At 39.9% G+C, this 246,120-nt stretch overlaps 3 protein-coding genes across 9 annotated transcripts; 1 reads left to right on the plus strand and 2 right to left on the minus strand.

Annotated features, from left to right (window-relative positions):
- Positions 1 to 10,507: 10,507 nt before the first annotated feature.
- nomo (nodal modulator) lies at positions 10,508 to 70,159 on the minus strand. Its single transcript, XM_072268811.1, has 31 exons — positions 69,990 to 70,159; positions 65,253 to 65,342; positions 64,504 to 64,549; positions 58,989 to 59,089; positions 58,570 to 58,673; positions 58,406 to 58,478; positions 57,645 to 57,797; positions 57,218 to 57,355; positions 53,771 to 53,860; positions 51,797 to 51,902; positions 50,373 to 50,523; positions 50,078 to 50,252; positions 48,143 to 48,284; positions 43,885 to 44,016; positions 43,644 to 43,780; positions 42,607 to 42,694; positions 40,180 to 40,243; positions 39,989 to 40,084; positions 36,728 to 36,937; positions 34,596 to 34,678; positions 30,706 to 30,862; positions 27,623 to 27,749; positions 26,751 to 26,864; positions 24,786 to 24,913; positions 22,158 to 22,299; positions 20,438 to 20,521; positions 17,655 to 17,765; positions 17,117 to 17,218; positions 16,868 to 16,987; positions 12,658 to 12,750; positions 10,508 to 11,059 (listed from the first exon to the last, which is right to left on the minus strand). The coding sequence occupies exons 1-31, from the start codon at positions 70,131 to 70,133 to the stop codon at positions 10,928 to 10,930; spliced, it is 3,633 nt and encodes a 1,210-aa protein (XP_072124912.1). The 5' UTR covers positions 70,134 to 70,159; the 3' UTR covers positions 10,508 to 10,927.
- An 11,424-nt stretch (positions 70,160 to 81,583) lies between these two features.
- On the minus strand, positions 81,584 to 194,286 carry abcc1 (ATP binding cassette subfamily C member 1 (ABCC1 blood group)). Of its 3 annotated transcripts, none has more exons than XM_072268813.1 (31): positions 194,067 to 194,286; positions 182,661 to 182,837; positions 176,907 to 177,032; positions 175,602 to 175,739; positions 171,296 to 171,421; positions 165,288 to 165,349; positions 164,137 to 164,268; positions 163,785 to 164,003; positions 160,272 to 160,449; positions 159,598 to 159,759; positions 151,013 to 151,105; positions 139,392 to 139,595; positions 127,667 to 127,813; positions 126,185 to 126,272; positions 123,872 to 123,941; positions 116,343 to 116,469; positions 112,215 to 112,391; positions 111,256 to 111,423; positions 110,983 to 111,148; positions 109,448 to 109,520; positions 105,762 to 105,918; positions 102,142 to 102,349; positions 99,869 to 100,056; positions 96,857 to 97,056; positions 96,459 to 96,585; positions 93,058 to 93,159; positions 91,929 to 92,075; positions 90,005 to 90,163; positions 89,735 to 89,901; positions 85,496 to 85,690; positions 81,584 to 82,027 (listed from the first exon to the last, which is right to left on the minus strand). In XM_072268813.1, the coding sequence occupies exons 1-31, from the start codon at positions 194,106 to 194,108 to the stop codon at positions 81,919 to 81,921; spliced, it is 4,434 nt and encodes a 1,477-aa protein (XP_072124914.1). In that variant the 5' UTR covers positions 194,109 to 194,286; the 3' UTR covers positions 81,584 to 81,918. The 3 variants fall into 3 exon arrangements, with proteins under 3 accessions (XP_072124914.1, XP_072124913.1, XP_072124916.1); XM_072268812.1 differs by having other exon boundaries at positions 99,746 to 100,056; XM_072268815.1 differs by lacking the exon at positions 139,392 to 139,595 and having other exon boundaries at positions 99,746 to 100,056; positions 194,067 to 194,285.
- Positions 194,287 to 194,373: 87 nt separating this feature from the next.
- cep20 (centrosomal protein 20) lies at positions 194,374 to 234,510 on the plus strand. Of its 5 annotated transcripts, none has more exons than XM_072268816.1 (5): positions 194,374 to 194,638; positions 219,126 to 219,323; positions 225,439 to 225,523; positions 228,832 to 228,968; positions 233,763 to 234,510. In XM_072268816.1, exons 1-5 carry the CDS (start codon positions 194,515 to 194,517, stop codon positions 233,834 to 233,836), a joined length of 618 nt encoding a protein of 205 aa, XP_072124917.1. In that variant the 5' UTR covers positions 194,374 to 194,514; the 3' UTR covers positions 233,837 to 234,510. The 5 variants fall into 5 exon arrangements, with proteins under 5 accessions (XP_072124917.1, XP_072124921.1, XP_072124918.1 ...); XM_072268820.1 differs by lacking the exon at positions 194,374 to 194,638 and adding an exon at positions 203,572 to 203,755; XM_072268817.1 differs by lacking the exon at positions 194,374 to 194,638 and adding an exon at positions 212,847 to 212,933.
- The last annotated feature ends 11,610 nt before the right edge of the window (positions 234,511 to 246,120 follow it).

Below are 246,120 nucleotides of genomic sequence, written 5' to 3' on the forward strand. Positions count from 1 at the left end.
AAGCCAAGGAAATTTCCCACATTGGAGTCATTGTCTAGCTGAAGTGACTCCGTGTTCTCACAAAGCCAGGTTCTGAGTTGCAAGGAATTTCATGCAGTGAAGGATTCTTGTCAAGATATCACGCCACTTCTGCTTTTCCTTCTCAATCTGTGACTGAAATACTGCATCAATAACTCCGCTGTTTCCGGCTAAATTTATTTCCGTTTCTTTCCACTGTGTGAAGCATTCCCGATGATTCTTGGCATTTTCATGAACACTAATCCTTTCAGGTGCTTTCCACTGGTTGAATCCACTTTCCTGCTCCAATGAGGATTGATGGTCTGACCGGGAATAGAGAAGACAACAGATACAAAATGCAGACTTTTTAGAAGGGGAATAGACCAGCCATGAGTGAGTCACTTCCTCACCACGACCATTTCCCAATTTCCGCTTGAACCAAGTTTTGTTCATTGAGCGGTTATTTGTTGGTAGGAAAGGTCCCTCACTGTTCTGAAAATACTTCGAACCCAGCTTTATTATTTCTGTTCTCAACGCGTCAGGCAGAATTGCTTTTCCAGTATCCTTGTCAAATTTCAGAAGTCCAATGTCACGCTGTTCAATCACTTCTGGTATGACAGTTCGAGGCTCTTTGACACCATCCAGTTCACCAGGTTCAGTGTCGTCAGGTTCAATCTCGTCAGGTAAAATCTCATCAATAAACTCAACATCACCACCACCACCATCGCCTTCCCGTCCTGTCATGTCCACGTTCTCTGTGGCAGCCTCACTCTTAATCTCGTCATACTCGGATTTATCTGACTTGACTTCCTCCTCGGCTTGTGACGCATTTGTACTTGATCCACCTTCGGATTCTAACAGACTTGTAACAGGTGCAGGTGACTCCATGGAACATGTCGAACTACTTGTTCCAGGCTTTTCAAAGAAAAGCATGAAGAACTTGTTCGACTTCTTGGCTTCCTCCACTTCCAACTTCCGTCTCTTCCATCCTTCAGCTCCACTTTCCTTCTTCTTCGTGAAGGAACGTTTCATGGTCTTCTTACGCAATGCTCTGAAATAAGGCCATCCTGGTGCTTCTCACCCATGATAATCAAAGACAGATCAGACATCCGAAGAAAATTCTTTTTTCACTATCTGAGGATAGCTTGTCTGACTTTAATAGAAACTGTTCAGTGGCGCCCCCTCCCTTCAAGTGGCACCCAGGGCACGTGCCATACCTTAGATATGCCAATGCCAATGCAGCAGCACATGGTGGGAGCCCCAATATGGGGCTACTGACTGCATCTACGATGTTTTACACGAGTGGATTCTCTCCCTGGGTCATAGCGCCCAGTCTGTTTCTTTGTTTATCACAATAAAAATGATTGTTGAGTTTAATGAGTTTACTCCTCTGTCATGGACTGAACGTTCGCCACAATAGAGTTGAATAATGTAAATATTTAGTCTTCTCGATTTGTATTGGAAATCCTGACCTGAAAGGTAGTCTGATGGGTGTTCCACAGAACAAAGGCTTTTGCTGAAGTTGTGGACTTACAATTACTGTTGCTTATTATGTAAGGATGAAAAGAGGTCAGCCTTCTTCAGATTCTACATTGTGTAATGTTGTCATGATAAATATAGTTCCATGGTTCACACAAAATGAGCATTAATACTTGGAGTGTTATTACTCAGCACTGAGTTTGCACTGAGGCTATGCATGCATCTAAAATGGCAAATTACATTAAATCACATTTGTAATATGTATACTGTAGTTGTGTAAAGGGAAAAGAAAACCAACTTGGGATTCAAAAGGAATAATTTCAGGAGCTGAAGCATGTTATTAGAGCTGACCAGAAGCTAAGTACAGTAAGCAGAAAAGCATTTCCAATCTTATAACTTGTCCAAATGATTTTCCCTATTTCATAACATGCCCCACATACCTCACACTTTAGGTACAGAAACTTTGACTGTGAAAACTTTAATGTGTATCAAGTCACTATGCTTTAAAACTAAAATGCTGAGAAAATTGTAGTTCCAATGAATCAAAACCTGGGGATTCACTTTCTTCTTCATCTTTGCCTGTAAAGATTGGTCGTTGTTTCCTGCTCTAGACATCCTTTCTGCTGTTTCTTTAACTGTACAGCCCAAGATCAGTGGCGCCTGATATCACTGGTATTATCCTCCATTATCAGAATTGCATCAGCCAAGTGTGAGGAAGCTTCTCTCCTTGGTTTAATCTTTCTATTATTCCACAAATACGCTGGAAGTATTGGCCCCTTTTCCATTTTTCCTTACTTCAGTATTTTATGTAAAGTATTCATGATTTTTTGTGCACACTGTGCAGTTGAATTAATAACCATTCTCAATTAGCCCATTCTCCACTTCCAGCCATCCCCACTTTAAACAGATGGCATGCATATCAATGTTTTGCCCCTCTTTAACTCTATAAACACTCATCAAACAGTGTGATTCCAATACAATTTGTCTTAAAATTGATCAAATTGGAACACTTCATATCATGTCTTTGAGACTATTGTATGAAACCTATCTCTGCATTTGTCTGGCTCTGGCTTTTTTACCTACTCCCTTTCCTCCCTTCTTGGTGGTAAAGCCTTCAGACACTTCAGCTCCTAACCCTAAAACCCCATCCCAAAATACTAACATTTTACTTTCTCTCTCTCTCTCTCTCTCTACTTGGGAAAGTTGTCTTAAAACCCAATTTACAGAACAAACCCACAAAGACTGCAAATTATCCAACATGGACTTAGCATCAGTTTTAATGTCCCCTTCTATGAAACAGAAGAAACCAAGTAGGCTGCCAGTGTTTTCAGCCTACTTGATCATTCAGTGCCATCATTTCAAATCTGGAATTTAGCTCAATCAACTGACTTTAATTCAACATTCACTTTAGACAAACTTACATTTGTCTGTTTACTTTCTGACTTCATTCTTTTTGTCCTTTTGTTATTTTCACTCAACTCAACCACTTAAATTATTGTGCTACCAATTTCATTCCCATCTTTATCTCCATGGTATTTTGCTTTGTAGACTTTCATTACTAATTTCCATCTTACTAAAACAGAACAAGTGTTTTCTATGATGTTAATTTAAGCTTTATGAAATGAAATTATAACTTGAGCAATGGCCCTTGAATTACTGCAATTATAATTATACAGATTTATTCAAAGATATTTGGTAAATATGCAAATAAAAATGTTATTTTTATGTTATTTATTTTAAATAGTACAATTACTGAAAAATTGATAAGCCTTAATGAAAAACAAATGAATATGACATACTACCAAGAAGAATCATGCTGTTTGCAGCCACGGTATACTAACAAAGTGGAACTAACTAGTCTTATAACAACCTCGGTACAACCTGGCTCCAGTCAGTTCCTATGTTACATTAATTGGCTTTAATTTAATGGAACAACCGTTCTTATTTTGGTTTACAGTATCTATAATAAAAACTTGTCCTAAATTTGGTGTCGGCATTCTCTGAATACTATGCCAACATTTGACAGGATCCCCTGATCTACTACAGTAATCAATATATCAGTCCTAGTATGTATATTTGTGTTAGCTATTGCAAAAACAACTTAAATTTTATGTGGCACATTTCACAAGATCCAAAAACATATTTTAAGGTAGAAAAAGCAGCAACCAATTAGCATTCAAGTGTCCAACAATCTGAAAATATCAGGTAACTCATTATTGATATTGGCTGAGGAATAAATATTGGCCATTACGGTAGGAAAACTACTGTTCCTCAAAATATTGCCACTTGGACTTGTTTGTGTACCTCTGTAACACTATCAGAAAAATAATCAGAAGGAGCTGTAGAGCTGTTTCAAGAGCCATTCCCCCAAAACATCACTTGTGTACAATGTTTCTACTTCAGGGCCACAGGAGATTCCTCTGCCTAATTACAATTGTTCATTATTAGTTTTCAGAATTAGTGGGTCATTACTCCATCAGATATGGCCATCTTCAATTTAATTTACTTCAATTTAATTATTAATAAAGAACACTTCCTTCCTCAGTAAGAACAGCATATGTTTATGTATTTAAAATAATTGTCTTCTAAACACTTATCCTCTACATAGTGATCATTGGTTGGTAACTATATTTTCAAAAGGGAACCACAGCAGTTGCTGCACTTCCCTTCTGTATTGTGTTTCAAATGTCAAAAGCATCCACTGTTTTAATAACATTATTGATAATTACAACTGATCTACAAGCAGGATCACTGACTAACAGTATGGCAGGACAAAATTTTAATGATATATTTTGCCATTTATCAATAGTTAAGTGTTATTTAAAATTTTTAAAAATTAAGAAACATAGAATTAACCATATTTAATCTTTTCGAATCAAATAGTCAGATTACAACTTTTTTTTAAAAAAAGGATACACTGATGCATCACCGTCGAGCCTCAAAATAACAAGTAACCTCGCTAAATTGCTTACTTGCGTATTGCAGTGCTATATCTCAATCTAGTCAGCTCAGCACTGCTCTATAAACAGACTGATCAGATATCCCTCTGAAACAAACCCCCTTGTAGATGTGGTATAAGGAAATGGAATAAGAAACAGAATTGTCACAAAGGATTAATCAAAATTATCTATGATTTAATTTCTACTAAAGTGAATTTAAATCTCCTATATGTGTACCAGGATAATGTAGCCCATACAAAGTGGCTTGACCACAGGTAACTAACCTATACGCCTTGTGGGAATGGTCAGGACTACAGTGGAAACCCATTTTACAGTTTAGTACCTTAAATGAAAGATGAAATCAACTGGTTAAAGCCTGAAGTCCCACACCACTAAGTTCAAGAACAGCTACTTCCCTTCAACCATTTGGTCTTGAACAACTGGCAAAACAGTTCAGCAACACTATGACCACTTTGCACTAAAATGACTTTTTTTTGTTTTGTGTTCTTTGGTGTAAAAATGTTTAGTTTGTTTGCTTATATACTTTGTGCCTGCTGCAAGTAAGTTTTTCATTGCACCTGTGCAGACATGTACTTGCACATGACAAAAATTGACTTCGACAATAATGAGGCACAAGATGCTAGAAACATGCAGTACCTGTGGTTTTCTACCTGAAACCTACACTCTCTCATGCATACTGCCTGACCTGTTGAACGTTCCCAGCATTTTCTGTTTCAAGTTTCAGATTTCCCAGCTGCTGCTGGTTTTGATTTTCTTTTGTTTATGGATTATAAATCAAACTGAATTGACTGAAATCACTTGCAAATACAGTACATGCTTAACAGTGATAATACTTCGAATGCTAGAGATTTGCAGTCTTGTACAATTTAGCAGCTATTTATCTATTATTTAAAATATTTGGTAGCATATAAATATAAGAATGAAGCTGCAATACACAAACCAAGCATAACTTGGGCCCTCAGTCTCAGATTTCCTGCTGCAGAGGGGCTCAGGTTGACGCCATGATCTTCATCCACCCTCTAGCCTGCTGATTTATGTTCTCAAATGAGTGCACGATCTGCTGCACCTGAGCGATTAACATTTGGAAGCATGTCTTTTCTTATCAAATCTGTGGAATTATCTGTATCTGGCCCCAATTTGGATCTTTGTCCTTACCCCTACACTTTTTCAGGCTTGGCCTCTCTTGGTAATATGTAAGGCAATGCCACCTGTTCTATGGGTTGTCAGTACCTAAACTAACACTACTGCATCCACCTCTCCTCCCCACTACCCTGCACTAGCCTGGATGAGGATAGCGTGTGGATAACCAGCAGTCAGCAGACAGAGAGGCTTGTGGACTGGTGTGAACACAGCAATTTGAGTCTCAGCATGGACAAGACTAAAGAGATGATTATGACTTCAAGAGGGTCTGGGCTGACTGCTCCCTACTGCACATCAATGGCTTCTCTGTGAAGAGTTAGGGGCACCAAGTTTCTTGGAGTGCATATCATGGATGATCCTACTTGGTTCCTCAACACCATCTCTTTAGTCTAAAAAGAGCATAGCAGCACCCGCAGTTCCTGAGGAGATTTAGGCCAGCGAGACTCCCATCCCCCACTCTACCAGAGCACCATCAAGAGTGTCCTGACTAGTTGTATCACCGTCTAGCATAGGGGATGGCAAGGCATCTGACCACAAGGCCCTGCAACAGATCACAAGGACTGCTGAGAGAATCTTTGGGGTGTCTCTCTCCCCTCCCATCCAGGGCATATATCATATACCACTGTGTTTGCAGAGCCCTCAGCATTGTCAATGACCCTTCCCATCCACCTCACAATCTCTTTGACCTCCTACAATCAGGTAGAAGGTACCATAGTATAAAGAATAAGGACTTTTAGGCTGGGTAACAGCTTCTTTCCCCAGGCTGTGAGACTTCTGAACACCCTGCTACCACCCAGTACACATTATTTATGACAATGCCAGTAGCATTATACTGCCGTACACTTAATTATATATCATATGCACTTTATATCAACTTGTACTTCTACATTTGTTATCTGTTAATATTGTTATTATTATTTGTGTGATTTATATACTGCATTTTTCATCTTGGTCCCAGAGGAACATTGTTTTGTTTAGCTGTATACATGTGTATGAATGACTGACAATAAACTCAAACTAAAATAAAGACCTATAAAAATGATGCTGAGATCCCTTCAAGTCAATGTTATCTAGATACAATTCACCATGCTTGAGAATCACATTCACCCCACATCAGTCAAGGCCTGGGTCATTAAAGACCACATTCTTTATTATGCTGCAATGTAAGATTCCTCAATATTTCATTCTGTGACTCTGCTACCTTTGTCATATTAAATGTATTTGCACTATTCTTCAACACTGCATCAAGTGGATTAGATTAGATGCTAAGGTAATTAAATTCTATCCATATGGAGTTGCAAGCACACGAATAGAATACTGAACAATGATTAAAAAGATACCAAATGGATGCTCAGCAAAAATAAAACACAGACCTGTAAAAGTGCTGATGAGGTCCCTGCAAGTTAATGGCCTTCAGGAGACAATTCAGGGAGCTGCAATTTAGGGAGATGCAAAAATATCAAATCACGTCACTAGCTATGCTCCATGCAAGCCACCATTTTTAATCACATTTACACAACTTTTCTTTGAAAGCCCTTCAGCTCTGGAAAAACATCACTGAAGTTGTCAGAAACCTTTAATAATCTTTGTAATTTCCTAAAGGGAAAACAAAAACAGAATTTCCAGTCTCTGTATTGCTGTTTCCTGGCAAGATACCATCCTAAAATCTGTACTGAGGTTTCTCAATTCTCCCCTCAGTATGAAGAGCAACACTTCACCCAAAACTTGTTATTGCTTTATATATTTTCTATAACCCCCTGGCATTTAGTTTCCAACCCAAAAACAAACTGGAATACTACTACAGCTTTGACGTGAGGGGCTGTTTTGTGAACTGACGTGCCTCAAATACCACAACACCAATCCTATTTCAATTCAAACTTCCAGATTATTTAACTAAAATCCACAAACCCTGTTACAAAATATTTGCTTGTTACAACTAGATATTTCAACACTAAACATTTTTCCAGAGAACAATATGTAATCTAAATAGGCCAAGTGGTGTTCAGTTGCCAAATGATCACTATTTACTGAGTTCTAGTTCATTTCACTATCATTCAACCATGCATGAATACCCATGAGTGCAGCCAAACAAAACTGCTTTCCTCTGAGATCAAGGTGCAAAACCCAGTACCAACAGTCATACACAGCACAAAACACATGTGGTACAGTAATAGCAGTAACACAGCCTCACAAAAAAAAATAGCCCAAGTCCCTAAGTAATTTGTCCCAGAGATTGATAGTGCGTAAATTTTGTTGGCAAGAACAAGCCCTTGGCATTCAGCAGATGATCACGCACACACAATCCAGCTCGTCTTCTGAACGAACACTGGAGGGCAGCATCGCTGGGAGGAGCTTGGTCCAGTCGAGCATTGACACTACACCACACGGCCACCGGTCTCTCTCCTCATCGACGGGAGGGGCTTGGCCCAATTGAGCATTGACACTACACCACACGGCCACCGGTCTCTCTCCTCACGGGCAGGAGGGGCTTGGCCCAATCGAGCATGGACACTACACCACACAGCCACCAGTCTCTCTCCTCATGGGCGGGAGGGGCTTGCCCCAATCGAGCATAGACACTACACCACACGGCCACCAGTCTCTCTCCTCCTGGGCGGCTGAGGCTTATTACACACTACAACCAGGGCCATGCGGTTCCTCCATTGTGGGTCTCAGCCATAAACCAGTGAACTTGACTTGCAGAATTCCAAGTTATCAACTCAGTTACCAAGTATATTAAATTAAACCATTATTATAATGCAGAAAGCAAGTCAATCTTCAGTTAAACTTCCTCAGAAAACTAACATTTTAAATACATAGAAACATAGAAAATAGGTGCAGGAGTAGGCCATTCGGCCCTTCGAGCCTGCACCGCCATTTATTATGATCGTGGCTGATCGTCCAACTCAGAACCCCGCCCCAGCCTTCCCTCCATACCCCCTGATCCCCGTAGCCACAAGGGTCATATCTAACTCCCTCTTAAATATAGCCAATGAACTGGCCTCAACTGTTTCCTGTGGCAGAGAATTCCACAGATTCACCACTGTCTGTGTGAAGAAGTTTTTCCTAATCTTGGTCCTAAAAGGCTTCCCCTTTATCCTCAAACTGTGGCCCCTCGTTCTGGACTTCCCCAACATCGGGAACAATCTTCCTGCATCTAGCCTGTCCAATCCCTTTAGGATTTTATACGTTTCAATCAGATCCCCCCTCAATTTTCTAAATTCCAACGAGTACAAGCCCAGTTCATCTAGTCTTTCTTCATATGAAAGTCCTGCCATCCCAGGAATCAATCTGGTGAACCTTCTTTGTACTCCCTCTATGGCAAGCATGTCTTTCCTCAGATTAGGGGACCAAAACTGCACACAATACTCCAGGTGTGGTCCCACCAAGGCCTTGTACAACTGCAGTAGTACCTCCCTGCTCCTGTACTCGAATCCTCTCGCTATAAATGCCAGCATACCATTCGCCTTTTTCACCGCCTGCTGTACCTGCATGCCCACTTTCAATGACTGGTGTATAATGACACCCAGGTCTCGTTGCACCTCCCCTTTTCCTAATCGGCCACCATTCAGATAATAATCTGTTTTCCTATTTTTGCCACCAAAGTGGATAACTTCACATTTATCCACATTAAATTGCATCTGCCATGAATTTGCCCACTCACCCAACCTATCCAAGTCACCCTGCATCCTCTTAGCATCCTCCTCACAGCTAACACTGCCACCCAGCTTTGTGTCATCCGCAAACTTGGAGATGCTGCATTTAGTTCCCTCATCCAAGTCATTTATATTGTAAACAACTGGGGTCCCAGCACTGAGCCTTGCGTTACCCCACTAGTCACCGCCTGCCATTCTGAAAAGGTCCCGTTTATTCCCACTCTTTGCTTCCTGTCTGCTAACCAATTCTCCATCCACATCAATACCTTACCCCCAATACCGTGTGCTTTAAGTTTGCACACTAATCTCCTGTGTGGAACCTTGTCAAAAGCCTTTTGAAAATCCAAATATACCACATCCACTGGTTCTCCCCTATCCACTCTACTAGTTACATCCTCAAAAAATTCTATGAGATTCGTCAGACATGATTTTCCTTTCACAAATCCATGCTGACTTTGTCCGATGATTTCACCGCTTTCCAAATGTGCTGTTATCACATCTTTGATAACTGACTCCAGCAGTTTCCCCACCACCGACGTTAGGCTAACCGGCCTATAATTCCCCGGTTTCTCTCTCCCTCCTTTTTTAAAAAGTGGGGTTACATTAGCCACCCTCCAATCCTCAGGAACTAGTCCAGAATCTAAAGAGTTTTGAAAAGTTATCACTAATGCATCCACTATTTCTTGGGCTACTTCCTTAAGCACTCTAGGATGCAGACCATCTGGCCCTGGGGATTTATCTGCCTTTAATCCCTTCAATTTACCTAACACCACTTCCCTGCTAACACGTATTTCGCTCAGTTCCTTCATCTCACTGGACCCTCTGTCCCCTACTATTTCTGAAAGATTATTTATGTCCTCCTTAGCGAAGACAGAACCAAAGTAATTATTCAATTGGTCTGCCATGTCCTTGCTCCCCATAATCAATTCACCTGTTTCTGTCTGTAGGGGACCTACATTTGTCTTTACCAGTCTTTTCCTTTTTACATATCTATAAAAGCTTTTACAGTCAGTTTTTATGTTCCCTGCCAGTCTTCTCTCATAATCCTTTTTCCCCTTCCTAATTAAGCCCTTTGTCCTCCTCTGCTGAACTCTGAATTTCTCCCAGCCCTCAGTGAGCCACTTTCTCTGGCTAATTTGTATACATTTGTTTTATTTATACAAGGTAACTACAATAATCATAAATAATGTGCAGCTACTAACTAAGGGAATGAATGTGTAGAAGGATAAAATAAACCTGTAACACTAAATCAACAAAGCAAAATAAGACAGGAAATAAAATTGTGAAAATCTTCTTTAATGTAGGAACCTTGTTTTCCGGCATTTGTTGTCATCTATTGAACAGTCATTTTACCACATATTCAAATGGCTCAGTTCAGAAACACAGGACAAGCAAATATAAAACAAATTGTTTTGCTTCTTGGTTGAGTTCTCACAACAGCAAAAAATAAATTAACATACCAGCTGTTAAATCATAATTCTGTCCAATATTTCCCAAATCTTTTAGTCAATTCAGATCACTGATCAAAAACAAATGCAACCTCAATTCGTTATAAATACCATTCAAGAACGTTAGGAGGTTAGCAGTTAAAAAAGGCTCTTAACATAACAATGAGTGATTTCAACAAGAGAAATTATTTCATTGTATAAAGAACAAGAACTCCATAGAACTGATATGTAGGTCTCCCAATGTTAACTATGTGCGCCTTGTCTTTGGTCTTTTGGTTTGTCTTTTTGCTTCCTCTTGACTGATGCCATCTGAACCACCTTGACTGAGAGCCCGCACACCTTGTAACCGATTTACCAACTGCATCAGCAATGGGATAAGCTAGAGGAGAAAAGGTCACATACATTATTTTTATTACATTGAACTACTTAGCCAAGTGGGAGTGAAATCCTAATGATTAAATTATCTCCTAAAGTAGCTTAACTGTGAACGAAGTTATGTATTGACCACTCATTTTTAAAGAAGACAGTCTATCTTCAAATCTGGTATGAATAATTAAAAGGGAAGATCTGACAATTTTATTTGCCCAATAAAAATCTTTGTAGGAACTCACTGCACAAAGGCTAGTTCAATTCATCTTCATCATGTTCAGTTTAAAAGAACAAGCAGTTATGGAGAGCTCGCAGCAACTTAAAGGCAATAAGGACAGATAAAATACTGAAAACAATCATTTCCATTTTTCTGCATAGCTTAATCTTTAAAAAAAATTAGAGAAAAATATCTAACTCAAAAAAGGATAATGTGATATATACAGTATATTTATGATTGCATACAATATAGTATACAAGAGCTCCACAGTTTGTCTGAAAAATTAATGTCACGTGAAATTGGATACCATGAGCTACTTTCAAATCAAAGGTGGTACAAATGAAATATATTCATGTGTACTCAATAAGATTACAACAAAATCTTTCTAACTACAAATCTGCCACATGCAAGCATTTTATGGCACCATCATGATACAATACTAAGTTTAAGGGTTTATAACTGCTTTTGTAAAATGAAGCAACTGGCTTTAATTAAAGTTAAAAGAGTTCCTGTGTCTTCCTGCTAATAGCATTATTTGGGAATGGGAGAGCTGAGAGAATTAACATTGTATGTAAATTAATGGATTATGAAGGATATCCAGTAGAAATATAAACAGCCCACAGCATATTGGAAAGTTTAGTTGTTGCAGCAGCACCTATAATTTCCACTAAAAACATACAAGTTATTCTGCTGTATAAATGATCAGAATTTGAAAATCCTGAAAGTTTTTTCACTGCTGAACACATTTGATATCTCTATTGTTCATGAACAACAAATATAATTGGTTTTCTTCCAATACTACAAATTACAATAAACCTGAAATATTGCAAGGAAGCAGGCAATCATTTAAAATAAAAAGCTGGTAAAAGTGAATTCAAATGTGTATTTAGTTCACCTTGTTTGATCAGAAATACCAACACCCAACCTGTTATCAAAGTGTTGTTAAAATCAGCACCAGTACGACAAAACTTCAAATAGCCTGAATTTTCTCTTCTGTCTTAGATAAATGACAAGCCTAAACACTAATTGGATCAATCCTGAAATAAAGCCTTGAATGAAGTACTGTTGTAAAGAATTGATTGCAACACTGAAATGCTGTCTCGATAACCCAAACACTTGGCGCCAGTGATAACTCCTTAAAATGTTCTAATTTTGAACTTCCAAAGGCTCTTCTTTTCTCTGTTAGATTAAATAACTCATTGGATCTTATTATTTTTTTTACACTGAATTTTGAATTGCTATCTGTATCATTAGTTATGTGTTTTCATAATCTGGTGTACAGCTGTTCATTTTAAACAATTCATTTTAAATACAAAAACGTTAGCTTTTATCAATAAAATGTCCATATGCGGCACAAAACACATTTATAAGTGCTTGAAACAGAAGCTTACCTTATCATGATTATAACCAGCCAACAGCAGGAGCAGAGTAAGGGGCAGAGCAATGTATGACCCCTGGGCAACATCCTGCTCAGGTAGTTTTCTCTGGAAAACGACAACATTAAATGGTAACATTATGGGCAAAACAAGAATCGGTTACTTTATGAATTTATTTCATATCCATTAGAATCATAGATAAAGGTGATAGTTCATAATGGATTATAGGTTCCAACAGAAGGTAACCAAACATGTTGGTATGTGCTTAAAATATATTTTTGGTATTTGGCATCACTGAGAAGGCTGGCCAACAATTGCCTATGCCCAGTTACCTGGGAAAACCATTGATTTCAACCACAAAGTACCTTGCCAAGTGATCAAAGGCTATTAACCAAAGGTGCATAAATGGATGTGTAATGTACCGCTAATGACATGGGGAGTTACTGAATGGCTACTCCTCTTCCAAATATCCCTAAAGTTTTCAGCCTATCTCTTGAACTTTGTAATCTACTCAACCCCTGTAACCACGAGAATTCTGCACTCTTGAAAATCAAATCAACAGCAGATAATTTAATCTGAAATAAAACTAAAATGGTGGAAACTGTTTTTAATTCTATAACTTTCTTTCTCTTCAAAATCAGCTCCTGTGCTCCATGTTGACATTCTGGATTCTGGAAGCATGCCACCACTTTTTCCTCCTTTAAAAAACCTCAAATCTTTCTCTTTGACCAAGTTTGCAGTCAACCATCCTTGCATTTCATTTGGTTCTGTCACATTCTGCTTCTATAATGCCCCCTTCAAAGCTCAAAGCAAATTTATTATCAAAGTATATATATGTCACTAGACACAACCTGAGATTCATTTTCTTGCAGGTATACTCAGTAATCCAAAAAACTTGATGCAATCAATGGCAGACCACACCAAACAGGGTGCTAACCAGTGTGTAAAAGACAACAAGCTGTGCAAATATAATTGAGATTAGATAGACAGAAAGACAAACAAACTGACAAGAACGTGACACGAAGAATCCTTGAAATGAGTCCATAGGTTGCAGGAACAGTTCAGTAATGGGGTAAGCGAAGTTATCCTCGCTGGTTTAGAGCCTGATGGTTGAGAGGTAATAACTGTTCCTGAACCTGGTGGTGAGAGTCCTGAGGCTCCCCGATGGCAGCAGTGAGGAGCGAGTAGGACCTGGGTGGTGAGGGTCGCTGATTATGGACCCTGCTTTCCTACGACAGTGCTCCATGTAGATGTGCTCAACAGGAACAGCCTTATCCGTGATGAAGTGGGCCATTTTCACTACCTTTCGTAGGATTTTCCGTTCAAGGGCATTGGTGTTTCCGTACCAGGCCATGATGCAGCCACTCTCCACCACACATCTGTAGAATTTTGTCTAAGTTTTTGATGTCATGCTGAATTTTGCAAACTTCTAAGGAAGTAGAGACACTGCCGGACTTTCCTCGTAATTGCACATCTGTACTGGACCCAGGACAGGTCCTCTGAAATGATAACACTGAGGAATTTAAAGTTTCTGACCCTTTGGAACTAGCTCACGGACCCCTGGTTTCCTCCTCCTGCAGTCAATAATTAGCTCCTTGGTCTTGCTGACATTGAGCAAGACGTTTTTCATGTGGTATCTTTTCAATCTCCCGCCTACATGATGACTCATCACCACCTTTGATTTAGCCAACGACAGTAGTGTTTGCCAGCAAACTTAAAAATGGCATTGGAGCTGTGCATAGCCACATAGTCATAAGTGTAAAGCAAGTAGAGGGCAAAGCCTGCAGCTGATAGAGATTGTGGAGATGTTGCCAATCCAAAATATCTGGGGTCTGCAAGTGAGGAAATTGAGGATCTAATTGCTCAAGGAGGTATTGAGACCAAGGTCTTGAAGCTTATTGTTTAGTTTTGAGGGGATGATACATTGAATGTTGAGCTGTAGTCGATAAGCAGCATCCTGATGTATGCATCTTTGCCGTCCAAATGGCCAGGGTTAAGTGAAGATCAATGAAATGGCATCTGTAGTGGACCTGTTGTGCTAGCAGGCAAATTGGAGCACATCACATGCATGTACACTCAAGATTAAATTTAAATAGCAGAGCCAGTAGTTCTAAACATAAGTGCCTTCTTTGGAACTGCTGACTCCAGCCAGTGATGTTTACCTTAATATTTCAAGTTTAATTTGTGGGTTGCAGAACCTGGATGCAATATAGCATGCTATGAATGGATAATCGGAATTTGTTGATTCTCATTTACTTTAGCAGACTTATCTCTCGGCATCCTGGAGTTGCAAGACAAAGCTTTATCGTGCTTGACAATCTTCTTGTTACCATGTTAATTTGTGCTGCACCACCGTAAAAGCTTTATGTCAATGCGAAAGTTGCAGTATAAAACGTTCTAACTTTATTTAACTACTGTAATGAGACAATGTTTATAGTCAAATAGCAGACATGAATCAGTCAGCATGCCAATTGGTAAAAAAGCAATCTGCTTAAAAAGCAACTTTTGGTAAATTTGTTAAATGCAAAATAGTATATTTGAAGTTAATTAGATAATAGCAGTTAAGATAATATAATGTATTACTTTACTTTCCAAAAGGCTTTCGCTACAAATCTAAAAAAGGTGAAGTAGTACAGTGTTCACCAGGGTAAAAATTGCTCATCAAAATTTAATTTTTCTTTATTTTCATAGAACAACAGACTACAAAAAGGCCCTTCAGCCCACTGTGCTTGCACTAGTCACATTAATTAAAATTAAAATTAAACAATCTTGCTTCTTCCTGTACATAACCCACATCTGAGAAGGGTCTCGGCTGTTTATTCCTCTCCATAGATATTGTCTGACGTGCTGAGTTCCTTCAGCATTTTCTGTGTTACTCTGGATCTCCAGCACCTGCAAATTTGCCTCTGTTCATGATCTATAACTCTCTATCCCCAGTGTCCAAGTCTCTGAAATGCTATTATCATATTTGCTTCCATCACAATGCCTGATGGCCCATTACAGGCACACAGCACTTAATAAGCAAAAAGAACTTACACTGTACATCCCCATTAAATGTTTTCCCTCTCTTCTTTATAATAATTCAATTAATAATCCTTGGTAAAGCATAATTCAAAATTCAAAGTAAACTTATTATTAAAGTACATATATGCCACTATATACAACTCCGAGATTAATTTTCAAAAACTGTAATAGACTCAATGAAAGACCACACCAACAGGGCAGACCACCAGTGTGCAAAAGACAACAAACCATGCAAATACAAATAGGAAAAAATAATAATTAATAAATGAGCAATAAATATCTAGAACATGAAATGAAGAGTCCTCGAAAGTGAGTCCATAGCTTGTGGAAACAGTTCAGTGATGAGGCAAGTGAAGTTATGCACACTGGCTCAACAGCCTGATGGTTGAGGGATAATAACTGCTCCCGAACCTGGTGGTGTGAGTCCTGAGGCTCCTGTATCTTCTTCCTGATGACAGCATCGAGAGGAGAGCCTGACCTGTGTGGTAGGGGTCCCTGACGATGGACACTGCTTTCCTGTGACAACGATCCATGTAGATGAGCTGAATGGTGGAGAGGGCTTTACCCATGACAGACTGCGCCATATCCATCACGTTTTATAGGATTCTCCATTCATGGACATTGGTATTTACATATCAGGCCATGAAGCAACCAGTCAATATACTCTCCACCACATAGCTATGGAAGTTTGTCAAAGCTGTAGAGGCCATGCTGAATCTTCGCAAGCTTCTAAGGAAGCAGAGGCACTGCCGTGCTGTCTTTGTAATTGCACTTAAGTGCTGAACCCAGGTCAGCTCCTCTGAAATGGTAACATTGACAAATTTAAAGTTGCTGACCCCATCCATGTCTGATCCCCCAACGAGGACTGGTTCATGAGCCTGATGTGCTGCTAGGCAAATTGGAACAGATCCAAGTCACTTCTCAGGCAGGAATTGAGACGTTTCATCACTAACCTCTCAAAATACTTCATCATTGTGATGTAAGTGTTACTAGACGATAGCCGTTGAGGCAGGTAACTACGTTCTTCTTGGGCACCGGTATGATTGGAGCCTGCTTGAAGCAGGTAGGTACCTCAGACTGCTAAAGCGAACACTTCCAAAGAACAGCCAAATCAAATTATATATTCAAAATTTCTTAACAATCAGAACAAAAATTACTTTGCACATTCTAATTAATAATCTCAAAAATATTCTTCACTTACCGAAGGGGTGAATAGAAAGGTAACGTGTTTGTGGTAGCCTGTGGCACTGAAGGATATCTGGGGCAAGGTGTACTCATAAAGCGACTTAGGCAAAGTAGACTCCAACGCAACTACATAATTCTGCATGAGCAAACAATAAAGCAACTTATTCTTTTCTATATGTGAAATAAAATCTCCTTTAAGCCAATAAAATTTAATTGTGTAAACATTACTTGGCTGTCCAATTCTATAAAATGAAGCACTTTTTACCTCTCCATCTCTTAGCAGCGGTGGGAAGTGGAAAAAGAGGGACTGACCCAGTGACACAGTTTGAATGGGGTTGTCCAAGTTTTCACTTTTGTACAGCACCACCTGAACAAGTTAAGCAGATCTATTTTAACCTTCTTGATGAACAAATTTGAAGTATCAAATAGGTTACATCTATTCATATTCTACTACAAATTATCAAACCTTATTAAGTTCACAAAGCTATAACTTGTCAGCTGGCAGCAACTTTAAGATAGCATTATGCATGCCATCAGGGGTTTGACACCATGTTCCACAATCTGAGTATCTCTGCAGCAATGAGTTACAAACTGTGAAACAGATGCTTCAAAGGGAAATAGGAGAGATTAAACTGTAAAACAGTCATTAATCCTCCATCTTTTATCTTGTAGGTGATAAAAAAGCATCTTCTGACAAAATATGAGATCAGGTTATTTCCATAACCAATTTAGATCCAGGAACTGAGACAATCAGAAGGAAATAAAAAGATGGTATCGTTTGCCAATGAACCAATAAGACTCACCCGCAAAGTGGAAAGATGCTCTGCTGAAGTGATAATATTACCACTTAAATCGAACTGATTAATTTGTCGGAATGCTAGAATATTCACACCATCAATATCGCTGTTCTCAACCTGTACAAAAGACATGCAAAAGGATTAGATAAATTTGATTTTTAGTGTTACCAGTTTACTAACCACATAGAAGTGGTAAGGAAAGAATAGTAAAGTATTTAGACCATAAGACCATAAGACAAAGGAGCAGAAGTAGGCCATTCGGCCCATCGAGTCTGCTCCGCCATTTTATCATGAGCTGATCCATCTTAGCCTATTTAGTCCCACTGCTCCGCCTTCTCACCATAACCTTTGATGCCCTGGGTCCTCAGATACCTATCAATCTCTGCCTTAAAGACACCCAATGACTTGGCCTCCACTGCTGCCCGTGGCAACAAATTCCATAGATTCACCACCCTCTGACTAAAAAATTTTTTTCGCATTTCTGTTCTGAAAGGGCGCCCTTCAATCCTGAAGTCATGCCCTCTTGTACTAGACTCCCCCATCATGGGAAACAACTTTGCCACATCCACTCTGTCCATGCCTTTTAACATTCGAAATGTTTCTATGAGGTCTCCCCTCATTCTTCTAAACTCCAAGGAATACAGTCCAAGAGCGGACAAACGTTCCTCATTTGTTAACCCTCTCATTCCCGGAATCATTCTAGTGAATCTTCTCTGTACCCTCTCCAACGTCAGCACATCCTTTCTTAAATAGGGAGACCAAAACTGCCCACAGTACTCCAAGTGAGGTCTCACCAGCGCCTTATAGAGCCTCAACATCACATCCCTGCTCCTATACTCCATTCCTCTAGAAATGAATGCCAACATTGCATTCGCCTTCTTCACTACCGACTCAACCGGGAGGTTAACTTTAAGGGAATCCTGTACGAGGACTCCCAAGTCAACATCCACTCTGGGAGTAGACTCCTGTGGAATTTTGTAATGATTAAGCTGATCAAAAGTGCTGAATTGTGCCAACAATTGCCCTTACTTCTGCTCAGCATCGCCAGCATTCAAATGAATCTTGGATTCACTCTGATTCTGAACTCCACAATGCACAAGATCTAAGAGTTCAGTTAGACAGGGTCGATGGGGATTGTAGGGCAAGTAGTCAGGAGGTAAAGGGAAAGAAAGGGATTTTTTACTTAAATCATTTTGTTTCATTTTAATATTTTTAATTATTTCAGTTTTATCTATTCTTAATTGATTTTCACATCTTTAAAAAACTTATTCTTATACAGGATGAAACGCTCTAGTTGGCATTATTGAAACCAGGCTAGAATAACAGAAGTTGCATTGATAGGTTAATTAGCTGAAGTTTTGTACAGATCTTAGTTAACATCAGATTTTAGATCTTAGTTAGACAGTTATTATTACAGAACCGTACTCAATTTCAAAATAGGAAGACTACAAAATACCTGACGAGAGTTTCAATCTGCAGAATTTAGATACTCCTGAATATTACTGAAATTAATTAAAATACTAAATAGCCTGCAAAGCCCTGCTAAAAGTCCAGACACCAGTCAGATCATATCCCTGTACTCCAGGGTGTGGAGAGCCAGTGATACACCCTTCCCCCAACATCTGACTCAGATATGGGCAGACATTGTGTGAACCACAGAGAGCAATGCCAGGTTAAGGGACCAACGAGGTCTGGCCGCAAAAGCTTTTTTCAGGTCATTCTGGACTAAAGTTTTAGAAAGAACACGTGCATAAAAAAAGCTTTTATATTTAGTTTTTATATTTAACGCTTACCCTTTTTAATCAAGTAACAGGTCTAATGCCATAAACAGAAGAGCTTGATCAGACATGTACTTTGATAATAAATCTACTTCAAACTTTTTTGAAACTTATTTCATCCTCCTCTAAACTCTCACCATGCTTTTCAAGGAGCAGAACAACTGCATGCAAGGTTAGTTTGCTTGAGTAACAAGTCTATCACAGTACACATTTGAAGATGAGCAAGTGGCGGAGCTTGAAAAGTAGGAACCCCTTGCCAAATGGTTGCCAGCAGAAGCCTATCCATTTTGGATACTTAACGACAGTTATGTTGTAACTCAGCTGGGTAAGAAATAAGTGCTTTCAATTCATCAATGTGATGCATGTGTGAAAAGCACAAAAGATGATAAAATCAGCTTATACCCTCCATCACAGGTAAAGAAAGTGAGAATGCTGATGGATGGCACTGTCACTATGGCACAGGTTAATATGAGGTGGCCTTCTGACTGATGTCACAGTGGCTTCACAGAAAATACCTCTACGATGGTATTTGCAGAGTAATCCTTATTTACTATCGGGCAGAAAAAGTCAGGCTTGAAGATATCATTGGTCTTATAATGATGGGCATGGCTCTGATTATCACAAATGGGCACAACATCCTTTTCAAACTTGAGCCACTTCAACCATGAAAAACAATATGGTTTAAAACTAACTGTCATCATCTTTAGAGTGACTTACTGACCAATATACACTTGTTAAAGTTTGCTCATATACAGTTCCACCTTAAGCTCATGTTTACAACTCAATTTTTATTTTGCTTTCGGTAAAATTCTAAAATAAGCACATAATGTGGTTTTGTATCTTTGAGATTTATTCAATGTGGCTGTTGCTCAACTAACTCCAAAATGAAATTAACACCACGAAAAAGAAAATCCACAGCATAGACATCAAGGACAGTACATAACTAGCTTCTATCTAGGTCAGCGCCAAGCTGACAGCAAAATCCAGGCCAAGGAAGTCCATTCAACCAACCTGTATGGCGCGATACTGTGGAAGAGCCCTTTCTATGTGATCATTGCCTTCAGCTTTCAACTGGATATGATATACACAGGTTGGCTATAAAGAAAGAACAGCAAAGTTAATTAGCATTTCACGACAAACAAATTCCAATGAAGAATTCCAATGAATACTTTTGCTGCCGATCAGCCAATCTGCATGTGAAAGTTACCAATGACAAAATGATAGTTGTATTTCAGCTCTAATGCACAATAGCTCAATCTCTTGTCCAAAAAGTTCCGTTTCTGAATTCAAGAATCTGCTGCACAGAAGCAATGAGCAGAAGATACACTTATCCTCATATTTTAAACGAAATTAAAATGGCCTGATGGTATTCTTGATGTGATCAGTGATTTTAGTAAGAAAAGTAAGGGTTTTTTGCAAATTAGATGGTTTATTAGATGGTGATGAACTCTGGTACATACACCTGTAAATATTTTGATAATCTAATAATTGTCTACAAAATATTTGGTAGGACCTGCCCAATCAGTTTTGTCTGTACAATACTTTCCACTCCACGTCCATGGAAACTAGAATTTTAAGAGAACTCAAGGAACTGGGAGCTGCATCCTGGCAGTCACAATGAGTGTGGGCCATTACTAGTGTCATTGGGTAGATCCCAACCCTTACAGTGGATTCCCTCATGCTGCATCACTATAAGTGATCACTGGGGGCACGTCAATGTCTTACACTAGACCCATCTGATTATGTCAACTCCAAAGGGGATGTCTATAAAGAACACTGGAAAACTATTTTATATCACTATATGCGAATGTTGACCACATACTAATAATTGTTTTAATTATCAAAATGATTAAAAGTGCCTAGAGCCCTGTTTAGGGCTATTCTGAAGAGTGGTGATTCATTATAATGCTCTTGGCTATATTGATATTCTAAGCTATATTAACTGTTGTATTATCTTACTGTACATACTATTTATTACAAATTACTATAATTTGCACATTGCATATTCAGACGGCGACATAACGTAAAGATTTTTACTCCTCTTGTGTGTGAAGGATATAAGAAATAAAAGTCAATTCAAATTCAATTAATTCAATTCAAATTCTCGGTCCTGGAGTCTGAACACACACAGGTTCAAATGCCTGCAAGGCCTGGTACCAAGTCAGCAAGAGTGGGCAGTGTGGTTGCTCAGCACTAAGACTGGGGCTGAGGGCTGCATATGTCAGCATTGAGAATACAGGACATTGCTTGGGACAAGCAGTAACCTTTCCATGTGTGCCAGTGTACTTCTTACCAAAGTGAAATCTCTGGGCCAGGGAGAACAGAGCAGCCAAAGAGAAGGTAGCAACTTCCACTCCATTAAACAGGAGATGATGAGAGAAATAATATGATTTAGGCTTTCTGTCAGTTCATGGAGCAAGTGCTACCAGACCCTAGCAATGGCCTACATATACTGTGCCAGCCACAGTACAGCTCCAGCCTGCTCAACCTCAGCCCTTACTAGGAGCTTTTGCACAGTCTTAGTTTCTCTGCTTCACAACACATCAGGACAGGGAGGCAGAGGTTTGCACCAATGCATCTCAGTGTATATGAAGCTATAATGCTAATTTTTAGCATTGATTTCACTAGTACTTTTGCTCCTAGGAACAAACTCAGAACTAAAAGTACATGAGTATACTCTCTTTAATGAGTTCATAATTAAATCAATGACAATTAAATTGTTATTCATTACCAGTAGACCCCGGAGGCGAAATTTTCCATCTTCATCTGTTACAGTATCCTCTCCATAAATACTGCAATCCTTTTGGCCAACAGCTTCCACTGCAACTCCTTGTTCTGGTTCCCCATTCAGTGATGACACTGTTCCATAGCAGCTTTTGTTTATAAACAAAGTATACAGCTTAGATTTTTAAGATGAAATTTTAGACCATTTAGAATGCAAGAAATACCTTCACAAAAAAATTATGCTTCCTATCTGAAGTCTTAATAATAAAAAAAAATGTTGAGGGCCAAGTCTTGTTAAGTTGATAAATTGCCATCTTTCAAGATTTACCACTGGTGATAGAATTGATGATATTTAATGAATGTAAGTTTTACCAGAGATTAGACATGCAAATGGTAGTTAGGACACTGAACTGCATCAACACAACAAATATAAAGAAAATAGATAGCAGGATGTCTGATTATTTATTTATCTCACAGCAATCTTGGATTTAGCTTTATAAGAAAACTTAAACAAAAAAAACATATCTTTTTGTATTTACCATCATGGGTCTTCTAAAGGTAACTGCTAAAAAGTTCATACAACAGCATAGCATGCTACTGCCTCTCATTCCCGTGGGGTAATATTTGACCTACACTCAGAATCCTGTATGGAGCAGCAGGCAGTGAACCCACTGGTTTGTGGTGGTTCACTGAGATATGCCACTGTTTCTTTTTAAATTGAACTGTTGAAATTGCAATGAAAATCTGAGCACTGGGGATTCAGCCCATAAGAATAAAAGAGAATGCACCTCACAGATAAGCACTTACACTCACTGATTCTGAGTTTCACATTTAAAAATGTTCCACTTCAGTTCAACTATAGTAGAATGGATTTACAATCCATTTTTTGAAGCTTATTTTAGGTTTTAATACACACTAAAGTAGAGATTGCAGTCATTCAAACATGAAGCATTAAATGAATTCCCTATAATTGTACTATTAGTTTATTGCCTGTAACTTATCACATTCACCATTCTGTCAATCAGCAAACTGAATTTGCTTTATTAGTGACTTTTTCCTCAAATTTTCATTCAGATCATTTTAGAATTTTTTACATTACTTATGACAGTTCAACATAGAAACTTCATGTCAGATGTGGACTTATCCAATAACAGCTGCTCTCAACCTACTCTCTCCAGCTCATGCCTAACAATTTAGCACCTTCCCCAGAAGTCCAGATCCAAACTTATCATTATCCATAACGATCTTAAAACTTATGTTGTGATCACTGTTCTCAAAATGTTCTCCCACTGAAACCCTAATTACCTGGCCAGACTTAGTCCCATACAAGGCCAAGTATAGTCCCTTCACTGGTTGAGCTATCTACATACCATTCCAAGAAACCCTCTTGCAGGCACCCAACAAATTTTGATCCTCAGAGACATAGAACAATGCAGCAAGAAAAAAGGCCCTTTAGCCCAAATGATCCATGCTGACCACACCATCCTCACTTCTAATCCCAGTTGCCCGCATTCAACCTATAGCTTTCTAAGCCCTTCCCCTCCATGTACTTATCCAAACGCCTCTTACATATTGATACTGTACCCACCTCAACCAATTCCTCTAGCAGCTCATTTCAGGTATTCACTACCCCCTGTGTAAAAAAGTTACCGCTAAGGTCTATTTACATTTCTTCCCTCTTGATCTGTACCCTCTTAGTTTTGAACTCTGGGGAAAAGACTACAACTGTCCACCTTTTCCATGTCCTTCATGATTTTTACAAACTTCTCTGAGTCAACGCTCATTCACCTGCACTCTAGGAAATAAAGATCCAGCGTGGCCAAACTCTCCCTACAATCCAGCCCTCTAGTTCAGGTAGCATCCTCAAATCTCTCCAGCTTGACAATGCCTTTTCCATAAAAAGGTGACTGAAACTGTACACAAGACTCCAAGTTCAGTCTTACCAACAACTTGTATAAATGGAACATTATGTCCCAGCTCCTGTCGAAGGCCAGCATACTAAACACCTTCTTCATTATCCTGTCTACTTGCATGGCTGCTTTTAGCAAACTGTGCACTTCTGCTTCCAAGTCCCACTACTAGTACTGTTAAATAGTACTGATTCATCTATGCCTTTTGCACTAAGGAAGTCCCAGTCAATGCTGGGGAAAATTAAAGTTATCTACTACAATAGCCCTGACGCACTGACATATTTCCATAATTTCTTAATACATCTGTATTTCCCACTCTCAGTGGCTACTAGGAGACCTATCATATATCCCCAGCAGAGTAACAGCTCTAGCCATATTGACGCATTGGATACACCTTTTAGTATATCCTTTAAGTGCAGCTAAGGTGTCCCCCACCCCCAGATCAGAAATGCAACTCACTCAACTCTCTTGCGCCCCTATCACATCTAAAACATCAAAATCTAGAAGGCTAAGCTGCCAGCTCTGCCCATACCTCAAAGGCTCTGTAATGTTACTTTATTCTACACAAAAACATTGAGATTTGCAATAATGAGTGCAATGCCTTAATCAGTTTCACACAAGAGCTATTCCTCTTGTTATTGGCTACTACTATGAAAATCACACATTTTCCAATCCAAAAATTATATTTTGTGTGCATCATGTAAATTGGTTCTACCGACACAAACCTGTAAGCAGTCCGATAGCCTGTAATTTTGATTCTAAGAGATTGTCCTTCTTGTACTTCAATCATTTGGGATGCAGGTTCAAATCGAAACTCCTTCATCATTGGTTTGAAATAGTACTGACCAGGACTCTGCAATCCAATACAGGTAATAAATACAGCATAAAATTGTTCATCAGCACTGAATAAAGATTGCAATTCCGATGTCATACTCAGAGAGCCATAGACTATAGAGCATACAAATGGGCCCTTTCACCCACCTTGTCCACGCCAAACTAGTTGCCTATCTGAGCTAGTCCCATTTGCCTGCTTCTAACCCCTATGTCCTAAACCTTGCCTCTCCATGTACTTGCCCAAATGTGTCTTAAACATTATAATTGTACCTGCCTCTATAGCTTCCACTGGTGTACCCACCACCTTTTATGGAAAAAGTTGCTCCTTAGGACCCCATTAAAGCTTTCTCTATAGCACATCTCCTCTCACCTTAACTTATGCCTCACCCAAAGAAAAAGACTGACTTTTAAACTTTTCTGTTCCCCTCATGATTTTATAAACCTCCATGAAGTCTCTTATAATGAAACCCCTTGTAATTGAGAATAAAAAACACTCAGGAAACATCTGGGTCTATCCTTATAATTCAACTGCTACAGCCCAGGTATCATCCTCATGAATCTTTTCTGCACCCTTCCAGCTGAATAACATCTTCCTATAGCTAGGTGACCAGAACTGAACACAAATTGCGAACTATGGCCTTACTAACATCTTGTACAATTGAAGCATGAGTTTTTTGTATAGTCCCAACTCTTGCACTCAGTGCCCTGCCCAATGAAAGCAAGTGTATCAAATGCCTTCTTCGCCACCTGGCCTACTTGTCTCACCACTTTCAGCACACTGTATCTGTAGCCCTAGGTGTCTATGGTCTACAACACTCTCAGGGGCCCAGCCATTTACTGTGCACATCCTACCCTGGTTTAACTTTTCAAAATGCAACACATAACACCTACCTGTAAATTCCTTGCATCATTCTGGCCCACTTTCCCAGGTGTTCAAGATTCTGTGCATTACAACCTTCTCTGTCCACCACACCATCATTTTTGATGTCATCCGCCAAGTTAATAATCATGCTAACCAAATCATTGATATAGATGACAAACAACACTAATACCTGTGGCACATTGCTGGTCACAAGCCCCCAATCTAAAAAAAACAAAGCAACCCTCCACTACCACTCTCTGTCTCCTTCCACCAAGTCAAATTTGAATGCATCTGGCTAGTGCACCCTGGATCCCGTGTTATCTAACTTTCCAGACCAGCCTACCTCATAGGACTTCATCAAATATTTACAACTAGGACTCCGCCTTCGTCAATCCTCGTGTCCAACACTTCAAAAAGGAATTCAATCAAATCCATAAGATATGGTTTAAAGCCTTGCCCACCATCTCTCATCAGTCCTTGTCTTTCCAAATGCTGGTAGATTGCCTCTCAGAATCCAGTACAGTTTCAACATTTTTTTTTAAAACTATTTACAAATTTGTTTTTATGAATACATTTAAAAGTGACTCAGTCATAAAATAAACTTTTTAAAATTATCTGGATTACTGAATTTGTAAGAGAACAAAAATTTCCCCCACTGTCAACTGCAAGAGTCCCAACTACTAAAGTTAAACCAAGCCACCTCAGTTTTTGAACCTGGAAAACAGAAGTATTTACATTTAGGGAATCAGACAGACAGGGAACACAAGGTGGCAATAACATCACTCTAGTGTACAACCTTGTGTTCTTCCAGGGATGGAGTAGGAACATTGTTAAGGCATCTTCACTATGCACCTAATGCTTCTTTCAATGCTCTGGAACCTCTTAATACCAATCCTTGCACCTACAGTAATAAAACATTCTGAAGAATAAAACTAACAGCAAATTATATTTAATATTTATTAAATGAATTCACAGTTGATGAATTAAACATTACCAGGTTTGCAAAAGTAAGCATGCCATTTTCTTGTGTGAGCAGATTAGAGCGGAACTGTCCTCCACTAAGAGACAAAAGGACTCCAGCAAGGGGGTGCTGGTCTTCAGTTTTTATCTGTTTATAAATATAGCAATATTCACTTTGATGAAAGAATTAAAATTCATAATTTAACAAATAGTACTAATTTCACAATGTATGTTATAACTACATCATAATCAAGTATCAATATATTTTTCTACTCTGTTAACAACACCAATATAAGTCACATCTATTTTAAGGAATGGTATTGGCAGCAGGAACTAAGATTTTAAATAAGAACTCATAGACTGAAACTAAAGCATCACAACAACTAATCTGAAGAATTTGTGGTATATCCCAAACTGATTCCAAAAATTAAATTACTGAAAGATTTGTAAATATCTGTAAGCCTAACAGACGACATCAACTTGATTAAGCTAATATCAGAACAGCCTAACACTTAAACAGCTTAAACATTAATCCACAACAGACTTGAGGAAGTATCTCAACATTTAGCAGCTTAGAATTCAACCACTAAAAAACCTATGATAATTACTAAATTAACCTTTTTAAATAACATGACCATGATTTTAATTTAAAATTATGAAAATAGACAACATTTGGAAGAATTCTACACTTTAAATAAATGCTTTTGTAATGACAGACATAAAATATCAGTATTGTTAGCTAATATGATCATATAAATGTAACTCCTAAAAATGTAAGATGACATGTGCCATGCAAATATGATTATTGGTGGCAAAAGACATTGTTCAGCAGCTTCCATAAAGCTAATTAAAAACTAAGAAATACTCCATGGTGATTATTTAATATGAATTACTCACTTATCTTACCTCAAAAGTTATTCCTGCTAATGCAAAAGCTTTAAAATCACCAACTGTTCCTTCTATTGCAGTCAGAACGAAACCTTCCTTTTGAGCAGTTATGGAATACTCCTGGTCTCTGTGTAATGGTCCAACCCTTATAAAATAGAACAAAGAAATAAATATACCACACCTGTCCTTTCGAATGCTTTAACGCAAATGTAATACCCTTGCTTAAAGACGACAAACAGAAAACAGGACTAAGATCTAGTTTGGGGAAAGCTGGAATTTATTATTAATTGATATCAGGATGAATAAACTCTCCTCGGGCTTCAGCCACGTATTGGTATCGATTTTAACTGAAGTTTCAATGACGAACTCTGCTGTCTTCATCAGGGATCCCTGATGAAGATGGCAGTTTGTCATTGAAACGTCAGTTAAAATGACCTGTACCTGGTTGGAAGCCCGAAACGAAATTATTTGGCATATACACCAGGAAAGCACTAGATCGTTTTTTTTTTTTTTAAAAAGTATCAGGACATTTGTAAAATGAAATACAATCATCTAGAGTCAACATGTTTTTATAAAAGGGAAATCATGAGTTCCTTGAGAATGTAATAAGCCATGTGGACCAAACAGCAGAGTATATTTGAAGTTACATAAGGATAATATTAGCATGGATGGAAGACTGGCAGCTAACAGAAGACCGAGGCAGGATAGTGGTTATTTTCAGTTTGGAAAGATGCATCTCATGAGATACCACGAAGATCAGTGCTGGTACTGAACTTACAATTTATATTATTGACGTTAATGAAGGAAAAGCAAAAACTCTAATAGCTAGAAGTCTGAAATAAAAGAAAAGCAGGAGAAAAGTCAGGCAGAAAGGGTTAATGCTGATATTACAAAGACATGTAAAAAAGCTAAGTGTAAGGACACAGGATGTGCAAGGAGATATACAAAAGTTAAAAAGGATTGGATGAAAGGGGACAACAACTGGCAGATTGGGCAAATGAGAATTATCCAAATATACTAGTGCAAAGAATAGAAAAATAGAATACTGTTTCAATGGAGAAATACTGCAGAATTCTCTTGTATAGTACAATCTGGATAGCCTAGAGGTACAGCAAGTGATTAAGGCAAATGAGATGTTGATTTTATTGAAAAGCAGATGGACAACAAAAGGAAATTCTTGCTGTAAATGTAGAGGGTACTGGTGAGACCACATTTGCAGCACTCTGTATAGTTTTTGGTCTCCTTATTTAATGAAGATATACTTATATGGGAGACAGTTTGCTAGGTTGCTTTCTGGGATAATATGTTATCTTATGAGGAAAGATTAAGCAGTTCTGGCCTGTATTAGTAAGGTGAACCAAGAGGTGACATTGTTGAAACATGCAAGATTCTGAGTTATTTGCTGAGAGGAAATCCAGTTAAGTAGAGACGAGGCAGAATTTATCCCCTAAACAGGTTGTGATTCTTTGAAATTTTCTGCTTTGATGAGCTGTGGAAGCAGAATGACTGAAAATACTCAGAGCCTAGATTTTTGTTCTATAGGGATTATGAGGAATAGGCAGGAACGTGGAGCTGGAGCCAAGATCAGATCATCTATGATTCTATTAAAGTTCAAGGGTCTAAATGGCCTATATTGCTTTATTGGAGGAGATGGTACAGGAAACAGAATTATCCAGTCTAAACATAATGAAACATTTTGACATTCACAACTCCAAATTATTATGAACAAGTAGCCAACTAATATTTCCAACTCTATCAAGCAGTGCTTTACAACAATCATTCATGAATATGGCAGGGAGGAACAGAAATTGAGAAAACTTAAATTTAGTTCTCTATCTTAGTAACTAACTGGAACAGAAGAAATGTAAGGAGATGACTAATAATGAATGAGCAATGTGGGAAAAATGCATGATTCAAAAATACAAGGTTAGGATTTCAGGAATCAAGGATCATTACTGTCTAAAACAACTTTGCAGCAAAATCTAAACTTATATAGAGAAACATAAGTCCAAATAGAGAAGGCATCTGGCACGGTTGCCGTTATTAGTCAAGCAAGTGTTTGTTCAAGTGTTTTATAAAAATTCTAGTTGGCCTGCATCTGGCGTATGGCCAACTACAGGAAGGATGTTGAGGCTTTGGAGAGGGTGAAAAAGAGGTTTATTAGGATGTTGCCTGGATTAGGGGACACGTGTATAAGGAGACAGGGGACAAACTTAGGTCATTTACTCTGAAGCAATGGAGGCTGCAGGAAATCTGACAGAGGGTTTTCTTTTTCCACAGTGTTGAAATATCTAACACCAGAAGGCATGCCTTTAAGGTGAGAGGGATTAAGTTCAAGGGAGATTTGCAGGGCAACTCTTTTTATACAGTTAGAGGCAGGTACCGGGAATGTACTGCCAGAAGTGGTAGTGAAGGCAAATATGATAGAGGTGTTCAAGAGACTCTTAAATAGGTACACAGATGTGTAAGAAATGGAAGGATATGGACATTGTGTCAGCCGAAGATAACAGTTTAGCTGATTACTAATTTATTTAGTTGAACACGTGAGCTATTGGGCCTGTTCCTGTGCTGTACTGTTCTTTGTTACAAACAAGACTCATAGAAATTCCAATAATGATAGAATAGGCACTTTTGCAGTACAGTTTTTTTTTCATGCTTATAATGGAAATACAACTTTAACTGAAATAGAATTTCAGCCCTGCTTTAGTCAAAGATCCACACTGCCCCCCTGTGGCTTCCTTAGTCTTAAAGAAAAACTGAGAAGTTGCAAAGACAGTCAAATAACATCTCACTAGAATGATATCCCAAACTCAAATATTTAATCAATATCTGTAGTTTTGATTATTTCACAGTATTCAGTAAGATGTGAAGTATACGGGTCTGAGCGCCTCTGGGTGTGAAATATGCAACCCAATTTATTTCTATCTTTTTTTTACAATCTAAATGATACAGCATGAACAGTAGCAATCCTAACCTTTGTACCATTTAGCTTTCTCTTTAGAGGGTTAAATGAAATGAAGGGAAACCTTCTACTCCACTGAAGTACTGCAACCTCAGTACATTTACTGCATTGAAAGACCCAAGAGAATTCTTCAGGTTACCTGTATGACCCTTCTTCATTAGTAAACACTGTTATAAGTGGCACTGAGTTTTTCTCAGTGATGATTATCTCAACACCTTCCAATGCTGGGTGTACCAGTCCTTCCAGAAATAGACCAGCTTTTCCCTGAATCTCAATTAACCTTCCCGGGCATGTGTCTGCAACAAAATGTTATTTATTAACTGGCAGCACCAGATTGAAATTACTTAAAACATCCTTCAGCTATTTACTATCAATATAACAACATATTTTTCTTCACTGATAGCTGGATTCAATCTATATATTTTTAATTATGAAAACCAACAATTCATTCATTTTCCTCATCAAGACAATTATAAACCCTGTAGATTGAAAAGTTACAAGATATTACTAGATAAGCCTAGTCCATTCAGGTCAACCTACTATTAGGATACTTCCATTAAGAATAAATCATGTCAGAGTCAAGCAGTACATACAGAGAGGAATTATGTAAATTATAAGGGTCAAAATAATTACAGTAACAAGATGAACAATACAGTGGCATGCAAAAGTTTGAGCACTCCTGGTCAAAATTTCTGTTACTGTGAATAGTTGAGTAGAAGATGAACTGATCTCCAAAAGTCATAAAGTTAAAGATGAAACATTCTTTTCAACATTTTAAGATTAGCGTATTATTTTTGTTTTGTACAATTTTAGAGTGAAAAAAAAGGAAAGGAGCTCCATGCAAAAGTTTGGGCAACCCAAGAGATTTGAGCTCTCAGATAACTTTTACCAAGGTCTCAGATCTTAATCAGCTTGTTAGGGCTATGACTTGTTCACAGTCATCATTAGGAAAGGCCAGGTGATGCAAATTTCAAAGCTTTATAAATACCCTGACTCCTCAAACCTTGTCAACAATCAGCAGCCATGGGTTCCTCTAAGCAGCTGCCTAGCACTCTGAAAATTAAAATAAATGATGCCCACAAAGCAAGTGAAGGCTATAAGAAGATAGCAAAGCATTTTCAGGTAGCCGTTTCCTCAGTTTGTAATGTAATTAAGAAATAGCAGTTAACAGGAACGGTGGAGGTCAAATTGAGGTCTGGAAGACCAAGAAAACTTTATAAGTTTTAAGTTTATAAGTTATAAGTAAAACGAGAGTACTGCTCGTAGGATTGCTAGAAAGTCAAATCAAAACCCCCGTTTGACTGCAAAAGACCTTCAGGAAGATTTAGCAGACTCTGGAGTGGTGATGCACTATTCTACTGTGCAGCGACACCTGCACAAACATGACCTTCATGGAAGAGTCATCAGAAGAAAACTCTTCTCGCGTCCTCACCACAAAATTCAGCATCAGAAGTTTGCAAAGGAATATCTAAACAAGTTTAATGCATTTTGGAAACAAGTCCTGTGGACTGATGAAGTTAAAATAAAACTTTTTGGCCGCAATGAGCAAAGGTATGTTTGGAGAAAAAAGGGTGCAGAATTTCATGAAAAGAACCCCTCTCCAACTGTTAAGCACGGGGGTGGATCGATCATGCTTTGGGCTTGTGTTGCAGACAGTGGCATAGGGAACATTTCGCTGATAGAGGGAAGAATGAATTCAATTAAATACCAGCAAATTCTGAAAGCAAACATCACATCATCTGTAAAAAAAAAGCTGAAGATGAAAAGAGGATCACTTCTACAACAGAATAATGATCTTAAACACACCTCAAAATCCACAATGGACTACCTCGAGGCGCAAGCTGAAGGTTTTACCATTGCCCTCACAGTCCCCCGACCTAAACATCACCGCAAAGCTGTGGACAGACTGCAAAAGAGCAGTGCATGCAAGACGGCCCAAGGATCTCACAGAACTAGAAGCCTTTTGCAAGGAAGAATGGGCGAAAATCCCCCAACAACAATTGGAAGACTCTTAGCTGGCTACAGAAAGCATCTACAAGCTGTGATACTTGCCGGGGGGGGGGGGGGGGGGCGGTGTTACTACCTACTGACCATGCAGGGTGCCTGAACTTTTGCTTCGGGCCCTTTTCCTTTTTTGTTATTTTGAAACTATAAAAGATGGAAATAAAGAAGTAATCTTGCTTAAAATATTGAAGAAATGTGTCATCTTTAACTTTATGCCTTTTGGAAATCAGGTCATCTTTTACTCGTTTAGTTATTCACAGTAACAAAAATTTTGGCCAGGGGTGCCCAAACTTTTGCATGCCACTGTATATATTTTGAACATATCAAATATCCTATCCTTCACCTTGAAACAATTCTATTTAATAATTCCACCATAAATGTAGAGTGCAACTTTTAATCCAACACAGGTTATTATAATTTTTAGTCATTCAATCTGTGGCAAAAATACATTGTCATGACGGAAAACTTGGGAGTGCAAATTGCCCAAACCACAGCGATAATTTTTGGACACACATCAGCAGTTGCAAACATAATTTATTTGATAAGCAAAACTAGTGCATTCAGAATTTTAACTGAAATTTTTAAATGTTCCTAAAAATCATTGATCCTGCCCTGTAGCACCCCAGAAAAGTTGAGTGACTAACTTTACTTGTAGTTCAATAAATTGATGTCAAAAGAGAAGGGATATTAGCAACTGGAACTTTCAACGAAATACTAAGTAGTGAACTTAAGTAACAAACTTTCTTGAACTAAAATAAGTATTTCAGTAATGTTCATCATCATTACATACATCAACATTTAAAATTTGAGCCATTTTCCTTCTTAACTCGAGTATTAACAAAATGTCACTATTCAAAATATCAGTTTTCTAACAAAGTTTATTCTAGCATGTACATGCAACTACTTGAAACGGGTGTGCAGACAAATGAATGCTTGCCATTTCCAGCCCTTGAATCTCATTAAACCAATTCTCAATCCAGAGCATCTAAAATCCACCTGCATTTTTGTTAATTATACTATGTTATTACATTTGAGATATCCAACTCTGGACTTTTGAAAAAACCTGATATTAGCATATCTGGTCAAATTCTGCACAGATAATAAATTATAACACCAATTATTCAGGAACAGCATCTTCCCATCTGCCATCTGACTTCTGAGTAGACATTGCAACCATGAACACCATCTCAATACTGTTCTATTTCTGTTTTTGTACTACTTATTTAACTACTTCAGAGAGAGACAGAGACTTACTGTACTTCCTTTTTTATGTATTGCATTGTGCTGCTGCCGCAAGACAAATATCATAACATACAGTATGCTGGTGATATTAAACCTGATTCTGATAACAGTAAAAATCTGTATATTACTTACATACAAATTACTAGACATATTAAGTCCTATGTACATCTAAGCAGCCTATAAAGATCAGACAGCTAACAAGAGTACATTACGTTTCAGCTTGTGGCTCAGAGGTGCTATACTATATTCTAATTATAATTAATTCCAATTCATCTCTAAAATAACTAATAACTTTCTTTAATAGGAAGATTAAACAATTAAACAGTTCAATTTTCTTTTTAACTCTGGTTAATAAAATTTCAGATTTCTGCAGTGTCTGCTTTATTGCCTTCCTCAGTCAATCTAGGAGGACAAGCCATTTTCAAACAATTATTCTTCTACAACCTACCAAACCCACCCCTGCACATCTGTTGTGGCAGAACATTCCTGTGGAAACAGTTGATGACACTTACTTCCAAGTCATAAATCAGTGGTTTCAAGCCCACTGCAGAGATTTGATTACATAAATACAGATTGACCCAACAGGGCAGTACTGTAAGAAAATAGCTTTAGAGATCAGACATTAATCCAAAGTGTTGAAAAGATCCTAACTCAGTGCACATTTAACCTGTGTGTTTTACCAAGCGGATGCAAACGATAGCAAGGACGGATATAATCAAGTGCAAAATAAGAAATTTTTTTCTAACTTTACTATTTAATATTTCAAGCTTATCAAAAGGTTACCTCCAGTAATGACTGCCTCCACTGATGGAGGGTAGAAGAGAAGTTCCTTTGATGAGGGTGTGACTGTAATCTTTTCTCCAGCTCTACCAGAAAATCCAAACAATTGCAACATTAGAGTTAGCAGGATCTACACATCCAAAATAATATGGTTAGATGGAGGAGCCTTGTGATACATTAGACCATAAAACTTAAATGTCAAGCAGTAGAGAATTGTAAAACTAATCTTTGCAGAAAAAAGACAATGTACTTTATGCTTTGAACATATGAACAAACTTCTAGTTAAAGCCAACTCAAATTAAATTACTCAGGAGGTTTAAGACAAAGGAATAAGACCAGACCAATGACATAGAAATGACCATGAAACTAAAGGATTGCCACAAAATAAACTTATCTGGTTCAATTATGTCCTTCAGGGAAGGAAATCTGCCATCCATGCAACATCCGATTAACAAATATCACCAGACCTATAGTAATATAATTGCCTCTTTGCTGCTTTATGAATAGATGAGCAAACTATTCAGTTGTATCATAACTGCTCAATGGTTGAACCAGATGGCTTCTCAAGGCCACTTAAGCCAACACCAAAATCCTCCACTATGATGAATTTTTTTTTTTAAGTTAAAATGGCCTGAAGAAACAGAAATTCATTTGCCCCTTCAATATTGGCACACTTAAGTTTACATCTTTTCATCCGTTTATATACACATACTGAAAATACTTAAATACACATTTCACAAGGTTTCCAAAATTCACCACACAAACTGCAAAGAACAAATGTGATGTTAAGAAAATCCCTCGTCAATTAGAAAAATATATAGCAAAATAGTTTAAAAGTAAATCAGTGATTATTCAGAAATATGCTTTGCATATAAGGAGCTTAGGAGAATCAATGGCGTCTAGCGGGGAGTCCTTTGTTTGCATCTTCAAAAACAGCTCTATTTCCATCTTTAATATCTCTATTTTTCCCTTTTAGAGTTCTTTTGAAAACCCCGACCTGGTGTTACACGCTGACTAGTTTTTTGTGGGAATGGGACCTGCTCCTGGGGTTCCACAACTGGCTGTTATTCAGCATGCCAAGGGCGTGGCCCAATAGCTTCGCTCGCCTTCAGAGGTCCGAGATTTAGTGACTCTGGAGACAGGGGGATCAGAGGTCGGTGTCTGGGCAGGAGATTGGTGTGTCGTGGGAAATGGAAGCTCTAATGCTGTGTGCCCAGAGATCCAAGATCTTTGGGCAGAGCTCGCAAAAAGTGACACAATGGACTTTTAACATCATAAACCAGCGAGTTGTTTGTTACTTCTCCCCTCTCGCTTTGAAACGGAGACATCTCTCTCTCCCTTATTAGGAGGAGAGAGAGAGCCTGTGGTATGTCAAGTGCCGGCTGAACAAGTAGTCTTTGGAGTACTCCAAGTCTGTGTCTTTGCTGTTGCTTTGCTCACGCTTGAGTGCTCAGTGGTGGGTGCCAATGCTTTTTTTTGCCGGTGGGATGAGTGGTGATCGTTGCTTGCTGCAGCTTACATGCGGGAGGGAGGGAAGCTGGGGGGACTTTGGGCTTTTAACATTTAACTGTCATTCATTCTTTGGGGCACACCTCTGTTTTTCACAGATGGTTGCAAAGAAAAAGCATTTCAGGATGTTTATTGTACACATTTCTCTGACATTAAATGTACCTTTGAAAGCAATCTACATGAAGAAGAAATTTTTCCATTTTTGGAATAGATCTTAAGCAGCAATTTATAGACAAGACCATTCTCACAGACTATTTAATAGAATCAAGTGCAATAAATGGAAGATAGTCAAAGAATCTGGCTAAAATCTGATAAGATGTTTAACTTAATAAATTGACAAAATTGTGCTCATAAATCATAGTTAAACATAAATCACCCTACCTCTGGTGAAGAAGGTTGCATTAATGCTTGCAATGCATACAACAAACGAGATTCTTGTGTCATTTATATTCATATTCTAAAATTGAAATCGCAGCCAGCTGATTTTCTTGCTCAATTTCACATTTTTAATGTAAAATGAAAATTGCAGTGCCTTTTTCTCTTTTCTTATGTTTTAAATTACTATATATAAGCAATAGGAAAACCCTCAACACAACTGTGGATTATTAATTACCATAAGACCTTACCTTGCCCAGTATGAAAATTCATAAACAAAAGGTCCTGCAAGCTCCTCCACAATTTCCTGAGCTGGAGGCTCTCTTTCCACATCCTTCTGGCCCTTCCTTTCACGCTCAAGTTTACGGGCTTCTATTTCTGCTAGCTGCTGTTCTCGTCGTTGTTCCTGATGAGACTTCAAAGGTCCCAAGACCAAAGCAGGCTCACTATCAATTGATGATCTATGGAGGGGAGGAAGGAAAAACAGTAATGAAGCAGATAGAAGTTATGACCACTAGAATTATTTAAAGGAAGCTTTGTATATACTGAATTTCAACAGGTTTACTAAAGATGCTATGTCATCAATTATTTTGAATTCAAAGCAGTCTCAATAATCCAAAGGACCCCCCCCACACTCCAAGTCAACAACACTTAAAATGTTAATTAGCAATACGTGTGGCATTCTTCCAGTCAAGAAATTTTCACTCATGCTGTGCCTAATCAACTAATGGTTATAAACTGGTACAGCAATACATTTCTAATTATTTCTTGGTTATCAATTTGGTAAACATTACATTCCCAAAAATTCAGAACATGTCAATTTTTTTGCCGATACTAATTAATCAGCTATGTATTGCTAGCATTTGTTGTGTTTTACTTCAAAGATGTCTATTTTTCAAAATCAAGGCACAAGATAAGGTTTAAGTTACTGGACTAATATGGGGTAGCTTAGTAGCATAGAGGTTAGTGTAATTCTTTACAGCACCAACAACCTGGGTTCCTGTGACTGTATTGGTTTCCTCTAGTTGCTGCAGTTTCCTCCCACATTCCAAAGACATATGGATTAGCTGATTAATTGATCACACAGGTATAATTGGGCAGTGTGGGCTTGTGGGTCGAAAGGGCCTGTTGCTGTGCTGTACTCCAAAATAAAGTCAACAGTTGAGCACCAGGCGTTACTAATCTGAGGATTAGTAGTCTAGTCTGAGGATTAGACTACTCCTCTGTAGATACAACATCAACTCACACTAACTGGAATAAGAAGCTAGAACCATTTGAAAAATACACTGCAGTTACAGTAAGTGCAATAAAACAGCACCTGCCTAGTCATCAACCTCTGCTACCAAGGACAAGAACATTCAGTCAGTGGTAACACCACCTCCTATAGGTTTGCCTCCAGTTTGAACACTATTCTGATTTATCTTCCAGAAATAGTAGGGGACAGAGGGTCCAGTGAGATGGAGGAACTGAGCGAAATACATGTTAGTAGGGAAGTGGTGTTAGGTAAATTGAAGGGATTAAAGGCAGATAAATCCCCAGGGCCAGATGGTCTGCATCCCAGAGTGCTTAAGGAAGTAGCCCAAGAAATAGTGGATGCATCAGTGATAATTTTTCAAAACTCTTTAGATTCTGGACTAGTTCCTGAGGATTGGAGGGTGGCTAATGTAACCCCACTTTTTAAAAAAGGAGGGAGAGAGAAACCAGGGAATTATAGACCGGTTAGCCTAACGTCGGTGGTGGGGAAACTGCTGGAGTCAGTTATCAAAGATGTGATAACAGTACATTTGGAAAGCGGTGAAGTGATCAGACAAAGTCAGCATGGATTTGTGAAAGGAAAATCATGTCTGACGAATCTCATAGAATTTTTTGAGGATGTAACTAGTAGAGTGGATAGGGGAGAACCAGTGGATGTGGTATATTTGGATTTTCAAAAGGCTTTTGACAAGGTCTCACACAGGAGATTAGTGTGCAAACTTAAAGCACACGGTATTGGGGGTAAGGTATTGATGTGGATAGAGAATTGGTTAGCAGACAGGAAGCAAAGAGTGGGAATAAACGGGTCCTTTTCAGAATGGCAGGCAGTGACTAGTGGGGTACCGCAAGGCTCAGTGCTCAGACCCCAGTTGTTTACAATACATATTAATGACTTGGATGAGGGAATTAGATGCAGCATCTCCAAGTTTGCGGATGACATGAAGCTGGGCGGCAGTGTTAGCTGTGAGGGGGATGCTAAGAGGATGCAGGGTGACTTGGATAGGTTGGGTGAGTGGGCAAATTCATGGCAGATGCAATTTAATGTGGATAAATGTGAAGTTATCCACTTTGGTGGCAAAAATAGGAAAACAGATTATTATCTGAATGGTGGCCGATTAGGAAAAGGGGAGGTGCAACGAGACCTGGGTGTCATTATACACCAGTCATTGAAAGTGGGCATGCAGGTACAGCAGGCGGTGAAAAAGGCGAATGGTATGCTGGCATTTATAGCGAGAGGATTCGAGTACAGGAGCAGGGAGGTACTACTGCAGTTGTACAAGGCCTTGGTGGGACCACACCTGGAGTATTGTGTGCAGTTTTGGTCCCCTAATCTGAGGAAAGACATCCTTGCCATAGAGGGAGTACAAAGAAGGTTCACCAGATTGATTCCTGGGATGGCAGAACTTTCATATGAAGAAAGACTGGATGAACTGGGCTTGTACTCGTTGGAATTTAGAAGATTGAGGGGGGATCTGATTGAAACGTATAAAATCGTAAAGGGATTGGACAGGCTAGATGCAGGAAGATTGTTCCCGATGTTGGGGAAGCCCAGAACGAGCGGTCACGGTTTGAGGATAAAGGCAAAACCTTTTAGGACTGAGATTAGGAAAAACTTCTTCACACAGAGAGTGATGAATCTGTGGAATTCTCTGCCACAGGAAACAGTTGAGGCCAGTTCATTGGCTATATTTAAGAGGGAGTTAGATATGGCCCTTGTGGCTAGGGGGATCAGAGGGTATGAAGGGAAGGCTGGTGCAGGGTTCTGAGTTGGATGATCAGCCATGATCATAATAAACGGCGGTGCAGGCTCAAAGGGCCGAATGGCCTACTCCTGCACCTATTTTCTATGTTTCTATGATTTAGAAATATATTACTGTTTCTTCATCATCACTGCCACAAAATTCTGGAACATTGCAGTCTATCTTCACTAGATGGACTGCAGTGGCTCAAAACATGACTCACTGCCATACATAATTTCTTAGAGATATCTTGCTCAACATTTATGTATGGTTTAATTTATTTCTGCAGATCTAAGATGTACACAAATTTGCTAGATATGAGAAAAATTTAATGGCAGACAAATCACTGAACTCTAAGCAATAACATGCCTTAAGAGTGGCTACAATCCAAATACAAAGTCATATACCCTATAAAAGCAAAATCCAATTGTTATTTTTCACATTGAAAAATTATGTAATTTCTAACACAGAGCTGGAACAGCAAAGAGTTTAATAAGATTAGTCTTTGGCTGCTCTTACCTGATAGTAACCGTGACATCCGTTAATTTATCTGTCACGATAGCACCGAGTGCATGATGTCGAGTCGCTGTTAAGGTTAATATGGTGGGTGCTGCTCTAATAAACAAATAGCAGAATAATAGCTTTGAGAATTAATGATAAATATATTAAACATATTGGTGTTGCGTTAGCAAAGAGGCTTCAATACTTACGTGTCATAGATATAAAATTCTTGTTCAAATTGATGGCATGATCGAGGGGTTACCTTATAGACACCTGGCAACAGAATTTTATAGATAAAGATCTCACACTTCGCATTGGGTTACAAGACATATTTTATGCTAAAATATGTTATTCTATATAACATTCTATATATTACCAAGTTGATGATTATCATAGCAGGATCAGTACCAGACTAAATAGGAAAGGGGTAGAGTCCTGGCAGGGAAAGGTCTTGTGGAAACCTGGACTAAGTGGGGAGACCCTGAAGACCTATGATATTGTCAAGGAAACTACAGATTTCCTAGGATTTGTGAGTAATTAGAAACAAGGAAATTTTGTAAGTTATGAACTAATCAGCTTCAATGTCGGTAAGTTGTTTTTTTCTTTACTGGTTACTTTCAATAACAAATATTAAATACACAGTGTTTTTCCAACAAGTGCTACCTAAATCCATGTTTTATCAGTTTCCATGTGTTAATGTGCAAAGAATTGCAGCACAAACGATGGCAATCTTAATTTTTCCTCCCTTGCATCCAGTGTGTTACTGCTGAGACTGTTGTTGTTTGTCATCTATATCAATGATCTGGATAACGTGTTAAACTGGATCAGCAAATTTACAAATGACACCAAGGCTGGGGGTGTAGTGGACAGTGAGGAAAATCATCAGAGCTTGCAGCTGGATCGGGACCAGCTGGAAAAGTGAGCTCTATAATGGCAGATGAAATTTAAACAAAGACAAGTGTGAAGTATTGCACTTTGGGAGAACAAACCAGGTTAGGACTTGCACAGTAAGGAGGAACGTAGTAGAAGAGACGGATCTGGGAATACAGATCCATAATTCCTTGAAAGTGGCATCTTGGGTAAACAGGATTGTAAAGAAAGCTTTTGGCACTTTGGCCTTCATAAATCAAAGTACTGAGTACAGGAGTTAAGATGTTATGTTGAGGTTGCATAAGATGGTAAGATTGAAAGAGTGCAGAGAAAATTTACAAGGATATTGCCAGGAACTTGAGAATCTGAGTTACATGGAAAGGTTGAATAGGTTAGACTTTATTTCCTACACCACAAAAGAATATGAGAATATTTGATAGGGGTATACAAAATTATGAGGGATATAGATAGGGTAAATTGAGTTTGGGCAAGTCTAGAACTAGAGGTCGTGGGATAAGGGTGAAAGCTGAAATGTTTAAGGGGAATTATGAGGGGGAACTTCTTTACTCAAAGGGTGGTAAGAGTGTGGATTGAGCTGCCAGTGGAAGTGGTGGATGCAGGTTCAATTTCAACACTTAAGAGAAATTTGGATAGGTACATGGATGGGGTGGGAGATGATATGGAGGGCTGTGGTCCAGACACAGGTTGATGGGACTACACAGATTAGTAGTATGGCACAGGATTTCAAGAGAATACAGCCAAATGCCTGAAGGGTGTCTGCAATTATTGTTATGGTAGGGTGAAAAAGAGGTGGGTGGGCATGGGGAAACTAGCTGTTGTAAAAAAAGAAACACCGGATGACAGAGAAATTGGATATGTCAGTTAAAATGAGAATGTTAAATTGGATACTTTTGGGGGCAAGAACTAATGTAGGTCAGAAAGTGTGCGCTTAATGAATTTGGAGCTCAGCATAGTCGATTTGGGTATCAGAGTACTGTATGATTAGAACTTGATATAAATGATGGGAGGCTGCAAGGATATGTTGAACAGAGACGTTGATGGAAGTTGAAAGTAATGGCCTTGGTTTTTTCTGAGTGTTCAGCTGAAAGAAATAAGACAAACAGCTACTTATCTCTGTCAGCCAAGAAACGGTTGAGGAAATTCTGAGTAGTTTTCAGAACACAAAACAAAACCTCCAGAAACCGGTGCATGTGGATCAATTTTCTGAAGAGCAGCTATTTATTGATTTGATGGGGCCGCACGGTAGTATAGCAGTTAGTGCAATGCTATGACAACACCAGCATCGGGGTACAATTCCCAAGGACTAGGAGTATATACATTCTCCCCATGACCACGTGGGTTTCCTCCAGGTGCTCTGGCTTCCTCCCACATTCCAAAGATGTAGGGGTTAGGGTTAGTAAGTTGTGCATTTGTTATTTTGTCACCAGAAGTATGGCAACACTTGTGGGCTGCTTACAGCATATATTCAGACTATGTTGGTCATTTTGATGCAAATGATGCTTTGCACTGTATGTTTCGATGGTTGCATATACATGTCACAAATAAAGCTAATCTTATCTCTTACCTTCTGCACAGTACTTTAGAACATATTCCTATATTAAAGTGTGATATAACCACCCATTGGTTTGTAATGGTTTCTTAGGAAATTCCATCAGAATGGAAAATCAAAAACGATAAAGTTTTGTAATTTTTTTTGAGCCAAGGAGCAATAACAGAATCTTCTACTTAACACAAAGATCTTATACCTGGTTTAGAGAGACAAAATCTGTTCACTCCTTTTGTGAGATTATATACACCGACATTTTCTGGGCCACTTCCATCTTGGTAGAACTCCTAAAATACAAACAGTAGGAAGAACAATTTTAAGCACCAGTCAAATGTAACATGCGAAACCCAGTGCTAAAACCTAGGAAAAATTATGCAATATAACCATTTGAAGTAACCATCTTATTTGTTTAATCACCTCTCAATAAGATATGTAAGATATTGCTGCCATACTTCTTACTAACCCTAACCTGTATGTTTTTGGAAAGCAGGAGAAGACTGGAGCACCAAGCGGACACCCACATGGTCACAGGAGAATGTGCAAACGACTTGCCGACAACGGCAGGAATTAGTCCCCGATCTTCCGATGCTGGTACTATAAAGTGTTACACTAACCGCTATGCTGCTCTGCCTCCATGATCTTAAACCAGACATAGATCATAGATCAGCAGAGAGAGATTTAAAAAGAACATCAGTGTACTTTCCTCAATCAAAAAAGGTATTTGAAATGAGCTGCCAAAAATAGTGGTTGAAGTAGGCATATTAGCAATATTTAAAAGCCATCTAGAAACTTAGAGAACTATGTGCCAAATGCAGGTTTATAGTACTAGCTTGCTGAGCAACACAGTCAACATGAAGAAGCAAAGCTGTAGGGCTTGTTTCCATGCTCTATGACTATGACTCCAAATGTTAAAGATATGCAAGGGATTTATGAAAATACCTCTCGATGATCAACTATGATAGATCTAAGAATGTTCTTTCCTTTGGCTGAAGTGTCTACACCCAAGACTCACATAGGGTAAGGGGCTCCCATTCAGGATAGAAATGGAAAGTTTTTTTTCCCCCTAATCAGAGTGTACTAAACCTTTGCCATCTCTACTTAAAAGGATATGGTGACTCTATTGTTGAATAGATTCATGAAAAATGAGCTGCAGATTTTAGCTAGTAAAAGAATCAAGATTATTTGAGCTACTACAGGAAGGCAGGGCTGAGGTAATTAAAAAAAAATGCCCCTTACCAATGTAATTGCATGTGAGAGTGTACATCGAAGCATGTAACCTGTCTGTTTGAACTCTATGCCGGACAAATCCCGGTCCACAACTTCCAGCTCCAAAGAACGGTTTTTCCAGCACCATTCGTCATGAACAATATTCACTGCAAAATAAAAAACACAGCAAGGCAACAATATTCACCTGAATGAATTACTTGCCTACAAACACCCCTAATGAAATTAGTGCAACCAGACGTAAAATTCTTACCTTTGTATTTCCCAGGTAAGATGTCATTAAAAGTGAATAATACAGAGTCAGCACTTCCCGAGAGCTGCAAGCTTTGCTTCTCACCATGACGACTTAAAGGTTGAAGGGTCATAGTTAAATCACCACAGGAATCTTAATGAAAAGGGATCAACTCATTAAAATAAATTAAAACACTTAAAAAAAAACTTGCTCATACTTAATGCTATTACTGCAGTAATTTTATTATAGGAAAGCAGAGAAAATTTTATCTGTTCTTCCAAGAAACAGATGAAAAACGAAGACTAGAGCATAACCGAACTATTTTCTGACCCGAGTCTCAAAGACATTTGTAGAGATCATTGTTCACTATCCTGCACCATATACAGTGAAGCACAAAATTTTGTTCACTATCCTATACTGTATAAATGTCTAACCATATCCTGTAAATAATAATTGCAATCTCCTTTAAAGTACAAAACCATAAATCATATTCTTGCAGAAATCCTTTCAAGGAATATTTGAAAAAATAACAGCGTATAATTGGAGAAATACAGACATATTTGAAGTTCAAAGTAAATTTATTATTGAAGTACATATATATCACCATATACAACCCTGAGATTCATTTCTTGCAGGCATATTCAACAAATCTATAGAATAATAACCATAACAGAATCACTTGGGCATTCAACCAGCGTGCAGAAGACAACAACTGCAAATACAAAAAAAATAATAAGTAAGCAGTAAGCATTGAGAACATGGAGATGAACAGTCCTTGAAAGCGATTCCATAGGTTATGGAAACATTTTAATGATAGGGCAAGTGAAGTTAAGTAAGGTTATCCACTTTGGTTCAAGAGCCTGATGGTTGAGGGGTAGTAATTGTTCCTGTACCTGGGGGCATGTCCTGAGGCTTCTGTACCTTCTCCCTAATGGCAGTGGTGAGAAGAGAACATGTTCTGGATAGTGGGGGTAAGGGAGTCCCTGATGATGGATGCTGCTTTCCTGTGACAACGTTTCATGTAGATGTACTCAATGGTGGGGAGAGCTTTACTTGTGATGGTCCAGGCCGTACCCACCACTTTTTGTGGGATTTTCTGTTTAAGGGCTTTGGTGTTTCCATACCATGCTGTGGTGCAGCCAGTCAATATACTCTCCACTACACATCCACTGAAGCTTGTCAAAGTTTTAGATGTTATGCCGAGTATCCCCAACTCCTAAGGAAGTAGAGGCATGCCGTGCTTTCTTCATGATTGCACTTACTTGCTGGGGCCAGGACAGGTCCTCTGAAAAAATAACACCAAGGAATTTAAAGTTGCTGGCCATCTCCACCTCTGATCTTCTGCTAAGGACTGGTTCATGCACCTCTGGTTTCCTTCTCCTGAAGTCAATAATCAGCTTCTTGGTCTTGCTGACATTGAGTGAAAGGTTGCTGTTGTGGCACCACTCAGCCAGATTTTCAATCTCCCTCCTATATGCTGATTCATCACCACTTTTAATTTGCCCATCAACAGTGGTGTTGTCACAAACTTAAATGTGGCACTGAAGCTGTACTCAACCTCCGTCATAAGTGTAAGGCAAGTAGAGCAAGGGGCTAAGCACATAGTCTTTGGTTCACCTGTGGAGATGGAGATCGTGGAGGTGAACCAACTGGGGTCTGCAAGTGAGGAAGTCAGTGATCCAATGGAGTACTGAGGCCAAGGTCTTGGAGCTCATTGCTTAGTCTTGAGGGGAAGGTGATATTGAATGCTGAGGTGTAGTCGATAACGAGCATCCTGATGTATGTACCTTTGCGGTCCAGATGTTCCAGGCTTGAGTGAAAAGCCATTGAAATGGCATCTGCTGTGGACTTACTGTTCCGGTAGGCCAATTGGAGCAGATCTAAGTCGCTTCTCAGGCAGGTGTTAATACGTATCATCACCAACCTTTCAAACCACTTCTTCGCTGTGGATGTAAGTGCTACTGGGCGATAGTCACATTCTACTTGGGTGCTGGTATAATTGAAGCCTGCTTGAAGCAGGTGGGTACCTCAGACTGCCAAAGCGAGAGGTTAAAGATCTCAGTGATCACTCCAGCCAGATGATCAGCGTAGGTCTTTAGTACTGAGCAGGCACCCAATCTGGGCCAATGCTTTTCGTGGGTTCACCCTCCTGAAGGCTGCGCGTATGTTGGCCCCGGAGACTGAAATCATAGAGTTATCGGGGGCTGTGGGAGTTTATGATGATTCCTCAATGTTTTGACAGTCAAAGTGAGCATAGAAAGCACTAAACTCATCTGAAAGCAAAGCCCTGTTGTCACTTATGTTACTTGATTTAACTTTATAAGCAGTGATAGTATTAAGGTCCTACCACAACTGTCGAGCAATCTTCTTTGATTTAAGTTTAGTTCGGAATTGCCATTTCGCCTATGACATGGCTTTCTGAAGATCATATCTGGACCCCTTGTAACTTTCTTAGTTACCACACTTGAATGCCCCTGATCTGGCTCTCAGCAGATTGCAGTTCATCCAGGGCTTCTGATTGGGGAAGACTCTGAATGCTATTGCGAGGACACACTCGTCTAAAGCTATTCTAATAAAGTTCGCTACAACAATGGTGTATACCAGGGCTGGCCAACCTTTTACATTCCATGCGTCAATTTTTTTCATGCACGAGTTCAGATGTGCCATGCAACTCTTGTACCCCCATAATTCTTGTAAAAATGTTAATACAGAACTCATGCGTGAATTGACACATGGAATGTAAAAGGTTGGCCACCCCTGGTGTATACATTCTGATCCGCAGTCGAATCCTTGAACATGGCCCAATCCACTAGCTCGAAGCAATCCCATAGCCACTCCTCTGCCTCCCACGATCACCTCTTTGTTGTCCTAATCTCTAGAGTTTTGCTCTTTAGCCTCTAACTATATGTAGGTAGGTAGAAGGACAGCCAAGTGATCCAATTTAACAAAATGCAGTCTGGGCAAGGAACAGTAGGCGTTCCCCATCTTAGTTGAGCTAATGTTTACCTTACCCAATTGTCCCCGATTACAAAGTTATTGATATGTTGACAAAGTAATTATGAAGTAATTGAAGAATTTGTAAAACCTTTCTTGGTTCTCAATGTTTTTTTGACATTAGCTAATAAATAATGTACTCTCACGTGGGGCCATAGATTCACAGAAAGTTTACAGTTTAGCAAGCCATTCTGTCAGTTGAGCCCATACTAAGCGATGAAGAGCAAACTATCTGAACCTCTCTGCAGTGTCTTGCAAATTATTTTCCTTCAGCCTTCCTTTAGAACATTTAAACCTCCTATACCACTACCCCAAGCCACTGCATTCCAGATCATAATCACTCGCTGTTCAATAATTTCCACACACTGCTTTTGGTTGTTTCGGCAGGTCTCACCAATCTACATTTCTTGATCCTTACACAATGGGAACAGTTCCTCTCTTTTCACTCTGTTTAAACGTTTTGTTTAGGTTTCAAATACTTTTATCAGATCCCCTTGCATTCTCAGCAACACATCCCAAAAGCAGTCTAATTACAGCTTGGAAAAGGGGCATCTTATTACCTGATCCAACCTGTCTCAAAGAACTCAACGAGATGACATGGTAGCTAAGCCGCATTAATGGGAAGGTAAGTGGGACTACATAACTAAAATAATGACTAATGTGAGTTGTTCACCAATCCCTCAAGTAGGGCCTATAATAAGTAGAAAAGATCCAGACTGAGAAGAAAAAAGGACAGCTGTCAATCAGATGAAAACCTATCAAACTGTCAGTCTGATCTCAGGCCAGTGACTGTTTCATCTGACACTAGTTGTATAATCTCCCTAATAAGCCACTTTTCAAAAGCCACTTATAATTCCTCAACTCCTTGAGCTATCTGCAATCCTTCAGAAAAAGCTTAAAATTTATAAACTTAGATCACGATTCATCAGATCTTATGAAACTCTCATAAATAAAAGACAACGTAATCAAATATCTTTAGCTAAGAATTTCTGCCTTCTCTTCCAAATGTTCAAAATACAAGAAACTTTTACTATGTTTTCCTCAACTAACCATGAGTGAACAAAAACAAAGCTAACAAATGTTGGTGACTTAATACTGTATAAATATGCTTAGTATGGCAGGACTGTTTCACTAAATGTGGATAGAATTCTCTCTGTATTACTCACAGATTTTTAAAGTTCTAGAGTATTTGATCACAACACTGAACGTAAGGAGGAGGTGGATGCAATTTTAGCAAAAATGCATTATTTTAGCATGTCATACTTAACTCTAAGCATTCACTTACCCAGACATAGCACTTTTCCAGAAATAGATGCCATAAACTGGATGAAGGAAAGGTCTAATATGGGTGCATTTGTTACTGTAACTATATGAAACTTTGGTTTCAATGCAAGTCCTGCCTTTGCTTCCATTTCACTGATAATAACCTATTGGAATTCAAAATCAATAACAAAGAAAATGTGTGTTAAACGCAGTTTTTCCACTCATCAATACACTATACCAGTCTTTATTAAATTCTTCAGGTGTACATTACCTGCAGCATGCAGAGGTTATTAGTTTTACGGATCAGCCAAAGGAGGTCAAAAATGTTTGTGAAATTTAAAAACCTATTCATTCAATTAAATTAGCAATAACCCATCTTTTCTGATGGGTTAATCTAAAGAATGGGAATCACAATTACAATTCACATGTGCTGAGTTAACTCACTGCTACCAGAGGTAGTCTGATTGTTAATTAACCATTGTCCCTTAGCTACAGAATAAAAATCTGCATGAGTTCCAGTCTTACTTTTGAACCTAATCATGTCAACTGTTGATGGAGTAGCGGAGAGAGAAAGCTTAACTTCAACAACGTTAGCTGTCTATGCTGCTTCATCATTATACTTGAAGTTTATTGCAAGCAAATTTTATAAATAGAAAACAAAGCTTAAGGCACTTGTTTGTAAATATAGGGATGACACAGTAGCGTAGTAGTTAGTGTAATGTTATCACAGCACCAGCAAACCAGGTTCAATTCCAACACTGTCTACAAAGAGCTTGTACATTCTCCCCATAGCTGTATGGGTTTCCTCCAGGTGCTCCAGTTTCCACCACAAAGATGTACGGATTAGTAGGTTAATTGGCCACATTGGTATAATTGGCAGTGCAGGTCATTAGGCTGCAAGGGCCTGTTACCGTGCTAGATTTCTAAATAAATAATTTTTTACATTATTACATTTACAAATTTGGTCAAAAACTTAAATTCAAATACAACTCAATTATTGCTTTTAACATTTACAGGTATCCCCCGCTTTTCGAAAGTTCGCTTTACGCCACTTCGCTTTTATGAAAGACCTACATTAGTACCTGTTTTCGCTAACCAAAAGGAATTCAAAGAGGATTTTCGCTTTTATGAAAAAAGGCAAAAAGCGAAAATAGCGTTCAGCGTTTGTTTTACAGCAAGCTGTTATAGAGGCAGCATGCACCCCGAACAGCGAGAGTGGCGCCACCAAGCCCCTTCCCCGGGAACTGCACTCAGCATCAAGCTGCCATAGCTTTGAACTGTGTCTGTGAGCATCTGTGCTTTATCTCGATTTATTTTGTGCACCCGTTAGCAAGATGTGCCCTAAGGTATCAGAAAAGCCTAAGAGAGCTCGTAAGGGTGTTACACTTAGTGTAAAACTGAACATAATTAAGCGCTTTGATCATGGTGAACAAAATAAAGACATTGTGCGTGCGTTGAGCTTGCCTGCGTCCACCATTCGTACTATTTACACACAGAGAGAAAGAATCTTGAAAGCTGCCAATGTTACTGTTGGTCGTGTATTTATCATATCATTCCTGCTTTTACTATATGTTAGTGTTATTTTAGGTTTTATGTGTTATTTGGTATGATTTGGTAGGTTATTTTTTGGGTTTAGGAATGCTCAAAAATTTTTCCCATATAAATTAATGGTAATTGCTTCTTCGCTTTACGCCATTTCGGCTTATGTAAGGTTTCATAGGAACGCTCTACTTTCGGATAGTGGGGGAAACCTGTATTGGTTTTCTTCATACTCACACCATGATCTTTGAATGTGCAAAAGTCTTACTAGATGGAAATGGAAAACTAAATATATGACAATAAATACGATTCCCAAGCTTAAAAAGTAACATGAAATTAAAAATGAACCAACATTGTACTCCCAGATAAACAAACAAGCAAGCTTCATAAAAGCACATAATTTTCCAAGTTTCTTCACCTGAATGTTATAGATTCCCGTTTTGGCCTGGAAACAGAATGATCCATGAGAATCTGATTCTGTTATAATCGAAGACTTATCCTTATTTTGAGGAACCATTGCTAATTTATACTTGACTATCTGTTTTAATCCTTCAGGGAAACGTTTGATTGTCACTTGTCCACAGACACTAAAGCTATGAAGCACCAAAAGAAAAACAGAAAATTGTGTTAAAATGAGGTTTGAAAAATATAGCTAACGGTACTAAATATTAATGTATATAATACTTATTTTCTGTATGTTGTAATTCTCCTACCTTGTGGCCAGGATATCAGCCAGCTGAGGTGTATTAGGGGCAATCTTCACAGTAACTGGTTCAAAGAAAATGTGCTCTTTCTGTGTGTTTATGGTGTATGTACCTGCAGTCATGTTTTCAAGCCTGAATGAGCCATCAACCTTTGTAGTCACTGTTCAAAAATGAAAGATGAGTGATAAAGCAAAATTTCTGAAAGAACATGAGAGCCATCCAGAGAGTGTAATAGGCAGAAACTCCTGAAAAATGCCTTTCTGACTTCCATTTATTACACTGTGGTACAAGTTGTTCTAATCTTACTAGTACAAGACATCTACTGCTAAAGAACCATTCCCATTAATTTCCAAAAACTGTGTACAGAAATGACTTGGGTAAAAAAAAAAGGGGCGTACTGGTAGGCATGGTAATGGCTGTTTAACTACACATATGAAAGAACTTATTTCTGTGGCGCTCAAATCTAAGTCTTATAGAACCATACTAGTAATGTCTGAAAACTGGGTACAAAAAAAATTGCACAAATAAGTCTCCAATAATAAATTCTGACATTGCAGATATAGATGGAAAAAGCTATTATTTTTCTGCTAACATAGGTTACTTGTTTGATCTCACTCTTTTTGCAAAATGCGCATCTCTGCACAAATTTAAATGAAGAAGGATATCTCTAGCAGATATAATTAACAGTGAACAGAAATACTGCACTGTAATCTCAAGCTTGTATCCAGGGAGTAATACAAGTAAATGCACCAGAGTCAAAACAAAGTAAAAGCATGTCATTTAATTCATTACTATTTAACTAAGCTTTGACTGTTACATATGTCAGCAGACAGAGGATGAGAGGAAGTCATTAGTGCTCATCAATAACTACTAAATGCAGTCTGCTGAACTGGGGAAATACATATTTTTTGATATTTTGAAATTTGTTCAAATAGAAGCAGCTTGTTCTTGAAAGGACCAATTCTACAGTTACACTGGACCAATCACTGCTGACTGTACTTTAAAAGTAACACCAACAGAAACTGCATTGTCTGGAATCGTGCAGAGGTGATCTCAGTTATACAATGGCTTGCTTTCTCTATAAATTTCCTATTGCCTTTCTAACATTTGTGCATCAGAAACAAATAGCACCAATCCTAACTACGTTTAGAATCAGGAAGAAATCCTGGCTGTATTTGAAGTTAATAAGGATTGAAATTAATGAGTTGAAAAGATGTAATCACAGACAGCTTCCATAATGCATTTTCCGCTCTAGCATTTGTTCCCTCCCACGCCCACCATCAGGAAGTCTTCCAATGATTAACAAGACAATTTAAGAACTTCAGAGGCGTAGGAGAAATATCCTTCTCTAATTAATATAATTCCTCAAATAACAGTTGAACATTATAATGTGTCCTTCTCATAATAAATACAATGCTTCAATTTTTAAATACCTTTGATTTGGTTATTTAGGGTAACAGTAGCACGATGAATTCCTTGTCCGTTCGGCCCATTCAAAACACGGCCAGTGACAGAGAATCCCATCACTCGAAACACTGGCTGCAACAAACATAAGAAACACAAATAGAGCAAGCCCATTCATCCCACTGATTCAGCATTCGACAAGATCATGCCTCAACAGTACTTTACTGTTCAATTCTACAACCTTAGCTCCCCTGGATATTAAATAATCTGTTGATAATTCCCTTTAATACTCTCACAGTGATAAGAGTCTCCAAGATCTCCTGAGTGAGGACATTTCTTCTCAATCTTAAATGGTTAGCCCCAGATGTATAATTTTCATTAAAGATTGAGGGCAGGCAATGTAGCTAAAGGACTCGGTATAATGTATACCAAAAGATTAGTGGTCTTTAACTCCTTCCAAAAATTTGAATTATCATTACATGTTGACACTGCAGATAGTTTCTCTTGGAAACGCTGCTGAATACCATGAGTCAAAGTGTCCTAGAGAGACAATATTGATTTTCCTTTAACGGTGATTGAATCTGTTTACAATGGCTTAAAGTGACCCAGTTATTCATACTGTATCTAACAAGGCGAAGATCCATTACGTACATGGCTTTGGTAATATCTATACATTTTTCCTATCTCAAGCTCCCAGAACAAATCAAGAAAATGTAGTGCAAAAGAGTCTCCAAGTAGCCTTACACTGCAATTCTGTTTACATGATTCTATGCAATTTTTGAAATCTGAAAAATGATTTTTCCTCCTTGGGAATGCTGCTCAAGATCAGAGAGGAACTACTCCCCTACTTCTTTGTCAGTATCAACTGTTTGGAGCACATGTGCTGATAGACAGCAGAAGGCCAGCTGTTACACAGGCAAAATGACGACGAGCAAAAGAACGTGAAAAAAGCATCTGATGCAGAATGGCTGGAATATGCTCCATTATTTCTGCATAAAGATCAGAATCCCCAAGGGATCTACAACTAATCTTCAGTGTATCCTCATGCAAACGCAATGCAATGCTTCGCACAATGTAGAATCCTACAATTCTCATTAAACATTAGGGTGCTCAATCAGCCTACCTCAGGCCTTGGACATGACCCATCATAAATCACTAATGAGGGATGGACTTCGAAGAGAGTTCAGCTTCCTTCAGAAAACTGATCCCATGCACTTTGATTGCTTCTGACCTTTGGAAATTCAGTAAGATCTGGGCCCATAATGCAGATTTCATCACTATCCTACTCCATGGATGTAAAACCTGTCAAACTATCGGGAGCACCTCAAGAGACTAGACAGATAACACAAGAACAGAAGGAAATAGAAGTAGTTGGCCCCCTCAGACTTGCCCTGCTATTCAACGTGATGATGACTGATCTGCCCCAAGCCTTGGCACCTGTTCTGTGCCAGTTCACTATGGCTCTCAATTCTGATTTTTCAGACATTTGTCTAATTCTTCTTTAAACACCCTCAGTGATCTAGCCTCCAGAAGATGCTTTTCATCAGGAAGATCAATTCTAAAAATTCCATGATTTGACATCAGGGCACATCTCAACATTTACCTAATATTACAGAAAAATGAGTATTTCATTAAGAGCACTGGTTTCCAGTTAACTACTCTTTGCAATTGAACACCACACAAACGATAAGCTGCTTAGCTGCACTATTTATGCAGACAGGTGGCAAACTGGAATTACAGACTAATGAATTCAGACATCTTATCAATAATTAAGTGTACAAAAACAGCTTCATTAATTGTGAAGAGGTTAAGGCACATAATATTATTCTCCCGTAGAAACTAACTGTTTGGCCTTATATTAAAATTGACATGATGTGCACCTGTAGTGATAATGCAAAATATTAATTAATGTTTACACAGCAATAAAAAACGTGACAACGTATGCGAAGGTATGCCTCAGGTTTTCAAATACATTTCACACAAGACATTTTTCAATATCGTACCTCAATCCTCAAACTATCATGTCCCACAGAAAAATCGAGCCTTGATGGAGCAACATCAAATGTGATTCTTTCTCCTCTATAAAATGGTATCTAGGGTTTAAACAGTGCATTAAATTTACAGACTTGCAAATTTAGTAAATAAATATCTGAGTGCATATCCAAACAAATATTTGCGAAAAAATTTGAAATATTTTTGCAAATAATTTACAATCTAACCCTAAATTTTGGATGTATACTGCAAAGGCTTAATAAGTAAATCTAAATTAATTGCAGATTTAGAATTACTTAGATCATAGTTGATTACACGACAGAGAGAATTTCACCCTTACCCTCATGCATGTATGCTAAATGCACAATATGGTAATGATTAGCAGTCATACACAATTTCCAAGATTCCGTTCTATTGACATCTTCTAATTTGGATATGAGCTCTTAGCTTACAGGCCCTTCCACCACTTGAAATACCTTTTTTCTTTGGCATGTGCGTGCGTGCAAATCTGTGCGTGTGCGTCTGCGTCTGTGATGATGTCTTTTTCATGGCTTTTACAAGGTGCGGAGCGAGAGAGAGACTGTGTGGCGTGCCACTCCTCACACAGACATTTTCACAGTATTTTTCCCCTTATTTTACGAGGTCGAGTTGCGATCTCCACACTCAACCCGGCACGGATGAAAAGCGTACTCGGGAGCGGACCCAACTGGTTTCGAACCCGGGTCCGGCAACAATGTCATTGTGCCACCAGCCAGCCCAGAAAGAAATAGCTTTTCTAACCCACTAATCACAATCATTCAAGACATGTATAATATGACCTTGTTCAGGATCTGAGACCACCAAGTTCATTGAGGGCTGCATGGCATAGGCAAAGATTGAGATTTTAATTAACTTTAGTTTCCTTTATTTTACTAAGTTAGATTTTTCAGTACCTTTGTTATTGTTGTACATCTAAAATGAAACTTATTAAATGGTACATTTCAAGAAAAATAATGTCAACTTATGGCTTCCCTTTGGAATTTACCATGACATCTCTCCCAAGTACCTTTCAAATTCCTTCACAGCTCCTGTGCATATTTTCAGTACTTTTTAATTGTAAATTCAAGTCTGTTATTGCAGCCCACAAATTCAAGTTTTCTAACTAAAATGTATATCAAATATACCCTTGCACCCTTTGTCATCTTCTCCCCACCCTCATGAAGAACATGTTTGTTAGTTGTCCAGAACAAGCTATCTTTTTACAGTTTATTTTCTTTCATGCATAATGGCAACAAGATCTGTGTCAAGGACCATTAAGTATATTTCTAGCCCACGATGGCAATGATTTTCAAATGATTTACCTGTTTGAAAGCCATCACCAGATCCAAATCATATTTCAAAATGCTTTTGAGGTGAGAGTTGCAGTATTAAACAAAGAGTGCATCAAAAGGGGAAAAAATTACTGAAAATAAATGTATTCCAATTTTCAAAGTTTGTGTTAGATTACGTTAAATGAAAATTCCAATTGCAATAGAAAAACGAACAGTCCCCCGAAAAAAAGTTCCAAAAGGAATACACAGTAAATGTAAATAGTGGATCTTGAAGGGTGCTATAGAACAGAGAACCAGAGGAATACAAGTATAGGTACATAGCTCCCTGAAAGTAGTGACACATGTATATGAGGGTGGTGAAGGTGAAGCTGACAGGTTTGCCTTCATCATTCATAATATTGAGTACAGGAAGTGGGTCGACATTTGGAAACAGTACAGATCACCGGTGAGACTACACTTGAAGCACTGCATGTAGTTCTGTTTGCTCAGCTATAGGAAAGTTGTCAATATGCTGGAAAGATGCAATAAAGATTCACTAGGTTGTAACTGGGACTGAAGGGCTTGTGTTATAATGAGAGGCCTGATAAGTTGGGATTTTTTTTTCTGTGCATTAGAGACTGACAGGGTGACTGTTCAGACATGTATAATATCATGAGGGGCTTAATTAAGATAGACAGTCAACGTCTTTCTCCCCAAGGTGGGGGTTGGAGGTGGGCTAAATGACATAAGATACAAGGTGAGAGGGGAAACATTTTCACAAAGAGGGTGGTGGATGTATGGAATCAGCTATGAGAGAAAACTATAGAGACAAACACAATTAAAACATTTAAAAGATATTTAGACAGGTCCATGGATTTAGATTTAGAGCAGGGTTTCCCAACCCTTTTTTACGCCATGGACCAATACCATTAAGCAAGGGGTCTGTGGACCCCAGGTTCGGAACCCCTGGTTGAAAGGATTATGGACCAAACACAGGCAAATACGAGTGGCTCGGATTGACACTTTGGTTAGAATAAACAAGCTGGGATGATTAAATGACCCGTTTCGGTACTATATAATTACAACTCCCTGATAGATCACTTGAGACATCTGGTGGCCAAAGCTGGTGATAGCAGACAGTCTAAAGAAATCTTTGTATGGAAAGAGTACGGTCCTGCTTAACTTATATGATACAGGAGGTAATTTAACCTTTCAAATCCATACCTCTCCCAAAAGAGGAATGCCATAGACCCAACCTCTCATATTTCTCTATAGTCCTGCAGCCTATTTTGTCTCAGGCCTTTCAATTCCCCTTTAATTCCTAAGGGAGTTTACAGTAGCCAATTAATGTCCCATCTTGCCTTTGGGATGAGGCAGAAAACTAGCACCCTTTGACTGCCTTTTAATCTCACCACGACCCTCTGTTTCCTATGATTCTAAAAGGCAGCAGCAAAAGGTGAGAACCTGGAGGGAGTTGGGGACAGCAGCATCCCGGAAAGACAGAGGACTGTGGGATACTGGAATCATATACAAGAGCACACTACATGCTCTTGGAAGTGAGAAAACTATGTAAAGAAGAACTCCAACATCCAGCGCTCTCAGAACTTTAATGGCACCAGACTGGCAGATTTTCCAAACAATTGGAGTTATTTCCATTAATAATCCAAAACACTTCTCGTTCACCTTTTTTTGCTAAGCTGTTACACAGCAATTAATTTTCCCAGAGAACTAAGTGAGTTTAAAGTGATCACAGTAAACTGGGTCTGGTGAGTTTAAAAAAAAGAAATGTGGAAATACAGCCCCAGTGAGTTTAAAAAAAAAGCCTGGCCTCAGTGAGTTTAAGAAGGAACACGCAAATCGAGAGTGTAGGTCACAGGGACAGATGAGCCAGATGGCAAACCAGCAGGATTTCTAATTGTCCAATAGCAGCTTTTCACAGTTTTACTGTAATTCAAAATTAGATGGAAATCAATAAATGATGCTGGAGATCTGAAATAAAAAAGTAAAACATTTCCGTTTCCTAGATTACACACAGATAACAGAATATTCTATTACCTTCATAATATCCAAAATTAATTTACTACATGTGCATTTGTAATGTGATCTTGTGAAGAGCTTCAAAATCAAAAAGTAGCAATACTGCTGAAGAATTATTCATCGTGTACTTGCCACTGTATATCCTCCACTGGGAAGGGATGAAAAAATAAATGATCCGTCTTCTCCTGACACAACGCTGCACAGGAAAGATGATGCTTCGTCTGGTGCTTGAAATCCTTCAACTGGAGACAAATTGCATCCAGCAACATCCTACCAACAAGGAAGGAATGATAATTTTCAAAAACAATCACTGCACAAGATGAAGAACAGCAGCAATTGAAATGCTTTCAATGAGATCAAGCATAGGTTCAATCTTCTGAGGATTACTCCTTCACATTTAGACTCAAGGCTTTAGAAGAAAATGAAATGCATACATTTCTAAAAAGCTAATTATCAGATTTATGAATTCAGATACAAATTGTAAATAACCAATGAACTTAACCTGCTACAAAATACAATTGACAGCTTCTCACAGTAAAGTCACATTATTAGCTCTCACCTCTTTGGAGACCAATGAGGAGAACAGTAGAAACACTACTCCTTTCATTGGCTCACCATCACTTCGCACAGAGCCCAAAACGTCATAACCAGCAACTACCAAAGAATCAACTGTGTTTGCATTAGAATTCATCACCTGCACTGAAGTAGATGCCTGAACAACGAAAGCAAAATAAATCAGTTAAAATTCAAAATATCTAAATGCAGTGAAATTCAGTTTTCAACTAAAAATTCCAAATATGGGTAAATTAATACTGCAAGCATGGTCTGAAAACTTATTTATGGTATAGCTTAGAGAACGACAAATATAAAGTAATTTATATGGCCAAAATCTAATTCAGGGGTTCAGGCAAAGACAAAGGAAACGTGTACAACTTGAGCACTTTATAACCATTATTTCAGCTACAAGGTTAGGCTGTGGTCTAATTATGTTTTGATATAATAAACATTATATTATACATTATGAACTTTACCACTTGCTGTAGTGTTTATACGCACTGTGCATGCAAGCCCTGAAGTAATAGGCCAGTATCAGTTATGCATGAAGGCATTTGTTAATAAATGATCATGGGATGGTTACATTTCAGTGAGGCAATTGCCACACATTGAGGTAATTGCCGTACATCATGAAATTCTATGGCCATCACACATAATAATAACTACACGATTTCTGCACGGACAATCATAAAAATGAATCACTTTCAGAATTTCCCACATGACCTACTACAAGGTATTAACCAAAACAATTAGAGCTAAACCTACTTTTTGAAGAGTCCAGGTAGGGTGAGAAGCAAATATTTCATAGTCACCAGGCAACACTCTTGTAAATGCATATCTACAAAGACAGAGAAAATATTGATTCCTTTTAGAATGAATTTATAATGTCTTTACCATCCTGTTAAAACCACTATTAAACATATACATACTTTCCTCCAGTTTGAGTCAATGAAGTCTGATCTATATCTGTTCCAGCCTTTCTTAATGTAACATGAACACCAGCAGGTCCTAAACTTTGACCTTTGCTTAACACCTGAGAAAACAGGACATTACAAATATTTACAAAATTTACTTTATTCACTGGTAGTGTGTTAAGAGGAATTCATGAATAAATGTTTATTTTCAACTACAAGTTAATTCCCAAGTTTCCAGCAATGAAGACGAAATTACAATTGTGGATATTCAAAATAATTAGAATTAAAAGGTCTGAAGTATCAGAGGCCTCCTTCACCAAATACAGTAATAATATCAAGTGCCATTTTGTTCTACAATGTTCCACACCATCTCCAAAGAACCTTTGTTCAGAATTTATCAATGAACAAAAATACAAAATAAAAACACTTCTTACCTTTCCAGAAACAGAAAATCCAGTAAACATAAAATTTATGTCCTCGCCTTTGGTGCAAATATCATTAACGCCATCTATATGAAGATCTACATTTGTAGGTTCTGGTTGCATAGGAGGAGAGAAAAACAGAGTTCTTTTAAAGCTAACAAATACTTCTACATTACCAGCAAACTCCTTGTGACATCATTCAAAGCCAGAGAAATACAGTTTCACATGAAATATCTGCCTCCTTTTGTCATGAGATCTAATTATTAAAGTAAACAGTACCAGAGCTTTAATCAGTAAGATAACTGATTTGAATGTATGAAAGAACAATACAAGAACATTCAAAATGTAATAACGAATGAAACTGGTGCAGAAAAAGGCCAGTCAGCTTGCAAACTTGTATTGCTATTAATTGAGCTTATAGCTGATCCAATACTGGCTAACACCACTTTCCCATTCTCTCTCTCCATCTCCTTGAATCCCTTATGGTTCAAATGTCTCTGCCTCACATGTTTAATGACTCCACTTTCACAGCTTTCTGAGGTGGAAAACTCGAAAGAGCCACAAACCTTCGAAAAAGAAATTTTTCATCTGCATCTGAAATGTCTGACTTTTTATTGTGTAATGCCACTTAATTCTAGACACCCCACCATGGACAATATTCTCAGTATCTACCCATCAATCACTATCAAAGATTTTGTGCTTCTGTAACAACACTTCTCATTCTTCTGTACTTCAATGAACATTACTTTAACCTTTCTTCAAATGTTAACCCCTTAATCCCAGAAATTAATCTATAGAAAACCTTTGGTACACTGACTCAAATACAAGCACAATCTTCGTAAAATATCAAGATCAAAACTATACGCAGGACTCCAGGTACAGTATCAGAAGTATCCTGTAAAATTGCAGGCTGTTAGCTCCACCTAGTGGTTAATAACTACTCTTTACAAAAAATTGTTTTGAACAACACCAAGTTTAATATAATTGGAATAAATTACCATTAATATCACTTGAGGACTTTTTGAAAAATATCTTGAAGAATTTTAAGGAATCAGTTGAACATGTAACATACAAAGTAATATATTCCGATTTATTTCAATTACCTGCCTTCCAAAAATAGAACTACTATTTTTAACAATTCCACAAGTGCTTTAACGTTATTTAAAGAAAAACCTGTTTCCAGATACAAAAAGTCTGTATCAAGTGGATCTTGGGGGATATAACAGACACACCAGTGAGAAATTACCCTATTTCAGGAAGCTTTAAGGCAATAATCAAATATCTCAAGAGCAGTTGAAAGCTGCCACTAAATCACACCATGACAGTCTCAACAAAATTAAATCAAATATTTTTATTGTTTTGACAATTGGAAATTTATTCAGTCTGGCCTGCAAAGTCTAGACCCATCTCTGTGACTGATTATTATAACCACTTCTTTAATTCAGATGCAAATAGAAATGGATAATTAATGTCAGCGTTGTCAGTAGGTAGGGATGCAGGATCAGCTGATGAGTTGTAGCTGCATAAAATGGGTGCTGGTGGAGTCCATTGTGGTTCCTGGTCACTACATCTTCAGCAAGTGTTGCTGCTCAATGAACTGAGGCTCAAAGCTGATAACCTGAAATCTGAGCCTCAAACACCACAACACATCAGGGAGGGGAAGAGTTACATGGACATTGTTTCACTATCACAACTATTAGATCAACTGCTTCAAATTCAGTCTGTGGTCAGAGACAAGGGGGTGTGACTGTGGATGTGGCAAGATGTTGCATCCAAACAGCAGGGTTCAGCTTCTGAGATGGAGCTTCTGCTCTTGTCCAACAAGTCTGAGATTCTTGCTCCTTGTGAGGGTGAGTGGGAGCTGTGTGAAGGATGAGCAACTTAACCATGCCACAATGCTTTAGGGAACCATTTGGTGGTGATGCAGAAGAAGAGCAGAGAAATGTAGTTGTAATTGGAGATAGCACATTCAGAGGAATGGTCACAATTCTTGTTGCAAGGATCAAGAGTCCCAAAGGCTGTCTTCAGGACATCTCATCTGACCTGCAGAGGAACTTGAAGAGGGAGGGCAAAGATCCATTTATCATGGTCCATGTAGGTAGAATAAGAGGTTCTACTAAGGGATCATGAGCAGCCAGGGACTAAATTAAAAATCACTGGACTGCTACCTGAGCCAAGCGCATATCGGCACAGAGTCAATAAGATACGAGTTAAATACATGGCTCAAAGACCAGTTCGGACGAAGTGAGTCTAAGTTCACTGGATATTCACATCAGTAATGGGGAAGGTGGAAGCTGCTCCAACAGGACGAGCTCAACTTGAACCAGGCTGGATTCCCATTCATGGCAAATTATATAACTAGGGCAGCGGATAGGGCTTTAAACTGAATAGCATGGGTTGTGTATAAAGGAAGGAGAGTATGAAAGAGGTTAATGAAGTCTTCAGAATAAAAAAAGACAGTAAGTTTAGAAAGAAATAAGAATTTAACTTCAGGCAACATGAAGAAAATTTTGAGAAAAGGGGTTGTGAATACAGGATTGAAGGTGTTCTATATGAATGCACACAGCATACAAAACAAGGTAGATAAGCTTGTAGTACAGTTAGAAATTACCTGGAACAGCTAATATATGATGCTCACTATTATATATTAGCTGTTCCAGGTAATTTCACAGGGAGAGCATACAAACTCCTACAGTCGGTGCCAGAATTGAGCTCTGGTATGCCCTGAGCTTAAATATCATCATGCTAACTGCGACACTAGAACCACCCCACTAACTCTGCCCACTTGCCTGTCTTTTGGATAGGATGTGTATCCTTGTGTGTTTAGGTCCCAGCAGAGTTAGTGGGGTGGTTCTAGTGTCGCAGATGCTCTCCCTGTGAACCACATGGGTTTCCCCAGGTACTCCAGTTTCCTCCCACAAACCAAAGACATACCAGCTAGTAGGTTACATGGTCATCGTAAATTGTCCTGTGATTAGGCTAGTGTTAAATAGGTGTGTTACTAGGCAGTGCTGCTTAGAAAAATTCTGCTGGATACAGTTAAGAAACTAAAAGGCATCCGTTAGTCTTGTGAGACCATGGATCTGCACCTGGAAAGTCTTTACTCTCCAGGGCACAGGCCTGGGCAAGGTTGTATGGAAGACCAGCAGTTGCCCATGCTGCAAGTCTCCCCTCTCCACGACACCAATGTTGTCTAAGGGAAGGGCATTAGGACCCATACAGCTTGGCACCAGTGTCGTCGCAGATCAATGTGTGATTAAGTGCCTTGCTCAAGGACACAACACGTTCCCTCGGCTGGGGCTCAAACTCACGACCTTCAGGTAGCTAGTCCAATGACTTAACCACTTGGCCAAGTGCCCACACAGTTAAGAAACTACAAGAGTAAAAAGACTCCAAAGCGAGATATATACAAACCTTTGTATAGTAGCCAGGATATGGGGTACAAGTTAAAAGAGGAGATAGAAAAGGCATGTGAGAAATGGAATGTTACAGTAGTCACAAGTACTTCAATATGCAGATACACTGCAGAAATCAGATTGGCACTGGATCCCAAGAGAATGAATTTGTAGAATGCCTTTAAGATAGCTTTTTGGATTTGATGTTGTGCATTGAATAAGATTTGCTTAGAATTCACTCTGCAGTTGAGAGGGATAAACTAAAACTAGATGTATCACTATTACAGGTGAGTAAATGCAACTACAAAGGCATGAGAGAGATCTGGCTAAAGCTGATTGGAAGGAGGCCCTAGGGAACAGTAGCAGGAGTTTCTGGAAGTAAATTGGAAGATGGAGGATCATTTCATCTCAAAAAGTAGCAGTGTTTTAGAGGGAGAATGAGCAACCATGGCTGACAACAGAAATCGAGGACAACATAAAAGCAAAAGAGAGGACATACAATAGTGCAAAAATTAGCAGGAATCTAAAGGATTAAGCAACTTTCAGAAACCAAAAGACAAATAAAAAAAATAAGGGGATAAAAGATGAACAGAACAATACAGCACAGTACAGTATAGCCCTTTGGCCTATGATGTTGTGCCAACTTATTAACCTATTCCAAGGTCAGTCTAACTCTTCCTTCCCACTGCTTTCATCCATTTGTCTATTTAAGTCTGTTAAATGTCTCTAATGTATCTGCCTCTACCACCACCGCTGGCAATGCATTCCACGCAACCACATGCCGTTCCTGGTTGGCAGCTCAGGACTAGTGGTGTTCCGCAAGGATTGGTGTTGGGTCTGCTACTTCTCACTTTGTATGAGAATGATCAAGATGATAGAATCGATGGTTTTTGTGACCATGTTCGCAGGTGATGAAAAGACAGATGGAAGGTCACGTAGTGCTGCAAAAACAGGGAGTCTACATAAGAACTTGGGCAAGGTGGGAGAATGGACAAAGAAGTGGCAGATGAAATACAGTATAGTAAAGTATATCGTCACGCACTTTGGTAGAAGGAATAAAGGTATGGACTATTTTGTAAATGAGGGTGCAAAGGGACTTGGGAGTCCTAGTGCAGGATTCCTCAAAGGGTGAGTCAGTAGTAAGGAAGGCAAATGCAATGTTAGCATTCACTTTGGGAGGACTAGAATATAAATGCAAGGATGTAAAGCTGAGGTTTTATAAGGCATTGGTCTGACCACAGTTGGAATATTGTGAGTAGTTTTGAGCCCCATATCCAAGGAAGAAAGTGTTAGCAATGGAGAAAGCCCAGAGGTTTACAAGAATTTACAATTATACTGGGGATGAAAGAGTTAACATCGAGGAGTATTTTTGATGGCTCTAGGATAGTACTCACTAAAGTTCAGAAGAATGATGGGGGGGGTGGGATCTCATTGAAATCTACCTAATACTGAAAAGCCTAGACTGAGTTAACATGATAAGGATTATTCCAATAATAGCAGAGTTTAAGTCCAAAGGGCAAGTCTCATAATAAACGTATGTCCCTTTAGAACAGAGATGAGGTGGAATTTCTTTAGTCAGTTGGTGGTGATTCTGTGGAATACATTGCCACGGTCAGCTGTGAAGGCCAAACCATTAAGTATACTTAAAGCGAAAATTCTCATTCAATAAGGGTGTTGAAAATTTCCAGTTGGAAGACAGGCGAATAGGGTTCAAAGGGAATAATAAATCAGCCATGATCAAAAGCATACTTGATGCACTGAATAACCTAATTTCACTCAATGTCTTAAAGTAACATCCATATTCCACTCCAATGTCTTAAAGTAACATCCATATGATATCAACATATAAGATATATTTTGTAGCTAAGCAAATATGGTAATTATAAAAAAAATTCATATACTGGTTTGGCATTCATACCTGATCACGATTCATTATAAATAACACTGGCTATACACAACATTCACAAACAAAACTGTGCTCTGGAAAAAATGTTCTCTAATGGTCATTAGGTTAAACTATACTATCATTCAGGACCATTTTATGCAAAGAAGCAAAATTAGCTAAAGAACGATGCAGGAATATCACAAAGATGAGAGCTGATTTTTGTCATGCACATTTGAAGAGCACTCACCAAAACTCCACCCTAGGGGAGGCTCAATCTTTAAAATGAAATCCCCCTAGAGAGGAAAGAAACACATCATAAAATTTTGAGCAACCAGAATGTACAGATGCAGTACAGAGTTAGCCCTTCTGCCCCTTTGAGCCACACCACCAACAACCCCCGATTTAATCCTAGCCTAATCAAAGGACAATTTACAATGAACAATTAATCTACTAACTGGTATGTCGTTGGATTGTGGGAGGAAACCACAGCACCCGGTGGAAATACACACATTCCAGCTGGCATACAAATTCCTTAGAGAAAATGCCAGGAATGAACTCTGAACTTCAACGCAGCAAGCTGTAATAGTGTCGAGCTAAATGTTACACTACAAGGGCATATTTGTGACAGATGCCATAGGACAAAGCACAGTTACACTGAAAGAAAGTGGGCAATGCACTAATGCAATAATTAATCTACAGTTAGCAATGCCCAACACCAGAATATTTTATGAAATTTAGAGAATTAATTACATTTGTAAAGTAAATAACCTTATTTCTTCATTAAGACCATACACAGTTGCACAAACTGATCATATTACCATTGTTCAAATAACTAGTCAGCACGTCTCTCAAAAATGAAATATTCATTAAGGAAGTGTGAAACATTATATCAATAAATTGGAATCTGGAGTCGGAATTTGTCACAAGCAAACGGATATGAACAAACTGATTCTTACAGCCATAAAGTCAATGTCAATTGCTTTTAATATTTGCTACCTTATCATACAGAGGAATCATGAAGTAACCATTGTTGGGAGCACAATCCGTCTGGTATTTCAGCGTTCCCTGCTTCGTGTATAGTTTAATCTGTAAAGTAATCACAATATTCCTTTAATGTAGAGAAAAAAATTAAGTATGGTTCTGAAACATCAATTCAAAGGACATTTGTCCATGAATTCCTTTACATTTGTTAAACATAATTCAAACATTCCCAGTGAAATTTATTCTACATTTTTACCCCAAATACATAGACCAACATCAATGCAGAGAGGTAGAAGAGTCTAAAATCAGTATCCCAGAAAAATTCCATTTTAGATCAGCCATAATATGAACGAATGGCAGGACAAGCTCAAAGAGTTGAATCCCCGACTGTGCCATCCGACCGGAGGGATTTTCGATGTCTCGCAAGACGATCCGGGTATTCCCTAACCGGAAACCTTGGATGAATTATGAGGTCAAGTCCCTTTTAAAGGCTAGAGCTGCGGCTTTTAGGTCCGGGGTTACCAGTCGCTACAAGGAATCCAGGCGTGAACCACGGAAAGCCATCAAGGGCACCAAGAGGCAATATCAAGCCAAGTTGGAAGCCCAGGCTAACCAGAGGAATGGCAGTAGACTATGGCAGGGTCTAAATGAGATCACTGGCCGCAAAGAAAAGGCTGGGAATATCAATAACTGTGGCACTTCTCTTCCTGAAAAACTTAACGTATTCTACACAAGATTCGAACAGAAGAGGAGCATCCCGCCCCCTCCCCCCGCATGAACCGGACCTGGTGACATCAAGATTCATCGTCACCGAAGAGGACGTTAGAAGGGCCTTCCTGAAGATAAATCCAAGGAAGGCGACGGGCCCAGATGGTGTCCCGGGACGGGTTCTCCGGGCCTGTGCAAGCAAGCTAGCTGGAGTGTTTGCTGACATCTTCAACTGCTCCTTGCTTCGGTCTAAGATCCCCTCATGTTTTAAGAAGGTAACGATAATCCCAGTGCCGAAGAACAGCAAGGTGGCATGCCTGAATGACTATCAACCTGTGGCTCTGACATCAATTGCTATGAAGTGCTTTGAGAGATTGGTTCTGGCACACATCAACCACAGCCTACCGGTCAACCTCGATGCTTTGCAATTCGCCTACCGGAGCAACAGGTCAACGGTAGATGCCATCTCTCTGGCCCTACATTCCTCCTTAGAACACCTGGAGAATAAAGACGCATATGTAAGGCTCCTTTTCATTGACTACAGCTCTGCCTTTAATACCATCATTCCAAATAAACTGATTCCTAAGCTCCAGAACCTGGCCCTTAGCACTCAGATCTGCAGCTGGATCTTCAACTTCCTCACAGACAGGACCCAGGCTGTAAAAATAGGGGACAAGCTCTCCTCTACAATCACGCTGAGCACTGGTGCCCCACAAGGCTGTGTACTCAGCCCCCCCTGCTGTACTCACTGTACACCCATGATTGTGTAGCCAAGTTTCCATCAAACTCAATATATAAGTTTGCTGATGACACAACAATTGTAGGCCATATCTCGGGTAATGTTGAGTTTGAGTAGAGAGGAAATTAAGAACCTGGTGGCATGGTACGAAGACAATAACCTATCCCTCAACATCAGCAAGATGAAGGAATTGGTTGTTGACTTCAGAAGGAGTAGCGGACCTCACGACCCAATTTACATCGGTGGTGCGCAAGTGGAACAGGTCAAAAGCTTTAAGTTCCTCAGAATCAATATCACAAGTGACCTGACTTGGTCCAACCAAGCAAAGTTCACTGCCAAGAAGGCCCACCAGCAACTTTATTTCCTGAGAAAACTAAAGAAATTTGGCCTGCCCCCTAAAACCCTCACTAATTTTTATAGATGCACCGTAAAAAGCATTCTTCTAGGGTGCATCACAACCTGATACGGAAGTTGTCTGGTCCAAGTCCGAAAGAAGCTGCAGAAGATCGTGAACATGGCGCAGCACATCACACAAACCAATCTTCCGTCCTTGGACTCACTGTACACCGCACGCTGTTGGAGCAGTGCTGCCAGGATAATCAAGGACACGACCCACCCAGCCAACATACTTTTCGTCCCTCTTCCCTCTGGGAGAAGGCTCAGGAGCTTGAAGACTCGTACAATCAGATTTGGGAACAGCTTCTTTCCAACTGTGATAAGACTGCTGAACGGATCCTGACCGGGATCTGGGCCACACCCTCCAAATATCTGGACCTGCCCCTCGGTTTTTCTGCACTACTTTTACATTTTTCTATTTTCTATTAATGATTTATAATTTAAATTTTTAATATTTACTAATTTTTACTATTTTAATATCTAATATTTGTAATCAAGGGAGAGGAAAGCGCAGAATCAAATATCGCTGTGATGATTGTACATTCTAGTATCAATTGTTTGGTGACAATAAAGTATAATAAACCCTTCCAGTGCTTCCTCCATTTTTGCAGCAAATATGATGGGCCAACATCTCAATTTTTCACAGTTCTCTTCTACAATCACATATGCATCCCCACAGGAATTGTCAATGTGGTGAAACAATTTATAGTTGACAGTTCTGGTTCAATGCTAGTGCTGTCAAATTGTGAGGTCATGTCTCTTACGTCGTGGGTTACAACCATAGAACAAAATGGCTGGAGTTGCTTAGCACTTTAGTGCAAGCGTGTTTATTTAGAGCATCAAAAATCAAACTTACAAAAATTAGCAAAAATAGTCAAAAGAAAACTACCAATATTTCTAAAAAGATATTTGCCACAAAAAAACAATTATAGCTACATACTACGTCCAGTGTGGTCTCTCTCTCCCCTACCAAGAGCAATCAGCCCATTTTTTAAGCACCAAGACATACCGTCTTTCCAAGACCCAGCTCCCTCTTATTGCTTCTCTTCTCCAATGGAATAAGACTGCATTGACAAAGCAGGTAACCCAGTTTGCCCACCTTCATCACATTACAGCCAGACAATTGGTTGTTACCTCCAATTTCCACTTAAAGAATGAGGAGCATCATAGTTACTAATAGTGGAATTATTTAGTCTTGACAGGTAATACAAAGAACTTATTCCCATGCAGAACATATTATATTTTGATATCTTAACTGAGACCTGTTATTTGGTATTAACACAGTAACAGCTGCTATCTTGCCTGCCATTGAGGCCCTAGAAATTGGAGGCACCTTTAACTACACATGTCCACTCTTATTCCTTTCAATTTATTGGGCCACTGAGACCTTAGATCTCTTTTATGCAACTTCTCAATTAGTCACTGCAGCTTTAAGAATGTAACTTTGCAACACTGTCCCTTCCCTCACGACTGGTTATTTTTTTTAAAAGAGATGTAGTACAGTAGCAGGCCCTTCCAACCCAACCAGTCCATGCCACCCAATTGCACCCATGTGACCAATCACTCCCATACTGGCTACTCTATATTGGCTTCTTGTATTTTTTTAAGAACTGATTTTAAAATTCTCATGTTTTTAAACTCTTAATGCTCTGGGGTCAGAGTACATCACAGAAACACGTTTGTTTTATAATCCTGCTCGAGCTCTCAGGACTTCTTCTGCCAGACTTTAAAATTAAACAATCTCCCTCAAAAGATAATTGGTAGGCCAGCTTTTTAAGAACCAGGCACCTAAACTGTGGAATTCAATACCTAAAGCCATAAGAGATGCAGGCTCAGTTGGCACTTTTAAACACCAGCTCAAAACCTATTTAATTAACTTGCTTTTAACTAACATCATTTTGTCTTTTTTCATGTTTGCACTTTTATTCCATAGTAAAGCACTTTGAACTACATCAACAAAAGGAATTCTGCAGATGCTGAAATTTCAAGCAACACACATAAAAGTTGCCGGTGAATGCAGCAGGCCAGGCAGCATCTCTAGGAAGAGGTACAGTCGACGTTTTGGGCCGAGACCCTTCGTCAGGACTAACTGAAAGAAGCAGTTAGTCCTGACAAAGGGTCTCGCCCGAAACGTCGACTGTACATCTTCCTAGAGATGCTGCTTGAACTACATTATCTGTAGGAAAAGTGCTCTTTAAAGTTGTTATTAATCAATCTACTAAGCCAACTGTACCTCTGGAAAGTGGGAGGAAACCCACACGGTCACTAACGTTGAAAAAGTATTACGCTAACTACTACAATACTTTCCACTTCCTTTGATCCAGAAGTTTATCCTTTGATCAATCCTGTTTCTTCAGTTGACTCGTTATCAACTTCATTTCCTAAAGTTTCTTAATTCTCAGAGAGCTTCACAGACCATGAACCAAAAAATGCATATGGCAACGCAGGTTCAAAGTAACAGCACTGTGCGTTCTTCTGCTCTTTTCTGTACTAAGATTGCTGCTTGACTATTTTGATTATCACAAGACTGGACCTGAGAGAAAATACGGAGAAACAGGAACGGGAGGCGCAGCAAGGAATGAAGAAGCAGGCTAGCCAGGTAGGTAGAGGTGAGAGGGAGGCACTGGCCGGGGTTGGGGAGTATGGTTGGAAGGCAACCCGTGGGCGTGTTTGGGAGGTAACTGCCGGCCAGGTGGGGGAAGACACCTGTCAGGTAAATGCAGCACGTAATATCCGGGCAAAGGAATGCGCCTCTGACAGGGCAGTACTCCCACCGTGAGTTCAGAAGGACCACAATCTGACGAAGGCGGCTCCTTTTGCCCCCGATATGAATCACTGGGTGACAGAAACCAGACTCTCTCCCCGATCCCGGCTGCCCCGCTCGGGGCTTTACCCGGGCCTGCACTCACCTCAATTAACGAGTAATTAATCTCCACGTCGGATTTCACGAATCCCCCGCACCCCACCACGATATCCTCGCCCCGAGCCAGACGGCAGCTGAGCGCTGTCAGCAACAGCAGAACTGCCGCCAGCCCCAGTAACCCCCTCGCCATACCGCCGGTCCCTGCTGCTCTCCGCGCGCATGCGCCGCCAACTTGGTCCTGTCGTCCGCAGACCGGGAAGATCCTACGACATCGCCACCCAGCGGAACCAGAGTCTCCTGCAACCGGTGAACAGCCCGGCGAAAAGGCAAATCAGAATCAGAATCAGTTCTATTATCACCGGCATGTGACGTGGAATTTGTTAACTTAGCAGCAGCACCTCAATGCAATACATAATCTAGCAGAGAGAAAAAAAATAATAAATAAAATAAACACATATAATAATAAGTAAATCAATTACTGTATACGTATAGATAGATAGCTATACTTTATTGATCCCGAGGGAAATTGGGTTTCGTTACAGCCGCACCAAGAATAGAGCATAAATATAGCAATACAAAAACCACAAACAATCAAACAACAAAATGCAAACTATGCCAGGTGGAAATAAGTCCAGGACCAGCTCAGGGTGTCTGACGTTCCACGGGAGGAGTTGCGAAGTTCGATGGCCACAGGCAACCTCCCATGACGCCCAGTGTTGTATCTCGGTGAAATATGACCGGAGTCCAACAGCAAAAAGTTCAATATCCGGTCTACAAACACATTCCTCAATCGCAATTTGACCAGGATTGCACCATCCATTGTTAACCAGAACAGTAAGCACCCTACACACATCAAAGTTGCTGGTGAACGCAGCAGGCCAGACAGCATCTCTAGGAAGAGGTACAGTCGACGTTTCGGGCAGAGACCCTTCGTCAGGACTAACTGAAGGAAGAGCTAGTAAGATATTTGGAAGTGGGAGGGGGAGGGGGAGATCTGAAATGATAGGAGAAGACAGGAGGGGGAGGGATGGAGCCAAGAGCTGGACACCCATTCCCATTCTGATATGTCTATCCAGAGCCTCCTTTATTGTAAAGATGAAGCCACACTCAGGTTGGAGGAACAACACCTTATATTCTGTCTGGGTAGCCTCCAACCTGATGGCATGAACTATGACTTCTCTAACTTCCGCTAATGCCTCACCTCCCCCTCGTACCCCATCTGTTATTTATTTATATACACACATTCTTTCTCTCTCTCTCCTTTTTCTCCCTCTGTCCCCTTGACTATACCCCTTGCCCATCCTCTGGGTTCCCCCCCCCCTTTTCCTTCTCCCTGGGCCTCCTGTCCCATGATCCTCTCATATCCCCTTTGCCAATCACCTGTCCAGCTCTTGGCTCCATCCCTCTCCCTCCTGTCTTCTCCTATCATTTTGGATCTCCCCCTCCTTCCTCCCACTTTCAAATCTCTTACTAGCTCTTCCTTCAGTTAGTCCTGATGAAGGGTCTCGGCCCGAAACGTCGACTGTACCTCTTCCTAGAGATGCTGCCTGGCCTGCTGCGTTCACCGGCAACTTTGATGTGTGTTGCTTGGATTCCCAGCATCCGAGAATTCCTTGTGTTTACAGTAAGCACCCAACTCCTTTATGCTTACCGCTCTCAGTGCACTTCCGGTCAGCCCGAATGGCCTGGAAGCCGTCCATGGAAAAGATTTGATCGGGTATGTCCTCGTGCAGCCCCGTTCCAGTAAAACACATAACACTGCACTCCCGAAATGTTTTTCTGACGCCTGGCTAGCGCCGCAAACTCCTCTTCTCCATAAGTCTCTGTTATCTCGACCCGGTCCTCTTTCCTCACCTTTGTGATCCCCCTCTGCATCCTCTGTGTGTTTTCCTCCACATTTCAGCAGGGGTGTCCGCCGCTCTGCTCGCTAAACCGGCCGGCATAAGTATATTGAATAGATTTTAAAAACGTGCAAAAACAGGAATACTGTATATTTTAAAAAGTCAGATAGTGTCCAAGGGTTCAATGTCCATTTAGGAATCAGATGGAAGAGGGGAAGAAGCTGTTCCTGAATCACTGAGTGTGTGCCTTCAGGCTTCTGTACCTCCTGCCTGATGGTAACAGTGAGGAAAAAGCATGCCCTGGGTGCTGGAGGTCCTTAATAATGGACGCTGCCTTTCTGAGACACTGTAACCTGAAGATGATAAGGATATCAAAAATAAACACAGAAGAGAATAGGCAATTCAGCCCACAATGTTGTGCCAATCGTAAGATCCATTTATACTAAACGTCCTCCTTTGTATCATCCATATCCACTCATATTCATGTGTATATCTAAAAGCCTCTAAAACTTCACCAAACTGCCAGCTTCCACTCTTATCCCTGCTAATCCACCTATCACCGCCTGCTTAAAAATCTTGCCCCTGCCTGCTGCAGTAAAATTACCCACTTGGTTAGGCTCTGAACCAGCAGAGCTTATCTCCACTCAACTTAACTCAGCCCCCAACTGAACTATCCCTGCACCCTATGGGCTAACTTTCAAGGAATCTTCATCTCATATTCTTGATATTTCCTCTTACTTTTTTTTAATCATCATTTTTTTCTTTTAGATTGCAGTCCGTTGCAGACATCCCAACTCTCCCAGAAGTTCTGGGAGTCTCCCGCATATTGATAGAGGGTCCCTGATGCCAGGAAATTATATACAATATCCCGGAAAGCGATTTTTTTTTGAGGGAGAGCGAGCATCCAACCTGATTGGTCTCTCTTCGTGCTAAGAGTAGTCCCCAACCACCAGGCCGCTGATTTGGCGATATGGAACGATATGAGTCAGCTGCACCTTTCCTCATTCCCTGTCACGCACTGTTGAATTTGAACACACGAGATGTCATTACGCACGTGTCATCCATGACAACTCCTCGAGCTTGCAAATGACGACGGGCTGAAAAGGATGTTTAACATAACATCTCTGCCGGAGCTGGACTGGAAGCTGGCTGTGTTTTGCTTGATGCGTGAGTGTGTTTTGGAACCTGTTGAGGGAAAGAGAGTGGGGAAGGAACGGAAATTGCTGGGAGGGGGTCGTGTGGGTCCGATAATGGCGGACAAGATAAGAGGTGGGGTTGAGGGAAAGAAAGTGGAGAAGGAGAGGGATAGAGACTTGGGACCAGAGGTAGGCAGCTGGGGAGAGGTGGATTATTGTGAAGGGAAAAATAAAGGGAATGAGGAGGTAGTGAGGGGTCGGATGAATAAAAACCAAGACAAAGGGAATAAAAGAATAAGAGATGATAGTGGAGAAAGCTCTGAAAGTGAGGAAGATGAACAAGCTCAGAGAGGAGGTGTTGTCATAATTAGGTTTAATGAGAAGGCTCAGGGACATATGAAGAAAATTAACCCGTTTGTGCTAACAACAACTCTGACAAATAAGATAGGGGAAATAGTACTTGCAAAAGTCCTTAATGATGGCAACTTATTGGTAAGATGTGCGAATGAGGAACAACTTGAGAAAGCACTCAAGCTAAAAGAGATAGGAAAATGCAAGGTGGAATACACTGGGAGGGTGGGAGCACAAAACAGTGGTTGTAGAGGAGTGATCACGGAGATACCAATGAGTATAAATATGGAGGAGATAAAGAGGAATATCAAAGGAGGGAAAGTAATGAATGTTCAAAGACTGAAAACAACAAAGGAGGGAGTGAAAAAGGAAAGTGAATCAGTATTGATTGAATTTGAAGAAGAAAGAGTGCCAAGGAAGGTGTTCCTGGGTTTCATGAGTTACCCAGTAAGGGTGTATGTGCCAAAGCCACTGAGGTGCTATAATTGTCAAAGGTTTGGACACGTGGCTAAAAACTGTAAAAGGCAGAGGAGATGTGCTAGATGTGGGGGTGATCATGAATATGGAAAGTGCGGAACAGGAGTTCAACCAAAATGCTGCAATTGTGGAGGAGCTCATAATGTTGCATATAGTGGGTGTGCGGTTGTGAGACGGGAGACTAAAATTCAAGAAATAAGAGTGAAAAGAAAGATCACTTATGCAGAAGCTGTAAGAATGTCAAGAGAACAGAATAATGTTCCTAATGAACAGGGAGCAATAGGGATACGAGAGATGCAACAAAGAACAAATGACAGGATTTATGTAGACAAAAAGGCTCTAGTAACATTCATTGCAGGAGTGATTAATAGTACTGCTGAGGTAAAGTCAGAAAGTGACAAAATTCAGCTGGTGGTAAAAGCAGCAGTAAACCATTTAGGGTTAGTAGGACTGACATGGGAGGAAGTGAGGGAGAACCTCAGTAATCAGTCAAGCCAGGAAGTGTCATGTGTTGGTTAATACTAATTATGGTGATTCGTTTACAATGGAATGCAAAGAGCTTACTGGCCAATAGCCAGGAATTCAAGCACTTTATTAAAGAAATGGTTGTAAAACCGGATGTAGTGTGTATTCAGGAAACTTGGTTGAAACCAACTTTAGACTTTGTGGTATATGGGTATACAATGATAAGGAAAGATACAAATCTAGGGGGAGGAGAGGGTTGTGCTATGTTAATCAAGCAAGGTATACCATATAGGGTACTGGAAAAAAGAGATGATCAGGAATGCATAGTGGTGGAAGTGTGGGAGAGAGGGGAGAGAGTGGTTATAATTAACTACTACAATCCATGTAAAAGGTTGGATTTGGACAGCCTATTAAAGATACAAGGACAAAACAGACATAAAGTAGTGTGGTGTGCAGATTTCAATGCTCACAGCACAATATAGGGGGATCAGATTACAGATCCAAATGGAAAGGTAATTGAAGATTTGATGGAAGAAAGGGATTTGGTGTGTATGAATGATGGTAATGGCACAAGGATAGATATAACAACAGGAACTCAGTCAGTGTTAGATATTACGTTAGTGTCTAATACCTTGGCTGGCATTAGTAACTGGGGAGTTTGGACTGCTTCAACAGTAGGCAGTGATCACTACCCAGTTTTGTGTTCAGTGGGTGAAAGAGTTGAAGTAAGACCAGGTGGTGGAACCCCAAAGTGGGTGTTTGAAAAAGCTGATTGGGGTAATTTCCAGAAGTTGAGTGAAGAAGGGTTGACAAAGATTGATATTTCTGGAAATGTAGATGAATTAAACAGTCAGGTGACTTCAGCAATTATCATGGCAGCAGAAGGATCTATACCTAGGAATAAAAATAGGATGAATAGAAAACTGGTACCATGGTGGACAGAGGAATGTTGTCAGGCTGTAAAAAACAGAAATAGAGCATTCAGGCTAGTTAAAAGAACCCATAATATGCAGCATTTGGTTCAATATAAGAAAGCACAGGCAGTGGTGAGAAGAACTATACGTCAAGCTAAAAGGGCAAGTTGGAGGAGTTTTTGCGACAAGGTAGGAAGAACAACACCTGTGGGAGAGATATGGGGAATGATTAAGAGGATGGGAGGAGATAGAAGGGAATGGGAATATCCAGTAATGATATCTGAGGAGGAAACTGCAGTCTCCAGTAGGGATAAGGCTGAGGTCATGGCCAAGTCATTTGTACTGATACACAGTTCAGAAAATTTGTCTGAAGAAGGGAGAAGAAGAAGGGAAAGAATAATGAGCCAACACCCAGGTGTGTTAAGCAGGAGGGAAGGAACAGATGATATAATTGATGATCCATTTACATTAGCAGAAATGGTGAGAGCAATAAAGAGATCGAGACCAACCTCCCCAGGGAAAGATCTGATATGCTCTGTGATGCTAAAAAATCTAGGAGAAGGAGCGCTCTTGAAGTTGCTGCATTTTTATAACAGAGTGTGGGAGGAGGGAAGATTACCAAGTGCATGGAAAGAAGCAGTAGTAATTCCAATAAGGAAGCCTGGCAAGGATCTGTCAAAACCCACTAGCTACAGACCAATTGCATTAACATCAAGTATATGTAAGATAATGGAAAGGATGATAACAGAAAGGTTATCATATGAGCTTGAGAAAAGGGGAATGCTGGCAAGTTATCAGAGTGGTTTCAGAAAGGGAAGGAATTCCATGGACTCAGTGATTATGTTAGAGACTGAAATAAGGAAGGCCCAGGCAAATAGAGAGTCAGTAGTGGCAGTGTTCTTGGACATTGAAAAAGCCTATGATATGATGTGGAAGGAAGGATTATTAATTAAACTGCACAAGATGGGGGTTGGTGGGAGAGTTTTTAATTGGATTAAAGATTTTTTGTTTGGTAGAAAAATTCAAGTTCGGATTGGATCAGAATTATCAAAACAGTACATAGTAGAAAATGGCACACCTCAAGGTAGTGTGATTAGCCCATTACTTTTCATGATTATGATCAATGATGTCTTCACAAAGGTACCAGTGGATATAGGTAGGTCACTGTTTGCGGATGATGGGGCCTTGTGGAAAAGAGGCAGGAACATGGACCATATAATCAGGAAACTACAAGAAGCAATTGATGAAGTGGTGGAGTGGGGTTATGATTGGGGATGTAGATTTTCAGTAGACAAAACTCAATCTGTATTTTTTACCAGGAAAAGAGTTGAGGTAGGGAAGAAGTTAAGGATGTATGGGGTTGAATTAGAAAGGGTTGCATCATTTAAATTTCTGGGAGTTATATTTGATTCACGATTAACATGGGCAGACCATATCAGGAAAGTTGAGGAGAAATGTAAAAAAGTAATAAATGTGATGAGATGTTTGACTGGTAGGGAATGGGGAGCAAGTTGTTCAGCTTTGAAGAGAATGTATGTGGCTTTAGTAAGATCTGTATTGGATTATGGAAATATAGTATATGGATCAGCAGCTAGGTCTCTTATAAGGAAACTGGATGTGATTCAGGCTCAGGCCTTGAGAGTGTGCAGTGGGGCTTTTAAAACGTCACCAGTGTCAGCCCTACAGGTGGAAATGGGAATAATGCCTTTGGAACTAAGAAGGATGCAACTGATGGCAAACTACTGGGCTAACTTGCAGGGGCACAATGATTCTCACCCTACTAAAGGAGTGTTGCAGGAGTGCTGGGAAAATGGGAGGTTTCAGAGGGATACCTTTAGTCGGGTAGGGAATGATATCGCGAAAGAATGTGGAGTATTTGATCTGAGGATAAGTCCTTCAGTAGTTTATCCGGTTGTAGCTCCATGGAAGCTTGTATGGCCTGACATAGACTGGCATTTGTTAGAGGTAAAAAGGAAAGAAAGATATAAAACAGATTTGGTAAATGCATTTAACTGTCATGTGATGGAAAAGTATAGCGATTATACTCACATTTATACGGATGGTGCGAAGAAACCTGCAACAGGAGTGACAGGGTTTGGGGTGGTCATACCAGCAAAAGAAATTGGAATCAGCAGAAGAAAATCAAATAAGTTAGGAGTGTTTACAGTGGAGATGCTGGCGGTGTTGGTTGCGTTGCAATGGGTGCAGAAAGCCAGACAAGTCGAAGCATTGATATGTTCAGATTCATCCTCAGTTCTAGCAAGTTTAAGGTCTTTTCACACAAACAGTCGGCAAGATGTACTTTATGAAGTCCTTCAGTTAGTTACAAGAATTGCAAATCAGGGAGGTCAAGTAAAATTTCTATGGGTTCCAGCACATGTAGGGGTGAAGGGGAATGAGAGGGTGGATGAGTTGGCAAAGAGGGCGTTAAAGAAAGAAAATGTGGAAATGCACATTAGTATCAGTAAAGCAGAGGTTAAGTGTGTAATCTGGGAAAAAGTCAACTGAATGTGGCAAGAAAGATGGGACAGGGAGGGGAAAGGGAGGCATTTATATCAAATACAAAAGAGTGTTACAGTTACTAGGGTAGGTAATGGAAACAGAAGAGAGGAAATTGTGTGGACTAGGTTAAGGCTGGGGCATTGTGCATTAAACAAAACATTGAAAATGATAGGGAAACACCAGACAGGATTGTGTGAGGAATGTCAGGAAGAGGAGTCAGTAGAACATGTAGTTCTGAGTTGCAGGAAGTATGGGATACAGAGAGAGATGATGAGAAATAAATTAAGGGAGTTGGGCATGCAGGAATTCACATTAAAAGGGTTGCTGGGCATGGGTGAGAGAGCACAAGTCTGGGTATTTTTAGCATTTTTAAGGGGTACAGGGTTTTTTTATAGAATATGACGAATAAACAGGAATAGGATACTAGGATGGTCAAAGATGGGTGAAGTGTAGGTTTGTGTGTGTGTGTGTGTGTGTGAGATTGGGTGAAGGGATTTAGAATGTATGTCTAGTGCACATTCTGGAGCAGAGGGTGGCGGTAATGCACCATTAAGCTGGATGCCAACCGCCGTAAAACAAGATACAGACAGACATCTCTGCCGGCATTCTGGATCAAAGTCAAGGCTGAATATCCTGAGATAGCCACGAAAGCACTGAAAACGTTGCTTCCATTTCCAACATCTCTCTGCAATGAATGCAACAAAAACTAAATTGCGGAATAGACTGGACATAAGGAACCCCCTTCGAGTATCGCTGTCTCCCATCACCCCTTGATGGGACCATTTTGTTGCAGGAAAACAAGCCCAGGGCTCCCACTGATTCAGCGATATTGGTGTGTTGCAATGATTTTATATGTTCAAACGAGGAAAATATGCACTGTGTATTTAATATCCAAACATTACTTAAAATGTTATGATGCTATTGACTTATCACTATATTCATGTGAGGAAAATATGAGCTGTGTGTTTAATATTAAATTCATTAGATAAACCCTCTTAGAAACAAAATTGAGTGTATTAGCCACTTATAAGTGACATAGTTGACTTATCACCTATATTCCGGTCGTGATTAACAGCACCCCCTGCCCCCCGTCAGCCAGTCCGTAAGAATATTGTCAATATTAAACCTGTCCGCGGTACAAAAAAGGTTGGGGACCCCTGCTAAGTAGACCTATCAGTTTTCTCTGTGGGCGGGCTTTACAGTCGACCTCAAAAATAATGACAGTGTTGCTCGCTGCACTGTTTGCAACAGTGACTTTTCTATTGCCCATGGTGGGTTAAAACGTAAAAGACATGTTGAGGTTAGTTTAACAGGTGTCATTCATTCATTAGCATAGCTAACGTTATTTAAATTAGCTGGCTGGATGCTAAGGAGATACGCTATTGATGTCCTACGTGATGAGGCCAAACTCCCTATAGACTTACTTAAAGTTGTAATAGAATAAACATGATAATATAAGTACATATTTTATTGTCACATTTTCTGTATATCCCCAACTTGGTTTACAGATTAGACAGAATCACTAAACAATGTATTGCATACACCCTTGGAGGTCCACTGGGGGTTGGGGGAGGGGAATATGGGGTTGCCGGGGGCAGGGGTCCGGGGTACTACCTCCCTGAAATGAGTTTTTGCAGGGTGGAATATCTGCCGTTGTCTTTTATACATTGGCTGTTTCTCTGTCCTGCTGGACGTAGTCTTTCATTGATTCTATTCTTTCTTGGATTTATTGTGTATGCCCACACAAAAATGGATTTCAGGGCTGTATTATGGTGACATATATACTTTGATAATAAAATTACTTTGAACTTTGAAGATATTGAGCATGACACAAAATGGAAACTAGAGATGCTGAAATATGAAGCAACAGCCGAACACAGAGGCAAGCTCAGGCCTACTGAGAACTCCCAGCACTTGTGTATTGAGCATTACTCAGAATGCTCCATTACCAGTTTGAAAAAAAATTTTTAAAAATATTATTAGACTGTGAGGAAGAAATTAGTACGATTAAATTCAAGTGGGATTCAGTCTGGAAAAAGTTAATTTGGGAGTTAGGAAAATCAAACAAGGTAAGGGAATACACTTTTGGCATATCTGTGCCAATCAAAAAAGAGCTATCCAGTCTAAGCGTACCTTCCAGCATTAGGCCCAAAGTGGCTTGGTATTGGTTTATTATTGTCACATGTACTGTGAAAAGCTGTTTTGTATGCAATCCACACAGATAAATTACACTGGGGTAGTGAAAACATTGAAAAATATTGTAATACAACTAAGGAAAGTGCAGTACAGGTAGACAAATTACAAGGACCATGACAAGGCTGATTGGGAGAGAGTTCAAGAATTCATCTTTATTGTATAATAGGTCCATTCAAAAATTGTATAATAGTCTGACAGAAGCTGTCTTTGAGTCTGGCAGTTCATGCTCTCAGGCTTTTTAATCATCTGCCTGATGGGAGAGATGGAGAATGACTGGTGAGAGTCCAGGATTATATTACTTTTCCCAGGCAGCAGGAAGTGCAGACTGATTCATAGGAGAGGAGTTGGTTTCTGTGATGGACTGGGCTGCATTGGCAATTCTAGTCTCAGGCAGAGAAGTTGCCATAATCGAGCTGCGGTGCAGCCACAGAATAAAAACATGAAAGGTTCATTGATCATAGTACCCATGTGTCTGAACCAGCACATTGGTGATATTGATACCTAATAATTTGAAGTTCAGAATCATTCCCACCTGAACACCATTGATACCGATGGAGAAATGTGCTCCATCCCCCTTCCAGACGCGAATGACTAGATTTTTCATTTTACTGACCTTGTGGAAAAGGTTATAGCCATGCAGGTCACAATTCTTCAACTCTGCAAGTACCATCTAAGGTTCATACGACTATCACACTTTTGACAAGAGTTCCAGGCCTCTACCACCTACCTTGATGGAAAAAGTATTTAAATTATATATTTTAAAGAATCACCTCCCCTCAAATCCTTACAATTACCTTAAATCTATTGCCCCTATTTTTGAAACCTCTGCTAAGGAAAACAGATCCCTCCTACTTACTCAAGGTAGTCCACCCAACAGGGCAGCACAGTGGTGTAGTGGTCAGTACAACGCTTTACAGTACCAGCAACCTGGGTACATCTCCTGCTGCTGTCCTGAAAGGAGCTTGTACATTCTCCCCTTGACCGCACAGGTTTCCTCCAGATGCCCCGATTTCCTCCCACAGTCCAAAGACAAACTGGTTGTTAGGTTAATTGGTCATTATAACCAATAATTAGGCTAGAATTAAATTGGGGATTTGCTGGGCAGCGCAGCTTGAAGGGCCGGAAAGGCCTATTCCACACTGTATCTCAATAAATAAAGTACCAGAATAGTGATCAAGCAACAGTCAAATTAATACTAAGCACGATCTGATGATCTACCCTTTGGTCTAATTAAGCATACCCAAATGAATTACATTGCATTTCACTGGTGAAATATTATCTGGCAATTTTTTTTTTGCAAGAGTAACCTTAGAGGTTTAGAAAATTATGAGAAGCATAGATAGGATACACAGAATCTTTCCCTCAGGGAATAGGTTTAAGATGACAGGGGAGAAGATCTGATGGTGCAAATTTTTCCCACAGAAGCTGGAATAAGCTTTCAGAGGAAGTGACAGAAATAGGTACTATTAAATGTACCAGTACTCCTATAGTAAAGGGGCAAAGGTATAAGGGCCCAAAGTGGGCAAAGTAAGGTTGGAATCAGACGAGCATTAATGAAGTGGGCCACAGGGTTCTCCCTTTGTGCTGCACAGTTCCATGATTCACTGATCCATGTGACAGATGTATTTTGCAAGTGAACTTGCACAAAATATACAGTCTCTTACTGCCACAGATAAGTTGCTGAAAGATTTTGGTAGGTAACCTCTGCCTTAGGTCCAGCTGACCTACTTGCAAATATATAAAGAAAGCAGATTCAAAGCCAGCTACTACAAACTTTATTATTTGTTCATCCATCATGATTTGTAACATTGTACACCGTTGTCAAAAATAAATGCAGTACCATAATGCACTACCTATTTTGATGCCTTGAACCCATTATTCAGGTTCTCATTTATAGGTACTACATATAAATACTTAAATAAAGCAACAAGTTATCTTAAACAAAAAATTTTCAAATCTATAAAGTATATGAAAATACTCATTTTATACAAATTTTTTTATAAACATATAGCAGGTGCCAACTTCAAGGTTTTATATATTTAACATTTTGTGAAACATATCCAATTTGGATGAAAACAAAAAAAAAAATGACGCTACAAAAGACCAGAGTCCATTGCCATTTTGTAGAAGGTTCCTTTTCTGAGTATGAGATTAGGTATGGTATCAAACTCTACAACCTGACCCTTGTCCAGAACCAGAACTCTGCAAGAATAAAAAGTAATGTCATGTTAGAAACCTCAAGAAAACATTCGTGACCTTGGGACTATCACCTATTTTCCAATTTACAGTTAGCTATTATGAACAATTGTTTATATTTACATATTGGACCTTAGAAAACGTGCATTCATACTTATGACACTGTCACAAGGAAAATGAAACAAAAGTGTTTTTATTACTAATATTACTAAGCAAATCACATGGGCCTGAAATTTTGTGGGAAATATGCCTAATTTCTACAACTTTGGGACTGCTATCCATTCCAATGCAGAAATCACTAAAGTCAGGGATTCACCACTGAACTGAATTGTGCTCAAAAGGTGCAATTAGTCCACTGATAGGGAGGACAGGAGATGTGGGCTGGGTCAAGCAAGATTCAGCCCAAAATATTCAAGAACGTGTTTAATTGTCTGAAAGCACTTTTAACATTTTTAAGCAACAGACACAAAATGCTGGAGGAGCTCAGCAAGTCAAGCAGCATCTATGGAAAATAGTCTACGTTTCAGGCTGACAGCCTTCATCAGGACTCCTTCAACGTTTTTAAAGCTTTTTTCCTCTTAAAATTCAGCACTGTGCAACAATCTTAGGCACATATATGTAGTTAGGGTGCCCAAGACTTTTGCACAGTACTGTGTTAATGTGGCGCAGAGATGTGGCAGAGGAGTGCTGGAGCGGAGATGGCATGGGTGTAGACACACCCAGCCCTGAGACAGCAGACAAGGTCATTTGATTCTTAACAATTGGCTTATTGATCATTACAGAATGTCTCTCTGGTGCTTGCCGCTTCCTCCCCTCTCTTTCCCTTTACCCAACCACGATTGCGCTCTCTGCCGCCTACCTATTCTCAGTCCACAACAGACACCCATAACAGAATTAGGTTTATCACTTACGAATGGTATGAAAGTTGGGTTTTTTGTGGCAGCAGTACAGTGCAATACATACAATCACTACATATAAAAAAGACAGTATTGTATGTCAAACATTCTGAACCATCGACTGTTGTAATACTTTGACAAGCGTGGCCAGGTAGGGGGTGTTGCATAGCCAACTGTGGAAGCTTTCCCATCCTTCTCTTAATGAATGGTCCAAATTTATTTGGCATCACTGTCCAGAAGATCCTTACCACCATATTCTTTCTAATGGGTTTTCAGAAGTTTTGGATGCTCAGCAGTGAGCATTACTGATTTTGAAATATTAACCACAACACAAAATATAGATTTTATTAACTTTTTTTGGTGTAGACAGTTGCTCCTAGCTTGCAACATTCAATGGCATCATTGTAGTTTGCTTCAGCAGATTCACTTTGGTCTTCTGTCTCAGCTCAGACATACTGTAATTGGGTAAAGCACTAATTCTTCAAATTCATTGCAATGGCTTTACCAGATGTTGGCATTGCCTATAATTTTATCTCTCATTGGTAAAATTAAAACCAATCCATCTGGTCCGGTCTTGACCCAACTACAAAGATAGAGGCCAGGATAACAAATTTGCTGCATTATTTATACCAATTACCATTACTTACTATTTGGTTTACAACAAAAAAGCTACACAAACTAGCTGTGGATTCTGACTTTCAATTTAAGTAACATGCGTGCATGTCACAAACATACTCAAATCCCAAAAGTGAAATAAAGAAGCATAGTAATTTTACATCTTGTTTAATAACTCAAAATGAACTACTTTAAAACTAGGACTTTCTTCTCTTTTCCAATTTGCTGTAAAGAGTTAACATATAGTTTAATTATTCGTACTTGATGGCTTTTTAGACAATCACCGGACTATTGTCAGAATCAGAATCAGGTTTATTATCACTGGCATGTGACGTGAAATTTGTTAACTTAGCAGCAGCAGTTCAATGCAATATATAATCTAGCAGAGAGGAAAAAATAATAAAATAAAACATCATAATAAATAAACAAGTAAATTATGTATATTGAATAGATTATTTAAAAATGTGCAAAAACAGAAATATTGTATATTAAAAAAGTGAGGGAGTGTCCGAAGTTTCAAAGTCCATTCAGGAATCAGATGGCAGATGGGAAGAAATACAAAATACTCTGCAGATGCTGAGGTCAAAGCAACACTCACAACATGCTGGAGGAACTCAGCAGGTCGGGCAGCATCCGTGGAAACGATCAGTCAATGTTCCTGAAAAACTGAGTGTGTGCCTTCAGGCTTCTGTATCTCCTACCTGATGGTAACAGTGAGAAAAGGGCGTGCCCTGGGTGCTGGAGATCTTTAATAATGGATGCTGTCTTTCCGAGACACCACTCCCTAAAGATGTGCTGGGTACTTTGTAGGCTATCCCCAAGATGGAGCTGACTAGATTTACAACCTTCTGCAGCTTCTTTTGGTTCTGTGCAGTAGCCCCTCCATACCAGACAGTGATGCAGCCTGTCAGAATGCTCTCCATGGTGCAACTATAGAAGTTTTTGAGCATATTTGTTGACATGCCAAATCACTTCAAACTCCTAATAAAGTAGAACTGCTGTCTTGCCTTCTTTATGACTACATCAATGTATTGGGACCAGGTTAGATCCTCAGAGATCTTGACACCCAGAAACTTGAAGCTGCTCACTCTCTCCCCACTCTTGATCCCGCTATGAGGATTGGTACGTGTTCCTTCGTCTTACCCTTCCTGAAGTCCACAATCAGCTCTTTCGTCTTACTGGTGTTGAGTGCCAGGCTGTTGCTGCAGCACCATTCCACTAGTTGGCAAATCTCACTCCTGTACGGCCTCTCATCACTACCTGAGATTCTACCAACAATGGCTGTATCGTCAGCAAATTTGAGCTATGCCTAGCCACACAGTCATGTGTATACAGAGAATACAGCAGTGGGCTAAGCACACACCCCTGAGATGCACCAGTGTTGTCTTTTGAATTTTCCATATTCTACCCTCAGAGGAAGCACAAACCAGGTTCTGTACACAGACTAGGTTCTGCACTCTTCTCAGCAGAGACTGGAACTACTTAGTGAGGAAAATGATGGCGTGAATGAACATATTTCTAAATTTTAAGTTACTCAATTCCAAAATTAGCCCATCAGTTTATTTTTACAACAGTTCAGGTTTCTACTATTGCCACTATTTAATAACTTGAAATCTTTATCTCTGAAGTATTTTTCTTAAAAAGCAACTGGTATGATTTACGCCGATTAATTTACAAACCTAACGACTGGAATTGTCTGCTCGGAACCCACTATTTGCCTAGAGATTTCAACTGTAATATTATTTTCAGCTAATAGAAAGCCAATAGAAAGCAGCACCTTTGTTCAAATACGCAGCAAAGTGCAGGTGATATGAGTTGCTTGAGAAAACATGACAGTTCATCACACAGAAAAAATGACTTCACTTGTGCCATAAAATTAGACAAATTGGAGAACGTGAATATGTTCCACTACCGTGTGCAATTACCCAACACAAAAATTGCTGCAGGATTGATGCTCAATTACCGTGTATAATCCATAATGGTGTTGAGACGATGTGCTATGGTGAGTACAGTGCATTCATCAAACTGGTTTCTTATCGTTGACTGGATGAGTTTGTCTGTTTCTAGATCTACAGCAGCTGTGGCTTCATCGAGAACTAATACTTTGGATTTCCGAAGAAGTGCTCGTGCTAAACAAATCAGTTGTCGCTGTCCAACACTGAAATCACAAAAAAAAATTTAGATTTTTTACTTCAGTTTTTCTTCTTTGGAATCCCTCAAAAATAAATAGTCATAGAACATATAACATGCACAAAATACTGGAGGAACTCAGCAGGTCAGGCAGCATCTATGGAAATTAATAAACAGTCAATGTTTCGGGCCAAAATTACTCACCCTCCTGATCTGCTGAGTTCTCCCATCACTTTGTGTGTGTTGTTCTGGATTTCCAGCATCCACACAGAACCTCTTGTGTTTATAACTATGAGTACTTATTTAACTTAAGTGAGTTTTGTCTGCTTACATTAAAGGCACAATAACTAAAGGTGAATTTCCACTGCTTAACCCACCTCCATCATAAAAATCAGGACAACAGCTGCAGTACAAAGTTAGAACTGATCAGTTTTAGAATTAAATATGTTTGATCGGATCCTTTTGTGGTTATCCAGTACATTAAACCAAACACCATTAGCAAACAATCTGTTCTATGATCTGACCAATCATACTGTCAAACCACCTCACCACATCCAGCTGTTTCTGATGAACAGAAATCCTTGGACACGGTTTAAAAATATATTAAAAAAATTAAACTACTAAATTCAAATTATAATGAGATAATATATAGATAGTCCTACTGAATGTGAGGTAGCAATTATCATCAGAGTAATTGAAACTGGCAATGTGATGGAAGAGTTGGGGGAAACAATGACCTCAATTCTGTAAGTTTCAAGATAGTTATGGGGAAGGGGGTTGAGGGTGGTTGCGGAGGGAGGCTGATTTTAAAAGAGAGAACCTGGGAAAAATAGATTGCTTGTAGATGTTTGTGTGTTAAATGATTTATTTTTAAAAGATTCTCATGTGTAGGACAATTTCCATGTTCTAGTAAGGGTGAAAGGCAAAAATGTCAAGATTAGGTCAATCTTGAAAGAAAAAGGATATAGAAAGGGGGAAAACAGAAGTATATGACATACATGCAGTCCTTCAACTCAGCATGTCTTTTGAGGAACTTAGCAGTGAACAGAGTGCATGGGATAGAACTTAAAGAAATTAGAAGGATAAATGGGACCATGAAATACCCTTGGCAAACCTAAGGCATTCTATGAGTATATCAGAAGCACGTGGGATATCCAGGGAAACAGTGGGTTTCCTAGAGACCAATGTAGTAATCTATAAGTGGAGCTGGGTGTATTTTAAAATTTTAAATGAACATCTCTCATCTGTAATCATCAAGATAGTAGTTCAGGAAGGAGTACATTGATGGTCTGCATAATGTCAATAGTAAGAAAGTGGAGGCATTAGATGTCATGAAACACGCTAGGGTTGATACATCCACTGGTTCAGAAGAAATCTTTCCCAGGTTGCTACAGGAAGCAAGAAAAGGGTTAACAAGGACTCTGACAGAGATATCTGCATCCTCATAAGCCACAAGTCAGATGTTAGAAGACTGGGGACAAGTAATATGGTCCCTTTATTTAAGAAGGGCAGCTGGGATAGGTCTGTAAGTACAGGCTTATTCAGTTGATAAGGAAAATATTCAAGAAAAATATAACTGTTATTTATGTGGGCCCAAAGCTACAGTAAAGTTCAGATGTAGTCATGCTGGGCCTTGCACACATTTCGTAGATCCTTGCTGCACTGCACAAGTGTGGTAATCCATCACATCCCAATATATGCATTGCAGCCAGTGGTAGTTCTCAAAGGAACCAGTGGTGAAGATTCAGTACATTCCAACCAAAAAAACATTAGAAATTGCTGGAGTAGAATATCAGACATCCCACCTCTCCCGGAAGTTCCGGGAGGCTCCTGCATATTAATAGTGGCTCCCTGATGCCCGCAAATTATATACAATATCATGGAAATCAATTTTTTTGAGAGCAAGCGAGAGAAAGCAAGAGAGAGCACGAGAGAGAGCGCGAGAGCGAGATCAAGCAACAGCGCGCGAGCGAAAGCGAGAGAGAGCGAATGAGCAAGCAACGAGAGACAGCGAGAGCGAAAGCAAGCAAGAGCGCGCGAGCGACAGAGAGAGAGAGAGAGAGAGAGAGAGAGAGAGAGAGAGAGAGAGAGAGCGCGCGCACGCCATGGCAGAGTGTTCCAAAAAAAATATAAAACATACATCACCCCAGACTACACTAAAGTGTACCCCTGCCTAACAGGGGTCAAAATAATGGCAGTGTTGCTCGCTGCACTGTTTGCAACAGTGGCTTTTCTATTGCCCATGGTGGGTTAAGACTGTAAAAGACATGTTGAGGTAAGTTTAACAGGTGTCATTCGTTCATTAGCATAGCTAACATTATTTAAACTAGCTGGCCAGCTGCTAAGGAGCTACTCTATTGCAGACATCCCACCTCTCCCGGAAGTCTCCCGCAAATTGATGGTGCTACCTCCCTGAAATGAGTTTTTGCAGGGTGGGATGTCTGGAATATGGCAGTATGATTTGTGTTGAATAAATTCACAAACTAAATGACCACAACCCTCTTGGATAGTTATTTCCTCTGGTTGAAAGAATTTGCCATTTCTCTTGAATCACCAGCACCTATTTTGAGACTGTGACCTTTGTTCTAGGCAACCAGCCAGGGGATATATTATCCCTGTATTTATCGGTCATGCCCAGAAGATTTCTAAGCATTTCAATGTGATCCCTTTTTTAAAGAAAAAGCCAAGAATGTACCATTAACCTATCACTTTCTTTCAACATAGTAATATGAATTTGTCCAGTTTTCTTTGACTCTTAAAGTGAGGCAATAATAAAACAAAAGATCCTTGTATACATTGAAACACGAGAAACAAAGCTGCTTTAATCTCAACATTCTCCTTCAGGTGGGTGTCATAGAAATCAGCTTAGCTTAGAATAAAAATATTGTTCAAAACCTAATAATTAATAAATCAACATTCCTGTGGTTCTTTTACCATCAAGATCAATTTTAGTAGCTTTTCCCTCAAATTTCCTGCTACTTGCTCTTTAAGGATCATGGCAAAGCAAATTGCAGGAGAGTTCCAAACTCCTCCTAAACTTGCACAAGAAAGTAATCAAACAGCTAACTATTCTCACTTTGCTGTTTCGTAAACTTATGTACAACTTGCAGTAAGTTTAATAAATAAAACATGAAATCCAGAGGGGGCCACTTAACACCATCATGGATAATGAAACACAATGGTGCAATTCTAATAGTACATTTTGAGACTTGCTGTCTACTAATTGCCAATTACTAAGATTGCAAGTCATAACTAAAAATAACTTCATAATATGCATCACTCCTTTACAATCAAATTCTGAGCACTGCAGATGGAATTTTAAAAGAAACAAAATTTAGGAAGCTTCGGGAATTCGGAAGGCTCAAATTTTGCAGATCTCCTAGAATGTGCCAGTATTAATCTACCTGACTGGGTGAAAGTGCATGACTCCCTATGGAGGTTGGAATCAAGCCCACTCCATTAAATTTTGCTCACAGGAAATCTGTGCTGCATCACTGCACTTCTATCAGAACATCTGACATGGATGTGTAGACTTAATCAGATTTCCCAGCATTCAGACTGGGAAGTCTGCCCTCTGAGGCTACACCAGTTAATTAAACTCCAGCAGATCCTTTGATGCAAATTGAAAGAAACAGCCAAGAAAAACAAAATACAATTTCCTTTCTTACAATTTCAATTGATTTAAAGCTATGCAATCATCTTTAGTTTTATTAAATTATTTCAAACACATCAATTATTTTTATATAAATTGTGTCCAAGTATTCCTCAAGGTTGGGACATTTACATAGATTCAATTTAATTGAGAGCTGTTATGCCTAGGGAAGGGTCGCAGTCACCCAAGGAATGGAGTTACATTTTGGCAGATCCTGCCTCTCTGACCAGCTGTAAGTCAAGTTCTCAGCAGAAGTCTGCACAAGTGCCTCCTGCCACTGTCACCCATTCTTTGGTTGTTTTTTGTTTTTTTAAAAAAAACTGCAAAAGCTAAATTAGCAAAACAATTTATTCACTGATTATTAATCTTGATTTGAGCACATTTTTGTACTTTATCACCATCGCAGACATCTCTATTTACCTCAGATTCTCCCCTCCTTCGGAGCATTCATGATTCAATTTGTTTGGAAGACCAGACACGAATGCATTCAGGTGAGCCAGTTCCAGAGCTCTCCATATTTCTGCGTCAGAGTACTTATCAAAGGGATCCAAATTCATTCGAAGTGAACCCGAAAACAAAATTGGGTCCTATCAATGAATTACATATAACACTTCATTATTAAGAGATTTATAGAATAACATTATCAATATCAGGTTTAAAACATTAACTCCAAAGTGTTCAATTGCTTACCTGAGGTATTATTGTAATCTGAAGCCTGAGATCATGTAGGCCTATTTTTGTAATGTCAATTCCATCAATGTATATATTTCCTTGAGCCGGTTCAATTATTCGAAATAGGCCAAGTGCAAAAGATGATTTCCCAGCTCCTGTTCTTCCCACTATACCAATCTACGAGAAAAAGTAACAGCATAGTTAATAGCTCATCTGGTTGTGAAGATAACAAAAGAAAAACAAGATAGATTTAGATGTCAGGAGTAACATACTGAAACTGCAAAACCATTCCTTTATTTTAGGTAGTAGACTCATAAATCAAAAAAACTAGCAGCTTAAAAAGAGAACAGTCACATTCAGATTACATATTGTGGCCTTACTCATAAGTTAAATGTTAAGCCTTTTGTAACAAAAATGAATATTTTTTAAGATTTTCATAGAATTACTTCACTAATATTCAGATAGCTTTAAATGTACAAGAGTCAGCAAAAGGGTAAAATTTGTTGCTTGGGGAAAAGAAAATACTGGCCAGTCTTCAGCTTCTGTTAGCGCAAATGTGTGAACCAAGATGTCATGTTCCATACTATGACTCAGCAGATTCTCAAGCATCCAAACCACGACACAGTTGTGGTCCTTTTGGAGAGGTGGTACTGGTGCGGATGATACATATATCCAAAAACAGAAGGGAGTCATGTCCCAAACAAAGAGTAGCTGAGACAATTCCGTCCCGCACTTTGGTAGAAGAATTGAAAGGGCTGATTATTTTCTAAGTGGAGAGAAAGTACAAAAATCTGAGGTGCAAAGGGACTTAGGTGTCCTTGTGCAAGACTCCCTAAAGGTTAGTTTGCAGGTTTAATCTGTGGTGATGAGGGCAATTGAGACATTAGCATTCACTTCAAGAGGACTAAAACATAAAAGATGTTGAGACTTTATAAAGCACTGGTGAGGTCTCACTTGGAGTATTGAGAGCAGTTTTGGGCCCCTTATCTTCGAAAGGATGTGCTGAAACTAGAGAGGGTTCAAAGGAGGTTCTCAAAAATGATTCCAGGACTGAATGGTTTGTCATATGAAAAGTGTTTGATAGCTCTGGGCCCGTATTCACTGGAATTCAGAAGAATAAGGGGTGACCTAATTGAAACCCATTGAAAGGTGAAAGTATCAAGTGGATGTGGAGAGGATGCTTCCTATGATGGGAGAGTCTAAGACTGGAGAACAGCCTCAGAATAGAGGGGCATCGTTTGAGAACAGAGATGAGGAGGAATTTCTTTAGCCAGAGAGAGGTGAACCTGTGGAATTCTTTGCTATAGGCAGCTGTGAAGGCCAAGTTCTATGCATATTTAAGGCAAAGGTTGATAGATTCTTGATTGGTCAGGGCATGAAGAGAATGGGGTGGGAGTGGAGGAAAGCACGAGATGGGGGCTGAGAGGAAAAATAGATCCGTCATGATAAAATATTGGAGCAGGCTCGATGGGCTAAATGGCCTAATTCTACTCCTATATCTCACAACTAAATTCCCCAGAAAGCTCAATTGGAACAGCAAAATTCCCATTAATTTTTTTGATAGCATTAAGTGTGTAACTGTGAAGTCAACATGCACATTAAAGTATCATTGAATATAAAATATACACAAACATCACTAATGTGCATTCAGTGCTCATCAATTTGCCTAGACAAGACTTACCAAACTTAAATCAGTGAAACCCAAAATCAGATCAATCCTCATATTTAAAGGAAAAACAGCATTTGACAAAAATATAATTTTAAATGGTCTTACAAGTATTTGCATATCAAATAAAAACTTAGCTGCTGATTATAGTCAGTAAAGAGTACAGCTATAAAGAATGACATTTACAATCAATAGCAAGTTTAGCACAAACACCAACTCAGCTAAATATTACCATTACTCAGTTCTATTGGTCATCAGATCATTTTTCCCACTAACCTTTTCACCTCCATTTATAGATAGAGTAATATCCTTCAAAGCCAAGTCAAGATCTGTCCTATACCGTAATCCATAATTTATAAATTCTACCTTTCCTTCCCAAGGCCATGTTTGAGGTGGTTGACTTTCTTTTATAACCCAATGTGCCTAAATAGAAGGAAAAAATCTGTAATATTTGTCTTAACAGATGCTGCCAGATATTCATAAGCAAAACATTATATTTGAAGAATCTCCCTCTGTGGGATAAAATAGAAAAAGCTAGCAACGACTGTGAATGGAAAAAACAGTGAACCTTTTACATGTTAAACACCATTAGAACTGGAAAAAAAGAGAAAACATTAAATTTCAGTAGCAGGCAAGATGGGAGAATGCTGTAGATGGTCCAATTTTCAGAGGCATATAGGAGGGCGGTGCCATGTACTAATTCCGAGATCTTGATTTTGAATCTGCTCTTTGATTGAGTACACTGGCAAAGACGACAGTGGTTGAAGTCATTATTGATATCTACTTTCACCAGGAGATGGCTCCCAAGATATGGGAAGTGGTCCATATTCATGACATATTTATTATTCCCCTCAGTCCCATTCTCTTGCCTTCTCCCCTTAACCTCTGATGCCTTACTAATCAAGAAACGATCAACTCTGCTTTAAATCGATCCATGACTTGGTCTCTACAGTCATCTGTGGAAACAAATTCCACAGATTCATCACCCTCTGGCTGAAGAAATTCATTGTCATTTCTGTTCTAAAGAGACATCTTTCTATTCTGAGGCCACACCATCTGGTCCTAGACTCCCCCCCCACTGTAGGGAGAATACACTCCACGTCCATTCTATCTTAACCTATCAATATTTGATAGATTTTAGTAAGATTTTTCCACCCCCCCCCCCATTCTTTTAAACTCCAGCAATTGGAGGCCCAGAAGCATCCTCATATGTTAACTCTTTCATTACCTTTTATGGCAATTCATTTTCTAGAGTTGTGGATCAATGCATATATTAAGACTCTTTTCCAAAGCTTACAAACCTATATTTTGTAAATGGACATAAGACTAAACTCAAACGTGCTATACTCCCCCTTGATTCAGTGAGAACACACCTTTATTTCTTTTCATTCAAATTTAGTCTTACCTCTTTTGGAGTATCAAAATACTGCTGCATTCTTTCCACTGCAACAATATTAGTTTCTACTTCCGAAGACATGCGTACCAGCCAGTTTAATGTCGCTGTTATCTAAATGATAACAAAACCGATTTATAAATAAAATCAATTAGTTAATATAATGAATGTTATTAAATATAAGCATTATAGACTGGATAGGACTTTTTACTTTAAACCTGTGCTTAGATCAAACAGAATATAAACCCCAAGTGCCAATATTAAACAATTACAAGAATTTCCAAATACCTAGCCCTCAATAAAACTAAATTACTGACAAAAATATTGCAGATTACAGTTAAGCAACAAAGATAAAAACAAATTTTGTGGAGCCTATTTTTTTTTAATCCTGTTTGCTTAAGTACAAGAAATAATTTTATATTTTCATATTAGGAACTCCCGATCCTTTAGAAAAAAAACAAGCCATGCTTAATATTACATGATTTTGCAATGAGTATCTCATCTATTGACCATCAGCTTTTGCATTCTTTAAAAGGTTCAAATCAAAAGTCTAATGAAATAGTCCTTCATTCATTTTAAGAGACCTAAAACAGCAATCAAAAAGCTCAACACCATCCAAAGAAAGGCAGGATCATCAAGGACATACTACGACTTACACAAGAAACAAAAAGCAAGAGGATTGTATGTGCCCCTTGAGCCTGCTCCACTATCCAATGAGATCATGACTGATTTCTGCCTCAATAAAACTTTCTTACTCATTGATCATATTCTTCATTTCCTTTAAGATCCTGGTCTATCAATTTCTATTTCAAAAACAACCTTGACCAAGCCCCCACAGCTCTCTCAGAGGGAAATTTGAAGACCCTCTTGTTCTGAATGAGTAAATTTCATATCATTTTAGTCCTTAATGACCCAACCCCTTTCTTCAACTGCCTTGATGTGAATGTATCAAAGTATGGTTAATAAGTTTGCAGATGATACTAAAATAGGTAGTGATCATTGTGGATAGTGTAAAAGGTAATGAAAATTACAAGAGGTATATGGGTTGAGGACCTTGCAAATGGCTTTCAATCCAAGTAAATGTTAGCTATTGCACTTCAGGAGATAAAATCAGGATAGGACTTGTACAGTGAACAGTAGGGCCCTGGCGAGTGTTATGGAACAGAGGGAGCAAAGGGAAAAGGAAAGAAATTCTTATACATTGTACCCGTCTGTGTTATATCATTGCACGAGCTCTGTAATGAAGTACATCTTGCATTATTACAGTACATCCTTCAGTGGTTTTTGATATTTTCATCATCTATGATTTTATTTGCACACGAATTGCAAAATATTAGGAATACCGACATCACTTTATATCAATGTTTAATTAAAAGAGCAAAGTTATTTGGCATTTAATCAATATATCACAAAAAGTCCCATCAATTTTTAATGTATACAGAAAGATTTGCAAATACCTTTAATGTAATTGGTTCAGTTGGTGTTGGGTGGCATGATTTTCCTATGCTACATTTCATTTATTAGTTTGTTTCTGATTTGTTACACTGTACACAAAAGTTCTGGAAACTCAGATGCGTCAGCTGTCACAGTTAGTAGTACATTAACATTTATCCCCAAGTCAGAAGATCTCCATTGCAGTAATCAGGCAATGGGCATTGGGGATCCTAAGTTTAAGTGGGGATGGTTTGGGGGCATTGGAATTGTTGAAAGACCTGTGATAACATCAGAGCAACGAGATGGTTGGTGCTTTATGAATGAAAGGCAAGATATTGGTTTCAGATGGCACTGGTGAAGCACAGCAACGACTTGCTGCTAGCAAACAAAACTATGAACTACTTTATTAATCACACTTTTTCCTCAGAAACAATCACTGCAATCAATAGCTTGTAACTTCCCTTTCGGAGTTGAGCTTTTGAACAGCCTGTACAACCTGACATTTTAAAATAAGTAGTTCTTATTGTAATTTGTTTTTATTATGTACTGCTGCTGAAAAACAAATTTCATGACACGTCAGTGACATTAAACCTGATTGTGATTCTGAGGTTCCTGGGAGTGCAAGTGCGTAGAGCACTGAAAGCAGCAACGAAGGTAGACAGGGTGGCAAAGAAAGTGTTTGGTACCACAGACTTTCAGTACAGCAATGAGCATTCGCATTGAGAATTTGTGATGCAATTATATAAAACGTCTCTCAGGCCACACTTGTAGAGTATTGTGTACAGTTTTCGTGAACCTACGAGAGGAAATATGTTACTAAACTATAAAAAATGTAGCAAAGATTTACCAGAGTGTTGCCTGGACCTGGAGGTTTTTGTAACAAGAAGTTGCACAGACTAGAACTTCATTCCCTGGAACAAAGAAGACTGAGGGGTGACCTGATAGAGGTTTACAAGACCATGAGCAGCACAGACAGGGTGAAAGCACAGTTTTCTCCCCCACGGAGGGGTGTGCTAAAATCAAGAGGGCAAAGGTAAGAGATTTAAAGAACATCAGGGGCAGCTTCTTCACACAAAAGGTAGTGTATATTTGGAATGAACTGTTAGAAACAGTAGTTAAATAGTATTAATTGAACAACAGCATTCAAAGTTCATCATGCAAGAAATTCCACATCGACATTCAAGAGCAAGTACAGGGGAAGGAGAATTTTAGAAGGTTATTGTCCAAGTGTGAGTAAATGGGATTAGTCTGGTGGGCAATACAGTCAGCAAAGGGCCTGTTTCTAGGCTCTATAACAATACAATCAGGGAAACAACCAGGCCACATCAATTTAATTCATCAATTGTTTGTTTCATAGCAATATATTTTATTTTTAGTACAGGAAACCAAATTTGTACACAATACTCCAAGGAGATATTTTGGCAGTTTCGTACTCAAATGCTCTTATCATGAGCCAACATGATTTCTCAGCAATCAGCCAAACCTGCATACCAGCTATCAGTAATTTGAACGGGCACATACTCCCTACCAAAGTGGATAACCTTGTATTTCTTTACATAATACTCAGTATGTTACATTGCCACCTAGCTTGCCTATTGAAGCCCCTTTCCAATCTCATCACATTCCCACTTAGTTCTGTGTCATCAACAAATATGGAAATATGACATTTAGTCTCCTCAGCCAAATCACTGATATAGGCTATGTATGAGCTGCATTACCCAGCATGAACCTGCCAAGGTTACATTCTATCAACAACCTCCCCTCCAAGTTAGACAGGCACTTGCCAATGTCAATTATAAATGGACAGTGAACGTGGAATCACAACAGTACCCAGAACTGATGAAAAGTATAAAAAAATCAGTGAAAGTTTAAATATACTATAATGACTATGAAGAATATGCTACCTTTAACGTAGCTGAAATACAGAGAGGTTCATAACATGTTATGGTATAATTTAAAGAAAATCTACTTCTCCAAACCTGTAAAGCATATGAAATGGATAGACCAACAAGGCCTGGACTGACTGTAGTTCTGTAAGCCACAGCAAAGAGGGCGGAAAAAAGTACAATGCAATTGCCAACAAATTCCAGTCTCACAGCCAACCACCTAGTGGGATAACAAGACAAGAACAGTTAATTTAATTATTTGCGGAATCAATCATAACAGCTTTGGTGTCCTATCCCCAAAGACCTAGACCCAAGGGAAGTCAGTCCAATTGACATAACAAGACACTAACCTTCATAATCTGGTTTGACAATCAAGACTAATTGAATTGAAACCTGTATGGGGGTCTCTTTTAATGATCCAAGTTCTGATTTTCCAATAAAAATACATGATTGCCGATAAAGCAAATGGTGAAGTTATACTGTTAGACTACCTGTTAGCAACAATACTAGGGTAATATGCTCTTTGGTTTTCATCTACTCTGGAGTCATTACGTCGTATAAAACGATCTTCTTCTCCAAAAGCACGAATGACACTGACACCAAGCAAGGTTTCGTTGAAATTTGTAAAAATAGGTGATCGGCTAGCTGATTCCAACCTCTTCAGCTGACGGGAGGTAGCGACATAGTATCTCTGGAAAAAAAGGAATGTTACTGATTTGGAATAATTCAGTTTTTCCTTCAATGCAACAGGTGCTATTCAACAAGGCATTGCAAAGGTCATTATACCTGAAAGCTCACATTTTGCTGTAACATGTAATCTTGAATCATTTCCCCTCCTATATTTATTTAGTATTGAGCTATATGCACAACTCTAGAGTTGCAAGACCTTTAGATTGCAATGACCCTGATTTTGATAATGTTTGCCCTAAACCAATAATCATACAAAACACATTCCATAAAGGAGTCCTGTAAAGGAATGCAGAAAATCATTCAGGTCCTTGACCTTGCCTTAAATTTCAACAGGTTCATAATGCATCTACACCTCTACCAGAATTGTTCTTTTTGGAAATGGAAGCTGATCCTTCCTAACTATTGTGAAAGTCAATAAACTTTCTTAATGGTAGCATAGTGGTTAGCATAACACTTTACAGTAGGGACAACCTGGGTTCAATCCCCACCACTGCCTGTAAGGAGTTTGTATATTCTCTCCATGACCATGTAGGTGTCCTCCGGGTGCACCAGTTTCCTCCCACACTCCAAACACATACCAGTTAGTAGATTAATTGGTCATTTTAAGTTGTCCCATGATTAGGCTAGAATTAAATCAGATGATTATGGGGCAGCACAGCTCAGAAGGCCAGAAGTGCCTATTCTGCACTGTATTTCAATAAAAATATATTTTTTTAAACTCCTACACTATAATCAGCATTTTAATTAAAAAGCTGGGGAGCATCATCTGAACAATGGTCTGATTCTACCAGTCTGTAATACAGTTACCAAATTCACAGGACAAAATTTTTTTAAACAGAGGTACCAAGCCTCGACTTAATGCTTTCATGCTCCTCGAGTTTTTCCACATACATACTTAAGAATAAGGAAGTACATAATTTAATTAGGAAGCTCGGCATTTCCATAAAAGTGCACTAGAATGCCAAAATCCAAAACTTCCTGAGGAGCAAACCAGCAATTTCCCACCCGCACTGTGAAGAAATCCTAATCAAGTCTGACAGATGAGCAATAATTTTTAGCAATCTTTCAGCAGTTGCTCCATGCAGCTGCACAACCAAAAAGTGAGGAATCGCACGCATCAAGTAAATCTATGCAGTATCAATTGTTTCATTATTTAAACATTTAAAACAAAAGAAAACCTAATGTATACTTAATATTTACAGTGGTGTGATTTATTCAGCAATCAAACAAATTACTCAACACTGTGAATCACAATTGTGGCAGTAGCTGTGATTACTCTAATCAGACTTTGCACTGAAACGACAGGTGGAAAGTGGACCTTCACTCTGTCTGCCACAGCAGGATCCCCCAGTGGCTTACCCATTTCAATTCAACCTCCCACTGCCACTCTGAAATGTCTGCCCACGGCCTCCATTATTGCCATGGTGAGGGCAAACTCAGGCTAGAAAAGCAACTGCTTATATTCCATCTGGGTAGCATCTAACCTGATGATATGAACATTGATTTCTCAAACTTACGGTAATTTGCCATCCACCTCTCTTTTCCCAGTCGCAAATGTGGTCAACTTCTCATCCTTAATCATCTCCTCTTCTACCCATCACCTCCCCTTGGTTCCCCTCTCTTATTTCTTCCAAAGCCCTCTGACCTCTCCTATTAGATTCCACCACTCCCACTTCATTGCACCCCACCCCCCATCTACTTTTCCCATCACTGGTCTCAAATATCACCTGCCAGCTTGTACTCTTCCTCTCCTGCACCTTCCTTTCCAGTGCTGACAAAGGGCCTCGGTTGGCTGTTTATTGCCCTCCACAGATGCTGCCCGACTTGCTGAGTTTATTTTATTCTTTTTAGAGATACATCACAGCAACAGGCCCTTCCGGCCCAACACGCCTGCACCACCCAATTACACCCGTGACCAATTAGCCCACTAATCCCTATGAGAGAGGAAATTGGAGCACCCAGAGGAAGCCCATGTGGTCACAGAGAGAATGTACAAACTCCTTACAGACAATGGCGGAATTGAGCCCAAGTCACTGGCACTGTAATGGCTTTAATGTTTCCATGCCACCCTCTAGCATTTTGTGTGGGTTGCACAGTTCCTCCAGCAGCTTCTGTGGGTTTCTCAAGAATTCCAGCATCTGCAGAATCTCTTGTTTTGGATATAATGAGATTGATGAGTTAGTGAACATAATTTGGAGCTAGAGAGCCATTTAAGGGGTGCTTTGGAAACTGATAAACCAAAACACCGTCCTTGAGAGAAAACTGTTTACACGTAAACTCCAACTATTAATCAAATGCCATTGCTTAAAAACCCAGGCTGCTAGGTTCAGCATGAGAGATCACTGGGAATTGACAAGCAATCGCTTCTACTGATAATTGTGCAACCATACTCTATTACCAAAGTAACAGCACCTTTAGATTAACAAAATAAACTTACAGCTGTTATAAACTGATTTATTTTTGAAAATCCTACAGAAAAATTAACTTTGTTGTTGAGTAGCCTGAAACTCCTGCCCTTGACACCCTATTGCCAATAACACATGCTTTTTACAACTCAACTGTCTATAATACAAGATTTCTTAGGAATGCAACTATCCCATTACAGCACAACTCCCTGTACCATTTAAAGATGGGAAACACTGAACAGTGAATTACAAAGATTGACACTGAAATAAACCATCGACACGGACCTGCACAAAAAAGTAGAGAAGTCCCAATGGAGGGATAATCACTGCAGCTAATGGTGTGGCTACCAAAATCACCACACAAGAAATGAGAACATTGAAGAGCGATCCTATGAACATTTTAATCACCATTGGAAGCACTGTGTCTATTGTATCAACATCTTTGGAGAAGCGGTTTATCAAGTTGCCACTTGGAGTCTGTTCAAAAAAGCTCAGTGGTGACTTCAGCACGTCATACAACACATTGACATGGAGATGACGGGAAGCTGATATTCCTCCAACACTCATCATCAGTGAGGAAAAGAGCACAAAAAGACCTGCAAAAGTACAAAAATTAATTAGTGGCAGAACCAGGAGGGAAGCCAATCCAACATCTTAAACTCAGACTACTCGCCAAGGCCTTTCACAGGTACAAGAAAGCAAGTGGATCCAACCAAAAGGAACACAAGGCACTAGCAAAGCATGATCACTCAATTTTACAACGACAGGGAGATGGAAAAGTGGCAATACATTCAGGGCCAAGGTGTAAGCAGTTGAAAAGTGAGCCATCATTTGAATGGGGACCTCAGTACTGAATTTAAAAAACTATAAGATATACACTCAATGGCTACTTTATTAAGTACACTTGTTCACTAATTCAAATATCTAATTACCCAATCATGAAGCAGCAACACAATGCATAAAAGCATTCAGATATGGTCAAGAGATTCAGTTGTTGTGTAGACCGAACATCAGAATGGGGAAGAAATGCGACCTCAGTGACATTGACCGTGGAATAATTGTTTGTGTCAAGACAGAGTGGTTTGAATATCTCAGAAACTGCTGATCTCCTGGGATTTTCAAACACAACAGTCTCTAGAATTAAGAGAGAATGGTGTAAAAAACAACACAAAAAAGATCCAGTAAACAGAAGTCTGTAGGCAAAAATGCCTTGTTAATGAGAGAGGTCAGAGGAGAATGGCCAGACTGGTTCGAGCTGACAGGATGGCAGCAGTAACTCACATATCCATGTGTTGCAGCAGTGGTGTACAGAAGAGCATCTCTGACCACACAACATGTAAAACCTTGAAGCGAATGCGCTATAACAGCAAAAGACCGTGGACATGCACTCAGTGACCACTTTATTAGGTAGGAGGGGTTCCTAATAAGGTGGCCACTGAGTATAGCCTATTGTAGACTAAAACAATGGAGAATTGTGAATCCAAGGCATTGTGGCGAGGAAGGTCATAGCCAAATGTAAATCAGCAAAGAGAAAGATGAAAGGAACTTCATGCTGAATAGGATATCAGAGATCCCAAACTAGCTTAAGTTTCTCAAGGATGATTTCAAAAGAGGCCATCTGGCAGAAGAGTGGAAAAAAAGAGATAAGAACAAAGGTGACAAAGACATGAACAATCTTAAATGAGCTTATTTGGGTGGTCTGACACAGAAATAGTAATGTTAAGGAAATGAAAGCAGCTGGTAACGAATGATAAGAGCAAAAAGTTCAAATGTAGCATTGCATTTGGAAAAAGCTTTGACACTCTTGGTGGAGATAATGGTACAAAAGTAACCTGGGCCAAAGTGTAGTCAGTCTAAACAAGGGGTAGGACTAAAAGATGTAGCAAAGGCAACAGAACTCACTGGGTGACAAAGAAATCCAGAAAATACTTATTAGTAGTTAGACAATGAAGTGAGTCGAGACAAGAGCTTTAACAGTCTATAGTAAAGTTGTCTTGATGGAACAAAGTGGTTATCTTTATCCTTCAAAATGATTATAGGCATTTTTGTTAGAGTAGACCCTGGGATGGCCTACCCAAATTTGCTGATGTTTCCTACTCAAAGCATTGCTAAGCCAACTCTTTACAAATAATAAACTTGGGGCATAAACACTGGACTAACAGTGAAAAGAAAACTGATTGAAAATAGAAGGTTTTTCTATCAAAAAGAACATCAAGAAACCGATACTGAGAATTTTGATGAGCAAACAAAAGGTTAAGTAGTTGGCAACTTGAAAGAATAGCAGTGACTAGCCAGAACAGATTACAAGTTAAAATATATATTTTTAAATAGCATACAAATGTAATACAATTTTGCACAATACATTTAGAACAAACGCTATTACAATGTTCGCAACAAGATAAAAAAAATCTATTCATTATCATTTCTGTACTAGTGAGGTACTTCCAGCTTAATTATAAACTAAACATGACCATTTTGATACAAAATAAATTCCCTTAAAGGGGCATTTATAAATAAAATCCGTGCCTTAGAAGTAACAATTTATTAAATATCTATTTACAAAGGCTGCAATAATCCAAATACCCTTTACTTACAGTGGATAATAAATCTCAAAACTTTCAGAACTAATGACTTTTCTCAGCTGCCTTCATATTATCACAATTCAAAGATACATTACAAACCCTGAGTTGTTCCAAGTGCACCATATACTCCCAATCTGAGTGTGGTATGCAGTTGCGTCCCATTAACAACTGGATCATCTGTCCATAAACTCAACCAGTAGTTAGAGAATAAGGATGCTACATGTTGGCAGATGTAGAATAATACAATGCAGAAAGAGACGCAGACTCCAATCGCCTTTAAATAGGTCCAGAAAACTGTGAATTTGACCTGCGTTTTAAATAAACATAATCAATACATAGTACAAAATAAGAGACAGCTATTATTTCCAATCTAACTTCTATCAGCAAAGTTCACATACCCATGGGTTGCTCTTTTGTGCCTGTCATCAATACTAGTTTAAATAATCATGGCCCAACACAGAGTCCAAGGCATCCTACTTATGATAGCTTGCCAACCTGACAAAAGATACATTTATCCCCACCCCCACCACACTGCCCAGCACCTATGGTAATATGCTGCTCTCAAACCCATGAGGTATTGTACATGGCAACTTCTGTAGCACCTTACTAAAGGTCTTCTTAAACAAATATAAATTATCCATAGGTTCCCTTTTTCCCTACCCCAGTTAAATTTCCAAAAAGAATAATTTCCCTTTCATAAAATCATGTTGTCCTGTCAAATCATAGTAATCTATTTTATTTTATTGTCATTTCTTTAGTTATGGATTCAATTTGGAGTCAACACTATTCCAAGAGACTAAATGTTTCCTTTCAGAGTATGATAGTGACTAGAAAATTGAGACTCTGTGTTTCATATAATCATTAGGTTTGATTAGCTGCCTAAAAACTAAGCCTTGATGCCTTATTAAAACTCCAAGGGGTAAGAACACGTTCATGGTCATATATAATAAACCCACATGCATTAGTACATAGACACCACAGTCATCCCTTGAAATTCAGTGTCCTTTAGACAATGAAACAAACACTTGCCCATCATTCATGTCAGACTAATTTGTTGTTACCCATTCTACTCTTTCATCACATTTTAAACAAGAGACCTCTGATATCGAGCCTGCAACCAGAGTCTGTGCTATTTCCATCTTTGATCTCAAGAGTGTGGCATTATTCTCACCCAACTTTTAAAGTTGTCACACCCTTTATTATGACCTCCTTATCATTGATTACTATTTCCAATATATCACATTTTCTTCCTTAATACCAACATTCAGTAAGGACATGTTGCATTTGAGGAAAGAGGGTCAATAAAAGCATTCCAAGTGCTCATTATCATTTCTGCTTAATTTCCCCTCTGCATCTTCTTCAGGTTCAAGATGTTGATTCCTCAACATCTGCGAGTCTACAATTTCCTTGTTCTGAACCCTCACCTTGTTTCACAGGGACTTGATGCTGATTTACTATTTAAGTGTCCATTTGCATCTCAATCTAGCAAATCTAGCCCTGCCCAATTTAGAACTTTAACTGATCTTCATCATTTTACATAATGATGTTAAACCCAAGAGAATTTTAATTGCTGATCCCCAACATGCAGTCCCACTTCAACCTTTTCCACTTGCCCTGATTTCTGCCCCAAAATTCAAGCCTTGTGCCACATCCTCCACTGTTGCCTTGCTAGGCATCAAATTATCTTAATTGCATTTCAAGAATCCAATACCTTTTGTACCCTTCAGTCTTGTACAATCCCAGTAAAATGTTAGTTTGCAAAAGTAGTTAGCAATTTTGAAGAACAATGTTATCATTAGACGAATCTACTACATTATTACTAGGTTTGCAGGGAAGATCAAGTTTATCGCCATCTGACTATACATACAACCTAATGAAACATTCCTCTGGACCACAGTGCACCAACATATATTACACACAGCACATAAAACAAAATATCACCACAAATAAGTTAATAAAATATAATTCAAAGTGGAAGTAGTGAACAGCACGGGTGAACAGTAAACAACTCGCTATCCTAGTGACGAGACCTTGGTGGCAGCAAGTTTTTTATTAGCCTCTCAGCCTGGAGAAAGAAGCCATTACCCACAAGCTGTAATGTAAATTTGACCATTCAGAGGAAATAATAAAAACTTACAAGAAAACTATTAATCAGAACAAAACATGCAGGACAAAAAAATTATAGCCTACATGCTAATAATTGCCAAGATTGTATGCAAGCAACAATATGATGTGCATAGGTTTAGTGCTATGTCCACATATTGTTCACAAAAATACAAATCTGTCATCAAATGCTATTTGTGAGCACCACCCTGCCACTTCACATTATTTAAGTTAGGTGGTCACCAGATTCATCATTAATTATTTTGTAACAAATTGGTAGAGTAAGAGAGAAAAGGCACATAGTTACAAGTATGACAGGATTGGGATAAGTACATCTTTGGAAGATACAAGGACAATCAAAGCAAACAAAAATGTCACCTTGAAGCTCAAGTATAAAAGCCATAAGACTTATTAGCCCCAAATGTCTGTCTAAATGTACTCTATTCCAGTATTCACCCACTTAATTGAAGCTGAGGTTCCAAACTTCAACTCAATACCACATGCAGGATATCTGAGCTATACTGATGGATTCCTCATGGGAGTCCAACAGAAAAGAATAAATTTCCTTAGATTTCTGGGCTTAGGCTAGACAATGTGTGTCTGTCAGATTAATCATGAGAGTGGCCATGACAGTAGCAGCAAGTACTATATATATTAATTCCCTTTTCAGTTGATGTAATTTTATTTTGTTTTTACATGTGTACTTTGTTTTTTTTAAATAAACAATGATCATGATTTTGAGCATTACATCTGGTGAAAACATTTACAAGTATTCAATTTAAACAATATTTTTGACAACCAGTGAGTGTGGAAGATTGACTTTACCAGCCAACAAGAAAGAAAAGAGACGTGGACATCCTTTTAAGCCATGAGATGCTCTGCCTTACCTGAGGTTCCTCTTATAAGTTCAGGACCAGTTTCGTAGCAGTAGACTGCAGAGAAGATGGGCGCCACTTCAGGACAAGCAAATGTTGAGCTTTATCAGTGGAATATTCCCCTATTTATCCACTCTTTTTTTTTTACCACAACTAATTATGTGAAGGTGCGCGAAAGCAGAAGGCTAAAACAAGTTGATTCACCAAACAGGACAGAGCTAGTGAAGGACAGAAGAATGAGTGACTGAAGAACTAGCGGCAGATGAAGAATTTGGATCATCGGAATCACTTCTGGAGCAGGTGAAGTTTGCACAAGGAGGATATGTTGTACATTAACTGGAAATGAACAAATTTTGTTGCAAGGACACTTGCTTGAGCTGCTTAAGAGGGTTTAAACTAATTTGGCCAAGGAAAAGGAAGCACAGTTGCAGTGCAACAGATGGGGAGACCAAGTCAAATGTAGAGGATAAATCAAGCAAGTCCAGTGAGCAGAGAAAACAAAGGCGGGCTAGGGAGCATGAAAAGGATAGCAGGCTCAACTACGTGTATTTTAATACAAAGAGTCTCCCAGGGAAGTCCATCAAGCTTAGAGCATGGATTAGCACTTATAATTATGATATTCATGCAATCACTGATATGACTGAAGGAAGGGCAGATTTACGGTGTCTTCGTATTAATGCTTGGAGTATTCCACTGCCCGCATGCAGCTACTCCAGCCATAAAGTATAACCATTTCCTTACCCTACCAGTCAGAGCTTTATCAGCTTCTGTTAGTTTCACAACAGCTGTTTTTCTTTCTACTTTTCCAGAGTTGTCCATTTTTGGTGAATTTTGCTGCTCAGAATGTGTTGCTATCTGATCATTAGACCCAAAGGTGGACTTGTTCTTGCCAAAATTACTGGAAGAGAAAGAAATAATTCTACAATGAAACACTTATGGTCATATCTCATAGAATAATAAAGGATTTTATTGCATTTATGGAATACAATGCCAATTAATTGTGATTATGACTCAACATGTTACATTACTGAACAGAATTGGAACACCACATGCAATATTTTGCATACCATAGTTCATTAAAATTTATTCAAAACGCATTGAAAGGTTTTTTCTCCCCCCTCAACTCTCTACTAATCCTTCTACCAACTCACTTAAGTCATTGTACTTTGACTATTTTCCTCTACTAAAAGGAATGTGTGCATTCTCTTCTTAGCTTCTCGAACATCAGCAGCACACACACAAAACTATTGTCAGGCAGCATCCCCAGAAATGAACAGTTGACGTTTCAGGACAAGACTTTAGGACTTGAAAGAAAGGAGAAAGATGCCAGAATAAAAAGGTGGGGGAGGGCAAGGAGGATAGGTAAAAAAATAATAGATTAAGCCATGTGGGTGGGAAAAATAAAGGGCTGGAGAGGAAGAAACCTAACAAGAGAGGAGAGTGGACGACAGGAGAAAGGGAAAGAGGAGGGGCACCGGGGAGGTGATAGGCAGGCAAAGTAAGAGGCCAGTGTGGAAGAAAAGAAGAAGAGGGCAGAGGGAAGGAATTTTTTTTTTTTTATATATATAACCAGAAGGAGAAATCAATGTTCATGCCACCAGGTTGGTGTCTACCCAGACATGTTGTTAAGATGTTACTCCTCCACCTGGAGGATGTGGCACAAGAGGCAGCCATGGACCAACATGTTGGAACAGGAATGGGAATCAGAATTAAAATGATTAATCACCAGAAAGTTCCACTTTTGGCTGATGGAACGGAGCTGCTTGATAAAGCGGTCCCCCAATTTATGATGGTTCTTACCAATGTAGAGGAGGCTACACCAGAAGTGCCAGACACAATAGATGGCCCCTGCAGATTTGCAAATGAAGTGTTGCCTCACCTGGAAGGACTGTTTAGGGCCCTGAATGGAGATGAGGGAGGAGGTGAATGGACAGGTGTAGCATTTTGGCCACTTGCAGGGATAACCTATCCAAACTTCTGTTAAAAGTTGACATCAAGCATACAACACTTGTGCTGACAACTTGGTATATCTGATAATAATTAACCAATGGTGAAGGACCATCAATGTGTGCTTCCTGCATGCATAAATAGATACCCCAATCTTCAAGACCAAAGTCCTCCATCTTTAAAATCTACACTATATCAGATCATTTGAGCAAGTAACTATTTTCAGGTCTGTTCTTTACAATAACAGGTGGCACAGATGCCTCATGGTCAGCACAACGCTTTACAGTACCAGCAACCTAGGTTCAATTCCCATCGCTGCCTGTAAGTAGTCTATACATTCTCCCTGTGACTATATTGGTTTTCTCTGGGTGCTCAGGTTTCCTCCCACAATCCAAAGACCTACCGGTTGTTAGGTTAATTGGTTATTATAAATTGTCCCATGATTTGGCTAGAATTAAATCAGGGATAGCTGGGTGGCGTGACTCAAAGGGCCAGAAAGGCCTATCCCTTGCTGTATCTCAATAAATAAATAAAACAAATAAATGTGCTGGGAGGGAGATTAGTTGGGAGGGACAAATTGACAAGGAAATCATGGAAGGAGCGCTCCCCGCAGAAAATGGTGAATGGGGGGGGGGGGGGAACGAGAAGTAAAGATGTGTTTGATGACAGGATCCCTTTAGAGATAGCTGAAGTTGTGGAGAATGATGTGTTGGATACGGAAGATAAGGACAAGATGAAGTCTATCACTGTTAAGGCAATGGGAAGATAGGGTGAGCATGCAAGTCCAGAAAATTGAGGAGATGCAGAATCAACAGTGGAGGAAGGGAAATCCCGTTCTATGAAGGACAAGGACATCTCTGAAAAGGGAACAGCAAATCCACAGGAGAAAGGGTGGGAAGAGATATACTCAAGATAGCCATGAGAATCAGTAGGTTTATAAACAGTTTGACTCCAGAGATTGAGGCGGAGAGTTTGAGAATGGGCAGAGGGGTGTCAGAAATGGACTACGTAAATTTAAGGGCAGGATGGAAGTTCTCAAACATTATACATGTTAATTAAACCATCCACCAACTTAATTTGTTAAAAAAAGCATCTCAAACTAACCAGTCTCTTTTCATGACATTACCCCTCCAACTCTGCCAAATTTTACTCTGCACTCTCCAGTATTAAAACACAACCTTTGTTGTTTATTACCGGAACTGTACATAGGACTCTAACTATATGCCAGGGAATCAATGCCAAGAATGATTTTTAAATCTTCAGATAAAATAATAATTGAAAAAACCTAGAAATCAATTTCAAAAAGGAGAGATTAACATCTGACCAATATTTTAAAAGTAGCAGCAGTGGAAAAAGGTAAACAACAGCAATAGAGTATATGGCTTCAAAATAGATTAGTATGTGAGCTGGCAAACAAGGGACATGCAGCAGAATGGATGACAAACAGGCTCCAAAATAGAAAATGGAAAGTGGTTGTACAAATAAGATTGCAGAATGAATATGCATACTATTAAATTTCATTACAGAGGACAATACAATTTGCTGGAAGAACTCAGTGGGTCGAACAGCCTCTATTTGGCTGGAGTGAGTGAAGGAAAAAGAAATCAATTCTTCAGGACAAAATCCTCTATCAAGACCCAATGTCATTCTTGGCAATGATTTTTTAAACTCTTCTCTGGTTCCCTGGCATAATAGCTGTAGTATTATATACATTTCTGGCAGCACACCAGAGGAAGCTTATGTTAGTACTTGAGAATGTATTGAAGATGCTGGCAGAATTGGAGAAATTAATTAAGATCTTGATCAGCTAAGTTCCTCCTGTAAGTTGCTGCTCCAAATTCCAGCATCTGCAGTGTCTTGATTCTCAATATAAAAGGTGAAATATCTTGCTGGAGGAATAAAAAAATATATTGCTTGGAAACTAAATGCGAAAGTGTTTTTTTTTAAATCTCAAAAGGATCTATTAGTCCACAAGAAAAAAATTACAAGTCAAAAAAGCTGTAAAACTTATTTCTGGAAGAATTATACACAAAGGCAAATTAACAAACATGAGAAAAAATATTCAAGAGTGGGATGAAGATGCAACTTCCTCACAGTACAAAACAGCATCTTTAACTGGAAGTTAATGAGATACACAAGGACAAAAAGGAATAGGCAGGTGCAATGATATGTTAGTAGAAGTTTGTGTGGAGCACATACAACAGTACAAATTTGATGAGCCCAACAGCACAATGAAATCCTGTAAATTCTAATCAGATACCCTGTTTACACTTCTTCATCATGCATGCTCTATTAATGTTACACCTTCCGAAACACTGATTTTTACACGCATTTAAAAGAAAACATTCAATGTGCATTGTTTTCCAAGTTCCACAGAAAATTGGAAAATTTCATACAATTAACATTTCATATCACTTCAATACTTTTGAAATTAAGTTTGTGCTCAGTATCGATTGACAACTCAAAACTACAAGACATACCCTCGGAGGAAATCGTAACATGTCTTTTGTGGACCATTGGTATTTTCATCCTGTTTCTTTCCAGCTGAGTCATCTAAGCAAGCAGTATGAAAATTAACCATTTAGTATAGCATCCTACTTTAAACAATGGTAAAAAGCATTAAAATTGACTGCAATTCAACAAAGATATTGGTTTGACATTGAATTAAAGTCCCTATCAATGAGCCATAGATGCTGCCTGACCTGCTGAGTTCCTTTTACATTTTGTGTGTGTTACCGTCTTACCAATCCACTAGACTACTTGACAGTGGTATAATCTTCAGATACAACAAATATGAAATACTATCTTAGTGCTTCACTAAGCAGTTTACAAATAGCTTGGTTTTCTAACCTCATTCCGCATCTCAAGAATTAAGCACATTAAAAGGACAGAGGGATAAAGTGTATTTTAAGTGAAGCAAATCCATGAATGGAGCATCTGCAGTTATCTGAAGCATTACACTAGACAGGAATATGCACAAAGTGTCAATGAGCTACACTGTTCGCGTTTTTAAAGTCAGAAATACTTTCCTACTTGAGCACAGACATACATTTGTGTTTTGATCAAACACACTTGTGTTTAATATGAACCTATCAAAAGATACAAGATGACTTAAGGTGCAAATGGATAGCTCTAAACGATTTCTGCTTTTAAGTAGTACCTCATTTAAACAGATGGACCTGATGAAATTTTAAAGCCAAAAGTATTTTGAATTCCTGAATAATCATTTCAGAAACAATAAGGATACCTTGGACTTTGTGACTGTTGCTTCTGAAATCAATATATTTATTTTATTATAGAATATTTTAGAAGTCCCTCATTTTCCCACTATCCTCTGTACAACACCTTGAAACTGATTTTGGCATTAAATTCATTATATGTCAACAATGTGTCATCTTCTAAACCAGTGGTTTTCAAACTTTTTCTTCCCCAGTGACCCACCTTAACCAAATGGTTGAACCGGGGATCCACGAATAACAAACTGATTGTTGCTGATATAACTATTGATACATACAAGAACCAGTCTTAAATTACTTCTATTAAATGCATTGATATTTACCAAGAATGATAGATTTGTTGAAGTTGTGTAAACAAAAATTATTCTCCACCAAAATAATAGCTAAGATATAACACAGCAGGTTGTAAATTAGCATCACTCAATTATAAATCTGCTCACTTACCTAAAAATCTATGACCTAATTGATTGAGAAAATACACAAGCCAAAAAGTGGCTAACAAATATTTCTAACAAATACTCAGAATAATACTCTCAGGCCTGCTCTACAAGCATAATCTAATGTTAATGATTTAAAAAACACTTCATAGGAGCTCCATTAAATACAATAACAACAGAAAGCTTTGACAAAGTACAGGAACATTATACCACCCATGGAAAGGGAGGTTATGGAATCACACCATACTGGACCTGTACTTCACTGACAAAATGATTAAACTATCGAGAAAGGCAATTCCAAAGCATTTCTAGACAGTACAATGGATACTTATATCAATTCACCTTCATTTTCTGTTGGTGCATGCATTCGGAGGAATTCTGAAAACGCTCCTTTTTGTTCTAAAAGTTCCTTGTAGGTTCCAGACTCCGAAATTCTCCCATCAACCATCACAAAAATCCTATTCATTTGAGGCAGGAAGCTAATACCATGAGTTACAAGGACACGGGTCTGTAAAATTAATTTTACCAAATTTAATTCAGTGAGTAGAACTTATTTTAGGAGGAGAGGGAGTCAGAATTCAACTGTATACAGCAGAGCTTTCTGATGTTGCTCACCTTGCCTTTCAGTAAACCTTTGGGTCCAATCACTTTTTCAAAGATATGACGACCAACATGTGAATCAACAGCAGAGAGTGGATCATCCAGAAAGTACGCTGCTTTATTACTATATACTGCTCGAGCAAGACTCACCCTCTGCTTCTGTCCTCCAGACAAATTTACACCCTATAGGATGAATACAAAGCACTTACTTATTTGATCTTATTAAACAATCGTCTGTTGGTTGAGACAGTTGTACACTCATGTTAACATGGTTTGCTGTGCACACTTCTTTTACGAAACTTACAATATTTTACACTTAAGAACCAGAAGACAGGCTTCATCAGAAAAGTTAGAGGCCCTTTTCATTTGATAGTGAAAAAAAGCAAAACTTTCCATTTTATACTGTTACAGATTATTTTAAAGAGTTTTATTATAGGTATTAAGCATTTTGGGAAAAAAAGTCAAACAAAGGTTTAAGTATTACTTAGTGGCCAACTTACTCAAAGATGACAAAGCTCACATTTTTCTACATATTCAAATATGTCCTACACATTCAAATACTCCTGGTTCAGATCCCTGCTACGACGACATTTGATAAACTAAGTAGCAGCAGTCTGTTCATTCAAATTTACTTTCCTGGAGTGCATCTGCTTTCTCCGAATAAGCCAATTGAAATTTAAATCCGATCATGTTTCAAAGAGCAGATACAAATTCATTTGTTCCAATCATGTATGGGCAATTGAATGGAATAAATAGTTCATGAGCAGACTTGGCTAATTGCTCTTCCTATAAACGTTCTGTCATTTGTTAGTTTTACAAAATGTTTGCTGCTATTCCAGGTGCAATCACAATGCACCAATATACAATTGTATGATTACACAATAAATAGTTTTCCACCTACAAAAATATTTCTAGTAATCAAATACATTTTAATTTGAAATTGAGCATTTATGAAATATATGTGCATACTCAACCTTCTCTCCTATTTCTGTTTCATCCCCTGCAGGCAGAGTCTCCAGATCAGGCAGAAGTGCACAGCTCTCAACCACTTTATTGTACCACTCTTCCACTAATTTCTCACCAAAAAGAATATTTTGTTTTAAAGATGCATTCTGAATCCATGCCTGCTGTGGAACGTACGCTACTGAATTCTGTTAACAAACAAAACCATGAGTAACTTTCTACCCTTTTTTAAATCTTGATGCAATCTTTAAGACTATAATAAGAAGAGGAAAAGGGTTTCACATATTTGCTATTTCAACAAGTGTATTAGTTGATTGCATACAAGAAGTTTACAGCACGGAAAAACCTCAATTACTCCAAGGTGTTCATAAATAAAACTGATGTAAATAATTCATTTTTAAAACAGTCCACCAGGCAAAATAACATTCTAACTGCGGCAGAGGACAGACAATGGTCTTCATTCAGGATTGTATCTTTCATCCTATTTGTCCATCAGGCTACTGAAACCACTTGGACTTTTAACAAACGTATAGCCAGAGAAAAGAAAGAAAGCCAATTAAACAAAAGGCAGGTTTGAATGACCATAATCTAGACAAGGATGGTAGAGAACACTGGGACGATAGTTCACAAATTTATAAAATGACATGTATTTAGGAGCAAGAAACTGAACAACTTTTGCAAAGGATTTAAAATAAACTTAAGGGGAGTGGTAGTGACCATTTACTAACACAAAGAATGTAGCTTTATACAGTACAAGAAAACACAATTAAACTTGTAGTCCGGTCAGCTTATTGACGAGAGAACTAACAGAACTTCTAGTTGTGTACAGTAGGAGGTAGAAGGAATGAAAAAGGGGAAATGAAATTATAGAGAACATGGATGGAAAAAAGATGGATGTGAACAAATAATTACAAGTAGTTCATGCAGTTTGGCAAATCAATTAACAAAAGATGAACTTAATACTGTTTAATACTACAGGACACTGATTATGCAGCTTTTAAGAAGACCTGGCAGACATCAAGTCTGCATATAAAAAAAAGGAACATTAAAGCTCTAAAGAAAATGTATATACATTCAAGCAAGGCACCATGAAGAGATTACTTCTATCTGGGGAAAGAATTAGCACAATGGAGTATTTTTCTTTGAGGGGAAAAAAAAACCTGAGTCTTCTAAAATTATGAATGGATTGCACAGGGTAAATATAGAGACCAATTCCACAAGTGGGAAAAGAACGTAAAGCAAAAGAACCAGATGGAAACGTCAATCAGAAATAAAAATCCAAACTAATAAAATGACAAATACAATTAGTTATTTTAATACCAGTATTTAAGAATTTATATTCCACAAATTCAAAGTGAATATATAGTAATGTGCTGTAAAAGTTTTATAATATGCTAATATATTGGGTGGCATGATAGAGTAGTGGTTAGCACAGGAGTTCCAGTATCAATGACTCTTGTGAGGGTTCAATTCCCACCACTGTTTGTACATTCTCCCCATGACCGCATGGGTTTCCACATTCATTGACATATGGGTTACAGTTAGTGAGTTGTGGGCACACTATTTTGGTGGCAAAAGGGTGGCGACAGTTGCGGCTGCCCCCAGCACATTCCTCAGACTGTTTTGGTCATTAAATCAACCAGTACATTTCAATGTACATGTGACAAAAAGAAAGCTCATCTTTAATCTCTTTCTCTAACATCCCCTTCTGAAACTTCTGAGCAATTTCCGACTCTAATTACAAAAGCATAGCCAACCACTTACAAATGGTTTCCAGTCCCGACCCACAACTTCAACTTCCACAGATGCTGCCTGACCTGAGTTCCTCCAGCATTTCAAGTGTTGCTCTGAAACTTCAGCATCTGCAGAATCTCGTCTTTACAAATTGATTCTCCTCTCCACCCATCCCAGCACAGATTGCATGAATTGACCCAAAAGAGAACACATCCCACTTACCTACAGTACTGTGCAAAAGTCTTAGGATTCCAAGACTTCTGCACAGTACTGTATTTGTCAACGTGGAGCGGAGTGCGAGTTTGTAAATCTGGTGGGAGCAAAGAATGTTGGGAGTGACGAGGGAAGAGCGTCGTGGAGGAGTGTGGGACAGATGGCAGAGAAGGAATGCCGGGGACGAGGGGGTGGGGGGGGCATGAGTGAAGACACATGCAGCCGGTCCTAAGACACCAGGCAAGTTTATTTTATTCCAAACTATTGTTTCATTGATCATTACAGAATGTCTCTCTGGTGATTCCTGCTCCCTCTCCTCTCCTTTCCCTTTTCCCCAACCACAATTCCCCTCTCCCTGCCCCCTTCCCACTCAGTCCTGTTGGCATTTCAAAGTCCAAAGTACATTATCAAAGTATGTATACTATATACAACCTTGAGATTTGTCTCTTTACAGGCAGCCATAAAACAAAGAAACACAATAGAACCCATGAAAAAAGACCGTAAGACACCTGATATGCAAAGAAAAAACAACGTCCAAACAATAAAAATAAGCAAATAGCATTCAGGACTGAAGTCTATGAAAGTAAGTCCACAGCCACAAAGCCAGTCACAGCTGATCCAGAAGCCTGTTAGTTGCAGGCCACAGGCTCAGTTCAGAGCAGAGACAAGTAAACTTTGCCGAGCAGCAATCTGAACACCAGCCCATCCCTCTCCTCTGGCCCCAACACCCACACCTTTTCAATCCCACCAGGGGCTTAAATTGGCCAAACTAGGGGTTGTTCCTCACTGTCATACTGGGACCCCACTGCAGCAAATCTGCTCCACCTCTGTTCTGCCACTTCAAATCGCCTCCAAGTCTACTCCAGCAACGGCCAAACATTGGCTCATTCCCCGCTCTTGGGCTCGAGCCCTGGTGCCTCGATTCAGCCCATACATGCCAAGCTGCAACCCTCCTGCACCTTTGAGATTTCAGTTCACACAGCAAAAAAATTCCAAGTCGCATAGGCAGTTCAACTCTGAAAGGGAAGTTACAGCCTATTGATTGCAGTGATCGTTTGAGGAAAGAGTGTGATTAATAAAGCAGTTAATAGTTTTGTTTGCTGCCAGCAAGTCAATGCGCTCACCAACATCATCTCAAACCAGAGTTTTTCCATCACAACAGAACAGTAATGATAAATGTCCCCTGCTTGTCCAGCCAGTGGGTTATCTGGAACCAAATGGGACAAAGCCAGGTCCTCAAGGGTGATCATACACCAAGTTTCATTAATTAACCAAAGCAGTTAATTGATCATCAACAGCTGGGTACATTGTGTATCATTGTTCAGCATCAGCCATGGCAGATTGACTTTGCCATGAACATATCACCCTACAATTACTTCAGATCCAAAGACATGCTTCCTGAATCAACTCCTATGAGAACATTCATTTGTGGGACAGAGGCAGTTGTCAGAAGGTTTGAACAACCAGAGGTTCTTATAACCTGTTAAGTAGTATGACACATCACGTGAAGTGCAAATCATCTTCTTGTGAGGTAGCCCTTTGGGATTGAAGACGATTTGCTTTTGCACTGGTTTTGTGGCCAGTGAGGTCAATGTGGGAACTGCAGACTCTTCCATAGATGAGGCAGGGGGAAGCCAATGAGACGGTCAAGAGGGTTATTTACGCAGGTCTTCTGTGCACTCCTGGTGCATGGCCTCAAGATGCGCAGTAACCCCTGGCATGCTCTTTCATCACTCTGAGCAACCACAAGGCAAGTCAGTGGAGACCATGCACTTTTCCCCAAGGAAACTTGCTGTGTTTGCTCTATGATATGCTTCAACATTCTTCTCTGCCGAGTAAATTTCCTCCCACAGAAGAGCTTGGAATGGAGTGTTTGTTTTGGAAATTTGCTGTTGGATATGCAGGCAACAAGACCTTCCCAATACAGCTGACTGAGAGTAATTACGTTTTTAGTGATGGAAAATTCTTGTAACTGCCTGACCACATCAAAGGATTACACACATTATAACCCAATGAATGACAAAATCAGTTACAAGCAAAAAAAAAAGAATCAGCAGTTGCTGCCTTATCGATTACATGCAGGCAACGAAAGGGTCTCCCTTCTTATAATCCAGTCCCCTGGATATAATAGCCCTTTTGTTTCACATTTTAGCTTACTTTTCATTTTAATTATGAGCAGAAAGATGTTTTACCTTAACAGCAACATAGCCTTCTATTTTCTCCATTTCCCCAAGCAATGCAGAGAGCAGGGAAGACTTTCCACATCCAACTTGTCCAACAACAGCCACAAGAAAGCCATCTGGAATTTCTATATCAATGCTATGTAAAAGGAGAACGGAAACAAGATTAAGAAATAAGCAACAAAAATGAATTAAAGTAGTTTTCCTTTTTGGGAAGAATGGCTGTTATCAGTAAATTGTCAAACATATGAAGCCCCCTCACCAGGTTCATATGGAAACTTGGCTCATTTCCGGCCCCACTAACAGCTACAGGACTCACCAGTGAGAAAGCCACCCTTCATAAATAATAGGTATCTAGGGTCAATATGATTTGAAGTCCAACCAAACAGGAACATCATGATGTTCTGATTAAACAAACCTCGATTTGAGTGAATGATGTGTAAATACCTTTATACAATTGTCAGTCGGCATGAAATAACAAATCATACACTGCATAAAATTATAAAGAAAGTATATTTAGAAGGGCCCATTACAGTTAACCCAGTCCAAACGTGCACACAAAGTTGGATCTCATACTGGAGTCATCTTTAACTCACACACTGGGCCCACGGTCTGTGTGAAAGCACACACCACATTGTAAACTTAGTTCGAAATCCACCTCAAACAAACAGGCACTCTCTCAGGAATATTGGCCCTTCCTCTTTGGAGCCATTCATCTGCACAAAGCACCTTGTGCAAAAGGGATGGCATCCTCAGCCATCTTTCCTCCTGTCCTTTCCAGAGCTCCCTCCTCCCAAAAAGACTATGAACCCCACCAGTGTCCATCACAAATCTCTCTCCACCCAGCTTTCTCTAGAACCTTCTCTCAATTCCACCATCCTGATTGGTTGACACAACATTCCTAAGATGAACATTATAGCCCCTTATCTTTAGCCAAAAACCAAAACATACTAAAAGCAGAATGCACTGCTTTTATGGAACTGCTAAAGTGTAATACCTACAGCACAGCAGTAAAAATCTTAAGCAGAGCATTACACATAGTTAATCAAAATTGTCCAACTATTTTTCCAATGTTACCTCTGGGTGACTTAATTTGCTTTAGAAAATCAAGAAGCAATGCAAACTAATCATTTACCTTGCACACAATGAAACTCTGCAGGTTATAATTCCCACTATTCCAAGCTTCCAGCAGTTATAACTGCTGAAAGTCTATGATGATAATTTGTTGAAGATGACAATTTGTGCTTTATGATTAGAATGTCCATTCAGAAGCTAAGTTGTGATAGCTTCTGGTCAAGACGGCAACAAGCTGCGGTCTCCATTGAGGTCATGGCCTAGGCTTTGAGGACAAAGCAGAGTCAGGTTAGGGTTTGAAGATGGGGATGTAGCAAAGTTAGAGGTCAGGCTGGAGTTCAGATTGGAGCACTCTACGGTCAGCAATCGCTGTGGACAAAGACCATCGAGGATGACGGCTGACATTCCCCCACCCCAGAGTAGGCAAGCCCCCCCCCCCCCCCCCCCCATGGATCAGCAGGTCCCGAGATTGGAGGTCTGTGAAGGCTGCAGGCACAAGGGCTGGCAACCCCCTACGCTGGTGATTCCAAGAGCCTGGAGTTCAAGGCCGGCAGTTTAGGATCCCGTCATCGGCAAGTCCTGGTTTTGATATGAAGATTGAAGTCAGAAAGTTGAAGACTGAAGTTGCCAAGTCCAGAAGTCAAGTCCTGATGGCCAAAGCCCTTGATCTACAAGCCCACTTGGAAATTTGAGGCCCGATGTCTTCAAGTCCACAAGTCCACCGGAGGATGGAGGCACATAGACAGCCTGTCCTGAGGTTGGAGGCCTGTCTGTATGTGTGAGTGGGAAGAAAAGGATTTGTTTTGCTGTTGTTATGGTGTTGCATTATTGATGCTGCTTGTATTGCTTTGCTGAACATTTTAGCATGCTATGTCCACACCAGAGTGTGTGGTGACATTTGTTGGCTGCTCCCAGCACATCCTAACATTGTACTGGTTGTTAATACAAATGCTGCATTTCACTGTATGTTTTGATGTATATGTGATAAGTATTAATCTGAGCTTCAAGAGTCATTTTACCTGTTATTTAATGAAAATTACAGGGAAAATAAATGCAGACATGCTGAGTGTGAAAGTGTTCATTTGATGAGAGTCCAAAGCAATCTGGAAAGAAAATGTGTCTAGAGATGATTTTAAGGTATTAAAAGAAAAAGTATGGAAAGACAGGACTTAGAATATGCACTCAAGCCCAAATAAACCAGTAAATGCTTTTGCAAAGGTGCTGGAGAATACGTTTCATGTCTAAATCTCTTTGGATTATAGTTGTGTTTATGAATAATGAAATAAAACAGCTTATTAAACACTGATGCGCACTAATGAACTTAAACACATTAACCATAACTAAGCCAATGGAATCACACCTGCAAATATAATTCAGTGAATGAATTTACACAATAGTTTATTGTCCCTCTATTACTCAAAATTATATAGCCAGAACCAGGCCAAAGTTCAATGTTTTCAGAAAATTTTTCCTCACTTCCAACAAGTGACTACCCACTTTCCAAATTAAGTAGCAAAGCAATAAGAAATCTGGGCAAGTCAAGAACAAAAGGGACTAACACATCTTCCTCAATGGTTAATAAGTGACCCTTCATATAATCACTTATATTTTGAGCTCATATTTCACTTGTGTTCAGTTGAAGGTATACAACGTTAAACCAAGGCCATTTGGTCAGGCAGACAAAAGAAAATCTTATGGCTTTACTTTACTGGGGAGGACATGGTCAATATCACTATCTTCAATTGAGAGCACTGAACAGATATCAGGGGTCCCCAACCTTTTTTTGCACGGTGGACTGCTTTATTATTGACAATATTCTTGTGGACCTGCCGACCCTGGGGGGGGGGGGGGGGGGTGCGTAGGGTTGCCAATGGACAAGAGTAGCAGTCAGATACGTTGTGTTTACCCCAAGAAAGACTACAATCACCATGAAGCCTTGCGCGGGCACCAGTGCACATGTGTGTACGTGCCGATTTTTTTCTACAAATCGGTTTTGGCGATTCTGCTCGGGGTGGGTGGGGGGGGGGGGGGGGGTGTTAATCACGACCGGAATATAGGTGATAAGTGGCTAATACACTCAATTTCGTTTCTAAAAGGGTTTATCTAACGAATTTAATATTAAACACACAGCGCATATTTTCCTTGCATGAATATAGTGATAAGTCAATTATCAAGGGAGGACAGGGGAGCTTCAATAAAGTGTTGAACGAACTTCCAGTAGAAATGGTAGAGGCAGGTTCGATATTATCATTTAAAGAAAAATTGGATAGCTATATGGACAGGAAAGGAATGGAGGGTTATGGGCTTAGTGCAGGTCGGTGGGACTAGGTGAGAGTAGCGTTCGGCACGGACTAGAAGGGCAGAGATGGCCTGTTTCCGTGCTGTAATTGTTATATAGTTATATAAGTCATGTGTAACTCAATAGCATCATAACATTTTAAGCAACGTTTGCATATTAAACACACAGCACATATTTTCCCCATATGAACATATAAAATCATTGCAACACACCAATATCGCTGAATCAGTGGGAGCCCTGGGCTTGTTTTCCTGAAACAAAATGGTCCCATCAAGGGGTGATGGGAGACAGCAATACTCGAAGGGGGTTCCTTATGTCCAGTCTATTCCGCAATTTAGTTTTTGTTGCATTCATTGCAGAGATAGGTTGCAAATGGAAGCAACGTTTTCAGTGCTTTCGTGGCTATCTCAGGATATTTAGCCTTGACTTTGATCCAGAATGCGGCAGAGCTGTTATGTCAAACATACTTTTCAGCCCGCCATCATTTGCAAGCTCAAAGAGTTGATCTCCTTCCCGCGCTGACATGGATGACGCGTGGGTAATGACCTCGCGTGCGTTCAAGTTCAACGGTGGCCATGACAGGGAATGAGGAAAGGTGCAGCTGACTCATATCGCCAAATCATATTGTTTCCTCGCGGCCCGGTAGTACATGCTTTGCGGCCCGATACCGGTCTGCAGGCCGGTGGTTAGGGACCGCTGGATTATATGGCTATTACCACTACGCTGCTGGACAAACCGGGTTGTGCCAAAGCTGACTGCTGAGTTTTCTACATTATAATTGTGGCAAAACATCAAAAATAGTTCAGCCACAAGTGAGGAAGGGCTCAGAACTCGCAAGACTCTCTCTCAAATTTATCAGTCTTTCTTATATGTCATCTGGGAGGAAAGGACTTAAATTGAACAAGAGAAAATTTACTGATAAGGTGAGGTCAAGATTGCTGTGGGGTGTTAACTATTGAGAAGGATACCAGGTTGTTGAATTAGTGTTTGAAATGAGGGAAAGAAAACATAAGTTTAGAAATTTAATTCCTGAGATAAAGACAGTTTCAGTGAAGAAAAAGAAACACAGGAAGATAAACTCTGCAAAGTACAAAACTATAGGAACAGCTATGCAGCTCAGGCCATGCCTTTGCTAAGAAAAAGACTGAGACGGATGACACAGCAGAAATGACACATTGAGTGCATTCAAGAAGGCTTCTTAAAGCAACAAATTGAGGAACCAGCCAGAGCACAGCACTGGCACTGTGTAATGACTTGGGTTTAATGAATAATCTCATAGCAAAGAGAGAATATGGCATAGTCAAATATCAAATTCAGTATTAAGAAGAGAAACAGGTATTAAACAACAACTGTCTCATATTTAATAAAGGCAAGTACAAAGGTACAGAACAAAACTGGCAAAAGTAGACTGGGAGAATAGGTTCACGGGCAAATCAGCAACTGTAGATATTTAAGGAGATCACTCATGAATCTCAAAAATATGTGAGCAAGTATAGGCTATTCAGCCTTTAACTTTACTTCATCATTCAATCATGGATTTTTTCCCCTCTCAGCCTTCTTCCTGTAACTCTCAACCCCCTTACCAATGAGCATCTCATCAATCTCTTCCTTAAATAAAACCAATGGTCTCCATAGCTCTCTGCTGCAAAAAAAAATCCATAGAATTACCACCCTCTGGCTGAAGAAATTCCTCCTCATCTCTCTTTTAAAGAGATGCCCCTCTATTCCGAGGCTGTGCCCTCAGATCCATTGGTCAGGACCGACCATGGATATTGCGCCACAGCTGGCTACGTGACACACAAGCCAGGGCAGTACAACATGGACAGCAAGCTGTTGCCTATACAGCAGGATCCCCTTCTCGATGCAGCTGATGAATCCAAAGGAATTGTAGAGACTGATACAATTTGACACTAGAGTTATCACACAAGTTGCAAGTCAGTGTTGAATTCAACAGAGAATTGCCCTAGGGACTCCAGCTCAAAGTTTTTCCTTGGTTTACTCCTGAAGCCTTCCCCATGAGTAGGTATTGCCTCAAGGCAGCAGAGGTTTGAGATCAGAGACTTCTTTCTCCTAGATGAGCTGCCAACCACGGCTGACGAGGCCTGTCTGCCCAACCTCAAATCCTAGACTCTCCGATTCATGGAAACATCCTCCATATCAACACACACAAAATGCCGGAAGAACTCAGCAGGCCAGGCAGCATCTATGGAAAAGAGTACAGTCGATGCTTCAGGCCAAGACCCTTCCTCCATATGTCCACTTTATCCAGGCCTCTCAGTAAGCGTCAATGAAATCCTCATTCATCCTTCTAAACTTCACTGATTCAGACCGTGATTCAACCATGCTCATACATCAAGCCTTCCGCTCCTAAGATCATCCTTTTGAACCTCACCTAGACCTCTCCACAGCCAAAGTGTACATTTTGCTAGGAAAATTAACTGGGAAACAAACCACACAAGGTGGCAAGGTCAGTGATGTGAATATATTTCATTTTGAATAATTGAGAACATACATTACAAATTACCAAAACTAGTCTCCGTTCTGCGCCTGCCAAACAAAATAGGAATCAGAGTCAGTGTCTATAACTAATCAGGCTGGGCAACATTTCAATAACAATTGATAGAAGCTTTTAATATAATTCAATATTTGCTGAACAATTTGAATGGATCCAGATTTTGAACATTACCGTTAGTAAAATTTCAATAGTGTTAAAATGGTACATCTGTGGATGACTTTCAATCCTCAACTCCCTCTGTCAACTGGAGTCAGTTACTGTACATTGACTCCATTGTGATTTAATGCTGTTTAAGCAGTAATCATTATAAAAAGTTAAAAGAATTGAAAGAACATAATTCAGCGCAAAATCACGGTAATTTGTGCCAAGATCTGTTCATTTACAACACAATCTTAGAACTGTCTTCGTTTTTACTACAAGCTGTTATCTGACAAGAGGACACATTATTTTGTGTTTTGATTCCAAGGTCACATAGCCGTACAGATTATTCTAAGAAGATGAATACATCAGTGTCCATTTAAATAATCTAAATAAAAGTGGATTATTAAAATCAGATTATTGTCCAGCAGAAGGAGGCAACAATTCAAGGTGATAGCACATCACCGCCACCTCAAGGGCACTGAAGAATAAGTAATAAATACAGGTCTTGCCAGCAAAACCCTCATCCCAACAACGTGAATAATGTTAAAAAGCTGATGTTGGAGTTTAGAAATCAGGAAGTTATTACAATTATACAAGGTGCCGATAAGGCCACAGCTGGAAACACCACATACAGTGCTTACTTTCTTTCATTGATCTGCTTAATCAAATAAGGATACTGCATTGGGGGCAATCCAAACATTCACCAGGTTTAATTCCTCAGGCAAAACAGTTGCCCTGTAAAGGAAGGGCTCAACAATGTGGGCCTGCATTCTTTGGGATTAAGAATAAGATCCAAAGGTGGCATAACAGGCAGATGTTGAGAAGTTTTCACTGGTGGGAAAACTGATATCAAAGAGACATCGTATCAAGCTCAGAGGCTAGTCATTTAAAAGTGACAGATTTCTTCTCACAGAGAGTGCACAACCATTAGAGATATGGAGGCTAGCTCATTGGAAATATTAAAAAGATGGTTAATAAATTTGTTAAATTGAGGGATATCTTGAACAGAAAAGGAGTTGAGGTCTGGGGTAGGTCAGCGACAATCTTACTGAACAGTGAAGCAAGCTTGAGAGAACAAATGGACAATTTTTGCTCTAACTTTTTATGCTCCTTCAAGTTTTTAAACATTACAAACTGATTTACAAAAGAATTTAAAAACTCAGACACTAACCAGAAGGCAACTGTGGCTAGGATTAAAACAGAAATGAAAAGCTATTCTTGTTTTTACCAGAGTGCTGCATGAGATTGGACAAATAGGATTACATTTTCTTCACTGTTTGTTCCTCAATCACCCATTTGCAACACCTTCCTTTAACCTTCCTCTCCCTACAGACTATAAAGTCATCTCCAAACTTCATCTCCTCCCCAAACTCCTTTGTATAAAAATTACATTTTAACAATCATTTTGAAGATAAGCAAAATGCAGAAGTGCTGAGGTGGACATCATTCTCAAAACGCTGGCTTAAGTAGCTGGTATTAGCACTTTAAAACACAAGTCTTTTTGTTCCTTACTTGTTAAGACATGGGGAATCCTCTTTAGACCAAGTGAAAGTTCCATTATTCACAATGATACTGTTCAATGCTAATTAAAAGAAAATATAATTAATCTTTCACACAAATAAAATGGCATTCTTCAACATTTGCATTAGCATCTTTTACATTAGTCTAACTTAGCCAGGACATTAAGATATATCAAAAAAATGACCTTCTGTTCGTGAACTGTTGAGGAAAAAAAAACATAAGATCCAATTGACTTAAGAATCAAAATTTATTGCAGCAGGGGAACATTAGTTTATAGGAAATATGCTAACGCCATTTCAAAAGTTGTTGTTTGTTTGAAGATCCTTAGAAAAGGCCAAGAACATAAACACACTAAATATAAAAAGCAAATTCTCACTTTTTAAAATCTTTTGATAAACAGCAAAATTCATCCCCAAGAACTGGTTCTGTTACATTTTGTGTACAGTTTCTGGTCAAAGATTCCTGAATTTATACCCAAATCAGAAATCCAAGATCGGAAAGCACTGCAACAGGAAACAAACAAACAAGCAACACACATCAAAGTTGCTGGTGAACGCAGCAGGCCAGGCAGCATCTCTAGGAAGAGGTACAGTCGACGTTTCAGGCCGAGACCCTTCGTCAGGACTAACTGAAGGAAGAGTGAGTAAGAGATTTGAAAGTGGGAGGGGGAGGGGGAGATCCAAAATGATAGGAGAAGACAGGAGAGGGAGAGATTGGCAAAGGGGATATGAGAGGATCATGGGACAGGAGGTCCAGGGAGAAAGACAAGAGGGGGGGGAAACCCAGAGGATGGGCAAGGGGTATAGTCAGAGGGACAGAGGGAGAAAAGGGAGAGTGAGAGAAAGAATGTGTGTATAAAAATAAATAACGGATGGGGTACGAGGGAGAGGTGGGGCATTAGCGGAAGTTAGAGAAGTCGATGTTCATGCCATCAGGTTGGAGGCTACCCAGACGGAATACAAGGTGTTGTTCCTCCAACCTGAGTGTGGCTTCATCTTTACAGTAGAGGAGGCCATGGATAATAAAAAAGACCTGTCAGAATGGGAATGGGATATGGAATTAAAATGTGTGGCCACTGGGAGATCCTGCTTTCTCTGGCGGACAGAGTGTAGGTGTTCAGCAAAGTGGTATCCCAGTCTGCGTCGGGTCTCACCAATATATAGAAGACCACATCGGGAGCACCGGACGCAGTATATCACCCCAGCCAATTCACAGGTGAAGTGTTGCCTCACCTGGAAGGACTGTCTGGGGCCCTGAATGGTGGTAAGGGAGGAAGTGTAAGGGCATGTGTAGCACTTGTTCTGCTTACAAGGATAAGTGCCAGGAGGGAGATCAGTGGGGAGGGATGGGGGGGACGAATGGACAAGCAGACTGGGAGACCGCTTTGCTGAACACCTACGCTCTGTCTGCCAGAGAAAGCAGGATCTCCCAGTGGCCACACATTTTAATTCCACATCCCATTCCCATTCTAACATGTCCTCCTCTACTGTAAAGATGAAGCCACACTCAGGTTGGTGGAACAACACCTTATATTCCGTCTGGGTAGCCTCCAACCCGATGGCATGAACACCGACTTCTCTAACTTCCGCTAATGCCCCACCTCCCCCTCGTATCCCATCCGTTATTTATTTTTATACACAAATTCTTTCTCTCACTCTCTTTTTTCTCCCTCTGACTATATCCCTTGCCCATCGTCTGGGTTCCCCCCCCCCCCACCCCGGCTTGTCTTTCTCCCCGGACCTCCTGTCCCATGATCCTCTCATATCCCCTTTGCCAATCACCTGTCCAGCTCTTGGCTCCATCCCTCCCCCTCCTGTCTTCTCCTATCATTTTGGATCTCCCCCTCCCCCTCCCACTTTCAAATCTCTTACTAACTCTTCCTTCAGTTAGTCCTGACGAAGGGTCTCGGCCTGAAACGTCGATTGTACCTCTTCCTAGAGATATTGCCTGGCCTGCTGCATTCACCAGCAACTTTGATGTGTGTTGCTTGAATTTCCAGCAACTGCAGAATTCCTGTTGTTTGCGTTTTTAACAAACACACACACACACACACACACACACACTCACTCACTCACTCACTCTTCAATCACTATCCCTTCCTGCACCACACTGTCCAACTACAAATCCATGCAACTGGATCATTCAGCAGTTAGAATTGTAAAACTAACCCCAAATTGACAAAACAAATATTTGTGTTCTTTTGAAAGAGAAATTATTATTTTTACCAGGATAGTGGAAAGTTCGCATAAAATCTGAAAGATGCTAAGCAGAGATCTATGATTTATACAACATCATCCTACTTACAGCTTAAATTGAAATGTCTGCTCACAGCATTTAGGTCCAGTTCGTCATGAGAAAGGAATGCTTCCAGGCGATCTAAAGAAACTTTTGCCTGAAAACAAAATAGTTAACCAGATTCTGCAAGTAACAAATTGAAACTTTCTCTCTGCCACTCCCCTCCCACCAAAAAGGCAGTTTACTATAACACAACTTAGTTTTAACACAAATGAACAGATTAAGAAGTTGGGAGCTTTACTTTCTCTCATAAAAATTGCTGACAAACTCTTGCTTGAAAAATAGCAGTGAAAAGTTATGAGCACCTTCAACATGCATTTGTCTGGCTAGTTCAATTTAACAATTCAATTTGGAACCAATAGCACTAAAGACCAGATTGTAATTTGGACGTAAAATGATCTGAAATGAGCTGTGTGAACTTCGATTTTCTCAAGGAGTCATATAATTTTATGACAACAAAGAGACCAACCACGTTTCCCAGATATTGGTCCACAGGATTAAGGGGTATGGTATTTCAAGTACACATTCAACACAATTTAATGCAAAGCTTCTAGATCAATTTAAGCAACAACATCCAAACTTCCACTAGTATCTGGACCAAAAACTTCCCCATCCATACAACTGCAACTCATCCAATTATGCCCCAGATAAATATTTCCAACTATGGCAAAGTTCTGAAATTCAGATTTGACAGGATGACAAAGTACTTAGGAAGACAATGCAATACCAGGAAACTATTCCTCTCTGAGCCTTGTGATGCACCAGGCTGCAAACTTGCTGTTTCTTTAGCATTTGTCTATTTTTTTTAAATGAGACCAAGTTGCTAACTCAACCCAGCACAGATGCAAAGTGTGCAAGGAGCTGGCCAGCTTCAAACTCAGGACCATAGAACATAGAAAAGTACAGCACAGTACAAGCCCTTCCGCCCACAATGTTGTGCCGACCCTCAAACCCTGCCTCCCGTATAACCCCCCCACCTTAAATTCCTCCATATACCTGTCTAGTAGTCTCTTAAATTTCACAAGTGTATCTGCCTCCACCACTGACTCAGGCAGTGGATTCCATGCACCAATCACTCTCTGAGTAAAAAAAACCTTCCTCTAATATCCCCCTTAAACTTTCCACCCCTTACCTTAAAGCCATGTCCTCTTGTATTGAGCAGTGGTGCCCTGGGGAAGAGGTGCTGGCTATCCACTATCTATCCCTCTTAATATCTTGTACACCTCTATCATGTCTCCTCTGATCATAATCCATACTCTCTAAACCAGGCAGCATCCTGGTAAATCTCCTCTGTACCCTTTCCAATGCTTCCACATCCTTTCTATATAGAGGCGACCAGAACTGGACAGAGTACTCCAAGTGTGACCTAATAACTCGCCTCGAAGTCCGGTACAGACGCCATTACACCACCGGCCGGCTAAATACTGGGAAAGATGCTCTGAAAATGGACGCTGTACTTGTAAGTGTTTGCATAGAAGGGTTTTAACTTACCTGTACCAAACTGGTAATGACCATGGGTAGCATGTTAAGTGGGAATCTGAGAATGTTAAAGAGTGCCAACGCAACAAAAGCTTTCTGAGCATCCAGCACATTCTTCTCGTCTATAAGCACATATACTGCAAATGTAGATAAAGCAACCTATTCAAAATGGGAAGAGGAAACAAATTGTAGTAAATTTCTTACATGAAATCACAAAACTAAAGAGCTTCATTAACCCTAATCTTTGGCATAACTTAACAGACATCCCACCCTTCAAAAACTCATTTCAGGGAGGTAGCACCATCAATTTGCGGGAGACTTCTGAGAAAGGTAGGATGTCTGCAATAGAGTAGCTCCTAAGCAGCCAGCCAGCTAGTTTAAATAACGTTAGCTATGCCAATGAACGAATGACACCTGTTAAACTCACCTCAACATGTCTTTTACATTTTAACCCACCATGGGCAATAGAAAAGTCACTGTTGCAAACAGTGTAGCGAGAAACACTGTCATTATTTTTGACCCCTATTAGGGAGGAGTATACTTTAGTGTAGTCTGGGGTGACGTACGTTTTATATTTTCTTTGGAACACTCTGCCACTCTGACTTTTTTTGGAACTCTCTCACTCTTGCTCCCGCTCTCTCTCTATCGCACGCTCTCTCGCTCCTGGTCGCTCTCACTCGCTCTCTTGCTCTTGCTCTCTCGCGCTTGCTTTCTCGCTCTCACTCTCTCGCTTGCTCTCGCTCTCTCACGCTTGCTTTCTCACTCTTGCTCTCTTTCCCTCGCGCTTGCTTTCTTGCTCTCACTCTCTCTTGCACTTGCTTTCTTGCTCTTGCACGCGCTCTCTCGCGCGTTCTCTCACACTCGCTCTCAAAAAAAATCAATTTCTGGGACATTGTATATAATTTGCGGGCATCAGAGAGCCACTATTAATTTGCGGGAGACTCCTGGAACTTCCGGGAGAGGTGGGATGTCTGACTTAATGCATCTAATATGATATCTAATATTGTCATGATAATGTCAAATGAATATACTAGAATACTTATAAGTTAGAACACATCTCACTTAGCAGTATATAACATAAATTAAATCTTGGTGTGAGAAATGTACCTATTTTCTGTCACTTCAGAGCAAGAGCTGTAATGCCATTTTACAACAGTATTGTACTTTGACTTAAGCAACTATACAATTATAGTCTGGTCCTTCAGTTTCAGTTCGCTGCTTATTCCCTCCATATTCCTCTTAAGAGGCAGATTCTTAACTGCAATAACCATGGTATTTGAAAGGTTAAATATTTCACGACAGTATGGAACATTTTTGACATATCTAAAATTCCACTGCGGTCCCACTTATGCAACAATTAGTATTTGCAGTTGCAGGGGTTGAATATTTTTGCATATCGAACTCTTTCCACATAATCAACTTAGGGTCAGGATGTCTAAAATGTGCCTTGCAATTTTTCATTGATTTATTGAATTAAATGACCCAACAACAGATGTGGTCGAAAAGTTGCCCTCATTAAAAGCTTAAAACAAATGTTGAACAATTAAATGTTAAACACACAAGAGATTATTTTACAGGTCAGCCCAACTGATATTTCAAAGATGAGCTGATGGACATAAAAGAGCTTGATAAAAACAATATTCAATTTGGAGATTAGCACTGACAATCTGCGTTTTAAAAAATTGCAGACCGAATGAGTGATATCTTGCACAACAAATTTGGGATACCTAAAGCGAGCAATTGTAAGAGGAAATACCGTGGCCTTGTTTATTTTACATGAAGTTCTGTTACATTTAGGACAAGAAGCTGCATTACACCAATGAAAAAGTAATAAAAAAAAAAAATGTGGCAGTATTGATCCAGCAATTAGGTATAAATTTTAATTGAATTTGTGGATCCTCTGACTTGAATACTAGCTTCAAAGATGATAACCATTACAGAATCTTAACGGCTAAAGAAGATAACATTTAAGTTATTGGACCACTTTGAAACCGTACAGTTAATTAATCATTTTATAAACATGCCAGCCCGAGTGCTAGAATGTGCAAGATGTATATGTTAAGCAAGGACAAGTTCAAACTCAAATAATTTATAACACATATGGATACCCTAATTCCATTGGTAAATACTGTAGTTTTCTCTCGCTCTCTAATTAGATACATCAAAATGTCTGGCAGTCATTTAACAATGAAAGAAAGCAAAATCAATCATTAGGGTTGAATCCATCTGATGTGTATAAATTCTGAATAACCCACTGACACAGAAATTTTTTTCTAAAAGCTTATATTGGTTTTTCAGTGAAGTTTTTTTTCCCCAAATCATGGTCCATCTATTCCAAGTGAAAACAACTCTACTGTATAAGCTGCACAGGACAGTGATTTGCAGGACTGGACTGCATCAGTTCTTTATAAGCATAAGGCAACACGCAAGTATTGGAGAAGTCCCCAAGTTTCATCTTTATTCTGCCATCTATTCTCTATCACAAATAAACTCTTAACTTAAAATAGCTCTAGAATTCTTTCCAGTCATAAATTCTTTCCTTAAGACAACACTTTACCCCGAATAATATATTGCAGGCAGTAATGCAACTCCAGTGAACATTCTTTAACCTAATGTAGGCATAAAGTGACTGCAGCTTGTATGCAGGGCTTCCCTTGCTGGAGTTAAAATTTCAAGTAAACAACTGAATGAAAATATTACCCAATTTCGTTCAGATCCTTGTTATACTCTTGCACCCCTCACTCACTGCATATAAAATGCAATTTCAAGCTTCAAGGAATTGGGGCTTGTGTGTGTGTTTTGGTAAGGAATTCCATGGATGAAGGTGATTATTTTGATTATTGTATAAATTACATTTCAATAAATGTTTTGCAAATTCTGTTCTGTAAATGTGCAAAATGTAAATGTATTTATCAAGCATGAAGTGTTATAGGAATCAGACAATTTAACTTACAGTGTACGGGCCATGATAATCAAATAGAAATCTTCCAATGAAAAACAAATTCCAAAGCTTCTTCTACAAATAGTATTGATGGACACATCATTTGCAGCAGTTTCACAGAATTTATATGTATGCAAATAGTATTGATGGACACATCATTTGCTTCAGTTTCACAGAATTTATATGTATGAACCATTACATGATGCACTATTGAGTATTGAAACAAGGCAGTACTCATGCATACAGTTAGAAAAATTAGTAATTTTACATGGACCAGACATTCTAGTGTAAATCTAAGACATGGAAAATGGACTGTGATGATTTAATCAGATACGACTGCTATAGATTGCAATATTGCATCACCACTGCCCTGAAGTTTTATCGCTATTCTCTTTAGCATATTAACTACTCCTTTTAAGTGGAAAAATCCAACAATAAGACCATGGGAAGGTCTTATGGGTAGAAGTGGTCAAATTGCTCATTCTTAATACTAAGTGTGATGCATAATGTTTTATGATATATAATGGTTTAGTGCAGGTTGAAATGAAGGTGGCAGTGGAGAATTATTAAACAAAAAGTTGAAGGCAGTCAGAAAAACCTATTGGTCAGACACACAGAACCACCCATTTACAGCAAGTCACCACAACTTGTACACAAGTTATACATGATTTGTGATGGAACTTTTTAAAGGCAACATATAGGATGCAAAGGGATTTGTATTGAGTATGTTCTACATACATTTTAAGGCAGAATTTTGTGGAGTTCCACAAGTCAATCAGAAAATCAAGACCGAAGGAATCCAAGCAGAAATGGAAGGGCAAATCCAAAATTGCCTCAATAGCAGAAAAGGTCATTTTCAACTGGAGTTTTAGCAATGGACAGCTGCAGGCAGTGGAAATCTGTAGAGCTCAGTGCTAGGCCTGACGAAGGGTCATAGACCTCAAACATTGATTCTGTTTCTCAGTACACATACTCAGCCTGATCTGTAAGTGTTTCCAGCAGCTTAATGTTTCTGTGCTTGGTCCCTCACTTTTCATGGCACATTTTATAATAATGATTTTGATTTAAATGCAGGGCTCATGATACAGTCCCGGAAATACAGCAGCTAATATGTGAACAACAGTTTCCTAAAAGAGCAATGCGATATTAATCAGATTCGAAGATGCGAGTGGAACGGCTGAGGATTTCCGGAGCGAAGGCATTTTACTACTCGGAGTAAAGAGAGGCAAGACTGCGCAGGCTCGTGACATCAGCCAGTAGAGTGGGAAAAGTTTAAAAAGACTGCCATATCCAGCAGGCAGCGGAGTGAAAGGGTAGCAGGGTGAGAGGGCTTTGACTCAATGAGCTTAGGCTGTAATGGGACGAGGCAGGTAGGTTTACCTGTGTTAATTGTAGAAAGGAAGTATGTGTGTGAGGCCGGTGTTCTGTGCTCGGTGTCAGATGTGGGAAGTCCTGGAGTCTCCCAGCCTCCCGGAAGCCCATATCTGCACCCGGTGTGTCAAGCTGCAGCTCCTAAGGGACAGCATTAAGGAACTGGAGTTGCAGCTGGATGACCTTTGTCTGGTCAGGGAGAGCAAGGAGGTGACAGAAAGGACTTATAGGCAGGTGGTCACACCGGGGCCACAGAAGACAGACAAGTGGGTAACAGTCAGGAGAGGGAAGGGGAAGAGTCAGGTACTAGAGAGTACCCCTGTGGCTGTCCCCCTGAACAGTAAGTACTCTTGTTTGAGTGCTGTTTGGGGGGACAGCCCACCTGGGGGAAGCAACAGTGGCTGTGCCTCTGGCTTAGAGCCCGGCCCTGTGGCTCAGAAGGGTAGGGAAAGGAAGAGAAAAGCAGTAGTGATAGGGGACTCTATAGTTAGGAGGTCAGGCAGGCGATTCTGTGGACTCAGGAACGAAACTCAGATGGTAGTTTGCCTCCCAGGTGCCAGGGTCCGGGATGTTTCAGATCGCGTCCAAGATATCCTGCAGTGGGAGGGAGAACAGCCAGAGGTCTTGGTACATATCGGTACCAATGACATAGCTAGGAAAAGGGAGCCGGTCCTGAAAACAGACGACAGGGAGTTAGGAAAGAAGTTGAGAAGCAGGACCACCAAGGTAGTAATCTCGGGATTACTGCTTGTGCCACGTGAGATGGAGGATAAATGCGTGGCTGAGGGATTGAAGCAGGGGGCAAGGATTCAGATTTCTGGATCATTGGGACCTCTTTTGGGGCAGGTGTGACCTGTACAAAAAGGACGGGTTGCACTTGAATCCTGGGGGGGGGGGGGGGGTGGGTGTCAATATCCTGGCAGAGAGATTTGCTAAGGCTACTAGGGAGAGTTTAAACTAGCGTTGTTGGGAGGTGGGAACCGAAGAGACTGGGGAAGAGGCAGTTGGCTCACGAATAGAGAAAGCTTAGAGACAGTGTGTGAGGGAGGATAGGCAGGTGATAGACAAGGGATGCGCATAGACCAACGGTTTGAGATGTGTCTATTTTAATGCAAGGAGTATTGTGAACAAAGCAGATGAGCTCAGAGCGTGGATCAGTACTTGGAGCTGTGATGTGGTGGCCATTACAGGGACTTGGCTGGCTCAGGGACAGGAATGGTTACTTCAAGTACCGGGTTTTAGATGTTTCAGAAAGGACAGGGAAGGAGGCAAAAAAGATGGGGGCGTGTCACAACTGCAGAAAAGGTGGACATTATGGAGGGATTGTCTACTGAGTCTCTGTGGGTGGAGGTTAGGAACAGGAAGGGGTCAATAACTCTACTGGGTGTTTTTTTGTGTTTTTTTTTTAAAAACAGGCTGTCCAATAGTAACAGGGATATCGAGGAGCAGATAGGGAAACAGATCCTGGAAAGGTGTAATAATAAGAGTCGTCGTGGTGGGAGATTTTAATTTCCCAAATGTCGATTGACATCTCCCTAGAGGAAGAGGTTTAGGTGGGGTGGAGTTTGTTACGTTTGTTCAGGAAGGTTTCTTGACACAATATGTAGATAAGCCTACAAGAGGAAAGACTGTACTTGATTTGGTATTGGAAATGAAGCTGGTCAGATGTCAGATCTCTCAGTGGGAGAGCATTTTGGGGATAGTGATCATAATTCTACCTCCTTTACAATAGCATTGGAGAGAGATAGAAACAGACAAGTTAGAAAAGCGTTTAATTGGAGTAAAGGGAATTATGAAGCCATCAGCAAGGGACTTGGAAGCTGAAATTGGGAACAGATATTCTCAGGGAAAAGTACGGAAGAAATGTGGCAAATGTTCAGGGGATATTTGTGTGGAGTTCTGCATAGGTACGTTCCAATGAGACAGGGAAGTTATAGTAGGGTACAGGAACCATGGTGTACAAAGGCTGTAATAAATCTAGTCAAGAAGAAAAGAAAAGCTTACAAAAGGTTCAGAGAACTAGGTAATGTTAGAGATCTAGAAGATTATAAGGCTAACAGGAAGGAGCTTAAGGAGGAAATTAGGAGAGCCAGAAGAGGCCATGAAAAGGCCTTGGCGGGCAGGATTAAGGAAAACACCAAGGCATTCTGCAAGTATGTGAAGAGCAAGAGGATAAGACGTGAAAGAATAGGACCTATCAAGTGTGACAGTGGGAAAGTGTGTATAGAACCAGAGGAAACGGCAGAGGTACTTAATGAATACTTTACTTCAGTATTCACTATGGAAAAGGCTTATGGTGATCGCAGTGATGACTTGCAACAAACTGAAAAGCTTGAACATTACGATATAAGAAAGAGGATGTGCTGGAGCTTTTGGAAAGTATCAAGTTGGATAAATTGCCAGGATCAGATGAGATGTACCCCAAGCTACTGTGGGAGGTGAGGGAGGAGACTGCTGAGCCTCTGGCGATGATCTTTGCATTATCAATGGGGACGGGAGAGGTTCTGGAGGATTGGAGGGTTGCGGATGTTGTCCCCTTATTCAAGAAAGGGAGTAGAGATAGCCCAGGAAATTATAGACCAATGAGTCTTACTTCAGTGGTTGATAAGTTAACGGAGAAGATCCTGAGAGGCAGGATTTATGAACATCTAGAGACGTATATTATGATTAGGAATAGTCAGCATGGTTTTGTCAAGGGAAGATCGCACCTTACGAGCCTGATTGAATTTTTTGAGGATGTGACTAAACACATTGATGAAGAAAGAGCAGTAGATGTAGTGTATATGGATTTCAGCAAGGCATTTGATAAGGTACCCCATGCAAGGCTTATTGAGAAAGTAAGGAGACATGGGATCCAAGGGGACATTGCTTTGCAGATCCAGAACCGACTTGCCCACAGAAGGCAAGGAGTGGTTGTAGACGGGTCATATTCTGCATGGAAGTCAGTGACCAGTGGTGTGCCTCAGCGATCTGTTCTGGGACCCTTACTCTTCATGATTTTTATAAATGACCTGGATGAGGAAGTGAAGGGATGGGTTAGTAAGTTTGCTGATGACATAAAGGTTGGGGGTGCTGTGGATAGTGTAGAGGGCTGTCAGAGGTTACAGCGGGATGATAGGATGCAAAACTGGGCTGAGAAGTGGCAGATGGAGTTCAATCCAGATAAGTGTGAAGTGGTTCATTTTGGTAGGTCAAATATGATGGCAGAATATAGTATTAATGGTAAGACTCTTGGCAGTGTGGAGGACCAGAGAGATCTTGGGGTCCGAGTCCATAGGACGCTCAAAGCAGCTGTGTAGGTTGACTCTGTGGTTAAGGCATATGGTGTACTGGCCTTCATCAATCGTGGAATTGAATTTAGGAGCCGAGAGGTAATGTTGCAGCTATAAAGGACCCTGGTCAGACCCCACTTGGAGTACTGTGCTCAGTTCTGGTCACCTCACTACAGGAAGGATGTGGAAACCACAGAAAGGGTGCAGAGGATATTTACAATGATATTTCTGCCTGACGAAGGGTCTCAGCCCGAAACATTGACTGTTCATTTCCCTGACAAAGGGTCTCAGCACGAAACATTGACTGTTTGTTTCCACGGATGCTGCCCGACCTGCTGAGTTCCTCCAGCATGTTCTAGGTGTTGCTTTGACCCCAGCATCTACAGAATATTTTGTGTTTACAAGGATGTTGCCTGGATTGGGGAGCATGTCTTATGAAAACAGGTTGAGTGAACTCGGCCTTTCTTCCTTGGAGGGACGGAGGATGAGAGGTAACCTGATAGAGGTGTATAAGATGATGAGAAGCATTGATCGTGTGGCTAGTCAGAGGCTTTTTCCTCAGGGCTGAAATGACTACCACAAGAGAGCACAGGTTTAAGGTGCTTGGGAGTAGGTACAGCGGAGATGTCAGGGGTAGTTTAAAGTTTAATAGAGCTGTTAGAGAGGGGTTAAACTAATTTGGCAGAGGGATGGGAACCAGAATGATAGAGCGGAGGAAGGGGAAAACAGAAATAAATCTAAGATAGTGAGCAGTAAAGATGTCAGGAAAGACAGGCAGGTGATGGGGCAAATTTGTAGCCATTGGGATGAGTTGCAATGCAATAAAGTTGCAGTGAAATCAAAGCGAAAAGTACCAAATACTGGTCTTAAGGTGTTATACTTAAATGCACGCAGCATAAGGAATAAGGTGGATGATCTTATTGTACAGCTACAGATTGGCAGGTATGATATTGTGGCCATCACTGAGACCTGGCTAAAAGATGCATTCTCTGGGAGCTGAACATCCAAGGATACACGGTGTATCGGAAGGATAGGAAGGTAGGCAGAGGGGGAGGCGTGGCTTTATTGGTAAGAAATGATATTAAATCATTAGAAAGAGGTGATATAGGATCAGAAGGTGCAGAATCTTTATGGGTTGAGCTAAGAAATAGCAGGGGTAAAAGGACCCTGATGGCAGTTATTTATAGGCCTCCAAACAGCTGCAGGGATGTGGACTACAAATTACAACTGGAAATAGAAAAGGTTTGTCACAAGGGCAGTGTTATGATAATTGTGGGGGATTTTAACATGCGAGTAGATTGGGAAAATCAGGTCAGCACTGGATCTCGAGAGAGAATTTGCAGAATGTCTGCAAGATGGCTTTTTAGAACAGCTTGTTGTTGAGCCCACTAGGGGATCGGCTGTACTGGATTGAGTATTGTGTAATGAACCGGAGGTGATTGCAGAGATTGAGGTGAAGGAACCCCTAGGAGACAGTGATCATAACATGATTGAGTTCACTGTGAAATTAGAAAAAGAGAAGCCGAAATCTGATGTGTCAGTATTTCAGTGGAGTAAAGGAAATTACAGTGGCATGAGAGAGGAACTGGCCAAAGTTGACTGGAAAGGGACACTGGTGGGAAAGACACCAGAGCAGCAGTGGCTGGAGTTTATGCGAGAAATGAGGAATGTGCAAGACAGGTATATTCCAAAAAAGAAGAAATTTTCGAGTGGAAAAAGGATGCAACCGTGGTTGACAAGAGAAGTCAAAGCCAAAGTTAAAGCAAAAGAGAGGGCATACAAGGAAGCAAAAATTAGTGGGAAGAGAGAGGATTGGGAAGTTTTTAAAACCTTACAAAAGGAAACCAAGAAGGTCATTAAGAGAGAAAAGATTAACTATGAAAGGAATCTAGCAAATAACATCGAAGAGGATACTAAAAGCTTTTTCAAGTATATAAAGAGTAAAAGACAGGTGAGAGTAGATATAGGACCAATAGAAAAGATGCTGGAGAAATTGTAATCGGAGATGAGGAGATGGCAGAGGAACTGAACAAGTATTTTGCATCAGTCTTCACTGAGGAAGACAGCAGTATACCGGACACTCAAGGGTGGCAGGGAAGAGAAGTGTGCGCAGTCACAATTACGACAGAGAAAGTACTCAGGAAGCTGAATAGGCTAAAGGTAGATAAATCTCCTGGACCAGATGGAACGCACCCTCGTGTTTTGAAGGAAGTAGCTGTGGAGATTGCGGAGGCATTAGCGATGATCTTTCAAAAGTCAATAGATTCTGGCATGGTTCCGGAGGACTGGAAGATTGCAAATGTCACTCCGCCATTTAAGAAGGGGGCAAGGAAGCAAAAAGGAAATTTTAGACCTGTTAGCTTGACATCCATGGTTGGAAAGTTGTTGGAGTCGATTGTCAAGGATGTGGTTACAGAGTACCTGGAGGCATATGACAAGATAGGCAGAACTCAGCATGGATTCCTTAAAGGAAAATCCTGCCTGACAAACCTATTACAATTTTTTGAGGAAATTACCAGTAGGCTAGACAAGGGAGATGCAGTGGATGTTGTATATTTGGATTTTCAGAAGGCCTTTGACAAGGTGCCACACATGAGGCTACTTAACAAGATAAGAGCCCATGGAATTACGAGGAAGTTACATACGTGGATAGAGCATTGGCTGATTGGCAGGAAACAGAGAGTGGGAATAAAGGGATCCTATTCTGGTTGGCTGCCCGGTTACCAGTAGTGTTCCACAGGGATCAGTGTTGGGGCCGCTTCTTTTTACATTGTACATCAACGATTTAGATTATGGAATAGATGGCTTTGTGGCTAAGTTTGCTGACGATACGAAGATATGTGGAGGGGCTGGTAGTGCTGAGGAAACGGAGAGTCTGCAGAGAGACTTGGATAGATTGGAAGAATGGGCAGAGAAGTGGCAAATGAAGTACAATGTTGGAAAGTGGTTATGCACTTTGGCAGAAGAAATAAACGGGCAGACTATTACTTAAATGGGGAAAGAATTCGAAGTTCTGAGATGCAACAGGACTTGGAAGTCCTCGTACAGGATACCCTTAAAGTTAACCTCCAGGTTGAGTCAGTAGTGAAGAAGGCGAATGCAATGTTGGCATTCATTTCTAGAGGAATAGAGTATAGGAGCAGGGATGTGATGTTGAGGCTCTATAAGGCGCTGGTGAGACCTCACTTGGAGTACTGTGGGCAGTTTTGGTCTCCTTATTTAAGAAAGGATGTGCTGACGTTGGAGAGGGTACAGAGAAGATTCACTGGAATGATTCTGGGAATGAGAGGGTTAACAAATGAGGAACGTTTGTCTGCTCTTGGACTGTATTCCTTGGAGTTTAGAAGAATGAGGGGAGACCTCATAGAAACATTTCGAATGTTGAGAGGCATGGGCAGAGTGGATGTGGCAAAGTTGTTTCCCATGATGGGGGAGTCTAGTACGAGAGGGCATGACTTAAGGATTGAAGGGCGCCCTTTCAGAACAGAAATGCGAAGAAATTTTTTTAGTCAGAGGGTGGTGAATCTATGGAATTTGTTGCCACGGGCAGCAGTGGAGGCCAAGTTGTTGGGTGTATTTAAGGCAGAGATTGATAGGTATCTGAGTAGCCAGGGCATCAAAGGTTATGGTGAGAAGGCAGGGGACGGGACTAAATAGGAGAAAATGAATCAGCTCATGATAAAATGGCGGAGCAGACTCGACGGGCCGAATGGCCTACTTCTGCTTCTTTGTCTTATGGTCTTATGGGTAAGTATGTGTTTTTTTTTTTAAAAACACATTAACTGGTGAGGAGGTGGAATGGGCTGCTGGCAACGGTGGTGGAGGCAGATACAATAGGGTCTTTTAAGAGACTTTTGGACAGGTAGATAGAACTTAGAAAAATAGAGGGCTATGGGTAACCCTAGTAATTTCTAAGGTAGGGACATGCTCAGCACAACTTTGTGGGCCGAAGGGCCTGTATTGTGCTGAAGGTTTTCTTTTATGTTTCTGTATAAAAACACAAGAGATTCTGCAGATGCTGGCAATCCAGAGTTTGCTATGGAGCTCGCTTATTGAAGGCTATTTGTGACCAATTTACAATAGCAAAAAAATAATAATAATATAAATCTTTCAGTTTGGATTTTTCACGATCCACATACTGCACCTCACTTACCAGAAATGGTGCACAGACCCAAGTGAATGTAGACACAGCTGAGAGATAGACAGCACTTTTTAGTACTTCAAGCTCCTTCTCTCTAATATGCAGTATCTTCCTTTTAAATGCAAGCTCCCAGGCATACAATTTTATTACTCTTATTCCATTTAGAATTTCATTCATCAATTTGATACGGTTATCCTTTTCCTTCATCTGTGTCACCTGAATTTTTTTTAAAAGATGTAACTTTTAATCAGAGTAACAATACAACTTCTTTATTCTTCACATAATGGAACCATCAAAACAATTCAAACTAGTTCAGACAGTAAGGTCATAATAATATTCCTAATGTGTTCCTCACAATTAGACTTGGAACCGAAGCATGCTTTCATAAACTGCAATATGCTAGGGTCTCAAGCATGCTGGCAGCAGGGGAGTTAACTTAATTATCTGCATCTGTATTTACTAAGGAAACTGGCATGAAGTCTATGGAATTAAGGGAATCAAGTAGTGAGATCATGGAAACTGTGCAGATTGAAAAGGAAGAGGTGCTTGCTGTCTTGAGGAATCTCCGGGACCTGACAGGGTGTTCCCTCGGACCTTGAAGGAGACTAGTGTTGAAATTGCAGGGGCCCTAGCAGAAGTATTTAAAATGTCGCCGTCTGCAGGTGAGGTGCCGGAGGATTGGAGAGTGGCTCATGTTGTTCCGTTGTTTAAAAAAGGATCGAAAAGTAATCCGGGAAATTATAGGCCGGTAAATTTAACATTGGTAGTAGGTAAGTTATTGGAGGGAGTACTAAGAGACAGAATCTACAAGCATTTGAATAGACAGGGACTTACTAGGGAGAGTCAACATGGCTTTGTGCGTGGTAGATCATGTTTGACCAATCTATTGGAGTTTTTCGAGGAGGTTACCGGGAAAGTGGATGAAGGGAAGGCAGTGGATATTGTCTACATGGACTTCAGTAAGGCCTTTGACAAGGTCCCGCATGGGAGGTTAGTTAGGAAAATTCAGTTGCTAGGTATACATGGAGAGGTGGTAAATTGGATTAGACATTGGCTCAATGGAAGAAGCCAAAGAGTGGTAGTAGAGAATTGCTTCTCTGAGTGGAGGCCTGTGACTAGTGGTGTGCCACAGGGATCAGTGCTGGGTCCATTGTTATTTGTCATCTATATCAATGATCTGGATGATGATGTGGTAAATTGGATCAGCAAATTTGCTGATGATACAAAGATTGGAGGTGTAGTAGACAGTGAGGAAGGTTTTCAGAGCCTGCACAGGGACTTGGACCAGCTGGAAAAATGGGCTGAAAAATGGCAGATGGAGTTTAATACAGACAAGTATGAGGTATTGCACGTTGGAAGGACAAACCAAGGTAGAACATACAGGGTTAATGGTAAGGCACTGAGGAGTGCAGTAGAACAGAGGGATCTGGGAATACAGATACAAAATTCTCTAAAAGTGGCGTCACAGGTAGATAGGGTCGTAAAGAGAGCTTTTGGTACATTGGCCTTTATTAAAGTATTGAGTATAAGAGCTGGAATGTTATGATGAGGTTATATAAGGCACTGGTGAGGCCAAATCTAGAGTATTGTGTTCAGTTTTGGTCACCAAATTACAGGAAGGATATAAATAAGGTTGAAAGAGTGCAGAGAAGGTTTACAAGGATGTTGCCGGGACTTGAGAAACACAGTTACAGAGAAAGGTTGATTAGGTTAGGACTTTATTCCCTGGAGCATAGAAGAATGAGGGGAGATTTGATAGAGGTATATAAAATTATGATGGGTATAGATAGAGTGAATGCAAGCAGGCTTTTTCCACTGAAGCAAGGGGAGAAAAAAAAAAAGAGGACATGGGTTAAGGGTGAAGGGGGAAAAGTTTAAAGGGAACATTAGGGGAGGCTTCTTCACACAGAGAGTGGTGGGAGTATGCAATGAGCTGCCAGACGAGGAGGTAAATGCGGGTTCTTTTTTAACATTTAAGAATAAATTGGACAGATACATGGATGGGAGGTGTATGGAGGGATATGGTCCGTGTGCAGGTCAGTGGGACTAGGCAGAAAATGGTTCGGCACAGCCAAGAAGGGCCAAAAGGTCTGTTTCTGTGCTGTAGTTTTTCTATGGTTGCTATTAGAGTACAAATAAAACCATAAGATACAGGAGCAGAACTAGGCCATTTGGCCCTTCAAGTCTGCTCCACCACTTCATCTTAGCTGATCCAATTTTCCTCAGCCCCAATCTCCTGCCTTCTCCCCATATCACTTCGTGCCCTGACCAATCAAGAATCTATCAGCCTCTGTCTTAAATATATATAAAGACCTGGCCTCCACAGCTGCCTGTAGCAAAGAATTCCACAGATTCACCACTCTCTGGCTAAAGAAACTGCTCCTCATCTCCGTTCTAAAACGATACCCCTCTATTCTGAGGCTGTGTCCTTTGGTCTTAGACTCTTACACCATAAGAAACATCCTCTCTACATCTACTCTGTCAAAGCCTTTCACCATTCAATAGGTCACCACTCATTCTTCTGAATTCTAGTGAATACAGGGCCAAAGCTATCAAACACTTTTCATATGACAAGCCATTCAATCTGGGAATCATTTTCATGAACCTCCTTTGAACCTTCTCCAGTTTCAGCACATCCTTTCTAGATAAGGGACCCAAAACTGCTCACAATACTCCAAGTGAGACCTCACCAGTGCTTTATAAAGTCCTCACTTTTATATTCTAGTCCTCTTGAAATGAATGCTAACATTGCATTTGCCTTCCTCACCACAGACTCAACCTGCAAATTAACCTTTAGGGAATCCTGCACAAGGACTCCCAAGTCCCTCTGCGCCTCTGTTTTTTTTGTATTTTCTCTCCATTCAGAAAATGGTCATCCTTTCATTTCTTCTACCAAAGTGCATGATCATACACTTCCAAATACTGTATTCCATCTTTGCCCATTCTCCTAATCTGCCTAAGTCCTTCTGTAGCCTCTCTACATCCTCAAAGCTACCTGTCCCTCCACCTATCTTCATATCATCTGCAAACTTTACAACAAAGCCATCAATTCCATCAAAATTATTGACATAAAGTAAAAGAATCAATCCCAACATAGACCCCTGTGGAACACCACTAGTCACTGGCAGCTAACCTGAAAAGGCTCCTTTATTCCTCCTGCCAATCAACCACTGCTTTGTCCATCATAGAATCTTTCCTGTAATACCACGTTAAGCAGCCTCAAGTGCGGCACCTTGTCAAAGGCCTTCTGAAAATCTAAGTACACGACATCAAGCAATTCTCTTTTGTCTATCCTGCTTGCTATCTCTTCAAAGAATTCCAACAGATTTGTCAGGCAAGATTTTCCCTTGAGGGAACCATGCTGACTATGGCCTATTTTACCAAGTACCCCAAGACCTCATACTTAATAATCAACTCCAACATTTTCCACACCACTGAGGTCAGACTAACTGGCCTATAGTTTCCTTTCTTCTGCCTCGCTCCATTCTTGAAGAGTGGAGTGACATTTGCAATTTTCCAGTCTTCGAGAACCATTCCAGAATCTAATGATTCTTGAAAGATCATTACTAATGCCTTGACAATCTCTTCAGCCACCTCTTTCAGAACTCTGGGGTGTACATCATCTGATCCAGGTGACTTACTAACTTCCGACCTTTCAGTTTCCCAAGAACCTTCTCTCTGCTAATGGTAACTTCACACACTTCATGACTTCTGACACCTGGAACTTCCAAAGTGAAGACTAATGCAAAATACTTATTTTCTTCATCTTCTTGTTCCCCGTCACTACCTCTCCAGCATCGTTTTCCAGAGGTCTGATATCCACTCTTGCCTCTCTTTTACACTTTATGTATCTGAAGAAACTTTTGGTATTCTCTTTAATATTATTGGCTAGCTTACTTTCATGTTCTATCTTTCCCTTCTTAATGACTTTCTAGTTGCTTTCCATTGGGTTTTTTAAAGCTTCCCAGTCCTGTAACTTCCAACTAATTTTTGCTCCAATATATGCCCTCTCTTTGGCTTTTATGTTGGCTTTGACTTCTCTTGTTAACTACTGTTGCGTCATCTTTCTTTTAGAATACCTCTTCCTCTTTGGGTCTATATACCCTGTGCCTTCCGAATTACTTCCAGAAATTCCATAAGACAAAGGAGCATAAGTCGGCCATTCCGCCCATCGAGTCTGCTCCATTTTTATCATGAGCTGATCCATTCTCCCATTTAGTCCCACTCCCCCACCTTCTCACCATAACCTTTGATGCCCTGGCTACTCAGATACCTATCAATCTCTGCCTTAAATGCACCCAACGACTTGGCCTCCATTGCCGCCCATGGCAACAAATTCCATAGATTCACCACCCTCTGGCTAAAAAAATATCTTTGCATTTCTGTTCTGAATGGGCGCCCTTCAATCCTTAAGTCATGCCCGCTCGTACTAGACTCCCCCATCATGAGAAACAACTTTGCCACATCCACTCTGCCCATGCCTCTCAACATTCGAAATGTTTCTATGAGGTCTCCCCTCATTCTTCTAAACTCCAAGGAATACAGTCCAAGAGCAGACAAACATTCCTCATATGTTAACCCTCTCATTCCCAGAATCATTCTAGTGAATCTTCTCTGTACCCTCTCCAACGTCAGTACATCTTTTCTTACATAAGGAGACCAAAACTGCCCACAGTACTCGAAGTGAGGTCTCACCAGCGCCTCATAGAGCCTCAACATCACATCCCTGCTCCTATACTCTATTCCTCTAGAAATGAATGCCAACATTGCATTCGCCTTCTTCACTACTGACTCAACCTGGAGGTTAACCTTAAGGGTATCCTGCACGAGGACTCCCAAGTTCCGTTACATCACAGAACTTTGAATTCTCTCCCCATTTAAATAATGGTCTGCCCATTTATTTCTTCTGCCAAAGTGCATAACCATACACTTTCCAACATTGCATTTTATTTGCCACTTCTTTGCCCATTCTTCCAAACTATCCAAGTCTCTCTGCAGACTCTGTTTCCTCAGCACTACCAGCCCTTCCACCTAACTTCGTATCATCTGCAAAATTAGCCACAAAGCCATCTATTCCATAATCCAAATTGTTGATGTACAATGTACAAAGAAGCGGCCCCAACACGGACCCCTGTGGAACACCACTGGTAACTGGCAGCCAACCAGGATAAGATCCCTTTATTCCCACTCTCTGTTTCCTGCCAATCAGCCAACGCTCTATCCACGTATGTAACTTCCTCGTAATTCCATGGGCTTTTATCTTGTTAAGTAGCCTCATGTGTGGCACCTTGTCAAAGGCCTTCTGAAAATCCAAATATACAACATCCACTGCATCTCCCTTGTCTAGCCTACTGGTAATTTCCTCAAAAAATTGTAATAGGTTTGTCAGGCAGGATTTTCCTTTAAGGAATCCATGCTGAGTTCTGCCTATCTTGTCATATGCCTCCAGGTACTCTGTAACCACATCCTTGACAATCGACTCCAACAACTTTCCAACCATGGATGTCAAGCTAACAGGTCTAAAATTTCCTTTTTGCTTCCTTGCCCCCTTCTTAAATAGCGGAGTGACATTTGCAATCTTCCAGTCCTCCGGAACCATGCCAGAATCTATCGACTTTTGAAAGATCATTGCTAATGCCTCCGCAATCTCCACAGCTACTTCCTTCAAAACACGAGGGTGCATTCCATCTGGTCCAGGAGATTTATCTACCTTTAGCCTATTCAGCTTCCTGAGTACTTTCTCTGTCGTAATTGTGACTGCGCACACTTCTCTTCCCTGCCACCCTTGAGTGTCCGGTATACTGATGCAAAATACTTGTTCGGTTCCTCTGCCATCTCCTCATCTCCGATTACATTTTCTCCAGCATCATTTTCTATTGGTCCTATATCTACTCTCACCTGTCTTTTACTCTTTATATACTTGAAAAAGCTTTTAGTATCCTCTTCGATATTATTTGCTAGATTCCTTTCATAGTTAATCTTTTCTCTCTTAATGACCTTCTTGGTTTCCTTTTGTAAGGTTTTAAAAACTTCCCAATCCTCTCTCTTCCCACTAATTTTTGCTTCCTTGTATGCCCTCTCTTTTGCTTTAACTTTGGCTTTGACTTCTCTTGTCAACCACGGTTGCATCCTTTTTCCACTCGAAAATTTCTTCTTTTTTGGAATATACCTGTCTTGCACATTCCTCATTTCTCGCATAAACTCCAGCCACTGCTGCTCTGGTGTCTTTCCCACCAGTGTCCCTTTCCAGTCAACTTTGGCCAGTTCCTCTCTCATGCCACTGTAATTTCCTTTACTCCACTGAAATACCGACACATTAGATTTCGGCTTCTCTTTTTCTAATTTCACAGTGAACTCAATCATGTTATGATCACTGTCTCCTAAGGGTTCCTTCACCTCAATCTCTGCAATCACCTCCGGTTCATTTCACGATACTCAATCCAGTACAGCCGACCCCCTAGTAGGCTCAACAACAAGCTGTTCCAAAAAGCCATCTCAATAGACAATAGACAATAGGTGCAGGAGTAGGCCATTCGGCCCTTTGAGCCAGCACCACCATTCACTGTGATCATGGCTGATCATCCACAATCAGTATCCAGTTCCTGCCTTATTCCCATAACCATTGATTCCGCTATCTTTAAGAGCTCTATCCATCTCTTTCTTGAAAGCATCCAGAGACTTGGCCTCCACAGCCTTCTGGGGCAGAGCATTCCATATATCCACCACTCTCTGGGTGAAAAAGTTTTTCCTCAACTCCGTTCTAAATGGCCTACCCCTTATTGTTAAACTGTGGCCTCTGGTTCTGGGCTCACCCATCAGCAGGAACATGCCTGCTGCCTCCTGCGTGTCCAATCCCTTAATAATCTTATATGTTTCAATAAGATCCCTCTCAGCCTTCTAAATTCCAAGTATGCAAGCCCAGTTGCTCCAATCTTTCAACATATGACAGTCCCGCCATCCCGGGGATTAACCTTGTGAACCTACGCTGCACTCCCTCAATAGCAAGAATGTCCTTCCTCAAATTTGGAGACCAAAACTGCACACAGTACTCCAGGTGTAGTCTCACCAGGGCCCTGTACAGCTGCAGAAGGACCTCTTTGCTCTTATACTCAATTCCCCTTGTTATGATGGCCACATGCCATTAGCTTTCTTCACTGCCTGCTGTACTTGCATGCTTGCTTTCAGTGACTGATGTACAAGAACACCTAGATCTCGTTGTGCTTCCCCTTTTCCTAACTTGACTCCATTTAGATAATAATCTGCCTTCCTGTTCTTACAAACTGCATCTGCCCACTCACCCAGCCTGTCCAAGTCACCCTGCATTCTCATAACATCCTCCTCACATTTCACACTGCCACCCAGCTTTGTGTCATCGGCAAATTTGCTAATGTTACTTTTAATTCCCTCATCTAAATCAATAATATATATTGTAAGCAGCTGCGGTCCCAGCACTGAACACTGCGGTACCCCACTGGTCACCGCCTACCATTCTGAAAGGGACCCGTTAACCGCTACTCTTTGTTTTCTGTAAGCCAGCCAATTTTCAATCCGTGTCAGTACTCTGCCCCCAATACCATGTGCCCTAATTTTGCCCACTAATCTCCTATATGGGACTTTATCAAAGGCTTTCTGAAAGTCCAGGTACACTACATCCACTGGCTCTCCCTTGTCCATTTTCAGAGTTACATCCTCAAAAAATTCCAGAAGATTAGTCAAGCACAATTTCCCCTTCGTAAGTCCACGCTGACTTGGACCGATTCTGTTACTGCTATCCAGATGTGTTGTAATTTCATCTTTTATAATTGGCTCCAGCATCTTTCCCACCACCAACGTCAGGCTAACCGGTCTATAATTCCCTGTTTTCTCTCTTCTTCCCTTCTTGGAGAGGGACAACATTAGCCACCCTCCAATCCACAGGAACTGATCCTGAATCAATCAATTCTGGCCAACTCCTCTCTCATGCCTCTGTAATTTCCAATGTAATATTCTTCTCGCAGACATTCTACAAATTCTCTCTCTTGAGATCCAGTGCCGACCTGATTTTTCCAATCCACTCGCATGTTAAAATCCCCCACAATTATCATAACACTGCCCTTCTGACAAGTCTTTTCTATTTCCTGTTGTAATTTGTAGTCCACACCACTGCAGCTGTTTGGAGGCCTATAAATAACTGCCATCAGGGTCCTTTTACCCCTGAGATTTCTTAGCTCAACCCATAAAGATTCTACACCTTCTGATCCTATGTCACCTCTTTCTAATGATTTAATATCATTTCTTACCAATAAAGCCACGCCTCCCCCTCTGCCTACCTTCCTATCCTTCCGATACACTGTGTATCCTTGGACGTTCAGTTCCCAGAGACATGCATCTTTAGCCACATCTCAGTGATGGCCACAATATCATACCTGCTAACCTGTAGCTGTACGACAAGATCATCCACCTTATTTCTTATGCTGCGTGCATTTAAGTATAACACCTTAAGACCAGTATTTGGTACTTTTCGCTTTGATTTCACTGCAACTTTATTGCACTGCAACTCATTCCAATGGCTACAAATTTGCCCCATCACCTGCCTGTCTTTCCTGACATCTTTACTGCTCACTATCTTAGATTTACTTCTCTTTTCCCCTTCCACCGCTGTCATTCCGGTTCCCATCCCCCTGCCAAATTCGTTTAAACCCTCCCTAACAGCTCCATTAAACCTTCCCGCCAGGATATTGGTCCCCTTCGGATTCAGGTGTAACTTGTCCATTTTGAACAGGTCATATTTCTCCCAGAAGAGATCCCAATGATCCACGAATCTGAAGCCCTGACCCCTGCACCAATCTCTCAGGTACGCATTCATCTACCTGATCCTACTATTCTTGCCCTCGCTAGCATGTGGCACAGGTAGCAATCCAGAGATTACTACCCTGGAGGTCCTGCTTCTCAGCTTCCTTCCTAACTCCCGGAAATCTCTCTTCAGGACTTCCTCCCTTATCCTATCTATGTCATTGGTACCAACATGTACCAAGACAACTGGCTGCTCGCCCTCTCCCTTCAGAATACTCTGGACCCGATCCGAGACATCCCATACCCTGGCACCTGGGAGGCAACACACCATGCGGGTATCTCTATCAAGCTCACAGAATCTCCAGTCTGTCCCCCTGACTATGGAATCCCCTGACTACTGCATTCCTCTTCTCCCTCCTTCCCTCCTGCACAACAGCGTCAGGCTCAGTGCCAGAGAACTGGTCACCGTGAGCGTCCCCTGTCAGGTCATCCCCCTCAACAGCATCCAGAACAAGATATTTGTTGCTGAGGGGGCAGCCACAGGTGTGCTCTCCACTATCCAGGCGTTTTCCTTCCCTCTCCTGACAGTCACCCAGTTTTCTGACCCCTGTAGCTTAGGAATGACTACCTCCCTGTAGCTCCTGTCTATCACCTCTTCACTTTCCCTAATAAGCAGTAGGTCATCAGGCTGCAGCATCAGATCCCTAACACCAGCCATTGCTGCTCTGCAGCCATCCCTGGCAGTGTTCTTTTACAATCAATTCTGGCCAATTCCTCTCTCATGCCTCTGTAATTTCCACTGTAATACTGATACATCTGACTTTAACTTCTTCTCAAATTTCAGGGTGAATTCGATTATGTTATGATCACTTGCCCCTAAGGGTTGTTTTACTTTAAAATCTCTAATCAACCCTGGTTCATTTTACAACATCCAATCCAGAATAGTTGATCCCTTCATGGGCTCAACCACGAGCTGCTCTAAAAAGTCATCTTGCAAACACTCTAGAGATTCACGCTCCTATAATCCAGCATATTTTCCCAACACTTGCATATTTAAGTCTCCCATGGCTATTGTAACATTGTCCTTTAGCATGCATGTTCTATCTCCCATTTTAATTTGTTAACCACATCCTTATTACTATTTGGGGGGAGGGGGGGTCTTTTTATCCTTACAGTTCCTTAGCTCTATCCACGATTCAACACTTTTTGACCCTATGTCAGCTCCTTCAAATGATAAAGGAAGCTCCCAGCTATAACCTTTCAGCCATGATTCAGTGATGCCTACAACATCATACCTGCCAGTCTGCACTGTGCTGCAAGTTCATCTATCTACCTTGTTCCACATACTGCACCCATTCAGATACAACACTTACAGTCCTGTATTCACCCTTTTTAAATTTGTTGCACCATGCTCAACCTTTTGATTCCTAACTTTGTCTGAGGTCTTACCAACATCTGCCTCCACAACCTCTCTACTAACTGTTCTGGCACTCTAGTTCCCACCCCCCTGCAACTCTCATTTAAACCCCATCTTTCAGCATTCACAAACCTTCCTGCTAGGATATTAGTCCCCTCTAGGTCAGGTGCAAACCGTCCCTTCTGTACAGGTCCCATCTTCCCACCTACATGGATCACAGCTCCTGGCTGTTCACACTCCCACGTAAGAATTCTGAGGACATGAAACAAGATATCCCAGACCCTGGCATCCAGGAGGTAACATACCATTCAGGAATCTTGTTCTCACCCATACAGCCTCCTGTCCGTTCCCCAAACTAACAAATCCTCTATACCACAATGTGCCTCTTTTTGCCCCTTTCCTTGTGAGTCACAGGTGCAGACTCAGTGCCAGAGACCTGAACAATGTCACTTTCCTCAGTATCTAAAGGGATATATCTGTTGAGGGGTTGGCCACAGGCTCTACACAGGCTCCTTAACCCCTTTCCCCTTCACGTCACCCAGTTTCCTGTGTCCTGCACCTTGGGTGTAACTACCTCGCTATATATCCTGTCTATCACCCCTTCAGCCTCCCAAATGATGTGGAGTTCATCCAATTGCTTAATGTGGTTTGGCGGGGGGGGGGGGAGAGAAGGGGGGTTAGAAGCTGCAGCTGGATGTACTTCTCGCAGTTGTAGTTATCAGGGATACCGTTGGTCTCCCTGCCTTCCTACATCCCGCAACCCAGTAATATACACTAAGAGAGCAAACAAGTACTAATATTTCAGGATACATGTGCCAGTAAATGGCTTTCTTTGGTGATGCAACTGCAAATGTAAGTTTGCCAAGTACACATATTCCTTCACACTACTCATGAAAACCATTAAGTCCAGTTATGCTATCAATATGACACAGCTGTATGGTGATTATTTGCATTATACTAGAAAACAAATAGAATATTAAAAAGACACACAATTCCACATTTTCTGGAAGTACCGTAGATCAGGCTCTGTATCACCGTACACTGAAACAATGACAATGGACTGTTCACACTTCACATTTCTTACAATACATTTAGAGTTGGTTCACCAAAACCAGGCAATGACTAACAGACCTATTAAAGCTTTTAAAGTACAATACTGGAACAGATGCCAAATTGATACATTTTTGAGAAACAGGAAAGAAGCCTCAAACTGTTGTTACTTTTGACTTATTTAAATAAAAGCATTTCAAAGTTACCACATTTTTGAGGACATGAATTCAAAAACACATTGGGCATCTGTATAAATAAAGAAGTTTGTTACATTTCAAGTTGGCTTCCATTCTGTCATTTACTAGTTTATCTTGCAAAATGCAGGAGTAATACAAACAATACAATAAATAAATTTATGTAGATAAATACTGACATAATCAAAAGATCAACATACCTGGAAGTTTTTCATCTTCATTGCAATCACTCCATTTAGGGGGACCAATAGGATCATGACAGCTACACCAGCTAGCACTGAGGGACCTAGATTCTAAACAAGTGTAAAAATATTTACACGCTTGCTAAAAATTACAAGTCTTCATTAAATAACACATTGAGAATATAATAATCATTATATGCAGACTAACTTAGTGCAGCTAGATCTATGCCAAGATGATAATACCAGAATAAAATGCATTAGGCTTTTAAACAAAACAGCAGGTAATACTTCAACAAGACATAGAACCTGAAGTAACTTCCAACCTACGTCCCCAAGCATAAATTAAGCAAAACAAAGATATCTCCTTTTAAAAGTAATTATAGCTTGCTAGTTTAAGAGTAATTTCATCATAGATGACATAAGAACTTTGGAGGGGCAGGGCGAAGTTATAATGGCGCTAAACTGCAATTCCATCTTCAGAAACAGCTCGATCTCCAGCTTCGATACCTCTTTTTTTACTTTTCAAGGTTCTGCTCAAGACCCTGACCTGAAGTTACACTCTGACTTCGGTTCTTTGCAGGAATGGGAATGCTCTCAGGGCCTCACGACCAGCCACTTTTTAATATCCCAAGGACGCAGCCTGGAAGACTAACACACCTTCAGGATGCCGGATTTTCAGGGCTCTGGAGACCGGCTGATTGTAGACTGGTGAAGTGTCGTGGGAGAACACGGAACACTGACAGCAGCGTGTTAACTGTCGTGGGCTCTGTGTCCAGAGAGCTGTGCCATTCTGGTGCCGACTCTCTGGGCGCAGACCTTGATAAAAGCCACGCAACAGACTTTTGTTATGTCTCCCCTCTCGCTGTGAAATGGGGACACCTCTTTTTCCCTTATTACGGAGAGAGAAAGGCTGTAGTATGTCAAATTACCAGGTGAACTAGTCGTCTTTGGAGTACTGCAAGTCTGTCTTTATTGATGCTTGCTGCACACTTAGAGTGCTCGGTGGAGGGCACTGATGCTTTTTTTGCTGGTGGGGTGGGTCATTGCCTTGCTGTTGCAGGGGAGGGGAAGGCTGGGTGGGGGCCTTGGGGTTCTAACATTTAACTGCCATTCATTCTTTGGGGCACTCCTCGGTTTTCATGGATACTTGCAAAGAAAAAGAATTTCAAGATGTATATTGTATTACATTTCTCTGACATTAAATGTATCTATTGAGCTATTGAAACCTATAATATCAGGACTAGTAAAGGTCTGTACAAAACATAACTGACAAAAAAAAAATGAAAAGAATACTGAAAAACCTAAGTTACATAGTGTCAGTGAAACAATTTTTCCTCCCATCACCCTGCCCCACTTTCTTTGCTATCTAGTCCAACCCACTTCTCTCTTTTCAGTTCCAACAAAGGGTCTAGGACCTGAAAAATGAATTGTTTCTCTTTTTACAGATCTGTTTGACATGCTGGGTTTTTCTCAGCATTCTCTGTTTTATCTCAGAAAACCTGTCCTGGCCCCATGAAACAAATATAATTGCAAAATACCTCTACTTCCTCAAAAGTCTGCGGAGGTTCGGCATGTCATCAAAACATAGGCAAATGTGTGGTGGAAAGTGTGCTGATTGGCTACATTATGGCCTGGCATGAGAATACCAATGCCTTTGAGTAGAAAATCCTACAAAAGGTAGTGGATTTGGCTCAGTACACCACAGGTAAAACCCTCCCAACCATTGAACATATCTACAGGAAACGTTGCCGTAGGAAAGCAGTATCGGTTGTCGAAGATCCTCACCAGACAGGCCATGCTTTTTTTGCTACTGCCATCAGGTAGAGGGTCCCAGTACCTCAGGACTCACACCACTAGTTTCAAGAACTGTTAATAACACTCAATCATCAAGCTCTTGAACAAAAAGTGATAGCTACAATAAATTAAGGACTATTTTATCTTTGTATTTCATGCTCGTTATTTATTGCTATTTATATATGCATTTGCAGTTTGTTGTCCATTGTTCCTGTTTACAGATACTATTCATCCTATACATTTGCAAAATATGCCCGCAGAAAAAGAATCTCAGGGTTGTATGTGGTGACATACATGAAATCCAATAATAAATTTTACTTTGACTTTTCTTTTGTATTTCCAGCATCTACTAGCACAGCGGTCCCCAACCACCGGGCCGCGGATCAGTACCGGGCCGCAAAGCATGCACTACTGGGCCGCGAGGAAACGATATGATTTGGCAATATGAGTCAGCTGCACCCTTCCTCATTCCCTGTCACGCACTGTTGAGCTTGAAGGCACGCGAGGTCATGACCCGCGCGTCATCCATGTCCGCGCCGGAAGGAGATCAACTCCACAAGCTTGCAAATGACGGCAGGCTGAAAAGTATGTTTGACATAACATCTCTGCCGGCATTCTGGGTCAAAGTCAAGGCTAAATATCCTGAGATAGCCACAAAAGCACTGAAAATGTTGCTTCCATTTCCAACATATCTCTGCAATGAATGCAACGAAAACTAAATAGCGGAATAGACTGGACATAATGAACCACCTTCAAGTATCGCTGTCTCCCATCACCCCTCAATAGGACCATCTTGTTGCAGGGAAACAAGGCCAGAGCTCCCACTGATTCAGCAATATTGGTGTGTTGCAATGATTTTATATGTTCATCTGGGGAAAATATGTGCTGTGTGTTTAATATCCAAACGTTACTTTAAATGTTATCACCCAACAAACATCAAAGTTGCTGGTGAACGCAGCAGGCCAGGCAGCATCTCTAGGAAGAGGTACAGTCGACATTTCAGGCCGAGACCCTTTGTTATGATGCTATTGACTTATATAACCATATAACAATTACAGCACGGAAACAGGCCATCTCTCCCCTTCTAGTCCGTGCCGAACGCTACTCTCACCTAGTCCCGCCGACTTGCACTCAGCCCATAACCCTCCATTCCTTTCCTGCCCATATACCTATCCAGTTTTTCTTTAAATGATAATATCAAACCTGCCTCTACCACTTCTACTGGAAGTTCATTCAACACTTCCTTCAAGCTCCCCTGATAATTGACTTATCACTATAATCATGTGAGGAAAATATGCGCTGTGTGTTTAATATTAAATTGGTTAGACAAACCTTTTAGAAACGAAATTGAGTGTATTAGCCACTTATCACATATATTCCGGTCGTGATTAACAACCCACCCACCACCACCTCCAGCAAGCAGAATTGCTAAAAACGATTTGTAGAAAAAAAGTAGGCACGTACACGCATGAGCAACGCACGCATGCGCACTGTTGCCCGCACGCAAGGGTTCATGGTCATTGTAGTCTTTCTCGAGGTAAACACAACATATTTGACTGCTACTCTTGTCCATTGGCAACCCTACCCGCCGCCTCTCCCCACCCCGGGGTCGGCTGGTCCACAAGAATATTGTCAATATTAAACCGGTCCGCAGTGCAAAAAAGGTTGGGGACCCCTGTACTAGCAAACCTGTTACAAGGTTTTAACAAATCAGTTTTTAGTACAAGTTTGGATACAGTCCAAAACTCATTCCAATGTAGCCAAAGAGAGACCAAGAGAACTTTTACTTCCCAAATCAAATGTTATCATTAGGTTTCATGAAAAGTTGGCAGTCCTGCTTTCTACTCTTCCCATAAATGTTCTAACAGGTCACCCATAGACCCATTTTAAAAGAACACACCACTAAAAGCAAGTATGAATTCAATGGAGAATAATTTTCTGAGAGCAGGTAAGAATCAAAATATGCAGCAAACAAATTGGAGACTCTTGCAAAAACATATCAGGGCATGATAACAATAACTCTACTGCCCAAGTAATAACAAAATGTTTGACATATTCCAAGTAGAACACGCATGGAGAAAGATACAATTCAGTAGCTCCGAGAAAATCATTCCCTCAGACATAGATACAGAACAAAAACTGGATTAAATGACCTCCAGAGAAGCAAGAATAAGTACTACCCTCCGCTTGTCTTTGCTCTACAACACGTGGCAGTCTTCCCAATCCATCCTTCAGTCAAGAAATTGCTTCCCCTTTCCTCCATCACTATCTTCAGATACAACATAATACCACATCATCTCTCTTCTTATTTTCATTATCCACAAAATAATTAGTAGCAATTCAGCCAATCAGGTCTATACTGGCCAAAGACACCTTCCAGCCTAATAGCACATTCTAGCACCAGATCTGTCACCCTGTATATTAGTGCTTAGAACACAAGGAGACAATTTGGCCCAATGTGTCTCCTGCATTCTTCCTAATGTGAGGTACCATATGCCGTTTGGACAATTTAAATGCTGGCCCAGATCAGAGGCGAGAGCCGATTTTGCTTGGTCCCCATGACCTTCATCCATCTCTTTAGGGCATTGGAGCCTTTTGTTGTTCCGTTGTTTGGTCAATTTTAAGGCTGGCCAGATAGATGGAAAAGATAGGGCGTCAGGATCTGAGACAAAAGCTGATTTTGCTCGTTCTCCATGGTCACCTCAATAGCGCTGAGGCTATGAAGACTGCCCCAGCTGCTCTGCTTCATGCCTGATAATATGATGAACTGAGAAGAGAGGCTTTGCGTCTACTCCAAGCTGCAGATCGGAGGACTTAATTTTGGTTTGGAATGCTGTTTCTCCACTTCACTTGTTTGCATGATTAGTATTTTTTTTTCTTTCTCTTGCACACCGAGTGTTGGTCTTTTATTTTTAATTTCTTTTAAATTGAGTTCTTCCAGGTTTCTTGCTTTGTGGCTACCTGTGGGCAAGCAAATCTCATGGTTGTATAACTCATACATTTTTTGGTAATAAATGTACGTGAATCTTGAATTACTCAATGGGATCATGGCTCACCTTTAACTTCAGTACTATGTTCCTACACTAAATCCATCAGTTCCATTAGTATCAAAAAACTCTATTGATCTGAGCCTGAATTATAATCAGCAACTAAGCCTCCACAGTCCTATTGGGTAACATTCAAAAGTCACTACCCTTGGTGAGTGAAAAAAAATACCTATTCTCTGTGCTTGTACTCCAGTCTCCTTATACAAAGAATCCACACCAAGAACCAATAACATCAGAAACAGCAGCATGTCATTCAGTTCTTTAGATTATAGCTAATCTTCGACCACAGGAATATCCCTTATTTTCCAAAAGCCTTAGTGCCTTGAAATCCATTGACTTTTTTTTTTTAAATGAACGCAACTGACTCTCCATGTATAGATGATTTCTAAGTTTCACTACCATGACTGGAGAAATCTCTTGGACTCGAAAGGTACTGCAGATACTAGAAATCCACAACGATACACACACAATGTGCTGGAGGATCTCAGCAGGTCAGGCAGCATTTATGCATGGGAATAAACAGTTGACATTCCAAGCCGAGACCCTTCATCAGATCTTCTCATCTCAGTTCAAGGCAGTTTATTACTTACTCTGATAATCCGTCCTCAGTTCAAGTCTCAAACCAAGGACTCTTCCTGTATCTGGCCTGTTATGCCATTTAAGAACTTAATGCATTTTCAATGAGATGATTCATTCTTCAAAACTTTTGTGAATGATATTCAATCACTTATATGGCAACCTCGCCATTCCTGGAACCAATCTAGTGAATCCTTTTTGTATACGAGGAGATAAAAACTGCACACAATTCTCCAGATGTGGTTTCGTCAAGGCCCAATGCAAATACAAAAAACATTTCCTTGCTCCTGTATTCAAATACCTTCAATCACTTGCATTTGGCTTCTAGCAGTTCGCGTACCGTCCCAACCGTTCAACAGACGATGCCATTACCATTACCCTCCACCTGGCCTTAACCCACCTGGACAAAAAAAGACACACCCATGTTCGATTGCTGTTCATAGACTTCAGTTCAGCATTCAACCCAATCATTCTTCAGAAACTGATTGGAAAGCTGAGCCTGCTGGGCCTGAACACCTCCCTCTGCAACTGGATCCTAGACTTCCTGACTTGGAGACCTCAGTCAGTCTGGATTGGAAGCAGCATCTCCAACACCATCACACTGAGCATGGGGGCCCCCCAGGGCTGTGTGCTCAGTCCACTCCCACTGCTGTTCACTCTGCTGACCCACGACTGTGCTGCAACACACAGCTCGAACCACATCAAGTTCGCTGATGACACAACCGTGGTGGGTCTCAGCTGCAAGAACAATGAGTCAGCATACAGAGAGGAGGTGCAGCGGCTAACAGACTGGTGCAGAGCCAACAATCTGTCTCTGAATGTAAACAAAAGAGATGGTTGTTGACTTCAGGAGGACACAGAGCGACCACTCTCCGCTGAACATCAACGACTCCTCCGTAGAGGTCGTTAAGAACACCAGATTTCTTGGTGTTCACCTGGCGGAGAATCTCACCTGGTCCCTCAACACCAGCTCCATAGCAAAGAAAGCCCAGCAGCATCTCTACTTTCTGCGAAGGCTGAGAAAAGTCCATCTCCCACCCCCATCCTCACCACATTCTACAGAGGTTGCATTGAAAGCATTCTGAGCAGCTGCATCACGGCCTGGTTCAGAAATTGCACCATCTCAGATCGCAAGACCCTGCAGCAGATAGTGAGGTCAGCTGAGAAAATAATCAGGGTCCCCCTTCCTGCCATTACAGACATTTACACCACACGCTGCATCCACAAAGCAAACACCATTATGAAGGACCCCATGCACTCCTCATATAAACTCTTCTCCCGCCTGCCATCTGGAAAAAGGCGCCGAAGCATTCGGGGTCTCACGACCAGACTATGTAACAGTTTCTTCCCCCAAGCCATCAGACTCCTCAATATCCAGAGCCTGGCTTGACACCAACCTACTGCCCTCTACTGTGCCTACTGTCTCCGTTATTATTTATTGTAGTGCCTGCACTGTTTTATGCACTTTGTGCAGTTCTGGATAGGACTGTAGTCTAGTGTAGTTTTTGTGTTTTTTCTTACGTAGTTCAGTGTAGTTTTTCCTCAGTGTACCAATAGTCATGGTTGAAATGACAATAAAAAGTGACTTGACTTGACTTTATAATCTTCGGAACATCAACACTACCAAATCACTCACCGTTGATCAATACTGCACTTTTCAGTTGCATCTCGCGTGGTCTGTGCACACCAGCTGTGTGGTTAGAAAAGGCACAATAGTGCCTCCTTCACCTGAGACGGTTGAGGAAGTTTGGTATGGGCCCCAAATCTTAAGAACTTTCTACAGGGGCACAACTGAGAGCATCCTGACTGGCTGTATCACTGCCTGATATGAGAACTGTACCCCCCTTAATCACAGGATTCTGCAGAGAGTGGTGTGGACAGCCTAGTGCATCTGTAGTTGTGAACTTTCCATGATTCAGGACATTTACAAAGACAGGTGTGAAAAAGGGGACCGAAGATTCATTGGGGGCCCAAGTCACCCCAACCACAATCTATTCCAGCTGCTACCACCCAGGAAGTGGTACCGCAGCATAAAAGCCAGGACCAACAGGCTCCAGGCCAGCTTCTTCCACCAGGCCATCATAGACTGATGAACTCACACTGACTTGAGTGTACTCTATATTACACTGACTGCTCTATTTATTAAAAATTATTATAAATGATTGCACATTGCATACTTACATGGAGAATGTAATGTAAAGATTTTTCTCATGTATGTGAACGATGTAAGAAATCAAGTCAATTCAAATTCAATTCACTAGAAGTGGATAACATCATATTTTCTCATCCTTTCTAAAGTTTTCCACACCAGCTGCACTCTCTTACCTCTTCTACCCTTCCTCTACTGCAATCATATTTGTCTTCAGGTTGGCAGATCCACAAGTGTACACTGCTTTCAAGATAATAACGAGCATTGTACACAGTCCTAGCATAACCTTGCTCCTTATATTCTGTCCCTCCCCAAATAAAGCATTTATACCCACAGTGACCTGTCCTGCTATCTTCAAAGATCAGTGAACATACATTCGAAGGTTCTCAGATCACTATCACTCAATTTAATACAGAGTATGCAGCTGCTGGAATCTGAAGCAAACCACAGCAAATTAAGTTTGAGATTCCGATTGACTCAATACCATTTGCTCTGCTTAGACATTAACAGCAAAACAAACCAGAAAAAAAATATCCAGGAATCGGCAAATTGAATGGAAGAACAAGCAATTACATCAGGTAACCAAAGTGATAAAAAATAAATCAGATAAATTGGATAGGTCTCATCAATCTTGCATCTTCAATTAATGTGTATGAAGTTGTTCTTGATTAAATAAAACAGTAAGTAGTACACTGGGAGTGACAAGAGCTACTTATGATTAGTGTAAGATGGAATGCAATAGGATTTCAACCAAACTTTTATTATATAAAGGTTGCTTAGCCCACAAGATAACATATAATGGAAGAGACAGATGAGAAAAGAAAACACTGCTCACAGAGACTCTGGAATATGATTAAGTTACAAGTCCCCACCACAACAAACAAACAAAAATAAACCATTTATAAATTGCTTCTTAACACAATAATAAATGGGCTATCCACTAAGCTATCCAGAAAAAAAAAACAACTCAATAATACCTTGAAAATTTTAACACCGAGTTAAGAGTAAAAGAAAGTGTTGTATATTAAATGGATTACCTGCCACAGGAAGTACATAGCTAGGATAACCTGAAGAGGTGCAGACCAAATCATGTTCAAGTAAGTTATCAAATCCATGAACTTCTGTGCATCTACTGACATCAAATTTACGATTTCGCCAACTGTGGAGGTTTTTCTTGCAGCATTTGAAATAACAAGGGCCTTAATGGAAAACAAATAAAATGATTACTCAACATATAGCTACTCTGAAGTTAAGAGCTTTTATATTAATATGTTCAATAGCAATTGTTTAACTATGTAAAGCAACTCCCCTCAGGTAGTTTAAATCTTTTTAACCAAATACTTTCAGAAATAAAACAAATACTTAAATGAAAATTAGAAATGTTACAATAGAATTCATTGCTCATGCTCTCCATAATAGGCAAAGATCAAAACAGAAACATTATAAAACATTTAAGATAAACCAGCATTAGTTTCACAGATTGGAGTCCTCGCCTTGTATTTCATATGCAATCATTTGAAAAAAAAATCACTTCTATTACCATATTGAAAGATTTTATATTAAGAAGATATGTAACATTTCCTTGTCAGGCCACAACCTTACAGAACAATAATTGTGTTTACATTTCAACTTCATCATATTAGAATGCAAGAAACTTCAAACAGCAATATACTGTGGCCTAGTTTCATATTTTGTCATTGTAACTGCTTACCTTTCTGTAAACTGCTCCTATAATAGCAGTTTTTAATCTCATTCCAGTAACAAAACATATTTGAAAATATTGATGGAGGAAGAGAGTCTGTATAAATGCACATAAAAATAGCAGGGAAGCGTAGAAGTAGCCTTGCCAGGATGGAGCTTTGTCATTATTCACAAACTGCAACAGCAACCTGGTAAAAAAAGAAAAACTTATTAGCATTTGCTTAAGTATGAAATATGGTCACTCTACACTGGCAGTCTAGTTTCAAGCAAGTTAATGCATGGAAAAGAGTGACAAATACCTGGAATTTTAAAAAGTCATTGCAAGTAATGGTTTTCAACTATAAACATTGCGCTGGGCAAAATCAAAGTTTAACATTTAACTATGTTATTTTTCCTCCCACACAAGCAACACTAAAATAATTTCAATTTAATCTCATCTACTGTAGCTTCAACTCCATTGGCACTCATGCCATTCCAGTCTCTACCATGGGGAGCAGCAATAAATTCGATGTGGACTTTTAAAGTTCAACCCTGGGATAAGCTTCAGTTCCTCTCTAATAGCAGAATCACTTACTTCCATTCTCATAATAATCCCCCTTCTCCATCCCCATATCAACTGCTCAGCATTAAAATTTCCTAACCAGAGTTTTATGCCATAGAAAATCAATGATTTCAATACATCCATCACTAATCTCTCAATTTCAACATTTGACAAAAATGTACTGGATTTTCAAACATCCAAATGATTGAATTGAAAATATTTGATATCCTTTTAAAATTTCCTTAGTTTCCCATCTTCACAGTTCCATGCAATCACAACCTGACCTTGGATTGACCTTTGGGCTTTGGCACCATTTTATTGTACTCAGATGAATAGCTTGCTACTCCTCAACAAATCCACCATCACTTTACATAGAACATACAACAGTACGACACAGTACAGGCCCTTCGGCCCATGATGTTGTGCTGACCAGTTAATCTACTCCAAGATCAATCTAACCCTTCCCTTCCACATTGCCCTCCATTTCTCATTCATCTATGTGGCTACAACACAGCCTGGTGTGAGATCAGCAATGCCCTTGAACAGAAAAACCTACAAAAAGTAGTGGATACAACCTAGTCCATCACAGGTAAAGTCCTCCGCACCATCGAGCACATTTACAAGGAACACTGTCGCAAGGAAATATCATCCATCAAGGACACAGCCTGGCTCTTCATCTCATTCTCAATATTTATTGCTTATTTATTCAGAATTATTAATTCTTGTATTTGCACAGTTTCTTTTTTCCACATCAGTGACTTTTACACATCAAATGTTTGGCCATTCTTTTGGGGTGGCCTTTCATTCATTCTACCGTGTTCCTTGTACTTACTGTGATTGACCATAAGAAAATGAATATCAGAGTTGTATATGGTGACACATACTTACTTTGAAAATAAATTTACTTTGAACTCTTCTCGTTGTTGCCATCAGGAAGGAGGTACCGTTGCCTCAAGTCCCACATCATCAGGATCAGGAACAGTTATTACTTCTCAACCATCAGGCTACTGAACCTCACTCATCCCAACACTGAACCGATCCCACAACCTGTGGACTCACTCTAAAGGACTCTACAACTCATGTTCTCAATATTTTTTGCTTTAATTATTATTTTATTTTTGTATTTGCAGTGAGTTGTTTGTCCGTCGCTGCTGCGCGTAATCTTTCATTGTTTCTATTGTGCTTCTTTGCATTTACTGTGAATGTAATTTGATAATAAATTTACTTTGAACCTTTGAAGATTTCCTTAAATACAGTATTTCTAATGTATCTGCCTTGACCACTACCCCAAAGAGCACATTCCTTATGCACATCACTCCATACAAAAATCTTACCTCTGACATTCCCCCTATACTTTCCTCCAATCACCTTACAATTACACTCTCATATACAAGAAACTTAATATTCATAGAATGAGGTGATTAAACCAAACATAATACTCCAAAAGTGGTCTAACCAAAGTTTTGGAGAGCTGCAACATTACCTCATGGTTCTTAAACGCAATCTTCCAATTCAGGAAGGCCAACACACAAAACACCTTAACCACCCTATCAACTTGCTCAGAAACTTTGAGGAATCTGGATGTAGACCCCAAAAGTCCCTCTTCCTCTGCACTGCTAAGTCCCTGCCATTAACCTTGTACTTTGCCTTCAAATTCAACCTTCCAAATTGTATTGCTTCACACTTTTCCAGACTGCAATGGGTATTCTTTTGTAATAGATATATAAGAGTAAATGAAAACAAAACTACTTTCTGAAGGCATGCAGGCAAATTACAGATTAAAAACTTAACACAACAGAATCACTTATTAATGAAAAATAAAAATTAGAAATAAAAATTCCTTGGTGTTATCATTTCAGAGGCTCTATCTTGGGTCCAGCATGTGAGTGCAATTACAAAGAAAGCATGACAACACCTCTATGCCTTTAGAAGTTTACGAAGATTCGGCATGTTACCTAAAACTTTTGACAGATTTCTATAGATGTGTGGTGGAGAGTATATTGACCTGCTGCATCACAGCCTGGTATGGAAACACCAAAGCCATCGAAAGGAAAATCCTAAAATAAGTAGTGGATAAAGCCCAGACCATCACAGGTAAAGCCCACTTCACCATTGAGCACATCTACATGGAGCACAGTAGCAGGAAAGCAACTTCCATCATCACGGATCCCCACCATAGATACCATGCTCTCTTCTCACTGCTGCCATCATGATGATGATACAGGAGCCTCAAGACCCATATCACCAGCTTCAGGAACAGTTGTTACCCCTCAAATATCAGGCTCTTGAGCCAGAAGGGATAACTTCACTTGCCCCATTACCGAACTATTCCCACAACCCATGGACTTACTTTTAGGGACTTCTCATGTTCTCGATATTTATTCTTTATCTTTTCTTTTCCATTTGCAGAGTTTGGGGTCTTTTGCACATTGGTTGTTTGTCTGTTCTGCGGAATGTGGTCTTTCATTCTGTGATGTTCCTTGGATTTAGTGTGTATGCCCGCAAGAAAATGAATATCAGGGTTGTATATGGTGACATATGTACTTTGATAATAATTCTATTTATTTATTCATTGAGATACAGCACAGAATAGCCCCTTCTGGTAGTTCAAGCCGCACCGCCAAGTAATCCCGATTTAATCCTAGCCTAATCACGGGACAATTTGCAATGACCAATTAACCTACCAACCCACTGGTCTTTGGGAGGAAACCAGAGCACACAGAGGAAGCCCAGTCATGGGTAGAACATACAAACTCTTTACAGGCAGTGGCAGGAATTGAACCCAGATCACTGATACTGTAAAGCATTGTGCTAACCACTACACTACCATGCCGTTACTTTGAACTTTTGAACATAGTGGCATAAGTGCAAGTGGAATTAAGTGCACCCCATTGAATCAAACAATATCAATAATTGTCCTGAAAAAGAACATGATTATTTTGATTTAAAGAGTAGAATTTTCTACAATTTCATGCTACTCACTTCAGAATTTCAGGACTTGCAAACATTAGCAAGTCATGGATCACTTTGTAGATAAAGCTGATCATAAAATATGGTCCAAAAACTTTACAAAGTGCTTTGAGTAATGAAGGTTTCAAATTCCCTTTCTTCTTCAAAATCAATACTTGTGCTTCATCAGCACTCTGCTGTTCCTTTTTCACCGATTTTGATTTCTTTGGTGAGTATGTCGCCTTTTCTGGCCTTTTTCCAGATGAGGAAGAAAAAGAAAATCAAGAATTAGAGGGCATTCTGATAAATAATACCTTTTACAGATAAACAAAATTTTTAAAAAACCTACAAAAGGGTTTTTCATGAACAACAATACACCCCCTACTTTATTATCTTGGAACATTCCTTTTCCCATTCTTCAACAAGCTGTGGTACAATTTCTTTTGATTCATCCTTCTTATTCAAAGACCACAAATCTTCTGGCTGCAATGGTCGTTTATATCCCAGAATTGTCATTCTGAGGAATGAATACAAGAAAGAATGTCTTAACTCTTTGTTTGTAAATCTGTTTTAAAATTATAAAACAATTTCAAGCCTATAATACAGAACATCAAGAAAGAAAAAGATAAAAGTTACAGGATCAACATTAGCTTTCAGACAATGACCTTATAAAAATCTTGATTTTCCATCAAAGAAAAGCACTGCATGAAAATGGCTGTACAGGTTTTGCAGCTGTAAATAACAAAGAATACAAATAAGACAAATTAATGTCTTGCTCTGCTGTTAAATACAGGGCTATTTAACGTATTTATTTCAGTGTGTTGCGTGTCCATTGACAATTTCATTTCCTCTAATACTTGGTATACCAAGTCAGCTGATGTGTTACTCAGAAGGCATGTCTTACTCATTATGTACAAAGGCCTTGCAAAGTGAAAAATCTAAATAAATTGCTTCATTCCAGCATGTCATTGACATCTAATGAAGGAACTACAGAAATTACAACAGGGCTGGGTATTGACATTAGAACATACTTGGCATTTTTATATTATCATGTAACATTGCTTTCTCTCTTCAGTTACTGTTAACCCCAAAATAACTTACAAGAAGTCCAATGAGCAAAGTCTTTAAAGTTATCTCCATGGGAATTTCCCATGGCAGTTTACAGTTATAAAGAAGTGTAATACAAGGTCATTTTCTACAGAATGCACGTGTATTCTAACAACAACAGAATTGGTACTTTGAAGGAATATTATTTAATAATTGTTCAGAGAATTAAGTTAAAGCTTCAAGTCAGCATGCAAGTTTTAGTTACAGCTCAATTAAGTGGCGAATAAAAGTTTTTACTCTTTGTCAATGCTGACATACAAAAAGAGTTAAATAACTTTTACACTGCTTTCTCCCCACAAGAGTATCTTCTGCATTTGTAGGACAGAAATTTACCTAAGTGCATGCATTTTACATATTACTACTTCCTATTTATTTGGAAACATTTTAAACAATCTATTTCAAGAAGATACCCAACATAATATCACATACCCTGTAAACCACCAGAAACTTAACTTCGACAGGAACGAAGCACCTAGCTCAGGGCAAAGATTCTAGATACAAAAAGAGGAAAAACAAATTACTGCTTGAGCAAAGAAAAAAAATCAAAATGAAACATTCAGTGGTTTTTGTGGTCAAGATGTTCAAATGCGAGGAACCTCAAATTAGCTAAGGTAGAGTTTACCGAACTGGTAGCAATGATTTAAGGTCAAAGACATCAGTGAATATTGCTTTGAGTCAGACAAAAATAACAGAAACATGGGAAAACAGGAGCAGGATGCCATTTGGCCCTATGAGCCTGTTTTGGCATTCAATGCAATCATGGTCTATCCTTTACACAGTCATATAGCTGCTCTCTTCTAATAACCCTCGATGCCGAGTGCCTAGAAATCTTAGTATCTGAAATAACTAGAAGACACAAGAATACTGCAACACAGTATAGGCCCTTCAGCCCTCGATGTTGTGCCGACCCATATATTTCTTACAAAAAAACGTACTAAACCCACACTACCCCATAACCCTCTATTTTTCTTTCATCCATGTGCCTATCCAAGAGGCTCTTAAATAGCCCTAATGTTTTAGTCTCCACCACCATTCCTGGCAAGTCACTCCAGGCACCCACAACCCTCTGTGTAAAAAACTTACCCCTGATGTCTCCCCCAAACTTCCCTCCCTTAACTTCATACATATGCCCTCTGGTGTTTGCTATTCGTGCCCTGGGAAACAGGTACTGGCTATCCACCCTATCTATGCCTCTCATAATCTTGTAGGCCTCTATCAAGCCCCCTCTCATCCTTCTAAGCTCCAAAGAGAAAAGTCCCAGCTCTGCTAACCTTGCCTCATAAGACTTGTTTTCCAATCCAGGCAACATCCTGGTAAATCTCCTCTGCACCCTCTCCATTGCTTCCACATCCTTCCTATAATGAGGTGACCAGAACTGAACACAATACCCTAAGTGTGGTCTCACCAGAGATTTGTAGAGTTGCAACATGACCTCTCTACTCTTGAACTCAATCCCCCTATTAACGAAGCCTAGCATCCCATAGGCCTTCTTAACTATCCTATCAACCTGTGCAGCGACCTTGAGGGATGTATGGATTTGAACGCCAAGGTCCCTCTGCTCGTCCACACTCTTAAGTAAATGACCATTAACCCTCTACTCAGCCTTCTGGCTTGTCCTTCCAAAATGCATCACCTCACACTTATCCGGATTGAACTCCGTCTGCCACTTTTCTGCCCAACTCTGCATCCTGTCTATATCCTCTTGTAACCTTCGATAACCTACAGCTCCATCCATAACTTTAAAAGACTTGTTCTTTATAGTAGAGATCTGTACAGATCTCCACCCAATGTGTAAAACAAAAATCACCATTTTAATCCTAACATTTTACCCCATACTTTGCTAGGAATTCCCTTTCACCTTAAAGTACCCAACTAAGGGAAACATCTTCCCCATATCAAGCCTGTCTAGCCCTGTCAAAATGTTATACATTTCAATGAGATCCCATTACAATGTTCTAAATTCTGACAAATATTGGCCCAGTAAACACAATCTCTTCTTATATGAAATCAATCTGGTGAACCTTTGCTGCATTCCCTCTGAGTGCATCCCCTCTTTGGCAAGGAGAACACAAATCTACAGATGTGGTCTCAACAGGGTCCTGTACATCCTTGTTCATGCACTTAAAAACTTCCTACAGCAAAGGCCAATTTACTACTTGTCTTAACTGCTTGCGGTACTCACGTAATCGGGAAAATTCCCTTGTTTTCCAGCTCAATCAAGAAAGCCAATTACAGCAATTTCCAAATCAGTCGAAGTCAATTTCACAGGAAAATAAGAGACAAAGGTTTGTTCACATACGTGCAAAAAGGAGTCAAGCACAGCTAAACAGTGTCCAAACTAGTAACCTTGAATACAAATGAAGGTCAAGAAAAGCATTTGGAAGCAAGTTTAAATGCTCTTTCTATTATGGGATGACTTTTAAATGGGTAAACACAAGAGGAAATAGAATTGAAATTACTGTTAACGCAGGTGGGAAACCATAGTCACAGGCAATACAGACAGTAAAACCAAGCAAAATACAGAACTAATCCATGGAAACCAAACCCTAGTAGATTGACAATGGTAAATAAAACAACTTGAATGCATTTTCAGTGCATGTTAAAGTCTGCATAACCTTTTAGGCAATTTATAAATGGTAAAAGACAACAACAAAATGCTGAAATTATTGAACAATTTGTGTTGCACTCAAAGGGGTATTATATATACCAAAGAAACAAAGATATTGAACCAATTAAGACCTGTTAAGTAGTAGTAATGGTAGAAGAGCCATTGTTGTCCTCCACAATCGCTCTTTGAAACTGATACTTGGGGATTTTCATAAATGTGCAATAAATTCACTTATTTAGCAATACAGCACAGAATAGGCCCTTCTGACATTCCGAGCCATGCTACCCCAGCAGCCCCTGACAAACCTGATTAACTAACTTAATCATGGGCCAATTTCCAATGACCAATTAACCCAGTACATCCTTGTACCATGCAAGGAAACTGGAGCACCCAAAGAAAACTCATGCATTCCACGGGGAGGACGTACAGAAATTCCTTACAGACTGTGCCTGAATTGAACTCCCAACTCCTGAATGTCCTGTGCTGTAATAGCATCATGCTAACCACTACGCTACTGCAGAAAAACCAAATATGCTACCAATTATCAAGCACATTTCACAGAATGTGAAGTCCTCATCAAGGGAATCAAGGGAAAAATTATATTAACTTGCATGAATTTCAGATATTCATATAGTAGCCCTGCTATAAGAGAGTCTGAATTTTTTTTAAACAGTAATTTGCATATGGCCAATATTCTTAAATAACTTAATCTATGGGTTACCAAGTTATAACTAACTGGCCCAAAATATGGATGCTGTCCTTCCACAAATTTAAAAGGATCTTAAAAAGTTTTCAATAGTTCAGCCTCTGTTTTAATTATGTGCATATTCCAAATGTCTATTTTGTATTCTTACAAGGTTTTAAAATGGCAACTTAAGGAAATTTTAGGTTAGTAGTGAAAGAATACTTCAACACAATAACATTTCAGCAGCTTTATAAGTATCATAGTTGCTGGATTCAGGGACATCAAAAGCTAAACTGATTTTTCTTTTTGCTTTTGGTTTTAGTGATCCCCAAGTCTTTATGATAAGTTGTCATTAAGGTCAGCAACAGAACTCTCAAAGCAACTGGCCATACAAATTCTGGTTCATTATCTACTACATTCTTTTTTCCATCCTATGTATTAAGGTGGAAGTATTTGTGTCACAGAGAGTGGGAGAAAGAAAAACAGCCTGATTCAAAAAGGCAACTTAAGAGTCAGAGTCATTGAGTCATAGGGCATGGAAACCGGCCATCTTGCCCACTACATGTCCACGCCAGCCAGGGACATTCGTCGTATTAACCCCACATTCCAGCACAAGGCCCTTAATCTTCTATGCTTTGGCATTTCACATGCTCATCTAGACACTTCTTAAAACTCTGCCAGTAATCCAGTCTCAACCCATTTGTCCAGCATGCATTCCAGGTACTCGCCATTCTCAGGGTGAAATTCCCTTCAACTGTTTCACCACTTAGCCTAAACTTATGTCCGCTACTTTTATCCACATCTGATAAGTGGAAAGATTCCAGCAGTCTGCCCCATCTATACCTCTCAATTTTATATACCTCAATTATGACCCTTAGTGTCATCCACTTTATGGATATCAAGGTCTAAACTTGTCATAGAAAGCAGCATTCAAAACTTGTGCTTTGTTCGTCAATATGGTAGTGCAACACAATTTGACAAATGATGGTGAAACTACCAATCAACTTATGACTAAATCTGACAAACATCTAGTACCTGTACAGTGCATGTGCACTGGAATCCAGAGACTGATGTCAATGATACTCTGCTCTTCTAAACAGTACATATTGACAACCTTGCAATAAACTCACAGAATCAGATTTGCAGCAAAATCCACTTTTCTTCCTTAAATGAATAATTAATGCAGTAAAAATAAAACTTATACTTTGTTGAATAAGTTTTTAGGTGGGAAGCCAAATACTAATGAATAATTTTACTGGGTTGTGATAAATGATGTGAGATCCAGTCGCTTTAATCAATGCATAAAATAAGTTGGCTTAAAACAGTTACCTTTAAACTTTATTTTAAAATTAAAGTTTCTATAATATAAATTAGTATTATCATAATTAAAATTAGTTTTTATAATACAAATTGAAAAGGGAATGTAATCTGTTCTTCAAACTTCTAGGTTACTACTTGCGAATAACCAAGAAAAGGCATAGATGAAAAAGAGCTGGAGTAAGGAGAAAAATAAATCAATAAATTGGCAATAGTTTAAATGGTTCTCTCAGAGTTCAACAACCTTTTATTGGTGATTACAAAATTCAGGCCTTTATGCTTTGTCATTGATACTTTCCCAAGAGGCTAACAGCAGAACCACTCAAGTAGAAGAGAGCCATCTTCAGCTTGTTTTGAAACAAAAGGTTCTAAAGGTTTGTCTGTTGGTTCTAATAGGTGAGCTGGTCACAATGCTCCATGAAATGACAAAATAAAAATTGATAGTTTTAAACCTGAAATATTTAATTCTCTTGTAGTCTGGTACAAGGAACAGAGAAATTCAGAGTGGAACGTACCAACAATGGGGAAAAACACTCTGGGAAAGGTCCCATAGGTTCATGGAATGTCAGAGACATTATGTGGTATTCCCCCAACTTCAACAACAGAATTACATTTTCATGTTTATGCATTCTGTAGTTCAGTATTGTTTCAAAACCTGAAATGCTCAGCTTTATCCTCATATTTATGTGGTATACTTACAGAATGACAGAAATTTCATTGCTACTTTTAAAATTACATCAATGTACAGTGTCTTCCCCCCATCTCTACATTTTGCTTCACCACATTTCATTTGTCACACATCTATCCATTATAGCAATTCATCTGTGTCCTGACATGGATGACAAATCTTTCCTTTACCTGCATTTTTTCCAACTTTATGTTATTAATGGCCAGGTCAAAAGGATCTATTGACAATCCCAAAGCATGAGCACTCACCACTCCTATATTCCCTTCTATCTCCAAATCTAATTTTATCCAAAACATTCATCTGCATTGAATACAGCCACTGCATCCACGACACATCTACACTAGCGGTATCCTCCTCACTAAAATACTTGCAATCAAACCCTTCACCCTCACAATTTTTTGGCCCCACCCTTCTACTATTTCTATCTTTATTCTTAAAGGGAGAAGAAAAGCATTGTCTATAAACCTGCTCCCATATTCTTGAGGCCTCCAAGTCTGTATTTTGGATATTTAACTTGGTTGTGACCAAAATTGTGAATCAACGAACCACCTTCCTCACTAAGAACCAGATTACATTATATGTTGGCACAAGGCCACAGGAGTCTTACATTGTCTGCTTTTTTCTACAACCCATAAGATGGTCACCCATGCACTACTCACCTGGAAGAGGAAGTGTAGAGGCTCAGTTCTTAAACTCCTTAGCTTACAGAATTTCTAATATTTCTACATCACAAATTAATTATTTTTAAGGGGAAAGTAAACATCCCTGTGAGAAGGTAGTAATGACAAATGAGTACCATATTAAGAAACAAATACATGGGCTTGGTCTGGAGTCATTTATACACTCAAACAGGGAAAGATGACACATCCCCTCCCCAGGAGGGTAGCAAACCAAAAAGATTTTTCAATGATCCAGCATTTTTCTAATCATCATTACCAAGACTAATCATTCCAGATATTTCAAAAAATTCCCATGTCTTTAACCAAATTTAAATATCACAGCTGCCACAATGAATCCTGAATTGTTAATTCAGTCCTTAAGTTTACAAGGCAGGTAACAACCACTGCACCACACCCCCGGGAATTTTATTTCACAAGGCAAATATCTGTCAGTTTTCTTTAAATCCATTTAATACTTACAGCGTCCTTAACATAGTCAGAGAAGAGAGGAGGATGATCTGTTATGCAGCAAAGAACAAATTCTATCACTACGAGAACAAAATAGATATAAAAGGTGACCTCCCGAAAAGTATCAATCAGAGGCTTCTGGGGGGAAAAAAAAAAGTAGAAAATTAGAAAATTACTGTTCAGAAGTTTTATTCATATTATGAACACGTAATACATTTAATGGACAAAAGTAATTCAAAATCACAAAGTTTGTCATTAAATCTGGTCTGTTTAAATAAAGTTTCTGCCTGTTTTTTTTAAATTATTAAATTGTAACAGCTCCCAAGCAAATTGCTCCACTTAGAAAATTTGTACTTCCTATTACAAGTGACCTTTGCATCTGGATCACAGATGATGATATGATTTTAATGCAACTTGGACAAAATTGCCAAGGAGACAATCATCACTGGGCACTCCTTGTTCTTCCTGCTATAAAATTACATGGTTTTGACCAAACACATCTGTGATTCCTTTCTCCCCACATATATGACTTGATCTGCCAAGTTCCTCCAGCAGATTGTTGAATAAGATTATGCTCATCCTCCAAACACACTCTACTTACTCAGAATTCATAATGCAGTTTAATAACATTTGCATATGTCGTGAAATACGTTGTTTTACAGCACCAGTATATTGCAATACATAAAAAGACTATGAATTACAATAAACACACACAACTGTGCAAAAGTCTTAAGCACCCTAGCTATAAATGTGCTCCCAAGACTTTTGCACGGTACTTGTACATAGTGTGTGTGAGAGGGAGAGGGAGAGAGAGAGAGCACGCACCAGAGAGAGCGCGCGTACACACACACATATATATGCACACTTTTTTTACTCTCATTTCACACTTTTAATATTTTTATAGATACACCCATTTTTTTTTATACACACGCATTTTATTCTACATTATATATATATATATGTGAAATGAGAGCAAAAAAAAAGTAAGGTAGTGTTCATGTTTTAGCTCACTGTCCACTCAGAAATCTGATGGGAGAGGGGAAGAAGCTGTTCCTGAAAATTTGAGTGCACGTCTTCAGGCTCTTGCATCTCCACCTTGAATGTGTCGAAAGATATCATTGAGAAGAGGGCATATTCTGTGTGCTTGGGGCCCTTAATGATGGATGCCTCTTTTTGAGGCATCACCTTTTGAACATGTCCTCGATGTCGGGGAGGCTAGTTGTGGTAAACCATGTATATATGTTGTAACTCGGTTACCTGTCTGGACACACCCCTCTGCTGACTGCCCCTGTAGCTCCTCCCACAGAATCCTGTATAAAGGTGTTCGCCTTGCCCTTCCCCCTCAGTCCGGGGGCAGACACTCACTGTGGAGGTCGTATTGTACAGCGAATAAAATTGAAGCAACTTCAATTACTCCAAAAGACTGAGGTTTGGTAAAATACTGAAAGGCTTTTATTCGCTGTACGATACGACCTCCACAGTGAGTGTCTGCCCCCGGACTGAGGGGGAGGGGCAAGGCGAACACCTTTATACAGGACTCTGTGGAAGGAGCCACAGGGACAATTAGCAGAGGGGTGTGTCCAGACAGGTAACCGAGTTACAACATATATACATGGTTTACCACACTAGTGTCCATGATAGAGCTGGTTGAGTTTGCAACTCTCTGCAGCTTATTACGATTCTGTGCAGTAGCCCATCCCCGCCCCCATGCCAGATGGTGTGGCAACCAGTTAGAATGCTCTCCACGATACACCTGCAGAAATGGGCTCCAATTTTTGCTGACATAACAAATCCCCTCAAACTCCTTATAAAATATAACTGCTGTCGTGCCTTCTTTGTAATTGCATCAATATGTTGGGCCCAGGATGCATCTTCAGAGATGTTGACACCCCAGGAACTTGAACCTGCTCTCATCAACAATCCAATCGTCTTTCCACCACACCTAACAACCATGCTTTCATCAGTTCTGTCAATGAACCCAAGCTCCCCAAAGTAAAGGTCATCTCCCACATGCTGTGCCAGTAGACTGCAAATAACTTCCTGAACACTTTCATGAGAGAACAGCATTGGTTGCCGTAAGAGTTAATCACAATACTCTGTTTGCCTGGTTTGATGCCACTATAATGCCAATTGATGTTCTAATGAAGGATCTTGGCCCAAAATGTCGACTGTTTATTCCCCTCTACAGATGCTGGCTGACCTAGTGAGTTCCTCCGACATTTTGGGTGTTGCTGAAATGCCAATTATTGGCCCATTGTACCCTGTTGTTCCAATGCATCCCTTTAAAATGTCTAGGTTTATAGGAATAAAATGTACCATTTTACCTATGTAAGAGTTACATTTTACATACGGCCAAAACAAATCTTAACTGTAACGTGATAAAGGAATACAGAAGTTGCACAACTTAAATAATTTCAACAATAAAGCCATGATGATTTCTGGGGTCAGGAAAATCCCCTACAATGTTAAACCATAAGCATTGTATCTGAAACTAATCTCAAATGGGTTTTCTCTATATGCACCTCTTTTACCATGTGGTATTTTTTGCCTGACATCTTTACTGAACAACTTCCAGTTACATAGTAACTCTATTGTACAAGTATGCACACAATGGTAAGGCAGGGGCAGAAAAAAAAAGCCTAATAGAACAAGGGAACAGACATATTAAAAAGGTAAAGTGCAGAAAAGTGAAGAAAAGTATGTTTGGAACAAATGGACGATATTTTAAAGTCAACATGGAGCCAGTAGTAAGAGATGGAAATCCTTAATATCCTAAAAATAGAGATGAAGGTGCAAAACAAAAAGTGAACAGCAAGAAGCACAAAGCACCAAATAACCAAGGAGGCAAAGTCATTTGAATTAAAAGCCAAATATTTTACAGAATCAGTACACTAGAGGAAAGTGGGGCTGGAGGTAGCAGGCAGAGGTGAAGGAAAGCACATACAAGCAGTAGTACATGCCAGGCTCTGGTCCAAATTAATATTAAATAAATTCTGGTTAACTACATCAGCTGAACATCAATTGGCTTGGTATAAATTAATATCCCTGAACTCATGTCACATAGCCCATAATCACTGTTTCCCAGTTGACTAGTAAAATATAACCATTTGAATCAGGTGAAGAGTTGTTAGTGCTCTTGAAAGCTACCTGAGCAGAGTTTACGACAGTGAGAAACTCAAACATAAACCACCAGCTATCAACAGTAATTCCATTAGCAATAATTGTACCTCCATTTCGGAAAAGCTCTAAGTTCAAACATCACTTCAGAAACTCCAACCTGCTCCAGCACAGTTTTACGGGAAACATGCATTACTGGCAGGGTCATCTTTGACGATGACATTAATTGAGTGTCATAAAAGAGTTATGGCTCCATTTTGAGCAGCTGAGAGTTATCGAGGTGTCTAAGCCAACAATCCCAAGTTTCCGAACAGCTTAGTCACTATTATGCCACAAAATGATTTGCTATCATTTTTTTGAACAATTCTCAAAAGCTACCAAACTTTGAAAGTAGCGTCCTTCACTGGCCACAAAATTTACTGGTAATTGAAGTGGTGTGGTATCAAATGTATTAAATAGCAAATGTTTCTTTTCATCTTCTAAAATATGAAAATCATAGTCATTTACCCAAAAGTAATGCAGACACAAATGCACATAACTCAACTTCTGAAAAAAGGTGCCAAGTACAAAAACTACAAAGTTCCCATAGTTGGTTCCATTATACAATGGATGAAATTTATGAACTTTGCTCTAAATGACCAGTGTAATCCTATGTTGTAAATTAATTAAAACAGAGACAAGATATCTGAGGATCAGCAGCAAACATACTTGGAATAAATGTATTTGGATTACAAAACATTTTTTTTTGCTATACAATCACATTGACCACAAAGGCAATTAACTGAACTTCCTTATCATAAAAAGATAATCTGACGTCAAATATAGCAATCCATGCAATAATTATGGATTGAAAATATATGGCTTGGAAATGAGACTAACTGGCACCAGGTTCAATTCTTGGTTCATATCAAGTTTTCCATCTCCAAAGATTAGAAGTCAATGCACATAAAAACTTCAGCAAAATTCACTGACTGAAGACAGAATGGTCAAGCCAGCAAGTCTGCCCCTATCAAATACTCAGCTGGCACCCATTTACAGGGAGGGTGCTGAAAGGATAAAGTATCAAAGGAGATACACCACAGAACTTAGGAATGAGAAGTCAGAACCAGATACAAGAACAAATTTCAAACTAGACATATCAGTATTAAATGCTCTACATAAAAACTACCTGAAAAACACAAAATAATGTAAATACTCCTACCTGGTATATAGAAGCCATTATATTTGACCTCAGTTTTGGTATAGCACACACCAATGTAAGCAGCCAAAAGAGAAAAAGAATAGCAGAGGATCGCAAACCCTTTAGCCTTTCATACTGTACAAGGAAAACAGCAACCAACTAAAAGAAAAAAAATGGTATTAGCGTGCCTTAATAATTCAAAATACAATAATTTTATACATCAAGCTTAAAAACCTCATTACTCAAAGTGATACTATCAGTCAAAAATATTAAATCTGGGTGTATTATAAGCACAAAAACAGCCATGCTGTTTTACTAACATATGATCTAACAAAAATAACAAACAATTACTCTATTAAAAAAAAGGTGATTGGAGTAGAGATCTGCCCTTAGAAGTTAAAGATCTTGAAAAGCCAAGCTCTGCGTAGGATTGAAAAAAAATACAAGAATTGGGATGAAGATGATTTGAAATGAAAAATTTTAAATTACAGACAAACATCCTTCACTCATCTTGGCCATAGAGGTGAAAAGTGAAGAATTTATATGGGTTAAGTTGAAAGCAGCAAAATATTTTCAATTAATTTTTTTTATATATAAACAGGGTGCAGGATAAGAGCCACCCAATAGAAAGGCTGTTTCTGTAGCGAACAGAAAAAATACAGAAGAGGCTTTCACCTTCAAATAAACGTGAAAGGGATCGCAAATGATATTATTGTGCAACATGTAAAAAAAAAGAGCAAAACTAAGGTGTGAATATTAATACCGAGTAACATCCAACAGTCTGGAAAATATGCTCACCCAGCACCAAAATCCCAAGGGTGCTGGATCCTTTCTTATATATTCCACTACTTTCCTAATTAACATTGTTAAAAGGTTTGTAGCTCCCTATTTTACACAGAGAGGTCATATTGGCAACCATCGAAACAACAGGAATCAGACTTTTTATATTACACCCTGACTGCAGCACCGGAAAGTAATAAACACAAAAAAAGAGCTAAGATTATTAAGTATAATTTAATTGCACACAACTCAAATAATTTACAACAATATAGTCAAAAGGCTTAGCTTTATCCAATCACTCCTAACTCCGTTCTCACCAAATGCATCCTTTTTGAAAAGGGAAGATGAAAAGCATTCAGATCAACTATATGAGGTACATCACTATTTGGATCTTACATGCAATCAGCAACCATGGAGTGGTAACAAGTCACAAGATCATCAATTCTACTACTGATGAGGAAATAAATCAATTATTGAAGCACAAAAATAATGGAAATAAAAGTTAATCAATATTCTTTCAACTTAATCCAGAAACAAGATAATTACCATTGTAACCCCAAGCACTGCAGGGCTCACAATGAAAACAGGAGCTCGCCCAAATCCATTACTTCTTTCCCAGAAAGCATAGAAAAGGTCTGCCCAGCAGATGATCCATAATGCGAACCCCAAAGCCTGCAAAACAAAAAATGCACTGCATTAGATTTAAGTTTATTCCAGGTTATCTTAATATCCACTTGCCACAACACAAGCAAAGGTTTCTATAGATGGTGAACCAAAAAATGTAATAAAATATTCATGGCACTAGTCATAAATGCAAATCACAAAGTTCAAAGTAAACTTATTATCAGAGTACATGTATGTGTCATCATATACAACAGAGGTGTTTTCTTGTGGGCAGATTACAGCAAATACAAGAAACAATAAAATCAATGGAAGACCATACCCAAAAGGGCAGACAGCAACCACTGCAAATACAAATACTGCAAATACAAAAAGCAGAAAACTAATGATATTGATAATAATCTTAAAAGAAAATTACAGGCTGCAGATTGTAGCGACAGGAATTCAGGAATACATTTAGAAGTTTTATAAGCAACCTGCAACACATCACCATGATTCACCAGCACCATCCTGAATCCAGCAGGACCTTAGATCGAAGCACATCATCTCCTCAATGGCTTCAAATAAACTGGTCATTTATTTAAGCACTGCCACATGAGAAGATGTGGCAGGATTAGCAGCGTTGATCTAATCTTTGGATTGCGAGATTACTCGGCTATGCCTTGCACAATAATGTACTACAGAATTGCTGGGTTGCACTTTATTTTCAAGTATTCTCAATGCTGCTTTTGACCTTTCATTTTGCTCTCTCCTTTGAGCCAGGGTTGAGCTCCAGCTTCACAACAATGGTAAGAATGGGACCATCCCAAATCACAAGATTATACTGGAGTACAATTCCATTGAGTTTATCCTATCTAAGGCAATAGTAAAGCCACAACAAAACGGAGTATTTTCCTGCTGGAAATCAAGGTCATTTCTTCTATTGTCATTACAGTCAAATATATCTGCCACAGATGGATCACTAAAGAGGTGGTCCAGTAGGCTTATCTGCACTATTAGTTTACTCAGCACCTACTGTACAATCATCATGGCAATAAGTCTTTCAAGAGTATTCCAGCTCAATCAGTGGAGGCATAATCAAGCTACCAAAGTCCCCCAACCTAAATTTTCAAAAGGCTTTTGACAAGGTCCCACACAGGAGATTAGTGTGCAAACTTAAAGCACATGGTATTGGGGGTAAAGTATTGATGTGGATGGAGAATTGGTTAGCAGACAGGAAGCAAAGAGTGGGAATAAACGGGACCTTTTCAGAATGGCAGGCGGTGACTAGTGGGGTACCGCAAGGCTCAGTGCTGGGACCCCAGTTGTTTACAATATATATTAATGACTTGGATGAGGGAATTAAATGCAGCATCTCCAAGTTTGCGGATGACACGAAGCTGGGTGGCAGTGTTAGCTGTGAGGAGGATGCTAAGAGGATGCAGGGTGACTTGGATAGGTTGGGTGAGTGGGCAAATTCATGGCAGATGCAATTTAATATGGATAAATGTGAAGTTATCCACTTTGGTAGCAAAAATAGGAAAACAGATTATTATCTGAATGGTGGCCGATTAGGAAAAGGGGAGGTGCAACGAGACCTGGGTGTCATTATACACCAGTCATTGAAAGTGGGCATGCAGGTACAGCAGGCGGTGAAAAAGGCGAATGGTATGCTGGCATTTATAGCGAGAGGATTTGAGTACAGGAGCAGGGAGGTACTACTGCAGTCGTACAAGGCCTTGGTGAGACCACACCTGGAATATTGTGTGCAGTTTTGGTCCCCTAATCTGAGGAAAGACATCCTTGCCATAGAGGGAGTACAAAGAAGGTTCACCAGATTGATTCCTGGGATGGCAGGACTTTCATATGAAGAAAGACTGGATGAACTGGGCTTGTACTCGTTGGAATTTAGAAGATTGAGGGGGGATCTGATTGAAACGTATAAAATCCTAAAGGGATTGGACAGGCTAGATGCAGGAAGATTGTTCCCGATGTTGGAGAAGTCCAGAACAAGGGGTCACAGTTTGAGGATAAAGGGGAAGCCTTTTAGGACAGAGATCAGGAAAAACTTCTTCACTCAGAGAGTGGTGAATCTGTGGAATTCTCTGCCACAGGAAGCAGTTGAGGCCAATACATTGGCTATATTTAAGAGGAAGTTAGATATGGCCCTTGTGGCTACGGGGATCAGGGGGTATGGTGGGAAGGCTGGGGCGGGGTTCTGAGTTGGATGATCAGCCATGATCATAATAAATGGCGGTGCAGGCTCGAAGGGCCGAATGGCCTACTCCTGCACCTATTTTCTATGTTTCTATGTTTCTAAATATATTCCAAGCCCATGCAATTGTGTGTTCTTCCAGATGTCATTCCAAATGGAGGAGTGCTGATTCATCAGCTGAGGGAAAATATGGTTGAAATTTGAAAAACAAAATCTCTTAAACATGTTCTACATGCATCAGGTTTTCATATCCACCCTATTAAAGCTACATTTTAAACAGCCTGGCAAAGCACTTTCCTCGTTTTTATTAAGCAAAACATTTTCTGACTTGTCATATTACTGTGGTCCATCTGGTTACTACGAGACAAGCCAGCGCTATACTTCATTTTCAGCGTACATCTTCATGTACCACATAAATTATTTGCACTTTTGGAGCCAATAAAGTGTTGTGCTTGATTTCCCATGTTGACAGTTATAGGAAGATTTTGTCTATACTCTCAGGACAGAAATGTTCCATTTGATAGGAGATTTGGAGAAAAGTATAGGTGGGATGTTGTCCATAGGTATTTTATTTACAACAGAGTAGTGGGTGTACAGAATGTACTACAGTGGGTGCTGGTAGAGGCAAATACATTAAGGACATTTAAGAAACACTTAGATAGTCAGAAGGATGATAGAAAAATGGAAGGCTACAAAGGAGGGAAGGATTAGATTTATCTCAGAGTAGGTTAAAATGCCGGCACAACGTCATGGGGTGAATGGAATGCACTGTGTGGTAATGTCCTATGTTCTAAAATATAGGTGTTACATCATGCAGAAATAATGCTATATCACCAAAACTGGTAAAATCATACGATGCACAAGACTGTAAGACACAGGAATAGAATTAGGCATTCAATCCATTGAATCTACTCCACCTTTCCATCATGGCTGCTCCCAAATCCCACTGAACCCTGTACATCTGCCTTCTCGCCATTATCCTTTGAGGCCCTGACCGATCAGGAAACTATCAACTTCTCCCATAAATATATCCACAGACTTGGCCTTCACCACAGTCAGTGGCAGAGCATTTCACAGATTCACTACTCTCTGGCTAAAAAAATTCCTCCCTATTTCTGTTCCAAAAGGTCACCCCTCAATTTTGAGGCTCTGCCCTCTAATTCTGGATACCCCTACCAGAGGAAATATCCTCCTCATCCACCCTATCTAGTCCTTTCAACATTTGTAGGTTTCAATGAGATCCCCCACCATATTCTTCTAAATTCCAGTGAGTACAGGCTCAAAGCTGCCAAACTCTCCTCATATGTTAACACCTTCAGTCCCAGAATCAACCTCACAAACCTCCTCTGAACTCTCTCCAATGACAACACATCCTTTCTGAGATATGGGGCCCAAAACTGTTGACAGTATTCCAAGTGTGGCCTGACTAGGGTCTCATAATGCCTCAGCATTATCTCCTTACTTTTATATATTCTATTCCCCTTGAAATAAATGCCAACATTGCATTTGCCTTTTTTAACACAGACTCGACCTGTATATTAATCTCCTAGGAGTCTTGCACGAGTACTCCTAAGTCCCTCTGCACTTCTGATGTTTGAACCATCCCCCACCCCCATCTCTCCATTTAGGAATAGTCTACACTATTGCTCTTTTTACCAAAATGCTTTATTGTACATTTTCCAACACTGTATTCCATCTGCCACTTTTTTTGCCCATTCTTCCAATTTATCCAAGTCCTGCTGTAATCACATTGCTTCCTCTGCACTACCTACCCCTCCACCTATCTTCGCATCTTCTGCAAACTTTGCCACAAAGCCATCAATTCCATTACCCAAATCATTGACAAACAATATGAAATGTAGTGGTCCCAATACCGACCCCCGAGGAACACCACCAATCACTAACAGCCAACCTGTGAAAGCCCCCCATTATTCCCACTCACTGTATCCTGCCTGTCAGCCATTCCTCTATCCATGCCAGTATCTTTCCTGTAACGCCATAGGATTTTATCTTGTTAAGCAGCCTCACGTGTGGCACCTTATCAAGTGTCTTCTGAAAATCCAAGTAAATGATATCCACTGCCTCGCCGTTGTCCATCCTGCTTATTACTTCCTCAAAGGACTAACAGATCTGTCAAGCAAGATTTCCTTTTACAGAAACCATGCCAACTTAGATTTAGTTTATCATTAGTCTCCAAGTACCTGGAAATCTCAACCTTAATAATGGACTCCAACTGAGCTTAAGCTAACTGGCCTATAATTTTCTTTCTTTTGCCTTTCTCTCTTCTTAAAGAGTGGAGTAACATTTGCAATCTTCCAGTACTCATATGTTAACCCCAGACCTTGTCAGAATCGAGTGATTCTTGAAAGATCGTGACCAATGCATCCGTTATCTGTTCAGCAACTCTCTCAAGACTCTGGGATGAAGTCCATCTGGTCCAGGTGACTTATCCACCTTAAGACCTTTCAGTTTGTCTAGGACTTTTTCCCTTTGTAATAGCAATGGCTCTCACTCCTGCTCCCTGACACTCTCTGGCACACTGCTAGTGGCTCACTCCACAGTGAAGACAGATTCAAGTTAAGTAAATCAAAGACCACAGTTCAATTGTCGTGCAACTCTGGTAACCCTAATAGTTTCAGAAATATAAACCAAATAAGAAGCACTCACGCATAAAGCCTGGTTTATACTTCTGCATCAACGCGTCGCCGTAAGGTCTGCGTCGCCGCGAAGCGCACCTCCAACAAAATGTAACCGCGCGTCGCGGTAACGCAGAACGCAACAACTGTGATTGGTCCACTTGGTAGCATCGCATGCATGTCATCCTACGCCGCAACAGCTTCGCATTGGACGACTGAAGGGCAGGGAAGGAACTCTGGCTGCAATGCTTTCCATGAAGCTTTACAGACCTCCAAAATTAGGAGGACACATTTCGCACGAAAAAAGACACTGCGCCTTGTTTAGCCCGAGACTACCATGACCATGAAGCCTTGCGTGGGCAGGGGAGCGCGCATGTGTGACGTGCGCGAATTGCCGAGCGACACAGACACACCAATGCACAAGTATAAATGCCCACAATGCGCGTAGGCCGCTTGCGTAGGTTACGGCGTGGAGTTGACGCATAAGTATAAATCAGCTTTAAATCACAATGACAGGATTGCCCCTTGTTTACTGGATGTTATATGGAGATTGTATAACAAATCAGAAAGTGAACCTTTATAAAAAGGAAAAACTATCAAAATAAGATAATTGACATGCATTCCTTAATAGCTAAGTGAACACCTTGGAGTCTATAAATAGATGAGTTAAAAAGCCTCAGAACTTGTAATTCTAGTAATTCACGCTGCTAAGAAGTTAATGTTCTTATTTCGTTATTCTTACCCTTACCTCATGAGAAGAAATTAGTTAAGCATGTAACAGGCCATGTACAAAGCAACTACTCTATGACAAACGACCATGAGCACTGTATGGATAGTTATGACTCTTACCGTTTTAATTTTATTGAGCAGTGACATTGTAATATAACCTTGATCATTATAACGAAGGTAAAGAAAGTAGAACGGAAAACAAATCCACATGTAGATACAAGGGATCCAGACGAGGATGGTTATCTGGAAGCAGTGTGTAAAGTCTGGATTATCTGTATGCCATGTTCTGTTTGAATCCTGCAATACATAAAGTGAAGATATGAACTTCTATAACTGAAAATTATGTTCTAAAAAGTAAAAACAATTCAAAAGCACCTTTGTGGAATGAATGCAACTGCTTCTTTATATTCACACCAACAAAACAGAATATTTTACATATTTCTAAGAAATTGTACCTCTGAATAATATTGGCTGCTGGAGAAGAAAAGAAAGCAGATCTACATATATAAATCGCAAGTCACTGTCATATTTATTAATATCACCCCTAACCCTAACTTCATTAGGATTTGTAAAGGAAAAATACATTAAATCATTTGCACAAAAACACAGGTTGGAAGAATAAGATATTGATAAAATAGTGTATTTTCCCCTCAAGAGAATCAGACTAAGTAGCCCAATTCTATATATTGAAATCTATATTCAGTTAGATCCCAGAAATAAAAGATATCCGAGAACACAAAACTCAATTTAGAAAGACTGTACTGAGCAGCAAGCAAAATAATTAATTATTTGAACCTCTCATTGGAAATGCATGAATAGAAAAATAACCTAGAGAAATGGTGCTGGTGTAAGTGAGAAATAATAGTAGTTGTGAGAAACTAACCCAAAAAAAATCAATAATTAAGGTGTTGGAACACTGACAATAAAGTTGTCTAAAGGACTGCCCTCAACATTGATAAAGAATATACTGTGTAACCTGCCTGATGTTACTCATTCCAATCTTCATCCTGAAATAAGCATCACAAACTGATACCCTCGATGTCTTTGGTTCACGTTGCAACCTTCCTTACCTTGCTACTCTTTCAGAGGACTACAACCTTCTAATTTTTTCTTTTGTAAGAACTTCTTACTTAACAGTTGCAAAGCATACCATTGCCACTATTAGATACCTTTTGTACTGTGGAAGAGAATAAAAAGCTAATTTATTGATGCACCAGACATCACAAGGTGAGCTAAAAATTGTATACAGTCAAACTCCAGAAAGGCAGGAGGGCTGCCAGCTGAGATATTGAAAAACTGCAGATGCTGGAAATCAAAATATTAATTTTTTTTTTAGAAAATTATTTTCCAGGTCAGGATATTATTGGCAAGACCAGGATTTTTTTGCTCGTACTCAATTGTTCTGGTGAAGGTGATGATGAGAATACTTGTCCCAATGTAGCCTTTCCGGTGTAAATACTCCCACAATGTTTTTGAGTAGGGAGTTCGGGCAGTTAGAGGTAGTAATAGTGTCTATTGATAACATTCCCATGCACCAGCTAAGCCTGTTCTTCTTGGAGATGGTCAGATTTGAGGGGTGCTACAGAGTTCAAACCTGGTATCCTCTGTAAAGAGTCTTAATGTCCTCCCCATGGAATGTGTGGGTTTTCCCCGGGTTCTCCAGTTCCCTCTCACAGCAGAATTTCACACAGGGTAGGTTAATTAGTCATTGTAAATTGTCCCATAATTAAGTTGGTGTTAAATCAGGGTTGCTGGGTGGTGCGGCTGAAATGGCTGGAAGGGCCTATTCTGCACGGTATCTCTAAATGAAAAAAACAAAACAATTTGCTGGAGGAACTCAGCAGCATCTGAGGATGGAAAGGAATTGTCAATTTTTTGGGTCAACATCCCGCATCAGGACTCAGGAGAGGATTAGCCTGGGAAAGTAACTTTTGTGCATTCTGTATGTGGTAGCACGGTACAGAATTCACTAAACATGACAACACTGTGTGCCAGCAATAGCTAGAATGAAAGTTTAGGATAATTGACCACGTGCCAGTCAACAGGCTTTTTCCATCTTGGGTAGTGTTTACGCTTAAAAGATTTGTAATCCCTACTCTTAAAGAAAGATGGAAATCTAGCATACTTCACCACTATAAACAATCTCCTTGACGTAGGAAAGGATTTGGTGTGCCAGGAAGCAAGTCACTTGTCACAGGACACCCAGCCTGTGAACTACTCCTGTAACCACTGTATTTATGTGGCCAGTCCACTTGAGTTCTGGTCATTGGTGACTCCTGGATAATGATGGTGGAGTCTTGGTGAAGGTGATGCCATTATCAAAGACAGGTGGCTAGACTCTCCTCGAGATGGCACTGCCTGGCACTTCAAAGGCACTACTTAACTGCTCATGCTTGAAGTGTGCCTTGATAAGGACTTCTTTGTTTTCTGAAGTATTGCAAGTAAAGGTATGATAAAACAGATAAAGATGGCTAGGCCTAGGACATCATCCAAAGGATATAATGCATTAATGTCCCGGGTCTAGGATGATTGCACTGCAACAATATTCTTTTACATGACCTACAACTTGAACCATCTGAGTATTTTTCCACTGATGGCCATCGACTTCAATTTTAATATGAAAGTTCGATGCCACACTGTGTCAACCATTGCCTGGATGTTAAAAGCAATCACTCTCGACTTGTTTCTGAAATTCAACCTCTTTGGTCCACATATGAAACAAGGTTGTGATTGAACCAAGTAATACTGTCCAAACCCACAAAGGGTATTAATAACTAGGTTAATGGCAAATACTGCTAACAACTGCGTGGGTTTCATCCAGGTGCTCTGGTTTCCTCCCACATTCCAAAGACGTACATTAGTAAGTTCATTGGTCACAAGCGGCACGGTATCCCTGGTCTGCAAGGGCTTATTACCATGCCGTATCTCTACATAAATAAAAGAAATAATCATCCTCCAGTCCCTAGCTAATCAAAGATAATAGACTTATTAAGACAATAGACTTGTTAAGCAGTAATTAGCCAATTTTGATATGTTCTGATTTTTGTGCAAAAGTTATAACTGGACAATTTTCACCTTGTCAAATATATGCCCTTGTTAGAACTCTACTAGAACAGCTTAGCTAGAGGTGCAAGCAACAGGAATTCTGCAGATGCTGGAAATTCAAGCAACACACATAAAAATTGCTGGTGAACGCAGCAGGCCAGGCAGCATCTCTAGGAAGAGGTGCAGTCGACGTTTCAGGCCGAGACCCTTCGTCAGGAAATAGTATATACTATTTCATGCACAGAATTATTAAAAAAATTATAAAAAACTACCTATATACTATATATAAGCTGTGTATATAATATAAACCGATTTTGCGTTTAGACACTAGTCCCATCCCAAAGGTATTTTGTTATATAGATGCAAATAATCCAAAATCTGGAAAAAAATCTGAAATCTGAAATTCAAAACATTTCTCGCAATTCCTCCGTCTCCGCCGCATCTGCTCTCAGGATGAGGCTTTTTATTCCAGGACGAAGGAGATGTCTTCCTTTTTTTTTTTAAAAGAAAGAGGCTTCCCTTCCTCCACCATCAACTCTGCTCTCAAACGCATCTCTCCCATTTCACGCACATCTGCTCTAACTCCATCCTCCCGCCACCCCACTAGGAATAGGGTTCCCCTTGTCCTACCCTACCACCCCACCAGCCTCCGGGTCCAACATATAATTCTCTGTAACTTCTGCCACCTCCAACGGGATCCCACCACCAAGCACATCTTTCCCTCCCCCCCCCCGCTTTCTGCAGAGATCGCTCCCTACGCGACTCCCTTGTCCATTTGTCCCTCCCAACCCTTCCCACCGACCTCCCTCCCGGCATTTACCCTTGTAAGCGGAACAAGTGCTACACATGCCCTTACACTTCCTCCCTCACCACCATTCAGGGCCCCAGACAGTCCTTCCAGGTGAGGCAACACTTCACCTGTGAGTCGGCTGGGGTGATGTACTGCGTCCAGTGCTCCCGGTGCGGCCTTCTATATATTGGCGAGACCCAAGGCAGGCTGGGAGATCATTTCGCTGAATACCTACGCTCTGTCCGCCAGAGAAAGCAGGATCTCCCAGTGGCCACACATTTTAATTCCACGTCCCATTCCCATTCTGATATGTCTATCCACGGCCTCCTCCACTGGAGATGAAGCCACACTCAGGTTAGAGAAACAACACCTTATATTGTGTCTGGGTAGCCTCTAACCTGATGGCATGAATATTGACTTCTCTAACTTCCGTTAATGCCCCTCCTCCCCTTCATACCCCATCCTTTATTTATTTTATATTCTCCCCCCCTTTTTTTTTTCCATCGCTCTCTTTTCTCTCTGTCCCTCTCACTATAACTCCTTGCCTGCTCTCCATCCTCTGGGCTCCCCTCCCCGCTTCTCTTTCTCCCCAAGCTTCCCGTCCCATGATCCTCTCCCTTCTCCAGCTCTTAGATCCACCCCTCCCCTCCTGTCTTCTCCTGTCATTTCCGATCTCCCCCTCCCCCTTTCAAATCTCTTACTACCTCTTCTTTCAGTTAGTCCTGACGAAGGGTCCCGACCTGAAACGTTGACTGTACCTCTTCCTAGAGATGCTGCCTGGCCTGCTGCGTTCACCAGCATTTTTTGTGTGTGTTCCAGCCAGAATCACTTCAGATAAGGGGTACTCAATCTATAGTACCAAGATCTCACTGCAAAACTAAAGCAATACTCTTTGCATTTAAAACAACCAAAACATTTATTTTTTAAACACTAATAGTGGATTGTTATAAATTTATTTACTACAAATTTGCTGTTTGTATCCTATAAAAGGATGAATTCTAGTGTTGAAGTTCAGAAACTGTGTCCAAACCATCCATCTGATCACACAATGCCACAGATGATAACAGACTGCCTTTGTACTCTGTTTTCCTCAAGTATGTCAATGCTCAAGCCCTACTTTCAGTCGAAATCAAAGTGTGGTATTTCAGAAGAATTTTAATCTTCTCAACAATAGTTCCAATTGTAGCAAAGCTATTACCAGAACAATGAATAAGCTTGCTGCAAGAATACTTTAACGTAGAAGTTGCTATCAATAGTAGCAGTTTAGACAATTGAAACCGTAACAATGAGAAAATCTGCAGGTGCCGGAAATCCAAGTAACACACACAAAATTCTAGAGGAACTCAGCAGGCCAAGCAGCATCTATGGAAAAGAGTAATCAGTTGACATTTCAAGCCAAGGCACTTCAACAGGACTGGAGGTTCATCCTGATGAACTTCATCCTAGGATTTCAAAAGGAGCAATGACTGAGACAATTAGTTCATTGGTTTTAATTTACCCAACATTCCCTGGATTCAGATAAGGTTCCATTAGAAGGGGGCATGAGAAGGCCTTGGCGAGTAGGGTGAAGGAAAACCCCAAGGCATTATTCAATTATATGAAGAACAAAAGGATGACAGGAGTGAAGATAGGACCAATTAGAGATAAAGGTGGGAAGATGTGCCTGGAGGCTGTGGAAGTGAACAAGGCCCTCAATGAATACTTCTCTTCTGTATTCACCAATGAGAGGGAACTTGATGACGGTGAGGACAATATGAGTGAGGTTGATGTTCTGGAGCATGTTGATATTAAGGGAGAGGAGGTGTTGGAGTTATTAAAATACATTAGAATGGATAATTCCTCAGGGCCTGACAGAATATTTCCCAGGCTGCTCCACGAGGCGAGGAAAGAGATTGCTGAGCCTCTGGCTAGGATCTCTATGTCCTACGGGAATGGTACCGGAGGATTGGAGGGAGGCGAATGTTGTCCCCTTGTTCAAAAAAGGTAGTAGGGATAGTCCGGGTAATTATAGACCAGTGAACCTTACATCTGTGGTGGAAAAGCTGTTGGAAAAGATTTTTAGAGGAAGGATCTATGGGCATTCAGAGAATCATGATCTGATCAGGGACAGTCAGCATGGCTTTGTGAAGGGCAGATCGTGTCTAACAAGCCTGATAGAGTTCTTTCAGGAGGTGACCAGGCATATAGATGAGGGTAGTGCAGTGGATGTGATCTATATGGATTTTAGTAAGGCATTTGACAAGGTTCCACACAGTAGGCTTATTCAGAAAGTCAGAAGGCATTGGATCCAGGGAAGTTTGGCCAGGTGGATTCAGAATCGGCTTGCCTGCAGAAGGCAGAAGGTCATGGTGGAGGGAGTACATTCGGATTGGAGAGTTGTGACTAGTGGCGTCCCACAAGGATCGGCTCTGGGATCTCTACTTTTCGTGATTTTTATTAACGACCTGGATGTGGGGGTAGAAGGGTGGGTTGGCAGGTTTGCAGATGACACAAAGGTTGGTGGTGTTGTAGATAGTGTAGAGGATTGTCGAAGATTGCAGAGAGACATTGATAGGTTGCAGAAGTGGGCTGAGAAGTGGCAGAAGGAGTTTAACCTGGAGAAGTGTGAGGTGGTACACTTTGGAAGGACAAACTCCAAGGCAGAGTACAAAGTAAATGGTAGGATACTTGGTAGTGTGGAGGAGCAGAGGGATCTGGGGGTACATGTCCACAAATCCCTGAAAGTTGCCTCACAGGTAAATAGGGTAGTAAAGAAAGCTTATGGGGTGTTAGCTTTCATAAGTCGAGGGATAGAGTTTAAGAGTCTAAGAGTCACGAGGTAATGATGCAGCTCTATAAAACTCTGGTTAGGCCGCACTTGGAGTACTGCGTCCAGTTCTGGTCGCCTCACTATAGGAAGGATATGGAAGCATTGGAAAGGGTACAGAGGAGATTTACCAGGATGCTGCCTGGTTTAGAGAGTATGGATTATGATCAGAAATTAAGGGAGCTAGGGCTTTACTCCTTGGCAAGAAGGAGACAAGATAATAAGAGGAATAGATAGAGTGGATAGCCAGCGCCTCTTCCCCAGGGCACCACTGCTCAATACAAGAGGACATGGCTTTAAGGTAAGGGGTGGGAAGTTCAAGGGGGATATTAGAGGAAGATTTTTTACTCAGAGAGTGGTTGGTGCGTGGAATGCACTGCCTGAGTCAGTGGTGGAGGCAGATACACGAGTAAAGTTTAAGAGACTACTGGACAGGTATATGGAGGAATTTAAGGTGGGGGGTTATATGGGAGGCAGGATTTGAAGGTCGGCACAACAATGTGGGCTGAAGGGCCTGTACTGTGCTGTACTATTCTATGTTCTACGCTCTAAGACAGGAAAAGAGCAAGTTTAACTCCTTTATTCCAAAGGTGAGACAAAATCCAGGAAACCATTTGACTTTTAGTTTAACAGAGGAAAGATCAGAAGCTGTAACTAAACACATAGTAGAGATCACTTTGTGAGAAATATAGCGAGCCAACTAATTATTATTAATTGGCTCGCTATATTATTATTAGTTTATTAGCCAACTAATAAAGTCAACATGGTTTTGTGAAAGGCAAATCTCATTTTTGTCAATTATTCTGTGTTTTTTTTTCCAAATAATATCAAGTACTGAGAACAAAGGGAGAACACATAGATGTGGAGTAATACACCATGGAAAGAGGCCCACTTATATTGCTGGAGGAACACACCAGGCCAGGCAGCATCGATGGAAAAGAGTAAACAGCTGATGTTTCAAGCAGAAACCCCCAGAATGTTTCCATGGACACCTCCTGGCTTGCTGAATTCCTCCTGTATTGTGTGTTTTGCTTTGGATTTCCATCATCTTCAGATTTTCTTGTATATATGGAAATAGATCCATTGAGTCCATACTGACCCATTTACGCTAATCCCATTCCATTCTCTCCACATTCCCAACAATCCCCCTAGATTCTATCACCAATTTAAGCCACTGCTTAAGCCAGAAGTCAAGTTTTTTTTTGGGAAGATCACGATTTTTTGGAATACAAAGCAAAACAGTGGGGGAGAAAATTGTCAACAGTAAATAATGTCGACACTTAACAGGCACAAGGCCAAAAGATTAACAAAAACACAGAGGAGGTTATAATAAGATCAGCCGTGATCATATTAAATGGCAGCAAAGACTTGAGTGGTCTAATATTGATCCAATGTACAAATCTGAATAATGAACTGTAAACATGTGACCAATACAGTGAGCGTTCATTTACTTGTACAATGATCAAATAACTATAATGAGGTTAAAAGATCAAATCCAAGGAGCACATCAGACCAATAAAGGTCACAGCTTTGCCTATTATAATCTGCAGAAATTTCAGTATGGCTTATAATACCAGTTATCTTCACAAGCAAACATTTTATCAGAACTATTTTTTTCACACCAAGAATCTCATTTCTTTTGACAAAAAGTCATTCAATTTTTGACAACTCATCAACAATCCATTAGAGTTGAAACTTTATGGTTTAATAAATCCAGTCATGTGATTTATATTTAATTTTAAATCTCCAATGTAAGCCTGTCTGAGCCCAAATGACAAAAGTGGACAATATTTAGTGCTACTAGAATTAAAGGGACAAAATACTGTGGTTCACTACACTATCAATTAAGTAATAATATTTCTGAAAACTACACAAATGTACTATGCATTAGCTCTATACACAACAGCATAAAGCAATGAACAATGCAAACAATGTCAGCAACAAAAATTACGTTGTGCAAATAAACCCTTGATTTTATAACAAATCTCCAAATACTGTGACAGCTGGAGGATGTAATTTCTGAATGCTGTTGCAAGAGGAGAAATACATCTGGAGCCAAGGCAAGTGAGGAGATTAAAACAATGCATTCAAAGACTTGGGAAAATATAAAGGAGGTTTTGTTGGGGTTAGGTAGTAGTTTGTAAGGACAGAGAAGTACATGGGTTTTTGAGGAGCGGGGTTATGACAGCAGATTTAAAAGAAAGAAAATGGGCGACAGCATCCAAGAAGAAGAAACCGATTCCAATACTAGCTAGAATAGAAACCACAAGATACACAATCTTGACGAAGGGTTTCAGCCTGTAACGTCGACTCTGTTCCTTTTCATAGATGCTGCGTGACCTGCTGAGTTCCTCCAGCATTTTGTGAGAGTTACACAACCAGCAGTTTATTGAAACTGAGTTGAAGAAATGAGTGTTAGACAATTTTCTAATAGCCAATTCCCAATCTCTGCTTTCAGCTTTTCTTATATCTCCCCTCAAGCGAGACCACAAGGGTAGATAAGAAAGAAACTAAAAAGGCAGGGAGAATCAAGGCTAAAATGAGAGAAATCATTGGGGAAAGCCCATTATTTTCAGAGCAAGATAAAAGTTCAGGATTTAGCAGAGGCAGCCAAAGATAATTTGAATTTGCATACCTTAATGTAGCAAACCATACCTAGTAACAATATCAAACAGCATCATATATGGAGTCACTTAGTTATGAGAGCAGATGACCAAATACTTCGTCAAAAATACTGTATTAAAAGGAGCAGAGGTAAGTTTGGAGGGAATTTTTGAATTCAGATCCTCCATTTCAAACTGAGAGCTTGCCCCAGGCCACATGAACAGAAGCAGGCAGATTATTCTGTCTTTTGACTTTGCTCCTTTTAGATCTAAGTCTACATTCTAACACAATGCACAACCACCAAATACATATTCTTCAATACACTTGGCAAGCAAAAATCAGTTTCTCACTAAAACAAAACCTAATGCCGTATCTACTACTTGGTGTTAAAGAATTATTCCTTCGGTCATTTCTATATGATGTACAATTTTCTAACACCTGCCCTGAAAATAGAAAAAGGTGGCAAACAAAATAATTAAAGACACATCCAGTTCAAGATGGGAATAAATAGTAATGATATAATGTTAGCAAATAAAGCAATCAGAGCATCCAAGAAAATAAATACAACCGTAAATATGCACTCACCATCCTTCTTACATTCTTTCATTAAATCTTGTAGTGTAGCTAGTGACTGAAGCACAGCACATATTGGAATTCATTGCCACAGATGGCAGTGGAGCCCAAGTCATTGGGTATACTTAATGCAGAGATTGATAGGCTCGATTAGTAAGGGCATCAAAGGTTATGGGGAAACGGCAGGGGAATGGGGTTGAGGGAAATAAACCAGCCATGCTGAAATGACAGAGCAGACTCGATGGGCCAAATGGCATAATTCTGTCCGTGTTTTGCGGTCTCATATTTTTGTATATGTGCATTCATTTTTAGGGATCTGTAGCTTAACATAGAACATAAAATACAGGAGAGGAACAGGTATGAGCATGATTCCAACTTAAACTGCTTATTTGCTTACACAAGGTTAACATCCTACTATTCCCTCCCCATTCTAAATGTTTTATTAAAATAGCACCATCATCTATTGCCAATTTCCTTGATTGTTCACATTTCCTGTTCTTCCTCTCTGTTAAAAGAAAATGCTGCTGTGATTTTCCACATTCCAAAAGCAAATGATATTCCAATCCATTTTCCGTGGAAGTGCCCAGTCCTCTGAACCTCTGAAATTTCCTGTCATTTCCATAACTTACATTAAAGGATACTATCAATAAAATGGGGTCTTACCATATTATTATATATGGGGAAAAGCTGAAGAACTCTGCCTACATGGTGAGGTCCTTATTCAATTTGAATTAAGTCCTTCTACTTCTATCATTTCAACCAGAGCAGGTAACCTCTTACAAAGGTCTGAATCTTGATGCAGGATTTTGACCAAACATGTCAATTCCTCTTTCCCATAGATACTACTTGACCTGATAAGTTATTGGCAGCAGGTTGTTTGTTGCTCCAGATTCCAACATCTATAGTCATTGCGTCTTTAAGCTCTTAATCACTTCCTTGATTCCTTCTCTATTCGCACCCCTCTTCAAATCACACTCCATTTTCAGTGTTACATTTATACTGTACTTTCATTAAAACACTACTTTCCTTTTCACAACCGTCTAGTTTCTGACCTTCTGATTCTATACTTTGACACCTTCCACACTGCTTTAGACTCAGATATTCAGGCTTGAAGATTTACAACTGGGCGACTGATTTAGGTCTTTCATTACCTCAATTTAAAACGAATAAGGAAAGGTTTTGCTGAGTACTGTTTTAACAAAGATGCTGAGTACCGTATTTTGAAATCCCTGCTTCCATTCTCCATCAGCAGACGTTTTGTAATTTCCCTCCCCTACAAGGAGTTCACCCAAATGACTAGGCATTCCCCCACGGACACCATCGAGTAAGCAACTCACGGATGTATCTTCACAGCGTACCATTACAGCATTTTCATTGAACCGGGTTCGTGCTAATTACCAGCAGTTTTCAGGAAATGGGTCGTATTTCGTTCCCTTACATCAGACAAACACCAGTTTAAATGAGTCGGCAAGTGGTGTCCACCGGGCCCTCCTGGCTCGAGTTCAGGGGCCCAGGGATGGCGGCAGCCTCCGCAGCTGGTCCCACAGCTGACAAGTGAGCCGAGGCCGAGCCGACGACAAAGCCTGAGGATGGAAACGGCGTGCAAGAAAAGGGCGCCGCTAGTCACTTCGGCAACCGTCTCGAGGGTATTAACCGACCGTTACAGAATAAAGGAATAGTAATGATGGAAAACAGAAAGGAGCCTCACCCAAAAGACATCCCCGTGACCCTTGCTGCAGAAAGCCTCCATGCTTCCTCACACAACGCCTCTGCCTTCCTATTAAAAGAAATGCACGTAGAGCACCACCCGTCATAAACTCTGCAGTGTCGCCAAGCCGCCACAACGCAGGAGTTAACCTCTCCCGCAGAAGGCAGAAATCGAATCCTCAACCTGGCAGTGGCAAGGTGGAGCGATGATCTAATAATACTCCGCACTAATAAAATAACGCTACAATGACGCTCGATAAATATTTGCGCATGCACGCAAGTATATTATAATAACCTTCCGAGACCTTGTCACAGGAAGTATAAGACTTTAATAATAACGTGTTAATTTAATAACGTAGTTATTAAACCATGCAACATATTTTCTCTAGCAGGAAAAAGCCAATAACAGTAACTTAAGTAACTTCTTAGGCAGTCTCTCAGGGCCCAGGATGGTTTGTTTCCTTTTCAGTTCTGTAGGTCCTGTGGTGACTGATGAAGCCAAGGTGGGACCTAGAGACTCTGCCTGCAGGAAAGACGAGAAGTGCTTGATAGAATGCGTGAGTGGTTTTGGAGGTATAGTAATGCATTCCCTGCTTCATTTTTGTTGAGTATCCATGTGCCTCCAAATGAAAGACTCAAGGTTCTCAGTGTCATGCCAAATGCCCATTTTTAAATGCTATGGCCCGGGATTCAGGTTAATAGAGAGTTATATTTTTTTCATGAATCAAGAACATCATGAATAGTTTCATTTCTGACTTGGAGATCTCTTGACTTCTTAGAATATAAACAATCCACCTACTTTGCAAGGCTTCTATTTGGGCAAACAAGCAATGTGGTCATTGGAGATAACTAATTGCAATACAGAATTGATAGAGGTTCTGATGGCGATGGATTTGGAAGATTTTGCAGCGATTTCAATGCTGAGTATCTTTCCTGTGCTAGGTAAGTTATAGAGGGCCTTGTATGTTACAGACTGAAAAGCAAAAAGCTCTAGATTATGGAACTTTGAGCCCAAAGTAATCTCTAGAAGGAATATCTTGTTTCCAATCATGCAATTTGAGCCCAAATTAATCTCTAGAAAGAATATCTTGTTTATTCAGCCTGAAATGCTGAATTCAACCATTTCAGATAACCAGCCTTTCCAGCCTGTGGCAGAACTGGTGAGCTTGTATGATAGGTTGTCCAATTATAATATTAAATAGCTGAGTGTTTCCAGTACAGTATTTTTTTCATGCTTCCAACAGTGTTGTGTATTTCACAGTCGCAATTTGTTTCTTTTAATGTTTAGAATGTGTCGATAATCATGGAAGTCAAGTGAAGCAAGTCACTTAGACTGAGTGATTGAGTTTTTTTGAAATTTGAACCTTGAACCAAAGGTCACTCATTTCAGGATGGACTCTCTCTGTCTGAGCAGATCACAGGTTAGGTGGTCTTGGGAGGCACCAAGAACCCTAGCTAGAAGAAGACAGATGCATCTCAAATGGGCTAGTTACTGAAAACAATTTGAGGGGAAAAAAGAGAGACTGAGAATTTGCAAAGTTGCATTTCAACATGTAGAAGCTATATTTCACAGACCACAGGAAATGTAGCTTAAAAGGTGAAAAGCCTTCATGTTGTAACATGCTGAAATGAAGTAAATCACATTAGCAGGCAAATTTGGGGGGGTTGCAAATTCAGGTGGGTTTTTTTGGGAAATGTTGAAGTAGCTATCAGCTGAGCAATGGGAACCCAAAAATTTTCAGGAAAACATTTCAAACAAAGTTGCTAAAAGCAAGTGGCTGCTTCAGATCAGAACGTGAAAATGAGGTATCAGCAATTTGGTGAAGAAGAAGGAACTGCTTAGAGTTATTTCAGACTGCAGTACTAGGAAAGGTGTGGTCACAATGTTGCTTAAGAATTTGCTGTTTAAGACAGAGTTGGCTAATCCCCCATGGTATCTTCAAGAATTGTATAAACATAAATAGTTCCTGGTTCTTGAGTAGGTGTACCTACTTCTTGAGGTGTTGTATCTACTGAATTTGAGAATAAAGTGGTTGTGATATCATTATCAAAATAGGGCCAACATGTAGTCATGATAGGATGTTCCATATTTATTCATGTTGTCGACAGTATGTTCACTCTGAAGGATAATAACATTGCAAGATCTGAAGATACTTATTGGAATTAAGATAGCATTCTGTGGTGCCTCCGATTCTTTTCCCAAATATTGCTGCACATACATCAGAACTTGCTATCTTAATTTTGTGTGTGATGGGCTAAGTATTTTTGATCTGAAGTTCCTTAATCAGCACTGATTAGATGTGTGGTAGATAACCAGGAATGATAGCATTCCTATAGACTACTCTCACTCTCAATCCAATGAACTCCAGAAAAAAAAGCAACAGGAAAACAGAGGACCAAAAAGAAGTTAACTCCGCAAACCCAGGCTGCAAAGGAGGTTAATAATAAAGGCTGATGTAAACAAGAGAAAGGTACAAGATAACATAAGGTCAATTAAAACAATGACTATGAATGCTATCATTCCAGATATCTACCACACATCTAATCAGTGCTGATTAAGGAACTTCAGATCAAAAATACTTAGCCCATCACACACAAAATTAAAGCCTAATAATTTCATTCAATAGCTGGCAACAGAATTTGAAGCAACATATGGATTCTGTGACTTTGCAGGACACTGTAGCCCTACTCTGGTCAGAGTGAAGTCAGACTTACAGATCACAAACAGAAAAACAGTAGATGAATTTGCAGCAAAGGTAGAAAGGAAAAAAGGAGAGATGCATGGTTTATGAACAGGTAGGTATAGATGTTTTAAACACTTCTACTTAATCATCTCATTATCTACATTGACCTGACAAGACAAAACTTGTGGAAGTATCTAGTGCTTTCCTGGCATATGTGACAAATAAACTTTTCCCAGGCTTCCAGCTGGGTGCAAGCATCGATTATAACTGACGTTTCAATGACAAAGGTAAAATTTGTTCATATATTTGCATTTGCTCTTGATTGGCAATATCCTTTTCTATCCTCGCTTATGCCTGGCCATCCTCCCTATACCAGTGAGTACAATATTGAATTTAATACACTGGAGGTAGTTCTTTTGTTTTTATAGAGAATTGCCTTTAGTCATTGGGATTTATGTTCTGTATCTTGAGATTAAAATTGAATTGCTATTGTTAATGGTTAATAAATATTGTACCTTCATAGGTTTTTCTGCCATAGGATTCCAATGCCATCATTGGCAAATAGGGAAGTAGCACAAGAAATAGTGGATGCATTAGTGATAATTGTTCAAAACTTTAGATTCTGGACTAGTTCCTGAGGATTGGAGGGTGGCTAATGTAACCCTGCTTTTTAAAAAAGGAGGGAGAGAGAAACTGGGGAATTATAGACCGGTAAGCCTGACATCGGTGGTGGGGAAAATGCTAGAGTCAGTTATCAAAGATGTCATAACAGCACATTTGGAAAGCGGTGAAATCATCAGACGAAGTCAGCATGGATTTGTGAAAGGAAAATCATGTCTGACGAATCTCATAGAATTTTTTGAGGATGTAACTTGTAGTGTGGATAGGGGAGAACCAGCAGATGTGGTATATTTGGATTTTCAAAAGGCTTTTGACAAGGTCCCACACAGGAGGTTAGTGTGCAAACTTAAAGCACACGGTATTGGGGGTATGGTATTGATGTGGATAGAGAATTGGTTGGCAGACAGGAAGCAAAGAGTGGGAATAAACGGGACCTTTTCAGAATGGCAGGCAGTGACTAGTGAGGTACTGCAAGGCTCAGTGCTGGGACCCCAGTTGTTTACAATATATATTAATGACGTAGACGAGAGAATTAAATGCAGCATCTCCAAGTATGCAGATGACACAAAGCTGGGCGACAGTGTTAGCTGTGAGGAGGATGCTAAGAGGATACAGGGTGACTTGGATAGGTTAGTTGAGTGGGCAAATTCATGGCAGATGAAATTTAATGTGGATAAATGTGAGGTTATCCACTTTGGTGGCAAGAACAGGAAAACAGATTATTATCTGAATGGTGGCTGATTAGGAAAAGGGAAGGTGCAATGAGACCTGGGTGTCATTGTACACCAGTTATTGAAAGTGGGCATGCAGGTACAACAGGCAGTGAAAAAGGCAAATGGTATGCTGGCATTCATAGCAAGAGGATTCGAGTACAGGAGCAGGGAGGTACTACTGCAGTTGTACAAGGCCTTAGTGAGACCACACCTAGAGTATTGTGTGCAGTTTTGGTCCCCTAATCTGAGGAAAGACATTCTTGCCATAGAGGAAGTACAAAGAAGGTTCGCCAGATTGATTTCTGGGATGGCAGGGCTTTCATATGATGAAAGACTGGATCGGCTAGGCTTATACTCTCTGGAATTTAGAAGATTGAGGGGGGATCTTATTGAAACGTATAAAATTCTAAAGGGATTGGACAGGCTAGATGTAGGAAGATTGTTCCCGATGTTGGGGAAGTCCAGAACGAGGGGTCACAGTTTGAGGATAAAGGGGAAGCCTTTAAGGACCGAGATGAGGAAAAACTTCTTCACACAGAAAGTGGTGAATCTGTGGAATTCTCTGCCACAGGGAACAGTTGAGGCCAGTACATTGGCTATATTTAAGAGGGAGTTAGATTTGGCCCTTGTGACTAAAGGGATCAGGGGGTATGGAGAGAAGGCAAGTACAGGGTGCTGAGTTGGATGATCAGCCATGATCGTACTGAATGGCGGTGCAGGCTCGAAGGGCCGAATGGCCTACTCCTACACCTATTTTCTATGTTCCTATGTTTCTAAGAGGTATCGCAAGTCTAAGACGGGCCTGGGTAGCAGGATAGATTGTCCATTTTTTTTTACAGTTCAGTACTAGAGTTGTACATCTGTGAAATACTGCAACTTAAAACTCCACATGGTGTTCAAGTAATTTATACATAAGATACAACAGAAAATTTGGTTGACATTGTAGCACTTTTACTAACTCTTAAAATGGCTGTAAATTTGCAAAATGCCATGTTTGCCATACAAAACAAAACATATTTGGTATGATAAAAATATCTGGTATGTTTACAGCAAATATAATCAAACCTAGCTGTTGCATTTTTCCATAATATTTTAATTACTATCCACATGTTTGGGCACAGTCAATATTTAAGTAATTCCAGTATCAGAAGAATCATATATATAACAGATCAAATTGCCCACCAGTTTTTTTTCCTAAATAAGTCCTCAAGATATAGGAGAAGAATAAGGCCATTCAGCCCATCGACCCTGCTTCACCATTGCATCATGGCTGATCCCAGATCCCATTCAACCCCATATCTCCTGGCCTTCTCACCATATTCCTTGATGCCCTGACCAATCAGGAAACTATCAACTTCTGCTTTAAATATACCCACGGACTTGGCTACACCAGTTTGTGGCAAAGCATCCACAGATTCACTACTTTCTGGCTTAAAAAAAATCCTCCTTACCTCTGTTCTAAAATGTCACCCCTCAAATTTGAGGCTGTGTCCTCAAGTTTTGGATACCCCCACCAGAGGAAACATCCTCTCCACATCCACCCTATCTAGTCCCTTCAACATTTGGTAGATTTCAATGAGATTCCCCCCCCCCCTGCATTCCTCTAAATTCCAGTGAGTACAGGCCCAAAGCTGCCAAATGCTCCTCAAATGTTGACCCCTTCATTCCCAGAATCATCCTCATGAACCTCTTCTGGACTCTCTCCAATGACAACACATCCTTTCTGAGATATGTGGCCCAAAACTGTTGATAATATTCCAAGTGTGGCTTGACTAGTGTCTTAAAAAGCCTCAGCATTATCTCCTTACTTTTATATTTTATTCCCCTTGAAATGAATGACAACATTGCATTTGCCTTCTTTGCCACAGACTCAACCTGCAAATTAACCTTCTAGGAATCTTGCACAAGGACTGTTAAGTACTTCTGCACCTCTGATATTTGAACCTTCTCCTCATTTAGGAATTGTCTGCACGATTGCTCTTTTTACCAGAATGCTTTATCATACATTTTCCAACACTGTATTCCATCTGCCACTTTTTGGTCCATTCTTCCAATTTGTCCAAATCCTACTGTAATCGCATTGCTTCATCTGCACTACCCACCCTTCCACCTATCTTTGCATCTTCCACAAACTTTGCCACAAAGCCATCAATTCCATCATCCAAAAACAATATGACAAACAATATGAAATGTAGTGGTCCCAGTACCGACCCCTGAGGAACACCACTGGTCACTGGCAGCCAACCTGTAAAGGCCCCCCATTATTCCCTCTCACTGTCTCCTGCCTGTCAGCCATTCCTCTATCCATGCTAGTATCTTTCCTGTAACGCAGCCTAATAGGTGGCACCTTATCAAATGCTTTCTGAAAATCCATGTAAATGACATCCACTGGCTCTGCTTTGTTCACGCTGCTTGTTACTTCCATGAAGAACACTAACAGATTTGTCAGGCAAGTTTTCCTTTACAAAATCCATGCTGACTTTGACTTAATTTATCATTAGTTTCTAAGTACCCCGAAACCTCATCCTTAATAATAGACTCCAACACTTTCCCAACCACTGAGGTTAGGCTAACTAGCCTATAATTTCCTTTCTTTGGCTTGCCCCCCTTCTTAAAGAATGGAGTGACATTTGCAATCTTCCAGTCCTCTGGGACCATGCCAGGATCAAGTGATTCTTGAAAGATCATGACCAATGCATTCGTTATCTCTTCAGCAGCTTCTCTCAGGACTCTGGGACGTAGTCCATCTAGTCTAGGTGTCTTATCCACCTTAAGACCTTTGAGTTTGCCTAGCACTTTTCCCTTTGTAATAGCAGTGGCACTCACTCCTGCTCCCTGACACTCATGGACCTCTGGCACACTGCTGGTGTCTTCCACAGTGAAGACTGATGCAAAGTAGCATTAAGTTCAACTGCCATTTCTTTGTCACCCATTACTACTTCACCAGCGTCATTTTCCAGTGGTCCAATTTCAACTCTCATCTCCCTTTTATTCTTTATATAATTGAAAAAAATTAGTATTCTACTTTATCTTATTGGCTAGGCTACCCTCATATTTCATCTTTTCCCTTCTTATAGCTTTTATAGTTACCTTTTGTTGGATTTTAAAAGCTTCTCAATCATCCAACTTCCCACTCACTTTTGCTGCCTCATATGCCCTTGCCTTGACTTTTATGTAGTCCTTTAATTTCCCTTGTCAGTCATGGTTGCCTACCCCTGCCATTTGAGAACTACTTCTGTAGGACATATCTATCCTGCACCTTGTGAGCTATTCCCAGAAACTTCAGCTATCTCTTCTCTGCTGTCATCCCTGCTAGTATCCTCCTCCTGTCCACCTGGGCAAGCTCCTCTCTCAAGCCACTAATTCCCTTTATTCCATTGTGATACTGAGACATGTGACTTGTGCTTCTTCCTCTCAAATTGCAGCATGAATTTAATCGTATTATGATCACTGCCTCTTAAGAGTTCCTTTACATTGCTCCCTAATAAGGTCTGGGTTATTACACAACACCCAATCTAAGATAACCTCTCCCTGAGTAGGCTCAAGCACAAGCTGCTCTAAAAAGCCATCTCACTGGCATTCAGCAAGTCCCCTCTCTTGTGATCCAATACCAACCTAATTTTCCCAATCCCCTTGCATATTGAAGTCACCCTTTACAATTGTGTCATTACCCCTAATACATGCCTTTTCCTGCTCCCTTTGCAATCTCAACCCACATCTTGACTACTGTTTGGAGGCTTATATATGATTCCCATAATGGCTTTTTTACCCTTGCAGTTTCTTGACTCCACCCACAAAGGTTCAACATTCTCTGACCCTCTGTTACCTCTTTCTAAAGATGTATTTTCATCTCTTACCAAACCACTGCCTATGCCTTCTTGCCTGTCATTTCAATATAAAATATATCCTTTGATGTTAAGCTCCCAACGATGGTCTTCCTTCAGGCATGACTCAGTGATGCCTACAACATTATACTGACCAATCTGTAATTACGCCATGAGTTCATCCACCTTATTCCAAATGCTACACGTATTTAAATACAACACCTTCAGTCCTGCATTCTTCACCCTTTTGAATTCTGCCTCTGTGGTCCAATTTAACTCTGTCTGTATTTGTACCCAATCATTGGCTTGTCCTTCCTTATGTTCATGTTACATCCATCATCTACTTGCAAACCTGCTGGCTCATCCTCAGCTCTATTGTCTTGGTTCCCATCCCCCTGCTATATTAGTTTAAACCATTCCCAACAGTTCTTGTAAACCTGCCTGCAAGAATATTGGTCTCCCTCAGATTCAAGTGCAACCCGTCCCTTTTGTACAGGTCACACCTGCCCCCAGAAGAGATCCCAATTATCTGGAATAGCTGAGGAACTTCCACCATGTTGTTACAAGAATCAAATTACAGGGTAGCAGACACCAACAGAATCAACAAACTCATTCGTAAGGCCAGTGATGTTGTGGGAATAGAACTGGACTCTCTCACGGTGGTGTCTGAAAAGAGGATGCTGTCCAAGTTGCATGCCATCTTGGACAATGTCTCCCATCCACTACATAATGTACTGGTTGGACACAGGAGTACATTCAGCCAGAGACTCATTCCACCGAGATGCAGCACAGAGCATCATAGGAAGTCATTCCTGCCTGTGGCCATCAAACTTTACAACTCTTCCCTTGGAGGGTCAGACACCCTGAGCCAATAGGCTGGTCCTGGGCTTATTTCCTGGCATAATTTACATATTACTATTTAACTATTTATGGTTTTATTACTATTTGTTATTTATGGTGCAACTGTAACGAAAACTAATTTCCCCTGGGATCAGTAAAGTATGACTATGACTACTATGTAAGCGTTGTTGGATATTTAAATACAAGGGTAGAGCAACTATTTAAAAAGTTGACATTGTGAAATTGTTAGACTGAAAATTTGAGTGAACTGATTTTATTTTGCCATTATGTTGTATTTATGCATAATGCAATGTAAGTATCCAACAGAATGCCACCTTTGTGGAAAAATATGAGGTCATCTATTTTAGTAGTGAGTAAAAGAGTATTTTTAAAGGATGAGAGATTGAAAGGTGTTGAGAATGTTATGGTTGTCCTTGCACACAATTTATTTTAAAAAAAACATACAGGTGCAGCAGTTAGGAAGGAAAATAGTTTGTTGGTTTTTAAAACAGATAATTGATAATAGATTTAGGCTAAGTGGTGAAACAGTTGAAGAAGATTTGAATGTGACTTTTTCACCCTGAGTGATGAGTAGCAGGAATGCACTGTGGGATAAATAGGTTGAAACTGGGTTACTGGCAGAGCTTAAAAAGTGTCTAGATGAGCATGTGAAATGTCAAAGCATAGAAGATTAAGGGCCTTGTGTTGGAATGTGGGATTAATATAGACAATGTCCCTGGTTGGCATGGACATTGTGGGCTAGATGGCCTGTTTACATATCCTATGACTCAATATGAATAAAGACACCTTTCTGAAATTATATTCAACAGTAATCTGGTTTAAGATGGCGATGGTGAAGCACAGTGATGACTTGCTGGCAGTAAACAATACTACTAACTTCTGAATTAATCACAAATAAAAGAAATTCTGGATGCTGGAAATCCAAAGCAACACACTTGCTGGAGAAACACAGCAGCTCGGGCAGCATCTATGGAGATAAACAAACAGGTAACATTTTTCGGGTTGAGACCCTTCTTCAGGACACTCTCTGATAAACGATCACTGTAATTATCAGTCTGTAACTTCCCTTTCTCTTGAAGACCAAGGTTCCCTGCAAATTTTATCTTTACAGTTTATTCTCACATGCGCATACAAGCCTTGTGGTCTCAAAATTTTGCTTTTGGATTCTCTCACTTACCAAGTACACCCTTGCCAGAAAACAGCCTATCCCAATCCACATTTGCCACATCCTTTCTGATACCATCAAAACTGGCCTTTCACCAATTTAGAATCTGAGCTTGCAGACCAGACCTATCTTTTTGCATCATTACTTTGAAATTAATGGCATTATGATCACTAAATGCAAAGTGTTCCCCTGCACAAGGTTCTGTCACTTGCCCTGTCCCATTCCCTAATAGCAGATCAAGTATTGCAAACTTTTAATCCATCCCGTTATGTCGCGTCTAGAACAACAAAACCCCCGAATATTGAGCTGTCAGTCCTGCACCTCCTGCAACCTAGTATCACTAATGGCTACAACATCGTAATTCCATGTGTTGATCGATGCTCCGAGTTTATCTGCCTTTCCTATGATACTTCTTGCATTGAAATATACACAGCTCAGAACATTAGTCGCAGCATGCTGAACATTTTGATTCATGACTTTGTCTGAGGCCTTACCAACATCTGTCTCCACAACCTCTCCACTAACTGTTCTGGCACTCTGGTTTCCATCCCCACTGCAACTCTAGTTTAAATGCCACCCCCGCCCCCAGACTGAACAAGCAAACCTTTGCACTAGGGTAATAGTCCCCTTCCAGTTCAGGTGCAAACCATCCCTTCAGTACAGGTTCTATCTTGCCTGGAAGAGAGCCCAATGATCCAAAAATATGATGCCCTCCCTCCTACACCAACTCCTTTGCCACATGTTATACTGTATTATCTTCCTATTTCTGGCCTCACTAGCTCGTGACACAGGTAGCAATCATGAGCTCACAGCCCTGCCCTTTAACTTGGTACCTAACTCCTGAACTCACTTTGCAGAACATCGTCACTCTTCCTACCTATATCATTGGTACCTATATGGACCAGAACCTCTGGCTGCTCATGCTCCATTTAAGAATACTAAGGACTTGATCCAAGATGTCCCAGACCTTGGCACCTGGGAAGCAACATACCATCCTGGAATCTCATTCTCATCCACAGAAAGTCCTTTCTGTTTTCCAACTATGGAATCCACAGCTCACCTCTTCACCTCCTTCTCTTCTGAGTGACAGAGCAAGGCTTTCCTCTGCCAGGTCATTCCCTCCCTACCCCCCAGCAGTACCCAAAGTGATATACGTACCTGTTGTTGAGGGAGATGGTCACAGGGGTACTCTGTACTGGCTGTTTATCCTCTTTCCCCTTTCTGACTTTCACCTGGTTTCCTGTGTCCTGCACTTTTAGTGTAACTTCCCCTCAACAAAAGCCACTCCAACAATGCCCACTCCGCTTTACTCTGCCTTATTTTTAATTTGTTCTTGGTAATCAATCCTGGATGTTGATTGGCCGCTGCTCAGAACACCGAACTGCCATGCTCTCGGTGAGTTACATTTTCTCACGCTTCCAATCTCTGATTGGCCGCTGCTCAGAAAAAATGTGATGAAAAGAAATTTCCTCACTCAGTTCTGGAATTCTGTCTCAGAGATGACAAAATTGAGGCTATGTGGCTCCAGGTTTGGGGGTTAAACCACTAAAATTGATCAAAGGATGGGCAGCATTTTTTAGGTGGTAACTTGATTTTTCATTTACTCCAAAGTAAATATGCCCTTAAAATAAGTTGTTAACATAAGTACAATCATAGGGAAGTTGTTTCAGCCTAAGGTGACAGGTTTCTAGTTGACTCTATTCCAGTTATATTGACCAGACTATGTATTTTTTCAAAGTACTAACAAATTATCTGAATGCAAATAATTTAATGACCAGGGATATTTACTGGCGGCCTTAAATACACTTAGTGACCACTTTATTTGGTCACTCCTGTACCTAATAAAGTGGCCACTGAGTATATGTTCATGGTCTTTTGTTGCTGTAGCCTGTCAGGTTCAAGATTCGACATGTGTGTTCAGTGATGTTCTTTAAATAGTCACTGTTGTAATGCGTGGTAGTTTGAGCTACTGACTCCTTCCTGCCAGCTTGAACCAATCTGGCCATTCTCCTCTGACCTCTCTCATTAACAAAGTGTTTTCACCACAGAACTGCAGCTCACTGAATTATTTTTTTTTTGTTTTTCACACCATTTTCTATAAACTTTAGAGACTGTTGTGAATGAAAATCCCCAGAGATCAGTAGTTTTTCAGATATTCAAACCACTGTTTCTGGCACCAACAGTCATTCCACGGTCAAAGCCACTTGGTTCACATTTCAGCCCCATTCTGTTGGTTGGTCTCAACATCAAATGAACCTCTTGACCATGTCCACATGTTCTTAGGCATTGAGTTGCTGCCACATGATTGGCTGATTAGATATATACATTAACGAACAGGGATACAGGTGTGCCACTGTGTCCATCTCAAATGTAAATAAGCATTACCTTTAGTTGAAAGATGGGAGCATCAATGATTGTTAAAGTACTAGCTTCAAAAGTATTTGATTCTTAGTCTTCCATTTACAATGTTGTCAAATCAACCTTAGAATATTATTCTGAAGTACCTCATTAAATTTCATCAAAAACAATCCAAAGATAGTGATTCATTCAATTGTATTCGGGGAACTTGGTAGCTTTTGTAAGGGTAGAAGCGCATACCTTTAGTGCAAAGGGCAGAACATGCACATGTTTATCCCTAAACTCAAAAGTATATAGTATTGAAGGGAACTGAACTGTATCCCCAGCTGTCCAATTCCTCTTTGCCTCCATACATTTTGCCCTTGAATTTGTTTGCGAGGAAAAAGAAAAAAAGAAAAGTTTTGCATTTGCAAAACAGCTTCACGATCTCCGTATATACAAAATAATAGCTAAAATTAAAAACTACAATTTATCACACAGCAATGCTTAGAAACAGCAATAAGCTAGTAATGTGGGTTGAGGGGAAGCTATTTTTTGATGATATACCTTAAATTTTCTTGAAAACCTAGACAGGAGTTTGATTTATCAGCTCATCAGAGAGAAAGTATCTACAACGGACAGTACTCCCAGTGTATAACTTTGGTGTCATTTTTAGATTCTATGCTTAAGTCTCTGGAATGGAATTGGAAGACTTAATCTGCAGGTTCAAAATGTGTGAGTGCTAAAATTCAAACAAGACTTACACTCTTAAGCATCTGGAAATAGAAAATTATAAGATAAACTCAAATATTTCATGAAATACAAAGGCATAATATTTAAAGTAACACAAATTATATTGCAAAGGAAATTTATTTTTCCTTTCTTACAATCTGATAACATTGGATAACTATAGTTGAGTTAATTAGCAACACTTCCAAATCTGGAAAGTGCATGAACAGAAAATTCTCACAAGATTGGCTATGATAATTATAAAGAAATATTTTAGAAGATATTTAGAATGTTATTATTGTCTTCTCACTCTATATATTTGTATTGACAATACTATTTTAGGAATTTAATTCTGAACTTTTCTTTGGAATCAGCAATGGTCAATGTATGAATGAATAATCCATCTTTCATCTTATGAATCCAGCTATGAAACATAAGTTATTATTAATCATTTGGATAATAGATGGACAGAGAATATCCAAGTTCCACCTTTCCAAACCTGTCTTTAGTTCCTGCTAAGTTATAACTTTACATTTCTAACACAGAAATCTCATGATTTAGACATCCCAAAGGAGAATTATATTTTGCTAATGAATAAACTATTTACCTTTTAGATAATAACTATCGTGTTGTCAGGTTATTCCAAATCACTTGAAAGCCAATGAAGTCTTTGCAAAGATTAATCTAGGTCATGGTGTTCCCAAAGTGAAATTTCTGGCTGGGGAAAACTTTGCAGACAAACAATGAGGCAGCAGTTTTCATCATATCCAAAAAGCGTAGATCTGAATGGTCTGACAACTCAGTGCAACTGCTATTAGTCTCCAGCAGTGGTGGCCCACACTCACAACATCTGTCATGATGCAGGCTTTAGTCCCACACTGTTTGTCTCAATCTGTCCAACTCCATCCCTCATAGGAAGACACTCTACAGGGAGAATGGAATTGGAAAGATTTGTTGCTATATTTGCATAGAGATTTCTAGCACCACAGCAGCAAGAGTTTGTGAGGTTCTCAGTGCAGCAGTTTATACATCTTACTGTAAATAGTGCTAAAATGGCCCCTTTTATGATCCCATTATCGCTCTCCTATGTGTCAACAAGGTACTATTATATTATTGTTCTACATTTTCGCAGGGACTTTTATTTAAAATAATGTCAATGAAAATATCATCAATATCAGAATGTCTTATCTGCAAGCCAGAACTTCATCTTCCAAAGTATTCAGGACATGATGGACAAGAGAAAATCTGCAGATGCTGGAAGTCCAAGCAACACACGCAAAATGCTGGAGGAACTCAGCAGGACAGGCAGCATCCGTGGGGGAAAAAAAACACAACCGATGTTTCGGGCCGAAACCCTTCAGGCTTGCTGAGTTCCTCCACAATTTTCTGTGTGTTGTCAGGACATGATGAAACTTCTTAAAAGGGGTTTAAGAATAGTTATAACTTAACATCTAAACTGTTAATGTAAAAGATTTGTACCAGCATGATGAAGTCTTTCGATAATTTCCTCTTGAATGTAACGATATACAGTATCAGCAGTTCAACATATAACCTGTATATCAATCCTAAACAAAAATGTTTCTTTTATATTTAAAGATGTATAAAACAAAACAGACGCTTCGGCCCACCATGTTCTTAGAGCGTGGATCAATACATGGACCTGTGACGTTGTGGCCATTACAGAGACTTGGATGTCTCAGGTGCAGGAATGGCTGCTGAGTGTGCCAGGTTTAAGATGTTTCGAAATGGTCAGAGAGGGAGGCAAAAGAGGTGGGGGCATGGCATTGCTAATCAGGGATAGTGTCATGGCTGCAGAAAAGGAGGAAGTCATGGAGGGATGCCTACTGAGTCAGTGTGGGTGGAAGTCGGAAACAAGAAAGGGGAAATAACTCTACTGCATGTTTTTTTTATAGACATCCCAATAGTAACAAGGGATATCAAGGAACGGGTAGGGAAGCAGATTCCAGAACAGTGGAATAATAAAAGGGTAGTTGTGATGGAAGATTTTAACTTTCCTAATATTGATTAGCATCTCCTTAGCGCAAGAGGTTTAGATGAGGTGGAGTTTGTTAGGTGTGTTCAGGAAGGTTTCCCGACGCAATATGTAGATAGATAAGAGGAGAGGCTTTACTTGATCTGGTATTAGGAAATGAACCTGGTCAGGTCTCAGATCTCTCGGTGGGAGAGCATTTTGAAGGTAGTGACCACAACGCTATCTCCTTCACCATAGTGCTGGAGAGGGATACGTGCAGACAATTTGGGAAAACATTCATTTGGAGTAGAAGGAAATATGATACTATTGGGCAGGAACTTGGGAGCAGATGTTCTCAGGGAAATGCACGGCAGAAATGTGGCAAGTGTTCAGGGAACATTTGCATGGAGCTCTGCATAGGTATGTTCCATTGAGGCAGGAAAAGTAGAGTTAAAGAACCATGGTGTACAAGGTATGTAGAAAATCTAGTTACGAAGAAAAGCTTACGAAAGGTTCAAGAAACTAGATACTGTTAGAGCTCTAGAAAATTACAAGGTTGCTTGGAAGGAGCTTAAGAATGGAATTAGGAGAGCCAGAAGGGGCCATGAGAAGGCCTTGGTGAACAGTATTAAGGAAAACCCCAAGGCATTCCATAAGTAAGTGAAAAGCAAGAGGATGAGCCGTGTGAGAATAGAACCAACCAGGTACGATAGTGGAAACGTGCATGGAGTCGGAGGAGGTAGCGGAGGTGTTTAATGAATACTTTGCTTCAGTATTCACCAGGGAAAAAGACCTTGGCAATTGTGGGGATGGTTTACAGCGGACTGAAATGCTTGAGCATACAGACATTAAGAAAATGGATGTGCTGGAGCTTTTGAAAAGTATTAAGTTATATAAGTCTCCGGGAACGAATGAGGTATACCCCAGGCTACTGTGGGAAGTGAGGGAGGGGACTGCTGAGCCTCTTGCGATGATCTTTGCGTCATCAATAGGGACGGGAGAAGTACCAGAGGATTGGAGGGTTGCAAAAGTTGTTCCCTTGTTCAAGAAGAGAAGTAGATATAACCCAGGAAATTATAGACCAGTGACTCTGACTTCAGTGGTGGGCAAGTTTTTGGAAAAGATAAGACCATAAGACAAAGGAGCAGAAGTCAGCCATTCGGCCCATTGAGTCTGCTCCGCCATTTTATCATGAGCTGATCCATTCTCCCATTTAGTCCCACTCCCCCACCTTCTCACCATAACCTTTGATGCCCTAAAGATCCTTAGAGGCAAGATTTATGAGCATTTGGAGAGACGTAATCTGATCAGGGATAGTCAGCATGAATTTGTCAAGGGCAGTTCGTGCTTTACGAGCCTCATTGAATTCTTTGAGGATGTAACAAAACATTGATGAAGGTAGAGCAGTAGATATAGTGTATATGGATTTCAGCGAGGCTTTTGATAAAGTACCCCATGCAAGGATAGTCTGGAGGGTTGTCAGAGGTTACAGCGGGACATCAATAGGATGTAGAACTGGGCTGAGAAGTAGCAGATGGACTTCAACCCAGATAAGTGTGAAGTAGTTTGTTTTGGTAGGTCCAATCTGAAGACAATATAATATAAATGGTAAGACTGTTGGCAGTGTGGAGGATCTGAGAGATCTTGGGGTCTGTGTCGATAGAACCATCAAAGATGCTGTGCAGGTCAACAGTGTTGTTAAGAAGGCATATGGTGTGTTGGCCTTCGTCAACCATGGGACTGAGTTCAAGAGCTGTGAGGTAATGTTACGACTATATAAGACCTTGGTCAGACCCCACTTGGAGCACTGTGTTCAGTTCTGGTCACCTCTCTACAGGAAGTATGTGGATACTATAGAGAGAGTGCAGAGGGGATTTACAAGGATATTGCCTGGATTGGAGCGGGTACCTTATGAGAATAGGTTGAGTGTACTTGGCCTTTTCTCCTTGGACCGATGAAGAATGAGAGGTGACCTGATAGGGGTGTATAAGATGATGAGGGGCATTGATCGTGTGGATAGCCAGAGGCTTTTTCCCAGGGCTGAAGTGGCTAACAGAAGGAGGCATAGTTTTAAGGTGCTTGGAAAATGGGTATCAAGGGGATGTCTGGGGTAAGTTTTTCACACAGAGAGTGGTGGGTGTGTGGAACGCACTGCTGGCGGCGGTGGTGGAAGCGAATACAATAGGGCCTTTTAAGAGCCTCAGATAGGTACATGGAGCTTAGAAAAATACAGGGCTATGTGCTGGGGAAATTCTAGGCAGTCTCTAGAGTAGGTTACGTGGTCAGCATCCAAGGGCCTGTAATGTGCTGTAAACTTCTATGTTTTGTGTTCTATAGAACATCAAGTACACATCTATACCAACCACATTTACCAGCACTTTGTCTGTAATCTTCTATGTCATGGTGATTTTTAAATGCTTGTCAAGTAACTTGTGTGAGTATAAACCTCCATTGCCCTCTCAAACAGGATATTCCAACCACCCTCTGAGTGGAGGAAGTTCTTCCTGAGATCTCCTCTAATTCAAAGCTTATGATTAAGAAAAGATTATGTCACAATATCACTAAGCCATAAAACAAAGAATCAAGCAAAACACATTTGTATTTTCATTTGCAACTGGTATCCCTGAAAGTGGCAACGCAAGTAGATGGGATTTTAAAGACAGAATAAGGCACACTTGGCTTCGTGGGTCAGGGTATTGATATACAACAGGGGTTCCCAACCTTTTCTATGTCATGGAGCCCTGCCATTAACCAAGGGGTCTGTGGACCCCACATTGGGAACCCCTGTTATAAAACCTGTGCAATCATATTGCAGCTGCACAAAACTTTGATTTGGCCTCATTTCTGGTCACCATACAATAGGAAGTTTGTGGAGGTGTTGGACAGGGTACAGAAGAGGTTTACCAAAGTTCAAAGTAAATTTAATATCAGACTACATATATGTCACCATGAGATTCATTTTCTTGCGGTCATTCACAGTAAATACAAAAGAAATGCAATGGAATCAATGAAAAACTACAAACAAGACGGACAAACAACCAAAGTGCAAAAGGCTACAAACTTGTGCAAGTACTAAAATAAAAGAAAATAATAATTACTTTTATAATAGTAACTGCAAATCTGCTGGGGTCATCTACTGCGCTCGGTGCTCCCGATGCAGCCTCGTCTACATTGATGAGACACTTTGTAAATTGGGGGACCGCTTCTTCGAGCGCCTCCTCACCATCCGCCACAAGCGGCATTTCCCGATGGCCAACCATTTTAATTCCAATTCCCATTCCTGGTGTTTGATGTTCCTGCTGTGGACGATGTGTTAGTTCACCCTCAGATCTCCATGTGGGTGATCTGTTAGCTTTTGTGCTAGGGAGGGGTTGGGAGGTTTGGGGTTTGCCGTTTTTTGTTCATTTTTCCTTTCATGGGGGGGGGAATTGATGTCTTTCAACTATTTCTATGGTTTTCTGAATTTTATAGCTACCTGGAGAAGACAGATCTCAGATCTGTATTCTGCATACATTCTTTGAAAATAAAATAAACCTTTGAAACTTTGAAGACATGCAATGCTCAGGAATCCAACAGCTAAGACTACGTCATTAAACAAGCTGGTTTATTGAGTAAAAGACAATATTTTTAACAAAATTCCCATGTGAGCCAGAGGGAGGCTTTCTTTGGCGCAATATTGTTATTGTAACAGTGGCTGACGACTATTCTACTTTAGGTCTTTTGCACAACTCTTCTTCTTCGGCTGTCCATCGATTTCGATGTTGACTGTGCTGAGAATTTAGTCTGTTTTGCACAACACTGCCCTCCTGAAAGTTCGCTGCTACAATTAACTACAAACAAGGGAAAATTTACGGATGCGGTCTGCTACCATGGCAACGGAGTCCTGAACATCCGGGCGCTGGGGTGGTCACGTGGCGGGATCGCAGGCGGGCGAATGGCGACGGTTAGCGAGCTAAAGGCCGGTAGGTGTCAGCAACTGGTGTTGGATTGAAATCGTGCGGGAAGATGGTTGCTATGAAAAGTCACGCAGTGCTGGCAAAGTCAATAGGTTGTGAAGGACGGCTATCCGGAGGCGGGATTGTGAACCGGCTTCATTCTATTCAGAAGCCCGGCCTGGACCCTTGAGAACGGTGGACCAAGTGTTGCAGTGTACCAACAAAGTGATGAACAACCCGCCAACGCAGAAGCATGACCAAGCAGCGTTTGACACAGTACCCACAAAACTGAGATCGTCTACGTCTCACCAAGCCAGGGAGGTGACGACGGACACTGTTGTATAGGGTCTAAACAACTGAAGACAACAGGCCACACACAATAGGATGCATAAATGTACGCAAAGGTCAGAATTGGATACCAGCAGAAATTTATACTATTGGCCAGAACTAAAGGCTTCAGTCTTTCAGGAATAATAACCCTTCTCTAATGCCTTGTTACATTGCATTCGCACTCGTAAAAATGTTTACCTTTGTAGTTGTAAGTTTTGCGGTTGTTTGAAATCTATCTGCATTTATTAAGTTGCCGCTATCAAATGTATTTCGTCCAAATTTTCATTTGATCTGAAAGTAATTTATTCCCTTCTGAATGTTTGAAGCTATTGTATAGTGTCATAATTGTAAAACTGATTGTTTAGTTGCTCGGCACCATTTGAACTCTACCCAATTAAAAACCTTCCTGTTCTCCTTGGGAACCTATCTATGACACAATGCCTAGAATATAATGTTTTCAGTTTAACACAAACCTTCAAGAAATTGCTTTTGTAAAAGTTTTGAATGTCCTGTATATGCCATTTTAACTAAGATAGCTTGAAAAGAACTTGTGTGAGGTTTTTCAAATGTGGCATTAAAGCACAAATTATAATAACAATTCTCTGCAGATATCTATATCGGAACTGAGTTGATTGTTGTTTAGATGCTACTAAAACAATGTCTATGTTTTCCAAAATCATATATTTATCAAGCCCAGGTGTTTCAAATGATAATAGGAATCTTTTTCTGATAATTTTCGTTAACTTTCCTACTTACAAAATTGCACATATAAAATTAAGTTGACTGATGAGGCCACTATGGCATCCCCAGCAACAAATGGGTGGGTGGGTAGGTAGATTCTTCCTTCCATGCTAGGATTGAAGGTTCTCGATGTTCCTCCATTTGGAGTATTCATTGGACAGTGGTTACCACATGTTCGTTGGGAGTATTACAGATTTTCAAGGAGGCTTTGAAAATACCTGAATTGTTTCCTCTGTCTACAAGGTAATTGCTTGCCATTACTGAGCTCAGAATATAGTGCCTGCAACAGGAGTCAGATTTACTGTACTTCAGAAGTCACCTATCAATGAAGATCGATATTGATAGTGAAATGGAGAAGGGCCTTTGGCCATTTGGCCAAGGGTCACCTGACCAAGTACCTTCTGAATGTAATTATAGTTGTAATGCCTGGGTTCACTTACCCTGCCATTGGATTTAGAGAATTTTGTGGAAGTAGTGTTACTGTTCTCAATTGCTGTTGTAAGCTGAAGTGTATAGAAGGGGAAGAATTGCAGCTTTCCAGTAGACCACGAGCTTTGTTAGGTTTGAAGTATTGAGCTTCAAAAACTTCCTCAGATAGTCAGAGGTTGTGCTGACGGACTGAAGGACATGGTGAATTTCAACATTGATATCTGCCTTCATTGTAGGTAGCTTCTGAGGTAGGGAAGCAGTCCATCTATTCTAATCAGGATTTATTATTGGAAGTCTGCGTAATGCAGCTGAACAGGTCAATAGAGAACTCAGTTTTAGAGATGTTAATTGTAAGATCCATTGCCTCAGCATGCAAATGAACAAACAAAAATGTTGTCTGTGTACTGCAGATCAATGATAAATTTGTGCTGAACTTAGTTTCTGAGACTAAGTGACATAGATTAAACAGTTTATCATTATTCTGGAGACTGGTGCTATTCTGGTGAGAAACTTATTAGAGGCAAACATTTTTATAAATTCATTTTTGGGATCTAAACATTACTACAAGGTCAGCATTTATTTCCCATCCCTAAATCCACTGCCTTTGTTGAACATACTTCCACGGTAGTGATAGTGTATGGGGAATTCCAGGAATTTGAGTTCATTGATAATGAAAGACTAACAATCGATTTCCAAGTCAAAATAGTGTGTAATTTAGAGAGCAGCCTGCAGGTAGTTATGTTATCATGTCGTCAGAATTTTGGTTATAGAGATCAGAGGATGTTGTCTGTGCCTTGCTAAATACAAATATAGGTCGCTTCATTTGAAAATGGATATTGAACATATTACAATCACCACCAAACAACCACACTTCTAATGTTGCATTTGGGGATGGGGAGCTGTCATTGATGAAGCAACAGAAATTGACTGGACCTAGATCACTGCCCAGAAAAACAGTGATGTTCTGGAGTCTTTCTCACTTTTTTCTGACTGCTTTGCAGCAAGAATGATCGTGGAATGTCTTTTAGTCTGTTTGTAAACTCACTGGCTAGCTTGTCATTATGAAGTAGAAGCAAGGTGGAGATTAACTTCTTGGGTACTCAATTTGAGAAGAATGCTTGCAGTCTCTTTTTGATTATGTCTGAGGCTTTTGTGCAGTGTACAGTGGTTGATTCTGCTCTCTATTTGGCCTGGTTTTGACACGTGTGTCCATTGTACCTCATGACCAAATCTATACTGGAATTCAGGCAGCAGCTATTCAGTCACTTGGAGGGGCTATTGAGAATGACTCGGATGATACCTTTGGCTAATAGTAGGCACACCCCTCATGCCAACTATAGGATGAAGAATGTTGTTTGGAATGTGGGCATAATGCAGGCATCCTTTCATGGCTTCAGTTAACCAACTCTGAGGGGCTATTCACTTCTGCATACTTGGTCTTTTGAAATTGAGCCTCCAGATTATGTACTAATAGTACGACTGCATTCCATATTAGGAATATATTCCATTCAGCCTCATTACTGAGCACCTGAAGCTAAGACATCCTCTTTAGTAGCAGTCTTTGTATGCTGAATAAAGAAGCATCGATTGACTATACATATTTATGACAAACTCCAGATGAAGCCAAAGTATTTCTCTCATTTCTCCCATCTAAAATATCCCCATGTTCTGCTTCCTAAAAAGGATAGTCATTCCACACCCCCTGCCTACTATATTACTTCTAAAAATATACTTTGAGCTATATAAAATTCAGACCTTACCTGAAAGCCAAGTCTTTGCTAGGATTTACACTTGCAATATAATTTGCAATCCTGCCAACTTAATACATAGTGTTCGCCTGCTAGCACTTAAGATTCCAAGTTACTTTGGACTAATTTGTCTCTTTAGTCAATACTTCTGCAGGGACTGACTGATATAATAACACCCATGGAGTGTATTGGTCATAATTCTTGTGGTTATGGTATAAAAACAATTTCAATGCGCAACATAATGCAAACAAGATTTACAAGAAAGATCAGGCAGAAAAATATTAGTTTTTTTTGGTCAAGAAATTGAAGCATAAATCTAATTGAGGCCTTTAGGTTTAGAAAATGTCTCCTAGACTGCCGTTCTCATTTTGATTCAGACCTCTGCCATCTTTGTGGAGTTTGCAGATTCTCCACAACCCCACATGGCTTTTTCCTGGGCATTGTCAATGCCTACCACATTACAAATTCCTGCTGGTTGTTTAGTTACTCTGTTTCTGTAAATTACTCCTGGCGCTAACATTTTTCCTGTGACCGCATGGGTTTCCTCCCACATTCCTAAATTGTATGGCCGAGTAGATTAAGTGGTTACATGGGTGTAATTGGGCCGGAAAGGCCTGTTACCATGCTGCATCTTTAAATAGATAAAGAAAAAAATCAGTGGTGGGGGAATGAATGTTAATGAGCAAGAGAGTAGGTTGCCAATGTGGACTTGATGGGCTGAATAATTGCTTTCTGAGTCATGTGGAAATAAAGTATTGTTGGGAGAAAGGTAGAGGTCATCATTTTTTAAGCACTCAAAAGAAGTCTGTTACCCAAGGGAATGTGAATATGGCACTTACTGTCTCAGGAGAGTAGTTGATGGAATATGGATGTATTTAAGGAGCGGTTAAGCAAACACGTGAGAGAAGTGAAAAGTGGACTATATCAATAGATTAGGATGGATGGTAGAAAGCTCAAAGTGAATGTTAGTGCCTGTATGGACTAAATAACACTATTTAACACTGAAAAACTTGGTCCTTCTTTGAATATAATAATCAACAGTTTTAAATAGTAACCTTTAGTTTTGTATTCTCCAATAGGAGAAAATGTTCTGTTTGGATTCTGCACCCCTTAGGATTTTTTAATAATTAGTTTTTTGGTCACATGTACGCTGAAACATACAGTGAAATCTGTTGCTTGTGTCAACAACCAACAGTTTGAGAATGTGCTGCAAGTAACCTGCAAGTGTTGCCATACTCTGATGATGACATAGCATGCCCACAACTTACTACTCTAACCTGTACATTTTGGAATGTGGGAGGAAACCCACATGGTCATGGGGAGAACGTACAAACTCCTTACAGACAGCAGCAAGAATTGAACCCCAATCACTAGTGCCATGAAGTGTTATACTAACTGCTTCGTTACCATGCTCCCCCTTTATGCTCAAATCAAGTCCTCTTATCACTAATTCCCAAATATTAGTTTAATAATAAGCCTCCTTTGAACTGCTTCCAATGCCTTAATATCTTTCCACTGCTGAACACATATTCATGGATGCCCTGTATATCTGAAGCATCTTGTTTCTACTTTGTTGTTCAATGTCTTCAGTAAAAGACAATAACATTCGTTAGCTTTCCTAATTACATCCTCTGCAACTTCTTGCAATTTACATTATTTGTTTTCTTCTGGCCAAATTAGACAAATCAGTATTCTCCCATAATTTTAAACATGAGAGGTTCTGCGGATGCTGGAAATCCAGCTCTGATGAAGGCACAAAACATTAACTCTTTATTTCTTTCCATAGATTCTGCCTGACTTGCTGAGTTCCTTCAACGTGCTTCACCTACAACTTAGTCTGCTAGATCTTCACCACTCACTTTATCTACATCTCTTTGTAGTTTCCTTATGCCCTCTCGACAACTTACTTTACTATCTACCATTCTATCATCAGCTCATTAGGCAAACATTCTTCAGTCCATTCATCTATATCATTTATGTGAAGTGTAATAAGTCTGACTTTAGGACTACATTTACTAACTAGAAATATACCCACTTGTGCTTAACCTCAACTTTCTGTTAGCCAGTTAATTTATCCAGTTTGTTATCTTCTACATCTTTATTTCCCACAATTATGTTTGAAAAGTAACATTATCAAATGCAGTATATTATAGTGAAGTTAGATGCTGCTTTTGTCTCTTCTGGTTTAAAATAGGGAATATTATGTTTGTTGTGTTTTGTGTGAAGAAATGGCTTTCAGGAAAATGTGTATTTTTGCTTTCAGTTTTTCAACAGTGCAGTATTTCTGCTACACTTGATGAACTATCATTTCTTGTTTAATGTGAAATTAACTAGTATTTGTGGTGTCACTGAAAGTATCATGTGGTGTAATATTTATCTGTCCATTTTGTTGGAAGTGATAAGAATATTAACTGATATATTATGGAAGACTTCGGATATCTGTTGATCTTGAAATTAGGACCATAAGGACAATAAGTCACAAGAAAAAATTTAGGTCATTTGGCCCATTGGGTCTGCTGCACCATTTCATGTGCTGATTTATTATCCCTCTCCAACCCCATTCTCTTTCCTTTTCCCTGTAAATTTTGACACCCTTACTAATCAAAAACCTGTCAATCTCTGCTTTAAATATGCCCAGTGACTTTATCTCCTCAGCCATCAGATTTGACTCCCTCTGACTAAAGAAATTCCTCCTCGACTCTGTCCCAAAGGAATGTTCCTCTATTCTGATGCTGTACCCTCTGGTACTAGACTCTCCCCACTATAGCAAACATCCTTTCTACATCTACTCTGTCTAGGCCCTTCAATATTCAGTCGGTTTCAATGAGATCATCCCTCATTCAACTGTGAAATTTTGTTTCAATAGTTTAATGGTACATTTGTAATTGCACCTATTGCCTATTAACTTTATTACCTTATAATCTGCATGCATTCAAAATGAAATTTTGTTTCAAATCTCTTTGATTTACAGTTCTGAAAGAGACCTTGGAGAAAAGAGGTGTAATGGGCCAACTAAAAGCCCGAATTCGAGCTGAGGTTTTTAGTGCTCTGGATGATCAGAGTGAGCCAAGGCCCCCACTGTCACATGAAAATCTTCTTATTAATGAACTCATCCGTGAATATCTTGAATTTAATAAATACAAGTACACAGCATCAGTGCTGACTGCAGGTATGTTATGTAAAGTCAGAAATAAATGGAAGTTAATATGTTATCATTTGAGGAAACTGTATAATACATACTAACTTTCTTGTAACAAAAATCTGTAATAACATGTACATAGACTCAGTCAAGTTAGCAGATCAAAAACATTCTCAGATCTTTCAGTCTAATGCCACACAGATCATTTTCTACTGGTAATAATACACAGCAAATCAAATATTTAGTGTATGCTACCTCTTTTTTTGTTACATTACTTTGTAAAATGGAAGATGTGTAACCCATGAGTTAACAAGTAAAATCAAGTTCCGTCAGTCTTTCTTAGTTTCCAATAGTCCAGTAATGCGTATAGTATAAGTATAAATTGACTAGATAGTTATTTCGCAGTTTTTCATTATTGTTTATAGGAATGAAGAAAATTAGCAGTTTTGGAAGAAAACCCTGAAAGTATCAAGTCTAATGACTTGATGACAAAGGCCTGTTGAAGAATCTCGACCTGAAATGTGGGCTGTTTATTCCTCTCCATAGGTGCTGCCTGAACTCTTGTGTTTATAAGTCCAGTGACTTGGGTGGTGCCTATCTGGTTTTTATAGCCCTACAAACTGGCCCATTCAGCAAATTATTGATCCATCAGTTTGCTCTTTAGCTTAATAAAGTGAAAGTGCCATCAATGGTACTGAATGAAAGCCTGCTGAGTGCCTTAGGTATAATACCTATAGGATTACTCATTTCAAAACATCACTGTCTAAACATGGGTTTAAAAAAAGCTGATGTTCAGCAGCTAGTCAGGAGTCCGTATCATCATTTAACAACATTTGACTGTGACATTATGGAATTATGACAAATGGAAAACTTTACAGAGCCTGGAATCATTCAATGGCAGTGCAAAAGAATGTTTGTTGGAGGCTACGGGAGTTTCTGGAGCAATTTAGTAGATGCAATCATATATTTCATCAATGACCTTCCTGCCATTGTAAGGTCAGATGAATGGTGGTCTGCCAAGGTTTGCTTGAGCACCTCAATTAAATGAAACAGTCTATGCCTAAATGCAGAGAGCCTGTTGCATTCATGTTATTTACCTGTTAACATCCAAGCCTTCATTCTACAGGTATGTTAGAAAGTATCCCTTTCAATCCAATTCTCCTGCAACCTTCTCTTGTAACCTTTGACACCCTTATAATCAAGGACCTATCAACCTCAGCTTCAAATATATCCAATGACTTGGCTTCTACTGCTGTCCGTGGAAAAGATTCATCACTGATTCATCACACTCTGGCTAAATAAATTCTTCTTCATCTCTGTCCTAAATGGATGTCCCGCTATTCTGAGACAGTGGCCTCTGGTCCTACACTCACCCACTATAGTAAACATGCTCTCCGCATCCATTCCATCTGTATCTTTAAATATTCAATGTTTTAATGAGATTCACCCCCCCCCCCCCCATTTTACTAAACTCCAGTAAGTACAGGCCCAGAGGCATCAAATATTCCTCATACCTTAACCCTTTCATTCTGGAGTCATTCTCATGAATCACCTCTGGATCCTCTCCGATGCCAGTACATCCTTTCTTAGGTAAGGGACCCAGAATTGCTCACAATAATCCAAGTGTGATCTGACCAATGCCCTATAAAGCCTCAGTATTATGTCCGTGCTCTTATATTCTAGTCCTCTGGAAATGAATGCTAGCATTTCTTTGCCTTCCTTACTATCGACTCAACTTGCAAGTTAACATTTAGGGATTCCTGCACAAAGACTCCCAAGTCCCTTTGCCCATCTGATTTTTGAATTTTCTTCCTAGTTAGAAAATAGTCTATGCCTTTATTCCTTCCGCCAAAATGCATGACCAGGCTATTCCCTACACTATGTTCCATCTGCCACCTCTTGCCCATCCTCCCAATCTGTCCTTCTGCAGACTGTCTGCCTCCTCAACACTATTTGGTCAAAAATACATCAATTCCGTCATGTGCATACAGTAGCTATACAGTACCATGCAAATGTTTTGGGCACATGTAGCTAAGGTGCCAAAGACTTTTGCACAGTACTGTAGTAATGTTATGTATAGCACTGTACTGCTGCCACAAAAAAAACAAATTTCATGACATAATGTGCGTGACGATGAACCTGATTCTGATGTAGGTGTCTAATGTAGATTGAGAGTGGGAACAGGGCAGAGAGAGGAATATTGGTTGAGAAAAGGGGAAGGGAGAGGAGAGGGAGCGGGAAGCTCCAGAGAGACATTCTGTAATGATCAATACTCCAAATGTTTGGAATCAAATGACCTTGCCTGGTGCCTCAGGGTGGTGTATGTCTGCATCCGTGCTGCCTCCCTCTGCCCCAACTCTCCTCTGCCACATGTCCCACACCCCTCCCATGGTGTTCCACTCTTGCCATTCCCAACATTCTTTCCTCCCGCTACGTTGACAAATACAGTACTGTGCAAAAGTATTAATTGAATTTGAATGGATTGACTTTATTTCTTACATCCTTCACATACATGAGTAAAAATCTTTACGTTATGTCTCCGTCTGAGTGTGCAATCATATATGCTAAGACTTTTGTACAGTATTATATAATGTGGAAAGAAGTAATCCCAATACCAACCACTGTGGAACACCACTAGTCACCAGCAGCCAATCAAATAGGCTTCCTTTGTTCCCACTCTTTGCCTCTTGCTGATCAGCCAATCTTCTATCCATTCTAGTATCTTTCCTGTAATACCATATCTTGTTAAGCAGCGTCACATGTGGAACCTTGTCAAAAGGCATTCTAAAAATCCAAGTAAACAGCTCCACACTGATTCCTTTGTCTATACTGCTTATTATTTTCTCAAACAATTTAATCAGATTTAACAGGCAAGATTTCCTCTTAAGGAAACCTTACTGACTTTGGCCTACTTTATCTTATGCGTACAAGTACCCCAAAACCTCATCATTAACAATGGACTCCAACATCTTCCCAGCCACTGAAGTCAGGGTAACTGGCCTATAATTTCCTTTCTTCTGCTTCCCTCCCTTCTTAAACAGTGGAGGGACATTTGCAATTTTACAGTCTTCCAGAACCATTCCAAGTTTTAGTGATTTTTGAAAGATCATTACTAACGACACTACAATCTCTTCAGCTACCACTTTCATTAACCCTGGGGTGTATTCCATCTGGCCCAGTTGATTTAACTACCTTCAGATCTTTCAGCTTCAAGCAACTTGTCCTTAGTAATAGCAACTACACACTCTTCTGCCCACTGACACTCTCAAATTTCTGACATACTGCTAGTGTCCTCCACAGTAAAGGCTGATGCAAAGTACTTATTAAATTAGTCTGCCATTTTTTGTCACACATTGCTACCCCTCCAGCATCATTTTCCAGCAGTCCAGTAGCCACCCTTGCCTCTCATTTACTCGTTATGTATTTGAAAAAAATTGGGGAAAAAACCTGGTATCTTTAGCACCTTATGTTTTTTTTAACTTGCCTTCTGTTGGTTTTTAAAAGCTACCTAATCCTTCTAACCACTTAATTTTGCTGTGTTGTTTGTCTTCTCTTTTGCTTTTATACTGTCATTGACTTCCCTTGTCAGCCATGGATGCCTCTTTAGAATACTTTTTCATCTTTGGGATGTATCTATTCTGTACCTTCTGAATTTCTCCCAGAAACTCCAGCCATTGCTATTCTGCCATCATCCCTGCTAGTCTCCCCTTCCAATCAACTTCATCCAGCTCCTCTCTCGTGCTGCTGCAATTCCCTTTACTCCACTGTAATACTGATACATGTGACTTTATCTTCTCCCTCACAAACTGCAGGATGAGTTCTGCCATACTATGATTAATAGTTTCTTTGCCTTAAGCTCCCTTATCAAATCTGGTTCATTATACAACAAGAATTGCCAATCCACAATTGCCTTTCTCCTAGTGGGCTCAACCACAAGCTGCTCTTAAAAAGCCATCTCGTAAGCATTCTACAAATTCTTTCTCTTGGGATACAGCGCTAACCTGATTTTCTCAATGTACCTGCATATTGAAATCCCCCATGACTGTCATAACATTGGCCTTATTACATGCCTGTTCTATCTCTCATTGTAATTTATACCCCAACTCCAGGCTGCTGTTGGGAAGCCTGTATATAACTTCCATCTGGGTCTTTTTACCCTTGTAGTTTCCTAACTCTGCTCACAAGGATTCTGCATCATCCAATCCTACATCACCTCTTCTAAGGTTTTAATTTCATGCTTTACCAACAGCCACCTGACCCCCTTTGCCTACCTGCTTGTCCTTTAGATACACTGTGTATTCTTGGATGCTTAAGCTCCCAAGTATTATCTTCTTCCGGTCATGACTCAGTGATGCCCACAGTGTCATACATGCCAATTTGTATCCGTGCTGCAAGTTCATCTACCTTATTCCGTATACTGTGTACATTCAAATATAACACTTCAGTCTTGCATCCATCATCCTTTTCAATTTTACCCCGTTACATTTCAACTCATCCCACTGACTGCAATTTTGCCTTATTTGCCTGTCCTTCCTTGCAGTCTTAGTAGACAATGCATTGACTTGTCTACCAACTGCCCTTTCCTCAACTTTATCATTCTAGTTCTCAATCCTGTGCCAGGTTAGTCTAAAGCCTTTCCAACAGCTCAAGCAAACCTGCTCACAAGGATATCGGTCCCCCTCATCTTCCCTCATCCTTCGCCCTGGCTGTCCTAAAGTCAGGGAGTTGTTACTATCTCCAAGATGCTCGACTACCGAGATCTCTGTCACTTCTCCACCTCCAGCAATCTCCACAGCCATCTCCACTTCAGGAGTCACTGCACACAGGATTAACGTTTACACTAGTCTGCAATGTGCTTAGACACTGGTCTGTCATTTAGTTTCCCTTCATTTTCACCTGTTTGTTTATCATAATTCATTTAGGCATGGACTTAGTTCATCTGAAGTTTTCCAGAAACACTCAGTGTTGTTACATGCCCAGTTTTATTTTTCCACTCTCTTTAAAGTTAGCCATTTGCACAATTTTTGGCTCTTTGTTACAGGGTACTATCTGTTCCGGCAACTGAGTTTATTTCAAATCTCACTTTAAACACTTTGAAAGCAGCCAGAACACAAAATATTCTTCAGAAATGATTTCAGAAAATAAAAGGGTTCATAGTTAACTTTTTACACTTAACACCAATTTCTTAACTTTTTCTATTCAGCTAGTACATAACTGGAAAATATTCCCACCAACTATCTATATGTCTTGAATATTTATATAGTAAGTCATTGCAACTCAAATATTTGGATTTCTCTCCCTTGTAACTTGCTGCTTTAGTCTCTTGTTCCCTTTTAAAAGTTGATTTTCAGAGCTCGACAGGTCTGTTTGGTTCCCAAGATTTTACTGTTACACGGAATAAGCTTAACACTTTGGAAACTCTATTGCTGTATAGCTTCAAGTAGATGGATAGCAAACCATTATACATTGTAGGGTCTCGGCCTGAAACGTCAACTGCACCTCTTCCTAGAGATGCTGCCTGGCCTGCTGCATTCACCAGCAACTTTTATGTGTGTTGCCTGAATTTCCAGCATCTGCAGAATTCCTGTTGTTTACATTGTAGCACTGTCAACTTCCTGAAACCATCTCTACCTCAGTAGTCATTTACAAGTTAGGCTTAGAGTCTTGTCTGTGGTTTTGCTTTCCTTCATTTTTGTTTGTTTGTACATCCAGGCATGGACTTAGATTATCTGAAGTTTTCCTGAAATTTTGTGATATTCCCATTTTTTTTCCACTTTTTCTATACTTAGTTACACTCTCTCAAATTTTGACTTTTATTATCAGGATGCAATCTATACCAGTAAATGAGTTCATTTCAGAACTCATTTTAAAAGCAGCCAAAATCTAAACTATTATTCAGAAATTATTTCAGAAAAGAATATTCTTTACAAAAAGATTTTATCTTCAGATACTGTGATAGGGCATTACTTCCATGTGTAACAATTTACTGACCTTATCAATGCATTCTACAAAAGGGAATTTTTGTTATGGTGCATATTCCATGTTCAAACTTGCATAAACAAAATAATATCTCCTCCATTGCTTTTGTTTAGATCAAGATTTGCATTAAATGTTATGACTAATAGCAGTAAACTTTTCCACACAGAGGCTGACCAACCTGAGATACCCTTAGAGAGACAATTTCTAGTGAATGAACTGAAAATTGTTGAAGATTCAAGCATTAAAACTGTGTAAGCAAATCCTAGTTATCTGACTAAAATCTAAAATTTTGCTTTTAATTTCATATGGTACGTTCAAATATTATAAAACATTTAATTTATTTTCACTTCTGTCTCTCACTGTTAGAATTTAATAATAATGCTCACAGTTTTGGTCTGTGCCTTATCAGATACTGTTTCCTTGTTCCTTTCACTCTCCTCTGCAGCTTCAAGCTATTTTGTTTCTCACTTTTCTAATAATGGGTAATTACCTTGAAACATTAAGTCTGTTCCCATCTACAGCTGACTGGAAAATAGGTAATGTTGTTTGCTTATTTAAGAAGGACAAAAAAAAGTTAAGCCAGTGGTAGGGAAATCATTGCAGAAAATTTTAAGGGCTAGAACTTATGTTTGTTTAGAAAGTCAGAAGCTAATCATTGCTTTGTGTAAGGAAATCCTGTCTCACTAATTTCTTTATGCTTTTTGAGGAGATAACAGAAAAGATTAATGATGGCAAAGCAGTAGATAAGCAGTGAACTTTAGTAAGGCATTTGCAAGTCCTGCGTGGTAGGCTGGTTGGAATGTTAAAGTAAGCTGAATAGATGGATCCAAAATTGGCTTGGTGAGATGAGCAAAGGGTGTTGGTGGGAGGATACTTCCCTGTTTGGAAATCTGTACTGCAGGGATCCTTGCTGTTTGTGAGCATTGATGGTGTGTTGAATAGCAAGGAAGAGGATCTAAGCCTAACAGGAAGATTTAGCTCAGATGGAATTTAGTTCCAACAAATGAGAGGTGATGGATTCAGATAAGTCAAATTGGGTTAAGACAATACAATGAATGGTAGGGAACTAAAGAATGTTAATGAACAGGGAGACATGAGGGTTCAAGTCCATAGTTCCCAATTGGATAGGGTCGTGAAGAAGGCTTGACATTATAGTTAGGATATAAAAGTTGGAATGTTATGTTGAAACTTCACAAGATACTGGTTATACCACACTTGAAAGATGTGTCCAGTTGTGGTAGCCACATTGGTTGCATGGGAGAGAATCACCTGGATATTTCTTTGATTGGATGACTTCATTTATGGGAAGAGATTGGAATGGAGCAAGGGAGGCTGATAGATGGTATGAGGAATAAAGTAAAGTTGTGAAGTTTCAACATTATAAAAGGCATCAATGGAGTCCTGATGAAAGGGCTTGGCCTGAAATGTGGACTGTTTACTTTTTTTTCATGGATGCTGCCTGGCCTGCTGAGTTCCTGCAGCATTTTTTGTGTGTGTTGCTCGGATTTACAGCATCTGCAGATTTTCTTGTCAGAGATGGAGTAGTCAGAATCTTTTCCCCATGAACAAAAGGAGGTTTAAAGGGAATCATATGGGCAAGTTTTTCACACACTGTGGTAGATATCTGGAATTTGCTGCTGGGGGATGTGGTGAAATATATATAATCAGATTATTTAAGAGACATTGAGACAGCCACAAGTGTAGACAAGGTACAGAAGAATATAGTCCTCATGCAGGCAAATGGGATTAGTGTAGAAAGGCAAAAAGGTTGGCAAGGATGTTAAGGGCCTGTTTCTGTGCTGTAGAACTCTGACTGTACATGGTTGCTGTATGACCTGGCTCTTCCAGCAGTTAGATTTTGTTTTCAGATTTCCAGCATTTGTTGTCTTGTGTTCCAATGTAAATCTTTCACCTGGACCAAGTAATTTCTTTAAAAATAAACAAAGGAATATAAGAAATTATGCTTTAATACCAGTGGTATATTTTGAAACATAACAGGTTCCTACCTTGGAATAGTACTTTAAATTGATAGATTTATATTGTGAAATATTTTTGTGTGATTTGAAAGCCGATATGTAAAATGGAATAAAGTGACATCATTTGGTTTAAGTCTATGTAAGCATTCTTAGAACAATGGAACAGAAAAAAGCTAATATAGCATCTGCTCTCACCCCATTCTCCTGCCACTCCACTAGGAATAGGGTTCCCCTTGTCCTAACCTACCACCCCACCAGCCTCCAGGTCCAACATATTATTCTCCGTAACTTCTGCCATCTCCAACGGGATTCCACCACTAAGCATATCTCCCCCACCCCCCCCCCGCCGCTTTCCACAGGGATCGCTCCCTACGCAACTCCCTTGTCCATTTGTCCCCCCCATCCCTTCCCACTGATCTCCGTCCCGGCACTTATCCTTGTATCTGGAACAAGTGCTATACATGCCCTTACACTTACTCCCTCACCATCATTCAGGGCCCCAGACAGTCCTTCAGTCCTTCCAGGTGAGGCGACTCTTCACCTGTGAGTCGGCTGGGGTGATATACTGCGTCCGTTGCTCCCGATGCGGCCTTCTATATATTGGCAAGACCTGACACAGGCTGGGAGACCATTTCGCTGAACACCTACGCTCTGTCGGTCAGAGAAAGCAGAATCTCCCAGTCGCCACACATTTTAATTCCACGTCCCATTCCCATTCTGATATGTCTATCCACGGCCTCCTCTACTGTCAAGACGAAGCCATACTCAGGTTGGAGGAACAACTCCTTATATTCCATCTGGGTAGCCTCCAACCTGATGGCATGAACACTGACTGCTGTAACTTCCGTTAATGCCCCACCTCCCCTTCATACCCCATCAGTTATTTATTTATTATTTTGTATTATTATTAATTTCTCTCTCCCCCACCCCTCTCTCCCCCACCCCTCTCTCCCCCACCCCTCTCTCCCCCACCCCTCTCCCCCCCTCTCCTTTTTCTCCCTCTGTCCCTGTCACTATTTGCCCATCCTGTGGGCTTTCCCCCCCCTTCTCTTTCTTTCTCCCTAGGCCTCCCGTCCCATGATCCTCTCATATCCCTTTTACCGATCAACTTTCCAACTCTTAGCTCCATCCCTTCTCCCTCCTGTCTTCTCCTATCATTTTTGATCTCCCCCTCCCCCTCCCACTTTCAAATCTCTTACTATCTCTTCTTTCACTTAGTCCTGACGAAGGGCCCCGGCCCAAAACGTCGACTGTACATCTTCCTATAGATGCTGCCTGGCCTGCTGTGTTCACCAGCAAGTTTTATGTGTGTTGCTTAATGTAGCAGTTAGAAACTTTCATTTTTATCCTTTGTATTCTTAGTATGCTTTTTGTTAGAAATATTATTTACATATTAAAGATCTTGGAACATTTTTTCGTATATATGTTAAAGATTTTGTGATGACTTAATCCAAATTTGTGTTATGTAATGTGTTATTTGAATATTGTAATTGTTCCAATTCTTGTAAAAGATGTTACATTCAGTATATACTACTTCATAGAATTTTAGCGTGATTAAAGAGTATTTATTTTCTTTCATATAGCCCTCTACTATATGGAATTCTAGCTCATTTTATAAATGGCAAAAAGGAGGATGGAGTAAAAATTCTTGGTAAAACTACATCTGTGCCAAATGTAAAGAAGGTGACTTTAAGGGAGCCAAATGAAAAATGTAGTTCAGGTAGGCGATTTAAAATTGAACTTTCTGGGTCTGGAAATACCTTGCTCACCATAAGATCTTGTTGTTTTGTAATTTAATTCCGAGAACAAGAATCACATATGATTTTGTTGCAAAATTGAGTGAAAGTACCTCTTTAAACATTTATTAATAAGAAGGTAAAACACTTCTAAAATGTATGTAATCAGATTTATTAGTGAAAGAACCAGAAATAATCTTGTATTGAATATTTTTGTCAGTAAAACTTGTAGTACTTGTAGCATTTCACTGCCCCTTTGCCATTGGTATAATCATAGAGTCATACACCATGGAAACACACTTTTGCCCAACCTATCCATGCTGACTGTGTTGTCCTAAAACTAGCGCCATCTGCACGTGCTTGGCCCATAGTCTTCCAAACCTCTCCTATCCAGATACTTATTGGGATGGTTTTTAAATGTTGCCAACGTGCCTGCCTCAACCACTATTTCTGGCAGCTCATTCCAAATATGCAACATTACCCCAATGTCCCTTTTAAGTCTCTTTCCTCTGATCCTAAACCTATGCCCTCCTGTCTTTAGTAGTCCCTCCCTGGGAAAAAGACTGTTTTCACCTTTTCTATGCTGATCATGATCTTGTATACCCCCCTCTGGTCACCTCCTCAATTTCCTATGTTCGAAGGAATGAAACCTTAGACTATGCACTTCTTGTAATTTAATCTACCATGTCCAGGCAACATCCTGGTAAACCTTTTCTACATTCTTTCTTTCTACTTTAAAAACATCAATCCTATAACAGCGTGACCAAAACTATACAGAGTACTTCAAATACAGCATCACTGATGTCATATAGTACAGCTGCAACGTAAGACCAAAAGACATTGGGGCAGAATTAGGCCACTTGGCCCCTTGGGTCTGCTCTGCCATTCAATCATAGCTGATCCTTTTTCCCCTCCTTAACCCCTCACCCTGGCCTCTTCCCCGTAACCCTTGATGCTGTGGCCAATCAAGAACCTATCAAACTCTGCCTTAAAACACTTAAAGACCTGACCTGCACAGCTGCCTATGGTAACAAATTCTACCAATTCACCACCCCGGCTGAAGAAATTTCTCCACATCCTTTTTTTAAACAGATGCCCCTCCATCCTGAGCCTGTACCCTCTTGTCCTGGACTCTCCCATCATGGGAAACATCCTATCCACATCTACTCTGTCTAGGCCTTTCAACGTTTGAAAGATTTCAATGAGATTCCCCCCTTATCCTTCTAAATTCCAGCGAGTACAGGGCTATAGCCATCAACATTCCTCATATTATAACCCTTTCATTTCCGGAATCATCCTGGTGAACCTCCTCTGAATCCTGTCCAATGCCAGCACATTTCTTCTTGGATAAGGAGCCCAAAACTGTTCACAAGGTGGAGCCTTAACAGTATCTTATAAAGCGTCAGCATCACATCCCTGCTCTTGTATTCCAGACCTCTTGAAATGAATGCTAACATTGCATTTGCCTTCCTTAGCACTGACTCAACCTGCAAGTTGACCTTTAGGGTGTTCTGCACAAGGACTCTCAAGTCCCTTAGCATCTCTGATTTTAAGATTTTTCTCCCCATTTAGAAAATAGTCTGCACATTTATTTCTTCTACCAAAGTACATGACCATGCATTTCCCAACATTGTATTTCATTTGTTACTTTCTTGCCCATTCTCCTAATCTGTCCAGGTCCTTCTGCAGCCTTGTTTCCTCAACACCACCTGGCCCTCCGCCAATCTTCACTTCATCTGCAAACTTGGGAACAAAGCCATCTATTCCACCATCTAAATCATTGATATACAGCATAAAAAGAAGCAGTCCCAACACCGATCCCTGTGGTACACCATTAGACACTGGCAGTCAACTAGGAAAGAATCCTTTTATTCCCACTCACTGCTTCCTACCAATCAGCCAATGCTCTTACCATACTAGTAACTTCCCCGTAATACCATGAGCTTTTAACTTGATAAGTACTCATATGTGGCACCTTGTCAAAGGCCTTCTGAAAATCCCAATGTACAACATCTACTGCATCCCCTTTATCTATCCTATTTGTAGTCTCCTGAAAGAATTCCAACAGGTTTGTCAGGCAAGATTTTCCCTGAAGGAAACCATGCTGATTTTGTCCTATCTTGTCCTGTGTAATCAAATACTCCATAACCTCATCCTTAACAATTGACTCCAACATCTTCCCAACCATTGAGGTCAGGCTAAGTGGTCTATAACAAAAGAGAATCTGCACATGCTGGAAATCCAAGCAACACACACAAAATGCTGGAGGAACTCAGCAGGCCAGGCAGCATCTACTTTTTTCCATAGATGCTGCCTGGCCTGCTGAGTTCCTCCAGCATTTTGTGTGTGTTAACTGATCTATAATTTCCTTTTTGTTGCCTCCCTCATTTCTTAAACAATGAAGTGATATTTGCAATTTTCCATTCCTCCGGAACCATGCCAGTGTCCAATGATCCTGAAAGAGCATTACTAATGCCTCCATAATCTCTACTGCTACCTATTTCAGAACCCTAGGGTGCAGTTCATCTGCTCCAGGTAACTTGGGTACCTTTAGTTACGCTCTTCAACACCTGGCACACTGCTAGTGTCTTCCACATTGAAAACTGATGCAAAATACTCATTTAGTTCATATGCCATCTCCTTGTCCCCCATTATTATTTCTCCAGCCTCATTTTCTAGTGGTCCTGTATCCACTATCATCATTTTTTTTATATACTTGGAAAAAGTTTTTTTCTGTCCACCTTGATATTGTTTGCTAGTTTGCTTTATTTCATCTTTTCCTCCTAATGATTCTTCCAGTTGCTTTCTGTAGGTTTTTTAAAAGCTTCCTAATCCTCTATCTTCCTGCTAATTTTTGCTTTGTTGTATACCTTCACTTTTACTTTTTTCATTAGCTTTGACATCCCTTGTCAGCCACAGTTGTATTATTTTTACATTTGATTATTTCTTAGTTTTTGGAATACATCTATCCTGCACCATCCTCATTTTTCCCAGAAACTCAAGCCATTGCTGCTCTGCTGTCATCCCTGCCAGCATCATCTTCCAATTTACTTTGGCCAGCTCTTCTGTCTCATACCACAGTAATTTCCTTCAGTGCACTGAAATACTGCTATGTCAGATTTCACTTTCTCCCTGTCATATTTTAAGTTGAACTCAATCATATTGTGATCACTGTCTCCTAAGGGTTCCTTTACCTTAAGCTCCCTAATCACCCCTGGTTCATTACATAACACCCAATCCAGTATAGCTGATCTCCTAGTAGGCCCAACCACAAACTGCTTAAAAAAGCCATCTCGTAGGCATTCAACCAACTATCTTAAGATCCATCACCGACCTGATTTTCCCAATCAACCCACATGTTAACGTTGCCCTTTTGACACACCTTTTCTATTTCCCATTGACCACATCCCAGCTACTGGCTTTAGAGGCCTGTATATAATTGTCATCAGGGTTCTTTTTACCCTTGCAGTTTCTTAACTCAACTCACAAGAATTCTTCCAATCCTATGTCACATCTTTCTAATGATTTGATGCCTTTCTTTACCAGCTGAGCCACACCACCCCCTCTGCCTACCTTCCTACCCTTCTGACACAATGTATAACCTTGGACCTTCAGCTCCCAACTACAACCATCCTTCAGCCACAATTCAGTAATGGCCACAACATCATACCTGACAATCTGTAAAAGTACAACAAAATCATCCACCTTATTTGTTATACTCTGTGTATTGAGATATAACACCTTGAGTGCTGTATTTGCTACCCTTTTTGATTCTACATCCCTAATGCACTGGTACTCACCCCTGCTGGCTGCAATTTTGTCCTTTCGTCTGACTGCATGCTATCCTTTTTTTTTACCATCCGTCCTATCCTGTTCACTCCGGTTCATATCCCCTTGTCAAATTAGTTTAAACCATGCCCAACCGCTCTAACGAACCTGCCCACTAGAATATTGGTCCTCCTTGGGTTCAGGTGCAACCCGTCCTTTTTGTACAGATCATACCTCCCCCAGAAGAGATCCCAATGATCCAAAACCCTGAAGCATTTATCTGCTTCCCAACTCCTATACCCAGTGCCTTAACTGATGAAGGTCAGCGGACTGAACACTTTCATCATCCTATCTGCTGTGGCCCAACTTTAGCAAACTATGCACTTGCTCTCCAAGGTCCCTCTGTTCCATAACACTCTGCAAAGTCCTAACATTTATTGTGTATGTCCTATCCAGGTTTGATCTCCCAAAATGCAATATCTCACATATGTCTGGATTGAAAGCCACCTGCCAATCCTCAACTCAACTCACCTTGCTATTTAAGATTACCTTGTAATTTCGTAACTTTTCTGCACTATCTACATTAGCACTTATTTTAGTATCATCTGCAGATTTACTAACCGTGCCTTGTGCATTCACATCCAAATAATTTCCATAAAATACCAAAAACAAAGCTCCCAGTACTAGCTCTTGTAGTGCACCACTAGACTAGACCTCTGTTGCATAGTTTAGACAGGGGCCTTCAGTCCGAGAAATAATCCTCGACCATCACCCTCTGCTTCTACCACTGAATCAGTTATGTATACAATCAGCTATCTGCCCGATATCCCATGCGATCTTACCTTAAACATGGTAGCCTGCCTTGCAAAGGACTCATTATCTTTCAGAATTGGCACATTTATTAATTCCCAAAAATTGATTCTTATTCATCTCTCCTGCCTCAGTATGTGCTCTTTCCCACTTCAGTTGAATGCTTTTTTTGTTAAACATAAACTTGTTTTTCTTTCCAGATGACTTGCCTGAATCTAGCAGATTTGCAGGAAGAAGCTTTGAAGAACCTTTTGTTCTCAAAGGCGGACATTGATTATTGTTGACTATCCTTTGCCTATATGTAATCTAAAACCTTGATTTTTTTTCTTGAATAAACCGAGTCCATCAAAATAAATATGCAGTTTAGTGCTTGTCTCTTCTTGATAAGGTCTTGTATGATAGCAGTTTAAAATTCTAAACTTAATGTGACCAGCCTTCAATTGCATGATCATTTATACCATGCAACTCGTTCTTGTACTTCAAGTACATACATGATCATTTGACTAAATATTTTGATGTTGTGACATGATTATTATTCTTTTTGACACCGCTTTTTTTCAAACTTAGTCCTTTGTTTTGCCTGTAATAAACCCTATCAAAATAATTTGACAGGCTATAATTAATGTCACTACGCAAGTTATATCATAAAATATTATACAACTTTTTAAAATTCATTTTAAGGTTCAGCCATTACGATCACAATGTAGTTTGGTTCCCCATTAACCTGTTTAACTTACTAATGTAAACAAGCCTTTTTCAAGTTGGTAAAACTTGGTTTTTAGCAAAGAGACCATAAACACAATTGAATTGTTTAACATGACAGACGAATGTGTTATGGGTATTATCAATGCCATAACTGTACATTGAAGCCATTATGTGGAAATATTTGTACCTTCCTCTTGTTAAATATATTGTAAAATGTTTTTTACTTAATAAATTTTACTTTGTCACTGCTGTACAGTATGTCATTTTTAAAAATAACACTTGAATAATTTGATAGCCAAGGGAAAAAATGATATTAAGGAGGGAGAGTTTGGTCTGCAGACAACTATAACTACATTAAAGGCGTAATACAAATGAAAGCTTTTACTGAAGATTAGAATTAGTTTTAATATCACTGGCATATGTCATGAAATTTGTTGTCTTGTGGCAGCAGCACATTGCAATACATAAAAAATGATAGTACATAAGACTATAATATAGTTACAATAAAACATTAATTGAAAAATAAGTAGTGTAGAAAGAGAATAAAAAAGTAAAATATAGTGAGTTTTTGTACATGAGTTCATTGCCATTCAGAAAAATGGTGGTGGTGGAGAAGAAATTGTTCCTAAAATGTTGAGTGTATTCTTCAGGCTCCTGTACCTCCTCCTTGATGGTAGCAGTAAGAAGAGGGCATCTCCGGCTGATGGTGTTCCTGATTGATGGATGCAGTCTTCTTGAGGCATCGCCATTTGAAGATGTCCTCAATACTGGGCAGTGCTCATGATGGAGTTGGCTGAATTAGCAACTTTCTGCCACTTTTTCCGATCCTGTGCAGTGGCTGCTCTATACCAAACAGTGATGCAACCAGTCAGAATTCTTTCCACTGTAGAAATTTGTAAGTCGTTCGTGACATACCCAGGTCTCCTCAAAAATCCAAATAAAGTACAAGCACTTTTGTGCCTATTTTGTAATTTTATTTTTCATTTAGAGATGCAGCACAGAAAAGGCCCATCCAGCCCGTCAATCCACTCTGCCCAGCAACCCACTGATTTAACCCTAGTCTAATCACAGGACAATTTACAATGTCCAATTAACCTACGAACAGATACGTATTTGGACTATGGGAGGAAACTGGAGGAAACCCATGTGCGCTCAGGAAGGAATGTGCAAACTTGCTTACGGAGGATGCCAGAATTGAACTCCAATTTCTGATGCCCAGAGCTGTATTAGTGTCGTGCTAACCGCTACACTACCATTGTACCCCAAATGCATCATGATGTTGGGCCCAGGATAGATCTTCAGAGATGTTAGACCTTAAGACGTAGAAGCAGAATTAGACTGTTTGGCCCATTGCGTCTACTCCACCATTAATCATAACTGATTTATTATCCCTTTCAACCCCATTCTCCTGTCCTCTCCCCAAAACCTCTGACATTCAGCCTAGTCAGGAACCTATTAACCTTTGCTTTAAATATAATGACTTAACCTCCACAGCCATTTGTGGCAATGAATTCCACATTGCCACAAACTAAAGAAATTCCTCCTCTTCTCTGCTATAAATGGATGTCTCTATTCTGAGGCTGTGCCTTCTGGTTCTAGACTCCTCCAATATTGGAAATATCCTTTCTATGTCCACTCTTAACTAGGCCTTTCTATATTTGATAGGTTTCCATGAGATCCCCCCTCTCATTCTTCTAACTCTAGCAAGTACAGGCTCAGAGCCATCAAAAGCTCTTCATGGGTTAACCCTTTCATTCCTGAAATAATTCTTGTGAACCTCCTCTGGACCCTCTCCAATGCCTGCATGTCTTTTTCTTAGATAAAGGGCCCAAAACTAACTAATGGCTTAAAGCCTCAGCATGTTCTTGTATTTTAGTCCTCTTAAAATGATTGCTAACATTACATTTGCCTTCCTTACCACTGATTCAACCTGCAAGTTAACCTTCAGGCAATATTGCAAAGTCCATTTGCATCGCTGATTTTTGAATTTTCTTCCCATTTAGAAAATAGTTTGCACCTGTATTCCTTCTACCAAAGATTATGACCATACACTATATTCCATCTGCCACTTCCTTGTCCATTCTCTCAATCTAAGTCCATTTGCAGACTCCCAGCTTCCTCATTACTACCTGTCTATCTTTGTATTGCCTGCAAACTTGGCCAAAAAACAATCAATTCCTTCATCCAAGTAATTGACGTACAGTATAATGTGATGAGAAGCAGTCCCAATGCATCCTTGTGGAACACTACTTGTCACTGGCAGACAACTGGAAAAGGCCCCCCTTTATTCCAGCTCTTTGTCTCCTGCCAGTCAGCTGATCTTCTATCCTTGCTGGCACCCTCCTGTAATACCATAGGCACTTATCTTGTTAAGTAGCTTCATGTGCAGCATCTTTGCAAAGGCCTTCTGGAATCCAAGTAAACAACATTCACTGGCTCTCCTGGGTGCCCTCCCAAGACTGGTCAACACGCTCCTAGAAGACAGCGGCACGGCTAATGTAGATGAACTGCACACTGATGAGGGAGAGGGAGAAGTGGAGAGTCCGTCATCGTGCCCAACGCCAGCCCCCTAGGCCTGAGTCGATGTAGTAGTAGTGGCTCTCCATTGTCTATCCTCCCTGTTGTTTCCTCAAAGAATTCCACAGATTTGTCAGGCAAGAGTTCCACTGAAGGAAGCCACTCTGACTTTCACCGATTTTATCATGCGCCTCCAAGTACCCTGAAAACATCCTGTATACTGGACTCCCAACATACTCCCAACATCTTCCCAACCACTAAAGGTTAACTGGCCTATAATTTTGTTTTTTCTGCCTCCCTCCTTTCTGAAAGGGTAGAGTGACATATGTAATTTTCCAGTCCTTCAGAACCATACAAGATTCTAGTGATTCTTGAAAGATCATTACTAATGTCTCCACTATCTCTTTAATTCACTCTTTCAGAACCCTCTGGTGGAGTCCATCTGGTCCAGGTGACTTATCTACCTTCAGACCTTTCAGCTTCCCAGGCATCTTCTCCTTAGTAATAGCAACTATACTTATTGAATTTTTGGCCTACTGTTAGCATCTTCCACAGTGAAGACTGACACAAAATGCTTACAAGAGAAAATCTGCAGATGTCGGAAATGCAAGCAACACATGCAAAATGCTGGAGGAACTCAGCAGGCCAGGCAGCCATCTATATATTATATATATTTCGGGCCAATACATCTTGGCCCAGAACATTGACTGTACTCCTTTCCATAGATGCTGCCTGGCCTGCTGAGTTCCTCCAGCATTTTGTGTGTGATACAAAATAACTTATTAAGTTTGTCTGCAGTTTCTTTGCTCCCCATGACTACCTCTCCAGCATCATATTCCAGCGGTCTGATATCCACTCTCGCCTTTCTTTTTCTTAATATATCTGAAGAAACCTTTGTTATTTTATTAGCTGGTTTTCCTTCAAAATTTACCTTTTATCTTCTTATGGTCATTTTAATTGCCTTCTGTTGCTTTTTTAAAAGCTTCCCAATCCTCTAACTTCGCACCAATTTTGTGCACTGTCTTCTCCTTTTATATTGTCTTTGACTTCCTTTGTCAGCTACGTTGCCTCATCCTTCCTTGAGACTACTCCTTCATCTTTAGGACGTATCTATCCTGTGCCTTTCAAATCATCCCCAAAAACTCCAGCCATTGCTGTTCTGCCATCATTCCCACTAATATCCCTTTCCAATAAACTTTAACCAGCTCCCCTCTCATGCCTTTGTAATTTCCTTTACTCCACCATAATACTGATACATCTGACTTTATCTTCTCCCTCTCAAACTCCAGGATGAATTCAATTATATTATGATAACTGTCTCCTAAGGGTTCCTTTACCTTAAACTATAATCAACTCTACCTGCATATTGAAATACCTCATGACTATTGTGACATTGCTCTTTTTACATGCTTTTTCTCTCTCACATTATAATTTGCATCCCACATCATGTCTACTGTTCGGAGGCCTGTAAGTAATTCCCATCAGGGTCTTTTTACCCTTGCAGTTTCTTAATTCTATCCACACAAATTCTACATCTTCCAATCCTATGTCACCTTTTTCTAAGGATTTGATATCACTTTTTACAACAGAGTTGCCTGTCCTTGTACAACGCATATCCTTGGATGTTAAGCTGTCCACTATGATCTTCTTTCGGCCACAACTCAGTGATACCCACAACGTCGTACCTGGCAATTTAACTGTGCCACAAGATCATTTATCTTAATCATGCACTGCATGTACTCAAATGTAACACCTTCAGTCCTTTATTCATCACCTTTTTCGACCTTGCCCCCATGTTACACTTCAACTTATCCCACTGACTGTAATTTTGTCCCATCATCTGCCTGTCATTCCTCACAGTTTCACTATACACTGGATCTACTTGTATACCAACTGTCCAATCCTCAGCCAAACTCCAGTTCCTACCCACCTGCCAAATTAGTTTAAACCCTCCCCAACGGCTCTAGCAAACCTCAAAGATATTGGTCCCCCTCGGGTTCGGGTGTAACCAATCCGTTTTGTAGAGGTCATACCTTATCTTCGATGAGATCCCAATGATCCATAAATCTGAAACCCTGCCCCCTACACCAATTTCTCAGCCACACATTCATCTTCCAAATCATCCTTTTCTTACCCTTACTGGTGCGTGGCACAGGCAGCAAACCACAGATTACTATCCTGGAGGTTCTGCTTTTCAGCTTTCTACCCAACTCCCTATATTCTTTCTTCAGGACCGACCTCCATCCATTTCCTACCTATGTCATTGGTACCAGTAGTAGATTGCTGAGGACCTGATCCGAGACATCCCTGATTTTGGCACTTGGAAGCCAAAATACTATCCGGGTGTCTATTTCATGTCCACAGAATCTCCTGCCTGGTCCTCTTACTATGGAATCCTTTATCATTACTGCCCCCCTCTTCTCCCGTCCCCCCCCACCATGAACCACTGAGCCAAGATCGGTTCCAGTGACCCAGTCGCTGTCACTTCTCCCAGTAGGCCTTTTCCGCCCCCCCACCAAAAGTATCCAAAGTGGTATACTGGCTGACCATTGAGGGGAACAGCCACAGGGGTCTGGCTGCTTATTCCCTTTCCCTCTCATGATAGTCACCCAGTTACCCGCTTCTTGCAGCTCAGGGGTGACTACCTCCCTGTAGCTCCTATCTATCACCTCCTCATTCTCTCACATGAGCCAAAGGTCATCGAGCTACAGCTCCAGTTCCTTAACATGGTCTCTAAGGAGCTGCCGCTCGATGTACTTTATGCAGATACAGTTATCGGGGAGACTGCAGGTCTCCCAGCGTTCCCACATCTCACACAAAAAGAAGCATACAACTAACTCAGGACTGCTCTAGCTATGTACTAATAAGACAAAGAAAGAAAAAGAAAAACTTGCTATTTTCCAGGTGATCCAAGGCCAAGTGAAGAGCCAGTGAGATTGCATCCGCCGTAGGCAATAGGCATAATAAGCTATTTTCCAATTCACATGGTGGAATCAAATTGGCAATACATTTCCTGCTACAAATAACATGGTACTTAATTACATGAGTGAACTGATCAGATCCACATGGTGGTGTAATGCAATAAAAAAACAGTATACAGTAGTGGGTGTAACTTTCCTGACTACTATTTTTTCTGTATTTTTGTTCACTGCTTTTATTGTAAATCAGAATTCACTGGGACACATCAACTACCCTTCATAGTATTTATTCTTCATGAAGGCTTGTAAAAGTGTTCAAACATCAAAATAGATTTAAGGATGATCCTCTGCAAGAAGGTGCCTGAGAAGAGGCTTTCATGTTTTTAGTATTTTTTAGTTAATTGGTAAACTACTACTTCTTCTTCTTCTTCTATTTCTGGCAGTTTATCTGCATTTAGGCGCATTATTGCCCTCTGCAGGATGTATAATTAATTATAGCACTTCAAGGAACTCAAATTCTCGAATATAACCTAGTCTCACGTATAAACTGAATAATAAACTCTTCAATCAGATGTTCGTTCTCTTGATGGCCAAACAAAGATTTAATAGAAAACCAAAATACATTTAAGCCAGATAGCCTCTTGAACAACATGCTTCTTTCAAACTTGTATCAATTACAGCTCAGCAAAACACACTGGACTGTCTCTGGACTACCACAGTTACATAATCCACTAGGATGTTTTCCTATTACCTTTAAATAATAGTTTAGCCCACAATGCCCCAACCTAAGTCTTGTTAATTTCACCATATCTCTTCAATTTAAAAGGTAACAATCTGAGACCTTTTTAACTAGTGGGTGACAAGAAAAATAATGCCTGCCCTTTAATTCATTTTTCCAATCCTCCTGCCACTTCTTCTGTATACCTTTTTAAATCCTACTTCTCAATTCTGCTCTGCCTAGGGGAACTCTAATTTCTACTTGACTGCTCTGTAAGGAAGACTTTGCAATGCCATCCACAATTTCATTTCCCTCCACCCCAGCATGCCCAGGTATCCATGAAAATCTAACTGCACAACCCATCTTCCCTACTCTAAACAACACTAAGAGAATCTCAATAACTATGTCAGGATGAGCTTTTGATTTATTCCCTTTTATAGCCTCAGAATCAGCAGCAGAATCCGAACAGATGATAACCCTACATGGTCGAGAGTCTTCTATCCACCATAAGGCCCAGAGGATTGCTAATATTTCTGTTGCAAAGACAGAAACACCATCTGAAACCCGATGACCAATCTTAACTCCAAGTTGAGACACATGCATCCCAAATCCTGCCCTACTGCTCTCTGGGTCCACTGAGCCATCAGTAAAAATCTTCAGATAAGATCCCCATTTATTATTTAAATATTCATTTGTGATCAACGCTGATGAAATTGCTCTGCTTCCCTGAAGCTGAAAAAGGAGGAGTAGGGTCTACTTCTGGTTCTGGCAAGAGCCAAAAAGGGATGGGTGACAAGCAAATTTGGTCAGTCAGTTTCAATTTCACAGCCCAGTTATTAACCAAATCTAAAAATGGATATCTTTTAACTTTACTTTGGTGCTCCAACTTCCCCTGCAAAAGACACTTTGGCGGACAGCTGTGATTGAAGCCATTTAGTTTTGTCCAATACTGCAGGCCCAACTGAATTCGTCTTAAATGTAGAGGCACTTCTCCCATCTCCACACATAATGCTGGTACTGATGTTGTTCTAAAAGCTCCACAACAGAGTCTAAGTGCTTTGGACTGCACAGTGTCTAGTTTTCCAAGCACTGCCGTAGCAGCGGAACCATAAACAATACAGCCATAATCAATAACTGATCTAATCATAGCTAGGTATATTAAGTACATAGTTTCCCGCCCTGCTCCCCAGTCGCATGCAGCAATACTTCTCATAACATTTAAAACTTTCTCACACTTTCCAATTGTTTTATCTATATGAACCCTCCAAGTAAGTCTTTCATCAAACCAGACACCTGAAAACTTGAATACCTTGACTTTCTAGTGCAGAATCATATAGGCACAATTCACAATCAGGAATTTTTCTTCTAAAGCCAAAAATCATATATTTGGACTTAGAAGCAGAAATCCTGAAACCCCATTTATTAGCCCTGTTTTCAACTGATCTTAAAGCCTTTTGTACCTGCCTTAATATATACTTGATGTTTCTTCCTCTTCCAGATTGCACCATCGTCTGCAAACAATGATTTGCCAAATCCTGTCCCTACCTGATCAAAGATATCATTTATCATGACATTAAAAAGAACTGGACTAATGACACTTCCTTGAGGGGTACCATTACCTATTTTAACTGACTTGGAGCTTGTTCCGCCTATTCTTACTTGAATTGTTCTTTCCTTAAGGAAATCTTTGATCTGATTAAACATTCTACCTCTAATTCCTGTATCATAGAGTTTAATTAATAAGCCATCCTTCCATAGTGAGTCATATGCTCTTTCAATATCTAGAAATACACTTACCATTACTTCTCTATTTTGAAACGCTTTTTAAATATCTTGATCTAAAAGGGCAACAGGTTCCATTGTTGATTTTCCAGTTCCAAAACCATTTTGATAGGCAGCAAAATGTCCCTTATTTTCCAAAAAATAAACAAGTCTGTTGGTGGCCATTCGTTCCATAATTTTACAAAGCACTGATGTTAAAACTATAGTCTGATACGAACTACGACAAGACGCATCCTTACCTGGCTTTAAAATTGGAACTACCACCGCATGCTTCCATTCTACTGGTAATTTTCCTTCTTTCCACACTGAATTAAACAATGCTAGTATTTCTATTAATAGAGTCATATAAATGCTTAAGCAATTCATAACACAGTCCATCCCCACCAGGAGAAGTGTTTGAACCTGATTGGACAGCTTTCTGCAATTCCTGAAGGGAGAAAAACAAATTTATGGAGCTATTATCATCCAAACTCCTGTCCAATTTCCAACTTTCCTTTAACATAATTTCCTTTCTCAAATCTCCTAACTCTCCAGAACTGTGTTACGCTTGGAACGCCTCTACAAACATATCAGCCTTTTCCTTATTGGTTACAGCTTCAATATCTCCTTCCAGCAAAGCTGGGATAGATGGTTTCCTATCTAAATGAGGCTTTAACCATGTATCCTGTATACAGATCAAATCAGGCCTGTCCTTAAAAGTTCCAACAAATCTTGTTAATTCTTGACCATTTGCAGATAAACTTCTTGCATTCCATTGTAATATTAAAAACATCCAAATATTAATTATTGGCCTCTTCACCCACATAAAGCTCCGCCATACTCGCTGAGCCTGACAACTGAGAAGTATTCAGTGATTGGCGAACTTTCTTTAAGAGCATTGCAATGATTATTTAGGAATAAGTGAACATTTATTGTGTATGTTTCGTTTCTTGGTTAATCAAATACAACTTATTACAGAACAAAACAATGTCAACAGTTCATCTTATCAGCTCTTAATCGCATTCGCACTGAACTGTTGTACAACATCCCCTCTGCACCTACCACTAAACCTAGTTATGTGAAAGTCTTTTGCAAAACTACTCTTATGAAAATGCCTCAACTCTTTACCCTTATTCCCTTTCCAATTACCGCTTTGGTACAAAGTACTTGAATGTTTGGTTGCCTCCTAAATCCATTCCCATCTTTCCAGCAGTTCCTTCTTTGAATATTTCCCATCAATTCATCAAATCCTTCAGCTTTAAAGTCATATAACAACACCACTTCCTATCATTATCCTCAGGATCTCTGAAATATCTGTCCTTGGCTCACTTTCAATAGGCTGCCCCTTTACAGCTTCATCCATACACTCAAGGACTATGTCTACTTCCTATCACCATGCCATGTGGTAGTGTTTACAACATTATTACTGATACCTGAGTTTTGATATCTGATATGAATATCTGACATGCCTTTAACAGTGTTCCATAGTTTAATATTTCTGGCAAGGTTGGAACTAGGACTTTGGTTCCCATCATTGTAAAAGAAAGCAACATCTCCTTACCAGATCCTATACAGTTCAAGATTGCCCATATATTGTACGAAAGGTCTTCTGTGTTGTTCACCCCAAATCCTCCACTTTACCACCAACTTTAAAAGTGTTTTGTATTATCAGGCTCATGCTTGATACACATTCTTAAACACTGTAAATATTCCTAACTATCTCACATTCCATGGTCTCGGTATTTTCAATATTGAGCATTACTTGACAGAAAACTAGATAGTCTGCACACTCAGTATCTCATTGATCCTGAATTCAATTCTGATTTAATAGCCCGTCCCCCACTACAAAGACAATTACTAGCACCTCTGTCATATCTCTTGTATTCACAGTGCCTCTGGTACCTGCTGTTGAAGTCCACTTTGTTCATTTGTTAGTCTATGCACAGCAGTTCCAGACTATACTGGCATTCTATTCTCTGGCCCATATAAACTGCTCATAATGAGGCAAAAATGATGTCGCAATGGATTCCTTGGGAAAGTCTTCGTATGACAGAGGATAATTTAAATATATTCAAGAGGTAAAGTGTGGGATTGTAATGAACTATATAAATCAAAAAGTTATATTAACAGAAAACGCATGCAATTTTTCTTTTTATAAGGAAGGAATGGGGATAGTGTATTTAACTCTCAAACTCTCAGTACTGCATATGTGACTTTACTCTATACCTGACCAGTTTTACTTATTAATCCGCAACAATTCATCACAGGTCTATTCATATTCAACATTAGATAATGGTATTTACAGCATTGTATTTCAAATTTCCATCATCTATTGTGCTTAGAAGTGTTTCCAACTTCACTCTTAAAACAAAATGTTGATTATGCAGCATCCATTATACCAGCACAAATGCATTTTCCGGATCCAACCTTTAATTCCCTTTTACAATTTCATTGAACTACTTTCTGTCTAAAAGTACAGGGAATACAATCAAAATAAATGGAAATAACATTGAACCTTTTTACATGAAATCCTTCACTCGCCCCATCACTGAACTATTTCCACGAACTATGGACTCACTTTCAAGGAAAGTTTATCTTACGTTCTTGATATTTGTTGCTTATTTATTTACATTTTTTTCTCTCAGCTCAAACCTGTATCTCTTAAAACCTGAGAGACAGGCGTAGCCAAACATGCTCATCTGTCAATTGCTAGGAACTTTCAGACTATTCTAGTGGTGTTTAATATTGTGTCTTTCTGAAGGTTTGCATAGGTATTACTGTGTAGTAATAATTGTTTAATGCTATGTGTAGTGCCTTTGGGATGATACCAGTTGTAGATATTACTATCAGGACAATGTATACCCTGTTCATGTTCCAAAATCTTTCAATTTCCTTTTTTAATTCAGCATATTTCTGATGTTTTTCACTGATTGATTTCTGTAAGTTATATGTGTTTGGAACGGCTATGTCATTTAAATAAGTTGTTCTTGCTTGTTTATCCTGTATTATTGTATCAGTATGGTTATTATGGATTGTCCTATCTGAAATAACTGATCGGTCATAATATAATTTGTGGTATTCTAACTCTAAAACTGGGTCAGACTTGTGTTTATAGTAAGGTGTGATTTCTTTTATGTCTATTCTTGTGGTCATATTATCATTATTATGTTTTATTTCTTTTTTATTTGCGCAGTTTGTTGTCTTTTGCGCACTAGTTTTCTGCCTTTTTGGTGAAATCTTTCACTAATTCTGTTATGGTTATTAGATTTATTGAGTATGCCCACAAGAAAATGCATCTCAAGGTTTTATATAGTGACATATATGTACTTTGATAACAAATTTATTTTGAACTTTGAACTTTGGAACAATGAACAAACAAAGGTAATTTTCACTCGAAATGAAGAATTCCTGAAGTGGAAAAGCTTTGAAAAATTATAAAAGATAGCTGTAGAGTTCTCAACTATTTTCTCCTTCTTCAAGATGGACATTGAAAAAGGCAAATGAGTGTAAAGCACCAAGTAGAAACTAAAGAAACCAGGCAAAATATTGATGAGGGAAACATGATGTGATGGACATGAACAGGAGAGACAGCAAGGGGCAGGGAAATAAAAGCAGAAAAGTGGACACAAGGAGGTCAGACTACATAGGCATGACACTTATTAGGGGAGCATCACCTGAATGTAAACAGAATATAAAGATGAAGATAGGTAAAAGCCAAAATTAAAGTGAGATGTAATTAGTTGAAGACATAGTAATATCACCTTAAAGCTGATATGTGAATGAATAATGTCAAAATTGACTTTTTTGCCGTATTCGCAAGTACCCGCACAGGTGCGGTGAAAAACTTACTTGCAGCAGCATCACAAGGACATAATATGTCAGATAAGCAACATTCACAAGAAAAACATAAATTATAAATTATACACACTCTAAGAAATG

This window comes from Mobula birostris, chromosome 9, assembly GCF_030028105.1.
Source record: "Mobula birostris isolate sMobBir1 chromosome 9, sMobBir1.hap1, whole genome shotgun sequence".
Taxonomy (NCBI): Eukaryota; Metazoa; Chordata; class Chondrichthyes; order Myliobatiformes; family Myliobatidae; genus Mobula; species Mobula birostris.

What these genes read in the sequence shown, in the direction of transcription:
- cep20 (XM_072268816.1), top strand. Translation starts at nt 194,515, where the DNA reads ATGGTTTGTTTCCTTTTCAGTTCTGTAGGTCCTGTGGTGACTGATGAA. An exon ending in AGCATCAGTGCTGACTGCAG is followed by an intron (nt 219,324 to 225,438) that starts GTATGTTATGTA and finishes TTTTCCACACAG; the next exon opens with AGGCTGACCAACCTGAGATA. An exon ending in GATTCAAGCATTAAAACTGT is followed by an intron (nt 225,524 to 228,831) that starts GTAAGCAAATCC and finishes TCTTTCATATAG; the next exon opens with CCCTCTACTATATGGAATTC.
- nomo (XM_072268811.1), bottom strand. Translation starts at nt 70,133, where the DNA reads ATGGCGAGGGGGTTACTGGGGCTGGCGGCAGTTCTGCTGTTGCTGACA. An exon ending in TCTCACATGCAATTACATTG is followed by an intron (nt 42,695 to 43,643) that starts GTAAGGGGCATT and finishes TTTGTATTTTAG; the next exon opens with GAGTTCTACCAAGATGGAAG. An exon ending in CGCTGCTAAGAGATGGAGAG is followed by an intron (nt 16,988 to 17,116) that starts GTAAAAAGTGCT and finishes TTGCTCATGCAG; the next exon opens with AATTATGTAGTTGCGTTGGA.
- abcc1 (XM_072268812.1), bottom strand. Translation starts at nt 194,108, where the DNA reads ATGGAGGCTTTCTGCAGCAAGGGTCACGGGGATGTCTTTTGG. An exon ending in CAGACATTTCAATTTAAGCT is followed by an intron (nt 123,942 to 126,184) that starts GTAAGTAGGATG and finishes TCTTTTAATTAG; the next exon opens with CATTGAACAGTATCATTGTG. An exon ending in ATTTTGATACTCCAAAAGAG is followed by an intron (nt 92,076 to 93,057) that starts GTAAGACTAAAT and finishes CCTTCTATTTAG; the next exon opens with GCACATTGGGTTATAAAAGA.